General features: G+C 42.4%; 1 protein-coding gene and 1 long non-coding RNA gene across 2 annotated transcripts; one reads left to right on the top strand and one right to left on the bottom strand.

Moving 5' to 3' along the window:
* Positions 1–95,787: 95,787 nt before the first annotated feature.
* LOC148685321 (uncharacterized) lies at positions 95,788–99,214 on the bottom strand. The gene is made up of 2 exons (XR_015950537.1): positions 99,012–99,214; positions 95,788–95,975 (listed from the first exon to the last, which is right to left on the bottom strand). It is a non-coding gene; the product is annotated as an uncharacterized LOC148685321 (long non-coding RNA).
* ADAMTS18 (ADAM metallopeptidase with thrombospondin type 1 motif 18) lies at positions 98,642–202,011 on the top strand. The gene is made up of 23 exons (XM_035118770.3): positions 98,642–99,133; positions 99,225–99,309; positions 103,302–103,618; positions 134,932–135,214; positions 140,622–140,821; positions 144,964–145,047; positions 145,577–145,736; positions 146,727–146,832; positions 151,000–151,137; positions 152,779–152,932; positions 156,143–156,238; positions 157,502–157,650; positions 164,094–164,266; positions 165,470–165,600; positions 166,061–166,184; positions 167,129–167,373; positions 181,393–181,534; positions 183,298–183,424; positions 187,754–187,958; positions 190,457–190,648; positions 192,320–192,532; positions 195,755–195,902; positions 199,722–202,011. The coding sequence occupies exons 1-23, from the start codon at positions 99,032–99,034 to the stop codon at positions 199,835–199,837; spliced, it is 3,690 nt and encodes a 1,229-aa protein (XP_034974661.3). The 5' UTR covers positions 98,642–99,031; the 3' UTR covers positions 199,838–202,011.
* The last annotated feature ends 86,347 nt before the right edge of the window (positions 202,012–288,358 follow it).

The raw sequence follows: 288,358 nt of genomic DNA, 5'->3' as shown, positions 1-288,358 counted from the left end.
GAGACGGCATCAGTTAAATTATGTTCTGAAAGACCCTTGACATAACTCACTAAGAAAGGGATGAAGACAATAATGAAGTAGTAATTAAGAGAACCTGGAGTGGTAGACTTTTGGATCAGAGACTGGATGAAGAAGACTCTAGCCTCAGATATATGTAATACATTACAGAATGCCATGGTAATTCTTGTAAAATTTGGAATTTGGAAATAAGGAAGTCAAGCAATTAAATCACTGGTGATTTCCAGAGCTATAAATGTCAGTTCTGGAAGATCTAACTAAAGGTGAGAGACTGTGGCCAGAAAGAGTTTGAAATATATAAAAGAACAACAACAACAACAACAACAACAACAACAACAATTGTACCCTGCCCATCTGACTGGATTGCCCCAGCCACTGCGGGTGGCTCTAACATATATAAAAACATAATTATACATTAAACATTTGAAAAAACTTCACTGTAACTTCAGGGCTGCTTTCATATGGCATATTAGTCCGCTGGGAGTGGCCTGTGGCTAAACAAATAAAAGTGTGAATCAAGGACGATGTGCATGAGGGGAATTGAAGGTAACTTTCCACTGAGCCCAACCTGGCTGCTACATGTTCACCTACACACAATGCACCCACCCTAATTTTTCTAGTGTACGTGTCATATACAAGGAAGTTAAGCACATTCAGGTATAGACAGGTGGCATTGGTGGCTGGGACTGGAAAAGCACAAGGCAGGCTGGCAGGCCACAGTAGGTGGAGGGAGAGTGAATAACATGTGGGACCAACTAACTCTAGTTATGGTCCCATCTGAATTCTACAAGGTCGAAACTGGGACTAAGGCTGTATACACACCATACCTTTAAAGCACATGGGGGCTGATGGAGGGTACGCTGGTGTTGATGGGGCAACGCTATGCTACATTTGCCATAATGGACTAGTCTCAGTTGTACGTTTGATAACTGTCTGCATAGGATTATTAACTCTGCAGATTTTAAAGAATAGCTTTTGTACAGTTACTAGCATCTGTGACATTCAAACAGTGATTTCAGCAAACGCCTTTATTCTTTGGAAGCTTCATAGTGGTTCCTAAATGGTAATGGCATCTCCAGTGTAAAGGTTCAGAAGCAGGTGATAGGGAAGGGCTGTGCCTGAGACCTGCCAGTCAGAGCACACAAAACTGGATAACCGAATGGTCTGACTTGGCAGGGCAAAGCTTCCCATGCTGAGAACATATTTCTTACAGCTTCAGGGAGCGAAAGAATATGCCTGAACCAGCACTTGGTTTCTAAAATGTACAAAGGCACACACCAAATTTTGGCAAGCAAAGACCGTGTAACAGCACTCTCACACAGCTGTGTCAATGGCCCTGCAATACAGTAATTGTGCCTTCAATTCATGCATGCTACATGTTGTTATGCTTAAGCGTATTAAAAAATTCAGGATCTCAAGCTGTGCTTTTTAGCTGAGAGGGTCAATGGGGGATCTGAGCTGCAGGAGACGTATGCTTTGCCTCCAAAAAAAGAAAGGGAAAAAAAGAAATGTAGCTTGCAAAGTCATGCTTAAAATCAACTCCCAAAGTGAACCACAAATAGGTCCCACCTGTGGTACTTGTATGCAATAATATTTGTGTATGGTGTAAATGGATATTTGGAGCATTGAAACTGAAAGGGCAAAGGAAGTATTATTTATTCTAGTGAAATATTTATAAGACCATACAGAAGCCATTTCAAATCTTACAGGAAATAGTTCCCCATAATCCTCACATGGTTTTTCTGGAAATGTGTTGGATAGAACGATCACTAAACACCCTTTGGGTGTCCCTTTCTCCATTGGATTAACAAGTGGACTCACCCACTGACCGCTCCAACCACATGTTAGGAGAGGATGACGGTTTGCAGTAAGAGCTTACATGGTACTAGGAATGGGCGAATGGGTGAATTTTTATTCATCTCTGTTACTGTCTCTCTCTCTCTTTTTATTCTTAAATTCAGTACTCAACACTTCCGCATCAGCTTGCAATTTTTTTTAAATAACAAAAGTCTCCATAAAACTTCATCAAAATTTTAGTGCAAATTTCTTCTCTAATATGCGCACCTTTGCAAAACCATTTCCCCACCTGAGATGTTTTTGGATGTTTGTTATTTAGCCGTTCAGTCGTGTCCGACTCTTCGTGGCCCCATGGACCAGAGCATGCCAGGCACTCCTGTCTTCCACTGCAGTTTGGTCAGACTCATGTTGGTAGCTTATACGCATCTTTATGCACACTTTAAATTGGTATATGCATTTTTGTACACATCGATTTGGAGAAGTGTGAATTTTGAGAGAATTGTTAGGAGACCCCAGCATGCTTATCAAACTACAGTTCCCAGGATTCTTTATGGGAAGTCATGACTGTGAAAGAGCCATAAGAGTGCTCTAAATGCATGATGTGGATGTGACCTTACCATTAACATCCAGCTCTGGTGCTGCCCTTTTCAGTTCCATTGCCAAGTGTGGCTATTTCTGCCCCAAGGTCTGCCCAGTGAAATATTGCTTGACTTGGCAGAAGTTCTAGGGTCACCATTTCATCTGCTAGCATTTCTTTTCCTTGTGGAAGGAACACCTGGAGTAGGATTGACCTGTAATGATTACTAGCTACACCTACTGAAATGTTTCAGTGAGGCCCTGAGTCACTGTTCTTCTTCTTTGGCATGTATCAGTTCTGCTTTATTCACTTAATTGCAGCTCTCTTAAGTCGTAAAAACCACAGCTACCACCACAAAAAACAAAACAAAAAAAGTTTGGAAAGGAATAATGCTTTTCTCATCTCTTTCTCTCCAACAAAATCACCTTGTAAAAGCTGGATTAAGAGCCAAGTTCCTATTCAGGTTTTGGGCAAAATACTCTCTCTGATTTGTGGCCGTCTGTTCAGAGGTGAGGAAAGAAAATATTTCAATCTGTGCACCAGTTTTAGCGTGGTGAGTGCTTGTACAGTGGTACCTCTGGTTAAGAACTTAATTCGTTCCGGACATCTGTTCTTAACCTGAAACTGCTCTTAACCTGAGGTACCACTTTAGCTAATGGGGCCTCCTGCTGCCGCCGCACGATTTCTGTTCTCATCCTGAAGTAAAGTTCTTAATCCGAGGTACTACTTCTGGGTTAGCAGAGTCTGTAACCTGAAGCGTTTGTAACCCAAGGTACCACTGTACTAGGAGCAGAAGCTATTTTCACAAAGCCCAAATCAGGACCGATTTTATAGATTTCCCCAAGTATTTCCCTTATTGTTGAACTTGTGGCAACCCAGAGTAAACTCTGGCAAACACAGTACCACCATGGGATATCTTTTATTTCCTAGTTATTTGACAATCTTGGGCTATCTAAATACTGGGGATATGAGCTTCTCTTAAGAGGGGCAGAAATACGACATAAGAACAAACTATTGTTCTAGTACAAGGCAGGATCCAAACCACCCTGTTCTAAAGTTTTATTCCCTCTTGAGGGATATTATATCTATAATACTGATTATTTTTTTAAAACACATTTGGCAGCAACCCAGATATTCCAGTGCCCCATCCTATGAAAGTGGTTTTTTTTTTTAATGATCATACATATTGGTACTTTCTGTTCTTTTCTGGGTGGTTCTTATTTTACCACCTGCTTCTTTTGACAGCTCTTACAGATAAAACAGGTAATTACATATTCTATGCCTCATGTGCTGTCACAAGGGGAATGTTAACAAAGGAACTCTTTCCCTGATTCACTTTGAGTCAAACTTTGCCTAAAGCTGATATTCTTACTCTTCTCGTTTTGAATATGGCTCACTGAAAAAGAAAAAAAATATGCAGTACGAAATAATGAGAATCAGAACAACTTAAGAGAGCTTAGGCTGCATTCAGATAGGACTTCATTCTACCCTCCACCCCCACCCACCCCACATTTCCTTCTGGAAATCTTGAAAAATCTAACCGGAATTTACCAGCACTCATTTCTGTGGTAATAGCTTCCAGGAAAAAAATTGTTTACACCCCATTAATCCAGAAAATTATGGGAGTTTTGTGTTGTAGTTTCCCCATGGTTTTCATGGATCATGCCACCCCACTCATGAGATGAAATTTGGAGCAGTATTCCAGCATACAGTTCTTTCCTGATGTTTTCATGGGTGAATCATGGGGGACCCGGAAGTATGCATGTCTGAGGACATCCACTGTTGTGTTATACTATGCCCACTGGTGTAAATGAAATTTAGCACAACATGGCAGTACACACTGATAAGAAATACATAGTTTTGTAGTGGAACATTAGAAATCAGGACAAAAGCACTAACAATATTATTGGTAAAACTAACACAATAATCTTAATGTCTGAATGCACCCTTAAGATATCTTCCAATGTTCTCTGAATTGCACAACTCATTTCGTTTTCAGATGCTATTGTAGGCGTAAATGTGGAATTGACCATGTAAAGTGAAGAATCAAACGCTGAGAAGCTGTTGGATATCGTGCTACTGAAGAGAATAACTCTTGCACCCAGTTTTCTTATTCAAGGGAATATATGCTCCCCTCCAATGCTGAAATTTGATCTTTGCTGCTGGTGGTGAGTAACCCAAATCATGGGTACAAATTGATGGTTGTACCCAGTGCTACTTTTTTCAGTTTTGGCTGAAAAAAGCCCTGGTTGTATCCATGCTAGTCATACTCAGAGAAGCGTCATTGAGGTTAATTTCAATGATTTAATACTTAATTTTAATATTATAATACTGAGTAGGATTTAGCTGGTTACAAACCTGAATTTTCTGTCCCTGAAATGGCCTTTTGAAAATGTTTCTTAAAACATAAGATCTGCTAGCCACCACTTTTGTATATTGAATCCATTTGGTGTGAAGATTTTAAATGTGGTGGATGTTTGAGAGGAATGAAGTAAGAAAGCTGTTGTATAGTGAATCAGATGCCTGATCCATCTAGCCCAATATCGTCTACACAAGCCGCCTCTAATTTGGTGCTCCCATCTCCCCCATTGCCGATGGTTACAAATAATGGGAGTTGCAACATCTGGAGAGCACCCGGTTGGGGAAGGCTGGTCTGCACTTGCTAGTAGAGGGCTCCTCAGTGTCTTACTCAAGTAGAAAGGGGTCTTTCATAGTTCTTCTTTCTGTAAACATTTAGCTGAACCTACCAAGGATTTAGCTTAAGGTCTTTAACTTTATCTGTTAACATCTGAATTGGGGACTTTTTATAGTCTACAGAAAGATATCATTGGGCTGTCCATCCCAGTATTGTCTGTTGTACTGTCAACTGCTCTCCAGGACCTCAGGCAGAACTCTCTTGAGACACCTTGGAATATGCTGCCTACTTCTAGAACAGGGGTCCCCCAAACTAAGGCCTGGGATGGTCCAGGAACCAGCGTGTTTTTACATAAGTAGAATGTGTCCTTTTATTTAAAATGCATCTCTGGGTTATTTGTGGGGCATAGGAATTCTTTCATATTTTTTTCCAAAATATAGTCCGGCCCCCCACAAGGTCTGAGGGACAGTGGACCTGTTTTCCCCTGCGGAAAAAGTTTGCTGACCCCTGTTCTAGAAACTTCTTATCTGGGTCCCTTGCCTGCAGTAACTATGTATCTGCCCTCTGGCACCAACAGACTGAAGTCTGGGTCAACCCAGATAAGGAAACTTGACCACCTTGCAGCTTGACCCACCCAATGATCCCTGACATGTTTTTATGAAATAGAAGCAGAATTCAGCAATGCTGTCTCAAAACAATATCCCCCCAAACAATTTCACACAATAAGTCTCTGTTACATCTGGGAATTAACTACGGTCTTGGAAAGCCCTTACCGGAAATCTCACCACATAATTATATATCCTATCCCATTTCTCACACACCATGTATTTATGCTGGCCTCACATCACACTCTGAACGATTAGAAAGAAACAAACATTTTTGAAACTCCGGATTGATGCCTTCCATTTGTGGTTTTTTTTTTTTTTGTCATGGATCCAAGTGCGGTCCTCTTTTTGCACTTGATTGTTACAGTATGTTTTCCCCTGCTGTTGATGATTGTTTCGAAGGCAGTCTACTTCAAAGGGTATAGAAGTGCTTTGTGTATAACTGGAAGAATACAGGCCACGAGCTAGTGCATGTTGTCATTACAATTACTAAATTATAATCTTCAGGCCAATCCTGCTTGTTTTAATTCCGCAAGGTCAATGGAAGTTTTCCGCAATGGAGACAAAAGGCAGTCTGGCTCTCAGCACTGCTTCTGACACCACATATTTCTCTGCTTGCTTATTTTTCTGTCATTGACTTGTTTTATTCATATGCCATCTTTCTTCTATGGAGCTCACAGTGATGTAGATAGTTCGCTCTCCATAACAAGCTGATGTACAGGGACAGCCAGCCACTTCGCCACACTGATATTTTTGTTTCAGGTAGCACAATAGGAAGGGTGGTGGATTTCTGTTTCCATCTGCCAACATTTACTGCTCCAGGAGCATCACAATTGCTAAGCTGCTGCAATAAAGCACTCCATGACTTTGCAGCACTCTTTAGTGATGCCCATGGCCAAATGGCTCACTCTTGAAGACGTGTCCTTCTCCAGAGTGAAGCGTTCTGGGTAAGGTGGCTTCAGAGAACACCTGTGCTGCTGTTGTTGGTTTTTTTGCAGCAAATACTCTCAGTGGGAGGCTCCAGAAATCCTTGGTACACCAGCATATCAGTAGCAACGAAAAAATGAGGAGGAGGAGGAGGTCTATGTGGGTGGCACATGAGGGATTGGTGAAGCTCTGCTTCAGGCAGCAAAATGACTTGCACTGACCCTATCCAAGGTTGATTGGGCTGAGAGATAGTGACTAGCAATCTACTGTGGATTGGACTGTTGGTCTCCCAGTCCAAAACTATAACTGCTACACCACAGTTACTTTAGACTGGAACCCTCCATTTTTCCCTCAATATATAGTGAAGGTATTCATGGAATCTGATCTTAGTGATACTTGAGGAATTCAGGGTGTTTGTTTTGTTTTTCGTTTTGTTTTGGTATGGTGACCTGATCCAAATCTCTTAGACTAATGTGAGGATTGGAACTTAGTTATCCATGGTTTAAAAGCCTCCAGTTCCTGACAGAGATTGCTGAAAAAACATCCTTGCACAAGCTCCTTGGTGTGCCTTGTGATCTACCTGGTGATGGGACTTCCCTCTGTTTTGTCCTTGGACTACTTCTGGACCCTGCTTCTTATGTTGCCCCTTTGTTTTGCCTTTGGCCTGTGACCAGGCCTTTGGGGGCAGTGTTGCCCCTTGTGGTTGCTGGATTCATTTTGATCTGAATCAGGGCAGTAACAAACTTTTGCAGGATCGTTTCTGAGATCAAAGAGATTTTGGAATATACGATGGGATGTCATTAGACCGGACCTTTTAAAACAGCAGTTGTTGTTCTTGTTGTTCTTGTTGTTGTTGTTAGAATTCCTGAGTAATGCTGGGGACTTTCTGCTACTCTCCTATTAGAACAGAGTAAAAGCCAATTCTGCATCCTTGATTATGTATCTGCATTATATGCATGCATGCTGGATTCGTATTCTTCATTGTTACATCTTAGCTGTTTGATCTCTGACCACTCATTCACATGCAAAGTCATCACTTGATAGTGCAGTCATCATTTGATGAACATATGTTTGTTATTAATTCCTAAGTCATTGTTTACAGAGAATCTCTCAATAAATCCTTTTAAAAAATAATAATCACACTTGCAGCTTTGCTCTTCCTCCAAATTACTCAAGAGTGTTTTCCATATGGGTCCCAGATGGTGTCTCATCCACATAGTTTATAGGCCCAGATCTGCTTAGCTTTAACAGTAGAACTATATCATATGCCTGCAGATCAGCCTCTGGGAATATCAGGACAATTTAGGAAAGGGGATGGGGAGTAAAAATTGGTGATAACATCTGGGGTGCATATCTGCGGGGATGTAAAATCTGCAGAAGTGGAGGCCCAAATGCAATATGCAGTTGAATGTTTGTCTATGTTTATGAATTTATAATCCTCTTGATCAAAGTATCCCTACTTGGCGTACATGAAACAATTGAAAACAATTATCACTATACAAATATAGGTTTGTATCCATCGCTAGACATATTCTGAGTAGACCCGTTAAGATCTAATGGGCACAATTTACTTGGGATCATTAATTTCAGTGGGTTTACTCTGAGTAGGACTAACATTGGATACAACACACAATCAGCAAAATTTAAAAACATATCTTGTTTACATGCCCAGGTAGGCATGCCAAAACAAAAATAACTTTTTAACAGGTGTCTAAAACAGCATGACGAGGGTGCCTGCCTAATATTAATAGAGTTCCATAGTTCCATTATTGACATGCATGATTCTTCCCCATTTAATTTCATCCTCACAGCAGTGAGTTGAGGAGGATCTTGTAATTTACATAAGTGACTGAGAGTTGGAGGTAATATACCTCAAATTTTTAGTTGCTGGGAATCACAGGTAGGCTGAGTGTGGCTGCACTCAGATGCTGCTTTCGGACTTCCCATGGGTCTCTGGTTGGCATAGTGAGAAGAGGATGTTGAACTAAATGGGGAACTGGCCTGATCCAGCTGGCTCTCTTTCTGTTCTTATTTACAGATAGTCCCCTTGAACCCTGAGAGACTAATGAAAATTACCTATAAGTATGAATTCAAGCTAGACTGCCATACTCATTTTCTAAGTGGAGAACAGAGACAATCCACCATAATATCCAAAGGGAGGCCTATCAAACACAGTTTATCTCTAGCTGTAGTTTGGTTTTGGTTTTCAATGGGCTCGTCCACATTTTACATTTGCCTCACACTTTCTTGGCACCAGTCTGTGCTTCAAAGCACTGTGTCCAATCGTTTGGGATTTTTTTTCCCCTGGCATTTCCCCTGTGAAAACCTGCTCTTTACCACTGACTCAGAACAAAGGAAATTTGGGTTTTCCGTTTGCTCCAATTCAGCAGTAAAGCAGGTTTTGTCAGGGAAAGTGCTGAGGCAAAAACAGTGCTTGGACACAGTGCTTTAAAGATCAGATATGTGCCTAGAAACGTTGCACAAAAGAAAGTCTGGATGAGCCCTAAATGATTGTGGGATAGTACCCGTGGGAAGAGAAACTGTGCTTTCCCTTCTTTGAGTTCTGTAACAAGAATTGTGGTGTTCACAAGAATGAAAGTTCATTACATCTTGCGGTGGGTGGGGGAGATAGTCAAGCTTTTCATTGTAATGGATGCTGTTGTCTAGTGTATAGTGTTCATTGAATGAATACTCTGTGAAACACAGCTATGGGTGAATGTTGAATGTCTTTATGTGGTTAGTACAGCTGTAGGCAATCTGCACATATCTTCTGCAATAAGGAAACCCAACACATGTTAAGGCATGTGATCCATCAGAAAAAAAACAGATTAAAACCCATTATTGTTCCATGGAGGATTCCTCAACAAAAGTTCGCAAGAAGTAGTTTATCTGAATGCAAAGTCATTCATCTTTTTCTTCAATGTGCTGCTTTTAATCTAGATGTATTCTAGATCCTGCTGTCCACAAGGGTGGGTGAGCTTACACAGCCTCACAGATGTGACACTTTGGAGAACATAGGAACATGAGAAGCTCCACTAGAATGGGTTAGACTACGGTATTTATCTATCTAGCTCAGTATTGTATTTTCTGATTGCCTGCAGCTCTCTGGGATCTGAGGCAGATGAGGGTCTTTCCCATTACCTGCTACCTAATTCTTTTAACTGAGGATGCCAGAGAGCAAACCTGGAACTTTCTGCATGCAAAGCATTTGCTCTGACTCTGAAATGAGGCATTATACTAAGATCAGAAACTGGCAGTCCGAGGGCCAAATCTACCCTTATGCTTCAGTTGCCAATTCAGGGCAAAAAGGTCTTCCATAACAATAGAGGAAATAGTGGCTGTTACTGTCAGTCAACTTTAGGGAAGGAGTGATTTGGTTTGCCACCTTCTGTTGGTTCTGCAAAGTGGGCCCAATGAAATAAATGATTTTCTGACATCAACCTTAATGTCTTTAATTCCCTCCTTATTTTGCATGAAGAAGGTTTCAGGTTAAATCCCTGGTGTTTTGGGGTAGGGCGGCTGAGACTGCCCCTTGCCTAAAACCCTGGAGGGCTGTCAGTCAGAGCTGACAGTGCTGAGCTAGATGCCCCAATGAATTTGACTCGGTATAAAACAGCATCTCATGCCCCTGTGTTCCCATCTCCAAAGCTCAGAATCTCAAGATGCTGCTATCTCCAACTGCCCTGTGAACCGCCCTGAGACCTCTGGGTATAAGGCGGTATACAGTATAGGTAAAGGTAAATGTAAAGGACCCCTGATAGTTAAGTACAGTTGCAAACAACTCATGGGTTGTGGTGCTCATCTCGCTTTACTGGCCGAGGGAGCCGACGTTTGTCCACAGACGGTATTTCCGGGTCATGTGGCCAGCATGACAAAGCCGCTTTTGGCGAAACCAGAGCAGCGCACGGAAACGCTATTTACCCTCTCGTCGGAGCGGTACCTATTTATCTATTTACACTTTGATGTGCTTTCGAACTGCTAGGTTGGCAGGAGCTGGGACAGAGCAACGGTAGCTCACCCTGTCACAAGGATTTGAACCGCCGTCCTTCCGATCGGCAAGCCCTAGGCTCTGTGGTTTAGAGCACAGCGCCACCTGCGTCCCCAGGGCAGTGTATAAATTCAATAAACCACCACCACTACCACCACCACCACCACCAGGTATCTAATCACTTATCACCGAGCCTTCTCTAGGTTCCATGTCCAGACTCACCACTATTCCAGACATATCTACCCCAAAACATCCACCTGAAGCAGTTCCATGAATCCTTATGGAGTGTCTGGAAAACTAAGAGCAAAACTGTGAACCTGGGCACGACCCATTCATAGGTTTCATATAGATTGGCAATCACAATGGCTGATGTTGGACACCTCTGTTTCCATCTGTAACAGACTGTGATATTTGAGGACATGAAGTTCTCTATAGCTCTCTAGACCTGGTCAGTCTTTGGAGCCATAAGTTCCTGGAAAAAGATCTTGAATTTCTTACCCAAACAGCGTATTGCCATGAGCAGAGAATTACCAATTTTAAAAAGTAGAAAGAGCAGCTGTCATGACCAAGGTAGTTCTGATCGCCGAAGAATTGATGCTTTTGAATTATGGTGCTGGAGGAGACTCTTGAGAATCCCATGAACTGCAAGAAGATCAAACCTATCCATTCTGAAGGAAATCAGCCCTGAGCTCACTGGAAGGACAGATCCTGAAACTGAGGCTCCAATACTTTGGCCACCTCATGAGAAGAGAAGACTCCCTGGAAAAGACCCTGATGTTGGGAAAGATTGAGGGCACTAGGAGAAGGGGATGACAGAGGATGAGATGGTTGGACAGTGTTCTCAAAGCTACGAACATGAGTTTGACCAAACTGCGGGAGGCAGTGGAAGACAGGAGTGCCTGGCCTGCTCTGGTCCAAGGGGTCACAAAGAGTCGGACACGACTAAACGACTAAACAACAACAACAACAGTTCTGCCATGAACCACCATGCTTCCTCATGTGATGATTCCTTCATGGAGTCATGTTTCTACTAGTTGGCTCTCTCCTGAGTAATACACAGTAACTGAAATTCTCTCTTGTAGTTATGCCTCAGGTCCACCAGATGGTGCAAGCGAAAGACACCATGCAAAACATACCACAGCGCCTTGGAAATATAGAAGGCAAGCTGACTGATCAGGCAGCTTGAACATTTTCATACATGTTCTGAAAGAGCCATATCTTTGGTATCCTTTTGTGCTGAATACTGAAGCAAACACAAATAGAAAAAAAACAGGGGTTCAGGCCAGCTCATACAAAGACATAATATATGGCAAGCAAAGTACAATGAATGTATTCGTCATAATGTACCCACTATTACAAGGCATACAGTACATACAAGCAGTACTTCAGAATCATTAAAATAAAGTAGAATATAACAATTAATGATACAGTTTCATTATCTCTGGCACAAGAAAATTCTCGGAAGTGGTGGAACAGCTGTAGCACACAGGACTGGAGCCCCTGTGACCCCAGTTTTGAAGAGAAACGCCTTCAGCCTGTGAAGTTAACAAGGTCCCACATTGGGTACAAGTCAAGGCAACTGCTGCGTGCTGTCTAGCAGAGCAGGGCAAGTTAGAAGAGCTCTTTGTTCAATGATGTCAACTTGATATACCTGAGGAACTTGATATACCTTGATATACTTGATATACCTTGATATACTTGTTCAATGATGTCAACTTGATATACCTGAGGATCAGACACTTGAGAGAGGGGTTAATTATATTCTCTGGGAGCTACATTGCACATTAAATTCTGCACTTGTGAAATCATAGATGAGCAGCCTTGCCACTTGCAAAGACATCAGATGCATTCATGCCACAACGAACATGTTTATTCTCCATTTGCAGTATTCCTGCTGAAAGGGTTCAGAGCATCCTGTTTTGCTGTCCACACAACGGGTGGTGAAGAGCTCACACATGCAGGGATCCACCCCCACTTGCACATGGCAGAATTCAAACCTTGCACCATTGCTGAATCTGGTCCAGAGACCTTTTTAAAGGTACTTGCATCTGTTCACTCCAAGCTGTGTTTCACAGCCTTCCCATATGTGGATTTTGCTGGAGCATTAATCTGTTATCAGCTTCCCCCTCTTTGAAGTTAAACTTCCAAATGAGCCCTTTTTTCTGGGGTTCTGCATGAACTTGCCAAACAAGAAATTCTTGAAGAGCAAAGAGTGTAAACAATTCACATAGGCATGACTGGAAAGACACTAATTACAATAAACTCTGCCCCAGGTGTGCGTACAGCTAAGGGGATTAGAGGAATGTTTTCAATAAAAAGGAATCTGTAATAGTGATGATAACTTGCATAATGGAGTAGAAAGAAACTCAGGGCTTCAAGATTACATTTGAAAGATCAAATAAAGGGTAAGTCCTTTATCTGAGAAGTGATATAGCTTGTGCAGGGCTTACCGGCCGTGCACTTAGCCATAACTAGTGATTACTGGCTACCATTCAGGCACTGAATACGCATTTGCCTGGAGGTTCTCCAGGGCCTGCGACCAAGGGATAATCTACAGGGTAGTCAAAACTAAGCAAGTGGAACTGCCTGTGGGATCCCCTCGGGCCTTTGAACCAAAAATGGCATGATGCACCAGGAGTAGAAGCTAGCGGGGTGGGGTAGTGGCTTGGAGCCAGATTGTGCCCTGCATTTTGTCATATGCAAGACTGCTTCCATTCCACTGCAGTTCATCTTCTTCCAAAAACAACATTATTCGTCTCACTGTCTGTTGTGGCAAAATTACATGACTTTAATTAATTAATTACATAGATTACATTGCCATTTCCTTATTCCACCCCATTCATTTCAATGGAAAGGAAACACGTGATGGCAGGAAGTGTGTACAATGCAGTTGGGAGTTCCTCACATTTGCTATGTGCTGATGATCATGGAGGCCTGGAAATCAGTTCCAGGGAAAACTTCTGTTGACATAACCTTTTGACACTGAAAGAGAACAGTTGCATGTTCAGCTGGCCAGCAGATGTCCTCCTTGTTCCAGATACAGCCAAGTGCCCATAATTCCTCTTCAGCAGTTTAGGAGGATTTACTGACGCTTCAAAGGCAGACAGGACCAGTTTTCCTGGGCAAGGAAAAACGGAGCTTTCACCCCACCCAATCCTTACAACCAGAGATGTCAGAGTTGAATCTCTGTGCTTCTGCATTCAAATCATGCATTTACTACCCTCCTTTGTACTTTTATTTTCTTGCCTAACCTGAACGTACAGTAGCTCAACTAGCAAGGAAAATTCTGTTCCATTTCCTGCTGGACATTCCCTGTTCTTCATCACTATTAAAGATACAATAGCCTTGTCATCCATTGCATCTGATCAGCTGTAGCAGGGGTGGGGAACTTCAAGCCCAAGGGCCAAATGTGGCCCTCTCTTTCTGGTCCTTGGGACTCTCCCAGTGTGTCTTTCAGTGTTTCCTCCCCCAAGTTCAGAGGGAAAGATAGAGAGAGAGAATGAGTGGAAAACAAAAAATGAAAGGTGAATGAATGAGAAGGAAGGAAGGAAGGAAGGAAGGAAGGAAGGAAGGAAGGAAGGAAAGAAGGAAGGAAGGACTAGAGCAGTGCTGTGCAACCTTTTGAGCTTGGTGTGTCAAAATTTGCCAAAAACCCAAGCATAACTGGTGTGTCACTTCGAGAAAAAAACACCATAATTTCGTGTTATTTATAGTTATTTATAGTTTACATAACAAAAATGTATAATTGTTTCCCCTTTAAAAAAAGGAAAAAGGGGAGGAAAAAAATTATCAAAGTTTTTTTTTTTAAAAAAATTAAAAAATATTTTAAAAGGGGAAAAATAAGGCAAAACCCAGAGGTCTTTCCCAGTGGGACTCTGGGCTGGCGAGGTGGGCTCGGGTTGGGCCTGTGCCTCCTCGTGGCCCTCTTCAGCCCACCTCTCCCCTCACTCGGCTATGCTTGCGCAGCAGCGGGGCAACAGGGAAGGGGTTTCAGCTTACTTGGGTGTCTCTTCTCTTTTCCTGGGATGGCGGCGAGGTGGCAGCGGTGGCAGCAGCGAGGTCGAGGTTGGGGTTCTTCTCCCTCCTCCAAGGGCCCCCTCCTCTCTTTTGAGGTGGGGGCGATGGGGAAGGCAACGGAGCGAGTGGACCCCTGTTCTCCTTTGCCTTGTTTTTCCTTCTTTTCTTCCTCCTTTTTGTAGGGGCGGCGGCAGCAGCAGCGGGGCCAGGGCTTCCTTTTTCCTCCTTCAGCCTCCAGAGTGCCTCGAGGTCACCTGTCAGGTTCACAGGGTGGGGGTGGGGTCTGGCAGCTCCCGGTTGCTGCACTGGTGGCCCCCAGTGTCCAGGCGGTGGTGGTGGTGGTTTCAGTGGCTTGGGAGCCTGTCCGGCAGCTCCTGCAGCGCTGGTCACTTTCAGGAGCTCCGCGGCTCCGTGCCAACTGCTATCTTGCCTCGCCGGAAAGCGTCGCCTGCAGCATTCCCCCTCCGGCCGGAAGTCAGGTCTCGGCATGCGGCCACGTGTCACCGAAAATGGCTATGCGTGTCAGTGCTGACACGCATGTCATAGGTTCGCCATCACTGGACTACAGGGTGAGTGCTTGTTGCTTGTGTGTGTGTGTGGGGTGTGGGGCAGGCTGATAGATGACTGAATGGGAGAGAAAACAAAATAGAAGAGAGATGGAAAAGTGTTCCATTCACTTTTTACTTTGGCTCTGTCCACTGCCACATGACCTTGTCTACTTTTCTGCACAGTCAATGGTTGGTTTAAAAGAGATATTTAATATTGTTGTTTAGTCGTTTAGTCATGTCCGACTCTTCATGACCCCATGGACCAGAGCACGCCAGGCACTCCTGCCTTCCACTGCCTTCCACAGTTTGGTCAAATTCATGTTGGTAGCTTCAAGAACACTGTCCAACCATCTCGTCCTCTGTCGTCCCCTTCTCCTTGTGCCCTCCATCTTTCCCAGCATCAGGGTCTTTTTCCAGGGAGTCTTCTCTTCTCATGAGGTGGCCAAACTATTGGAGCTTCAGCTTCATGATCTGTCCTTCCAGTGAGCACTCAGGGCTGATTTCCTTCAGAATTGATAGGTTTGATCTTCTTGCAGTCCATGGGACTCTCAAGAGTCTCCTCCAGCACCATAATTCAAAAGGATCAATTCTTTGGCAATCAGCCTTCCTGATGGTCCAGCTCTCACTTCCATACATCACCACAGTACTGGGAAAACCACAGCTTTAACTATACGAACCTTTGTCGGCATGTAACATGTAACAACATGTAATGTATACATGTAACAGCATACAAAATGCATTATTTTAGGGGAAGTTGCTTTGCAAATATGTGTATATGAAAGCAAAAATAAATAAAATGTGTATATTAGGCGAATATACTATATGGTGGCGCTGTGGGTTAAACCACTGAGCCTAGGGCTTCCCGATCAGAAGGTCGGCGGTTCAAATCCCTACAACAGGGTGAGCTCCTGTTGCTCGGTCCCAACTCCTGCCAACCTAGCAGTTTGAAAGCATGTCAAAGAGCAAGTAGATAAATAGGTACCGCTACAGCGGGAAGGTAAACAGCATTTCGTTGTGCTGCTCTGGTTCGCTAGAAGCAGCTTTGTCATGCTGGCCACATGGCTGGCTCCCTTGGCCAATAACGTGAGATGAGCAACTCCAGAGTCAGTCACGACTGGACCTAATGGTCAGGGGTCCCTTTACCTTTACTGGAGAGCTAATTAATCTGAAAAGTGTGTGCAGAGATTTACATTTGCTTTCATTTCTTTTCTGGTTGTGCTCCTATTTCTCACACTCCTGAAGGTAGCCGCACACACACACATATTCTTTTGATCTGTCAGATTTGCACAAAACCAGAAAACTGCAAATCAAATCACATTAAAATTGTGTGCTAAAAATTACAGTTGCTTTACTTTTTGCTTTTGCACACTTTCTGGGCAGGCAACTACTTTTTTAAAAAAAACCAAGCTATCTGCCTCCATGCCCTGTAAGTGCATAATTGGCATAATAGAATCAACACATTAGAAGGAGAGAACAAACACAACTGTATGCAGGTGTGAACTAGCCTGGTCTAATTTGAATGTAGCGGAGGGGGGGGGAGGGAAGTGTATTAACAAGTAAATGGTGCTGATATGTGGACAAGCCCAAGGTTTCCATGTTTGCTTTAGCAGCCCAATGGGTTAGACAAAAAATAGTGTGTGGTCCAGTGTGCTGGGAGCCACTTATGATAAAATGTACCCTACAGTAACTATCTTTGTTGTGACTGAATGTTCTTAGCATATTAATTTGACTGACTGGCCACTGAGCATGTTCAGTCCTCATTGGGCTCTTTCTGCTTTCCTCCCTCTTCAGGATCTCCTCCAATTGTACTTTTGTCTCTTGAATTCCCACCAGCCTGCTAATACATCCCTCAGGTATGGAAGGATGGTGCCATTTGGGCTAAATAGCTAACAGCACCTAATGCTGGAAAATACCAAAACAAGAAGGAGTGATTGAATCCCTGCTTATGTGGTGTGGCTTGTGAGCCTATGCGTGCTCTAAAACCACCTGGCTGGAGAAATATCTATGGCATCTGAATGCTGAAAAGCGTAGAAGCATGCATGCAGACAAACCTAGAGCTTTCCTTTTTTTACATAAGGAAAATCCAGATAAGTATAATCTGACAAGGATGTTTGCAGTTATACAGATCAGACAGATAAAATGCAGGAAGACAAATTTGGGTCTGGTGGAGATCAGTGGAGCTGTTGCCACTGGCATGAATAAGGCTGCATTCCATATTCAATTTGGCCCAACATACTTGCTGTCAGATTGAGCTGCCACAAGAACTGCGATAAGGCCAATTATAGGAGCTTGAGGCAACCAATAGGGGCTGCTTGTTGGTTGACTTGATACGTATTGATATGGCTGGGACAAAATGAGCTGTAATCTAATAAAAATGAATGGATGTAAAAGTATATCTGGTTAATTTGACAATAGCGCTTTCGGAAAGGGGAAGTACATGGAGTAGCCTGGAAATTGTTCCACAGGATATTATATATCTCATAGTTCTAAACAAAGTAGGTAGTATCTGCTTCGATCACTTAAATGATATAGCACTATGAACTGTAATTTCCCCTAGCGAGCCACTTAATTCATGTGTTCATATCCTGTTTCATTTCAAATTAGCTGCTTTTGCCTTTGTGAAGAGTTCTCTTTGTAAAGAGATCAGGGCTGCAACCTCTGAGCCACTGGGCTCCTGCTTGGAATGGATTCGAAGGGAAGCAAACCGTGACAAATAAATTTGGGGCTTGTGGTTACAGTTATTATTTCCACCAACTTTGACCTCTTTCTGCGTCTTTGGTCTTCTCCACCCCTGTGACGTTCTGTCCCAGCTACACACCCTGCCCTGGGGAAGCACTGCAATGCTGGGCGTGTAGATTTCAAAGGAAAGCGGTATGAGGAAAGATGTGAATGGAAACTCCTGACAGTACAGTACTTCGGAAGCTGCCTTTATACCAGGCCAAGGGATGGGGAAATTCAGGTGTGTGTGTGTGTGTGTGTGTGTGTGTGTGTTGTGGTGTGTGTGTCAGATCCAGTTCTCTAGGCCCCTCTGTCTGGTCCTCAGGCCTCTCTCGGGGTCATACCCCACATTGACCCTGCTTTGCACCCCCTTTGATTGTTTGTGACTGGCTGGAAGGTATCCCTAAATTCTGACAATGGAACCTTTTGCCTGGATAAAGGATAGAATCTAACCTACAATACAAAAACAAAAACCACACTTGTTGCTTTCCCCACTTTTGCTTCTGGTCACATCCACTACTAGCATGTGGCCCCTGCAAGGTTTGTCAGAAGGGAATTTGGCCCTCAGGCTGCATATGGCTCTCCAGCCCTGAATTAGACCAGTGCAGTCTGCTCCAGGGGTGGAGAACCTGTGGCTATTCAGATGTTATCAGAGCACAGGTCCTGTCACCCCTGACCATTGGCAGTGTTGGCTGGGGTTTATGGGAGTTGGAGTCCAACAATGGTTAGAGGGTCATTAGTCTCCTATCTGTCAAGAGAACAAGCTGGTCATCACAAACACTCTCTTCCAACAACACAAGAGACGACTCTACACATGGATATCACCAAATGGGCAGCATCGAAATCAGATTGATTATATTCTCTGCAGCCAAAGATGGAGAAGCTCTATACAGTCAGCAAAAACAAGACCTGGAGCTGACTGTAACTCAGATCATCAGCTTCTTATAGCAAAATTCCAGCTTAAACTGAAGAAAGTAGGAAAAAGCACTGGGCCAGTAAGATACAATCTGAATCAAATCCCTTATGAATACACAGTGGAAGTGAGGAACAGGTTTAAGGATTTAGATTTGGTGGACAGAGTGCCTGAAGAACTATGGATGGAGGCTCGTAACATTATACAGGAGGCAGCAACGAAAACCATCCCAAGGAAAAGGAAATGCAAGAAAGCAAAATGGCTATCCAACGAGGCCTTACAAATAGCGGAGGAGAGGAGGCAAGCAAAATGCAAGGGAGATAGGGAAAGATACAGGAAACTGAATGCAGATTTCCAAAAAACAGCAAGGAGAGACAAGAGGGTCTTCTTAAATGAGCAATGCAAAGAAATAGAGGAAAACAATAGAATGGGGAAAACCAGAGATCTGTTCAAGAAAATTGGAGATATGAAAGGAACATTTCGTACAAAGATTACCATAATCAAGGACAAAAGTGGTAAGGACCTAACAGAAGCAGAAGACATCAAGAAGAGGTGGCAGGAATACACAGAGGAATTATACCAGAAAGATATGGAGGTCTCGTACACCCCAGGTAGTGTGGTTGCTGACCTTGAGCCAGACATCTTGGAGAGTGACGTCAAATGGGCCTTAGAAAGCACTGCTAATAACAAGGCCAGTGGAAGTGATGATATTCCAGCTGAACTATTTAAAATTTTAAAAGATGATGCTGTTAAGGTGCTACACCCAATATGCCAGCAAGTTTGGAAAACTCAGCAATGGCCAGAGGATTGGAGAAGATCAGTCTACATCCCAATTCCAAAGAAGGGCAGTGCCAAAGAATGCTCCAACTACCGCACAATTGCGCTCATTTCACACGCTAGCAAGGTTATGCTTAAAATTCTACAAGGCAGGCTTAGGCAGTATGTGGACCGAGAACTCCCAGAAGTGCAAGCTGGATTTCGAAAGGGCAGAGGAACCAGAGACCAAATAGCAAACATGCGCTGGATTATGGAGAAAGCTAGAGAGTTCCAGAAAAACGTCTACTTCTGCTTCATTGACTATGCAAAAGCCTTCGACTGTGTGGACCACAGCAAACTATGGCAAGTTCTTAAAGAAATGGGAGTGCCTGATCACCTCATCTGTCTCCTGAGAAATCTCCATGTGGGACAAGAAGCTACAGTTAGAACTGGATATGGAACAACTGATTGGTTCAAAATTGGGAAAGGAGTACGACAAGGTTGTATATTGTCTCCCTGCTTATTTAACTTATATGCAGAATTCATCATGTGAAAGGCTGGACTAGATGAATCCCAAGCCGGAATTAAGATTGCCGGAAGAAATATCAACAACCTCAGATATGCAGATGACACAACCTTGATGGCAGAAAGCGAGGAGGAATTAAAGAACCTTTTAATGAGGGTGAAAGAGGAGAGCGCAAAATATGGTCTGAAGCTCAACATCAAAAAAACCAAGATCATGGCCACTGGTCCCATCACCTCCTGGCAAATAGAAGGGGAAGAAATGGAGGCAGTGAGAGATTTTACTTTCTTGGGCTCCTTGATCACTGCAGATGGTGACAGCAGTCACGAAATTAAAAGACGCCTGCTTCTTGGGAGAAAAGCAATGACAAACCTAGACAGCATCTTAAAAAGCAGAGACATCACTTTGCCGACAAAGGTCCGTATAGTTAAAGCTATGGTTTTCCCAGTAGTGATGTATGGAAGTGAGAGCTGGACCATAAAGAAGGCTGATCGTCGAAGAATTGATGCTTTTGAATTATGGTGCTGGAGGAGACTCTTGAGAGTCCCATGGACTGCTAGAAGATCAAACCTATCCATTCTTAAGGAAATCAGCCCTGAGTGCTCCCTGGAAGGACAGATCGTGAAGCTGAGGCTCCAATACTTTGGCCACCTCATGAGAAGAGAAGAATCCTTGGAAAAGACCCTGATGTTGGGAAAGATGGAGGGCACTAGGAGAAGGGGACGACAGAGGACGAGATGGTTGGACAGTGTTCTCGAAGCTACGAACATGAGTTTGACCAAACTGCGGGAGGCAGTGCAAGACAGGAGTGCCTGGCATGCTATGGTCCATGGGGTCACGAAGAGTCGGACACGACTAAACGACTAAACAACAACAGTCTCCTATCCCTGGTCTATTCCATCAGGCAGCAACCCTCCAGTGTCTCTAACGGATGTCTTTTTCATCATTTGCTATCTGATCCTGTTTCATTACCTGGAGAGGCTAGGCTTGAACTTGGGGCTTTCAGCATGCAAAGGATGTGCTCTTCTACTGAGCTCTGGTCCCTCCTCTGGGTGACAGGCAAGTTAGGAGATTTAATGTGAACCTACCTAATTTGCATTTCCCAAAACAATATCTGGACTGAAATGCAGCTATCTTTTGATATTTGCACTTCCCCCAAATGGTGTGATGCAGTTCTCCAGCAACAACAAAAACTGTATAATCAGTGAAAGTGAGAATTTAAAAATCATACATTAGAGAAAACAACACACAAAAGTGCATTATAACAGGGAAAATTCATTGCAAAATATGTGTATTTGGCAAAATCGCACACAAAATTGCATATATATATATATATATATATATATATATATATATATATATATCAGGAGAAACCAACATTAAAATGCTGTGAGCATTAAAAAAAATACTGATGTGGAAATATGCCAAACTGGGGAAATGAGAAATCAAAATTGAGTGACTCCCCCATGCTTACTCCCAAGTAAGTGCACATAGGATTGCAGACTTAAATTAAATTTATGTTGCATAGATGAGGTTTGACACAAGCACTATACATGGCACCCTGTGCTTGCACTTACAGCACTTCCTGCTCTTGTCTAGGTGCATTTGATTTGTGGGGAGTGTCCATGGGAGATTAATGAAATGGCCACTCAGGATGTATGAAACAGATTAACAAAGTTAGCATTTTGCGGGTATGGAAAAGTTATGAATCGTCTCACCTATCAGTCAAAGCAACTTTGAAGCAAGACATGCCTGTAGCTATACAAAAAAAGAAAAAAATTAATGGGGGGTTGCGGTTATGTTTCATTTCAACATTTTTTTACTGAATGTCTGTAGATTTGTGTGAGAGAATTGCATGTAGCTGTACTGTTAGCTATGTTGGCAACAGGGATGGATCCAATGATGATGAGGTCCCAACAATGTTTCTAATTTGCTTTCTCTTTTACCACACTCTTTTTGCACATCTGTCCAAGGGCTGTTTCTCCCCAAATGTTATGCACAAGTAACACAGGTTGACACAAATCAGGATGAAGTCAACACAATTTAAGAGCCAACACCGTGATGTTTTATTTTTACATGGCACTGAGTAGTGGAGCAATTGCAACAGATGGAGAAGTGCATATTGGCATTTTAAAAGTGTGTCTTCTTTTGAACACAAAGGCTTACCTCCAAAATCCTGTGTTAGGAGTTCCATCAGAAGACAGGACCTTCTGCGTGCAAAAGGACCTTCTCCTCAAATTACGGTATATTCTGTTTTTCTTCGGTTTTCTCAGTAAAGAGTTATCAGGATTCTTTCTCTCTCTGGACTCCATCTGCATTGTTTAAGTGACTTTGCTAACACTAAGATTCATGGAAAACAATTACTTTGGCAATCAAAGATATTGGCACATTAAGACATTAACAGCCAAGGGGCATCTCCAGTCTGTTTCCACTTCCATCAACTACTGTTTTGCTCTTGGCTTAGTCTTTCTAATTACTTTCAAATGGACATAATAAAAAACACTCCCATGGTTGTTTTTTAAACAAAAGAAGCCTGAAATTTGTTCAAAAGTGAGTCTTTTTTTCTCCAAAATGAGCCTACATCTCTCTGACAACACCAAGTCACAAGCAGATCTAATGCACTGCTCCATGTTGCTGTGTTCAATTAAAATAGTATCAAAGCCAGTTTGATGATCTTAACGTTTAATAAATAACACACAGGCTTTGTCAGCAAGCCAAAGTATCTTAACAAAGTATTTGTTAAGTATCTAGCTAGGGGAAATTTTCTTTGGAAGTAAGGAAAGCATGCAGTGAAGGGAACAAAAAGCGGATTCAGTAGAGCTCACCTTAATAAACATTAACATACACCCTGTATATTGCAATGAAATATTTAAATAGACAGGTAGCCATTTTTAGAACTAGGGCCAGCTTCTCCTGTTGCATGTCAGTGTCAAGGTTTCCCTCTAATGACTCAGTCCAGAAAAGAAATATTTTTCAAACTGCATTCCGAAATCTTACAGTGCAACTTTCTGCAGCAACAGTGGGTACTCTGTGACCCCCGTCCTGATTTCATGCAGATGAAGGAGTCTAGAGGGAGAGAAGGAAGGCAGGAGAGAAGTCTGTGTGTCACAAGCCAAAACAGATGGAACAATGCAAGGAGGGGGGAAGGGAACCCTTCTGCAAGCTATCAGTGCAGACTAGAGTGATGGAACCTTAAGTCCAAGGGCCATATATGCCCCTCCTGGTCTCTCTCTGTTGATTTGATTTATTGCATTTTTATGCCACTTTTAATTCAAATGAATCCCAAAGCAGCTTACAAACAATAAATAACAATAACATGACAGAACATCACAAATAGAGCATAAATCATATGGAATGATTTACAGATCATCTATAAAATAATTACAATCTATTAAACACTATTGACAAAGCAGCAACTTAGACATAAGATAAACACAACAACAACTATAGCAAAACTCATGTTATACAATTAACTAATCAAGACAGCATTTATAATCCATAAAGCAATATTAACAACCTTAACAAAATAGCATCCAAAAAGCAACAACTAAACTCTGTTCATACACACACACTCTCCACCCCACAACTCATAATCTTTCAGTCTATTCACTCCATTGTTAAGCCAGCTCAGCCAAATGCTGAACTGACTGGGGTCATCAGGTAGTGGGCCATGCTGGAGATGGTGAGGCTTTGGCCCTATCGGTTATGGTAAAGTGGATGCTGGCTCTGGGTAGCCTGCCAAGGCACCCTTGTCAAGGAACTTACCCATGTCACCCTCGATAATCAGAAGGTTCATTTCCACAACAGCAGTTGGTTTTTTTGCAACCTTGGGTTTCCAGATGTTCCTGAACTACAACTTCCATCATCACCAAGCACTGGCCATAATGGCTAGGAATGATTGGAATTGTAGTCCAGTAACACCTGATAACTCAGGGTTAAGAAAGGCTGCACTAGAGGAAGTTCAAGATAAGCTTGATGACCAGTACAGTCTCTCAACCATCACAGCTTTTCCCCTGGCAGCAACTCCCTTCTGAAGGGTATAACCCTTGGGACTCTCCCCAGGCCGCACACCCTTCTCTCTAAGCCATAACCCTCACCAGCTCTACTTCATATCATCCATGAGTTCTTTTTGACCTTGTGGAGTGTGTCCTTGAACTCTGATAGTGCTTCCTGCTTGTTTGAATAGATGTTAGAGTGTGAATGTGGGTTGAATCTAGCCTACTCCACAAATGTGAAACTTATATTTATTGGCATGTCCGTTTTTGCATCTGACTTCATCCACCACCAGCATGTGGCCCCTGGAAGGTTGTCCAGATGGGAATGTGGCCCCTGGTCTCTAAAGGTCTTTTCACCCCTGTTCACTCAAGTTCCTCACCCTTGTCCTACAGAGATAATCAATCCCCCCACCAATATCTGTATATTCCTCTAATCTTAATAGTTCCCTGAATTTATCTCTGAACAGTATACATGTGCCACCCAAGCAGAGCTCTCTTGGCAGCTTAGAGTAACCATAAAATATTCAGATACAAAATCAATAGCCATACAGCCAACATTTAAAAGACAGCATAAAAACTCAGCAGGAAATATAAAAAAAATTGATACAGTAGAGCTCTCAGCAAGACTCGCAAGAGCATGAAGGATTTTAGGCAGCTCTAACATTTCAGAAAATAGTAAAAGTGGTATTTCAATTCTCTAAAAGTTTTCAATTTCATTTTTTTAAAAAGAAACTCAGAGAAAATAAAAGGGACTTCCCCTGGTGTTAGAATGATGACAGAGTTGATACCATGTTAACCTCTTTGGGGAGGGCATTTCACAACCAGGGGGCCACCACTAAAATGGTCCATTCTGTAGTAGCCACCCATTGTCCTGAGTCGCCCAAGAAAGGGCAACAGAAGATGATCTCAGGATATGACCAAGAATAATTCAGTGGGCATGCTTTGCGTGCAAAATATCCCAGATTCAATCTCTGACATCTACAGATATTGCTGGCAAATACTTCTATCTGAAACCTTGAAGAGCTGCTGTCAGTGAGTGTAGACAATACTGAGGTCAGTGGGCCAATGGACTATGTCCCTAAACTGGCGTGTAAAAGAGCTGAAGTGGCACATTCCCAAATGTAACTGAACCCCAGTCCTCAGACTTGAATAGAAATTGGGCTTGGCTAATTATTTATTTAAAAAACAGAAATAACTTATTTTCTAGACTACCTAGGAATTTTTTTGGGACTCAGTCAAGCATCCAGTAATGCCTCTGGGAGTATAATGGGGTCTGAATACATCTCCTGCCCCCTATGAGCCCCAAACTGCTTACCAGTACAGTGAGCATTTCCCATCCTCTTACCTGGCTCCAGGGGCTGTGGGGCATAGCTGCCAAGTCTCCCATTTTCCGCGGGAAACCCCCGGATTTTAATCCGTTTCCCGCTGTTATCCTGAATAGAATAAAATCCCGGAAATCCCCTGGATTTCCTACCTGCCAGGGAGGCTCCATTTTGGGTGCCACTCTGCCCATGCCTGGGCACCGGAAATCAGGCAGTGCCGGCACCAGAAGTTGCTTCTACGCAAGTGTAGAAGCGACTTCCGGTGCCGCGCCGCTGCTGATCCTGCATTTTTCAGCAGGAGGCTTGGCAGCTATGCTGTGGAGTGGGGGAAGATAGTAAGTAGGCCTCACCATTTTTCCTTGATATGTTATTTGCTGCCATTCAAGGATACAGAGAGGCTGGTTTGCGGCTACCCATAATACAATATTCAGGTAGAGAGAAATGTTAAGTAGGTAGGTAGGAGGTGAGGTGAGGTGAGGGAGGAGCTTTTCTCTGGCTGAGACTGCAATAACTTTCTCTCACTCAGATTACAGTCTGAGCCAGACAACTATGTAGAGTCATGACTTTATGACTGTGTGTGTGTGTTATAATGTTCACCTCACATTGTAGGTGAGTGGTACCAGTTGCCAAGGCTGTATCTCCAAGCCGAAGAGGTATGAGTTTTGGCAACATCAGCTGGTATTCTTTCACCTGGGTTTTGTTTTTATTTATTTTTTCAAGTAAAAGTGTCAATTAACAAAAGAAAAGAAACTTGCTAGCGAACCAACAGCCTGCGCCAACAGGATCAGCTCACCCACCTCTGTATGAACACCCTACGGAAGGGACTCGTGATGGCACAGATGTTAGCATCCTTTCCTCAGACAGTATTCTATGATATAACATTTTGCCTTGAATGCTACCAGAGCTTCAGTCCAAGGCTAGAGTCTCCCCTTCCCACTGCTAGTACACATGGCCCTGGAGATCCCTCGCCTTAAAAATCTGCACATCAGCTTCCGTACAGATTTTTGCCAAACCATTTAGGATGTCTCAATGCGCAGAAAATGTACTTTTCTTCCAAGCACTGTATCTAACACAATAAAGAAAGAAAGAAAAGAAACAACTGGAAAATATTTAACTTGAAGTAAATGTGGGGATTCCCCCCCCCTTTCTTTCTCTGGGAGCTTGTTAGCTTAATTTGGGTTCAGATATTTTACAGCTCGCACTGTACTAATTTAAAACACCTTTCTAAAACAAATCCCAGCTAAACTTTTTTAGAGTGTAATATAGCTAGTAAAGAGACATAAATACAGAGTATGCCAAAAACTGCAAAGGGAAAAAATGAAATAGCATCTGATTGCTGATACTTGGGTGAGGAGATGGCTCCATTTATTTGCTTTCTGAGATTTATTATAAATCTCTGCAGTAAGAGGCTTGCCATACGTCAGGAAAAATCCTGACATGTCCTGGTTTTTGGGTGTAAAAATGGCGTCGGGGGAATTTTGCTGAAACGGCAAAATGTCAGGGAAAACCTGGATATATAGCAACATGATGGAAAAGCAGTGGAAACAGCTCCAAAAGTTTAAAATCACTATTTTGGGGGGAGGTTTCCCCAACAAAGCTCAACAATTTTTTGGGTGTCAGAAATTTTTCTTTTTGAAATATGGCATACTTATGCAGTAAAATACTTGTGGTTTGGGATTCCCCCTTGTCAACATGCTTTCTTTAATTTATCTCTCCAAAAAGGATGCAACATACATATATTATCTTTAAAAAATCTGAATGGGGCAGCTTCCAGAACACTTTCTGACTACATGCCCCCTGATTGCCTGCTTTCCAAGGTGTTTTCCCATGGGCATTTGGTTGGCCACTGTGAGAACAGAGTTTTGGATTAGATGGGCCTTCGAGCGGATCCATCAGGGCTCTCCTTATGCAATGATCAGCAAGGGAATGACTGCTAAGAAAGCACGGAGTGGGGGAGTACGAACGTAAGAAGATGCCTGCCAAATGCCCATCTATCCAAGTATCCTGTTCTCATAATGACCAACCAGATACGTATGGGAAGCCTGCGTGCTGGACCCATTCGCAATTGCATAGTCCCTACTTGTGATTCCCAGCAACTGGTATTCAGAGGCATACCACAAAATTCAAGAAAGAATGGTTGCCTCTTGGAAAAGTTTTATTATTATTTTAAATAATCTGACATTTGGGTTGAAAGCCCTTCCATCGTGGTTTGCAACAATCAGCACTCACCATAAAACTATAAGCTTCAGAAACAGTACAACCATAACACAAAAAGTAAGGGGTTGTTTTTTTTTCAAGTAAGAAAATGTATCCAAACCAGTACAGTGGTACCTCGGGTTACAAACGCTTCAGGTTACAAACTCCGCTAACCCAGAAATAGTACCTCGGGTTAAGAACTTTGCTTCAGGATGAGAACAGAAATCGTGCTCCTGCGGCGTGGCAGCAGCAGGAGGCCCCATTAGCTAAAGTGGTGCTTCAGGTTAAGAACAGTTTCAGGTTAAGAATGGACCTCCGGAACGAATTAAGTTCTTAACCAGAGGTACCACTGTAAAAGCACTAAGGTACAATGAATAATTGTAACTAAAAATTTTTTTATACATTCGACACAAAATCCTGAGTGGGTGCACTGGATAACGAGTTAAACCTCTAGGCCCCTCCAAAGGCCAATATTGATGAGTCCTGATTAGGCATGGGTGACTGTCAGTATCAGTTTCTCTCAGTTTCTCATTTTTCTCCTCATAAATTCAACTCTCCATATTTCTGTTGAGTGTTGTGTATGTGCCAAGTTCAGTCAAGTGGTTAAACTCACCACAGGAAACAACTGTGTAGTAGAGATAACTTTTACTTGGCAAACACAAACACACACTATATACACACGCTGTTAACAGTTGCCACAATGTCTTCTCTCTCTGAACCCAGAGAGGGTTCTTTGCTTACAAAGTCCACAAGGCAAGGTATTAAGTCCAGTTGCTTGCAAAGTCCTGCAACTGTCATATTTCTCTGAGTCCAAAAGTCTTGTCCAACTTCTCTCAGATGAGCTCTTCTCAAAGTCTTCCATTTTTCCACAGTTCCATAGATTTCCCCAACAGTCTTAACAAGTCTCCAAAAACCCCCAACAATGAATGCTGTAACTTGAGTAATTTCCATTTCCATTGCTACATGCTAGTTTGCCCAGCAACTCAGAAAAGTCACAAGAGACCCGCAGCTGCACTGTGTGTGTGTGTGTGTGTGTGTTGTGTTGTGTTGTGTTGTGTGTGGGGCATTTCTGCTGACTCATGTGGAATTAACCAATTTCCAATGAAACTTTTTATTGCACTAGCCATAGGCGATGGCATCATTCAGAAGGAGAACAACAACAAAAAAAACCAATAACCATAAAATCATTGGGGACAGACATACAAGAAAACCACAATCACGGCTACTAAAATTATTTGTTGCATTAAATACAATAGAATAGCAGATGATGCTCAGGTAAAATGTGTGGAATTAACCCTTTTTGACTTTACTTAACAATTTCAGCATCAGATCAAGAAGTATTAAGGTTATTTTTAAAAGTTCATATGCAATTTCTTCAGGATTTTAGTACAAATTTCTCCCAGTATGCACTTCTCCCTAATATACATGTCTTTGAAAGTGGTTTCCCCTAATATAATGCATTTTTTTAAATAAATTTTTTATTGAGGGTTTTCTTGGTTTACAAAGGTAATGCAGTCTCATATTTTTTTCCCATTGTTATACATCAATCTTGCTTGTTGAGACATTAGGAGGAAGGGGGGTAGAGGTGGGTGGGGTGGGTGGGTGGGGTGGGATGCCTATGTTTCTGTTTTCCTAGATATATGTAGGTGTTCAGTGTCAGCGTTGTTTGTGCGGGTTCTCTGTTGTTCGCTTGTACTCCTTTGTTGCTGAGAGAGGTTGGGGGTTGGCGTAGGGTGTGGTTGTTCATTTGTGGATGGCTGTGGTGGTCTTTGGTTTCTTGTGTGAGTGGGTTGGGTGGGTGTTTTGGTTAGTTTAACCATATTGATTTGAATGCTGACGGTGGATTTTTGTCATTATCCTGTTGGGCTGTGTAAGTGATGAAGGGGAACCATACTAGGGTGAATGTGTCTTCTTCTGTTTGTCCCCGTGCTAGTTTCAGCTTACTGGTTAGTTTTTCTAGTAGGGCCGTTTCCCATACTACTTGATACCATTGGTCCATGTTTGCTCCTGACAGGTCTTTCCAGTGTCTGGTTATGATGTTTCTGGTTGCTGACAATAGGTGGGTTATGAGTTCTTTGTAATCTGCGTGGGCGTTGTTGTCTTGAAAGATGTTTAATAAGGCCAGTTCTGGGGTGATTTCTAGTACTTGCTTAGTTATCTTACAAATTTCTCTTATGGTTATTGTCCAGAATGATTGGATTTTGGGGCATTCCCACCACATGTGGAGGTATGTTCCTGTGGAGGTGCACCCTCTCCAGCATTTTGGTGAGGTTCCTGGGTGTATTAGTGCTAGTTTTCTTGGGGTTAGGTACCACCTGTAGGTTAGTTTCATGGAGAGTTCTTTTCTTTTCATTGATATGGATCTGAAGGGGGGTTTAGACCACATTTTGGTCCATTGGGTGGGGTTTATTTCATATCCTATGTCATCCTCCCATTGTTGTTTGATAGCGTTTAGGGGGTTCGTGGGGCTTTTGAGTAGTATTTTGTATATTGCGGATACCAGTCCTTTGCCGTGTCCCTTTGTCGTTAGTAGGAGGTTTTCAAATGTTGTAGGGGGTCTGGTTGCCGCTGATTTTATTGCTGGATTGTTTAGGAGTGTATGGATTTGGTTTTGTGCTAACCAGGGTATTTGGGTGTCTTCTAGTTTGGTTTGTATTTCTTGTGCTGACAGGGGTTTGTTGTTTTTATAGAAGTCGGTTAGGCGATATAGGCCTTTGGTTTGCCAGGTTTTTATTTGGAGGTTTTGTGCTGCATGGTGGAATACTGGGTGGTAGGTCAGGGGAATTAGTGGGGACGGGGTTGGGCACAGTTTGCCTATTTCTGTTTTCCATGCTCTGAACATGGTTTGTGTGTACCTGGTAAGCTTTGTGGGGATTTTCCTTATTTTGTTTGGGAGGAGTGGGTATGCCGTGGTGCTGATATTTTCGATTGTCTCCCTCTCAAGGTGTGTCCATTGTTTTGTCTCATCTTCTAGTATATATGGGATTATATGTCGTATTTGGTTGGCACTGTAATATGCTTGTATGTTGGGGATCCCCCAACCTCCTTCTGAGGTGGGGAGGTGCAGGTATTTGGTGCTTACTCTTGGTTTTTTGTGTGAGAAGATAAAGGAGTGTAGTTTTCGTTGCCATCTTTGAAGCTGGGTTGGGGGTATCCAGATTGGGAGGGTTTGGAATAGGTAGGTTAGTTTCGGGAGGGTGATCATTTTGATCGTGGCTATTTTGTCTGAGAGGGTGAAGTTCATGCTGTTCCATCTCTTTAGGTCTTTGTTTATTTGTTGCCACAGGGGTTTGTAGTTGTGTAGGTATAATTTGTTGAGGTTTTTGGTTATTTGTACCCCTAGATATCTAAATTTGGTATGACAGAGTTTTATCTTGGTGATGTTGGTGAGTTTTCTTTGAATGTGTGTGGGGGGGTGTTGAAGCACATGGCTTCTGATTTTGTAAAGTTTACTCGTAGTCCCGACACTGTTGCGAAAGTGTTGAGTTCTCTGATTAGGGAAGTTGCAGTGTTTAAGGGATCTGGTGTTGTGACCATTAGGTCGTCAGCGAATAGCCCTAGTTTGTAGGTTCTGCCTTTTATTTCCATTCCCTTGATGTCTGGGGCTGCTCGAATACGGATTGCTAGGGGTTCCAGAGCCAGGATAAAGAGGAAAGGTGACAGTGGGCATCCTTGCTTTGTGCCTCTTTGGATTACTATGGTATTTGAGTCCATGTTATTGATTCTGCATTTTGCTGAGGCTTGGGAGTATATTTGCTTTAGAGTTTGTAGGAAATTGGGGCCGAATCTCATGCTATTTAGTACTTCTAGTAGGTATTTCCACTCTAAGCAGTCGAACGCTTTGAGGATGTCTAGTGACATGATTGTTAGTGGGAGTTTAGTTGCCTTGCTATGTTCAATCAGGTTCAGTAGTTTCCTGATAGGGTCTGTAATGTTGCGACCGGGGACGAAGCCAGTCTGGTCTGGGGCTATAAGTTTGGATAGGAATGTTTTTAGGCGGTTGGCCAAGATTGATGTGAATATCTTGTAGTCTTGGTTTATTAGTGAGATCGGGCGGTATGATTCTGCTTTGAGGCTGTCCTTCAGGGGTTTTGGGATGGAGATTATTTTGGAGTGTGTCCAGGTTTGGGGGATGGATTTTCCTTTCATGATGTCGTTAAATAGGCGTGTCATGTACGGCATTAGGGGTTCTTTGAATTTCTTGTAGAATTCTGTTGTGAAGCCATCTGGACCTGGGGCTTTGTGTGGTTTCAGGTTTTTGAGGACTGTGTCTATTTCTTCTGGGGTGATAGGGCTGTCCATGAATTCCTGTTCTTCCTCGGTTAAGGTAGGCATGGTCAGTCCTGCTAGGAATTGTCTGATTTCCTTCTCTGATGGGTTATGGGAGGTGTATAGGTTGGAGTAGAATTCTGCAAATTCTGAAGTTATTTCTTTAGGGGAGAATGTTATGTTGCCATCTTTTTTGGTGATGCAGTGTATTCTTGTTTTGAGTGCTTTTTTCCTACATCTGTTCGCTAATAGTCTGGAGTTTTTCCCCCCGTGTTCGTAGAAGCGTTGCTTAGAGTATAAGATGTTGATCATTGTTTTATTGATTTCTAGGGAGTCTATTTCTCTTCTTTTTTGTTCTATAAGTTTAAGTATTCTTTTAGAACCTGTTTGTTTGTAGCGAGATGAGAGAATGTTGATGTCTTGTTCTATCTTATTGATTTTTGAAGAGGTTTGTTTTTTGAGGAGTGCTTTTTCTTTTATGCACACTCCTCTGGTGACCGCTTTCATTGCGTCCCATAAGAGGGGGGTTGATGTATTGTCTACATCGTTTTCCTTGAAGTAGTTCTGCAGAGTTTTTGTGAGCCTCTCTCTAATTTCTTTGTTTGTAGTTAGGATGGGACTGAAGGACCATGATGGGGTGGTTTGCGTTCCCTCTCCTATTCTAATAGTGGCTTCTACTGGGGCGTGGTCTGTGATTTTGATGTTGCCTATGTTTGTTGATTCTACTAAAGGGATCAGGCCCTGTGTGAGCAGAATGCTGTCCAGTCTGGACCTTGTGCCATGGCGTCCAGATTGGAATGTATGAGTGGTGTCTCCTGGGTTTTTTACGCCCCAAACGTCATAGAGACCCCTGTTTTTAAGCATTTTTAGTAATTTATAAGAGTCCCTATGTATTGGGGGAGTTTTTTTGAGGAGGTTTGCCCGTGAGGTTGTAGGGTGAGTGTCTTTCAGGGATATGCCTTTCATATTTAGGTTGAGGTCACCTCCCAGGATTGCTTCCCCTTCCGTGAAGGAGAGGAATTTGTTTAGTGTCTTTTGGAAGAAGTCTAGTTGTTTCGAATTTGGGGCGTATATAGAGCCTATTGTCAGTTTAGTTTTGCCATCTAGTGCCCCTTTGACAAAGATGAATCTGCCTCTTTTGTCCTTTAGGATTGTTGTGGCTTTAAAGTTTAGGTCTCTACTGAGTATCACTGCTACCCCTCGGGCTTTTCCTGAGCCGTTTGCCACCCACTGTTGACTGAAGCGGGGGTCGTTCAGGAGTTTGCTCCCTTTGGGTGGATTGTGTATTTCTTGTAGAAAGGTGATGTGTGGTTTTATGGAGTTTATGTATGTGGTGATGCGTTTTCTTTTGATGGGGTTTCCCAACCCCCTCACATTTAGTGTAATTGCTTTTAAGTTAGCCATCTTGCTTCTCTGTTGTGTAGGGTGATTACTTGCCAACCCGTCCGGGTTGTCCTGCCTCTCTCTTTGTGTTGTTTGGAGAACCGCTGGAGTTGCGCTGACCTAGGGTGTGTTGGGTAGGGGAATAGTGGGGTTGGAATTAGATTTGGGTTGAGGAGTGGAGGGTAGGTTGTAGAGGGTTTCCTATATGTAGTCATATAGGTGTTTGTTGGGGGAGTTTTGGACCTTTTGGCGGTTAGCCGGTTGGTCCTGGGTCTCAGCTGGTGTGTGGGGGCATGTACAAGAACAAGCCGGCCCCCTTGTCTTTTGGGATGGGAGGTGTCCAGCGAGACGATTTGAGGCGTCTTTGTGACGCCAATGTCTTGTATGAGGTTCAAAGGCGATGTTGCCCGTGAAAACAGCAACATCTTTTGGGGTGTGTGTGTATTGGTACGCTCTAGTGCCACCGTTTTGTAGGTTAGGTATCAAATTTTGCCTGATTTTGGGTTGTGTTTTGAAAGTTGTATGGGTTGGTTTTTCCTAGTGTGACTGAGGGGGGTAATGAGGGTGTGGGTTGTCGGGTGGTGGGAATGTAGTCGGGATTGTCTGGACTGGTGTTGGGGGGTTTTCTGTGGGGATGTGGTGTTAGTGGGGGGGGTGCTGTTGTTAGCTAATTTTGTAGCTTAGGGAGGGAGGGGAGAAGGGAGGGGGAATCACCAGTCCTGCGATTTGGGATGTATTCCGGTTGCCTCATTGGGTGTTGTTGTTGTTGTAGTTGTTGTTCCTCTGTGAAGAGTAGATCTGGGTGATCTTGGTCTGGTTTCTAGTGCTGACTCCTCGGCGGGGTGATTCCGTACGTGTCCGTCTTTGGTTGTATTGATACGTCTTGTTGGGTCGCTTTCGTTGCCTTCCTTTTCGTTCCACTCTTGTCCATTTGTTTGCTGTTGTTTCATTGCCGTGGTCCTGATCCTGGCTGTTGCTTGGTGAGTCTTCCTGTTGCTCTTCCGGTGGAAGGTCAATTCCGAGGTCTTCCAGTAGTTGCTTGGCTTCTGGTACGTTGGTTGCCATGTGTTGTGTTGTGCTGGTTGTTACGATGAGGCGGAAGGGGAAGCCCCATCGGTATTTGTAACCTGCTTGCAGGATGCGCTGGGTGTATGGGCGTAAGTTTTTCCTCCGTTTTAGGGTGTCTTGTGATAGATCTTGGAAGGCCAATATGTTGTTTCCTTTGTATTGGAGGTTGTTTGAGTTTCTGAGGTTATTCCAAACCTCTTCTTTCTTCCTGTAGCGCGCAAAGCATACGATGATGTCTCTGGGGGGGGGGAGTCAGCTTTCGGCTTGGCTCGTAGGGCTCTGTGAGCCCTTTCCAGGTCGTGTATCTCGAGCTTCAGACCTGGGAATGTGTTTTTCAGCCAGCCTACAATTAGGTCGGCTGGACTTCTCTCTTCTGCATTTTCGGGGAAGTTGCGAAAGCGGATATTGCAGCGTCTGCTTCGATCTTCCAGGTCCGCTTGTTTGATTCTCATTTCTTCATTTTCTGTTTCCAGTTTGTTCAGTTTTTCTTTCATGAGTGTGTTTTCCTCCTGGTACTGTTCTATTATTCTCTCCTGCGATTGATTTTTGTTCTCTAGGTCTATCACTTTGGAGGTCAGCTCATTGATAAGAGCCTTCAGGGGGGTCACTGCGGTTTCTACTGCAGCTTGCAGTGCTGTTTTTAGTCTCTTTTCCATTTCTATCATTTCTTCTCTCATTTCATTTAGCGTTGCTGGGTGATCGGTTCCTTGGTGGGGTTGTGCGGCTTCGGCATGGTTCGCCATCTCTTTGGTTGATGTCTCCTCGGTCTCTTTGCTGGTTTTGGTTTGGGGCTTGAGGTCTGCTTGGTTTCTTTTTGTGGTGTGGTGTGTTGTGGTCAAGACTTGTGGCGTTGGTGGGTTTTGTTGTTGTTGTTGTTGAGTTGGTCAGGCGATGTTGATTGGTGGCTTTGGCAGAGCGTTTGGTTTAGGCAGCCATTTGAGTTGCTTCCTGGCTGTGGCTTAGGAACTGCTTTAAGGTTTCTGTGTTCGTCTCAGTAGCGTCGTCGGGTTGGGGGGCAAGTAACTGGACTGATGGTGGTTAAAGTAGAGTGAGATGAGATGGAGGCGGAAGGAGAGTGAGGGAGAGGGAGAGAGAGAGAGAGGAAAAGGAGAGAGGAATAAGGAGGGGAAAAGGAAAGAAGGAGGGAGGGAAGGAAGGGAGGAAGGAAAGAAAGAAGGAGGGAAAGAAAAGGAGAGGAGAAGATAGGGGTGGAAGGAAGGGAGAGGGTTTAGGCAGAGTTTTGTTGTTGGTGTTTTTAAGTTTAGTTGTTTTTTAGTTGGTTTTCCTCTTTTTTCCTCTTGGTTGGTGTAGGGGGTGGGGGAAGTGAATAAAGGAAAAGAGAGTGAAGATTATAAAGGGGAAGGGGGAGGGAGAGAGGGAGAGGGAAGGAGAAGAGCAGGGGGACAACTGAGCAGGCAAATATGCTGTTGATCTGGATGCGGGGGGGGGGTTAAAGGAGGGAAATATGTGTATGTGGGATTAAGTAAAATGAAGTAAAGTAAGCGTTAAAAAAGATGAAAGAAGAATCTGGATAGATAATACTTTAAAGAATGAGATGAAAATAAGGTGAAAGATAAAATAAAATGAGGGTGAGGATGAGGATAGGAGTACCAATATGTAAGAGGGAAAATAGAGAGCCAGGGGACGTGGTGTCCTCCCAGGGGGTGGCTTTTTCTTGGTGCGCCAGTTGTTGCGGAGGTAGGCTTAGGCTGGGCCAGCTATTTTATGTGCCCTTCTTCTGCCTCTTTCTCCTCTTCCTCTCCTCTCCCCCCTCTCCCTCCTTCCCCCTTGGTAGCTGTGGTTCTGGAGTATAGGTTTGGGTTTTCACCTGGGGGGGGGGAGCAGTGCGATGGAGGCCTTGGTGGTGGTAGCAGCGACTATGGCCGTAGGGGGTAGGGGGGTTTCCGGGGGGGTTCTTCCCCCTCGTTTGGCTTGTGGGTGGCGAGGGGTCCTCTTCTCCCTTTTCCCTTCCCCCCCTCTCTCCTCTCCCTTCACCTTTCTGTTTCTTCCTCCCTGGGGTTTGATGCGGTGGCGGCGGCAGCGACGATGGGGGTGGTGTGCTCTTCTGCTTCTGGCGCGCCGGTGCCTAGCAAGGCTCCCCGTTGCGGCGGCGCGGAAGCTATTGGGTCAGGGCCCTTCTCTCCGGGGGGGGTTCCTTCTCCTTCTTCTCCCCCTCTGGGGCGTCTGGTGTAGCGGTGGCAGTGGCCGCGGCCGTGAGGCAGGCCCTCTCCGGGTCGCCACGTGGAGGGCGGTCAGAGGCCTCGGGGTCTCCGGATCTCGCCCGGTTGCTGGTCTGGAGCTCCCGACTGGAGCTCCCGTCTTCGGCCCGGCAGGCCCGCGGGGGAGCCTCAGCGGCTCTCCGCTTGATCCGCCGGGTGTCTCCGACACCCGCGCGGCTGTTGCTGGGACCGTGGGTGATCGCGGCCGTCGCCGCGTTGGAGTTTTGTTGGGCCGCTGGCCGGGCGCCCTCAGCTTCGGTCCGGTGGGGTCGCCGGGGGGCCTCCAGCGGCTCCCCGGTCGCTCCACCAGGCTCTCCGGGAGCCCGTGCAACGGCGGCGGCTATCTCGGCGGTTTTGGAGGTCCGGGGGCTGGCCAGGCGGCACGGGCAGGCTGATTGCTCTCAGGAGCTACGCGTTGCCATGCCGCTCGCCATCTTGGCTCGCCGGAAACTAATATAATGCATTTTGTAAGTTGTTTCCACCAATATTTGCATTTTTATGCAGCCTTTAGAGGCATGGCCAAACTTGGTCCTACAGATGTTTTGGGACTACAATTCCCATCATCCCTGACCACTGGTGCTGTTAGCTAGGGATGATGGTAGTTGTAGTCCCAAAACATCTGGAGGGCCAAGTTTGGCCATGCCTGCTTTACCCAATATATGCAATTTTGTACACATTACTTGGCTGTAGGATTGCAGTGCAAAATTCAGGAAGTGTGAATTTCAAAAGATGACTGGTTCGTTTCATGTATTGTTTAAGGAAGCGTGGATTACTATTGGTAGATTCGCCTTGAAATGTACAAACCTTACACATTCAGGTAAGCCCCCCATGTGATTCCCTGGTCTCAACCCCTCTGATGTTTCACTATTGCTGGCTTCATGGTTTGGGGGTGAACTACTTTACTTGTATAACTTCCCCATGTGAATTACAACCCTGATCTTACAACCATTATCTTCCAGTGTTCTAAATCATGTAGGGAGGTTAAAGGTAAAGGTAAAATGACCCCTGACCATTAGGTCCAGTCGTGACCGACTCTGGGGTTGCGGCGCTCAGCTCGCGTTATTGGCCGAGGGAGCCGGCGTACAGCTTCCAGGTCATGTGGCCAGCATGACAAAGCCGCTTCTGGTGAACTAGAGCAGCGCATGGAAACACCGTTTACCTTCCCGCTGTAGCAGTACCTAATTATCTACTACCGGTAGCACTTTGACGTGCTTTTGAACTGCTAAGTTGGCAGGAGCTGGGATGGAGCAACGGGAGCTCACCCCATCGCGGGGATTCAAACCGCTGACCTTCTGATCAGGAAGCCCTAGGCTCAGTGGTTTAACCCACAGTGCCACCCATGTTACATGACTATAAAAAGCTCCCCAATGCAGAGTTTCAGCCCTCAGTGCCAAACACTTGTGGTTTCAGCAACTTGCAAGTGACAGAGAGGGCAGGACACTGTTGACATAATGGGAATCATTTTTGGGGGGAGGGGGTTTGCCTTGCTGCCTGATAAATGTTGCCCAGTACACATGGTTGTGTTCCTTGGTTGATGCCTTCCACTTCAAATGGTCACTTGCATCTGTGAATGGGCCATATAAAACTATGGAGAAAATTATTAAACCATGTGCATTGATCTTGAGCTCCATATTTTCCAATGGAACAATTTCATTTAACTAACTGCTGTTTGTCATGGTACACGATCAAATGCAAAGCTTTCAAGTGGTTGCCAGGCAACTTATGCCTGCAAAGTTTAGGCAAATAAGGTTACATTCACACCATACTTTTAAACACTCATATACAATAATAGTCATGGCTTTCCCCAAACAATCTTGGAAACTGTAGTTTGTTAAGGTGGCGACCTCACAGAAGTACAGTTCCTTGCACACTTAAACTACAGTTCCTAGGATTCTCCATGGCTATTGGCATAATGATGCTTAAAAGGTGACCTAAGTCAATATTTTCACAAGGCATGCAGGAAAAATGTGTAGAAAGTGGAGATTGTTTTTAAGCACTGCAATGAATATTTATGAAAGATGGTGAGTCGTTTGGCTCAGCCCTGTTAGAAATGAGATTTTCCTTAAACTTAATAAGTAACATATTCACATTCATAGAACAAATCTTATTTAGTTAACTGCATACTGTTTAGTATTAGGGTTACTTGCTCTCAAGTGTAATATTTTTATCATGGGAATGAGCACATGCCAATTTCAACTTGGCATTTATTGAAAACCATCTTAAGAAAATGAGGTTTCCTGATATGTGGTTTGCACTGTATATTTTTAAATAAGAGTGTCGACAGCCATATTGGTTTTTTCACTTGATGTTTTTACCATTCCTTAATAACAAGATCTTATCATAGTCACATTTTAATACTCTAAATTAGAAACCTCCATATGTAAGTGTGTGTGACTATGTTTCACCAATAAAACTCTTTAGAAGGTATGTGCTGAATAAGAACATAAAAATAGCCTGCTGGATCAGGCCAATGGCCCATCTCATCTAGTCCAGCATCCTGTTCTCACAGTGGCCAACTAGATGCCTGTGGGAAACAAGGCAGCAGAACATGAACACAAGTGCACTTTCCCCTCCTGTGGTTTCCAGTAATTGATCGCCCTCTCCTCCATGAATTTGTCTGCCCCTCCTTTAAAGTCATCCAAGTTGGTGGCAATCACTGCTTCTTGGGAAAGCAAGTTCCATAGTTTAACTATGTGCTGTATGAAGAAGTAATTTCTTTTTATCTATCCAAGTCTTCCAACATTCAGCTTCGTTGGATGTCCACGAGTTCTAGTGTATTCTGAGAGGGGGGGGGGGAAGCTTTTCTTTATCCATTTAATTTTATAAGTATTTATCATGCTGCCTCTTACACTCCTTTTCTCTAAACTGGAAAGTGCCAATGCTGCAACACCCACCCACCCACCCACCCACACGTGTGTGTGTGTGTGTGTGTGTGTGCGCGCACGTGTGTGTAGGAGTCACTCCATCCATTTGATCATTTAGGTTGCCCTTTTCTGAACCTTCTCCAACTCTACAATATCCTTTTTGAGGTGAGTCAACCATAACTGTGCGCACTGAATTAACAGCTTCATCAAGCTACTATGACATCAAAGTCTCGCTCCTTGCACATCACCTCTCCCATGAGCGTGTATGTGAGATTAATATTTTTTTCTCCAACATGCATCACTTAACACTTGTTTACATGGAACTCCATTTGCCATTTTACTGCAGTTTGGAGAGGTCCTTTTGGAACTCTTCACAATATCTTTTAGTTTTAATGGCCAACAATTTAGTGTCATCAGCAAACTTGGCGACCTCACTCCTCACTTTAGATCATTTAGGAACAAGTCTCAATAGGTTTGTTTATGAACAAGTCAATAGGCACAGGTCTCAATACCCATCCATGGGGTGTTTTAAAGAAACAGATTCTTTAAGTTCTCCTGTATGAGCATTCCTTTAAGAATTGCAATAGATCTTATCAAGTTAGAAGATATCTATAAAGGCCATAGATTACAGAAAATATTTGGCTACTGAATGACTTTGAATCAGTGCAACAGACTCAAAAGTCATGAGCTGCTGAAAACATGTCTTAATTTGGCTGACAATCTGGGTAGAACATGCCAAAATAAGCAGTTATTTCAAGTTCGATTCTGTAGTTTTTTGTTTGCATCTGTTACATCCAAACAGCTAAACAGTATGCTGCTTCTGTTCTAGAGGCAAACTCCAGGCATAGTCTGCTGCAACTACTCAGTGGTAGAGTACCTGCTTTTCAAGTAGAAGGTCCCAGGTTTAATCTCTGGCATCTGCAGGTAGGGCTGGGAGTGAACCCTGCCTGAAATGCTGGAGAGCTTTTGCTGGTCAATGTAGAGAATACTGAGTCAGATAGATCAACGGCTTCACTTGGTATACATGGCAGCTTCCTATGTTCTTTCCTGGAGTTCCAATTCTAGCAAAATATACGCATCATTGGGGGATACTTTAATCTTAAGAAGCCTGCATGGAAACTGCTGATGTATGATGCAGTGGATGTTATATGAAGGAATAGAAGGTATGCTGTATTAGAGGTTCCCAAATTTATTTGGCCTACCACCCCTTTTCAGAAAAGAAAAGAAAATACTCAGTGCCCCCTGGAAACCTACCTTCTTTGTTTTGACCTTCTATGTTACATCAGTAAGCATCATTATACAACAGATGATACATGTACAAACATTTCCCGCCCAAATCTGGAGGTGGACCAGGCCACAGGATTAAAAACCCAAGGGGTGGACCAGAGTAAAGCCTGCCGCTTCAAGCCCAACCCGCCCAATGGGTGGGACCAGCACCACATGCTATTTCCACCAACATATTCAATCTTATGTATGCTTTCCCCTAATATATATGTTTTTGTAAACATTGGTTGGAGAACTGCATCACAAAAGCTGGGTAAGTCTGAATTTTAAAGGATGGCTGTGTTTTAGTTCACATGCTTCAGAAAAAACAGATTTGATGGTTTTACCACCATCCAGAGTCAGGACTCAGGAGTGACTGGAGAGCTCTGCAGTAAACCACACACTTTGCGAGCCGAAGGTCCCAGGTTCAGTCTCTAGATGAGGCTGGGAAATACTTCTGCCTGATAACCCTGGAGAATGGCTGTCTTTCAGTATAGACCAGGATTGATGGATATATGCTAACCTCTCCCCAGGCCTGGCCTCCTCTGCTGTGGACAATACTGAGCTACATGGACCAAAGTTATGACTTTCTCTGAGCTTTCCCTGATCCTCTGACCTGTGCCAAAATCACCTTCCTCTTTAATTCTGGATTTAAAATAGCTTGCTCTGAAAATCCAATGACTTAACTGAGTTTGCTAAACATTAATTTAAATGGAAAGCAGTTCAAGCTTTGCATGTTTAAAACACCCCATTTAGAACAATATTTCTTCTTGAAGTATGGAAGTAAAGCATATTTTTAAAACAACAACAACATCAAACTGTTTTGAGTATCCTGGCACACACAAACACCATGTTAGCTTGTTATGAGAACCTCACAATTAATAACATAAATGCATATGCCATTCCAGCAGAAGTAATCGAGCCAATTGATCTTGAAGTTTGTCAATTAATCTCCCACAGGAAGCTGTCTGGGACGCTAAAGTTAATTGTTCTTCACATAAGTTCTCATTTATCCTTTGCTATTGTCTCAGAACAATTCCGTGAGCTTGCAAGAGAACAAATACCACTCACAAACTGAACCAGATGCAAAGATTAAGTGCCTCTGGGCAACCCCAGCAAAAGAAATGCTTTGGGGGTGGGGAGTGTCCCCTGGCTGTATCTCTGAGTCATATGGGAGAAACGACACAGAGTTTATGGAATTAAACCAAGAGGCATCTCTATCCTGAACTATATCTCAGTCATTGGATAGTCCTTTGGCAACCTATTGCGAATCTCCACTATATATAAGAAAGGTCAGAAGAAGAAGAGTTTGGATTTGATATCTCGCTTTATCACTACCCGAAGGAGTCAGTACACATTATGGTGACTATGGAGACAACCCATATCCACCTACTGGGTGACCTTGGGCAAGTAACTTGACCTCAATATATCTCTCTTTCCGGATTTTGCAAAACACAGATAATGATCTGCAAAGTGGTTTTCTGAGCTTGGGCTGAAAAGCGCTACAAAGCGTGAAGTATTTCCATTGTTGGATTTATTCTTTTGAACTTCCTGGCCCGTTAATGAGCAGGGTTTTCTTTTTAAACTATTATTCAAATTCTCAGTCCAGAAACCAATGGTAAGATGGCAATCTTTTTTTAAAGTGTCAATTCAAAATCTTTTTTGCTTAAAGCTACTGAGAGCAATTGCTTAAATTCCAACAGTTGGGGAGATCCTTCCTTCTCCATAATGTCATTTATCTGAAAATACACAAGTCCTGCAACTGCTATCAATGTATTTTCCAACTAAACACAAAGAGTGATATCCAACTAAGGGAAGCTCAAAGTAGACTCATTGAATTTAATGATCAGGTTACCATCATCCATAAGTATGATAGACATTTTATACCACCCAAAGTGTTGTGAGGAATTAAAAATACATTAAAGTTCAAAAGCAGAACATTGCCTTACATTAAATCAGAGCCTTGGTCCATCTAACTGGTATTGTCTACATCAAGGATGGGGAACCTAAGGTCCTTAAGATGCTACTAGACTTCACTTCCTATCTTCCTTGGCTTGATGGGATTTGGAGTCCTGGAAGGCTACAGTTTTCCCATCCCTGGTCTACATGATCAACAGCAGCTCTCCAGAGTTTCAGACAGGGAATTTCCCCTATCCTGTCTTGAGATGCCGTTAACCTGTGACCTTCTGCATTCATAGCATGTGCTCTACCATCGAGCTACACTCTGTACCCAACGAATAGGATTTGTGTCAACAGAGGACATGAAGGATTGGAGCTGTTGGTAAAATGCTTTTTATCTTCTAAAATATATGTTCTTCTTTCTCAAACCATGGGAATTTGTCTTTTTGCACTTGCCAAAACCACAGAAGAGAACAAGCATCAGTAAGTGATTAACACTGTCTGTCTTCTCTGATTATTTTCAACAACTGTAAGGTAGACGTCTAGGGTACGAGCTGAACTTTCTAAGTGAACCTTCTCTACAACAGTAATGTTTATATCTTCTAACCCAATGAGTTTTGTTGAGCTGAAATGTGGAGAAATGATTTCTGACTTAAGTTATCCTGTACGTTGATCTGCCACATGGCACACTGAATTAGAAAGGAGGGGGAAGGATGAGTCTGAACTGGTTGAGACAATCCACTTAAAATGGGCTTTGGGGCAGATGGGTTTTTTGACAGCAGAAAAAAGAAAGTCACATGGGAACGCCTTAATTGGAGACAACAGATAGGCCTTTAAAATGCATTGCCTCAATATAGCAAGGGAGACCAGCACAAAGTGGATGTAGATCTTGCAAATGAGCATCCATTTTCAGCCTCCAGATGGGTAGCCATTTTGAGAAAAACTGGCCACGCTGTTGCTGTAAAATACAGATTGTATTCAATGGTAGTAACCTAAGTTAGTCAAGTCCATTAATTTCAGTGGGTCTACTCTGAGTTGCACTAGCATTCTGAGCTACATTAAATTTGATATTCGTTTCAGATGTTCACAACTGGTCACAAAATGTTGCATGGTAGAATCCCATTCTTCAAGTCTCCAGCCAGTAAGGCAACTGACTGTTTTTTTCCTAGGATGTTCCATTCCATTTCTTTTCCCTCAGATTTATGCCCTTCATTTTGTTGTAACTAAGTCCTTATTGGGCTGCTTTCCCCCTGCCTTGGGAATTTTATTTCTAAAGAATGTTTCTTCGAGCCTGCTGACACTTTGTTCTTGTTAATGGATGGGGCCATAGCAAATACCCACACTCAGTAAATGCTATTAGCATTTTCGCAGGGGTCGGGAGCCTTTTGCAGACTGCATGAAGTAGTGATAGCTGATACATATAACTGCTAGAAAAACCAATGATTAATCGGCATTGTTTGTTGTTTAGTCGTTTAGTCATGTCGGACTCTTCGTGATCCCATGGACCAGAGCACGCCAGGCACTCCTGTCTTCCACTGCCTGCCACAGTTTGGTCAGACTCATTTTGGTAGCTTCAAGAACACTGTCCAACCATCTCGTTCTCTGTCATCCCCTTCTCCTTGTGTCCTCAATCTTCAGGGTCATTTCCAGGGAGTCTTCTCTTCTCATGAGGTGGCCAAAGTATTGGAGCCTCAGCTTCAGGATCTGTCCTTCCAGTGAGCACTCAGGCCTGATTTCCTTCAGAATGGATAGGTTTGATCTTCCTGCAATCCACGGGACTCTCAAGAGTCTCCTCCAGCACCATAATTCAAAAGCATCAATTAATTGGCATATAAATGTCATAATTAAACCATCTCTCACAACCAAGAGGCTTCTGAAATTAGGCATTTACAAGCATTCAAAAAATCTTCAAAGAACCAGCAAGAGAAGCAAGGAATTCATATGGGATGCTGATACCAGGCAGCAAAGGGTACAACTAGGGATGCATGAATCTGTCAGTTTCAGTTCTCTTCAGTTTCTTATTTCTCCCCAAGTTAAATTCAGTTCTCTACTTTTTTTGCACTAATTTGCAATTTTCAGTTAAAATAATCCTCATGAAAATTCATCAGCATTTTAGTGTGAATTTCTCCTAAGAAATGAAGCTTTCTAGGCAGTTTTTGACAAACATACATAATTTTGCAAGGAAATTTCCATGATATACTACAGCACTATTATGCACACCTTACCCTAGTGTAAGCATTTTTCAATCAATCAAAATACTTTATTCGACCGATAGTCTCCATTACTTGACTGGAGAATTGCATTGAAAAATTTGGAGAAGTGTGAATTTGTAAGTATGGCTGCGCTTCATTTTTTGTTTAGGTAAGTTTGCCTTTAGATGCTAACTGATTCTCCTCCATCCTTAGGTGCAAGGCTTCTTTGTAAAGCACAAAGCACAAGAGGCCAAAGCTCTCTGTTTTTTTAATATAGCAAAGACAGATATTTTCTTTTAGTGTTTTATTTTGTCCTCTTTTGATATGGTCTGCCAAATCATTAAATGCATTCTATTTTATTCTCTAACAATATTCTCTATTCTCTAGCTACCTGAGAGCTGGCGATTGCTGAGTAAATGAATACAGCAGTTGGGAGGCAGAAAAAAGCCTTCAGCAATGTATAATAACAGAATGTGGCAGGGTGAGAAAGAGACAGGCAGGGATCCTGGTTATAAAAACAAGGTTGCAACAAGAATGCCCCTATTTTCATTTGTAGAATGTGGGAGGGTACTTTGTGCACTCAGCATGTGAGGTGTATTTCATCATTCAGATTTTAAAGAAGATGATCTTGAAAACGGCCACTAAGAACAAAGGAGTTGTAATAATGGTTCTGCAAGTACAGATGGGCAGATCGGACAGTTTCACCTCTCTCAGTTTCTCATCTTTCCAATTTCATATTCATTTCTCCACATGTGAATTTTTCCTAATAAACACATTTTTTGTAGGCAGGTTTGATAGATGTACACATTTTTGCAACTATTTTTCTCTAGTGTAATGCATTTTTATTTGTCAGTTTCACTAAAATATGCATTCTATGTGCACTTTGTATATCCATTTTTGTACACATGACTTGGCTGAAGAACTGCATTGCAAAATTTGGAGAAGTGTAAATTTCAAAGGATGGCTGTGCTTTGGTTTTCTGATTGTTTCGGAAAGTGTGAACTCTCCACCCACCCCAAATCCCTATCTGCAAGTGCCATTATCATGGTGATGTGCAGTGATTGGGTGGCAGGAATCGTGATACTGCAAAAAAAGATGCTTCATGTCTGGTCTTGTGTAAAGAGCTAGGCAAGCATTCTCAAATGATGCCCGAGTCACTTTGGTGTCTCTCAGTTAATCAGCAGGCATATTAATCCAACCCCAAAGTTTGTCTAAATGCCAGCCACTGATATTATCTTTGAAAATAATGTGCCTGAGCAGTCTAGCAAAAGCTTCTCTTCATTCCACTTAAACAATTAAACAGACTTTCCACCACAGTCTGAGTCGGAAACAGGAACTCCATCACACAAACCAAAACTATGCTGTTCATTGGATGGTATATTGGGGTAACATATGGAAAAGCATTAACAGCAAATAAGCACTAAAGTTAATTTATTGTCACGTCTTTGGTGTAATTTAGGATTTCAGAATAAATGCTGGTTAAATTAATATGGCATGATTACAAACTATGCCAGAGAAGTCAATTATTTCCATTGTATAAAGAAATCCATCATAAACATTTATAAATTATTGGGAGTGAGGAATGAGAGGCCAATATTGCTGATGCTGTCAGTTCATTAAGGATCTTTCCAATACTGAGCGACATAAAGTTAAATGGAGTTCAGCAGAGTCCTGTGAAGATATTTTTTGGCAGTATAAATGCTTCCCCCTTGCAATGTCTATACTATATGCACAGATCCCATAGGGTGCAGTTAAAATCTCAGCTAAAACATCCATGACAGATGGCCATCTAAACTCTGTTTAAAAACCTCCAAGGAAGGCAATTGGTTCGAGTCCTACCCCTCCAGAGCAGGAGAAAACAAGCATGCTTCCTCTTCCATGTGACAGCCCTTAAGATATTTGAAGATGGCTATAATATCTCTTCTCAGTCTCCGCTTTTCCAGGCTAATTGTACTCAGCTCCTTCAAGCGCTCCTCTCGTAAGGCTTTGTTTCCAGACCCTTGATCATCTTGGTTGCCCTCCTCTGCACATGTTCCAGCTTGCCAACATCCTTCTTAAATTATGGTGCCCAAAATTGGGCACAGTATTTCAGGTGTGGTCTGACTAAGGGAGAATAGAGTGGTACTATTACTTCCCTTGATATGTCTGTTGTTGCAGCCTAGAATAGCGTCAGCTTTTTTTTTTGCTGATGCATCACACTGTTGACTCATGTTAAGCTTGTGGTCCACCAAGACCCCAAGACCCCTAGATAATATTGCCTCTTAAACCCTTCCTCCTCCTCTTTCTTTCTTTCTTTCTTTCTTTCTTTCTTCTTTCTTTCTTTCATTCAGAGATGTCTATTTGGAGATTGCAAGGTTTCCATTATCTGCTTCTTGGTGAGCAATGAAATATAATCCAAATCCTTTTATTCAATTAACCTGGCTTCCTTTAGAACAATGAAGTCTCTTGTCTCAAGTGCTATCACTTGTGTGTACATCTGCATTAAGGGTAATATTTTCCCTTAAACCCGCTAAAACCCTATCAGCAAGTTTGAGCAAAAAGAAAGAAAGAGAATGAGTGATGGTGCGGGTGGTGGGGAGAGAAAATGATTTGTAAATATGTAGGCTCTGGACAAATGGTAAATCCCCCATGTATATTGTTTTAGGGAATGCTGCAATAACACAATTTAAAGCACAGGAAATGTAACTTCTTTAAATTGCAAATTTGAAGATTTGAAATGAGTGCAGAGTAGAGGCTGTCACTGTTGCAGCATATGATTCATAAGTAGTGTTTATGTTAGCCCTATTCAGGAATCTGAACAAGCACATGAGGGCTTCAATTGGGAAGGAAAACAAGCCCTAGTCCCAACATCCTTGTGTGCTCTGACTCATAAGAAGAAGCCTTATGGGAAGCCTACAAACAGGACCTGAGTGTAAGAGCACCCCAGTTCTGACATTCAGCATGAAGGTCTCAAGGGGGCTGAACATGCTTAGAAGCTCTCCTGTGATTGGGAACCCTGCTTTAGAAGAATGCCTGTTACTTATTGGCACCACAAAGTGATGTCATGTGCCACCAATCCTTAAAGTTCTACGCTGGTGGCTGGTTTGCTATTGGACCCAATTTAAGGTGCCAATAAGATTCCATGTTCCAGGACTGGTTAAGGATGAGCCCTGGTTGATAGCTACCTTCACAACAAAAATAGCAGAGCTCCTTCACCATTTACTACTGAGGGCAGACCCTTTCTCAGACTGAGACTCACATCCGTACAGGAAGGTCCAGAGGAAAAGTGGGTGAATCAATGGATGTGATTCTACCCTTTGTATGGTAGTTGTTTCTGCCTGCCAGCACAACTCTCCAATCTTCATCTAGGCCACCAAGAGGTCCTGGGTTGCATCCAACTATTTTAGAAAAAACCCACTGAAATTAAGGGGCTCAATTAAAAGTGTGTTAGAAGTTCAGGGCTAATCTGTTTAAACCCCAAAAAAGTAGGTTGTGTGATATTTAAGACCTCTTAAATCAGAATTGTTTAGAAGCCTGAAAACTTGTATGAATGATGAAGTTGCAATACAATTGGATGCAGTGATAAATACATATATAATTTTATTTGCATATACAAATGAAAGGAAGAATGAATTAATAAATTAAAAAACTGGAGAGCAAGGGAATATTTTTTTCAAAAACCCACCCTGTTGTACTCTTCAATTTGACCTTTATGCAGAACCTTTTAAATCCTGACATCATGACCAGACAAACAAACCAAACGCTTCTAAACTAACATCAACATGCAATTAGCAGCCTTTATAATTAATCAGGGCAGAAAATTGGAAACAAGGGGTCCAGCCGGGACTTCTCTTGGTTTCAGGTCTCTCTTGGCAAACGTTTAAATTTTTCTTTCCCCTTTGAACATTTTTTATATATTTTTTTAAAAAATATTCCTTTCAGATAACACAGTCACTATTGCAGTTCACGGAAAAGGGTGTGGGACGTCTAAGAAAGTCTACTTAACATTTATGCTGCAAAAAAAAATTATAATGGTTATTTTCACAGTTTTTTTTTTCTAATCCAGGCAGAATTCAAACATGCTCACCATGGAAAGTACCAAAGCTTTACACAGGATCACAACAAATTATTGTTGTTGTTATCATTTCTTGCACTTCTACAGAATGTGCCAAGGATGGATGGCACAGAGCAGGGGCTGGGAACCCTTGTCAGCCAGCCCAAGGGCAACATTTGCTTCTGGGCAACCTTTGCCAGAGCACAGGAGCCAAAATGGGACATCCAGGATTGGAATCAGAAGCCAGGGATGTTCCGCTTTAAATGGGACAGTTGTTCAGTATGATACAACCATAAAACAGAATTAAGCAACAACTAAAAGCAACAATGAAATGTGTTGCAACCAACCCTGAGAAAGATAAGAACAATGAGATTATAGGAACTTGCACATTAAAACCGGCAGGAATGCAGCTTGATGTTATGCACACAAGAAAAGCTTATCAAAACTGAATTGTCTCATTTCCACTGGTGTTCCACAGGAAATGACAAAAAAGAGGGAGCCTGGTGGGTTTGAATTGGGAGAGCATTCCAGGGCACTTTTTTGGGTTACTCCACTAGAATAAGGCCAGCAGTCATCTTAATAACACTTCTGCCAAGCTTCTTTCAATAGTGTATTACAGTGGACTCTCCTCTAAATATTAACTTCTCATTCTGCAGCAGAAACACTGAGTGTGACACTGAGTGTGAAATCTTTGATATTTTACCTTGGGATTTCCCCCCTGTATCATCAACAAGAAAACTCCAACCCACCCCAGTGTCCTTCGTTATATTGCCTTTGAAAAATGTGTGAAATGTAACCACAAATCATACACAGGAAAGAACTTTGAAGCCATGCCACAATTGTATTGAAATTAGATTTTCAGCTTTCAGTTGTTCATCTGGAAATCACAAGAAATAAAGGTCATATTTTAGTATTGTTTCCCTTATTGTTTATTTTAATATTCTATCCCTTATTACAGGGAGATCAAACAATTGCAAAGTCATGCAACTGAAGATGTAATGGGGAATTATTATTATTTTGAACTTGTGTCCAGAATTGTAGCAATTTGGAAGCCAATGGATCACAGATGCTTCTGCTGTTCTTTAGAGGAGTGTCTAAACAGTGTTTATTATTGGTAGAACTTGCCTTTTAATACTTTTTTTTTAATTCACCGCATTCAGCAGGGAAGGCAGGAATTACAAAGGCAGATGGTTTAGGACGAAAAGGGACAAATTGGAAGAAAAACATTAAGAAAGAGTTACATGGTGGGATTTCATTTTCACTTTAATTTTCCAACCCCAAGTGATGGATGGGGAGCATCTATCTGAATTCTGATCAGTTTGCTTTGTGAACTTTAATATTGTATATTGCTCACTTCAGTTACAGGCCCTGAATAATTAATTTTGTTTTCACAAATATTCACTGACAAGAGTTGTTCACACATTGCACTGAAGACAGGTACAAGTTGTCGCTACAAACGTGTGTCCTTGTTTATTTCCACAGCACAACTATTGTGTTCACAAGGCTATACACTCATTTAACATTACATGTGAGTAACTGTCTGTGAGTAACGTACAGCTCAACTGCTTGTGTAGACAGGTACACAAATTGTACACTCATTGCATGTAATGTGTGGACATATTATAATAGCTTAAATAATATAAGGAATTTAGTACGGTATTAAAAGCCTGCAATTCTGTATAAATATATTATGCATTCATGTAAGAATGTGTATCTGCCATTCTTTCCCAGATGTTTCTTTTTAATATAATATGAGATTTAATTTTGTACATTTGTATCCTGCGCTAAATTTCATGTTCTCACCTTTTCATCGATGGTAGCTGCTGGCTGGTTGTTGTTGTTGTTTTTGCCCCCCCCCCAAATATTTGACAATTCAGATTCTTGCTGAAGCCAAAAAATTTGCCATACTTCTGATTTTTTAAAAGCACTATCCATCTTAACTCCCCAATAGCGTCTAGTTCTATCTACTTTCCATCTACCTATGGAACAGTATTCCTGTCAAGATACGATAAGTGCCCACTTCTGGAAACATTAGTGCACATTTTTCTTCTGGCAAACTTTCTCAGTTGGGTGAATAGGACTCTGCCATTGATTTCTAAATTGCCCCCCCCATTTCTGTATTCTGTTTTGTTTTTCATTTTTTAAGCTGCTTTTATTAATCTTGTAAATCGCCTTCAGATACTGTGTGGAAGGCAATAAATAAATAATAAACCTGTACACCGCTTTTCCTTATAAATATGCTCACAATAGCTCACAGAAGAATGAAAGTGTAGATCAATACACCACTCAAATAGAAATCAAATACTACATCATTTCAAAATATAATGTGGCAATGCAACAAATAACATTTTTTAAACAAGTTATTGATTTTTCTATTAATAAAGATCAAAGAAGAAGGAAAAAAGTGGGAGAAAGCAATTTTTACATAACATAAAATTGGCACAACAAACAATACAATATAATATAATATATCAATGAAACAGCTAAAATTTTAAGTCTAATAGATATCAAAAAGCCTAAGATATATCAACCTATATTCAAATAGCCCAGGCACAGAGAATCATGTGACACAGGGGGGTGTCTAAAGCTGCCCACTTCATTAATGTTCCCTGAAACACTGACCAATCTTTATCAAATGTGTTGAATTTCATAACACCCTGAATGGCTGTGGGATACTAAGATTTTCCAAAAGGGCTATATTCCATACAATATATAATTATACCATCTCTTTAGGCAAAGGCTCTTGAGCTTGCAATCAACAACAAAAAAGCCAATGTTTTATGTCACACAACTGCATTCAGATCACTTTCTAAGGACAATAATGTTGATGGTGGTTCAGGACTCCACACCTGGTTGGTGATGATATTTCTGAAGAAATCCATCCCAAGAAACTCTGAACTTCCCCACACTCCTACCACATATGCAAGAACACATGAATATGTGAACATTTTAAAGTCACCATAAAACAAACTATCAAACATTAAAACGTATCAATTAATGACACATATATAAACATTCACATGTCAACAATAGCATAACCAGCAGACACAGCATGGCAGTAATTTGTCAAATGGTACAAAAAACTAATGAAGTGTAAAGCATGCATTAAAATTCATAAGATAACTAACTTATAAAAATGCATTATATTGGTGAAAATTTGCAAAAAAAATGTATATTAGAATTTTGCACTACATTGCTGATAAATTTTCACAAAGATTTTAAAATAGTAATAATGACATATTGATATGGAAATGTGGAGAACTGAAATTAAGATTGGGAAAATGAGAAACTCAAATTGACAGAACAGTCTTTCCCTGCTTTGGATCTCATTGACAGAGTGACCCAGTAAACCCTTTCTTGATCTCCTGCCAGCAGGTAAAGGTATTTTATTTAGGCCTTTGTTCCACAGGCTGAGTAGGAAATAGATTGCAATTAGGCCTGACCTTGGCCAGCTCCTCAGTCATTCTTTGGGAAGCAGGGGGTGGTGGCGGTGGTGGTAAAACAAAGCCCCTGTGCAAAACATGAAGTGGATAAGACATTTCTCTGCAATATTTGAGCAGGGTTGCCACTTACCCTTACAAAGTGGCCAAAGGATTCAGGTGGGAACTTACCCCCTTGGTTTGATATTTTTTTAAGTCCTATGCTGCACACAATGGCACATGGTTTTTTTTTTTTTTTACTGCAACTTCCAGCCAAGCTCACTTCCTGAAGTGCTTTGGGAGCGACACAACTTGATGTCATATGCTGCTTCCAAAGTTTGACAGGAAGTGAGGCAAGAAGCACTGCACGGCTATCTCCACAGCTTGGTGACAGCCACACTTCCTGAAATTCCTTGGGGCTGACAGATCATGTTGCATCACTCCCAAGGGGCTCCCGGAAATGTGGCTGGTTGGAAGCTGCAGAAAGTTCCTCAGACCACAGTGTCCTGAGAACAGCTTTTTTGGGTTAAAGTTAAAGCAAGGGGCAAGGGAGAATCTCTTCATTCATCTCTTAAAGTTAAGGAAGGTAAGAGGCAAACCTCTGAAAAATTGAGATTACTATATTCCCCACCACACATTCTTCACAGGGCCTTCTTTTAGCTCCCAAACATTTCAGGGAAATTTCTCTCCCCACCCCATGAGAAAGCAGCAGAAAATTCACATATTGTTTTCACAGGGGACCAACGTTTTGGGGAAACTGGGGGAAATATTTCAGCCCCAAATCAGTTGCAATTGGTTTTAACTGGTGCCATTTTATTTCATTATATTTTATTTTATTGATATTATTATTGTTTGCAGCCTTGAGTACCATTTGGTGGAAAGGCAAGATATATAAATTTAAGCTTCCAAATAAAAAATGGAGTTCAGCAAATTAAGTTGCTTGCCATGCAAATTGATTTGCAGCTAGAAAAAAATCTATTAAGATTTGTGCGTCTGTGTTTTTGTATGGGTTAATAATTTTAGCTTGTTGAACTCCATTTTCCTTTAGGGTGTGGAATTTTGTTACTGTTTGGTTTAATGGGTACAGGATTTTCCATGTGGCTGGTCCTATTGCCTAGATTTGGCTTTAAGCTGGGATCAGAGGGGAAAAAACGTAATACTCTAAGAACTAATTACAGCTTTAGTGGATAAGCTAACTTTAAAAGATGTAGGAGAATCCGTACTCATCGAACAGTGTGTGGGTGCATGTGTGTGTGTAGAGAGAGGGGTGGTGGATTTCTTTGTCAATTGTCTTTGTTGTGGGAAAGTATGGCAGACATTTCAGGAATGATAACCTGGTAAGTGCCAGAAAAGATGTAATCATGTCACTGATATTGATGGGAAAATGTAACTTGGGGGGTTTCATAGGGATTGCCTTGGTAAATAAGCTAAAGTGTACTTGACAGGATTAGTCTTGTCAATGAGACACAGTGGGACTGGTCAGTATGGTCTGAAAAACTTTTGATCATTTGTAGTCTACAAGTCTGAGAGAAGAAAAATTTGGCGGATTAATCAGGAGGCTAAGTATGTTACAGTATAGGGTCTAATAATGATGACTCCCCAAGGATCACCTTAAACTTTGCAAACTGTTAAGTGAAAACCTGGCCGTTGCTATCCCTCTAATGGATTTTCACTTTACCTGTTACTGCTTCTGGTTCTTGCTTGGGCTCAAACTGGAGCTGGGTTCAAATATTTTCCATTTACATGCTGAACACACGAAGAGGGAGAAAGTGGTCCTGTGACTGGCCCTGTTACTAATGCCTCATGCATCACTGGGCCCACTTCTTTGACCTTTGTGTGTTCATGTGACATGCTGCCTACACATGAATGTCAAGAAGGCCAACGCCTCCCCCTCTACATTTATTTAGCACACATTTGGAAAGGGTCTGGATAGGGCATTCCAGTGACTGCAAAGAGCATTTCTTTGGACTCAGATTTTCAGCTGTCTGAAAGGTGGGGAAGCTGAGTGAGCAGTTAACTACCGGTACAGAGCTGAACTGAAACAGTTTCTATTTTTTAAAGACCTAAATGGCCTCGGTCCAGTATACCTGAAGGAGCGTCTCCACCTCCATCATTCTGAGGTCCAGCACCGAGGGCCTTCTGGCGGTTCCCTCGTTGCGAGATGCCAAGTTGCAGGGAACTAGGCAGAGGGCCTTCTCGGTGGCGGCGCCTGCCCTGTGGAACACCCTCCCAACAGATGTCAAAGAGGAAAACAACTACCTGACATTTAGAAAATACCTAAAGGCAGCCCTGTTCAGGGAGGCTTTTAATGTTTAATAGATTATTGTGTTTTATTTTTCTGTTGGAAGCCGCCCAGAGTGGCTGGGGAAACCCAGCCAGATGGGCGGGGTATAAATAATAAATTATTATTATTACTTTTTAAAAGTGCAGAAAACCCTTCACTTTTTGAAAAGGCTCTCTTGTAAAAACGTTTCTTCTTCACTTATGTTGCCCTCACTTGTCCACCGTGTTATAACAATGTAGTCAAATCTGACTGGCTACACTATATAGCATTGAGACAATGTTTGATCCCTGATTGACTAATATTAGAAAGGGGAAGTGGCAGAAGTCAAGGGGATGCAATGGTACTGAATGAAAAGCACATATTCACACACGCTTAAGTGTTTTCCAGGAGCAGAGAGAAATAATTTCCCACAGGATTTGCTATTTTCTATCCCAAGATGAAACTGAAGAATATTCAGTACAGCTCTAAATGCCTCTAAATGCCTATAAATCTTAAGACTGTTTGAGTGAACAAAATTTAATCCACAATGGCAGTTTAAATAAAAATAAAATACAATCCTTGGGTCTCTCCTCCCCCCTCTCTCACACGCCACAATGGATATGTCAGACATATGTCATTGGTTACTATTACACCCATGAACCATCATTTTTAAATTACAGTGTTTGGGTGGCTTGGGTTTTGTTGTTGTTCCTTTTTTGCTTTATATTAGACATGTAGCAGATGCTACTAGGTCAAATAAATCTCTGAACAGCATCATTAAAAATAAATCAAACACATGACATGTTCCAAACCATGATCTTAAAAATACTTTGTAAATTGGATGCCCTCCCAGGGTAGGGATAAAGCTGGGTGATGCACAGTCACCCCTCATTTGGGCCTTAATTTGTGCAAAAGTTTGCCAGGATCTGATTTTTAACATTTTCAGTACATGAAGTTTAAAAAACTGTAGTTTGTATCCAAACTGTTTCTGCTCTTTGGCCTGAGCCCAGAACCATAGCTAGGTGATCTTGCGCCCCTGGCAGAACCGTCCAAATTACACCCCCTAGCCACAGACAAATTAGCTCTTCTTTCTGTCTCTCCTCCAACCCACCCACCCCAATTCAATTCACCCTGTATTTAAAACCATTTCTTATGAGGCAATAATTGATATTGATATTTATGGATTTAGCTGATTTTGCACCTCCCAATTGCCTGCGCCCCTGGCAGCCCCCCCCCCCCAGCTATGGCCCTGTTTCGGCATTGGCAGTCTTGAAGACTAAAGGGCAACTCCTCCTCTGACATTGCCAAGGGCAGGGCTGCCATATATGATGGATTTTCCCAGGATTTCAAAGGCAGAAGTGACGTCTCGGGGATTTTCACATATGGCCACCCCAGCCATGGGTTCTTCAGCAGGTCTCCCGCCAAAGGACTCCTCCTCCAGGAGATCATCAGCACTAGTTCCTAGAGACCCTGCATGCTCCTCAAAGTCCTAGACCTGTGGAATGCCTGGTTTGCCCTCCAAGGACTCGGGGGTCTGGCACCAGGGCTAGGAAGTGACAGAGGTCATTACAAAAGGTAAGGAGTCAGCCCCAATCTCCTCCTCTTGCAGTATTACTGATGATAAGCATGGAGTGATGGCATCTACATTTTCTGTTGAAAAATATCTGATGTTGGGGTTTTTCTACACACAGTGTGGTTTTATATGGGCACATAGTGTACAGTAAACACTTAACATGCATTTCAGGTCCTTGTTAGAACAAGTTTGACAATCCGAAGAGAAGAATGCTTTCAACATTGCAACACCCAAAGCCACTTTATAGACCTTGTGGGAGAAATCCCATCCTTGATGGGCTTGCACTCTTTTATTTCTTTATCCAGAGTGTTTACATCTTTGTGGTGTCAGTAAGACAGACTCAGCTTTAAAATACCGCACTGAGAAGGAAGGAACATTAAATCTTTGAAATGTGTCCTTGGGGATGTAGAGTGCAGGGGGGAAGAATTTAAACACAAAACAGCAACTTTTGGCTAAAACTGATAGCCTAGATCTCACCAACAAATACATTGTCATATTTTAAACCAAAATCATATTTTAAAAGAACATACTGTTTGTTGTTGTTGTTATTCATTCCAAAGAATATTGAAACGTAATAGGAAATTTAGAAAAGGACAGAAGTGCAAGCTTGGCTTTCCCACTGCCTCCCCTTCCTGGTAAGTGACAGTGACACTGTTGACAAGGAGGTCAAGTGTGTGCCCTTGCCCCACTCTCCTGATCCCTACTGGAACTGCATCCAGAAAGACAGAGAAGTAAATGGATAGCAGCAATAGCAATAGGGAGATGAAGATGGGTGCAATCAAAATGAATTGCAATGGACTTTTTAGTGGACCAGTATGCTTTACTTTGATCATTTTAAATAATGATTTGATCAACACCACAGCCGTAAAGAATAGGCATAATTTCACACTGTATTTGGGAATGTGTGTTATTTTGCTCATCAGCTAGATGCTGCATGGTAAGTATAAACTGAGCTTAAAACTTTGCCCATGACAAAGCCTATCGGGAAGGCATGTAGGGGAGGAAACATAACTCAATGACTCAGTGATAAGCATACATGCTTTGCGCATAAAAGATTCTAGATTCTGTCTGTGGCATCACCTGGGAAAGAGGCAATTAGGAGGTGACACAATGACCATCTTCAAAGATTTTAAGAGCCACCAAATAGATGGTGGAACGAAGTTTGTTTACTGTTGCTCCAAAGGATCCAAACCAATGTGTTCAAATTACAGGAAAGGGGATTCCAACTAAAGATTTGGGAGCACTTGATGACCTGCAGTTAAATGTGTGAGCACAGTGATGCATTTAACAGGCTTGTTCTATGTGTGATGGCTCATTCACATGGCAGGGCACCTCTTTTGAGGCCGCAGTCATTAAGTAATGAATATGGAAGTGTGAATGGGCAGTTGTCACATGACTTCACTGCCGGTGATTCCCCCTTTAATTCCCAGGAACCAAATCACATTTAGTGCATGTTTAACTGAAGCCAGTGTCTGTGTGAAAAGGGCTTGTTTCATTCTCACTCTTGCTCTGATGTATATGTTTCTGCCTGGTTTCACAGCTCAGACCCTGTGCATTCCTGACAAGGGTCATGAGGTCTATAAGCTGCAACTGAAGGGTCCAGATAAACAGATGACTCATCAAAAGGCAGTTCAGGGAGGAGGCAAGAATAGCCTTCATTGAAAGCTTTAAGAATCACTTGAGACATTAAAAGGACAATGTTGAACTGCCATGATTGCTAGGCAGTTCCTCTCTATCTACCGCCTCCACTACAATATGGTTACTTGGAACAGCATGCATAGTTCAGACAGAGTCTGCAAGTGCTATGAATGACAAGGCTAATGGACACTCAGACACTAAGTGCAACAGAAAAGAATCACAACTGGGTAGAAGAGCTGAGTGGCTGCTTTGCTGATGGTATCAGGACATTGATAATAGGACTCTTGTTTATCTTTCCATTGTCAAATACTCATTCTACTATCACTATAACATTAGATTTTCTTAGGAGGGTTGTCAACTGATCAATTATTTTGTTACTAGATAGGAAAATAGGAAGCTGCTTTATACTACTGTCTAGCTCAGTATTATCTACATGAGGGATAGGGAACCTGTGGCCCTCTAGGTATTGTTGGACTACAATTCCCATCATCCCAGACCATTTGTCATTGTGAATAGGGCTAATGAAGGCTGGAATTGAACACATCTAGAGAGTCACAGCTTCTCTATCCCAGGCCTACACTCAAGATTCTGTGGAACACGGTATGAAAACCACTGCTTTGGTGTGATGAATCTATTACCCCCTAAACATGTGAATTTTTTAAGCTAGATGTAAGTAAAAGATAAATGTTTTGAAACAGGCTAAGTGGGGAGAGAATGTTCTTCTAGTTCAAGGTAGCTTCAATCTGCTGCATCAGCATTTGGGCTGTTTGACGTAGTGGTCGTGCCAGAAAAATGGCATTCGTGCAGTGATGGAACATATGCTTCTGCATTCTAGAAAACAAGAAATGACATGAATATGTTGTAAAAATGTATCCTCTCTGCTGGGAGGTTATTTCATTGCACAATACACTTATTCTAGTTAATTTGAAAATCACATTTCCACCATGGGCTCATCTTTGCTTTAACAAGTGTTTTGTATTAGCTGAAATAATGGGTTTTTCATTGCAAACTGAAATCTACTTTCCTTGTTTTTCCAAAGGGCATCTCTCTAAAGGATTATTTGGAAGAATTGAAATCCAATCCACTTAAAAGGCAGCAGTGAATTCTTTGTCAGGGACTGAAAGGGAGGGGGGAAAGATCAGTTTTGATTTAAAGCGTGAAGCACAGTGCACTTACAAGGTATGCTGACTCAGTGTATTTCTACACTGCTCATCTCTAATTAAGAGGATCAGATTATTATTTTTTAGTGGACTCTGCTCCTGCAGTACAAATAGTGTTTTGGTACTTGCAGCAACTGGCTTGCTGGATCATACCAAGTTTGAGCTCGTCTAGTATTCTGCCTCCAACAGAGGACAGCATGATGCCAACATATGGTTTTCAGTGGTATACTGACTCTGAACACAAGCATTTTTATCTATCATATATTTCATGAAATTGTCTAATATTTTCTTAATGATATCTGTTGTTGTTGTTTAGTCATTTAGTCGTGTCTGACTCTTTGTGACCCCATGGACCAGAGCACGCCAGGCACTGATGTCTTGCACTGCCTCCCGCAGTTTGGTCAGACTCATGTTCGTAGCTTCGAGAACACTATCCAACCATCTCATCCTCTGTCGTCCCCTTCTCCTAGTGCCCTCAATCTTTCCCAGCATCAGGGTCTTTTCCAGGGAGTCTTCTCTTCTCATGAGGTGGCCAAAGTATTGGAGCCTCAGCTTCACGATCTGTCCTTCCAGTGAGCACTCAGGGCTGATTTCCTTCAGAATGGATAGGTTTGATCTTCTTGCAGTCCATGGGACTCTCAAGAGTCTCCTCCAGCACCATAATTCAAAAGCATCAATTCTTTGGCGATCAGCCTTCTTTATGGTCCAGCTCTCACTTCCATACATCACTACTGGGAAAACCATAGCTTTAACTATACGGACCTTTGTAGGCAAGGTGATGTCTCTGCTTTTTAAGATGCTGTCTAGGATTGTCATTGCTTTTCTCCCAAGAAGCAGGTGTCTTTTAATTTCATGACTGCTGTCACCATCTGCAGTGATCATGGTGCCCAAGAAAGTAAAATCTCTCACTGCCTTCATTTCTTCCCCTTCTATTTGCCAGGAGGTGATGGGACCAGTGGCCATGATCTTAGTTTTTTTTGATGTTGAGCTTCAGACCATATTTTGCGCTCTCCTCTTTCACCCCCATAAAAAGGTTCTTTAATTCCTCCTCACTTTCTGCCATCAAGGTTGTGTCATCAGCATATCTGAGGTTGTTGATATCTGTTGGCTGTTGCCAATTATTGCAATTGTGAATTTTGTATGTTAAGTATGTACTATATGTACTGAATTGGCCTGGGAAATTTTGCTGCCTGAGATGGAAAAAATAGTGCACCTCCATTTCACATAAAGGGTGGACAGGCAGTTGACTCTTACATCAACACTGATGACATGAGAGGTGCAGGGCTAGCTCTGTGGCACACATAGATGTGCTATTCAACACCTTGCTGTCACCTGCAGCACCTGTCACAAGTAGAGGTGTAGTTTGCCATAGGCTTTGTCCCAGCTGCTATTCAATGGAACATTTATATTTCCTAGTCCATGGCTATTTGCAATCTGCTGCATCTTTACTATCCCACTAAATTATAGTGGTGGAATCTAAAATTATTGCTGATCTCTAGCCTAACAATAGTGTAAATGGTCTCTTACATAGGTATCTAATGTAACTTCCAATACTGCAGATGTTATCCCCACATGTTTCCTAATTGTTTCTATTGAAAAATCAATGAGCCAGATAATTGCTTATCAAGTAACCATCTGCCCACAATCATGAATGGTGAAAGGGCACCACCCAATATTATTGATAATGTCATCATCGGCATCACAACAAGTGCTTTTTTGTCTGGGGGTACTTAAGCATAAACAGGACTGCTATGGATAAATATCAACTAGATACCGGTACTATTTAATACACAGTTAACTTAAAAAGGTAGAGAACCCATGTTGGGGTGGAGGGAAGTCTCAATACTTCATTATATATCTTTACTTTATTTCCAACATTTCAGTATATTCTTTTGTGTATTTTTTTGATGGAGAAGGTTAACTGGGATGTATTCCAAAAAGCAATGAAGATTAAAATGTGGACAGATAATGAGGCTTGCTGAGATGAGCTCAACAGAATTATTTTAGAGTATTTTGTGATGAAGAAACTGAACACCCTGACTTACCTTGCAGTTTTGTGGTGTGGCTGAAAACGGAACACAACAAAAGTTTACTCCGATACCAACTGGATTATCAGCAGCAGCAACAGGAATGCCCTGCCTTCTTGTGTTTTTATACTTTTTCTAAATACATTGGTCAATGTTGCACCGTGTTTTTCTGACTAGACTCTAAGAATGTGAACAAGTTCTCCACACATCTGACAAAACAGACCTGTTTTACATTAAATGAATGCAGCATGTATGCTATGTAAATAGTCACATAACATACATTAAATAGTGGACAGTGAGATGAATAATGTAGTATTTGGCAGAAGCTGAACTGCAGTGGAATGCAAACAGTGCTGATTGTGATGAATAGGTTAGAACAGACATCAGTGTCTTCTTACATTCCTGTTGGTGGCAATCAAGATGTTGTTGGACTTCAACCCCCATCAGTCCCAGTTTCATGACCAATGAATAACATGAGAACATAATATTGTCAGGCATAATATTGTTAGTCCAGCAATATCTGCAGGGCCAAAAGACAGCCATTCCTTCATTCAACATTTGAAGCTTTACACTGAGTCAGACCAGTCAGTGGTCCATCTTGCCACTGACTGGCAGTCTTTTCCAATCAGAACATCTTTGTATGGTGGCTGAGAGATCAAATTATGAAACCATGCTTATGACTAAAAAGGTTTGAGGCAGGCACTCCAATTCTGTACTATAAAAGCTTAAGTGGCTTACTCTTATTAACTATATTTGAGGGTATGAATGCGAGGAAACAGATGCTGCAGCCTTGAGCTCAGCATGCAGTTTTGGGTCTTTCCTTCTGAGGAAACCAGTAATAAGAGTGGGTGGTGTTAGTGTTATTTCTGGACCACAAACAAATGTGTGCATGTGTGGTTTCTCTTCCTTGTATCCAGTGGATTCCAACAACAATACAACCTCATAATGGAGGAGATGTGCTGGAGAAGGAATCTCAGTTTCCACACCATTTAAATGGAAGGGTTGTACCCAAATACCTGGGGAACCATGAAAACAAAGATTTTGTCTAAGCCAAGCTGACAAAACTGTCAGGATGTTGCAGTTCTCTACTTGGTTCTTTGCCCAGCATGGTGACTTTTTCAAAGAATAAACTATGGAAGAAATGAATTGGACTGGAATTCAGAGGCCCGATGTCATGAGGCAATAAAAAGCAATGGCAAAGCTTTCAAAGGGGATATGGCAGGAAGGTAAGAGGCATTACATTTGCAAAATATTGTGAACATTTTTAAAAGCAGCAGCAGTGTACTTCACTCCTGTGGCTAACAGAACCACTGCCGTCTGTGTCCTTGTAATGAATTCATTCACTCATAAGGCGGTGAAGGATGTGGAGGGGAGAGAGAATGGAATGAAACTACCACACAAACCAAAGCAGTTGCGATTTGCGAATCATCTGTCTTTTCAGTAATATTTCTGAGGTTTGGCAGCAGGAGAGCAGTTTCATTCCCCCTAGAGAAGCACACTCATAATGTTCTAAAATGCATTTGCTCTTATGGGAAAGATGTTGAGCGCTTTGAATGCAGCAGCCTGATCTGAGCAGCTGTTCACTTCAGACTCCCCTATGCAAGGGCAAGGGGGGGCATTTTAAAAATGTCAAATAGAGGTTCCCATGTGTCCCCTCATTCAACCTCAAGAAGAGTCTTTGCAACACAGCTGCCACCTGTCCACAGCAAGGAAAGCTTTATAAAGGGCCTATTCCTTTAAAAAGGGCCACGCTTTATTAAGGGAATCCTGCAGCCAACTGTTTGACACCATGGTCAAAGCCGAATTCAGCTCTACCACCAGGCTTAGAATTCCCATGACCCTCAATATCCCCTGAGGGTTACCGTCTACAGCAAAAAATGATAGGAATCTTTTGCCTTTGACAAGCAGTAGCATTTCATGGGAAGGATAGGGGAGAAATGGTTTGCATTTTAATGCTCACGCTTCCTGAACTGAAATGCAGCTTTCCTCCAAAGTCCATGCTTTCTCCAAATTTCTGCGATGAAGTTCTTCCATGCCGAAATACATTTCATAGGGAAGAATGTGCACAAAATCATGCTTGGAGAAAGCCCTGGAAAGGAGGAGACATAGGCAGCTGTGGGGACCTTTAGGCTAAGCAATTGTTTCATGGGAGCAAGAGCTGCTGGAGATGAGTTGCTTTGCCCATTAGGCCTGACACTCCTGTGCAGATCTTGTTTTTTGCTAATAAAGAGTTAACACCAAATTGCTCAGTGTGATTTACTGCTGGCTCATTTCTGTCATCTACTAAAAAGGTTGAAATCATTATGATGCTCTCAGAAATAACATTCGTTCACCCCCTAATCTATTGACTATGAAGGTTTTGATAAAAGCTGCAGGTTTTTCCCCTGGAATGCAGGAATCTGTTAAACATCGCTCTCAAAATGTTTATTGCCTAGCAACCGAATGTTCACCTTCCTTGGAGTATGTACTGCTCAAAAGCCATTTTGCGAATTTGGCTCACAGCATTAAATCAGTGCTGTAAATGTTCACTTTTTTACATTTTTGTTACTCTGAGAGCCATCTGGCTTTTAAAAAACCTAAAAAACCACCCTTAATGTTAAACATTGTTTTATGTGTTAATTGGTAGATGGACACTGGAGAGAAAGAATAGGGTAATATGCAATGAAGCTGCAGCAACAGAATTGAATTAGAGATCTATGGCTCCCAATGGTTTTCCCTGAATGCTGTGGCTGATTTGGAATTTCAGCACTCCTGCTTTGTTCACAAGAGCTACCTATTTTTTATTTCTCCCAATAAATCTCACTTTTGATTTTGTTGTCTTAAAACATAAAGAAAACAGAATTATTCCTCCAGGTTTGGCTGCAACCCTTGTTCAAAAAATTAACAAGAGCGAATATGAGTGAAATAAATTATTCTAGTTGTTTAAAATAATAATAATCAGAATTTGATTTTAAACACCCCACAGCAAGGAGCCTTTGCACTATTGACATAAAAAAAGGTTTAGATGTAGAAGAGTGAAGAGACTTTTAATTCAGAGATTACTAGTGTCCTGCCATCCAGATCTCGCCTATGAAGGAATTCTACAGGTCTCTGGGAAGCCTTGCCAAAGTTTTAATGAAGAAGTGGTAAAACTTTTGCCTGCAATTTCCCTCCTTGTAAGAGAAATGCAAGGTATGTACAGACTGTCAGAAAGTGTGGATAGTGAATCCTTGGTGTGGGTATAGGAAATGGAAGCAGGTCTCTTTCCCGATATAATGGATTTGTCCTAAGATCTGGCTATAAGACACGTTTAAGTGGTACATGCATAGGTTTTGTTGACATACTTGGAAATCCAGCAAAAGGCTATTCCTCCAGTCATATTTACAGAGATGTGCACATCTAGACTTATCAAAGCCTTTAGTAAATATGAGGAGGTCAGGAGCAAGGACAGTAGGGGTTAAAGCGCCCACTTAAGTGGTGCAAAAAATGGGGAACAACTTCACAAAAGAAGAAGACACAATTGCATAAAATACATATGCTAATTCATATATATAGCTATAGGTGCAAATATAGAAATAATGGTTAATTTCCTTCAAAGCAAGGAGACCCTGCTGCTAACGGTTGATGGGCAATTTCCAGACCTTTCTCTTCATGGGCAATTTCCAGACCTTTCTCCAGAGCCAGTGTGGTGTAGTGGTTAAGAGCGGTAGACTCGTAATCTGGGGAACCGGGTTCGCGTCTCCGCTCCTCCACATGCAGCTGCTGGGTGACCTTGGGCTAGTCACACTTCTTTCAAGTCTCTCAGCCCCACTCACCTCACAGGGTGTCTGTTGTGGGGGAGGAGGGGAAAGGAGATTGTTAGCCGCTTTGAGACTCCTTCGGGTAGTGATAAAGCGGGATATCAAATCCAAACTCTCCTCCTCCTCCTCCTCCTCCTCCTCCTCCTCCTCCTCCTCCTCCTCTTCTTCTTCTTCTTCTTCTTCTTCTTCTTCTTCTTCTTCTTCTTCTTCTTCTTCTTCTTCTTCTTCTTCTTCTTCTTCTTTCTTTGGGTTTTCTTTAAAGCAGATTCAGACCAGACAGTTCCTCAAATACACTAGGAGTGGGCAGCAGCATCTCAAGGGCCAAGCCTGGAGTAGGGCCGCATCCAAGACTGTGACTAAATTTGTCCAGGTGCATTTCAGCCCCCAATGTTATTTCAAAACTTCATTAGCTCCAACTATATTTGTTTGCCTGATACACTTTTCCTCCTTCATCTCAGCATTGCCCTTGTAGAACCCAGCAGGGAGAAAGATAAAAGCAAAATTATATTTAGTTGGATCTGCTTTTATTGGCCCTGACTGTAGCTGCCATTGGGCTCCCTGCCTTCTGCCCCACCAATGGGCACCCATTACCACTGCTCTCCGCAAAACGCTTCCCAGTAGATGATTTTACAGCTAGGTTACATGTTGCTCCTATAGGTCAGCTGACTAGCCAGCTAATTCACATGGAATTGCTATGGATCACAGACTGACACAACTCTTTCTCACACACACGTAATATGCACACACAATGACTCATACCATATGTTTTCATTAAAATAAATATACTATAATCAAGATAACATACAATATAACCCCAGGCCTCACTGCTGTCAGGGTTTCCTCTTGGAATCAGCATTTATGAGCACATAAGTCATTTCAATATGAAGCCTAGTTTGCATTAATTCACTGATAAAACATATTGTTGGACTGTGAGATAAGCACCATGTTCAGGGCATTCAAAAACAGAAAGCCAAACACTGGGCTGAAGAACTGTTTTTATAACATTAAAGATCCAGGGGAAACTGAGGTCTTAGAGTGGGAACTCTTGACATAATTGTAATGCATTATATAATATCATTTTTCTTTTTTGGCCAATGAAGTAATGGCTTCCCTTTTTATTTTTTTACTGCAATGGTTGCTTAGGGCTCAAGCAGACGTCTTAGTCATCTTTCCGCATCAAAGGGCAGAGGTAAATATTTGATTAACAGATGTCTGAAGGAGGAAACCTTCCTGCTCATGCCAACACTTACTTAGCAAAGACAATAATGCCTGTTCCGCAGTTATGGTTATCATTGTTCTCAGACAGAAACCCTCCAGAACCATGGTTATAAAATATCCCTCTGTTGTCTCGACAGAATAATTGTCAGACAGAGTGCGGTTAAGTGGGACTTGGTCAGAAGCTTATAAATCTCCGTCAGAAGTTTATAAATCTCCCTTGTCAACTTTCCTCATCATTGTGGTCAGCGTGCACAACCTTGTTTGGAATTGTCAAAAACAGTGAAGAGTGATTCAGGCAAACAAACCTTCTTGGAGCAGATGGCGTTCTAAAATCACCCCAGGGGCTGAAATGTACCTTGACAAATTTAGCCATGGTCTTAGATGCATCCCTACTCCAAGAATGGGGAATGTGTTGTCCTTCAGATGTTGTTGTTGGATTCCAATTCCCATCAGTCCCAGCCATCGTGGTCAATTGCTAGGGGAGATGGGAGTTGTGGTCCAACAACATCTAGAGAGCCACAGGTTCCCTTTCCCTGCACTACAGTGATCATAGCTGGAAAGATTAGCTCCTTCCCCATTCATAGCCCTGCCCTTCCTCTCCTATCAGTCAATTTTGTTTTTTTAATAATATTTTTATTTTATTTTCCAAATGTCTAACATCTTTACAACAATTATTTTTCATCTCTATTCATGAAGTTCTTTTGAACCTTTGGGCTTCCCTCCTTCCCTCCCTGGGTTCTTTCCTTCTCCTATAATTAACTGCATCTTTTACGTTTTCCAATTCTTCATATATATCTCAAGTAACATATAGTAAAATTTCACATTACAAGTATCTTCACATTCCTGCCAGTGTCTTTAAATTTTTACAGTGATTATTTAAAAGATCACTGTAAAAATTTAAAGAAACTGGCAGAATGTGAAGATACTTGAAATCGACAGGAAAGATCTGAAACCAGGAAGATCAAGCATTTGAAAAAGATTGGAATAAATTTATACTTTAATAAAAGTATAAATTTATTCCAATCTTTTTCAAATGCTTGATCTTCCTGGTTTCAGATCTTTCCTGTCGATTTCACCATCTCCGCATAGTCCATCAGTTTCGCCTGCCATTCCTCTTTCGATGGCACTTCTTGCCTCCATTCCTGGGCTAGTAGTACTCTTTTCTCAACATGTGGTTCAAGAATCCTTTATGCACTTTCACTTTATCATACCATAAATATGCATGCCATCTCTTCTCATGACCTTCCAAGTCCAAGAAATCTGTATTATCTAACAAAATCCAGTCTAGTAGCAAACAAAGGCAGGATCCTTCATAATATAATTTTAGGTTTGGCAAAGAGAAGCCACCTCTTTCCTTAGTATCAGTAAGTAATTTATATTTTATTATTGTTTTTCCCCGCTTGCCAGATAAATCCAGATATTACTTTTTTCCATTGCTTGAAGTGTCCTACCTTGTTTATCACTGGGATTGATTGAAATAGGAACAGAATAGATAGCAGATTCATTTTAACAGTGGAAATCCTTCCCTAAAATGTTAATTTCATCCTTCCCCACACTTCTAAATCTCTTTTAATTTATTTCCACGTAAGTATGTAATTACCCTTAAATATGTTTATATTTTTGGCAGTTAACCATACCCCTAAAGACTTAATCCTTTTTTCTACCTTTATCCCTGTGATCTGTTGGAGTTTTTCTTTTGATTGTACATCCATATTTTAAACCAACATTTTTGTTTTTAATTTATTTAATCTGAAACCAGCTACTTGTCCAAATTCTTGAATATTTTCCAGTGCTTTAGTTGCACTGGATAAAGGGTCCTCTACCGTTATTACAAGGTCATCAGCAAAGGCTTTCAATTAATATTGTTTTTGCCCCACCCAAATTCCTTTAACAGCTTCATCAGATCTTATCACTTTTGCCAGCCTATCAGTCAATTTTGGCTTATGAGCAGGGGATTTTCTTTGTTTCTTGGTGGGGGGGGGAAGTATCTCATAATTGTAAGTGCTTTATACATAATACCTGATTTGTAGCAAAATGTTTCTCCTCATAGGCAATTTGCCAGCTGAAAAAAATGGGATATGTTTTTGGGAGAGGAAGTGAACCTGGAGAACAGAACCTGGAAAAGTCATTTCCTAGCCGGCATGTTTAAATCCCTATACTGTAATCTGGAATGATGCTATGTCACAGCATGGTATAATATGAAGGATCATGCTGGCAGTCATGCTGGCAGCTGCCAACCCGGTCCCCCCCCCCCAGAGGAAGATGATGAAGAAGAGTTTGGATTTGATATCCCACTTTATCACTACCCGAAGGAGTCTCAAAGCTGCTAACATTCTCCTTCCCCTTCCCCTCCCACAACAAACACTCTGTGAGGTGAGTGGGGCTGAGAGACCTCAAAGAAGTGTGACTAGCCCAAGGTCACCCAGCAGCTGCATGTGGAGGAGCAGAGACGCAAATCCGGTTCACTAGATTTCTACCGCTCTTAACTACTACACCACACTGGCTCTCATTGTAATCACCTGACTTTGAGTTGGTGCTGCTTACCAGATGGAAGAGTGAGGAGGGAAGAGCTGGTGACAATGCTGGTGCGGTGCAAATGCAGTGATGGAGCCAACCTAGAGCTCCTGCTGGTGTGTTTGCACTGAACCAATATCCCTGCTGCCTCTTTCTCCTCTCTGCTTCCTGGCAAGCAGCAATGATGTGACTGACCAGAAGTCAGGTGAGTAGCACCACCCTACTATGCTGCCCACTGTTGGTTGTGATGTAATGCCATTCTGGGGCATAATAAGGATTGAAACATGGGTAGAAATGTCAGGGGATCACTGGTGAGTTTCATGTCTCCCATCTGCAACAAAATGTGAAAATCAGTATTCAAAAATTCAGCCCAGTCCTAAACAGCATGATGGTGGCTGTGATTTAGCTGTGATCCCTTCATTGTGGGGGTTTGGATCCTTGGGGTACCTTCCAACTCTACAATTCTATGACTCTGTGGTGATGAATTGGGTTCATGCAATAGTTAAGAATCTCAGAGGGGGGGAAATGAATGCTGTGGATAAGGTCCCATCTTTCCTCCTCTGTCCTCATTGGTGCTTTACTGTTTTGATCCCTTTAAATTGAGGAGAAAAAAAATTAAGGATACAATTATTGGAGAAAGTAAATCTTTCTATGGGAAACCTCACCCCAGCAGTGTATAATAATTATTTGATAGTATTTTTCAGTATGTTGTAGATTTAGTAAACAACACTGTTGGATTTTCAAAACCTTTTCACCAAGTGTCTAAAAATGGCTTTTGAGGATATTACAGAAATGTCATCTGGTAGTAGATCTGCTTGGATGAATTTTACTTATTGCAGCCAAAGAATGTGGGCAAGGTACTTGGAGAGGTAGAGCCTGTCAGTGCCTCCTCAATAACCCTTGAGTCTTTACCTAACAGTCTTCTGTCTTCCATCCATCCATGAAGCACTAGATTTGACTTTACTTGCTCCCATCACCCACCAGAATCTTGGTCCACCCCAATTCTGCCTTCTGGTCCTATCCATAAGACCGGGGGGGGGTATGTTCCCCCCCATCAAAAGCAGAGACTCTCTCACCCTCTCATAAGTTAGGAGTTTTGGAGGACCATTATGCTCTCAAGAGAAGTTTTATTTGGAGTGTAGTCAGAACGTACCCCCCTCAAAGGTTTTTTCAGCCTGGTTCCATATTCTTACTTCCAACCTAAAATAATAGAAGTACTAACTGGAACAGGAACAGGCAGGGGCTGAAACGGAAACAAGAGGATACAAGCTTTTCAAGATGTGTGGTACTAATTTTCCCTCAACACAGTACAAGTTAAACAGATTCTTCTGTTTGCTGATGTGCCGGGGACAAGACCCCCAGTTCCTACACTTTTATTTTCTTTAATAAAAATCTTTATTTGTATCATACTGCAAAAACAAATGGCCTTCTTATGTCTGCAGCCAGCAGCTAACAGCCTACCGGAGGGTGCCCACAACAGGAGGCCTTTGAGAGAAGCCACCCCAAAATTCAAGAGACCTGCCTTACTCATTTAGCTTTGAAACCAAAGATTCTTGAGAACTTCTTACATTTCCCTTCTGAAACTCTGTCCTGCTTCTCCTGAACGAACCAAAACAACAGCATGCAGGTCCATGCAAGTCAAAAACCGGTAGGAAAACCTGGTATAAGTTAAGAAGCAAATTCCAGTGTTTCAGTGGGGGGGGGGGCGTTAGCTAGCTAGCCTATTGTGAATTGGGTAATAATCGAGCAAAGCAACTTGCCTACAGTTCAGAAAATATAGGTAAAAAGTGAGACAAGGCTTCATAGTTTGGATTGGGTTCTTTATTTGGGACTGTTGCTTTAGTAAGACCATATACATGGGAAAATGTTATTATTGTTATTTCTTGAATTTATATACTGCCCTATACCTGGAGGTCTCAGGGCGGTTCACATAAAAAGATCACAGTATATAAAATTAAAATAAAAGCAATAACCCAATAATACCCCCCCCCAAGAGCCACATTTTAAACGGGTATGGGATGTTGATCAGGTCAACCGAAGGCCTGGTTTAAAAGGAACGTTTTTGCCTGGTGCCTAAAAGTGTACTACTACTACTATTTTGGTACTGATTCTTTACATAGTAAGCTTGATAGGAATCAGAATACTTCTGGAGGTGATTGAAAGCTTTAGAACTGAAGACTATGTCTCCTTTCACCTTTGTTGCAATGGTGGCAAAGAAACAGGGATGGGGGGAAATCAGATTCAGTTTGTATTGAAAGCAAACCTACCAAAATAATACTTTCTAAAACAATATATGAGCTGAAACACAGCTGTCTTTCGAAATTCATGCTTCTTCAAATTTTGCAATGCAGTTCTCCAGCCAAGTAGTGAATATAAAATGCATATATTAGGGTGGTGTGTGCATAAAAATGCATATGTTGGGGCTCATCCACACTTCCCCTTTCCTCATGCTTAGAAAGCATGGGGTCCCACTCCTTTCCTAGAGAATACACCACTCTTTAACAATAAATTGGAACAAATGGCAATCTACTGAATATCTTAATTGCCATTTCCTCTGAATGAGCACTAAAGATTGTTTTTCCCCAAGTTGAAATCAGCAGGACAAGCAAAAGTGTGGATAAACCCTTAGGGGAAATGTTGTGCAAATATAATTAGTCAGGAAAAATTGCTTTGCCAAAGTGTGCATACTGGTATTAAGCACACTTAGCAGAAATCTGCACTGAAATGCTTATGAATTTTCATGAGGACCTCTAGATATTTTCGCACACAGATTCCCCACTCTTGCCCAAGAGCTTTGCAGTAGTCAAGGTGTGCAGATAGGTTGTCTTGCAGATGTGGTTGGACTCCTAACTCCCACCAGTCCCTGGCCAACATGGCCAATGGCCAGGGATAGTGAGTTTTGGGAGTCCAGCAGCATATGGAAGGCTACTGGTTTTCCACTGCTAAGAGGGGCAGACCAACCACAGTAGCCTAAAGCAAAGGAATGGGACTTGGAAAGTAACAGGAGTGGAGCTACAGTGCTGAAATGCCTGCTTGTCCTTTAAGCAAGGGCAATGCAGAGCAGGAAAGACCTTTTGCTCACATTATATTCCATCAGCCTGTTTGTTGAAAGACTTCTTATTTTCCTTGTCTCTTCTTTTGCTGCCCACCCAAATAGCTAAACATTTCAAACCAAGGTTTGAGTAGTGGAATGTGGACTACATTCTTCCCCTGCCTGGTGGGAACAATATGCGCACCATGTGGGATCTCACTGGTAATTATATATTGACTTGAAGTAATTCCGGGAGCATTCATTGGAGGGAATTCTTGTGTTGTCTGTAATGAGTCAAAACACTGCTCTTGAATTAAATAATCACTGTTGCTACCTCTTCCAGCTGTTGAAGAAATCCAAGGCAATACTTGATGAAGACAATTAGCATCACAATCATGTTCTTTCAGGCCCAAAGCGTGTGTCACTTTAAAAGATGTGGTGGCTGCTGATCTATGGTGATGTTTTGTTAAAGTAGACATGCAGCACCATCTCATTTATTTAGTATTACTTTTAAACTAAATAGATGATGTCATTTATGTATTTTTTTAATTGTTTGACCCCACCTTTCTGAAATTCTCTACCCAAAAGGAAACTAATGAGGATTTAAATAAAAGAAACAAAATAAAATAAAGAATACAATCTCATAAGCTGCTGAACACAATATACACAACAAGCAGCTAAAATCAAAAACAGCAGCTGACTCAAGGCTATCCACCATTACCTAGGGGCAGAAGAGTACACTCAACGCAACAACCCAATGGCCTGTCTGAACAAGTCTACAAGTCTTTGCCTGCCAGAGGAAAGCAATTGAAAGATCATTGAAGAAAGTTGCAAAGCCAGTGGAGGAGTGGGGGACCTCTTTCTAGCCAAAGGGCTGCATCCTTTTCTGGGCAAGTTGATGGCCATCACCACATCTTTTGATAATGAAGTCAGTAAATGTTTTGCATAAAGTAATACTTTCCTTTGTCTGTCCTGAATCTCCTGTCATTCAACTTCATTGGATAGCCCTGGGTTTCTAGTATTATGGGAGATGGAGGGAAAAAACCCTTGTCTTTAATCCACTTTATCCACACAATGCATAATTTTATAAACCTCTCTCAGGTTCCTCGTTGTTTGCCTCCCCCAAGCTCCAGAACTAGAAAGCCCCTGAAGTTGTACACTTGCCTCATAAGGGGAGCTGCTCCACCATCAAGAGCGTTTTCATGGTCCTTTTCATCCATCAAAACATCATAAAAATTCACACTTCTGAAACAAGGTGCAAATAAAATGCCGTCATCTTTCAAAACCCACACTTTTCCAAATTTTGCAGTGCATTTCTACAGCCAAGTTGTAGTTGGTCTGTTAGCATCCATCTGTCTCGAGAGACAAAAAAGTGTGCCTCCGAGGGTGAAGTCAAGCCACTGTGTTAGCAGCAGCAAAGTGACCTCTCAGGGGCAAAAGTCTGGGTGGTGTGTATGGAGGTCCTGTGCTGCCCAGATGAGACCCTCCTCTCAGCATTGCTGAGGTGGTCCAAAGGATAGCAGAGCAATATGTTTAGCACAGCTTGGCTGCAGGAGTTGCTAGAAGGAGGTGCAGAAGGCACCATCCAACCATCCTAGGGACTCCACTCCACTTCAGATTTGTGCAGGCATCCCCAACCTGTGGCCCTCCAGATGTTTTGGCCTACCACTCCCATGATCCCTAGCTAACAGGACCAGTGGTCAGGGGTGATGGGAATTGTAGTCCAAAACATCTGGAGGGCCACAGGTTGGGGATGCCTGCATTAGCCTTTCCTTTTTCTGAATATATATTTGCATGGCAGCAGAGGTTTAGGGTCCACCTCTGCCCCTCACTTCCCTCTACAGTACATGCAGTAATCACCTTCTTGACCATTGGACCCACTATTGGTCTTGCTCACTCAATCCGCTGGAGCAAGTAATGTGTATAAGAATTGCATACCCAGGGGGAACTCAATAGCACAGAAAAAAAGGCGTTTGAACAGACTGCCTACCAGCTGGTGGGTGCTTAGTAGGGGCTGGCTGCAAACAGATGAGCTCAGCTCTTTGAAGTGCTGCTGATCAGTAGATTGGTGGCACTTTGAAACACAGAGGGCCTTCAAAGCACCTCATTGCTTAATGTCATTGCCACATCAGGTGATTGACAGGTGGGTCAATCAACTTTGGCTTGCAAGGAGTAGGGGAGTTCCTGATACCTGCTTTAATAAATGAACAAATAAACATGGCAGGAAGTGTTCCCTGAAATATTCCACCAAGTAGGGCTCTCTACATTAAAATGACCATTTTGAAGCAGTTGCCATGGCAGCTGTTTCAATACAGATGCTACATGAATATTTGTTTGTTTGTTTTTAATGCTGCCCTTCAGTCAAAGTCTAAGCTTGAAGACATCAGGGCATGGATAGCAGAGTTTAGCTCCCCATCTTCCCGCCCAGGACAAAGCTGGTCTACTAGCTGAAGTTGGTAGCAGCAAATACACATACAGAAGTGCTATCTAGGGCCAGCCCTGCCATTAGGCAGAGTAAGGCAGACACCTCAGGTGGTAGATACTGGACACTGGGGAGGGGCTGCATTCTCTGCTCCCACAGCTGATTCCTTCTGTTGTGGGGACAGAGCTGTGTGCACTCTGCTTAGCCTAGCCCACTGCCCTAAAGGCAGTTAGAGGACTCTATCTCATTGCCAGTGTTGAAATTAGATTCATTTGCTTCTGTGCATGGAATGTGGTGGTGGTGGTGGTGGAGAATCATCCTGCTTTGCCTCAGGCAGCAAAATGTTTTGGACCAGACCTGATGTAAACCATCAATCAAGGCGAATGTCAGAATTCACCAATGAGTTATTGAACATTCTCAAAATTTGTCTGGGATTATCAACATTTCTGCATGTATGTTGACATTCACCCAAATATATGTACTTTTTAATTAAAACATTTTAATTTTAATGTATTTAATCTTGTTCTTAGTTGTATTTTAATCAGTTGTTTTATATCTAGTGTTAGTCGCCCTGAGCCCGGCCTTGGCTGGGGAGGGCGGGGTATAAATAACAACAACAACAACAACAACAACAATAATAATAAATAATTTATTTGACCATATCTGTCAAAATAACACAAATTGGATTATACCAATTGTTAAAAGAACCTCCAAAGTCCCTGGTTCCTGGGTGGCAGTGATTATGATGGATGTGTGGGTACATTTATATTTAGTCTTTGTAAGACAACAATGTGTGGGAAAAAGTTATAGAAAGCTCTGAATCCGTGAAAGTTAATTCCGCCCCCCCTTCAAAAATGAACCTTTCTTTAGAAGAGCTGTTTATTTAAATGTCAACAGCAGACATCTCTTTTATGTGTTTGGCAAAAGGTTACCATTTTTTAATTCATTTTGACTTGATTAATTAGACCACATTGAAGACATTGGAAGGAAGAAAGCTGACTGGTGGCTTGTCTCTCTTTTGTTTGAAAAATAAACACACTCTTTGAGACCACCACATTCTTCTGCTTGAGCACAAAAGATTATATTTTCATGTGTTTTGGGTTTTTTTCCAGAAAAGAAATCAAATATGGTTCTTTTTTTGCAACTTTTTTTCCTTTTGCACATCTGCATCAGTAATGGAAAGCAGGAAGAAAGACACAAATAAACTTAAGTAAGGCTAGCTATAGCAAATTGTTTATGTGCAACGCAGATTTTTTTGGAAATAAGAAGAAGGACCAATGGAGATTCTGCATTGGTCCTACTTTGGAAACAGACCAGGCAATTCAGAATTGCAAAGCTAGGAGAGAGAAAAAGCATCACCAGTGCTTGGCATCAGCAATGGGCTCAAAGTGAGCCAATAAAATGAAGCAGAATCCTGAAAAGACATATGTTGTTATAAGTCCTGAGTTCTGAAGGCTAGGAAGTGGGGACGTGACCTGTCCTGAATGGAGTGGCACTCCCCTGGAAGGAGCAGGTCCATAGCTTGGGTCCTGGATCTAACTCTGCCCAACACTATCATTGGAAGCTCAGGTGGTCTCTGTGCCTAGGAGTACCTTTCCCAGGTCTGGCTGGTTTGCCAGCTATGGCCCCTTTTGGACTGAAAGGACTTGGCCACTGTACTCCATACTCTAGTAACCAGCTTATTGCAAGCTGCTGTATGTGGGGTTGCTTTTGAAGATGTCTCAGAAATCTAAACTGGTCCAAGATGCAGCAGACAGATTACTAGCCATTGCCTCACATATAACTCATGTACTGTAATCCCTTTTTAAAAACAGCTGCAGGTGTTACCAGTTCTTAATCTAGGGTGGTGATGGCCTAAGAGAAGGCATTCTCTGTGGCAGCCCCTAAGTTGTGGGTCACCCTCCCTACAGAGATGTATCTGGCACAATCACTATGCAGTTTTTGTTGTATGCTGAAGATTCACTTCTGTACCCTGGCCTGATATGTGAGGTGTATTATTTTAGGACCTACCCTATTCCCGTGACTGTAATTTTGTTTTTAATTGTTTTTAATGTTGGTTTTTTAAAGATCGTTCGGACTTCCACTAGGATCTTAGAGTCACCATTCTTCAAGACGCTTCTCCTATCCGAGGTAAAGAACAAGATGATGCCCTCCATTCCGTGTACAGAAGCTAACTAGACCAATGGTTTAGTCTCACTTCAATGCTGGTGATGGGGCACTGTCCCCCTGCCCATCAGTGGGCAGCAGGCTCCATCCTCCAACAACTTGTCACCACTCCATGTCCCCAGCACTCACTGCCCGATACAGTTGCCTCACTCTGCCAGTTATGGCAAATTCACCATCCCTGGTGGAAGGGCTGTGTGGTGGGGATAGATAATGGGCAAGACCACTGACGTGGTCACTGAATGTGTGAATAAGGCTTTTGTTTGTTTTTAATTCATTTCCCACTAAGCATGTCAGAAACCATGGGAATGAGATGGCATGTCTTCCATAGTTATATCCCAATTGGCCTGAATTTTTTTTTAGTGCCGCATCTCATTTTTATTCTGAAATGACAGAGAAAAGAAACACCCAAATAACCACCGCAGTAACCTTTCCCTCTCTTAACAGCTTCTAAAGTATCATTTTTGAAAATCATTAAGCCTCCATGGTCCCAGTAGCTAATTGCAACAAATGTATGTTTAGGAAAATAAATCTAACCAGGAAGGTTTAATTTAAAGTAGTGCTAAAACCTTCCTGCCTTTGGAGATCTGTTTTTCTTTCCTAATTTGTCATGCTGATTTGCAAAGCTCCCTCATTATTCTGGTAATAGAGGCAACCAAAGATAATAACAGGCCTTCTTTTCCTTGGACAATTGCCAGACTTGTAAGTACATATCTCATTTGTCCAGACAGTTTGAGACTCTCTCAATTTTAAATTACAAGTTTAGCATCAGGAGTTGTAGCAACTAATTACAGATCGCCCATTCCAAAGGGCAGGGAGAAGAGTGTGCGAGAAAGAAACTGTAGAGGAATGTGCTACCAAGCTTTTTTTTTAAAAAAAAAAGATTTATGATAAATTATTAAATGAATGTGATATGTGGAGTGCCAGCAATAATTCTTTCCAAACTAAAAGGCCTTGACAATTATTGATTGTCCTAGTTTGGAATAGGACTGGATTTTCCTGTGCATCAGGCTGGCTGTTGCTACTTTTCCTTCCTTTCACTTCTTTCTTGGCTCTCTCACTTGAAGCTGGAAATACATATATATCTATAATCCCATTTATTTGGGCTTGTTTATTCTGTTTACCACAAGTGGTCTTGGATAGTATGCTTTATTTGAGAAATACCATTTGTGAATGGGGGTGGTGGTGGTGGTGGAATTTAAGTGACTCTAACTATTCCTTCATCTGGAATTAGGGTCTTAGGCTTTCATTTTCATCTGTTCCTAAATTAAATGCACAAAACAAAAGGAAAAGGTGAGGGCTCAGTGGTGCAGCACTTGGTTTACATGCAGAAAGCATGAGGTTCAATCCCCTGTGTCTCCAGGTCAGCCTGGGAAGGTCCCCTGTCAGAAACCCTGAAGAGCTGGTGCCAATCAATGTTGACAGTGCTGAATTAGATGGACCGATGGTTTCACTTGGCATCATTTGCTTATTAGTTACATTTACTTCCCATGCCCCTATGCTCACAGAGTTATGGATGGATAAGAATGGGTATGTGCTTTGGTACTCCCTTATGGACTGGTCATTATTCTTTTGTACACTTTGGTCGGGGAGGGGGGGACTTGGGGGTCTCTGGAGGCTGAACTAAGTAGCTGCTATTTATAAGTGCTTGTTCCACCTCCTGCCCAGGATCTTCCAGACATTGCACCATTATGGGGTATTACCAGGAAAGAAAAGGCCCATGTGTGTCTGTGTCTGCTGCCATTTCTCCCTCACAATGTCCTGGAGCAACACAGTGCCTAGAGTGCTGTGGAGGAATACAGTGGCAGCGATCAAAAACAGTTTTACATTCACAGACAGCAGGAAGGAAGGAAGGAAGGAAGGAAGGAAGGAAGGAAGGAAGGAAGGAAGGAAGGAAGAATGATCTTGGCTGTGTAATGCAACAGCTATGTGGGAATCCATTGCAGATGACAGCAGTGCCTGGAAACAGGCTGTCAAGTCGATTATCCATAGCAGTAACCAGAGGAGAAATGACCGCTGGGAGGAGTGCAGAGAGAAGAAAATCCATGGTGCATCCGCAGCAGCAGCACAACTGAACACCTTCATCTGTCCCAGCTGCAATGAAACATGTCTCTTCTGCATCAGTCTTTACAGCTATAGCAGGTGCTACAACCTTCCAACAGCTTGATCGTAGTGCTGGATTACCAAATAGGCATGGCCCCCACAAATAATATTGACTTGGTCTTAAAGAAAATTAAAATCAAGCTTTCTTAGTTCAATGTTATCCCTTAGACTTGCACAAGGAGCACAAGGAGCATGTGCCCCCCCAGAGATTTTGACTGCCTAGAGGCCTCCACTGCTTGACCCCAGCCCAAAGGCACATGTTCTTCTGAGACAGATGGATGCCAGCATTTTTAATATGTAATATGTAATATATGTTTCTAGCAAATAATAAATCTTCATTAGAAAACCCAAATTACCTTATAAAATGCTCTCTTTTTGCACACACAATTTACTTGCTAATGAAGAACAAAGCCAATTTTGTCCTTAATTCCACTGCAAATCTGCAGGCCAGGCAGGCAGTTCCACTATATGGGCTCAGCCCTCCCTTATAATTAGCTATGGACTACAAAATAGCCAGTTGCTGCAGCTGCTCTAACTTGTTAGGCTCCTGAACTGAACTGAAATTCTAGCTAGCTAGGCTGACTTCTGTGGCGCTGTGTCAGTTTGCACCAGTCAGAGAATATGGCTTCATGCTCCCAGTGAGAAGCCTTAGAGAAATATAAGCTCCCCAATGGCTTTGTAATATGATACTGGAGCTGCTATGAACATCTTTGCTGAGAGGTGCTGGGGATATGATGGGAGGTTATGAGAAAATCATCAGGTGTGTGGAGTGAGAAACTACAGTTCCATTGCACATGGAAAACATGTGACGTTGAGGGTTGGCCTCAGACTAATGTCTACAGGTAGAGGAGTCAGCGGTGAAGGCAGTGTCATGCAGTGAGTGCTGCAGATGTTCACAGTGACTTAAGTTTGCATGAACAATTGTTTCAAGACAAGTTTTAGACCGGGGTGTGTAGAACCTTTTTCAGCCCAAGGGCTGTATTTCATCGTATGTCCCATGATGGGCAGGGCCAGAGACAAAACTGGGTGGAGCAGCAAATGCAACTGTACACAAGGTTACATTGCAGACTCTCAAAAGCCAGAGATATATCCACACACCCCTTTGCATCCCCCATATAGGAAAGCAGATGCATTATTGCAGTTCAGGGACAAGCTCCAGCCCGGCAAAAGCACTCAGAAACAGGGCCAGTGAGGGGTGTGGCCTAAATGAAGGTGTGGCCAGGAAAGAGTCCTCAGCACCAGATAGAGAGAACTGGGGAGCCACATTTGGCCCTGAGATGTGGGTTTGGTTCCCATATCTGCTCATGACACTGCCAGGAAATGGAGGAGGAGATGACCCACAGGCCACATTCTGTGACTCCCCTTCCCCAACATAACCATTTCATGCCACTTCCCTCTCTAAAATTGGTAGCTAAGGAGACTGCCCTCCAAAAGTTGAAACAGGCCCTTTCTGTCCTCCATGCAATTTGAGCAATGACTACTGTGCCAAGAGGTTAAAAAAAAATCAACAGCAACACATACAAAAATCAAATAAACTGATCTGTGTTCCAGAAGAGGAGCTTTTAATATGACTCTCTTGTTTTTGCTGCCATTTGCATTGCTGTTAGCTTGTTTTTAGGTTGCATTTTGATCTTATTGTAATGTGTTAATTTTTTGAAAGCTGCTTCCTGTACATCTGTAAAAAGGTGAAGTGTGAAGTTAGTAGTAATATTGTAATAGGAGACCGTTTTCTTCTTCTTTTTGAACAATGAAAATGATCTTCAGTGGTTATGGCCTATTCAACACTACGCATGTCTACTCAGAAGTAAATATTACGGTTGCCTTGGGGCTTAGTAACATAGAAAGCCGCCTTATATCAAGCCAGACAATGGGTACAGATAGCTTAGTATTATCTATGCTGACTGTCTGTGGTTGTCCAGGGTTTCAGACATTGAACTTTCTTTGTCCTAATTGGATATGCTAGAAATTGAACCCAGGACCTTCAGCAGGCAAAGTGCGCAATTTACCACAGAGCCATATCCCTTCCCCTACCTGGTTTACTCCCAGGTACGTTTGCATACATACCTAATGGCACCTACAGTATGGCAAATGTATCCTCATAGGAGGGCTATCAAAGAGTTAATTTCAAAAAGATTTAAGCCCTGTGATACAAAATCTTCAAATAGATTTTTCTTTGACCGAACAGGACAAGTGTCAGCAGCTCTGGATATGGTAGGAAGCTAGGAGGGGGTGGGTGGAATAACCCTTTGGATTTCAAACATCTTTCAGTGAGGAATTAGTTTGAAAAAGATGTACAACAATAAGCCCTGAAAGGGGTCCCCAGACACCATAATTCAAGGAACAGAATATGATATAAAATTGGCAAGCAGCCAACTCTGAGCCAGGTGCTTGATTTGGCTTTGAGTCAAGTGGCCTACGGCCACCTACAGAGCTTTCAGGTAGGACCGAGAAGCTGCTCACCTCAATCTGCCCTTACTTTGGTTCTATTTCAGGTACATGCAAAGGATTCCCAGATGACTGGCTGGCGTCCAAAATAATATGCTTTCAGATCGCATCATCTCTGCACGGTGATGAGGCCGCGTGGAGAAAAGAACGTATCTGGAAAAGAAATACTTCTCAAGCCATTTGGTTTCTTCGGCGGAGGGACTAGCTAGGAAGGGTATGGTTTACACATGATTGCTGTATTGATGGCTGATAATATATGATGCTGAGCACGTAGGGTAAACAAACAAACAAACAAACAATATCAGAATTACTTGTAGGGACGTCAGGGAAAATTTAAATGGGAGTGGAAATTACCGATGTTCGCTTATTTGTCCCATGTCCAGAGCAAAAACCAATCCAGCAAATGCAATTGCTTCCTCCTCCTCCTCCTTGTAGGTTTCAGTTCCCAAACTATAGGTAATTGTTTTTCTCCTATTTGTATTGCATTTCCTTTGCATTGTAATGAGTGGAGTGGAAAAATATACAGGCAACGAGTATTTCATGTTTGTTCAATGCACACATGATTAGAACCATAGCTGCCAAGTCTCCCGCTGAAAAATGTGGGATCAGCAGTGGCGCGGCACCAGAAGTTGCTTCTACGCATGTCCGGACATAATAATAATAATAATAATAATAATCCGGGGGATTTACGGGATTTTCCCCAATCCTGGCTGCCAGCGGGAAACGGTTTAAAATACGAGGGTTTCCCGTGAAAAAGGGAGACTTGGCAGCTATGACTAGAACCCAGAAGTGGCCCGAAAAGAGGTGTAATGGGGTTGGGGCATAATGGGGTGTAACGGGGTGTAATGGGGCGGAGTGGGCTTACATGTCACAAAGGGTACTGCAAGGAATAAGTACAGGGTGGAATGGAAAGTGATGCCTTGTTGTATGCCCAATTACTAGCAGGTGGTGATGGATTAAGGTGATTAACTTCACTGGAGTAGGGAGAGTGCAGGAGATTTTCATCCTTTGATTTTGCTTTCACATCTTCAGTTATTAGATATGGGAAGGTTACAGGTAGGTAGCCGTGTTGGTCTGAGTCGAAGCAAAATAAAAAAAATTCCTTCAAGCAGCACCTTAAGGACCAACTAAGTTTATATTTTGGTATGAGCTTTCGTGTGCATGCACACTTCTTCAGATACTTCAGATTCTTCAGATATGGGAAGGTGTTTACCGTAAATGCACCTTTAAGTGTGGTTTCTTTATTTAATTTGAATTTTTTCTCCCATCCAAGATGAATTGCAGCTAAAATATTAATTATAATGTAATAGCTTTTAATCTCAATTCTTTGGTTCTGTGCATATTAAAAGCATAAGGTTGATTCTATCCATGTCCTACACATGGATTCTATCCATGTCCTACACAGAGTAGACACATGGAAACTTGTTAGTCGTGCCCAGTGATTTCTACTAGTCATGTCCATTAACTTCAATGGCTAGGACTACCGGTAGCATTGAATACTACCATTAAACCTTATGGATAGGAACTATACTATTTTTTAAAAAATTATTATCTTCGACTGCTATCCTATACACACATACCTGGGAGAAAGCCTTGTTGAAATCAATGGGATTGGCTCTTGAGTGAAAAGTTTAAAGTTGTGCTGGTAGTACCTACTGAAATTAATGGGATTTAAGTTAAGTCATGATAGACTTTCCAACTTACTTCATTTGGATCCAGCCATCTCAGAGGATTAGACAAATTTGTGGAGCACAGGGCAATTAATACTTAGTTTTATTCATTTAGAACGATCTATAAGATGCTTGGGCCCAGTGCCATCACTCAAGATGGGCTTGTGATCCAGCAGATCTTTGAGTGGGTCAAGGAATCACTTCCAGTTTCAACTGCTGATATTTTGCCAGCAGAGAGGTAGAACACTATTGTTCTTTTTGTTAAAGGTAGCTTGGAAAGACCTGCCTGAGTTCGGGTCCTCATCACAGGCCACAGTATGGCTTTGGGGGGGGGCAGCTTGAAGAATAATAGCTTCCCCCAAGGTAATTTAAAGAGCAATTGCTTCCCCCTAAAGAATCATGGGAACTGTCATTTGTTAAGGGCGCTGAGAGTTGTTGGGAGCCTCATATTCCCCTCACTAGAGTTACTATTCTCAGATTTCCCAGGGAAGAGGGATTGATTGTCAAACTTCTCTGAGAACCATAGCTGCATGAGCAGGATAGGAATCTCCTAATAACTGTCAGCACCTTTAGCAGCTACAATTCCCAGGATTCTTTGAGGGGAAAGCCATGGCTGTTTAAAGTGGTATTGTTGTTGTTGTTGTTTAGTCGTTTAGGCGTGTCCGACTCTTTGTGACCCCATGGACCAGAGCACGCCAGGCACTCCTGTCTTCCACTGCCTCCCGCAGTTTGGTCAAACTCATGTTCGTAGCTTCGAGTGGTATTATACTGCTTTAAATGTTTGGTGCAGGTGGTGCCTCAGTTAGGCCGACTTATGTTGCAGTCCTAGACCCACCGAGCTGCGAGTGAGACCAGACTGAAATGGTCAAGTCTTGCTTCTAAGTAGGCATGCATAGGGTTGCAGTGTTAGGTCCCATTATGCAGGTTTTGCAACACTCAACAACCAGCTGATTACTGGTTTTTTTGTGGACTGTGGCTTTGCCTGCATGATTTGATTGATAGGCAAAAGTGGGTCACCTGACATCACTGTGATGTCAGGTGATTGACAGGTGGACAGCTTCTCCCACCTGTCAAACTTGGCCCATGGAGCAGGGCAGGGCAGGATAGGAGGGAGAAGAAAAGGATCTGGCCCACCGGCTGGATCCAGTTCCCCAGCCAAAGTATATACACACACTTCCATAAAATATCATATATCACATTAAAAATCTATTTTGAAACCATTTTTAAAAAACTTGGTTCTGCTGCCATTGAATACAGCTGGAGAATTGCTGTTGATTCCAGTGCTATAGGAACAAGCCATTATCAGAATAACAGTGTAATTTCATTTCCTGTTCATTCCACCCTTGTGAAATTTCAGATCGCACAGTTGCTGAGGTAGGCAAAACCAAACGCATTCCACTGAATGCAGACACAATAAGAAATTAAATAAGTGCTGTCACAGCAACCACTGGAAACAATGGTTTAGAAAATAACGCAAACCTCCTCGGCATGCCAGAACATTTCTCTCTGGGATTTGATACCAGACAGTCAGTTGTCAGTTTTGTTTGCAAATTAGGAATTTTGCTTAAATAAATAAATAAATAAGATATGTGAGAAATTAGGAATTGCAAACTAAAAACAGATACTGTCTGTTGCGAAACAAGATTTGTCAAGAATTGGCTCTTGCATAGAAAGCAAGATTAATCTACAGTCAATGTATATTTCGGAGCAATTTGTTTTTTGTCCCCCCCACCCCACCCTAAGGAAAAGATAAAATTACTGGAGGCAGAACTAGCTGCAGTGAGAAGAACAGAGATGCTGCTCTGCTGTGTTTCTCCCCAACTTCCTTGTAACAGATAGTTCAGCTTTCCCCAGCCTGGTGCTCTGCAGATGCTTTGGACTACAATTCCCATCAGCTTGTCCAGAACCCACTCAAACTTGGAATAGCCCTGAATAAAGTGGCCAGTGATGAAAGGGAAGGGAAACTTTGAGTGATGGCTTTGATGAAGCAGTAAACAGGACATAGTCCAGGGTTTTGAAAAATAAACAAATCTGCAAACAATGACATTTTGCAAGGGGAACAAGCCAATTTTCTCCTTTGCCTGGGACATGCATTTTGAAAACCATGGCAAAAGAAGGTAGGCACTCCATGCTGAGTTCAAAATACTCAACAATCATCATAACAAAGCATGCCATTGCAGTGGGGGCATAATGTTCTGGTGAGTACATCTTCTATGGAAAGGAAGACAAAAAGTGGCTTGCCATTCATTGGCCCTGTCTCTGACAGTCCTACTCTGACCTGTGCTCAGTTCAGTCCTCAGCACCTCCAGGGGAAGGGCTTATTGGTGGAGGGCCAGCCTTGCAAGCAGAAAGTTCTAGATTCAATTCCCTGTGTCCCCAGATGGGAGTCTCCCCCATCTGAAACTTGGCAGAACTGCTGCCTGTCACTGAGTGGTATGTGGCTTGCAAACCATCTTAGGAAGAATTTTTATTGAAAATCAGTGCACAAATTCATCATCATAATTGTTATTTTCTTAATAATATTTTCATTACTGTCATAATTATTAATTATACTAAATGGATTTGTGGAGGTCAGGAGCAGGGACAGTGGGTACTAAGGTGGGCACCAACACATAGCCAAGTTCAGCAACACTGGGAGGCTCAAAGGTTCCCCATCGTTGCCTTAAGGGATCCTGAATAGAGTGGCAGCAAGTGGAGAAGCTGGATCTTCCATCTGCCCTATTTCCTCACTGAAATCACCTTGTGAACCTGCTGTTTGCTCCCAGTGATGCAGAGTTTCAGAAGGGCTGATTTTGACCAGGAAAATAGTGTACAGTGAAGGGTCAGCTCCCCCCCCCCACTCTATAGTATGCTGATGTTTCTAAGAAAAGAAAGAAAACAACCATTGGGTTCACATTACAAGAAAAATGACATAGGCCAAATATTAGGAAGAACTTCCTGACAGTAAGACATGTTTGGCAATGGAAGAGAGTGCCTCAGAAGGTGGAGGACTCTCCTTCATCAGAAGTTTCCCAGGAGAGGCTAGATGAACTGGCTACTATCAGAGATGTTGTAGAAATGGATTTTCTGCATCAACACAGGGTTGGGCTTGATTACCTTCCCAATTCTGTGATTCTTTGATTCTATAAGTAGCATGTGAGAGACCATAACGTAGTAAACATAGTGTCTGATTTGGGGGCCGATCTGGCATTTTGAAACAGCCTTGATCTAACCTGGTATGATCCAGGTCCAAGCCAGCCCAGATCTGGACTCCAAAGTGAATCAAGGACAATTAGGGCTTTTTATTAGAGGACAATGAGATGCACACAAGCAACCCACATGTGTTTTTTCCTCTTAGGTTTTAAACAGTGTTCTCGAAGCTACGAACATGAGTTTGACCAAGCTGCAGGAGGCAGTGGAAGACAGGAGTGCCTGGCGTGCTCTGGGCCAATGGGCCATGAAGAGTCGGACACAACTAAACGACTAAACAACAACAAATGTGCTGTTGGGAAAGGGGAAGAGGAACACCCTCCTCTACTGGCTGACTGACCATGCCCCCTACTTTGACAGCCCCAGATCACTCCAGATGGACCCAATCTAACCTGGGGTTGCCTCTACATGCTTCAGCTGAATTCTGGGTTGGCCCAAACTGGTCCAATCATCAGAAGCTGATGCACAGTCCTGCTGTTTAGTGTTATTGAAACCAGATCTGAGAACTATGTCCTTCCAGATGTTATTGCAGAACTGCTACCATTATCCTTGACCACTGCTTGGGACTGGTGGGAGCTGTAGTCTTGGCAGCATCTGGAGGTCCACAGGTTTCCCAGTCCTAGATTAGTGGTCCACAGGATACAATGGGAATAACCCTATAAATGCCATCATGAGTTTCTTACAGTGAGCATGATGCAAATGTAATAACTAAAATACATCTCAAGGGTGATTCCCCCCCTCCCTGAAGATCAGGAGACAGACTGCTTAGCTGGAATGGAATGCTCAAAAATAACTTTTTGTCTGCTGGGATGAAGCTGGGTTTGGTTGATGCTTAAAAGACAAATATCTGCAGAATTGCTGTTGGGTGATGGTTAAGACACACATTAAATCCCACTCCTGGTTCTTGGCAGTATCTGCTTTCTATCTCCAGTATCTCCTGTGTTAGACAAACGAGGAAGCTGCTGCTGGTACTGGCTGAGAAATGGGTAGATCAAATTTAATTCTTAATTGGAAAGGGCAGCTGAAACGTTAAATAATTCTACAGAGCAAAAGTTCAGAAAAGTCTGAAGCATTTTGGAAAGAAACGCTATTGAATAAAGATGTTGCCTCTCCACACACGGAACTATTTTATGACTTCTAGTGACCCAAAGTTAAAATATAAATAATGATAAAGAGCTAAATGTTTGAATAAACATTTGAAGAGCTAAACACACACTGAGTTCTCATAGGAAGATCCTTGTTGGATGGGATCAGGGGCCCACCGTGACCAGTGAAACTCTGGGTAGCCTGCAAGTCGAGCACAAAGGCAGCAATTGCCATCCATTGGTTATCTCCTGAACCGCAGCTTGAGGCAAACTGCTTCTGGATACAAGAGGGGATGTAGCCCAGAACCTGCTTTACTATAACTGCAGCCTCTGCTGTGTGAAGCAGGGTCAACCTCAGTGGGGTGGTCCCTGAAGAGATTCTCCTCTTTGGCTCTTCACTTCAGGGACAGGCAAGGGGAGACTAGGCACTGGAGACCAGGCACTGTAGGAGACAGGCATGTGACCCTTACCTAAGGTGAGAGCCTGTGGCAAGGGAAGTTTCATTTGGTAGGTTCCCACTGAGTAAAAGACAGGGGAAGAGAGTTGTACTGAAATTACTATCTTCCACCTCATAGTGTAAGGGGAGTTGCAAAGATGCTGCCCCAATTTCATTGGTGGTGGGCAGAAGAATTTATAATTGGAGTGGAGTGGCTGACCACCATCTAGATCAGGCATTCCCAAACTGCAGCCCTCCAGATGTTTTGGCCTACATCTCCCATGATCCCTAGCTAACAGGACCAGTGGTCGGGGATTGATAGCTTATCCACTGAACCCTCTGTTTTGGTGGGGCTGTCAGTGAATGCCAGCCCAGTTCATAATAAGACCATTCCCATCCATTACTTTTTCCAAACTCTATTTGGAATCTATGACATATAGCCAAGCCAGAGCTGTGATCTCGTAAAGATTGAGTGACATTGCTAGACCAGAGGACATAGCCCTGATGAAACCAGGAATATTCTTGAGGAATCAGATTTATCAGATTACACCAGCCCCTTATCTTGCGGAAATCCACTATGTGGAATATCGTAGACTTCTCACAGCTGCCAGATTAAATGTCCTTGAATCGGCGGTCTTGTTGGGAAGGTACAGGAGAGTCCCATATGACCAGAGAACTTGTCATTGTCCCCTGGGAGTGGTTAAGTGAACTGAACATATTCTTTTGACCTGCCCTTTTTATGCAGACATTAGACAAAAACTTATAGACCCATTCCTATGCCAGCTTAGCCCTATAGCTAGAGAAAGAAAGGTTTTGTTTACTGAATAATGTTACTGGAACAACAGCCTCCTTGGTGGCCAAATTTCTTTTTTTTGGCCCTTAAGCATTGTAAGGTTAAAATTGACAGCGCCGACATGGGTCTAAATGTATAGCCTAATTTATTTTCGGTTTCAGTTTTAGGTTTTTTAGATGTTTAGATGTTAAATGTCTAGATGTTTAAAATTGATTTGAATATTCCAAACTCAATGCAACAATTTAGACGAAATACTCTATTAACAAGCAAACACCCATATATGTACAATATCCATCGAACGAACTTAACATTCTCAAACAGAACAAGCTAACTGACAGTCTTTCTCTTAATGGTCTATCCTTCTTAAAGGTACATTAACAGGGTTGGGTGCAAAAAGAGCTGCAAAATTGGAGAGAGGTGGCGGCATTGACATGGAATGGTCTAGGTGCAAGGGACAGTAGAGAAAAGTAAAGAGGGTAGGGGGAAAAAGGAGTGAAAGTGAAAATTGGGGAGCAAAGGGGATTGCAAAACAGAGGGAGCAGGGTCCGAAGAGGAGGAGGGGGTCTCTCCCTAGTTGGACAGAGGGCGAAAAGGCTGCTTAGTAGTTGCAATGTGGTGGAGAAGAAAGATTTGGGAGATTACCATGGGAATGGCTTGTGGGGGTTGCAGAAAGGGAGGGAGAGGAGGCAGGGACCTGGGGATGAAGGTGAAAAGGGGAAAAGGGGGACTGCAAATAGAAGAGAGAAACAGAAGGTAGGAGAGACCCAACACCAGATCTCCATCTCCAGTGTTGTTGGGAATGGAAATCCAATGTACCATTTGGTCCCTGGGATACCCTCCTGGGAGCCAAATATTTTATTTGACAAATAATAACAAATTTATTAAATATTATCTAAACACCAGACACATTTTCACTCCAACAATCTTTTTTCAATGGCACAAGGAAATAATGCATAGTCCTAGCTTCACCAACAAGCACATTGTGGACAATTTAAACAAAGAAATAGAATTTAAAAGATAATGAAATATTTACACAGATTTGTGGGCCACCAACTACAGGTGTTTGACTTCCTTTCAATGATAGCTAGAACACCCCGAACCATGTCTTCCCAGTACAATTGAATACATTGCAGCTTATTCCCAGTTAAACGGGTGATTTGCATTAAACTTAATGATTTGCATTAAGTTTGCTACTTCAGTTCTTTCAGATCAGTCCAGATGTTTGAATAAAATGCTTCTTTAAGTATTTCTGATCCTGCTATTGCTGATTACCATGTAAAGGTTTAATTCTATTTTTTTATGATATTAAGAATATATTTGAAATTATGTTTTTGTTTTTTTTTTACTCCCAGAACGTTGAAACTTGTATAGCATAGATTTGGAAACGACACCCTTACATCTGTCAAAAGGTGCAATTCATCTGTGCCATTCCATCCCATTGTTCGAAAAGAAAGGGGGGGCATTTTGGCATGCTTACGACACTGTAAAGTGGAAAAGAAATGTTTTTATTAGAGTTCTGTGAATTCAGAGTTACCTGTTCTTTAATTACGCTGGGCAAGCTTCCAGGAAACTCCTCTAAAACAGAACACTTGAAAAATCTAATTTGGGCCACCCACAATGACACCCCTTTTCCTGCCCTACATTGCTTACTGATGGATATTTTATTTAATTTTCCTTTTTTGGGGGGTGGTGGTGAAGAGAGACAGAAAGAGATCCATGTCCTGAATCACAGCTTTCCCCTTGTTCATTTTGCAGCCATCCAAGTGTTCAGTGCATTAAGACAGAAACTCGTGATATTTGGAAGCTGTCCAAAGGAATTTGCCCGCTTTCTAGGATGTCTCTTTTGCTTTCCTGGCTTGGAATTCCCCTTTCTAGTGTGTGTGTGTTCATGTGTGTGTGTCTTTTTCTTTTTTAAAAAATGCTGGTGGTGACATTGGAAAAGCTAGTCATTCAATCTCTATTCAAATCCCAAGCATTAGCCATTAGCGATCAGTGAACAAGAACCGAATCTCAGAGAAGGTGCTGTGTGTTAGCCCTTAAGCACTCAGTATGGAGGTGTAACCTTCATTCTTCCCTGGAATCTGGATCAGGCAGCAAAGCATGGAAAATACAATACAAGGATGTCAGCAGGATAGCTGGAACTTCATTTGCGGTGCCAGGAGAGAGGATATCCTAGCAAACATAAATAAATGTGTAGAACTAATCAAATTAGGATGACCATGCTGTGAGGTACAGAGCAATTCATGAAAGCAGAAAATTGCTATTTAATATTTGTAATCAAAGCATCTATTCGGGACCGGAGCAGTTTGAAGACACTGCGGAAATGTAAACACTGATCTCTCTTGATTTCACTGGGAGTTTGGGGTGTAAAATGGAACGTGGAAAATGGAATCTTAACCAGATTATGAAGCTGTGCAAAATGAAATTATGAGGATAACAATAACAACAACAATAATAATATGAATACGCTGACAACTAATTCCACTGAGATTGCTTTTTATTGCTCAGAGCTTGCCAAGATTTGTAGGTCTTAGTCGCAGAAATTGTAAGTTTTAGAGCTCTTTGGAGGAAATAACTCTACTCCTAAAACGATGTTTTGAGGCTTCTGCAGAATGTAGAATTTAATACAGAGACTGGGGAGATGATCGGAATTTTATTCCAGGAGAGTTCCTGGCTCACAAGGCACATAAATTAATGGAGGAACCATACCATTTCAAGCCATAGATGTTTGTTGTTACCTAGTCTGTTTCCATGTCAGCTGAAATGTAGTTATCAGAACGGTGTGGTAGACTGTGTCCAGGAATAATTCAGTTAGCCATAAACGAAATCAGCCTTCATTGTGGGATGCTTTAAATGTTATCTTGGCTGTGTGAGAGCTGATTTTTCATAAACTGTTGCTCATCGCCATGGCTTTTGACCTGTGGGGATGCATAATGGTCCATTCTGTCTCCTATGCTATTCAACATCCATATGAAACCATTGGAAGCTGACATATAGGGATATGAACCATGGTGACTTCAGTAGGCTAATGGCGCAGAGCTCTATCTTTCCATTCTATCTGAATCAGGAGAATCTGTGTGGGTGGTGCCTGGAAGTAATGATAGGCTGGATGGGGGTCAGTAAAGTGAGGCTGAATCCAGATTTTTTTAAAAAAGTGCTGTGGGTGACCAGTCCCTGTGTCCAGGATTTAGGTGGACAACCTGTTACTGGAATGGTTTTATTTTCCTTGAATGAAGATTTTTGCAGTCCGGAAGAACTCTTGACTTTGAGTCTGTCACTAGAGACCCAAGTGGCTTCTGTGGTTAGGAGTGCTTATGTTTAGCTTGGACCCAGGTGGCGCTGTGGATTAAACCACAGAGTCTAGGGCTTGCTGATCAGAAGGTCGCCGGTTCGAATCCCTGCAACGGGGTGAGCTCCCGTTGCTCGGTCCCAGCTCCTGCCCACCTAGCAGTTCGAAAGCACATCAAAGTGCAAGTAGATAAATAGGGACCCCTCCGGCGGGAAGGTAAACGGCGTTTCCGTGCACTGCTCTGGTTTCGCCAGAAGCAGCTTTGTCATGCTGGCCACATGACCCGGAAGCTGTCTGCGGACAAACGCCGGCTGCCTCGGCCTATAGAGCGAGATGAGCGCCGCAACCCCAGAGTCGGACACGACAGAACCTGATGGGCAGGGGCCCCTTTACCTTTACCTTTATGTTTAGCTTAGGCTGGTTCACCAAATATGGCTGTTATTGGACTGATTTTTTAGTCTTAGTTATACATGTCCTGGTGACCTCCCAACCCAGACTACTGCAGTGAATTCTACATGGGACTAGCTTTGAAGATGATCAGGAAGCTTAAGCCAGTACAGAATTTGGTTCATTACCTTCAGGGAGTCTACTCTGAGTATGTCTAGCATTGCATACCACTCTATACGTCCCATTAATCTATAGTATCTTATCTTCTAATATTCAACATATTCACTATCCCAAATGGCAAGCAAAGAACACAGAAATTTCATGGTAGGAATTGACAGAAGCATCTCTGATTGATAAAAAATGAGGAGACTAGAACTACCGCTTTCACCCACATCAATTGGCATTGGAAAATGAGGCCAGAGTTGTCACATAACTGAGCACTCCCAAGTTATTTGCTTAGATATACTTAGTGGTTGCCAATGTGTTGCACAGTGGAGAATTTGCTCTAACAAAAGAAGTCAAAGCAAATAAGCTTATTTGTTCTGCATGCCTGTCAGTCCTGCTGATGTTAATATGAATTCTGCATGTGGGAAAAGACTGGAAGGCAAGAGGAACTCTTTATCAACTGCTTTGTGCTGTGTCTTTGGTTTCTCAGGAGAAAGAGAGAGAAAAGTACTTGTTTAAAGGGGTGCAACCTTTTTCTGGAGTATCTTAATACTTAATACTTGCCCGTGCAAGGTGAAAATAGATGACCAACAGACATTGGACTACAATTTTCATCCTTGCAGCCATTGGGCAGGTGGGAATTGGAGTCTATCAACAACTGCAGGGTCACAGGTTCCATGTCCCTGATCTAAGGAATTCTTCCCTACCCTGATGTGGTTATAGTTCATAATGTATATGGGATGAGACAAATTCAGTGAGGATGGGCATTAAGCAAGAGAAGTGGAGCCTGCAACAATACATGCAGAACTCCAGTTCAAAGTTGCAGCCAGCCAAGCCCAGTTCCAGGATATACCTTACCACTTCCACTTGCCCCACCACTTTCTCCCATGAAAACCTGTTATTTGCCACTGAATCGGAGCAAACATCAATCATGTTTTCTCCAGGCTGATGTTTACTCTGATTTAGCACTGAAAAGTGGGTTTTCCAGGGGAAAGCAGTGGGGCAAAGGCAAAACCACTTGGACCTAGAAAGCACAAGACAAGCTTTTTAAACCCATATGATAAAAGTTGCCCATGCAAAAGTTTCCATCGACCAGATTATTTTTATTTATTTTTACTAGGGAGGTTGCTCAGGCATTTATTTTGGAAATGGATACATTTTATCAAGAGCAGGGACTGGGGAGAAACTGGATCTTGTTTGCACTTCAATGAGAAATGATCTAATTCACACTTCTCAGGACAATATGTGAACGAAACACAGCCAACCTTCTCTCAATTTTGCAATGGGGTTATCCAACCAATATGTACAAAAATGCATATATTAGTGAAAATAACAACAGGCAAAATACATCATATTAGGGGAAATCACTAATAAAAATGTGTGTATTAGTAAAAATTGCATACAAAAATAAATCTATTAGGAGAAATTCTCACTTTTACGTTGCCAAATTTTCACGAGTCCCTTCCTCTTTTAAACAAATTGAAATTTTAGGTGAAAATGTAGAGAAATGACTTTATTATTGGAAAATGAGAAACTGAGATGAACTGAAACTGACAGATTTATCTGTATCCTACTTCTGTTTATTGTATTTATACAATTATAATGTGCCTTCTCCAATTTTGTCAAGGCCACTCACAGTAAATAGCAGTCAGTAGACAGTCAGAAATGATGGGAGCAGTAGACCACCAACAATTTTGCCAATGGAGATTTTTATTTCCAAGTCTGCATCTGTATTGGATTTGAAATGGTTTCATACATGACATTGTCCTAATTGTTTCTATATGTGAAATTGTTTTAACAGTTTTTATTGTTAGATCACTTCGAGAGGTTTCAAAGGACGTGATTAACATTTATTTATTCATTTACTCCTTCCAACAACTGATATGTCATTTAATAACAATGGTCTCAAAGCAGTGTACAACTAACTCAATACAAATGCAGATAAAAGTCATTAGAATTATGAAATCAGATTTCAGTTAACTTTCTTTCTTTCTTTCTTTCTTTCTTTCTTTCTTTCTTTCTTTCTTTCTTTCTTTCTTTCTTTCTTTCTTTCATACTGGTATTCAGTAGGCACCATTCAGCAGGGAGGGTCTATCTGATTTCAACTGGAATTGAGTTCCATAAAACTAGGCTCATAAATAGAATTAAATAAATGATTTGGGAGGGCTGATGTCCCCCTTCCCTGCTATAGAAGGTTGGAAGAGAAAGAAACATTCCAAGCTAAGGAAGTTATTTAATGTTTATGGACAGGAAACAATGCAGAGAAGTGAAATGTGCTTATTGGGCTGCATAATCACATTGCAAATAAACACCATGCTTGTAAAAGGCAATTGGACATCTTCTCAGCTAAGTGTCTTTTTTTTTGGTTCACAGCTATGTGAGACTGGAGCTGCCAAAATGGGCCACCCAGCCCCTTATTGTGAGGAAGAGCTCCCCTCACCCCACATGTTTTCAAGTGTTCTATACCAGAACAGTTCGAACAAGGGAGTTTAATCTCAAGTGTCTCCCTTGAAACACAAATGGCAAAAACTACACCACACAAAATAGATTTGGGTGGTTTTTCCAAAGGTTAAGCCCAAAAAGAAGCAAATCAAACCCTCCAATGACTTTGGGTCTAATTCAGCCCAATTCACTTCAGATCTCTCGGGTCATTTCCTCCCCACTCTAAGACCACTTAAATTTATTGTCCTTTGAGAAGGATTCATGTAGAGAAGCCAGAAGTAGCATAGAGTAAGGGTCCTTTTCAGATTAAGACTTTTCTCGCTATTTCCTTGACATGCTAGTTTTTCTGTGGAAACCATCCTCCTCAAATAGAGCACCATTCAACTATGCAAACCCTAAACTTGGCATAGCCCTATCATAGCTTTGGCACCTCAGCAAAAATTCAGCCTCTGGTTTAACCAGTGCAAAGTAACTGCAAAGTGCTGTTCAGAGGAACCCCAAATACAATGGGTTCCTTGGCGAGGGGCTTATTTTGGTTGCACTGGAATTTCATGGTAGAACCCATGTTTTTTCTATATCAACTCAACTTCCATGGCATTGTTGAAGAGATGTGGAGGTTATCTAAAGCTGGTATGAACTAGTATGACTCTTTTTTTTAAAGAGGGTTCTGCAGGGGTGCTCAGACTCTGACACCTGTGAAAGGATCCATTGATGCTAATCCTAAATTTAATGCTTATGTGTACACAGTGAACACAGTCACCTTCAGAAGACATAGGAACATTGGGCTCTACAGTATACTGAAGAATACCATTGGTCCATCTAGCTGAGCACTGTGTACACTGACTGGCAGTGGCTCTCCAGGGTTTCAGGCAGAGATCTCTCCCAACCCTACCTGAAGATGTCAGAAATTGAGCCTGGGACCGTCAACATGCAGAGGAGATGCCCTATCAAGGAGCTATGGCCCTTACTTATTGAGCTTCTACACTACACAGCATAGGAGTGGGAGCATCTTGAGTCGCTCCACCCAGAGCATCCATGTGCTGGCCCCACACCTGGTTTCACATCCTCTGCTCTCATGTTGTCCACGTGTTGGTGGCAAGCCTGCAGAGGTGAGGCCTACTAAACATGCACAGGATATCCCCATTCACAGTGCTAGCAGATGATGTGATAGCAGGATTGGGGCCAGCATGTATGGTTGCACTCTCCCCATGTGATGTTAATCCTATGGGGGGGGGAGAGAACTCTAACAGGGCTTATATGAACACTTTCTTGGAATGTAGTACATCTTGAGATCACTGCCACAGTTGTATAGACATGGGAGAGCAAAACAACTTTGGACCCAAACTCCTGTCTGAATTTAAGCATCATCCTGGATGCATCTCCAGATACGTAAACTTGGGCAAAACTCCGCTATGCTGAAGTAAAACTTATATTCTTATACATGCACCTTGCCTTTCTATTAGGAAAGGGTGAATTTGTCGATTTTATTTTCCCTCACTTTCTCATTTTTTCTGACCTTATGTCCAGTTTGCCAGATTTTCACATCAATATGCATTTTTTTCCCTTTAAAATCTGCAGGAAATATCCACATTTATATGTAGATTTCTCTTGATATATATGTATTTCCATGTGCAATTTGGCCTAATATACAAATTTCTTCAAGTACCGGTATTTTCTCCTAACATAACGTAGGTTTGTACATTATTTTCACTCATTGCTGCCCTAGAATCCCTTGGGAGGAAGGGCAGGATATAAATTTAATAATTAATAAATAATATATGCATTTCCGCATACACCTTTCACACTGGATTTTTTTTGGGTTGGAGAATTCCACCACAAAATTCAAAAAAGTACAGATATTCATAAATTTTTATTGTTCAGAAAGTGCAAATTAATTTGGCTTGCATGAAAATGCAAAGTGAACACTTTTCTCCCCAAGCTGGTTGACAAGTTCTGATGCCATCTCTTGCAGAAATCTGTGATTGGTGGGAAATGTAGTAGGTGATGTTTGTCTAGATAGTGAGGGAAGTAGTGCTCATCTATTGAAATAAAAATGACACTGTTAAAACTTAAAACTATGCCAATTATTACAATGTATGTTTTCGCGAGTTAGAAGCCACTTCATCCCGTTCAGAATTTTAACATCTGTAGTGAGTGAGAAAATGTTTGATTAGGATAGGAAAACTAGGGAGATGACACTGCCACCAATTATCATTCTGTTGTGAAGGTTGGTCACTCTTTCATTTCAGTTTTGCATGGAAAAGGCACATATTGAGCAGTTATGGGGAACAGTGACAGGCAGGGATGAAGTGCTACCATATACATAGAAGGGATGATGGTACCATCTCCTGGGCCATTATTTGCCTATACTCTGCATGACAAATAAATAAGCTTGGGGTCACAATGGATAGTTAGATGAAGATGTCATCCAGTGTGGGGCAGCTGTGAAAAAAGGTAAACCACTGTTGGATGATTGATGGTTTCCCATCCCAGAGTCATGCCTAGTGTTGAACTAGGACTCAAGTTCAAACGCCCACTCATCTATCAAACCCACTGGGCTAGACCCTTGCTACTTCAGGTGATTGTTGTGAGGATTAAATGGGTGGAGAAAGCACATTGTATGTTTTGTTGTGCTCCTTTGAACAAGTGTGGGATGCAAATGTAATAAAAAGGTGTGCTTCCTGAATGTCGCTATTTCACAGGAAGGATTCAAGCGCATTTAGGTTTGTGCAACATAAGTAGATTAAGTATACTGTCACCCTAGTACAACAAATCCACTCTAAAAAAAAGAAAATGGCATTTTGTGGCTAGAAATGTGGCGGGGAAATGTATTGAATACTATGAAATGAATGAATGAATAACAGGAACACATATAAACTACCACAAGCAAATCAGAATGACCGATCATTTTTTATATAATCTCTACACAAAGAAATCAGAATGGACGCTCAATAAAGACTGGTTATAATCTAACCCCTTCATAAGCTTTCTGCAAGCAAATGAGGATGCATGCTCAATAAATATGTTTTTTGGAGGAGTTCTAAATAAATGAAGTGTGGCAATGGAAAAAAAAATCTGCTAAATTAATGTTTATGACAAAGGCTCTAGTTAATCACTGTTTCTGCCACAATAAAGCTGCAGTCCTATTACACACTTATCTTGGAGCAAGTCCTCCTGTTTTCATCAGATAGAACACATGTCTGAGTATACAAGCATAGACTTGTTGTCAATCTGCTTATCTTTAAGGTGCCACAATACTATTAGGGCCCTTCTAAGTGTTGCTGTTTTGTGGGAGGGAGTCAAGCTCATGCCAACAAATTCAGATTGCACAATAAAAGTGGACAACAATAAATCAGACCATTTGCTGTGATGGAAAGGGCGCACTGGAAAGTGTGGCATAACAATTGCCTGTCATGATGTGTAACCCCCTGCAAACAAATCAGGATAGATGCTCAATAAGCAGGTTGTCTGGAAGTCGACCTTGAACTCATAGACCCTAGAAGCAGAGGGCAGGCAGAGGGAGCTAGAGCCTCTTAAGGTTGGCTGGGGGCACAGAAGGAATATTTGAACAAAAAAGAGAATGGCATTGCAGGCAAGGCTGGCTGATGTCTCCCCCCCCCCAAATCAAGCATAGGTATGGCAGCATACCTTTCAACAATATCAACTGTGGGAACTGATAGCCCATGAAGGAAGCCGGTGTAAAAATCCTCACACAAAAAAGGCAACATCCTTCATGCCCTGACCACCTTTCCCCCTCTCCAATACCCCTCTCTCTGGCTATAGTCCTGTTTACACTTGCCTGGGAATGAGCCACATTTGGAACATGCATCTGAGTGAACCTGCTTAGAGTTGCTCTGCGGTTTACTCCCTGTCCTCCTTCGCCAATGATGATGATCATTATGACCATGATTAGGAGCATAGGAGCCTGCCTCAACATCATGTCATTGGTCCACGTTGTTCAGCACTGACCAGGGATGGCTGACCTGCTGCCTTCCAAATGTTGTTGGATTGCAACTCATATCAGTCCCAGCTAGCCTAGCCAACAATACCTAGAAGGCCAGGACATAGCCATCCTGATCTACACTGAGCTCTAGCAAAGTCTCAGGCAGCGTTTTTTAGGCTTCTAAGTGATTTACAACCAATTGCACAAGTTATGGTCATTCCTCCTTAATACAGACGGTGAAGCTAATACTTTATATCCAATCTTAGTCCTAGTTAGAGCAGCGCCTCTGAAATTAATGGGCATGCCTAACAGATCTATTAATTCCAATGGCTTTGCTCTGAGTAGCACTTAGATCACAGAAGCAGCACTTTGTATCCTAAGTTAGTTCCGCCGTCGAAGTTAATAGACACGACTAACTTAGCCTTGGTACCAATGGTCTACTGTGCATAGAGCTCGGCTGAATACAATGCACCAAGATAGAACAGTAAGGTTCCAATGGCTGAAGAAGATCAAAGAAACAGAACCCAGGGGAAGGAGCAGCCCGGAGCAAGGGGAGCCTGCGAAGGGCCGATCCTTCTCTTCTCTTCCCTCCCCGCGCCCGCCCCATCCCCGGTAGTTGAGAGCAGGCGCTGCTGCCAAAGCGCCCGGAGCCACCAAGCAGCCTCCTCGCTCCCCTCTCCGTCTCTCCCCCCCCCCGATTGGTGCGCTCCGCCGCTGCGCCCCCTCCGAGCCGTTGCTCCCGCTCCCCAGGGGCTGCGGCGCGCAGCGAGTTAGCGAGCGAGCCGGGGCAGCTGCGCCTTGGGGCCGCCGCGTCCTGGTGGCGGAGCTGCAGCCGATTTCAAAAGCTGCGCGCTGGCCGCGGAGGAGGCGGGGAAGGCGGGCGGGCAGCGGCAGCAGGGATCCCCTCGGCGCTCCTTTCTGCATGGGCTGCCCTGCGCCCGCGGTGGGCGGTGCAGGCGGGGGTTGCCAATCCCCATGACCATCTCCCCGAACATGTGGCGGAGGAGACGGGATCTCCCGCTGCACGTGTCTGCTGCTGCTGCTGGAGGCGGCAGCGGCGGTGGCCGCGACAGGTAAACCGACCGCACCCCCACCCACCCCGCACTCCTGGCCGCCCCCTTCCCAGATGTACCGAGGCGAGAGGAAGAATCCATGGATTGCCTGCTGCTTTTCCTGTGGACTTTGCCCGTGGCGATCGGCGACGCCACCCCGATGCACTCGCTCACCATCCTCTGGCTCGGCAGCATTGCAAAGGTAAGTGGTGGTGGGAGCCAGCTGGGCGAGATCCGATCGAGGTTTCCCCATGTATCCCTGAGATACACCTCTTCTTTCTCTTTTATTGCAGAGTCTGCAGCTGTGCTGCCTCTGTTGCGTGTCCTTGGCGGCCGCGTTAACCGGTGACAGCGGCGGCATTGGCGGATTCAACCACGGTTCGTACCCTTTTCGGTTGCAATGCGAATGAATGAGCCTCTTTCTCGCCTGTGTGGGAGCCCATGGGAGCAGGAGGCGGGAAATTGTTAACATTGGGATTAGTTTCACCGGAGGCCACTGTAGGAAGATATGTTGCAAACCATAGTTCAGCGGGGAAGGACCATAGCTCAGGGGCAGGGCACCTGCTTGGCAGGCAGAAGGTCCCAGGCTCAATCCCTGGCATCTCCCGGTAGTTTTAGGAATCGCCCCTTCTGAAGTCTTGCAGAGCTGCTGCCTGCCAGTGTGAACGCTATTGAGCTAGGTGGACCAATGCTTTGATTCGGTCAAAAGTAGCGATGACTCGACCATTGTGGTGGATTGAGTGCTGAAAATTGGACTTAAGAGACCAGGTGTGTTCAAATCCTGATTTGGTTATGGAGTTCAATTGAGGGTGTGATGCTATACATACTTTCCTGAGAGTAAACCATGCGCAAATCAGTGGGATTTAATTATGACTAGAGAGGTGTATAGGATTGCACTGGGGGGGGGGGTTGGGCAGGCAACTGCCTCAGTGTGGCTTATCTGTAAAATGGGACTGTTTGAGGATTGTGACAAGTGAGCAATGCAATAATTGCAATGAGCTTTTTCTTTGCTGAGACAGAAATGAATGAGAGGCTAAACATTGTGATGGCCAGTTGTGTAGTGGTTTGGTAAGAGTTGAACAATTTTGGGGAGAATGGCTTTGTTAATTGCTATTGCCCTTGATGTTTAAATAATAGAATCATAGAATTGTAGAGTTGGAAGCGATTGAAAGGGTAATCTAGTCCAACAGAAAGTTAAAACTGCTATAGAATCAATAGGCTATAGGAATAGTCTAGAGAAATTGATGGAAGGATCACAGAATATGTACCCTGATAGCTCAAACCCCATTTAGCTGTAGTAAAAGTTCCATTTGTTTCAACATGGAGGATCAAAGACTGGGCTACTTGGAAATTAATGTCACTGGAGCCAGAAGGGCTTGCTTCTGTGTAAATGAAATAGAGGTGGAGATCATTCCTGATGACTGGTGAACAGAAACTGGTGAATATCAGTCTCTTTGCACAGCTCTTTCAGCAATGTGGAAAGAAACCAGTCAGAAGTGCGAAAAGAAAGGAAGACAATAAAGAATATGTTCTTAAGGATTTGTAAGAAAAAGATCAAGTCTCTCTCTCTCTTTGAAACATCTCAGTAGAAAGAATCTCTACACTTTCAAAGCACTTCCAGCCTTCTGCCCAAAAAGAAAGAGAATGAAATGCCAAGGTAATGTTGCAGTGTATTAAAACGTGTGTGAACAGGCAGGCAATGATTCCTAGATTTCAAAGAGAACAGGTGATTGCAGGCAATCATGGACTGAAGACGAAGCTCTCATTTTTTTAAAAAAGATAATGTTACAAACAATTTCATGGCATGCTTTAGCACTCCAGCTCATATTGCAGAAGAATACAAAAAACCCTACTCATGTTCTGTATGGATATCTATATACAAATAGATTCAGCAGGATGTCCAGCTGTGAATGTTCTGTAGCTCAGGAAGATCGAAGTGTGGTGCTCTTGCTAGCTGGGAGTGTTAACAAGTACAGTGCGCACAGGACTGGGAAAGGCAAATCCTGGTGTGCCTTGTGTCTGTTCGCTGGGGAATTCCTCCCTCTCGCAGCTGCTTGCGTTTTTGGCTACCAGCCTGTTTAGCATCCTGAACTTCTGCCACTGATTAACACCACTGGAAAGTGAAAGGATTGTGATATATCATTTCCACTGTGTTAACACAAAGGCAACCTATTGCTGCTTACATTTTGTGGAGGTATAGAGCTGTAGAGTTGGGAGAGACCCCAAGAGTCATCTAGTCTAACCCCCTGTAATGCAGGATGGGCTACTTAGCAATTCTGCACTTCTTTTCTCTTGCCATACAAATTTGGCAGAGAAAGGTGCTCTGCCAGTTGCTTTCCTTGTTCAGATTACCATTAAGGAAAAAAAAGAAAAGCATTGGATTGTATCCAACTCAATTTTATTCAAAGTAGACCCATTGACATTAATCAGTCTTCACTAATTTTAACGGGCCATCCATTATGATGATGATGGCATGTGAAAACAGATGTTGCTGAAGATCTAGAACTCCTAGGAAATCTGGGATTTTTAAAGAAATGCTTTAATTGGAAGGGCAGAATTACCAAAGGGGGCATACTTATTATGACAGATATTCCCCAACAATATGCAACCACTGGGGAGTTGGGGGCATATTCTAGGAAATGTTCTCAGTTCATTTAGAACTAAAATCAAGCCTCTACAGAAACCTTTTTCATTCCTTCTGGGCAAACATCTGAGGGCTCTATTCTAGTGGTGAGCAGGACCAGAGGCAAAACTGAGCAAAGCAATAATGTAAGATTTACCTTTGGACAGCAGGCTAGTTTACTTCAGGCAAGCAAGAGCCATGATCAGAGTTCAGGGATACATTCCATCCAAGCAAAAATGTAAAGGCTGGAGCAAGCGGGTGAGGGGTGCGGCCTGGGGAGAGGGATAGTAGGTAGCTTGGGGAGAGTTCCGAGACCCAGCTAGAGAGACCTGCAGAGGTCACACATCCTGCTGGGCCTCCTCTAACTCCCATTGACTGTTTTGGCAGGTGAGCTAGTTCGCTTACCTGCCAATCATCTGGTGTTTTGCAGGTGCTGCTGATCAGCTGATTGCAATGCCTGCAAATTCTGCTTTTTGCAGGAAGTCACATCTTTACCTGATGCACACCTGCTGTCATATAGAATGTCAGATGCAGGGCAGGTGGGCATGATTTGGGGGAAATTGTATTGTGGGGCAAATTAGGCCCCCTGTTGGACCCAGAGGCACCCCATTGCTGCACCAGCCCACCTCCTGATTTTCTTTGCTGTCACTGCCTATGTTCATCTGCTGTCCCCAGGCATGCAAGCCATGACATGAGTTCAGACCTTCCACCTGCATTATGTGCTCTCTCTGGTTGTATGGATTGGGGCTAAAATGGATGGGCAAGTGTATGAGCCACAATGTCTTGGAGCGGGGTGCTATAGAGAGAGGACCCGCCCCTCTGGAGCGCCTTGCCTCAACTTCAAAACCTGGAGCCAGTATTACATACATAATGTAATCCTTTCACGTTCATCTTGTCACCTAAAAATGCCCATAGGGTCATAATCAGGTGGAGTTAGGATGCCAGTGATCAGCAGTGGTTTAGGAATTCTGTTCAAGGTACTGTATATTGCCTCACAATCTTTTCATTGTGCTTCTTTGTTTATTTGATCATGAACAAGAAATCACACTGCAGCTGAATTAGCAGAAACAGAGGCAAAAATTGCAGGTTTGAGGTGATCTTTCTCAACAGGAGGTCAGCAACAACTTTAAAAACCAGACTAGCCAAGCCTCCATTGGTGGGGTTAGTGGAGGAGAACGCTGAATCCTTTGAGACACTAATAATTAAATCCTTTAATCCAGTTGAACAAATTGTGTGCAATTCCTCCTGGGACTGTAGTATTCTTTACTCTGCTTTTGAGAGACAGGGAGATTGCGCGGGGGTGGGGAACCCACCTTCCCATTTGTCATCAATTAATTGAAGGGACAAGGGAGGAAAAAATGACACCTTGGTGATGACAAATGTCTTCTCCAAAGTGACTGTGGGAAACTTCACAGCTACGCCAAGCCGTCTCTCCTGGCGGGAATGATCAGAGGGCAGAGAGGAAACTCGTCCAGTTTTATAATCCTTGTCATTTACGTGGGGCCGGCTGACATTGCTTAGAAGTATTTATGCATGCATGGCTGTATCAACACAGACTGCAGACTCCCTGTGCCACTCTGCAAATGGTGATAATGAATGTGCCCTACTGAAAACCTGCTTTGCTGTATAAAAATGTCTCACAGAGGTTAATTTTTTAGGCAAAAAAGCAAACTAACCAACTAATAAATGAACAGGCATGCCCTTGGCTCATGAAGGCAGATGGCTAACAAACCCTTTCCCTTTCCAGATTACATCTTTGTCACCCCTGTTGAAGTGGACTCCAGTGGATCGTACATCACGCATGATGTTTTGCGCAGTGCTAGAAGGAAACGATCAACCGTGAGCTCCAAGAGTTCCTTGCACTATAAATTTTCAGCATTTGGACAGGAACTTCTCTTGGACCTCCAGCTTTCGGCCTTTTTTGGCAATGGTTTCACTGTCCAGGTGCTTGGGAAAGATGGCATTGTGCATTCTCAGGAACATGAAGTTGAACAGTGTTTCTATCAGGGATTTATAAGGAACTATAGTTCTTCTTCAGTAGCCATATCTACATGCCTAGGCTTGGTAAGTGTATGCTGTCCCCTTAAATGCAACCCAGCCTCCAGACCCTTTCCTTTATTGCCTTGGCTTGTACTAAGAACTCCGTTAGGGAACAGTGGAATCCTAAACCTGTTAAGAGAATGCAGGTGGGATGGACCCATTTTGACACGGTTATTATGACCTTGCAACATTCAGTTTGACATACAATCCTTCTCCCAACTCCCCACCCCCACCCCCATTACCTGTCTTGCCAATGTAATCATATTCAACAAGAGAGCTATAATTACAGATGCTATCTTTCTGTGCTAAACTAGTGGTTATCTTAAGATTGGTTCCTGAAAAGACAAGCCTCCTGAAAGTACTTCTAAGGGCAATTATGTGCAGATGTTAATCCTTTGGGTAATCTGCCCAAAATATTCACAGTGTATATATGTGTAACTGGTTGGAAAGGTTTGAGATCCTTCCTGCATAATGTATGTATAGTCTTTCCTCTTCTTCTACTGTTAGCTCTCATTTCCTCATATGAACCACAGTGAAGGGCAGGGAAACATAGAGGTTGTTTTCATTGAAGGCTACTCATTTGATGGCCGTCATGACTAACACTCTTACTAAGAACATGGGCTATCAAAAAAGGGTCCAAGTTTTTAATTGCTGCAGTTGGTGCCAATCGTCTATTAGACTCCTGGACTGTGTTTCTAGTCTTTATGGATGTGGATTATTTTGGGGTGTGTGTGTGATGAAATCACGGAGGCTGGGAATGGAGATGGACAATGGATGCTACTGATTTGGGACTGCACTTTAGTATACTGCAGAAAACTCTCACCCAGAAAGTCTGTTTCTTAAACTAACAGTGTCTCCAGCCTTCTGCCTTCTATCATTCAATACACTCCCCAACTGCCCCTTTCCCCTTGTACCTGTCAGATTCCAGCGCAGTGCAAGATCCCACAAAGAAGGTGGCAAGGTGAGAGGTGAGGAAAGGCAGGACCAGGCTGGAGGAAGGCAGAGCAGGAGGCAAGGCTGGGCAGAAGTTGCAGAGCTACAGAGAACTCTAGGGATTCAGAGGTTGTGGCAGTACCTTTCTAGATCATTGTCTTGGTATTTGCATTTTTGAGGGGAAAGTCTTTTAAAAATGTTATTAGTGTGGGCTTCTAGTGGCAGAATTCAGGGACATTGAAGCTCTATCTCAGTGGACTTGATGATATTGGGTACATGCTTGTCCCTTGCACGTGTGTGTGTGTGTGTGTGTGTGTGTGTGTGTGTGTGTGAGAACTTTGAGGCATATCCCTTTACTTGCTCAGGTGTGTTCTTAACTGTACCCCATTATGTTTAGTTTTTCTGGTATGTTACTTTGGGAAAGACATAGGGTTGGATACAGATGAGGGTCCCATTGATATCAATGCAAAGATTTAGTCACAGCTAACTTAGGTCCCATTGATTTCAGCAGAGCATCTGAAAGAGCAGCATGAAGCATCTTTCTGGTGGGGTCCCCAGATGCCGTGTACCCCAAAAACCATATACAAGGCTAAAATGTGTGTAAACATGCATATGTTCATGAAAATATCATACAAAAATGCATTATATGAGTGGAAATTTCTTACAGAAATGTCAGAATCATTGGGTTGTATGCAATTAACTTCATACAGAATAGGCCAGTTGAAATTAATGGACCTAAGTTAGTCATGTCCATTAATGTCAATGAGTCTACTCTGAGTAGAGCTAACATTGGACCCAACTCAAACAAACATTTAGAGCCTAGTTCTTATGATTGTACTGTTAAGGTGGTCTCCAGATTGTCAGTATTTTGTGGGAGGAATTCAAGCACATATTGGAAATTTAGGTTTGTGCAACTGAAATGGATTAAAGTGTTATTTCGCTTCAGCACACCAGATCCACTTCAAAATACACAACCGACTTTTTGTAGTTAGGAACATGATGGAGAAATGCACTACAAAGTGTGGGAGGATTAGTGGGAATACATATAAACATCATGCAAACATATTAAAGTGAATGAAAATGAGATGACTGCATGTTGCAGAACTTTCCAACATTCAAATCAGAATGAATAATAAGTAAAGATCAGGCATAGTCTAACCTCTGTGTAAGCTTTGTGCAAGCAAACTAAGATGAATGCTCAATAAACAGGTCATATGGAAGAGTCCCCGTTTTTGTTTTGAAGTAAATTAGTACATATGCTAAAAGAGTGTTCAAAACCTCAAATCATAATTAATTACTTAGCAATTGGTTCATGTAGGGTAAAAAGGTAAAGGTAAAGGGACCCCTGACCATTAGGTCCAGTCGTGACCGACTCTGGGGTTGCGCGCTCATCTCGCATTATTGGCTGAGGGAGCTGGCGTATAGCTTCCAGGTCATGTGGCCAGCATGACAAAGCCGCTTCTGGCAAACCAGAGCAGCACATGGAAACGCCGTTTACCTTCCCGCTGTAGCGGTTCCTATTTATCTACTTGCACTTTGATGTGCTTTCGAACTGCTAGGTGGGCAGGAGCTGGGACCAAGCAACGGGAGCTCACCCCGTCACAGGGATTCGAACCGCCGACCTTCTGATCAGCAAGCCCTAGGCTCAGTGGTTTAACCACAGCGCCACCTGGGTCCCTTTTTCATGTAGGGTAGCTGAGTGAAAAAGAGACTAGGGCTCCTGCATATGTAAAGTTACACCTGGTGAAATTCCCCTTGCTCCTCAGTTCTTCAAAGCATGGGATCCCTGTTTCCTTTTTTAGCTGGCCACCTTCAATTACTATTCAGTGTCTTTTAATGTAACAATATCAGAATGAGATGCTATGTTAATTGCACACAATTATGAATGTTATATTGTTGTTGTTTAGTCGTTTAGTCGTGTCCGACTCTTCGTGACCCCATGGACCATAGCACGCCAGGCACTCCTGTCTTGCACTGCCTCCCGCAATTTGGTCAAACTCATGTTCGTAGCTTCGAGAACACTGTCCAACCATCTTGTCCTCTGTCGTCCCCTTCTTCTAGTGCCCTCAATTACTTACATGCAACTAAAATGTGGCCCTGGTGTGATTTCATCCTGGGTTATTCTCAGTAAGCATTGCATCCCTGGAGTGCAATGTTGGCAGCAGAGTGGATTTGAATGTTTTGCGGTTTCAGAAAAGACTGCAATGATTAAGCTTTTTAAATAGCTTTTGAAATGTAGCTCTGAAGTGCAGACAAGAATGAGATACTGACAGTTACATTAAAGTGACGTGCCTGGCTCTTACTGATAAAAATGCATTGGGAAAAATATAGGACTTCTTTCTTAGGTGAATAAATGAACTTGCCCAGTACTCTACAGCTAAGTGTGAGATGGAGATGCAAGACATTCTTAGAGTGATTTGTCAGAAAGCATTGGGGAGAAGGTTATAGCTTAGTGGTGGACCACACACTTTGTACACAGAAAATCTTAGGTTTTGTTTCCTGTTTCATCTCTTAAAATGATCTCAGGGCTGGAAAGACCTATCTGAATATTTTGAGAGCTGCATTCAGAGCCTCCCCAACCTCTAGATGTTTTGGACTACACCTGTGATCACCCTCAGCCATCATAGTCACTGGCCAGGGATGACTGGAATTGTTGTCCAACCAGGCTGGAATGGACAATGCTTTGATTAGATGGACCACTGGTTTCATGCTGTAGGACTCCTTGCCCCTGTGAGTGAGTGAGGAGATGGACCACACCTGGTGGTCCTGCTCCTAATGTCAGCTGTTCCCAGTTCTCACATATTCAGGTCTGAATGAGATGCCTTCATTTACTCAGTGTTACCTGTTGCATGGAGAACATAAGTTAATAACCACTTTTCTATCAGTTTGTAATAACAATGCAATAACAATGATCAAGGTTCTGTAAACAAGGAGTAGCTATTGTGATACTTTTGTCCACTGTACCAACCCTGTACCCTTGCTTAGAGGACAAACAAGCTTTTTGGCACTGAAGTTCCACTCCTTTGGCAATGAGTCCCATTCCTCTGCTTCTGACAATTATGGTAGGTTCCACCTGTCTTAATAATGGGAAACCTGCCACCCTCCATATGTTGCTGGAATCCTGAATTCCATTATCCTTGACCATTGAACATGTTGTCTGGGGCTGAAGGTAGTTGCGAGCCTAAAAACATCTGGAGAACTCTGACCTGTCTCCTGGAATAAGAAGCAAAGCTCTTGATAAAGGGTGGGACCCTCCAGACATTGCACTCCATCAGTCCCCAGACAGCATAGCTGATTATCAGGGATGTTGGGGGTTGTAGTTCAACATACTGTGGAGGACACCATTCTGGCTGCAGGGGTGTAACCATATGCTTGGAATCCTGTGCTTTGATTGAGAGTCTCTTGTGGACAACCACCATTTGTGTCTCCACCCCCTTTCCCTTACTATGTTTTGTCACTTGGCTAGCCTTCTTTCCTATTTGCTTTGTTCACTGCAATTAAGCCGAAAGTGGTGTTGCTTCTACATGGTTGGTAGCACTAATCTTTCCATTGTTCCTTTCATTAGCAGTAGCTTCTCCACAATAAAATGGCAGTGACCCATTCTTTGAAGCCTGGAACACCACAATGTGATTTGGAAGCAATTGTATTTCAATAGACTGCAGGGATTCTTTGATCTCACTTGTTTTTTGGTCTCTCTGTGTGTAGTGCGGGGAGCAGCATGCTGGGGAGCATTCTCTAATTCAGCAGTTCAGATGTCTACTTCGTGCTTTTGCCTGGATAGAAGATTATGAAGAGAGAAGAAAAGTCCCTCTATAAGCTAGCTGGGTGGGGGAGGAACGAGGACCTGGTGCTTTACTACAACTCTACAATGAGGCTGACACTGAACTCCATGTGTCCTTGATTGACATATCCATCATGCTAAGTTCTCAAAAAAGGGGGGATATAAGAAGTTGGACCTTTGGTCCTTCTAGCTCTGTCTTGTCTACACTGGCTGGCAGAAGCTCTCCAGGATTCCAAATGAGAGACTTTCAGAACTGTACCTGGTATTATAGGAGATGGAACCTGGTACAGTTAATGTAACAGTGAGCTATGTCCTCCACTCAAATAAGAGCAGAGGAAGTGGACTTATCCTGAGTCAGACAATTGGTCCATCTAACACAGTGTTGTCTACACCAGGGGTGGGCAACCTTTGGCCCTCAGGCCAAGTTTGGTCCAGCATGGCTCCCAGTTTGACCCATGACTGTTTCCCATAACTCATGGCCACTTGACCCACATGCCAGTGATGCCAAGTGTGGGCAGATAGAGATGCACCTGGAACAGCTGCATGGCTGAGTTCTGCATGTGGGACTCACTTGTGAAGCCACTCCCAGGCTTGAAGTCACTGAATACTGACTGATGGACTGTTTTTCAAGCCTGTTGCTTGCAAATCAGCTGCACTTCAAAGCACCATGCAGGGCTCTTTGCAAGGCCTTTGTAGTGCTTTGAAGTCTCAGCAATCATCACCTGGCATCTTTGTGATGTCAAACCTGGCCTATGAGGGATAGGAAAGGTGAGGATCTGGCCCGCTATCCAGTTCAGTTTTCCAATCCTGGTCTGTACTGACTGGGAGCAGATTTCCAGGATTCCAGATACAACTCTTCCCCAGCCCTGCCTGGAGATGCTAGGCATAACAGTAATAAATAACTTCAGTAAATAATCAGCATGTCAATAACACAGTTCAAACATTAGCATATACAAGGGAGGCCTGCAACAAAATGCTGCAGCATAGTGTGCTGATGTTTGGGATTCCAGCTACTTTACTCCATCCCCAACCCCCTCATTTTCATTCCTCTTCCAACTGTCAATCAGCATTCATTCATACACACACACACACACACACACACACACACACACACACACACACATACACACAATTCATGTAGACTGGACTAGCCCAATGCATTTTGCTGTCTGAGGCAAAGGACAAGATGATGCCGCCTCCCCAAATCCACAAATAGAAGCCAAATGGAATTGCACTTGAATCTTCCTTCATCATTGATGATAGGGTAGCATCTTCCACAGTATCTGAGGGAAGCAGCCTAGGTTAGGGTGTGCAGGGCAGATTGGGTGGCGCACACAGCTCTGTCTGCTCCACAGCCCCTGGCGTCTGCTGCCTATCTCACTCTGTCTAATGGTAGGGCCGGCCCTGCATGTAGACATGGTCTGAGTGTAGATTCCTTGGATAAGAAAGCCACTGATCATGTTACTGTCTGCCTTTCTGATCCTATCGGTGGGGAAAGGGGCTTTGCTGCTTTCTTGCCAAATTCTTTTTTGGCAGGTCTGCTATGAATTTAAAGCGAACAGCAGGCACTGTGCACTGATATGCTCTGACATTGAATTGACTGGCTATGGACTGATGAAAGCTAAATTAGTTTTGGTTTCAAACAGTAGGGAATAGACTAGAATGCTGTGTATATAAAATTATATATATGTTTTTAAAAAATCAGTTTTACAAAGGTGGCAGTCATGTTGACAAGGAACATGTCAAACGGGAATTTCGTTCCAGTTTAAAACTGATAAGAGGGGATGCCAAATTGCAGTTGCTGACATTGAAATCTTCTCTTTTTTAAACGGCTGTCTTCAAATACAGAAACTTGTCAGTTCTTGAAAAATCTTGATATATGGGTTTGCCGATGATAGGAGTGTTGAGAAATAATATCAAGCAGATACTTCTTGGCTTCCTTCTCCATATTTTCGGGTGAGGGGACATAACAGGTGCTGAAAAACAGTTAATGTGAGTTGTTGAAGGTCAAGGCAGCTTAGTTGGAAAACCTTCCCAGAAATGGTCTGTATACCATTAGGCCAGTTGTGGGGAAACCCATGCCCCCCCCAGATATTGCCAAACTACAACTCCCATCGCCCTAAGAAGCATGGCCAATGGTGAGGGATGATGGGAATTTATTTATTTAATAACATTTACACACCACTTGATTGTAAAAAACTAAAACAAAACAAACCCTCAAAAGTGATTTACAGAAATATAAAACAAGAAAATCAAGAAAAAATTGAAAACAGTACTTCAAAACATACAAAAGTTAAAATATTAAAACTGATTAAAATTACCTGAATAAAGACATTGGATTATTTTCTCATTATACATGATAAAGCTATCTTTAGCCATCTCACCCATTGCTTTTTCCTGTGGCACCAATTGCAGTCATTAACAGTCGTCAACAGCTATCAGTCAGTCAATCACCCACTCCCACCACAAGGAGGGAGTAATACCCCTCCCCACCCTCTCACTATATATAAGCATCTGGTGACTTCTGTTTCAGTGTATCTGAAGAAGTGTGCATGCACATGAAAGCTCATACCAATGACAAACTTAGTTGGTCTCTAAGGTGCTGCTGGAAGGAATTTTTTTAGTTTCGACTACGTCAGACCAACATGGCTACCTACCTATAACTGAAATTACCTCAACTTTCTAAGAATCTAGGCACGCTTGTCTAAACAAGAGGGTGGTTGTTTTTTTTTGCAAGTGCTAAAAAGAAATACATGCCTGCTTGATATCAGTAGGCAGGGAGTACCAAAATGCAGGTGCTGCCACACTAACGGAATTCTTACAAATCAAAACCAGTATTATGTAGCAACTGTAGTAGCAGGGACACCATCTGGAGAGGGGCTGGGGGGCTGAGGGCCTTCTTGGCAGTGGCACCTTCTCTGTGAAACACTCTCCCATCAGATGTCAAGGAGATAAAGAACTACATATGAAACATATGAACGATCTGTTCTGACCTTCAAAAAAATTATTATTTTTATAAAAAAATAAATGCATGGACATCCGGAGTGGGGAATGCATATGCAATCCATACCCCCCTCCATATATTTGTGGAACTTCTGTACAGGGCTACTGGTACCTCCAGGGTAGAATCCTGGAGCAGGGGTGGCCCAAGACATGTTGCTGCCTGATGGGAAGGACAAGATGGAGTCCACTCTGCATTCCATGGACAGAAGCTGGCTGGACAGGCAAGTTGAATTTTACTTCATCACTGGTGATGGGATGGTATCTGATCACTGATCTGATGTCTAGTTTGGTCCTTGGAGGGACCACAGATGCACTTTCTGCTAAATTACCAGTGGCAAACCAACTGAATGCTCATGGAATAAATAGATCGTCATAACCCTAGCATTAGAACCAGAACAGTCATTCCCCTCCATCTCTCTCTGCAAAATTTTATACTTAATTTGAGAAAAAAACACACACATATGCATGGGAATGTACTTATAGGGGAAAATAAACTTAAGTTCTGTGCCACATTCCTAATTCTGCATTGATTTTTTTCCCTCCTTCAAAGAGGCTTAGGATGTAGGATGTTATTATCAATCCCATATGCTTTAAATTAGTCTAGTCCAAACCACAGGAAATGTTTAAAGTTAATATTGTAATTGAAAATGTTTCTTGTAGGTAGAAATATATATAAAAATAGTCACAATTTAGAAAACCTGCCAGTAGTTGGAAACTGTGTCAGATGAGAAGGCTGGGAACAAATTTAAGTTAGGAAGGCAAGTTCTGAAGCATAGCACCTGTTGTGCTGAGAGGATTTCCTGGGGAAGGGTTGATGTGGCAGGTTATTTGCAGGCAGGGATGACTCCTTGTAAAAAGATGTGCATATTAGAGCTTGAGATTCAGATGTTTGAGTTTGGGTAGCATGCTTTCTAAATATATTTTACTTGGAATCAAGATTGTGCCCATTCGCCCCACACTGACCAATTTTCAAAGCAGGAGTGGCTGATCTGTGATTTCAGTCCCGATACTGTTGGACACTAACTCCCGTCAGCTGCAGCCAGGGATGATGGGAGTTGTAGTCCAGCAACACTGGGGGTGCCAGAGGTTTCCCAACCTTGACCTAGGTGCTCGAATCATAGGTCACCTGTTCTGCACCAGTTACACTTACTATCTGTCTGGGGTTCTGTCCCAATTCAAGGTGCTGGAATTAAAGTTTTAAGCACCAAAGATTTTCCAACCACACTATCTGAAGGACCACCTAAGCTTTAGGGCTGGCAGCTGGGGCAGCTTCTCTCTTGTATCGTGCAATGCCAGACACTTACCTTCTCGGTGACAGTCTTTAAATATTTTTGGCCGACAAAAGAAAATGAGCATTGAAATATCTGGACTGTTAGGATTTTATTAATTTTTTTTAAAAAATAAAAGTTCATCTGTAAGAGTTTCTATGTTAAGCTATGTAAGATGTTAGAAAGCAGTAATTCATTTAGAACGTGAACTAGAACTTTAGAACTAGTACTTGAAAAGATTACGGACAGTGAACAAATGCATCCCAGGTCAAGGGCAAAGACCCTCTTACTATGACAAGCTAGACTAAGACGTTGGCAAGTGGGTGGCCACTTGAAATCATTGACAGGTGGGTTGTCCTGCTTATCGGTCAAAGTCCTAAAAATCTTAATTGTGACAGCATGGTGGATCAGTGTCTGGATTGCTTTGTATTTTAGGAGGCACAGGGCAAGTCACACAACTTGCACAGCTCTGTCCTCCATCTGTCATTGTCCTTCAGCTACTGCTTGAGATGGTCATCTCACTCTTCCTAATGATAGAACCGGTCCTGTTCAGAGTATAATGCAGGGGTCAGCAAACTTTTTCAGCAGGGGGACGGTCCACTGTCCCTCAGACCTTGTGGGGGGACGAACTATATTTTGAAAAAAAATGAATGAATTCCTATGCCCCACAAATAACCCAGAGATGCATTTTAAATAAAAGCACACATTTTACTCATGTAAAAACATGCTGATTCCCGGACCGTCTGTGGGCCAGATTTAGAAGGAGATTGGGCCACATCCGGCCCCCGGGCCTTAGTTTGGTGACCCCTGGTATAATGTGTGGCTCTCAACCCAACAGATGAACACCAAGGCACTATACTACCCTGTTTCTCATATTTTAAGACATACCCATAAAATAAGCCATACAGGATTTTTAAGCATTCAAGGAATATAAGCCATACCCCGAAAATAAGCCATAGTGATAGGCGCAGCAGCAATGCTGGCCGCGCCAGGAGGAGGAGGAAAAAAATAAGACATCCCTTGAAAATAAGCCATAGTGTGTTTTTTTGAGGAAAAAATAAATATAAGACGTGTCTTATAATATGAGAAGCACGGTACATTGCTTCTCTTTTAAAAGAAGAACAAAAGAACTAATATCCCAGTCATGATAAATGTGATGAAGATATAGGTTTCTACCTCAGACTGTGGAACAAGTTTCTACAACCTTTTGGCATTTTTAGAAAAAATGAATATGCATTGCAAGGGGTTATTTGTGATATATATCTGCCAAAGTGGTGAGACTATGTTGTGATTTCAAACATAGTTAAATATAGCATAACACATTTTGTACTGTTGAAAATAAATCACAACTCCGAAGTGCGAATATAAGGGGGGGGGAATGTCTCACTTACTCCAAGGGCAGACTATGGAGAAGCAACCCTGAAATGTCAAGGAAATGAATTAGATCTGTTTGAGATAAGTCTTTCCAATATATCATTGTATGTGTCTAGAACAAGCATGGTTACATTTTGCAGGTGGTTAAAAATATATGCTAGATATATGCAGGTAAAAGAAGATGTTCTTCTGCAAATCATCGCCTGATCCTAGACGGATAGTTCAGTTCTGGCTGCAATGCAAACAGTGTCACATGTCTTTGCTGCTAAACAAGGACTCTTTGTATGAGTAGCATTTGATGTGACATGTAATCTTAACTTATGGTAGTTCACCTGTGATTACTCTTACAGGGTTGCCAAACATCAACGAAAAGCTCAACAGCTTTTCTGTCCGGATTGTCACTGTTTGAAATATGGCAACTCTACTTTCATGCATTCAAGCTGATTTGAGCTTGCTTCATGCATTATCCCTTTCAAGCAGGCTTAGGGCCAGCCCTACCATTAGGCAACTGCCTTAGGTAGCAGATGCTGGGGAGTGGTAGTGAAGTGTTGTGGGACGCAGTTGTGTGGGCTGCATTGCCTCTGCTGTCCTCACAATGTTAGTTTGCTACTCTTTGGAGAAAGCTGTCCCTGTGGTGAAAAAAAAGGTTGTAGTCCAATCATTTTCTGTATGTGGGATGGAGGATGGTGCCATCTTCTCTCCCTCAAGTGGCAAAATGGCTTGGGCCATGCAGAAGACCCTGTAGGGCCAGGCTGCTAGCCCTGCCCCAATATTGCATGCTTTCTTGCCTCCCATCCCTGACAAAGAGTTGTGTGTGGATATCTGCATAGAGACATCTGAAACCTTGATTGAACAAGCTTCCCGATCATTTGGAAACCCATGGACATAAAACTATGCATGCATAGGCTTTCCCTGTTCATATGCCCATATGAGATACACAGATGTTGGAGGACCAGAAAGTTGTAGAATGTTGAAGGCAGGGTCAGCTGTGTGGGTCCACTGTCCCTTCTGTACATCGTGCTGGATAACATATGAATGGAGCCTAAGATGTTGTTTTCATCAAGTTGTAAACATGCATGGGGCTTCTCAAATCTGAAGACACACCATTCCAAAAATAGTTGATCGCTCTAGAAAGCATCAGCAGTGCATACCACCTAGATTAAAAATGGGGTAACTTCAGGACAAGGAACTCCTTTGTTTGACCCCCAGGCCCTCCCCAGGCCATATCCTCCCTGAGTGCTTTTGCTGGGCTTCAATGCGTGAACTGTGATAGTGCCTCTTGCTTGCTCAGCAGAAGGCTGGAGAGGTGTGGTGTATATTGAAACCTCTGACTTTTGTATGGTTGGAATGCAGCTTACTGTACAAAGTTAACAGCCACATCCATTGCTTTGCATACTCTTGTGTCTGAACCTGCCCATCATGTGACCCCGGAAGGTTGCCCACAAGCGAATGCTGACCTTGGATTGATAAAAAGGTTCCCCACAAAATGCCCACATCATTTTGATTCAGGGCACTGGCTAGTTGTTCTTTAATTCTGCATAAGTGGTGTAAATCTGAGTCCTGGAACACCCCCAGACTTCAAAATATCTGAAGAGTCTGCCTTCTTCCTGACTAGGAGCACCTCTGCCTTGTCTGGATTAAGCCTCAATTTGTTAGCCCACATCCAACCCATTACTGCCTCCAGGCACTGATTCTAATTTCAATAGCTTCCTTTGTATCAATCATAATGAAGCAAAATTAAGACCAGATCCATGCTAGTGCAGTCCTGACCTCACTGCAGCCTTGTCGCACCTTAGACCCACCTAGGTAATCGGCAGTGTCAAGTGGGTGGCTCTCTGGCTTTGTCCCACCTCATGGGTCACAACTGCTAGCAAGGCACTTCTTATATAGGCCAACAACTTAAAATATCTGAAGCTTATTAACATTAGCAGCAGTTCATGCATATAAATATACTCACGCCTTGCCTGCCATTCAGAAATTCTTCAGTTTGGGATTACAGTTCTTGGAGTAACAGCCTTATAGGCTGAACTCAAAGGGCCAAATGCATGTAGAAGCATCACAGTAGATTAACAAGAATAACATATTCCTGAAAGAAAGAGAAATTTGAGCCAATAAAGGGATTACTGACTGTCATCCATGAATAAATCTCCAATTTTGATTCTGAAGAAATCCTGTTAAGTGCATCCAAGCACCGAATTTCTGAATATTGTTATTCTGCTGGTCTGCACAAATGCCCTGAATAATGAGAGACAAGTCTCTGCTCACTGTGCAGTGGTCTGGGTCAGTTGCAGCGAGGGTGTTCTCTTTAGCTCATGGAGCAATCATTATGAATGGGCTAATGAAACTCACCTGCTATTCAAACCAGTCACAGAGTTCTTGCAAATTCTTTCTTGGAAAGTTTGCAAGACTAAATATGGTAGCATATTGTCTCTTGGAGAAAGTGAATGCTCCCAAGCAACCTCTATATAAAATGAAGGACAGAACAATGCTATTTCATGGTGTTATTTCCTATCTACCCAAGACCACCCTCACTGGTGTAATGTGAGTTTCTTTTGTAGTGCTAATTTATCTGGTTTATGAAAATGGCTGATTTAAGAACTAGTTTCTTCTGCTACTCTGGATTGCTATGTTTCTGTGATATTGCTGTATTGTGGTACCATGAATTCTTTGTCTGCCCTTTGCGCTGAAAGGTGGGTTATAAATGTAATAATAATAATAATAACAATAATAATAATAATAATAATAATAATAATGGCAAGCGGTGTTTTCCTATGATGACCATTGCTGTTCCCATATTTCTGGTGATCTGCATATACTAATGTGGATAAGGCAGTGATTCATGTATAAATGAGATCAGTGTGGAGATTCTTGGTTTTGCAATCCTACAGTCCCTGGGAGGGTATTCTAGGGCCATAAGAAGCACCAGACAAAAGAGAAAGAGAGATTCAAACTTGAAGAAGGAGGTCTGATATCGAGTGCTTCCTTCTTCCACAGGCCTTACTCTACTATGTCAGAGCTCTGACACTGAGTTGTTCCATCTAGCTCAGTATTGTTTACACTGACTGGCAGAGGTTTTCTAACGTTTCAGACACGGTTCTCTCCCAGCTGTACCTGGAGATACCAGGAATTGGACCAGGTTCTTCTGCCTGCAAAGCAGATTCTCTGCCACTAAATTACAACTCTTCCACATACGATGTCAGTAGGGCTCAGAAGGCAGCATGGTGGGGATGTACTGAAGGCATGCTAAAGCCAGAGCAGGGGGGTGGGGAGTGTTGGATCCAATGCCTCCACAGTCCCCTGATATGCCCCCAAATCAGGGAAGTAATTATGTTAGCCCTAAAGCTGGAATAGTTTTTGTCATCATTTCAGTTGGGAGGAAAATGGTTATCACCACCACCACCACCATCAACACAGATGGAAAAAGATGGAGGAGCATGAGAATACCCTTCCACCTAACCAACATGCAGCTAGTAGGGTGTTCATTGGTATGGTTCGGTTCTTCTTCCTACCACCCATTTTAGGATTGCAGCCTTAGAAAGATGAAAGAAATCCTTTGGCTGAGCTCTCACTAAGCAGAGAAAGTAGGCTGGAAGTTCAACAGTCATACCCAGAGAACCAGCTGTTGCACATAATGTACTCCCAAGTCTGGCATCTGGAGATTACAGCTGCCAGATTTGCTTCCCTGTGAGACGAGAGTGCATTGACTCTGCTGCCAGAGCGTAGTAGCAACTGCAAAAGAACAAAGAAATAAATGACTGAGATCCAGGCCGCTTCACTGCTGGACTCTCAGGCAAGGCACTATGGGAGAACGTTTGTTCCAATGGTGCTCCAGAAAGGAGCATCTTCAACACTGCCTCCATTTGTTCAATACTTCACTTTCTATTGTGCTCAACACCCATTTCATGAACTTGATATGTGATTTGCATGGGTGATTTATCACTATCACATGGGACAATAAATTCAAGCATGTGGACCTGATCACAGTCATTTTTAATCATTCACACACCCAAAGGTTGTTGAATGGGAACTGTTGCTGTGAATTTTCCCATGAGTTAAGCACAAGCTAATGTTAAAGCAGCTCTGGTCACATGTCCTGCATCAAAACAAGGCCTAATTGGGGTGTAGGACAAGTTAAGGTCCAAACACCCAACCCACTGGGTGAAGTGGAGTTGCTGCACTAGCCTCCTGGAGGGCACTGATGCTTACCAGAAAGGAGAGAGGGAATGACAAGCCAGCAGAGAGGTCAGTGTGGTGCAAGTGCACTGGCAGGACTGCCGTATTAGCTCCAGCAGTGTGTTTTGAACCATGCTGACCTCCCCCTGCTTCCCCTTTCTCCTGTTCCCTCCCAGTCAGTGACAGTGACTCACAGCTAGTGTAGCAACCACTTCCCCAGCCAGCCATCTCTGGGCATTCCCCACAGTTGTAGTACAGAGCTGGGTTTGCCATGTGACCTACCCTACTCCACCTGCAAACTAGTTTTGCTGCCTGCCCATCCCCACGTTGAAACAGTATTTAATTGCCTAGTCCAGTTGGCTTCTGTATACAGAATGTGGGGTAGGGATAGATGAATCTTTCACTTTTGGTTTCTCTGTTTCTCATCTTTCTAATCCTAAATTTGGTCCTCCACATTTCCACAGAAATCTGCATTTTTTAAAAAAATTAATTCAAAAATTTCATGAAAATGTGTCAGGATTTTAGCGCAAAATTCTCCTAATGTACACATTTTTTTCAAGCAGTCATTACAATAAATCTTTTTTGCAAGCAATTTCCTCATATGTAATGCAGAAGCTGAACTTGGAAGGATAATTGTGGTTTGGTTTCAATATTGGTTTGAGAAGTGCAAAATAGGTAGTCTTTCATTAAAATGCAAATAAAATCAAAATTTCTTCCCCCAGGCAGAAAAATGTCCTAGACTGCTCCTGCAGTTACATATTCTTTTTTCCAAGCCCCCTGAGAACAAATTCATTGATAGCATAATACACAAGATATTACACAACTATCTATCTGATTGATTGATTTTTCTTTGTTCCCTTTTTACACACCTCTTTTAAGAGTCAACATATACCAGAAATGGATATTATTTCTCCTGAAGATATTCTATTTGCAATTAGAGTAGAAAGTTGTCCTAATTTGTATAGATACCCTGTCAATTATAAGCAAACACCACACTTTGTCAATGCACACCTTCATAGACTGTCCCTGGGGGCATTTCCACTCTGAAGCCAGGTGAAATTTGGCTGCTGTTAACAAAAGGCTTTTTCATTCATATTGTGTACTTGGCATAGCTTGCTCAGAGTGGATATAGAGATATGTGTGTGAAGAGGAAGCTCACCAACAAAAGAAAAGGAATCTTGACTCAGTTGAGAAGTCGCTAAGTAGTCTAAAGCTAGCTACTGTCCCACAGTCTCCCACTTGTAATAAAAGGATAATATACAGTACAGATCTTCTGTACAGAACTGTTATAGTGATGATTGAGATCATGAATGTGGGTTGCTTTGAACACTCTCCAGCAAGGACAGGAAACCTACGACCCTCCAGAGCAGGCATCCCCAAACTTCGGCCCTCCAGATATTTTGGACTACAATTCCCATCATCCCTGAGCACTGGTCCTCTTAGCTAGGGATCATGGGAGTTGTAGGCCAAAACATCTGGAGGACCGCAGTTTGGGGATGGCTGTTCCAGAGGTTGTTAGACTCCCATCAGCCCCAGCCAGCATAGCTAATGGTCGGGGTGATGGGATTTGTATTCCAGCAACATCTGGAGTACGTAGGTTCCTCACTTCTAAAGCATTGTGTTAATGCAGAAAATATTATTAAACCCACCATTAAGCCTCTTCTCGTGCCACTGATTTGATGGTGGTCCCAAGGACCATCTTTTGAGAACATGCTGTTCTAGGTAGTAAATGTTGGAAACCCTCCACTTGGCAAAGGTTTGCAAGAAGAAATGGTACTCGCAAGCTTGAAACAAAAATTAATCCAATACATGTCTGCCATATGGTAAGAAAATGTTCAGAGATCCCCCCTCTGTCTACCCACCCCCATCCTTGTTTATAAACATCTGAAAAGAAAAAGTGGGAAAGGAGGGAAGGAGTATAGCTTCATGTAGCTTCTCTCATGTCACCCATTCCTCTCATCTTGGAATTTCTGTAGGGCAGCATGTGACTGATCTTCATGTATGAAAATAAGCAATAGATGCTCCCGCATGGTTTAGGACAGGCACCCCCAAACTTCAGCCATCCAGATGTTTTGGCATACAACTCCCATGATCCCTAGCTAACAGGACCAGTGGTTGGCGAAGATGGGAATTGTAGTCCGAAACATCTGGAGGGCCGAAGTTTGGGGATGCCTGGTTTAGGACATATACAGCCATCCCAAACGAACTGCAAAGGCATAGCATGTAACTGCTTTGTATGGGGTGGGGAAGTGCACAATGTTGCTGTGCTAAATGGAACATTTTAAAATAATAATAATCTTGGGTTGTAATCCCCCAACAGGTTGTGCTGGAATGATACTAAGGCTCTTTAAGGATCTGCCTCCACATTTCCTTTCTGCACCAAAAACATGAGGCATATAGCTGCCCACACCACAGAGTGACTGTAGAAGATTCCCACCCACCTGGAATTGGGGAATGGGCTTTCAGAGGACAGGATGATGTTTCCAGGCATCTCTTTTCCTAGAAATTAAAGATTGCTAGTGAACACATTCCAGCCAGGCAAAAGCACTTGAGAAGGGCTTGGAACAAGGCTGGTGATGGATGTGGCCTGGGGAAAGTATTGAGGGCTGAACAGAGAGGCTTGGAGACCCAAAGTTCCCCACTATATAATTCCAGGGCAAACTGTTTGTTCGTCTTTCCTAGTCTTGCCTACTCCGAGCAGCAGTGGTTTCCCAGGATATCAGGTGGAAGTGTTTCCCATCAGCTACGTACTCCCTGAGCCTTGTAACTGGAGATACCAGAAACTGAAGATGGGATCTTCTGTGTACCAAACCACTATAAAATGGCTCTTCTTTTCATAGGTCCTTCATAATATCCAGTTGTGCTGGGGAGGTGTGTGAACTTGTGTCACTGTGTGACTTGCATAGATTTCTAGTCACATTTGTTCCACAAATTCTGTGTTTGTATGCACAACTACCGTATAGCTTGGTTGAGTGCTATAAAGCCAGTTTTATGACGCTGGGCTTTTGGCTCAAGAATGTGTCATTTTTAACAGACAGCATAATGATGATTCAGTTGTAGTTTAACAGGCATGCTTTGCACTCTGGGATCTGTTTGCTATTAAATCTGGAAGTTTGGGGATGTTTATCTGGTTTACTATATATCTAAGGTTACAGTTGTTATCTAGGTTTCTTATTGTTGCAGAACATCTTGAGGGAAAGAGCGAAGAGATGGGATCTTTAAACCTGTTGATCTTTAGCAGAAATACTTGCTGTTCTGGAATTCAGATTTAACACAGCCTGAACTGTAGCCAAACAGGAATAAAATTTACTACTTTATCACCCTTTAATATCAGAATGGGATTCAGATGGGCCAAGAATGTTTCTTTATTGCATATGGGCAATTTCTGGAAAACAGAAAGGATGACATTTACTTTCCTTTCCCTGCTGGTTCCCAAGGACAAGCCAAGTAAACTAGTATCATTCAGGGGGGAAATGATCACAGTGATCCTATGAACATTCCCATTGTGTTCAATACAAAATGTATCTTTTGGGATTGTAAATGGAATAAATAAGGGGGAGTAGGCTGAGGAGCAATGTGAATGCATGTAGGGAAATCACGATCAGGTTCAGACCTTCATGCATTTCTCTGCAGATCTAAACAGCAATAGGGCAGAGGAAGAGTGTGCACTGGCCACAAGCTTTTGTTTGGACTAGAGAGCATGGACAGATTCAGTTTTGTTTGCATTTAAATGAGAAACTACGGCACCTAATTCTCACTTCTCAAACCAATAGGGGAACTGAAACACAGCTAGCCTTCAAAATTCACACTTCTCTGAATTTTGTGCTGCAGTCCTCTAACCAAACAGGTGCATAAATTTGGGGAAATCGGGCCATACATTGAATGTATAACATACAGTAATGATTTCTATTAGTGAAAAATGCATGCAAAAATGTGTTTAGAGGAACTGAATTAAAGACTGGAAGAAAGAGAAACAAAACAAAATTGACTGATTTCAGGCCACAATTAGGCACTTTTGAAACTTTCCCATTCTATCTCCCCAGCCTTCAGCAGCTGAGCAATTTGGTTCAGGTGGAAAACTGAATTGCTTTTTTGCTAAAAACATATCTATCTGTCCCTGAAGCTATCTTTTAGACAATAAATGCACCTGTCCAAAACATTTCACTTGCCCCTCTACAAAGGTCTGTTCCACAGAAGGATGTGGTATCTGATGTTTTACCATATTTGGTGTGCTGGGTCTGTGGACTTAGAGATTTGAGTGGATTGAGGTGGTGGTGGTTCCCATTCAGTACTTGAGGTGTCTAGTCAGGGTGAGGCCTAGGGGCCAAACGTGACTCTCTAGGCCTTCAGAACTATCCACAGCCCTGCTTTGTATCCAAGCGTTTTGCCTGTCTGCAATGTGTCTTTGCACTTTAAGAATGCCTCTTGCTTATCTGCATGGAGGGTAGAGAAGGGTGAGGGTTAGAGTTAGAGTTCAATAGCATAAGAAGGGGTGTGTGAACGTGTGGAAGCTAGCCCACTGTAACAAGTTAAAATTTACATTTGTTGTTCTGCCTAGTTCTGCCTCTGGCCTCACCTACTGCTGGGATGTCGCTCTCAGTCATTGCAGTAAAATGAATGCGGCACTTGGACTGAAGAAGGTTCCCTATTCCTATGCTTAGTGGTTCAGCTTTAGGCTCAGTTGGCATGTGAGCAAATGGAGACCAGATAGTGGATGAACGGAGAATGATTCTGGCAGATCATTTTGATAGATTTCTTTTGTGAGCTGTTAATCAGGATATCTCAATACTGGAAGTGGGGCAGGAAGTTCCATGAGGGGGAGAAGATCTCACAGAAACCGGAGGCACATGGGATATGTGGCGAGGCAAGAACATCATGAGAACATCTGGCTAGCACTAGTTTAATGTTCAATGTCTTTTTGTGTTTTAATTTGCACATATTTGTGAAAGCATGCAAAATGAATTATAGTCCAATAAATCACTTTGCAAAATTGTGTATATTAGGCAAAACTGCATACAAAAATGTTTATATTAAGAGAAATTCACACTAAATTGTTGATTAATTTTAATGAGGACTTTTTAAAATGCAAACTGATGTGGAAGTGTGGACAACTGAAGAGTAAAAAAAAAAAGAGAGAGAGAGAACGTGAAAGAAACTGAAATTGCCACATTCTCCCATCCCTAGCTGATTTGAGCCCAATTTCTCCCTACCTGGCTTCACTTAAGATTAAAGTTTTAGAGAGTGACTTCCTGGTATTTGAACTAAACCTTACATTTATTTTGCATAAAATAAATGATTTGTTGCTTTTTTTAAATCATCATTCTCTACAGGGATGCATTTGTCTCTCTTCTCTTTATGACAACTCTTTCTGTATCACTCACCTATATTTTCAACATTTCATCATTGGTTCTTGTTGGTGCATGAGAAACAGTTCAAACATATGAGAAATACTGCACTGTCTTCCTTTCACAACAAAACAAGCGAAGCATTAGGGAATTCAGAGCATAATCCCATGGCTTCCTGTTTGCTTTGCAATGCATTTTGGAACTGTCATTACTAATAAAATATCTATATTTTTATCCTGTGCTCACAACAGCCTTGCTTAAACAGTTCCCCTTGACATAATTGTCAAACCTATCTTAAGCCTGTTTCTCACTGCGGACCAGAACTGTTTGGAAATGCTATTTTAAAAGGGTGACATATACTTTTGATTTGAAATGTAATACAGCAGGGGTGAGGAATCTGTGCTCCACCAGATATTACTGATCTAGGAACATAGGAAGCTGCCTTATAATTAGTCAGACCATTGGTCCTTCTAGCTCAATATTGTTTACACTGACTGGCAGCAGTGGTTTTTCCAGAGCTTCACACAGCTCCTTTCTCAGTCCTTCCTTGAGATGCCATGGATTGAACTTGGAACCTTCTGTATGCAAAACAGATGCTCACTGCGCCACAGCCCTTCCCAATACAGCTTCCATCATCCCTGACCCTTGGCCATGCTGGTTGGGTTTGAAGGGATTTCAGCACCATCTGGAAGGCAGCAGATCTTTCTATGAAGGACCATGGAAAAGGGACAAAAGGGGAGATTTAAGCGTGGATTGAATAATATTTGTAGCATTTACATAATGCTCTAGAGCCAGGGAACCTATGAAGTCTAGATGTTGCTAGAATGCAGCTACCATCACATTGAACCATTGGCCATGCTGACTTGGGCTGTTGGGCTACAGTTCCCAACCCCAAAGAATGTAAAGTGTATGTGTGGTTGGTAAGCAAAGTCCTGCTTGCTACTTTCCCCGGAGTGTCCCTAACCCCAGCTTTAAAATTGGGGTTAAAGCTGATGCACATTGCACAGAGGTGGGTCTGGAAATAGGGCAGTTTATATCTCTGCTCTCCCTTGCTACAGGCAGGCTTACACACTTTGAAGGTACATGCAAATAAAAATCCATCTGGCATCCATTAGAGTGTGGTTTTGCACTGCATTTAACAAGGCATATCTTATGGCTTGTAGTCAGCAAATGTGGATTTAGGATGGAGTTTGGATACAAGGAATTACAAAAAAGGAAGCAATGGTTGCCAAAGATAAAGGGATGGAAGATGCTTCCACCACCTTCACAGTTGTGAGAAGGAAGCGCTTTGCATATGTTGAATTGCACTGCCTGATGATGGCTTTGTGCTTGTGGTAAACATTTCTGCATCCTCTCATGGCACCCCCAAAATTGCTTGAAAGTTGAGTGACTCATGGAAATACTATGAGATATGGAACAAATTGCTGCAGTTCATGAAGAGAGACTGATGAGAATCGAGTGTTGTTGTTTTTTGCCTTGGTGAATGGAAGTTCTCATACCTGGTGAGGCCTGTACTTTCCTACATGCAGATTTAATTTGAAGCCTTACCTCATTCCTGGCCACTGACTTTGTCTTGAGTCTTCACTGGTCCCACATGAGCAACATGAGCAAGCACACTAGACAGGAAGTACAAACATTACCCCACAGGTCATAGCATTGGCTATAGAGAGTACACTTCCCAAAAGACCCTCTAGTGAGATGCACAACAGGGTTTGGGATCCTGAAGCCCTCCAGATGTTTTTGGATGACAACTCTTATCACCCCATCCAACATTACCAATGCTCAGGGATGATGGGAGCTGGAGTCCAGTAGCATCTGTAGGGTACCTGTTTCCAGATTTATATGGTGTATGATGAAGGAAAATGAAAAATAGGGGAGCCCCTATGGTGTACAAAAGTCACACTATTTATTCAGCCCAATGAATTTCAAATAAACCTTACTGGGAACACTGGGAAAATAAAGCAACGCTATTCCCTGTGTGTCCCTCAGCAAAGCATACAGGAAATTAGTCTTGCTTTGTTTTCCAGGGCCTCTGATGATGATTACTCAAAATGATTTGGTTTGAATAAACAGTGTGTTTTTCCGCAAACTGTCTACACAACAGAATATTACGGAACAGCATACAGCATACTATGGTGAGGCAGGAGATCTGAAACTATCAGAAACAGGTCCGGTTTCGACAATTACTCCCTGCTTCATAAACCATGGTTTATGGTTAAACCATATTTCATGAGCTGAGTATCAGGGCTGAGTGCTCCTACCTCATTTATCCCCTCATTCTACAGACAATCCTCATTTTGCACAGGGGGTGCATTCTAGACCCCCTTATTTTTGGCAGGACCCAAGTAAAGCATTCTGCCCTTTCCTTGACCTAAAGAAACCCCAAGATCTCAAGAAAATAAGTCAACTAACCACAAAACAATTGTGCAGAGAGAATACCAGCAAGGGCTTAGAGGTATCTGCATGAGATTTCGCAAATAACTGAAAGATGAAATTACTGCTCCTCTGTGTAACTTGTACATAAGAACAGTTTGTATACCTGAGGGCAGGAAAGTAGGTACCAAATTTAAGAAAGGGATGCTGTACATTTCAGGCCAGTTAGCTCAACACCTGTCCTAGGAAAGTTTTGTTAACGTTAAAATAATCAAGCACATCGAAGAACAAACCTTGCAAAATAGCAGTGATGACCACCTACAGTACATGGGTTTCAGACAGGGGACAATTCCAGCACTGCTTGAAGATGCCTGGACTGAACTTGAGACCTTCTCCATGTAAAGCAGTTGCTCTATCACTGAGCAATGGCCCTTCCCCAGTAGTGCCAAATTAAGGATGGTGTGAGCTGTTCCTCCACATAGGACACTGAGCAGAGGGGGTGCAAAATAATGATAATAAGACCTATATTAAATGGGTAACTGGCATGTGTGTGCACACCAAATTTTGCCCCCTCTTATGGAGCCAAATGACCAAAGTCTGCCCCTCCCCCAAGCATGATGTTAAGAATAGCCATGTCCTTTTTTGCCTACACTTTGAATTGTACTCTTTGCATTTGTTGACTGTATGTGTGAAAAAAATGTTAAAGATTATGGAAGAAGATACGACAGGATTACATATAAAGTGTAATTCCACCAGACATTCATTGATGTAGGGAGAAGGGGAATAGGAAGCAAGGCATCACTTTATTTTATATTTCAGCATTTCATTTTACAGAGAAAGCCAAATAATTTAAGTACAGAGGGAAACATTCTAAGATTGAATGTAGAGTGTTTCACTTTGTACTTAAATTCTGTACTTTAAAGTACGGAACAATGCAAGATTTCTTTAAAAAACCCAGCCCAGGAAATGGATTTAAATACTGCATCATTGCTACACAACGTTGGAAACGGATGTTTCGGAGATGTTTTTAAAAGATCCACTCAACTGCCAAAGCACAAAGGCACCATTCAGTGGAACCTCGTCTCTCTCTCTGTTCATATCTGAATAATTAGAAGGGAGACTAGTTTTCCTACCTTGTTTTTAACCATTGCTGAGCATTCAGAAATAGTGCTCATTCTTGTGGCACTAACTTGAACTGAGCGGTCTTCTAGCCAAAGAACAAAATGGTTGTTTGATGGTTCAAGATCACTGAAGATCCTTTAATTTGTGGGGGAACTAAAATGCTATGTAGTTTAAGCCAGTTTAACATTTGAAGCTTAAAAATATAGAGTCTACAAGAAACCTATGTCATTATGCTGAATGTATCCACACACCCCTTTCATAGCAAAACTGAAGCCAGGCAGCTTGAAAGCATTTAGTTTGTCAGGATTTTTGTTTTGTTTCTGCTCATCTTTTAGTCTTATTTTTAGCCCAAGTCCACTCCTCAGCCTACAACACAAGTTGTTCAACACTTGTTATTTCAACTGACTATCAATCATTTGGATCCTAAATTAACTTAAGGGATTTTTACTAGTTCTGTGACGGGTAATAAAATGTGTTGTTGTAACTAAAGGAAGTTAATGAAACATTTCCTCTCCTCTCCCCTGAAATGCCCTGAAAAGGCACTCTAGAGAGTATGGAACTCCCCTTGAACAATGTGGTGTAGAGTTCAGGAGGCTGTTAGGGCAGTGGGAATTACAATGTGTATCTGAAGAAGTGTGCATGCACACGAAAGCTTATACCAGAACAAACTTAGTTGGTCTATAAGGTGCTACTGGACTTTTTTTTAAAAATGAGAATGAGAATCATCATTGGCAAGGTAGAAACCTACTTTGAATTTCTGCTTTAGATCTTGTGGTGCCTCTTCTTGGGCCTCATACTCAAAACTGCCATTTCTTTCTCCTTTTTCTAACTTGTTCTGTCTTGACGTTAAATGGCATTTCTAGCTACTTTGCAATCTCAGTAGCATCTATCAAAACTTGTTGAAAGTCCCATCACACCTGCAGCCCACAAGGTAATTCTTGGTCACTTGCAATTGGTTTGTAGCTGAATTTAAATCAGCTTCCTTATTTTGTAGTAGCTCGCTTGTAAGATTAACCTCAAAAAAGGATGTTGCACCATGTAAAAATAGATACCACAAATTTGAATTTACATATTGCATCAGCAAGGGCTTCACCTTCAATTTGGGAAGTATTTCCAGATAAGCGTTTTAGGCACGTGTTATCAAATATCTCTATTAAAGCATTACATATATCTCAGGGGTTTCAAAGCATCGATCCAACTCTCCATCTTGTTTTGCTCAGTGGGTTAACAGTTATACCTAAGTCTGATATTTGGCTAGTTAGAATTTGCTAATGCTGAGATGATGCAAAGAAATAATTATAGATCTGTTGAACCAAACTGAAGAAACTAGTTGCTTCCAGACAACATTTAGTGGCATTATTGACTACTAAATTTAAAGAGTGTGCATTTCAGGGCAAAAAGAAGAAGAAGAAGAAGAAGAAGAAGAAAGACATATGTGTTTATGTCCAGGATTCTCTTTTATACTCAATTTTCTTTGCCTTTCATGTTATCATAACCTTGACCACACAGATACTCAATTCATAATCCCATTTGTTCAAGAGTTTTCATCATAAAGGCACTTGTGTAACAAATCCTTTAGTGTAACAAATCCCAATAAATGTTCTCAAGTTCAGACATCTCATTATCTGACAGTTTGATTACATTAACATAATATTCATTTGCTCAATATGACTAACATCAGGTATGCAGTCCAGAATAATTGAGTAGTATTTGGCTGAGTTTGCATGCACTAATTTTTTTTTGCTTTAGTATCTGCTAGAAGCTGTATAATGTCACCCTGCACCCAGCTGATATCTGCCTTGCCTTGCCTTGCCCTACCTTGCCTCAGCACAGAAAATTCTCCTTTCTATGGTCATGGCTGACCATTTACTTGCTGCCTTCTTCTTGGCTCTGTCCACACAGCCAACCAGATGGATGCTGAAGAGAGAGCCAATAAACAATGAGCCGCAGCAGTAGCAGCAGCAAGGGGTGGGGGACACCCAGGGGTGAGCAGTTACCCCTCTGCAGTGGTATGGGTTATGACATGCATTCAAAATACAATGCTGCAGTGATCAAGTGTTGTCTGTGGAAGTGATACTTTGCATGCTTGAATGCGCCAAGAGGTATAAAATGCTACAGGTGAAACTTCCATATCAGCTCAGATTATGTCAGATGCAATCCTTTTGAACTGAGTCACTTTTCACGTTCAGCTGTGAGTCATCAAGTAATGAGTAATGAAGTGATATCTATATCTATATTGGAGTGTGAACCACTTCTAGCAGATGCATCATTAAAAAGCTTAATGTTTTCTGTCTGGAGGCTGGGCTCAAAACCACGGCCACCACCCAATTTTTATTCTCTCTAACCAGATGCAATGCAAACCACCATGACATAATAGTGAGACAGCTATTGTTCAATTACATTTGAAGTTTTCCAGCATAAAATCTAAAAGAAAGAAGAGGGGAAATGCAAGTTGTACTACTTAAATCAAGGATAGTTTAGCACAGTGTGATCAGCTGCCAACCTGTTCCCTGCCATCACCAGCACTGGCACTTCAGCAATAATGATCACACCAGGCTGTGCTATGAAACCTAAGGCTGAACCGATCTCTGGCCTTCTGGGTGCACAGATCTCATGGCTTGATAGTATATCACCAATCTATGTTTTGTTTTGTTTTTTGCAGTTGGCATAGGGTAAAGACTAGGTCACTTTTCCAAGTTGTTGAAGTGGCGGCCTGCTGTTCTGTGCATACTTCCTAAACCTTTTTAAAATTATTTTAAAAATACAGTAAGGTATCATGTCACAAAACACACACAGACACATTCTCTCTCTCTCTCTCTCTCTCTCTCTCTCTCTCTCTCTCTCTCTCTCTCTCTCTCTCTCTCTGGAAATAAACTTTTCCAGTTTGTTTAAACATTCAGGCATTATGCAGATTTATTTTGATGATTCAGATATAATTTCTACTTATGTTTAGTCTCAACTGGGCCTTTTATTGGTACATACAATAAAACATTGTCATACATAAGAAGATAATGGCTTCTAATGAGAGATTGGAACTAGTGATGTTGGTGAGCCTCACCATTATTACCTGGTTTGTTATATGAATTGGTCCAGCTGTCCAGTGAGTAGATGTATTAAAACAGAATAGACTGTGTGGTGAAGGCACTTAGCCAACATCCAGGCAAGTGAATTGCTGCTGGTTGTTGAGGAGGAGACAGGCAAGGTGCAGGGAGGGTGGTGCAGTGCTGATAGACCAGAAGGAGTGTTGGATTGACTGTACTGGTTTCAAGGGTGTCAACCTGAATAAAATATTGGGTGGGGGCATGTAAGCCCCACCCCGCATAATCAATCACGTGACATGGTGCACACACATCATTTGAATGGCAATGTCCATGCACCAACTTTGCGGGGACCTGACCCCCTCTAATATTTTATGGGGGATGAAGGGACCTTGGGCCCTCAGAGTTGGCTCCTATGAGTGGTTTGATTGTGCCACAGTGCCCTCTCCTTCCCCTCCTGGTAAGCAGTAACGACTTATCACACCATTCGCTGCTAGTTATGGGATTATGGCAATATTATTATGTTATACTAGAATAAGGGAAGGAAGACAGAGCCAGAACAGATTTATGTATAGACAGAAATACAACACACCTCACTCTAAAGGGGAAGACTTTGACTAGAGGATTTGAATACCTGCTCAGTTCTGCTCTTGATGGCCAAATTTAAGGCCCCTGATCTCTGTCCTTAGGTTTCTTTGTCTATAAATGGAGCTTGGACTGGGCAGCCCTTCAAACAGAAGAAAGACTTCTGACAGCACTTCAAACAGAGAACTGTCCTCTGCAAAGGGTACAACTAACCAAACAATACAGTCATACCTTATGTTACATCCGCTTCAGGATGCGTCTTTTCAGGTTACTGACGCGCCAAACCCGGAAGTCCTGGAACAGGTTACTTCCGGGTTCGGCGCACACGCACATGCGCAGAACCACCAAATTGCGTCACACGCGTGCGCAGACACGGTGTTTCAGGATGCGGCCTTTCCATGATGCGAATGGGCCTCCGGAACGGATCCCGTTCACAACCAGAGGTACCACTGTACAAATAGTTTGAGTGTTTCACTGTTTTCAGTTAAAGTCATAGGCCTCAGTGACAGCTGATGAAATGTTTTAAAATATGGCGATGTGAAAAGATGCAATGAACTTACAAGTCAACTTATGACTTTTTCAAGTCATAAACCTTACCCATTTTCTCCCACAATGCTGTGCAAAGGGAAGTTTACCCCTCACAACTTTGAACTGGACTGTGGGGTTTAATTGGCTTAATCAACTGATTAATCAACTAAAGCTTTGATTAATCAATGGGGAACAAATTTAATCAGGGAGGAATAGTTAAACTGGCAAGGCTCCAATTAGGGATACATTCCTGTTTGTTTGTGTTTTGATGTAGTTTTGGCATGTTACAGTAATAGGAAATAAAAAAACCAAATATGAATAACAACATGTAGCTAAAATTGTTCATTAAATTATTCTTACATTCTTTTCAGTATCTCAAAAAGGCACCCATTTCCAGCCTTCTGTAATATGCAGATTTATAATAAGGGATGGTGATCAATCATCTGAGCGTTCTTTAATCAGCGGACAGTCCTAATAAGTTCCTTGCACATCATTGGAATTCTCAGCCCACCAATGTGATGTCTGCAATGCAGTGCACATCACAAGCAGGTTCTTGAAAGGGAAACACAGACAATTCAATTCATATGGTTCAAATCATTTATGAAATGAATCCTCTAGGAATAATTTCAGATGTTGGAAACCTTTAGAATAGCAAATAAAGAACATATTTACTATGTTTTTTCTGTCTCTCTCTCTCTCTCTCTCTCTCTCTCTCTCTCTCTCTCTCTCTGTAAAATCAGTTAGCAGATGCCCTGTTTCTGGTGCAGAATACCAGAAGACTACGAGGTTCCCTTCCCCCCTTTTTGCCCAGAACTTCGTATGAATGGTGTCATTTCTTAATAAATGATGACATATATCTTAAGGATTAAAATATCAGTTCTGTCCCCTGTAGGGATCTGCTTCTCCATGCCCTAGTGTGGCTTGCCAGTTTGAAGATTACCAGCACATTGAACAAAGCAAGCAAATGAATTAAACCCTTGCCAAAGATGAGCTTCTTTTGTATTTTCATTGACAGCAAAGGTTTTACTCCAAAGAAGATGTTAGATGTGGCTGGCCAGGCTTAGTTAATTTCTTTTGAAAAGAGGGAGGAACAAATAGCTCCTGGTGAAGTCTCCTTTCTTATTTTCATAGTGTAATAAACTGCAGCCACAGCTGCGTGGGGTTTGAGGAGGCCCCTGAGCAAAGTGTCCTCTGCTGGGCCTCCTGCTCTGTCACTGCCTCTTCACAGGGGCTGCTATGACAGTGCTCCAGGGAGCATCAAGCAGCCATTTACATTTACAAGTATGCCCCAGAATGACACAAGGTCATAAGGCTAGAACTCTCATAATGCTAGAACTCAAGGTAATCCAATGGAGCTGAATGTTGGTAGAATCAGAATGAAAGAAAGTACTTCTTCACACAGAACAATCATGAAATGATGAGATTTTCTCCCCGAAGAGGTAGCGATGGCCACCACCTTGTATGGCTTTAAAAGGGGATTAGACAAATTCATGGAAGGTAGGAATATCAGTGGCTACTTGCCATGATGGCTATGTTCTGCTTCCACTTAGGGACAAGATAATAATAGTTATTTATTATTTATACCCTGCCCAGCTGGCTGGTTTCCCCAGCCACTCTGGGCAGCTTACAGCATATATCAAAACATACTAAAGCATCAAATATTTACAATCTCCTGATACAGGGCTGCCTTCAGATGTCTTCTAAAAGTCTGAAGAAGTGTGCATGCACACGAAAGCTCATACCAAAATAAAAACTTAGTTGGTCTTTAAGGTGCTACTGAAGGAATTTTTTTATTTTACTTCTAAAAGTCAGATAGTTGTTTATTTCCTTGGCATCTGAAGGGAGGGGTTTCCACAGGGAGGGTGCCACTACTGAGAAGACCCTCTGCCTGGTTCCCTGTAACTTCTCTCAAACCAGTTTCAATCTGACTAGAAAACTGGATGCAGAGTAGGCAATAGTGGGAACATTTGAGGAAGCCATTGCACATGCAGAGATCATTGTGCACACACAGATAACAGCTTCATAGAAAGGAGTTCCATGGGAGTGAGGTCGCAGCGGTGGGGAAACCAATAATGTACATTTGAGGAAGACCTCTCTGCCCCTTCTCAGATGTGAACACACTGTGCAAATGAGGCTTGAAATGCAGATGGGGGATGACCTTGCTGTGTTTTAAGCTGCTAATGTGAAGATATCCTAATTTTCAACTAGCAACATGAGATACAATCTGTGTAGTAAGAAGGATAATGACCCGGATATCCTATTTGTGTGGAAACCTTTTAGGTCACCTCTAGACTGTCAGTACTTTGTGGAAGTGCTACTGGAAATTGAGGTTTATGCAATGAAAGTGGATTAAAGAGTTCTGTCACACCAGTGCAACAAATCCACTCAAAAAAAACCCAACAACATGCATTTTTTGCAGTTAGGAAAGTCACAGAGTAATGCACTTCAAAATGTGGGATAAATGACTGATTAATGGAAAAACTTATAAACACTCCCAAAGCAAATTAGTGTGTGTGCTCATTGTTGTATAATCTCCCTGCAAACAAATCAGGACAAATGTGCAATAAAGATCAGACATAGTCTAGCTCCCACATCAAGTAAATCAGGATGAATGCTCAATGAACAGGTCATCTGAAGGAGTTCTTAGGATGTCATCATATACCCAGTAACCCAGAAGGAATTTAGGGTGGCCACATATGTATAGTCAAAAAAGTGTAACTATGTTACCAAAAAGGTCAAAAGAGGACACATATCTGCATGCTATTGTATTTCTACCACAGCATTATTTGTGAAAAAATCTATATACTGCTTTTAAATGTAAAATGGTCAGGGCAGCTCACAAGATACCATTAGAATACCATAACAACATGGTACCTTGCTTCTGAGTATACAGTCTTTGAGTAACCAAACTTCTTTGTACATCTGGTTTTGATGAATATGTTAAACATATACTAAAGAAGCCGACAAGTGGTTAACAAGGTTTGCAGCAGCACAGACCTCAATAAAGTCCATGTTGGCCCTTTAAACTAAAGCTGGATATATTAAAAGCAATAATAAGAGAATGGGTTGTTTTTTTTTTTTTTTTGCATTTTCATTCCTAATTCTGGGGTGTGTGAAGGAGAGTGCACAACTTTGTGATTCACAAAGCTTTGCCAGCTTTCTGACTTGTGCACAGTTCTGTGGATATTTTAAAACCTAAGAAGTGAGACCTCAATAGGACTAGCAAATATTTACAAAGAGATTTGCAAATGTTCACATGCCAAATGTTCACCTGCGGTTCCTTAAGTGACATGACCAAATCTGTCAATTTTAGTTTCTCTTAGTTTCTCAAATTTGCAATCTTAAATTTGGTCCTCTATATTTCCACATCAGTTTGTGTGTTTTTAATTGAGGAAACAGTAACACTTTCCCCCAAAGAATTCTGTGAGCTGTGGTTTTTAAGGGTGTTGAGGGTTGTTAGGAAACCCCCTATTCCCCTCCCAGAGCCTCAATTCTTAGAGTGGTTTAATAATCAACCCGTCATCACAGGGAAGTCTAGAAATTGTAGCTCTGGGAGGGGAATAGGGATCTCAGTACACTTAACAAACCATGGTTCCTAGAATCCTTTTGGGGGGGGAGCCATGATTGTTTAAGGATCTAGTGTAGTGCTTTCAATGTGTGGTGTGAATGTGACCATAGTGTGATCAAATCTCATACAAGGTAACAGAGCAGATTGGTGACCTTCTCTTAAGATTCCTTGTGGCTGCATTTAAGAAACCCTTTGCCTAGTGAACCTAAGTATAACCTTATCTTTTCTTTATATTTATCTCTTTAGTCAGGTTTGATAAGGACACAGGAGAATGACTTCCTTATATCTCCATTACCTCAACACCTAGCACAGGAACACCACTACACGCCACCTGCCGGACACCACCCTCATGTATTGTACAAACGGACCGCTGAAGAGAAGGTGCACCGGTACAAAGTAGATTCCAATCCCCATCACTTCCCCCCTGGCCATCACAGAAATCACACTGCCCACAAGTCTCACGTCCAAGCTCACGGTTACCACCACGGAAGGTTTCAAAAGCAGCATTTTTGTGGACGTCGCAAGAAATGTATGTAAGGAAACTTTCTATCTCTTTTCTTGACGTAGTAGTTCTGAGATTATTAGGTGTTTGGTTTGTTTTTGTTTTTGCAGTGGTCTGAAGGCATTGCTTTGGTGATTGCTGCATTTTTTTTAAATGTCCAAATAAAAGAGAATGATCAGTGCCTCCCACAATCTGCACTATACATTTAAAGCCTTATTGTACCATTGTAAACAGTCTCCCTGTAGTCTGAAGTGTGTTGAGTGTTGTTAGGAGACCACCATTTCCCTTCCCAGAACTATAGTTTCTAGAGTTCCTGGAGAAGAGGAATTGATTGTTAAAATACATTTAGAATTGGAGTGGAATTGTGGCTGGTCTGATGGGAATTACAGTCCAAAACATCTGGAATGCACCAGGCTGGCAAAGACTGGCCTAGTGCATACATAGCTTCCCAAATCCATAACTCTGGATAAACAGAAGCTCTGGGCATGTTGGCTCCTTAAGCAGCTGGAGTTCAAGGGGCAAGAGGCAACCACAAATTCATTTCTCCTAGATTAATCCATGATTAGGACTGCTTTGGATAGCTAGTTTGCTTGCTTATCCCCATTATGAACACCAAACCTGGATGCATTTGGCAATCTCATTAGGAAAGCAAACCTGAGTTACAATGGGAATTGATTGCTGCAGCTTCGTCTGAGATTCCTTGTTTTTCTGGTTGTTAGTGTTCCCCATTAGAGACCTAGTTATTTATTTGTGTGGCTTTCATTTGCTTCAATTTGAAAGATGACTTTGTTGTAGTTTTTAAAAAGACTGTTTAGTTAAACCCATACTTGCAATAGATCAGCTTTAAAAAAAATAATAATGGGAAAAAGATTTCCCATTTCAGCATTTGCGGCCTATGTGTAACATTTGCCCCTTTTAACTTTCTTTAATAATTGCACTCAACATGCAGCTTTTATAGAATCAGCATTAGTCAGCATTCTTTTCAAGCCACTTATCCCAAGATACATAATTACAGAGCAAGGCATGCCAAGTGGATCGTGTTTAGCAAGTCACGCTTTAGTAAAACTCTTCCCCCATTTTTTAATAACCTTTTTCTTCTTAATAGTAACAGCAAAGACAAGACTAATCTCAAGACATGGTGGCCTGAGAAACTACTGTCTGCATGCACTAAACATATATATCATGTGAAGACCATATAATCTCATATTCCCAGCTAAACAAATGAAGTCATGTGCTTTGGGGCTTGACTTCAAAAGGCAAGGGGACGGAAGTTTACTTACACAACTGATCTTTCCCCATGTTCTTCCTGCTGTTACTCCCTGAGCCCCACCCCCACTCCCCAAAGCCTCTGTACAGGATTAGGGGAGGCAGTGGCAACCTGAGGACCAGGCTATGGGTCCCAGGACTGGGGTGCCTAAACAGCAGTGTCAGTCCTTTATCTTTCCCATTTTTCTAGACAGTCATGCTTGTTATGTTCATTTTTCAGAGTACTCTGTCTTTGGAGTACGTGATTATTTCTGCTACTCTCACCACCTAGAAAGAGGAAGGGAACAAATTGATCTGTTTTGTTGTTTTGGGGGGTGAGGAGAGAAAAGCACCCCCACTTGTTCCTTTCCAGTCACTTGGTGAGTGAAGAAAAAAAAAAGGAGACTGAGGTTGGTGATCATGCACAAGCAGGTGCACTGGATTGGTTCCTCTGGTGCAGTTGCACTGCACTAACCTCCTCATGTGGGTCACTACTGTTTCCTGTGGGGAAAGGGGCCAGGCAATGAGGAGGTTGTTTAGTCATGTATGGCTGGGGTCACGAAGAGTCGGACATGACTAAATGACTAAACAACTTCCTCTTTCCCCGCAGTAAACAGTAGTGACCCACATGCCAGAAAGATAGTGTAATGGCTTCACACCACCCAGTAGCCTGCTTCTGGCTAGAGCCTAGTTCTCAAATAAAGGATGACAAGATAGGGGAGTCATCATTAAATCTACAGACCACCCCCTGACTCTGCTTCACTTAGCCAAACCTTGCTTCCCCAAGTCAACTTCCAAAATAGTAGCTAGCGGGGTAGTCAAATATGGCGTATGTCATCTTTGCTTCTCCAACCTTTTCCTGCTGCAGATGCAGAACAGTAGCTTGTTGGCACAGTCAAAAGATTTGGCCAGCTAGCTGCATTTGGAAAGAACTTTGACACAGTTGTGGCTGGTTTCCAAGGGGGAAGCCTATTTATTTTGAGGCCGCAGTTGGTAGTGGGTTGCCACTGGTGGAGAAGTTCCAAAGGGAAAATTCCGAAGGAGAGTGAGTTACTCACTTGAGGTATGGCAAGAGTGAGGGACCTCTGGCATGGGCCATTGTTTGTGGATGTGCTTGTTCCTAGGTGAGAGGCTGAAGCAGCCCCCCCCCCCGTCTGTGATTGTCTCTCTCTGTCTTAGCCTGGTCTCCAATTGAAAAGCGACATGATTGATTGGCTGTACTCTTTATTGTACTTTTCTTTTGTATTAATATGTTGTTCACTGCACTGGAGGCCTTTGGACCAAAAAGTGGGATATAAATAAACCATAACATATGGTAGAGCTTTTCTCCCCAATGTGTCCATTTTCTCTATGCAGGTATTTTACATATTTGTGAGCACCGAAACATATGGTTCCTACTTGCAGTTTGAATGGATAAGTATAGTCAAGCAAAAGCTTCATCTAGCAATACTGCTGATTTCTACAGTACCTGATTTGACCACTTCTTTGTCTAGCACAGAATGGCTTGATAATGCTCAGATGGCCCAAATATTCTCTGGCCACAGTTTCTTGCAGTAGAATACCATATGCATGATCGAATGAATGAAAAGCATATTTCATAGGGTTGTGCACTGGATTCAGCTGACGCCCAAAGTCGAAATCAAACTGGGCCAATTTGGGTCGATCTGGGCTTTGGTCAAATTGGATTGATATAACCCTCACTTGCTTCAGGTTGGGTCAGCTCACTTGGAACTATCCAGAGCTGCCAAAAGGTGGGGCTGTCAGGCAAAACAGATAGGAGGGGTAGCTGAAGCCCATTTGTATAAACTGCATGCACACTACCATCATTGCTCCTTTGTATCACTGTAGTACATGGAAGTTTCTACTGTAATCAAGACTGGTTCCCTTCAGCAAGGCTCTGCGCAGACACAGTAAGAGAGATGACAAAGGGCTTATAGAGACATCGAATTCCAGGGTTTGAAGAAAGCAAAACCAATGGCCATTAAGGGTGGCCATCTGCCCTAAGGCATGATCCTCCTCTCCCAGATCTACCCACACAGTTCAGGTCCCCAGGGTGCTACAAGCAGAGATCAGGAACCATTTGACTTCTGAGCGGATAGTATCAGATGACTCAAGCAACAGAGAAAAGCTGTACAGAAGGGAAAGAATAATATTGTTGAAATAAAAAATGCAGCTAAATGATGAGATGTCTAGAATTATAAAATAAGGCAGTATGATAGACACATATTTCTTAACTTAGCTGTAACAATAGTTATATACTTGTCCCTATAATAAAACATTGGGCACAGAAATACATTGGTGAGAGAAGCTGTGAAAAGTTTAAGATGTTGAGTAAAAGGCTTTGGGTTGCATTCAGCTAAGTTCTACTCAGACTTGACCCACCAAAATTAATGAGCCTTAGTCATGTTCATTAATTTCAATGGGTCAGCTTTGAGTAGAACTAACATTGGATACAATTCAATGTTTCCCATGCTGTAGATACAAATCCCATGATTGTCTCTGAGTCATTTCTCAAATTACACAGAGGCAAGGGAGCTGCAGCCAACCAGGATTCCTAGTAAGTGCATTTGCACAGTAGCTGTCCAAGCAAACATGTACAGGCATTCATACTTAACATTTTTAGGTGTGCTGTTAAAATAAATAATGTGTACCATGGGATAGAGGAGAAATTCATTTAATTTCACATTGAAAGTTAAACCTAATTTGCAGTTTCCAAAACAGTATGTGAACTACATAGCCACGCGTCAAAAATCACACTTCTCCGAATTTTGCAATACAGTATGCCAGCCAAGCAGTGTGTACAAAAATGCATATACTAGGGTAAAGTGTGCATAAAATGTATATATTAATAACAACAACATGCAAAATGCATAGTACGAGGGGAAACTGTTTTGTAAAAATGTGGATATTAGGCAAAATTGCACACAAGAGTGTTTATATTAGGAGAAATTTGTACTGCAATGCTGAAACATTTACTTGAGGATTTTAAAAATAAACAAACAGATCAGAAACAGATGTGAAAATGTGCAGGGCTGAATTTAAGATTGAAAAAAAAGAGAGAAAGTGGGAGAAACTAAAATGGACTGATTCACCCATCCTCAGATGTATCCTCGACATGTCATGTGTAAAGAGACCTGAGTGTAGGTTTCTGCAGCCCTTCAAAATCTCATGTGCCTAGAGGTGCAAGTATGACAAAGACACAGAATCATAGAATCGTAGAGTTGGAAGGTACCAGCAGAGTACAACCCCCTACGATGCAGGAAACTCGAACCCACAACCGTGAGTTGAAGAGTCTCATGCTTTACCGACTGAGCTATGCGGTTCATCCACAAGCACATACAATTCATTATAGAAAGAATGGCTCATTGGTCATCCCACCTTCAACTCTCTTAAAAATGCATGGTTTCAACCCTCATTTGGAATCCTTTATTTGATGGAGGGGTTGAAACATTGGTCTGTTAGGACAAACTAGCATGAACTATACACATCTGTTTTCATTTGGTCCAGAAGGCACCATGCTTATGATCAACAGGTTTCCTGCAACTTTATTCCAAAGCAGTAACCATAATATTGCTTGCTGTTGCAACAATCCTAGCACAGGTGCTCTTGGGGTTGCTGCTGCTCTGAAGATTGGTGTACAATGAAGCCTGGGGTGTGTGGAATCATCAGTGGGCCACACACACAGTATAGCTTTTTGAATTGGTCCCTAGATATACAGGAGAATGTGTGTGTGCGTGCACACATGCCCCATAGGGAGATAACCAATAATTAGGTAGAAATTAGAAATGTTTCCCACATAAGCATGTGAAACTCATTCTTTTCGAGATAGATTTTTTCCTCTCTGTGACATGGTGTATTAAGTGTCTTTAAAAAGAAAATTAACAAAGACAGACAAATCAGGACTTAATAATGTATTGAAAAGGACTCCCCATCTAATAACCCATTTTAATCAGCATTTGGTATCCATCACAATATCCTAGATTCATTCAGGGTTCTAGTCCCTCAACACCATAGCTGCCAAGTTTTCCCTTTTCTCGCGAGGAAGCCTATTCAGCATAATGGAATTTCCCTTAAAAAAAGGGATAACTTGGCAGCTATGCTCAACACTTTAGGACTGAGCTGAACTGGTCATAAAGAAAGAAAAGTCAATTCTGAGCAATTTCCAAATCTCTGCTCTGTTTCCTTTTAGACACACCTAAACCACCCACAGAGGACACATTCATCCTGTCTGATGAATATCGGAGCTCGGCAAGGCTGAAAAGATCTCCCATTAAAAGTCAGAAGAGTGAAAGTTTGAATGTTGAAACTCTAGTTGTGGCAGACAGGAAAATGCTGGAGAAGCACAGCAAGGAGAATGTGACTACGTACATATTGACAGTCATGAACATGGTAAGAAAGGGTGGTGCAGCTGATGAATCATTTTATACAGTACAAGAAGCCCTCGACTTGCACTCACATTAGTTAGGCAGGTGGGGAAGTAAAATTAATAAATGGAGAGCCAGGGAAACCTATTGCTATCTGCTCTCCATGTCTTTATTCCCCCTCCGCCCAATCTGCGTACTCAATGGGTTTTTCTTGTTTACTGGGCTTTGGGAAGGGAGCTGGGAGGGTTCTGAAAGCACCCTGGAATCCTTGCAACACCTTCTCAAAGCCTGGTAAGCTTGACAGCGCCTTCCTTACCAGCCTCTGCCACCACAGCTACTGAAACCACTTACCACAATGTACATTTTGAGATGTATTTCGAGATGAGCTTCCTAGAAAATTGTCATTAGCTAGCAATGCTACAAGCACCTACCCAAGATCCTTACATACTGGGGCCAGTGTTAGGGGCTGGCATGTTTGTGTGTCTATTGAGCACCCACACCTTTGTACCAAGAGTCTCCTTGACCTGCTCATTCCCTTCACTGTTGGAACTTGCTTGTTCACTCTGGCCCCAACAGTGGTGGTGGTGATAAGGAAGAACAGTAGATGCTGCTGCCTGCAGTGGGCAGTATTCCAATAACCTCGCCGGTTAATGCAAGGATTTCAGCAAGAACAGTGGGATTTTTCAACCTCTGTGCACCCAGCACCACCCCCAGATTTGCTTCATGTCATGAAGCCTATGAAGACAGGGGTGTTCAGATGACAAGGTAGAGATTGGTGCCCAGCCTGGGGGAAGGTGCTGGAGGATTGGAGTACAGCAGGGTAGGCAACCTAAGGCCGTGGGCCGGATGCGGCCCAATCGCCTTCTCAATCCGGCCCACTGACAGTCTGGGAATCAGTGTGTTTTTTCATGAGTCAAATGTGTGCTTTTATTTAAAATGCATCTCTGGGTTATTTGTAGGACCTGTCTGGTGTTTTTACATGAGTAGAATGTGTGCTTTTATTTCAAATGCATCTCTGAGTTATTTGTGGGGCATAGGAATTCATTCATTTCCCGCCCCTAAATATAATCCGGCCCACCACATGGTCTGAGGGACGGTGGACTGACCCACGGCTGAAAAAGGTTGCTGACCCCTGGAGTAATCAAGAATCTAGAGAAGAGTCAGACCTCAGGGAAAACCAAAGTGGGGATCTGGACTGGATTATTATTATTATTATTATTGTTTGTTTGTTTAGTCGTTTAGTCATGTCCGACTCTTCGTGACCCTATGGACCATAGCACGCCAGGCACTCCTGTCTTGCACTGCCTCCCGCAGTTTGGTCAAACTCATGTTCGTAGCTTCGAGAACAAGCAGGTAGTCAGAAGAGCAACCCACCTCAAATAAAATAATAATAATAATAATAATAATAATAATAATAATAATAATAATAATAATATTTATACCCCACTCATCTGGCTGGGTTTACCCAGCCACTCTTGGCGCGACTTACATCACATAAAAAACAGTAAAGCATTAGACAATAAAAAACAGTAAAGCATTAGACAATAAAAATTTCCTGATACAGGGTTGCCTTCAGATGTCTTCTAAAAGTCAGATAGTTGTTTATTTCCTTGACATCTGATGGGTGGCCACTACCGAGAAGGCCCTCTGCCTGGTTCCCTGTAACCTCACTTCTCACAATGAGGGAACCCCTAGACGGCCTTCGGAGCTGAACCAAAGTAATCAGATACCCAGAACAGAATATCACTGCTGTTGGAGAGGGCCTTGGTGCCTCCCATTAGTGGAAAGGGACCATCCATCACAAGGGAGGCACCTAAGGATAGATTTGATGGTGAAGGTGCTCCAGTTGTCTCTGTGGAGGTAATTGCCTGGCTTGAAGAGACCTTGTGAACTTTGTCTACTTACAGCTGTGACTGCTTGCTTGTCCAGTCCCAGGTCTGGGGGAAATGACCGCACAAATAATTGTGCCCCCCTGCTCTTAAAAAGGGGGAGCTCAGGGTGTGTTTCAAGTGTTGGAACAATTTCTTTGTTTTTGCCTTGCCGTGTATTGTAGAGCCCTACCATGCCTTAGGAATCTGTAACCTTTGTTGGGACCCTGCCCTATTTTTTGGAATAAAGTTTATAATCACAATGCCCAAGCTGGGAGTCTTGAGTTTTGAGTTGGCAGTTTAGGGGCTGTGTGGTGTTGGAGAGAGGGAGAGAACATTATGTTGTGCAAGGAGAATGCTCATCTTAGTCCTATGTTGAATACAACCCAATTATTCCAATTTTAATTGTAAACCAGTTTGGATGACTATTTTTGTGTTGGAAACGTGTGTACAAATGTTATCTTTTTAAAAACAACAACAACCCAACATAAATGTGCACAAGTGCATAGATACAGTTGTAGGGGAGGGGCAATAATCGAGGGTGGCAGCAAGAAAGCAGACGTTGAAACAAGGCAAACTTTCAGCAAATTGAGTATTCCCTCACCACCCTGCCAGTATTTTTTTGGTTTGGCTGTTCTGACTATACGACTTCCAGAGCACAGATGGAAATGAGAGAATCCTTGGCAGAGCCTTGGTTCAAAGCTGCCTGATGGTCTTGTGTAGCAAAGATAGAATGAAATATATGTATGGAGATGTGCTTTTCTTTCTTAAACCATTTCCTTTTTCACAGCAGTGCTTGGCCTGGTCCACGCATGGCTTTTGTGCTTTCAAGAAGCTGTGTCATTTTAAATTAAAGAACACAATGCACTCAAATTCAAGGCCTTGTTTGAGTGATTAAGCCTTGCTCCGGTGTGAGGAAGGAAATAAGGTTATGAACTTGCTCCCTCCTTCCCCTCCTGACCTCTCCCCTTGCTTATGCTAGCTAGAGCATTGCTCAGAAGTCTGAATGCCCCCTTCTTTGGAAATCAGTCCAGTCACCCTTCATTAATGAGGGACAGTGTACAGATGGTTGGATCTGAAGCTCAGGGCAGAGGGGAAGGCTGCTCAGGATGTGAAGGAATACCACACTTGCTTTTTGTACTTGCTCATAGCTTGTTTCCAGGCACAATTCAAAGTGCTGCTCTTGACCTATGAAGTTTTAACCAGGGTCACAACAGTACTTTTTCACCTGCACTGGCTTCTAATTCATTTCCAGCCTCAATTCAAGGTTCTGGGGCTGACCTTTAAAGCCTGACACCTGGGTATGGAATAGAGACCTGGACACCTGGGTATGGAATATGGAATACTTCTCCCAGAAGTAACTACCCAGTGGTGTTTAACGGCATCTTGTGATGCCATTAAATTGACACAATATGCTTAATGTTAATTTTGACTTCAAATGATGGGTTATGAAGCTGTCTTCTTTTGCCAAACCATAGTTAGCTGTGATCACTGTTTAGGGGTTGAATGCAACACTAAACTGTGGTTAACAGAAAACAGAAGTGAAAGCTTGATTTTGCCTCCTGATGTGGCTGTGCCAAAGGAGGAGGGGAGAGGGTAGCACATGACCTTGGGGCTTGCTGTGGCTCACTCTATGTTCAGATGTGACCACTGGTAAGCAACTGAGCTGTGAACCTGGAAGAACCCCAGTTCAAATTCTGGCACTGAGTCATCCGGCTATTGTATTGAAGACACTGGGCTGTCACTGCCATTAATGTTTATCTGCAAAAATGTTTAATAATAATAATAATAATAATAATAATAATAATAATAATTTATTATTTATACCCCGCCCATCTGGCCGGGTCTCCCCAGCCACTCTGGGCGGCTTCCAACAGAAGAATAAAACACAATAATCTATTAAACATTAAAAGCCTCCCTGAACAGGGCTGCCTTCAGATGTCTTCTAAAAGTCTGGTAGTTGTTTTCCTTTTTGACATCTGTTGGGAGGGCGTTCCACAGGGTAGGCGCAACACCACCGAGAAGGCCCTCTGCCTAGTTCCCTGCAACTTGGCTTCTCGCAGCGAGGGAACCGCCAGAAGGCCCTCGGTGCTGGACTGATGATCCAATAAATTTCATGTTGTGAATTGCATAGAAATATTTCCTGAAGGATCATGTCTTTGTAAATTAATATGTCACCCAGCACATATTTGCGCTGTCCACATTTAATATAGTATAGGGATGAATTAAAAACTTATTTTCCTTTTGCTTACTACTTGTTATTTTCCTTTCTTTTTTGTTTGTGCTGACCTTCACATAGGTATCAAGTCTTTTTAAGGATGGCACAATTGGAAGTGACATCAATATTGTAGTTGTGAGCCTTCTCCTTCTGGAACAGGAACCCGTAAGTGATGTTTCATCAGACTCAGAGGGGTTTCTACAAGCTCAATTCCACAGAGGGAATTCCATAGGGGAATTCTCATGATGTTGTAAATCATACATATGAGCATGTGTCATTTTTGTACTACCAATGATTGAGGCTACAGTGTGCCTGGAAAGCAGGCACAGTGGCAGGGCAGGCCTGTTGTCATCTCATTGCATCTCTCTCTGGCATGCACCCTCAGCTCAGCCCCACCACTCCTGCCTCACATTTGCTGAGTGACAACAGCAATCACCCACCCTCTGTTTCCAGGTTTGGTAGAGAAGGAGATGCAGCTCACTGGCCTTGGAGCCAATCCCTTTGGAAAAGCCTCTTCCCCCATTCCTGGCCAACTGGGAATTTTGCTGCTCGCCTAGCCTGTCACCCTTGACATACACTCCCCCCTTTCCCTTGATCAGGCCCTGTAGATCTTTCCTCATAAGACTTTCATTGCCTTTGAAGAATTCTTCCTATTTCAGTTGCTGGTAGTAGAATTTTTTCCTCTTGTCTGTAGGGTGGACTGATGATCAACCATCATGCAGACCAGTCATTAAATAGCTTTTGCCAGTGGCAATCAGCTCTGGTTGGAAAGAATGGGAAGCGTCATGACCATGCCATCTTGCTTACTGGATTCGATATATGCTCCTGGAAGAATGAACCATGCGACACTTTAGGTATGGGCATATTCTATGGCAGCCTCCCTCAACGTTGTGTCACCCACATGTTTCCAGCTATGGGGCTGATGGACATGATGGATGCTCTGGGAGGGGTAGCTTCCTAGGCAGGACACCATTTGCTAGGATATATTATAGGGTATCACAGCTGAGAAATGAACATATCTCACGTCGTGGTAGATGCAATCCAGCTGCAAAGTTGTGCCTGTTTTAAAAGCATTGAGAGTTCCAGAGAGTTAAGGAATCGTTACAACAAGAAGCTTTTAAAATAAACTGAAAACAATGAAAGAAACTTGAGAGGAATAGCTTGGAATATGATCTTTGTTTTGGTCATGTTATAAGGAATCAAAGGAGGCACATTGCCCAGGCTGTCCAAAAACCACATATGAGTTTCCCAATTTTAATGCCCTCCCTTCAACAACATACTTACCTTCATTGCTAATCCCAGTCCCAAAGGCCAGCCCAGCACAAATGAGTCAATTTGAAAGTAGCAAGTTTATATGTCAGTCTTTCACAGTTTTCTACAGGATTATCTGATCAGCATTTTGGACTCAGTGGTATTGAAATTAAGGAAAGGGTCTTCTGGAGGACCCATTTTGGATGGGCACTGTGCCTGGGGAATTTTCAATGCAGTCAGGTTGCTTTAGATTTTTGAAAATATCTCTGGCCAAGGGCACTCTCATTCTTTCTGGATGACCTTCAGAGAAAGAGCTGGCGCCCTTTTCCATAATAGCTTTCCTAACTGACGGGACTGTTGTTGAGTCAGCAGAGAAAAGGAGCCCGTGTTAGTTTTGTAGGATAACTGCTGCAGACAGAATGCATTTTTCTTGGATCAGGCCCAGCATTGCCATGTGCATGTGAGCTTGCCTTGTGCATGACAAAGCTTAAATGAGCACCAAATCTTCCTAACACAAACTATGTTCTGAATCTCTGTGATGTTAGGCGGCAGAATAAAGATATAATGCCATTCAACCATCCTTTCCCTGGCAGGTTTTGCTCCAATCAGTGGAATGTGCAGTAAATACCGCAGTTGTACCATCAATGAGGACACGGGGCTTGGTTTGGCATTTACTATCGCCCATGAATCTGGACACAAGTAAGCTATTCCTCGTGAGTCTTTCCCTCCCTACAAGCTACTAAAAGACTGTTTACTACTGTTTACTAAAGACAGACATACACACCACTTTGGCTGATATTTTATTATTATGTTTGATAGAAGATGATGACCTTGCTGATCCGGCAGTGTTCCATCATTACAGCTTTTATCTAATGCAGTGCTAAGTACCATCAGTGAAAGGTACTTCTCCAACTATGCACATCCCATGCCCTCCCCAAACCTGCTCTAGAGTGTTGGGGAAAACTTCAAAAGAGATTTAGGGCAGATTTCATAGTGCAGCTGATCCTTAGTGGGATTTACAATCTGTGCTGATCAGCTGACTGGGACCTACAGAAAGCCCCTGAAGAGGAAGATTTTTTCCATCATGGGCCTGATTTTAAACTGGCAACTCCAAAGGTAGAGCTGGGAGCAATTAGCATTTTAAAAAAATAAATGCTAAAATTCTTCAGCATTTCAGTGTAAATTTATTTTAATAAATACTTTTGTATTCAATTTTGACTGATGTACACATTTTTCCAAACAGCATCTCCAAATATAAGGCATTTTTGGAGATGTTGTTTTCATCAGTTTAAAGATATGCCTAAGATATGCATTTTGTAAATTATTTGGCATTTAGAGAACTGCATCACAAAATTTGGAGAATTGTGCATTTCAAAGGATATCTGTTTCAGTTCTCAAACTGTTTCAGAAAGTTCAGTTTTGAGAGATTCACCTTTTAAAGTGAAGTGAATTAAATTTCTCCAAAATCACTAGCCTAAACCCACTGGAGGGTTGGGGATCTGAGGTTTTGGATAATTTAGTTACATTTGCATTTTAATCAACTATTTTACATTTGATCTTTTAAATCAACTCTTTGCTACCTGAACTTTCGAGATTGATGAATGTTGCACTTAAATATATATATGTGAATGTTTGTGTTCCCAAGGTATCAGTTGCAGGCTAACCGTGGCTTTGAGCACGGAGGCAGAATTAAATTCAGAATTTCTTTTGTTCAGGAATCTGTATGAAAACACATCCTGCACAGAAGCTCCTCATTGTTGGCTTGACAGTTCCATTCAGCTTGTCCCCCTTTTGTCAATGGGCATGCTGCTGTCATCCCATTCACTTGCTACATGGATCTCTGATTCTGCATGACTGCTTGGAGCTATTCAGTTCTCATTGTGTAAATATACTGTAGAGCATTGACTGTGACCTCATGGCTACATGAGTGGCCCTTTTGCAGGTCCATCTGAAAGGAAATGAGGAATTAAAGGCTAATCCTAAACCTAGTGGTAACTTTGTCAGGGATTTCAGTGGGGGGGGGGGCAGGAACAAATATCTGATGGAATTCAGAACTAGATCTTTCAGGCTATATATAAAGGTAAAGGGGGCCCCTGACCATCATGTCCATTCGTGTCCGACTCTGGGGTTGCGGCACTCATCTCGCTCTATAGGCCGAGGGAGCTGGCGTTTGTCTGCAAACAGCTTCCGGGTCATGTGGTCAGCATGACAAAGCTGCTTCTGGCGAACCAGAGCAGCGCACGGAAACGCCGTTTACCTTCCCGACGGAGCGGTCCCTATTTATCTACTTGCACTTTGATGTGCTTTCGAACTGCTAGGTGGGCAGGAGCTGGGACCGAGCAACAGGGATTTGAACCGCCAACCTTCTGATCAGCAAGCCCTGGACTCTGTAGTTTAACCCACAGCGCCACATGGGGTGGTCTATTATGTATAGATGTACATAATTGCATTGGTGGGATTGAGAAGGAAGCACATTGTTAGTGGTTCATACCAATAACCTTCTTCCTAGGATCAGGTTCCCCTGTTGGAAAAGTCTGTTTTGCTCACCACTGATTGGCTGGAAATTCATTCAGCCATGAAGAAATGTACAACACATAGCACAGATTGGCTTGTCTTTCCATTTGTCAGAAAATCTCATTTCTCCCCAGCATAGGTGCCATCTCACACTGAAGATTGTGGGTGCCTGCAACGAAGGGCTTCAGCTTTGCCCATTGACTTTGTGGGGGCATAGAGGGAAATGTGGGTGGAGCCAGAAGCAAAAGCAAGTAGAGCAACAGATAAGAACACAGAAGCTTATACTGAGTCACACCATAGGTCTTTTTTAAAAGGCGCTCCACAGTTTCAGACAGGGCCCCCTCCCAGACCTATCTGGAGATTCTGGGGATTTTCTGCATGCAAGGCAGATGTGCTACCAGTGAGCTGCATCTCTTCCTTTGTACATACCAGATAGGCAAAAGCCAGAGGCTTCTATGCCCACCCACCATGCAAGCAGTTTAAGGACATCTTCCTACCAAGCAAAAGCAATCAAGGAGAGTACAGAACAGGGTTGGTGAGGGGTATGACCTGGGGAGAAAGAAAGAGACAGGCAGGGGAGGGGCCTGGGGAGAGTCCTGGGAGCCAGACAAAGAGAGAATGCTATAATTTCTCCTGAGGTTCCTGGCTCCGGCTGTACAGTGGTACCTCTGGTTACAAACTTAATTTGTTCCGGAGGTCCGTTCTTAATCTGAAACCGTTCTTAACTTGAGGTACCACTTTAGCTAATGGGGCTTCCCGCTGCTGCCGCGCCACTGGTGCGGGATTTCTGTTCTCATCCTGGGGCAAAATTCTTAACCCAAGGTACTACTTCTGGGTTAGCGGAGTCTGTAACTCGAAGTGTTTGTAACCCGAGATACCACTGTATTGGAATTAACTGCTTAAGAGAATGCTGCTGTGGTGCTCTCTTGTAGAAGCCCTATAGAGATTAAATAGGAGCTGTGCAAAAGGACATCTCCTACAACTGTCCTGATTGATTGTGCCTAGTGAAAATAAGTAGGTAAAGCTGGGTAATAAACACACATTTTTTGCATCTTACTTTCTTCTTCTATTTGTCATTAAGTAATATAGACCATTTGTCATTCCCTCTAGGTTTCTTCTTCTTCCTCTTCTTCTTCTTCTTCTTCTTCTTCTTCTTCTTCTTCTTCTTCTTCTTCTTCTTCTTCTTCTTCTTCTTCTTCTTCTTCTTCTTCTCCTCCTCCTCCTCCTCCTCCTCCTCCTCCTCCTCCTCCTCCTCCTCCTTCTCCTTCTCCTTCTCCTTCTCCTTCTTCCTATTATAACCTTCCTTTTTCAGCTTGGCATATGAATGCAGATATCCGGACAGGAAGGATTTATGAAATGCCTTCCAAAAAAAGTATCTTGGAAAGACTGCAATTCTTTCATTTGGCAATAACTGCTAGAAATTTCTTCCATTGTCATTTGTCCAAGCGTGTGCCTTTTCAGCTGTATAATATAGGAAATTGGCAGCAATGGCCTTCGGATGCCTAGAGGCAGATGATCCTTAGAAGTGTTGCCTAATGATCCTATTAGCAGTCAGATAGTAATTATAGATGGGAGGGAATGTTTCAAACAATTATAGGAATTTTTTTTGTCAAATAAATCATTTAAAGTTTGGTGGAACTTCCTTCCCTACAAAATGAAGGATACCACAGCTTAGCTCAAGTTTAATTACAAAAGCCAGAGGCTTTAAAGTTAGAAATCTGGAGGAAACTAGACCTGACAGCTAAACTTCCACAACTTGAACATAAAGTCACATAAAAAGATACAACTGGTGCTTGATTCAAGCACCACTTTTGCTTTTTAAATCAGATCCCATTTCCCCATTTTGCATATATGGGCTGGTTTTGTGTTTAAAGATTGGATCCAAAGATTCCCTTTCTCTGACATATGGAGTCTTCCCCCCCTCACAGAAGGAGAGCTTCCCTCAGATAGAGTCATTCCATCAGATGAAGACTCCTGCTTCAGATGAAGACTCCTGCTTCAGTCATTCCATCAGATGAAGACCCTTTGGAACCAACCTGTTCTACTTTTGGTTTCATATCTAGTTTGGCCCTTTGTGAAATAGTGATTGACACATCTACAATCAAAGGTTTCCAGGCCCTTTATCATTTTGGTCGTCCTCCTCTGTGCACATTCCAGCTTATCAACCCAACAACCCAACAACCAACTAACCAATTACATTCTGTATCAATTGTCATTTCCAAATGCTTACCCATGTGGAGCACTCATGAAGTAGTCTAATAATTTGCATTACCACAACATTGCCATATCATTTGTCCTTACACATTGTGAAAGCCTCTGCTTTTGTTTTTATTTTATCTTGGAACTTTCTAGTTTTGGCATGATTCATGATGGAGAAGGGAATCCTTGCAGAAAAGCCGAAGGTAACATTATGTCTCCCACCCTCACGGGAAACAATGGAGTGTTTTCATGGTCTGTATGCAGCCGGCAGTATCTCAACAAATTTCTCAGGTAGGCTTCAGCTTGGAAGGGCATCTTTTTGATTTCTGATCCTGAGGAAGATAGCCTTGAAAAGTAAAACCCTATTGGAGCATAGTGAATCAAGTGATTAGCATCACATTGAGCAGGATACTGGGGTCACACCTACTAGCTGAATGTCCCAGTTGGTCCTATTCATTACTGTCATGGGCATAGCCGGGGGGGGGGGGGCAGGGAGCAACTGCCCCCCAATCAATAAAACAATAAAAATCAATTCAAATCTGAGGTTCTGGCCCCAAGCAAAAGCCTGCCCCCCCCAAGAAAAGCCTGGACCCTACCAAAAATCCTGGCTACATGCCAGTGGTGGGTGGGGCCAGTTTTGTACAATTAGCTAGTTTCTACATAAAGTCACATGCTGTTCAGCCAAGCAAGCAAAAGGCATTAAATTAAATTAAATAAAATTAAAGTAACACGGACACTTATTTAGACAGGAATAATGAAATGTTTAAAAGTAAGTGGGACTTGGGTGAAAACATCTGAATGTGATTTGAGCTAGAAATAATTAAGTCACTTGATCTCCTTATCTAAGTCTCTCATTTCAATTGCTGTGTTGTTTTAATTGGATTGCTTTATTGTATTTTATAATTGCAAATATGTCTATTTTAATGTTTTAGTGGGACTGTCATTTTGTGAATTTTAATTATGGATCTCCGTATTTTAATGTTTTGGTTTTTTTATTTTTGTAAACCACTTAGAACAACACATGTGATAAAAAGACCCTATTCTTATAATAATAATAGTAATACGGTAATTTATTATTTGTACCCTGCCCATATGGCTAGGTTTCCCCAGCCACTCTGGGCGGCTTCCAACAAAGATTAAAATACATTAAAATGTCACACATTAAAAACTTCCCTAAAAAGGGCTGCCTTCAGATGTTTTCTAAATGTCAGGTAGTTGATTATCTGTTTGACCTCTGATGGGAGGGCATTCCACAGGGCGGGCGCCACTACCGAGAAGGCCCTCTGCCTGGTTCCCTGTAGCTTTGTTTCTTTCAGTGAGGGAACCGCCAGAAGGCCCTCGGCGCTGGACCTCAGTGTCCGGGCAGAACAATGGGGGTGGAGACACTCCTTCAGGTATACTGGGCCGAGGCCGTTTAGGGCTTTAAAGGTCAGCACCAACACTTTGAATTGTGCTCGGAAACATACTGGGAGCCAATGTAGGTCTTTCAGGACCAGTGTTATATGGTCTTGGCAGCTGCTCCCAGTCACCAGTCTAGCTGCCGCATTCTGGATTAGCTGTAGTTTCCAGGTCACCTTCAAAGGTAGCCCCACATAGAGTGCATTGCAGTAGTCCAAGCGGGAGATAACTAGAGCATGCACCACTCTGGCGAGACAGTCCGCGGGCAGGTAGAGTCTCAGCCTGCGTACCAGATGGAGCTGGTAGACAGCTGCCCTGGATACAGAACTGACCTGCGCCTCCATGGACAGCTGTGAGTCCAAAATGACTCCCAGGCTGCACACCTGGTCCTTGAGGGGCACAGTTGCCCCATTCAGGACTAGGGAGTCTTCCACACCAGCCTGCCCCCCTGTCCCCCAAGAACAGTACTTCTGTCTTGTCAGGATTCAACCTCAACCTCAATTCTTAACAGATGCTTCCCTTCTTTCCCTTCAGTACTGCTCAAGCAGCTTGCCTGATAGATGAACCCAAACAAGCCGGACAATACAAATACCCCGATAAGCTCCCAGGACAGATCTATGATGCTGACACCCAGTGCAAATGGCAATTTGGAGCAAAAGCAAAGCTCTGCAATCTGAGTTTTGTAAAGGTACGAGATTCGCATCTTCCTGACAGACGTTAGAACTTGCACTGAGGAATAGCAATGAATTATAAATGGGAAGGTTATGAATGAGTGGAGGGGTTCCAATGAGCTCCAGGGTCTGCACTGTTTCTAAATCTTAAATAATTTGGCAAAGCCATTGCTTGCTTTGAAGGTGTTGGCTTGGATGGAAGTCAAGGTGGTCCAGCATAGCTGCAGGGAGAGATTGTGCTTACAGGATGCAGAATCTAATTGCAATGAGCCGGGGTGGCGGGGTAGAGGCGCAGGGGATGCCCAAGATTCACTGTTATTTTAGGTATATTTTAGTGTGATTTCTTGCCTAATATGGAACTAAGCCGATCAGTTTTTTAAGCAGTGCATAGTTGCATCCGAAAAAGGGATGTTACAGATATGCTTGCAAACTGCATAGCGTAATCCAGGTCTAAAATGGCATTACCTGTAGTAGTAGTAATGCTACTATTGCTACTAGAAGTGAGAATAATTACATTTGTAAAGCACTTTCAAGCTCTTCCCATGCAATAGCTAGATGACAAAAGAAAGTATTTTTCCATGCAGTGCATAAACTACTGCATTCACTCCTGCAAGAGGTAGCCACCTACTAGGATGTTTTTAAGAGGATTAGACAAATTTGTGGAGGATAAGGCTATTGGGGCTCCTAGCCACAATGGTTATGTTCAAGCTCATTGTTGGAGGCACTATGCTTCTGAATACAGTGGTACCTTGGGTTAAGAACTTAATTCGTTCCGGAGGTCCGTTCTTAGCCAGAAACCGTTCTCAACCTGAGGCAGCTTTCGCTAATGCCCCCCCGCTGCTGCCATGTCACTGGCACATGATTTCTTTTCTCATCCTGGGGCAAGGTTCTCAACCTGAGGTACTACTTCTGAGTTAGTAGAGTTTGTAACCTGAAGTGTTTGTAACCCGAAGCATTTGTAACCCGAGGTACCACTTTACCAGTTTCTGGAAGAGCTTGGTTGAACTCAGCTCCTGCTTTTGGGCTTCCCATAGGCATGGTCAGCTGCTGTGAGAACAGGATGTTGGACTAGATGGCTCATTGGCCTGATCCATCAGAGCTCTTATGTTCTAATTCTTGCAATAACCCTATATCAGAGATTGGGGACTGAGGGTGAGAGAGAGAGGGGCATTGTCTCAAGACCACCTAGTGATTTCATGGCAGAGATGGAATTTGAATCAGGAAATTCCTGATTCACGATTCAGTTTTTTAGCCACTATGCTACTCCCATGCTTAGGTCTGAGTTCTCATCTAATTGATACAGCAATCAATAAGATGCAAAAACCTTTAATTAAGCACAACTTCATTAAATTGATTAATCTTATACATATACTTGGGTTTAGGAAAAAAATAGTTAAAAACTAGTTATGAGCAGAGTGGAACAGTTGCAGCCTCTTATTGCACCAGGATTCCAACATCTCTTTAGTTCCAGTTTAATTTTCTGTAAATCCATATTTAGTTTTCCCTTGAAAGAATTTCAACAATATACCTCTGGGTTCTGATCTTAAAACCCATTCCACTATTTCAAGTTACTGTTTGGAAAACATGCTCAAAACAAGCAACATCTGGTGTGCAATTCTTGTTGAGGCAGATTCAAGAGACCATGGCAGTCATCAAGTACACCTTGTGACACCTGTAAGGAAAGTTTATACGTATATAAGATAGCATCATGACAATTCACAAATTAATTACTGGCAGTAACACAATGTTGCTGGTTTTCCTATGCTAACACTGGTTGTTAGAGATTTTAAACATTGGTCTCAATTGATTCCTAAATGAATAGAATCAAATCAAATGTAACAGCTGATATAGGCACTGACAGATGACCAGCAGGAGGTGGGAAACGCAAGGCAATAAGAGGACACTAGGCAAAGACTGATATGAAAGAGTAAATGCATCTATGAAAGGAGAGGAAGAGAACACAGGATACCAGGGGGTGGGGAGAGGCATACAGATTCAAGCTTTTAGACAGAGTAGAGGAAATGGAGTGATAAAAGAGAGCTAGAGAAGAGGAGCATGCAGTATTTGAGGCAAGCCACAACAAGACATAGGGGACAGAGTTTTGGCAGCTATAATGGGGAGGAAGGGGTGGATCTTGTTAATTTCAAGGAGGGAGAAGCAGAAGCCTTTGCTGCAGCTTGAATTGTTAAGAGGCAGGGTGGGCAAAGGACAGGGTATGGAATCCAAATAGCTATGAGGGGATTTGTTTAGGAAACCAGTTGGATAGTATTGTTGATGAAAGAGAGGCAGCAGAACAATAATAATATGAGTCAAGCATGCATTTGGATCAGACTGGTGCACAAGTCTGGGAAAGCTTTTCAGGAGAGCATAAGAATAACCTGTTTGATCAGACCAATGGTCCATCCAGTCCAGCATTCTGTTCTCATCATGGTCACAAAGATGTGTATAGGAAGCACAAAAACTAGACCTAAGCACAAGAGCACCATTGGAGCTTTCCAGACTAGAGCTTTCCAAATGAAGGGCTCCTTGGTCCCATTCTTATACCCCAGTAGCAGCATGGGTGCTCTTTCCTCAAGGCCTTCTTGCCCCCCAAGTCATACCTTGATGGCACTACTGTAGAGGAGGAAAAGTTGGGAAAGTAAGTTAGCATGCAATACGGGTTGGTTCACATATCCTTAGTGACAGCAGCAGCATGGGAAGACTTGAAGTTGACTAAATGAGTTATCACAGACCTAAGACTACTGAAAGAACTGGTGACAATCACAATGCATTTCAAAGCAGACAGTTAACAAGTGATGATGTGTTGGTGGGGGGTAAAAGTCATCTGCATGTATGTGCGAATATTCTAGATTTTTCAAAGATTTGATTTTGTTCATTTTATTGTGTTTTTTGTTTGTTGGTTGGTTATCGATCATTTCTCAAGGAGAAAAAATTAAATGAAAATATTTTAAACTGCAATAACAAGACAGTACACAAGCACCTATATTAAGGTTACCATTTTTTTTCAATTAATCCGAGGGCACTTTTCAACTTCAGTCGAATTCAGTCGATTTTGTCAGGGGACTGATCTGTAAATCTGGGGACTGTCCCCTGGAAAAGGGCACATCTGGTAACCTTAACCTATAAATCTCAGGCCTCTCATTCACATCAGAATAGACAAGTTGGATTTTTCTAGTCAGGAAAGACTGAGATTAATGGGAGTGTCTTCTTCTTCTTATAAATTTCAGGATATATGTAAATCACTGTGGTGCCATAAAGTAGGCCATCGATGTGAGACGAAGTTTATGCCAGCTGCAGAAGGAACACCCTGTGGGATAGGCATGGTAAGTTACTAAGGCTGCAAAAGTGGGGGAAGGGCCAAAGCTCAGTGGTAGAGAACCTGCTTTGCATGCAGAAGGTCTCACCCCAGAATTTCCAAGCAGAGCCAGAGGACATCCTTCTCTGAAACCCTGGAGATCCGATGCCAGTCAATATAGACAGGACTGAGGCTGACCAACCAATTTAGCATGAGGCAGCTTCCTATCTTCTGAAAAGGCATATGCACATAAAATCCACTGTGATTGGTGGCGCTGTGGGTTAAACCACTGAGCCTAGGGCTTGCTGATCAGAAGGTCGGCAGTTCGAATCCCTGTGACGGGGTGAGCTCCCGTTGCTTGGTCCCAGCTTCTGCCAACCTAGCAGTTCGAAAGCACATCAAAGTGGAAGTAGATAAATAGGAACCGCTACAGCGGGAAGGTAAACAGTGTTTCCATGTGCTGCTCTGGTTTGCCAGAAGCAGCTTTGTCATGCTGGCCACATGACCTGGAAGCTGTACGCCAGCTCCCTCGGCCAATAATGCGAGATGAGCGCGCAACCCCAGAGTCGGTCACGACTGGACCTAATGGTCAGGGGTCCCTTTACCTTTACCTTTATTGTCCTCAACAGTGTTATAAACATCCCAGATGAGATCTAGGAATGGCACACACATTCTGCATCTAGGCACATTGAATTGTATGTGTGTGCCCACCCTAATGTATTATTATACCCGGTGACGGCTGGTATCCATTGCCACTGGTAGGGCAGAAAGCTGGGAGCCCAAATGGTAGGTGGAACCAGAGTCAATGACAGGGCAGAGTCAACTAATTCTATCTTTGTTCCCATCCTCCCCCTTGCTGAGTTGACAGCCAGAGCCACCTCCTGGACTGGTTGTAAGAAAGGAAGCAGGTGAGGGCTGGCTGAGGACAGACTGAGGCTGATGGGGCAATTATTTTAAATTTCTATATTGCCCTTCATCTGAGGATCACAGGCCAGTTTACAATGCCTCATTCTACCAAAGGAACCAACCTCCATTGGTTATAGCTCACCTGGGACAGTGTTGACCTTGAAGGTAGGACAGGACAATGGTTGGGAAGGGATTAGGAGGTGCATTCACTCAGATCTCTGCCACTAATTCCAGTTTCCCCATTTTCTTGCCACCTACTCTTTGCCTTAGCTTCCTTTCCACTCTAGTGGTTCATAACTGATTATAACTGGTTCTTTTTTCAACCTTACCCAGCCATCCTGATAGATACTGACAAAGCATTGGTTTTCTACATTATCTCCTACAGTGGTGTCGAAGAGGTCAATGTGTACAATATGGAGACCATGGTCCCAAGCCTGTTAATGGCCAGTGGTCCATGTGGTCTGAGTGGTCCAGTTGCTCTCGGACCTGTGGGGGTGGAGTCACGTACCAAGAGAGACACTGCAATAATCCAAAGTAAGACATTGATATGAAAAGGTATTATTTTTTATCATTATTTGTATCCTAACAAGATAGGTGGCAAAGTAAATATTTGTGTTCAGTTTACACACCCACACCCACACCCACCCACCCCTTTATGATGTTTATGGGCTGGATTCAACCAAATTTGAATGTTTTGAATGTTCAAATATTTAGAGAGCATAGGGTAGGGAAGGGTAGGGTCTCACCAACCATGGGAGACTCAGGAACACAGGAAACTGATTTATACAAAGCCCAGACTGTTTGTCTCTCTAGTTCAGTATTTCCATACTGACTGGCAGTGGCTCTCCAGTTTCAGAGAGAGGTCCTTCCGTACCTGTTAGATTTACCACTGAGCTATGGCCTTCCCCAAAGGTATTAGGTTGAAAACATAGAATCCCCCATCAGACCTTTCCAGTAAACACGGGAAAATGGGTGTGGAGGGGGTGGTGCTCTTCACTCCATGCCCTCTACATGGTTAGACATTTATAACACTTGACATCTGGATGACCACAGATTCCTTCACATCAATTCCTTAGCAAAAGAATAATGTCAAGTGATTCATTTTTTTATAAAACAACAACAACACAGCCTCATAAGACAATTCTTAACTGTGGAGTCTCAACTGATTTGAGTGTTTGGCATATTTCATTCAGAACTGAATGCCATTTCTCATGCTGCGTCAGCTATGTATGGAGAGGATTGCAGTAGATTACATTTCATTTCTGGATTATGAGGGTTCTGGTATGAGCACCTGCTCCAATGTCTGATGTTGGTTGATCCCTCTTTCTAGTGATAATTCAGCTAAAGCTGAAAGAAGTAGATCGTAAACCCTACCAGGATTATGGCATGTCCAGACAACTCTAATTTTGGCTAGTTAGTTATTTGTTTGCATGTTACACATATTCAGCTTTCTCTTCAAATTAGGCTTGCAGCCAGGCAATATAGAGGATTATATAAAGCTAAGATCTGATTAGCTTTAGCTCTAGGATTGTAGGGCAGATCTCACAACATATCCCCTACAATGTGCAAGTGGGGCATAGAGAGAAGGAAGATCGCCCCTGCTGTCCCATTGTTGAGCTCTGCTTATTGTAAGCTTGTTCAGGCATTACACTTATACAGGTACAAGCTGTATGTATAGCTGTGTGAAAGAGTGATACTCACATTGATTTGTACAGCTATACATGAACATAGTGCCCTCATTGAATGTTACATGTGAATAGCAGTATGAGTGTATAGCTCAACTATTTGTGTACACAAGTACACAGATTACACAGTCATTAAATGCAATGTGTGAACATACGTTAGCACAGGCTTCCTCAACCTGGGCCCTCCAGATGTTTTGAGACTACAACTCCCATCATCCCTGTCCACTGGTCATGCTAGCTAGGGATCATGGGAGTTGTAGGCCAAAAACACCTGAAGGGCCGAGGTTGAGGAAGCCTGCATTAGCACATGCCACATGTTCAGAACACTGCATTCTGCAAGATCACTGATCAAACATTTTGCAGGATCTCTGAGCATACAGAGACAATCAAAACATGGTGTGTGGGGGACGGAGACACTGGATTCAATCTGGTTTCCTCCCTCCACATGTAGGTCATACATAGATATGTTATATGACCAGTGGACCCCTGCTATGGAATTATTGTGAAAAGCCAAATTGGAATTGATGGAAATATTTGTGGTGGACATGAAACTTCAGTATTACATTTTTTCCTTTTTTTAATTTTTAAAAACAAAGCTTTATTGATTTTTTTTTACAAATTACAGAAATAAAACATAAGATGTAAATAAAATGACATTTGTGATTATTTCAATACACTTAAATCCCCGATATATATTTCCCCCCTTATCCCGCCCCCTATCCCTTCTCCTCCCCTCCCCTTTTACTTCTCAGCCACTGCTATGTAACAATTGTGGGTTCCCATATGTAACTGCATACCTCCTTTCATGGTTTGTTTCTCTTTTTCCTCATTTGTTTAATTATTTGAGCCTTTAAATATTTGCTGGCAAACTTCAGTATTATATTGAATTGTTGGATCTCAGCCTCCTAATCATAAAACGAGTACGAAATGCATCAAACTTCTGAAGTAAAATGCCATTGAGAGATAGAATCATCACTCCATTAAGTTATGGTGGTCGCAGAAAATTAATATTGTCATATACTTGGTAGGAACCTTTTAATCTTTTTTGTGCCATAATGATTCATTAGCATTCGTGGAAGGCTCACCTGGCACCTTTGTTACTTATATTTAGGTGGCAGACAAAAATATTCCTATTCTCTCAGGCCTTTGGCTAATTAAAGAATCTATGGACCTTTAAACTGTAAGCAGAGTAAAGGAGTATTGCTTTTGTTTGCTATTATATTACGTCTTTTTGTGTTACTATATTGTAAACTGCTCTATGATCTCAGATGAAGGGGGGTATGAAAAGGTCCAAATAAATAAATAAATCTCATTTTTTTTGTCTTGTCCAATAAGTACATACTATGGAGTTCATTGCATGTACAGTCAGACAATCCTAGTTCCATTGATTCCTACCACATGGTGACCACATGGCTCCTATTGTGGGGCTGTTGTCTGAGCCTACCATGTCTCATAACCCTTTTGTGTCTGACGTTATGATTCTAGCCCCCCCCCCAGCATAACCAGCAATTTTATCATCATTAGAATGTACAATATAAATGGAATGTGTTGAGCTTGTAAGAAAATTGGCCCTGGTATTCTGAACATCTCAAGGCATTAGATACGACCTTACTGCACCAAACACCTTTGGAGGTCATCCACAGTACAACAGAACTATGCAGATTTGCTAAAATCATTATGTTTGTACAAGCTGCTGTAGTGTAAATTTGTGGATCTGTTTCCCATACATCACAACATTTTACAATCGAGATATTTTTCTCTGAGAAAGAAATAGATTACATAATTTAATAGCTTGGCTGTAAAGAACATGAAGAAAGCCCTGGAGACAAACGTTCATAGTAACTCATATATGTGGGATTGAGTCTTACCTGCTGCATAATAGTGTATTGTTCACAAAAATATTAGAATGCAATTTTAGATGTGCTTGTACTTAAAAAAAAAATCTTCCAAAGCAACAAAATAGCTTCAACATATGTACTTTTTATTTGCTGCATGCTGTAGCTTGATGAGTGATCAGGAGGGCTGCAAATGAAATTGGAGTGTACAACTAAAAACAGTAATTAGTCTAATACTGGAGGGATGGTGCAAGCATGGAATTCCATAAACCTTTGACTCTATACAGAAAATATAGAGCTTTAATAGCCCAGGCATGACCGTGCTTACTTTGAAGAGGTGTGACTTTAATAGACCATAAGAATGTAAGCAGAGGCCTAGTGGGTGAAACTGAAGGCCCATCTAGTCTAGCATCTTGTTTCACACAGAATCCAAACACAAGCTTCTAGTGAGTCCTCAAGCAAGGCAACACAGGGAAGCGATAGGCTCCCCCCAATGTCGCTCTCCCTCCTCACACCATCAACTGGTATTCATAGATTTACTGATTGTGAACCTGGAGGTAACCATAGGAGCCAACTCCTAAGGGCCGAGATCCCTTCACACAAACACACGCACACACCCAATAAAATATTTGAGGGGGCCACCAAAAGTTGATAGCTATGTGCTGTATCTTGCGTTCGATTATGTGAGGTGGGGCTTACCTTTCCCCTCCACCATATTTTATTCAAGTTAGCACCCTTGACTCTAAACATTATGCCACACTGATAATTCCAAATTCCAAAAAAAAAATGTTTCTGACTTCAGAATGTGAGCAGGTTGTAATAAAAGCAAGACAGTCTGGTGACATCTTAAAGGTTTGCATATTTATTGCACCATAAAGTTTTAACAGATTTATTGTGGCATAAAGATTACTAGGACCCACTTGAATCTGATCAAATGGGCACTGGACCATGAATATGCAGTATATAACATGATGAATCTGCAAGATGAAGACGCTTACTATTGCACAGCCTCAGATTCATAAAGAGGTTGTTGGGGGGTGGGATCGGGGGAGGGAGATTGCAATAATTTAGGCCAGAACCAAGAACTTCACATTTAATAAAAAATTAGATCCGATGTTAATCAATTGCCAGTGGTTGCAAGAGGATATTCTGAATCAGAATTCTAGCTTTCAAGGCACACAAACCATGGAAACATGTTCCAGCTTGTTTTGTAGTAATACAAGAACTAGAATGCTGAGTCTGAGCAGAGGATGTATGTGTGTGTGTGTGTGTGTGTGTGTGTGTGTGTGTGTGTGTGTGTGTGTATATATATATATATATATATATATATATATATATATATATATATATATCTCACACCTGGATTTCTGTCCTACATATGTTAACAATTTACCCCCATGATGGATTCAACTGAGTAGGATATTAAGAGATATGTATTTCTAATACCTCAAAATAGGGCCTCTGTTCTGTAGTATGTAACTGACTTAACATTCAGTGGTAACTATCTATACAGGGATTTGAGCACCACTGTTGAGTAAATATGGTGGGTTAATTTGGAAACATTTCTCCCTGTCATGTACCAGGGCAATTTAATATAATGTAAGGAGTCCTGTATAAGGTCAACCAAGATTAGCCCAGGGCTGACTACATGACGTGTGTTTTATTTAGAATACATGCTTGGGTGGTTGATGACATTTGAATGGGGGGAAAAACTGGAACAAAATTGATCTTGCTTGCTCAATGAATGCATTGTATAATCAGACCCGTGGGAGAACCTTCTTTAGGTCAGTCAAGGAAAAGTTGCATGATGTGTAGAAGTTCAGTGACCAGTGGAGCCAAATTATTTCTTGCCAATTACAGCTACATAATAACCCTGTTTTGTTTTGTTTTGTTTTAAAATGTATTACTTTTTCAGCTATGTCTTGTTGTCATGTGTGTGCTTTGCAGTAACATTCAGAGGTATGAGTGTTACAGCTGAAGAGAGAAAGTATAAATCAGGCATCCCCAAACTTTGGCCCTCCAGATGTTTTGGACTACAATTCCCATCTTCCCCGACCACTGGTCCTGTTAGCTAGGGATCATGGGAGTTGTAGGCCAAAACATCTGGAGGGCCGCAGTTTGGGGATGCCTGGTATAAATCATTCCTCCCTGTGTATTGTGATCTTGGTAACAATCACCCGACAGCTGTAATGTGTTTGAGATACCCTCGAGATACAGCTGCATGCTACATATGCTGGTCTCCCCACACACTTGTCCCTGACTCCCCCAGTAAGCTAAGGTGTCCAACAAGCCAGGAGGCTAGCATAGTGACTCTGCCCTACCAGCAAACAAATTCTGGTAATGTGTGGTTGAAACCATAGATAAAAGAGGCTCCTCCTCCCAAAGCTATTTAAATGTAAAATAATAAATAAATGTTCAGTGATTGACTGGATTAGGAAACTATGTTCACATGCTGACATCCATTGAAGGGATAAAAGGAAGTACTTTTTCATGGAGTGCATAGCTAAATTTTGGAACCCATAGGAGGCAGTGATGGCCAGCAACCTTGATGGCTTTAAAAGAGGATTAGACAAATTCATGGAGGAGAGGGCTATTGATGACTATTATGCTATTCATGGCTACAGTACTAGGCATGATGGCTATGCTCTGCCTCCACAGTTGGAGGTAGGATTGCTTCTGAATACCAGTTGCTGGGAGCCATAAGTGCATAGCTGCCAAGTTTTCCCTTTTCTCGCGAGGAAGCCTATTCAGCATAAGGGAAAATCCCTTTAAAAAGGGATAACTTGGCAGCTATGTAAGTGGGATGAGAATGCTTTTGGCCACTTTGAGAACAGGTTGCTGGACCAGATGGGCCATTGGTCTGATCCAGCAGACTTCTCTTGTGTTCTTACATCCTGCACATAAAAAATAAGTTGATCCAAAACAAGAGAGCATTTCCTGATTTTATTCAGGATGCAATGACCTACCAGGTAACAAATCATTTTCTTGAACATATATTGGTTCTTGCCGGATGGCATGTTCTGAGCTCATTGTTTTGATTAATGAAGCAAAACACAGGATCTGAAACAAAGCTTCTTGGATTAGAATTTTTATTTTGATGTTGATTACAATTGAAGTAGATATACAGTGGTACCTTGGTTTACAACCATAATCCGTTCCGGAGGTCCATTTGTAAACCAAAACAGGTTGTAACCCAAGGCGCACTTTCGCCAATGGGGCCTCCAAAAAAAATTGTTCGTAATAATAATAATAATAATAATAATAATAATAATAGGTTGTAATCCAAAAAAAGGTGTGCAAACCGGGACACGCACTTCCGGGTTTGACATGTTTGTAATCCAAAATGTATGCAAACCAAGACATATGCAAACCAAATTACCACAGTAATGATATGCATTTGAGAGTTGATCATCTGCTCTGTGTTTGGCCTTGCAAAACGGTTTTTCTTTCTCCATAGGCCTCAGTACGGTGGCAAATTCTGTCAGAGCTCAAGTCGCATTTATCAACTTTGCAATGTTCAACCATGCATGTCTAGTAGCCCTGACTTCCGTGCCCAACAGTGTGCTGAATATAACAGCAAACCTTTTCGTGGATGGTACTATAAGTGGAAGCCCTACATGAAAGTGGAAGGTAAGCCAGGAACAGCATGCAACCAGTTTCTGATATGTCTTGCATTATTCATTCAAAATTCTAATACCCTGCCTTGCCATCATAACAGACCCTCAAGACACTTTTCAACAAATTATAGAGATAATCGACAATAAAATCCTTAATAACAACAGCGGCAGCAGTATAAGCTGTTGACAGCAACACAGAGAAATATTGTTTATGAAAAGTTCAGGCATTTAAAGATTTACTTAATCTGACAGTCCATAAAGAGAGATGTAGCTGGAGGAGAATGGTTGTAATGTAGTGGCTGAGAGACTGAGAGTTGCAGCTAATGCTAGTCATAATCAAAGCAGCCCCTTGAAGTAAATGGACATCAATAGCTTAAGTTCATTAATTTCCATGGGTCAACACTAGGTAGCATTTAGTTAGATACAAACCAAAGCTGCAAATCAGGAAATCCCTAGTTTGAATCTCACCTCTGCCATGACCCCACAAGGTGGTTCTAGGGAACCACTCCATTTCAGCTTCAGTTTTCCCAGCAGGAATATGGAGGATAATTATATTGTGTTATCCAACAGCAGAGGTAGTGTGCTTTAGGCCTCTATCTGCCTCTCAGGACTCTCCCCAGGCCACACTTCCTCCCTAGTCACACAGCCACCCCCCTGGCCACCCCCCTGGCCACCCCCCTCACTAGCCCAGCTTTGCACCCTTAGGTGTTTTTCCTGGCTGGAAAGTGTCCATGAACTTTGAGGGATATTTAGTGGACTAAGACCTGGGTGATCAGTTTTAAAATCACTACTCAGCCATGAAGTTTACTGTGTGATCTCGGACCAGTCATTCTCTCTCAGCCTAACATAACCCTCAGGGCTGTTGTAAGGATAACATAGCAAAAAGCAGACCAATGAATGCTACATTGGAGGAAGGGTGGAAGCAATATAAATCTAATACTGATAAAATAATGAATGGTAACAATCACAAATCCACCTCCAGCCTGCCTGTCCCTGATTTTGAATTGGGGTGTGTGTGTGTGTGTGTGCTGGTGTGGCCAGGTGGTAAGTTATGTTCCAATTTGCTGGGCCATTCAGAAACCGTATGATTATTTACACAAATGTTCTTGCTACCTATGTTCATTTTATTCCTTGCACTATCATCCGTCTCCAGGATGGAATGGCAACACTGTTTAATTATTTTACTCCATAATTTGCCCTTTTAATGTCTTTTCAGAGGAAGATCGCTGCAAACTATACTGCACTGCAGAAGACTTTGACTTTTTCTTCGCAATGTCCAACCGAGTGAAAGATGGAACCCCTTGCTCCATGAACAGAGATGATGTGTGCATTGATGGGATTTGTGAAGTAAGGCTAAGCTAAAAGGTTTTGGTTTTTTTGCCACTTTGCTTTTTTACAGCTCGGTGGTAGAGCAAATGTTTTGCATGCACAAGGTCCCAGCTTCAATCCCTGGCACCCCCAGTTTTAAAAAAGAGTATGTTGGTAGCAGGCAATGGAAAACCATATTTGTCTGAAACTTAGGTAGTTTTAGCCAAGTGGCATACTGGACTGTATGAACCAATGGAACTGAGGCCTTTTCTGCATATACATTTAACATGATGTGATACCACTTTAAACACTCATAGTTTTCTCCAAAGAATTTTGGGAGCTGTAGCTTAAAGGTGCTGAAATTAATTCCTTTTTGGACATGTTGAATTAGAACTAGAACTTGTTCCTTTTAAAAATGAACTTTGCAAGCTGGGGGGGGGAGTACCCTAACAGTCTAATGTACCCTTTTAGTCTTTCACTCATGTTTTCTTTGTTGCAGCAAGTTGGGTGCGACCGTCAGCTTGGATCTAAAGCTGTTTTGGATGCATGCGGAGTTTGCAAAGGAGATAATTCAACATGCAAGTTCTTCTCTGGCCATTATTTGACCCAACATAGAACTAATGGTAAGAAAACCCATTGAGCTAGGACTTTGTGGTATATCTTCCTCTGCACTGTGATTTCTCGTAGTTCAGGATTCCCGATGTGCAAAACTGAGATGAGATAAAATATGAGATAAAAGTTAGAGGTGTATGTGGCAGCAAATCTGTACCTTCCACAGAGATAGAGTTGTCTTAAAAATGGACCCTTTCTTTGTTCCACAGGTAAACTCACCCTTCCACAGATAACAGTAGATCATCCTACCAACCTTTTGCCCAGGCCCATCTCATCCCACAGAGAGGCCATGGCAACTCTACACATACAAAGAGCCCTGAAAATTTACATGGTCGGACCTTAGTCATTTTGGATGATTGACCCCCTTCCCCCCCTTTCTTCCCTTAAAACTGGGTCAGAAAGTTTTCTCTTCCACTCTTGCTAGGTGGATCGAGGCCTGCATCTGCATGGTCTGTGGTGTCCAAAGGATATCACTGCTCATTTTATGATTCAACTAAACAAGTTTATTGTGTTAGCCAAAGGCCATGACAATTGCAATATACTAATAACATAATAAACACCAATTTTATTAGCGTGCTGGCAACCTTCTCAATTAATGCCCCCTGTGAGATGTGTGCTGGGCATCCATATGGACCATATGGACACCTTCAGCCAGCACTACAAGAACCTGCCCAAAGGAAATTTTGCTCTGGTTCTTGCTTGTATTCCCAAAGCCTTGCCTGTCTATGGCCATATTGTAGCCAGAAAATTGTAAGTGGGGTTCTGTATTACCAGAAATTATTGCCTGCCTAGAGCAGAACTGATAAGGTCCATGATCTGTGGATAATAGTCTTACCTTTTACAACAGAAAAAAGCCTGTGATATTCTGGTTTGATTAAAAGGAAATGCTTTTACGACTGGAATGAAATCCTACATTACAACTGGAATGAAATCCTACATTTTCTCCAACTTTTAGATTATTACCCAATTGTTACGATTCCAGCAGGAGCCCGCAGCATTGAAATCCAGGAAGTGCAGATGTCTAGCAGCTACCTTGCAGTGCGCAACTTGAGCAAAAGGTATTACCTAACAAAAGACTGGACAATTGATTGGCCTGGGAAATTCTATTTTGCTGGGACCATGTTTGAGTATCAGCGCTCGTTTAGCCATCCAGAGAGGCTTTCTGCAAGTGGGCCAACTAATGAGACACTCATATTTGAGGTAAGCTTTCTTCTCCTCATTCTTTTCTTGATGCAGACAAACTGAGCTTGGTGCAGCATCTGTCCAACAGGTTAAATCGCACAAAAGAACAGGAAGTCATGTTCCTATTTAGGATTGTAAGCATAGTCATGCTGGAAGGTTTTAAAGCATGGTTTACAGAGGTATGAGACATATTGTCTTGGGTGTTCTAGAGAATATCGTTCCTGTCAGCCAGGGTGAGGGGTGGGGGTGTTTGCCCTCATTCCTCCATTGCCTAAAGACTTGGGTAACTTCAGATGCTCGAGGGGGGGGATCATGTGACAGCCTGAAGGCCAGCATTCACTTTTCCTGCATTTCATATTGATGCTGAAGATGTTCTGATAGCTGTTTGAAAGATTAAAAGGTAAAGGGACCCCTGACCATTAGGTCTAGTTGTGACCGACTCTGGGGTTGTGGCGCTCATCTCGCGTTATTGGCCGAGGCAGCTGGCATACAGCTTCCAGGTCATGTAGCCAGCATGACAAAGCCGCTTCTGGTGAACCAGAGCAGCACATGGAAACATATCTGAAACAATATGTGAAACAAAACACAGCAATCTTTTAAAATAATTGACATGAAATACTTTCAACGCAAAAGGTACAACCCTGTGCATCTTAACTTGGAAGTTTAACTGTATTCAGTGGTGATGGTGATTACAGCTGCTACTACTACAGCTTCTTCTTCTTCTTCTTCTTCTTCTTCTTCTTCTTCTTCTTCTTCTTCTTCTTCTTCTTCCTCCTCCTCCTCCTCCTCCTCCTCCTCCTCTTCCTCTTCCTCTTCCTCTTCCTCCTCTTGCTACTACTAGCAAAATAAGTACGTGGATGAGAAACAAAAGTAGGCAGAACATGGGGAGTCATTTTGGAATGCTTCTTGATGTCAAAAGAATGCATTATGTATAGGTTGCTGTTTGTGAATTTACAGAGCCTATAAAAACAGATACAGTGGACACTCAGGTTGCGAACGTGATCCGTGCGGGAGGCCTTCCGCAACCCGCAGCATTCGCAACCCGCAGCACAGCACCACGCCACGGCTGCGCACGTGCAGGTTGTGATTCAGCACTTCTGCACATGCACAAAGCGTGATTTAGTGTCTCTCCGCATGCGCGAGCGCCGAAACCCGGAAGTAACCCGTTCTGGGTTCGGCGCGGGACGCAACCTGAAATGACGCAACCTGAAGCATCTGTAACCCAATGTATGACTGTACTGTACAACTAAAAATAGCATCTCTCTAGTGGATTCCAAACTTAATCCTGCAAAAATAGTCAGATTCTGACTGGATGGTGGAAAATAGACCAAAATGGCAGACATATGACCACCTGGCATTGCAAATCAATGTCAGCTTTTAGCACATGGTTTTGGTAATGTAGATGAGTTGCCTTGAGTGGAGACATGCAGATTTTTTTTAAAACGTTTAACACTAACATGTTTTGTTGAAATTCCAGCAAGGGTAATTTAAGGTCATCTGGTTTCAATTTATAAAACTTATTTAAAGACTTAGATGGGAGGTGGATTGGCTTTTGACAAAGAAGACCCCATTCCTGGTTCATCATTGCTTGCACTGTAACTTAGCCTTAAAACTTTAGAAAGACAATGAAGCCATGATCAATCTTAGGTTTGAGCATGGATTCATTTTTGGGTTCAATTTTCTGTTCTCCAATTTTCAAATTCTATGTGTGTGGATTATGTATTTAGAGATGAGCAAATCTGTCGCTTTCAATTTCTCTGCTTCTCATTTTCTCCAGTCTTATATTCAGTTCTCCACATTTACCTGTCATTGGCCTTATGAAACTCATCAGCATTTTACTGTGATTTTCTCTTAGTATATAATTTCTTATGCAATTGTGCCTAATATACACATTTTTGCAAAAGAAACACACCCTAATATACTGTATTTGTGTATGCTCTCCTTTACTTAACTAAATGCATTTTTGTACATATTACTTGGCTAGAGAGCTGCATTGCAAAATTCAGAAAATTGCAAATTTTAAAAGATTGCTGTGTTTTGTTTCACATGTTGTTTCAGAAAGTGCAAATTAGGTAGGTTCACCTTTAAATGTGAGCTGAATCAAATTCTTCCCTATCCCCCCTTAGGCCTAAACTACTTGTCAAACAGAATTCCGTGAATCTTCCATCTATGTGTTTTGTTTTGTAAACCCAAAGGAACAGAGGGAAGATTGGGTAAACCACTGAGCCTAGGGCTTGCTGATCAGAAGGTCAGCGGTTTGAATCCCTGTGACGGGGTGAGCTCCCGTTGCTCAGTCCCAGCTCCTGCACGTCAAAATGCAAGTAGATAAATAGGAACCGCTACAGCGGGAAGGTAAACGGCGTTTCCGTGTGCTGCTCTGGTTCGCCAGAAGTGGCTTTGTCATGCTGGCCACATGACCTGGAAGCTATACGCCAGCTCCCTCGGCCAATAATGCGAGATGAGCGTGCAACCCCAGTCGGTCATGACTGGACCTAATGGTCAGGGGTCCCTTTACCTTTACCTTTACCTTTACGAGAAAGGCAGACGGAGAGTGATTAAGTAAAGGTGTAAAGACCGAGTATCTTTCCCCTTGTGGGAGCAAAAAGCAGTTCGGGGAGGGTGATTTTCAGTTGGGGAGTTTTCTCCGGTTTACATTAAAGTGAACTAACCTAATTTAAAGTTTCTGGATTAATATGCAGATTAGAATGCAGTTAACAATAGGATTGCAGATATCTCCAACCTTTGTGATACCAATTTTGTTTGAAAATGAATATAAAAATGTGTACTCAAATGGATATTTTAGGCAGAATGCATGGGAAAGCATGCAAAGTTACATATTTATTTTAAGGGTGAAATTCATGCAAAATGTGCACAAAGTGCCTATTGTAGAGAATAGTGTGTAGAAAAATATGTGTAATTTAAATGTGTGTGTCTTTATTTTTTTAAAAAAAGTCTCCAGAAAATGGGATGGAACAGACTTGGGACTGAACATTTGTAAAGTTGACATGGAACAGAAATAGACTGATAGGCCCATCCCTGTTTTTGAGCTAAACAATACTAGGAGGGGAAATAGGGCAAATCTCCCAATTTGCTTTGCTTCCACTCAGAGGAAGCTTGCTCCTGGCTGATTTGGATTATAAATAAAATCAAATGCTGAGCAAAGAGTCCCAGGCTTAATGTATAGTTTCAACCTCAGATTTCAAGTCTGATACCCTGTTTCTCATATTTTAAGACATACCCATAAAATAAGCCATAGCAGGATTTTTAAGCATTCAATGAATATAAGCCATACCCCGAAAATAAGACATAGTGATAGGCGCAGCAGCAATGCCGGCTGCGGCAGGAGGAGGAGGAAAAAAATAAGACATCCCTTGAAAATAAGCCATAGTGTGTTTTTTTGAGGAAAAAATAAATATAAGACATGTCTTATAATATGAGAAACACGGTAGAATGACCTATATCGGTTTCTCCAGGCACTCTGTCAACAATCAGTAATAACATTAATCTGATAACAAAACCACCTGCTTCCATCTTTTGAAATGGTCTGCCATGTGTGAAAACTTTAAGAAGGTTTGGGTAAAAAAAAGAAGATCACAATATAAATGGGAATATTGCAGCTTTCAACAAAACTGTCTCATATTGAATGAGGGAATTACCAAACTGTCATAGAATTGGATAAGTTTATCTCCACTGCAACATGTAAGAGAGGGATGGGACATTAAACAAAGTGGCAATCATTCACAAGAAGCAAAGGTGTCAGGGTGGAGAGAGAAAAGAGACAAGGCAAAAAGGAACCTACTATCAATGCAGGAAAGAGATGTCTAATTAAAATCGATAAATCATTTCTTCCCCTCTTTGGTGATGGGAAAATGAAAAAAGGAAGCCAGGTGGAAAGATTTTGCTGATAATTTAGGCTAGCAGTCACTGGGTGAAAGCCAGCTTGGAGTTTGAAAGCCTTGCTTTTATTATTAGCTACTAGATAATTTAGCTCTGATTTCCCCTAAAGAAAGTGTGTGTTGGACAAAGCAAAGCCTGGCTTATGAGATACAGATGTAAATTCAATGTAAGGGATAAAAGGGTTCTGCTTAAGTGAAAAAGATTAGATGGGCTCTATCCTTTAAATGGGTGCCGTTTGCACATGATGTTTACAAAAGAAGAGGGAGCGAGAAATATATACCATGACAAATATAAGCCAGCTGAAGAAGAAATGAGATCATAGGAGGACCTTTCAAAGGCTACCTTTTCCTGTCAATGCCCTCAGTGGGCTTGTGTGAACTCTCCATTTTTCATGTCACTTTTAAGATTTGCTTTCTAAATGCCCTCTAGAAATAGCAAGGCACATAAAACCTCCCTGTCTTCGATTTCAAGATTTTTCTCAGTACATGCAAGTCGGAGTTGCCCACCCTAAAGTTTATTTGAGTGTGTTCCACAGTCATTCTGAAAAGTCCCTCTGCAAGAAGTCTGCATTTTCCACTGTGGACGAGATCCATTTGTAGCACTCTGGTTTCATAATGGATTTTCACTAGTGCAGCCCATCAGGGCTAGTAGTCATTGACAGCCTTATCCTCCTTCTAGGAAGGAGCTGATACATACACACACTCTCTTTCTGCTGCTCCAGAGTGTAGCTTCTGGATCAGTGTCCAGAAGAGGGTGACCAAGACGGTGATTTCTCTAGAAGCAAAATCCTATGATAAATGGTTGAAAGAGGTTAATAACAACAACAACAACAACAACAACATATTATTATTATTATTATTATTATTATTATTATTATTATTATTATTATTATTATTATTTATACCCCGTTGGTTTCCCCAGCCAACAGAAAGATAAAATAAAATAACCAATTAAACATTAAAAGCATCCCTAAACAGAGCGGCTAGATTGAAAAAAATATTAATTAGGATTATAGGGCAAGACCAACAAGGATTTTTACCGGGAAGAAAATTGGCAAAAAATGTGAGAGTGGTACTGGATCTATTGGAATATTTGGATTGGTCTCCGGGGAAGAGGGCAGCCTTTGTCTTTTTAGATATAGAAAAAGCCTTTGACTCTCTATCTTGGAAATTTATGAAAAGATCATTAAAAGAAATTGGAATAGATGATAAATTTATGAGAGGAATTAATTCAATATATAATAATCAAACGGCTAAGTTAATATTGAATGGAGAGGTATTAGAGGATTTCGCAATAAAGAGGGGAACAAGACAGGGCTGCCCTCTATCCCCGTTGTTATTTATAATATCAATAGAATTTTTAATAGTGGATATTAAGAAGGAGGAGGAAATTGAAGGAATCAGAGTGAAAGATAAAAATTTGAAGATAAAAGCTTTTGCGGACGATATGATTGTAATGTTAGAAGAACCAGAGATTTCAATCAAAAAATTAGAGGAGATATTAAATTCTTTTGAAGAAATATCAGGATTAAAAATTAATGAAAAAAAGACAAAAATGATGTTGAAAAATGTGGGACAATTGGACAAAAGCAAATTGCAACAAATTTCAAATTGGGAAATTGTGAATAAATTTAAATATTTGGGTATCATAATTAGTATTAATAATATAGATTTATATGAAAATAATTATGGAAAATTATGGAGGGAAATAAAGAAAGATATGGAGAGATGGAGGGGCTTAAATCTCTCTCTCTCAGGTAGGATAGCAACAATAAAGATGGCAATTTTACCAAAAATTTTATTTTTATTTCAAATGTTGCCTATATTGGGGGAGAGAAAGATTTTTGAAGAATGGAGGAGAGATTTAAGTAAATTTATATGGTTGGACAAGAAACCAAGGATCCAGTACAGATTACTTACGGATGTTAAAAGTAGAGGGGGGTGGGGGGTACCAGATTTGAGACTCTATTATGCATCATCGTGTATGTGCTGGCTTAAAGATTGGTTAATATTAGAAGATGAAGAGTTACTAGAGGTGGAAGGATTTAGAAACGTTGGGGGATGGCATACATATTTATTAGAAATAGAGAAAGGGAAAAATAAACAATTTAGTAATCATGTGATCAAAAAATCAATATTTAAGATTTGGAAAGAATTTAAAAATCTAATGGAACCGAAGATACCATGGTGGGCCTCGCCCTTCGAGATGACAGCCCTAGGGAGAAGGTGGAAAAAAGGAAGATGGTTGACGTACCAAGAGGTTTTGGTGAGTGAAGAGGGACAATGGAAACTAAAACCATATGAAGAGATCAAGCAGTACTGCAACAGTTGGTTGCAGTACGTACAGATTCAAAGCCTTTTTCAGGAACATAAAAAAATAGGATTTACTATTGGAAAGTCAAAATTACAAGAATTATTAATAGAAAATAAGGAAAAGCCATTATCAAAAATATATAAATTCTTGTTAGAATGGGAATTAAAAGATGAAGTAGTTAAGGAGGTAATGATAAAGTGGGCACAAGATTTAGGGAGGCCGATCTATGCAGCACAATGGGAGAGTATATGGAAGGTTTCAATGCGATTCACGGCTAGTATGAATATAAAAGAAAATATCTTAAAACTCATTTATAGATGGCATTTGACTCCCAGTAAATTGGCCAAAATATATAGGAATGATTTAGATAATTGTTGGAAATGCGGCGAGAAAGGAGGAAATTTTTTTCATTGTTGGTGGGCCTGTGGAAAAATATATAAATGGTGGGACGAAATCTATGAAGAAATGAAAAAAATGTTGAGGTTGACTTTTAGAAAAAAACCAGAGTATTTATTATTGAGCATTATCCCAGAAAATATTCCTGAGAACAAAAGAAATATTTTTTTGTATGCGAGCGTGGCAGCGAGACTAGTGATAGCTAGGAAATGGAGGAAGGAAGATCTACCCACAATCCAAGAATGGCAATTAAAATTGATTGAATTTATGAATCTAGAAAGAATGACGGCAGCAATTCGGAATACTTCTAAGCAGAAATCTAAATTGGAATGGGGAGTGGTAGAGGAATATTTTAAAAGAAATGGTGTTAAAACAGAGTTGATGATCTGTTTAAATTAGATAGTCATGAGGAAAATTAGAATCTGGAAAATGTTAGTGTGATAAAACAAAATTAATCGAAATTAAGATAGACATGATAAATGAAGGAACACAATTTTTAAAATATATTTAGAAGACAAGCGGTGGGAAATGACTCGGAAGGTAACTCTTTTATCCTTTTTCTTTATTTTTTTTCTTTTTTCTTTTTCTGTTTGTTTTTCTTTGATTGGGAATAAGTGTATGATTGTATGATTGTGTATGATTTTATGATTTTAACTTGTTATGCTTTTTGAAACTTAATAAAGATGAATTTTAAAACATAAAAAAAAAAACAGAGCTGCCTTCAGATGTCTTCTAAAAATCTGCAGAAGAGGTGATCTGATTGCCATCTCCAACCAAAGGGTAGGATCCAAATCAATAGTTCCACATTATAAGGAAAGGGATTTAGATTAAACATAATGAGGAACATCCTGCTTGTATGAAGTGTTTGACAGTGGAGCAGATTGGCTCAGGAGGTGATTTACAGTGGTACCTCTACTTACGAATAACTCTACTTACGAATGTTTCTACTTACGAATGGAGCTCCGTCCGCCATCTTGGATGCGGTTTAGATAGGATTTTTTCTACTTACGAATTTTTTCTCCCAATGCATTCCTATGGGATTCAACTTACATTTTTTTCCGACTTACGAATGTGTGTTCGAAATGCATTAAATTCGTAAGTAGAAGTACCACTGTACTCTCCTTCATTAGAGGATGATAAGTAGAGGCTGGATAGCCACCTATCAGGATACTGTAGCATTAGACTTCCTGTATTAAATATTAGTGGCTGGTGCTCACTGGTACTGGTTAAAGCAAAAGGCAAGATGGCCAGCAGTAGATGGAGCCAGAGTCAATGATAGGCAGTAGCAACTAATTTTAGTTTGTTCCCAGCCTCTTCCATGACTTTTGATATCCCTTCCAACTTTATGATTCTACTTTATGAATCTATAACCACAGTGTTACTTTATAGACCTAAATACCATAGTTGGTACATGATGCGGGTGGTGCTGTGGTCTAAACCACTGAGCCTCTTGGGCTTGCCAATCAGAAGGTCGGCAGTTCGAATCCCTGCAATGGGGTGAGCTCCTATTTTTCTGTCCCAGCTCCTGCCAACCTAGCAGTTCAAAAGCACACCAGTACTAGTAGATAAATAGGTACCACTGTGACGGGAAGGTAAATGGTATTTCTGTGCACTCTGGTTTCTGTCACAGTGTTTGTTGCATCAGAATTGGTTTAGTTATGCTGGCCACATGACCCAGAAAGCTGTCTGTGGACAAACACCAGCTCCCTTGGCCTGAAAGCGAGATGAGTGCCAGTTGTCAAAGCCTGTGGTCTGAATTTGCAGGAAAAAAACTGTTAACCGTCCAGGGGTCCTTTACCTTTACCTTTACCTTTTACATGCCATTCCACATTTGCTGGCTCAGCAAATCTTTAAAACATCCATTGATTATTATTATTATTTTATTATTATTTATTATTTATACCCCGCCCATCTGGGCGGCTTCCAACAAAGATTAAAATACATTAAAATATCACAGATTAAAAACTTCCCTAAACAGGGCTGCTTTTAGGTGTTTTCTAAATATCAGGTAGTTGTTTATCTCCTTGACCTCTGATGGGAGGCCGTGCGACAGTGCGGGTCAAACAACGACTAAACCTGCCTCCTCGGTAATGACATGGTCTGGTCTTAGCGTAACTCCTCCTCCTACCTGTGACCACTGAGGCCCCAGTGCATCCCCCCCCCCCCGTGGAATCTGCCTTAGCCATTTTGTTGGCCCTGACCCCTCCCCTTAAAAACAAGATAAAAACCTCTATTTAAAAAAGCAGCAAAAAAACAGAACAAAACCAAAAACAAAAAACCAAAATAAAACAATAAAAACCAAAACCAGTAAAAAAATTACAAATATACCAAAATTAAACAAAATCCCAAACCCGACAAAAGTCACTTCCACCTATCACCCCCCCCCAAAAAACATAAATTTAAAAAAGAACATTTTAAAAAGAACTCTGTGCTGTTTTAAGTTCCCCTGAGCAGCACCAGCAGCAGAGCAGTAGCAGCAGTCCTTATGAGGCCCTGGGCCAGATGGAGAGAGGCAGGGACAGGGCCTGTAGGCACTCACAACAGGAGGAGTCCTGGGCAGCCCCAACAGCAGAGCAGCAGCAGCAGCAGTCCTTATGAGGCCCCACAGGCCCCGCCCTGGGCCAGGTGGAGAGAGGCAGGGACAGGGCCTGTAGGCACTCACGGCAGGAGGAGTCCTGGGCAGCACCTTGAATATAATTCAAGGCAATCAATTGCAAGTTAGTACTACAGTAATTGCTAGATGCATGTTTACAGCCTAAAATCTCCCTAGGAAGTTCTCCCCTAAAGGAAGTGTTGATGTACATTTACAAGGAATTGCTTCAGTGATCCACAAATGTACATAGTCATTTACACATCAGTAATAGCCAAGGGAAGGAAGGAAAACCAAGACAGAAAAATAGATGCACAGCTGCTTAAGAATATTTATTGTTTTTACTTTGAAATAAAAATTAACAGGAAAAGAAAAGGGCTGTTTGTGCAAGAGAGTTCAATTTGCCCATTGTTTCAATTTTTTTAATGCCCTAAGCAAAAGTTTTGCTCTTCCGAATAGTTCTGGCAGGTATTAGCCATTGAGCCTGTGGTTTTTTTCAACGTACAAAGTTGTAAATTTTATAACTCTGTGCCTTGCGGTCAAAGCTGCTGAGTGTTGTGTCTGAAGTCAGGTGGTTGGTGTGTTAAAGGTAGACATTAAACAGTTCTGTGGAAGACCTGGAAATGTTTAAGGAGGTTGTTTGCCAGCTGTAAATTTGGGAGCAAATGCCAATTGGCAGGGAAGTCTCTGGAATGTGTCCAGTTAAGTAGACTGAAGCACTGGAGGTCTTTCCAAATTTGTAGTTTTAATAATATGCTGCTGCTCATTGACTTCAGATATTGGATTCCCATGGAAAAGCTTTCTAAGTGAATGCTTGACAGTATTCTAGGAAGAGATAATGTTTTACATTCTACAAGTTCTTGTCACTTTGGAAGATGACAAGCTGAGAATAGCTCTGCCTTGATAATGGAAAATAAACAGTATCCTTAAATAAATATTATATGGTATTGTAAGATTAGACTATTTACTCTGCAGCTATGCAGTGCTTGATCCACTGTATATATCAGAAATGGGGATCCCGTGGCCCTCCAGATGTTGTCAGGATCTCACACTCAACAGCCCTAACAAACATGGCTGTAAAAAGGCCGGCTTTACATAGACCCCCGGTGGCGTAGTGCACCACGGCGGGGGGCTGGCAAGCTGGGCGCCGGCCTGGCAAGGAGGGCGCCGCGCGGCAAAGCCGCGTGGAAACCAATTGCGCCCTGCGAGGGCGGGGCGGGCGGCGGAGCGATCTCCGCCCCTCAGCAACATGGCGCGCGATCTGCTCAAGACGGCCCTGGCTGTAAGATTGTGGCTTAAGAGCATGCCATTAGTTGAAATCAGCCCTGATCAAGTGTAGCACTTGCCTGTTACCAGAGATATTGCAGAAACCAGTAGGGGACATGTAATATACATTAATTTTGTATGGAAGGGACATATGCCACCTATTTCTGTAGCCGTTCTTGGTTATGGTCATGTGCTTGTGTGTAGGTAGGGCTCCTCTCCAAAATGTACACTTTTCTTGCAAACCTCAGGGTTCCCACACTCAGTTTAAGTTTATGCCGGATTTGCTACAGTATTTGGTTCATAGCACATTCACACTAGATATATGCCTTACTTTTAAAAGGAGTGTAATTGTATTCCACTAGTGGCAGTGAATTCTTTCTTGCTGATTAGCTGAGGTAGTTTGGTGGCAGGAAATGTTCAGTTACTCAGAGGAGCAAACAGTTTGCTATCTAGTTCTGTGAGGGAAATGAAAGTTGTCGGCTTGGATGGGATGGCTGAGGACTGGGAAGAGATAGTGGATGGGTAGGAAAGCTAAGGAAAGATGATCCAAAGGTATGAGGATGAAGGAAGGATGCACAGTTGGTAATAGACTCAGGAAGACATTGACCAAATGGAGTGGTGTCCAGAAGAGGGTGACTGGGATGGTCAGTGGTCTGTAAACCAAGTCCATTGACAGGGGAAGGCTGGGTGGTGCAGGGTGCCAGGGCGCCGGGCCGCACGGCGGGCACTGGGAAGCGGGGTGGGGGTGCGCCGGAGGGATCTTCGCACCACGGTGCCAGGGCGCCAGATAGGCTTAAGACAACCCTGTCCATTGAGAAATGGTTGAAAGAATTGGGTACATTTAGCTTGGAGAAGAGAAGAATAAGGAGGGGTGTGATAATGATATTCAAATATCAGAAGGACGCTCACACAGACAATGGAGTAGGCATGTTCTGCTTGTTTTAAAGAGCAGGACTAGAACCAGTAGCTGGAAATTTCAGGGAAGCATATCTCAGCTAAACATTAGGAGAAACTTTCTAATAATAAGAACTGTTGAACAACTGTCTGCCTCAGGAGGTGGTGAGCTCTCCTTTACTGGAGATATTTAAGCAGAATTTGAACAGCCATCTGTCAGGGATGCTGTAATTGCATCCTGCATTGCAGGTTCTGCATGGAGGATTGCATTAGGTCTGAGATCCCTTCCAATTCTGTGATGATAGTATCTATGTATCATTGCAACTTCTTATAATTTCTTCTCTCTCTCTCTCTTGCACATGTGCACAATGCGCATGTGCTTGCTGTCTGTCTGGGTGGGTGGTGCAAAAGGGAGGCTGATTATACCCCTGGTCTCCATAAAATCTCATACATTATTTTACATTTGCCTGGTATTAGGTGTTTCCTCAACCCTGGGTCTTGCAATAAAGCAGAGAGCCAAGCTATTAGTTTTTCTGGATATATATATATATATATATATATATATATCTGGACTAAGCCATATATTTCCGGTTTGGATCTCTACCAGAATTTGTGGACTGAAATAGAATCTGGCTAATGGGACTGGAAAATATATCATCCTTTTCTCTGCCTCCTCTCCCTCCTCACAACAGGCACACTTTTCTATAACAACAGTAAATAATAGTGAGCTACCCAGATCTTTTACATGTTCGGTTACATGTTCGGTGTTAATGGACTGAATATGCAAATTTGTTTTACTGTTTTCACTATCATACCCCATTCCTTTACCTATTCCCCTAGGTGTACATTTTCTGAAGATCTAATATCCACTTCTCTGCCTTGAAAAATATTAATTGTATGTTCTTGGGTGTTTTTTTTTAATGTAACCTTTATTGCTGATTTTTCATAAGCCTTTCTCCACACCTGCTCCAATTTAGATTCCGTATCCATTCATAGATTTAATCCAAGCAGGACTGGGTTGATATTGGCAAGCCACCACAATACCCTTCAGGCTTTATTAAAATGGAGAAGTTACCCAAGATTCCAAAATGCATGTGGAGCCTCCACAGATATATAATAACACCTAGGGAATACACAAGGAAGGGCTGTAGCTCAGTGGTGGGGCATGTGCTTTAGACCAACTTGGCGTATAATGCATCTTTCTGTGTTCCTAACACAGGGCCCTGACTTATACTGAGTCAGACTATTGGTCCACATAGCTCAGTATTGTCTACTAAACAGCCACTGTCTCTCTCCATTGGGAATTTCAGCTGGGGCTGATTAGAACTGGCAGTTCAGTGTATGGAGGACACCACATTGGCTATCCTTGGGCTACATTGTCTAGCAGCAGCTCACCAGGGTTTCAGACAGGAATTCTTTCCCGCCATAGCTGAAGATGCTGGAGATTGAATCTGGGCCACCCGGCATACTTGTAGAGACATTGCAATCCTATACTACTCAGAAGTAAACCCCTATTGAGTTCAATGGGATTTACTCCTGGGTAAGTGAGGTAGGTTAGGGTAAGACAGGCATCCCCAAACTTCGGCCCTCCAGATGTTTTGGACTACAATTCCCATCATCCCTGACCACTGGTCCTGTTAGCTAGGGATCATGGGAGTTGTAGGCCAAAACATCTGGAGGGCCGCAGTTTGGGGATGCCTGGGCTAAGAGATGGTGACTGGCCCAAGGTCACCCAGTGAGCTTCATGGTTAAGTGGGAATTTGAACCCTGCTCTCCCAGGTCCTAGTCAAACACTCTAACCATTATGCCATGCTGGCATAGGGATCTGCACATTCCTAGTTTGAATGAAAAATAGAATTCCTTGTAAGCCTTTATGAACCTTGTTTTATTCCATCTTTTGAATTAATGCAGCCAAAGTCTCAGAAACTGCTTCTGCAGGGTACAATAGAATTTACCTCCAACAGCAAGCCTTCCTTGAGTTTGTAGTTATCTGAACTGAAGCAGATGGTTTTTAGTAATTGGCCATTGGCCTGTTCAGAATCAGCAACAGTGTAAAATTAAATGGCTCATGATGGAAAAGACAGACTTTTCTACACACACACACACACACACACACACACAGTCATTTTGACTGTACATATTGAGGACTTATGAGCTGGCGGACCTGAGTTTCTTTACTTTCTTATACATGTATTCAACCCTTCCTCCCAGGAGTCCAGAGCAATACATTGCATTATCTCCTTTTATTTGTGCTAAATCCTCATGATGAGGGTTACATAAAGGTAGAGGTCACTGAGGTGGTGGGCTGTTCCTTCTCCAACTGAAAGTTTGTGCACATTCCCACTCTAGCCAATGGAAGAAGACCTAGTGTATGTTAACTTTTCTCTTTAGTGTGAAAGGAATCTCCTATGAAAATGATTAATATATGGGACTTACCTGGGTAGCCTTTGCAGGTAAGGATCTTCAGATACACATCAGTGTCCAGAACCACAGCAGATCAGGGTGATTCTATTATATCTTTAACTGCATATTTTAGGCACAGTCCTAAAGGCATCTGCTTCCTGGTTAATCTTGTGGTATTCAGCTGGGCTTTCGCCCACGTAAGCTTGCCTAAGATTGCATCCTTAACCTTTCTTTTCCCTTCATTCTTCGTAATGTATTTCTCTCTCCATGCTATCTAGATCCTTTTACAAGGCAACAATCCTGGCATTGCTTGGCAATATACCTTCTCTAAGATTATAAATGAGAACAAGATATTCACAAAGAGACATAGCTACTCATGGGTAACAGTGCAGTCAGATTGCTCAGCTACGTGTGGCGGGGGTGAGTAACTTACTCCAGAAGTCTGAATTCAATGAATATGTCAAAAATTCATGAAATATAGTTTCCAGCATATATATTTTTTAAGATTGAATAATACATTTAAGTAGGGTCTTCTGATTACAGGAATCTTGGTTGATGAACTGAATTTCAGTTGATTGAATGTGCATAATATATTATTGCTGCTGATTTCCCTTTCTTTAGTCTTCCTATTGTTTATAGGTCTTTGCATTATTAATTTGTTGATTTTATTTATTTTTACATATATATTGGACTTTCCATACCTACTAACACAAAATATCTTGCAAAATAAAGAGAGCATAAGGGGCTGGATTCAATTAAATAATTGTGCTTGCAGGTATCAGCATAACAAATCCTTCTAGCTCAGCGGGGCTTTCCTCCTCCTCTCCCCCAAATCAGTGCCCCCAAGACCCCCATCAGCTCTGAGGGTGAGAAAATAACCCTGGACAGAGGGGAGATAAGTTTGTATTAGTGCAAGGTCACATTTCATCAATTCTCCTCCTCCTCCTCCTCCTCCTCCTCCTCCTCCTCCTCCTCCTCCTCCTCCTCCTCCTCCTCCTCCTCCTCCTCCTCCTCCTCCTCCTCCTCCTCCTCCTCCTCCTCCTCTCTTCTTCTTCTTCTTCTTCTTCTTCTTCTTCTTCTTCTTCTTCTTCTTCTTCTTCTATTTTTGTCATACCAACTCAACAAACATCAAAACATCCCAACCATGCAAAAAGGCCATAGATAGTTAAAAACTAAAGGCTTGGTTAAAAACAAACATTTTTGCCTGGCACATAAAGGCAATGGTATAGGATAGCCATTGCTAATACAGCACTGCTCTGAGCACTATTGCAAAGGTTTCTGTTACTTATTCTCTATTATCTATCCCCAATTTTCTTCGTTGCCTTTGTTTTCCATGACTTTTTCATATTTTGTCTGCCATTTCATGAATCAATTTTCCCAATATTTTCCTTTTATATTCTCCATTATTTCAGGCCTTGCGCTATCTAGATTTTAAAACCCCTTTCTTTCCTTTTGTCTCTGAATTTCCTTCTCTTTCTTGCCATCTCACGTTTCTTATCCGTCTTCTTACATTTCTGATCATATCTTTTCTTCAAAAAGATCTGAATTCATGCCTTAATTGTTTCCAAAGATAAACTTGCTTGAGATAGTGTCTCCTCCCTGTGACCCTATTCCCCTTCTTTTTCCTGCCATCTTCAAGAAAGCTACAGTACATTATTGTTTAGTCATCCCCCCCCAGACTTCAATGCATTAAATAATCCAATACAGGCTCCCCTTCTTTTTAAATGAAACCTCAAAACCCTACTCAATGGTTCGATTCCTTCAAAACCTTCAAATCAATTGTAACTATGCAACATTTAAAATTATACTGAAAAATATCAACACACATTGTGAGAATTCCTCTGACTCATGTTTTAAAACCAGTAAGAATGCTTTGTAACATTAATAACACTAAGGCTTGTATCCAACATTAGTACTACTCACAGTAGAACTTTTGAAATTAAGACCTAAGCTAGTCATGCCAATTTATTTATTGGAGCTCAAGGTGGTGGCATTTTCATCTGAGGGTCACATTCCCTCATAGAAAACCTTCTGGGGGCCACATGCCAGTGATTGGGGGGGGGAGGTTCAGAGGCAAATTGCCTGATGAACTACAGTGCTATGTTCAGTTACTTTTTCATTTTTACAATAACTTCTTTCTCTCCTACATATTTTTTTTTAATTTCTCCTGGTTTTCTCCATAGGGCACTTGATAGCAAAAGTTGTATGTTTACAAGATCATCGTGTCCGTGTCAATGCCTCTTTCTGTGGTCCAAGCACAAAGCCCTTGACGGAGACAAAGATATGCAATGCAAATCCTTGCCCAGCCTAGTATGTATTATGAATTTATCATCCCTTCCCATTTCTTTTATGGGTCTTTATGTTTGAGTCTAAATTCACAAATCTGTGGAATAAACCTATTTTGCTTCCTAGACAGATGATTTCAAACCCTCCTCTATAAAGAGTTTGATTTGTATGGACTAGGGATGGGGCAATAATTCGAACCCTTCCTCAAATTAGTGCAACAGGATCAAAACAGGCCCATTCCAGCTCAATTCTGCTTCCACCCCCAACCTGGACATTGCCTATGAGTGCAAATAGCAAGAGACAATAGGCTTGTTCACATGTTACACTGAACACAGATACGAGCTGTCGCTATACATGTACAAGTGTTTGTGTGGAAGTGTTCACATTTGTTAATTGGTACAGTTTAACTATTGCCTATACGGGTACACAGACTATGCACTTGGTGACTGTTACATGTGAATAACTGTGTGAGTGTACATCTCAACTATTTGTGTACGTAGATTGTACACTCACTGAATGTAACATGTGAACACTCCTATGAACATCTCAGTGCCTCCATTGGTTTGAGTATGGGATCCTCTAAGAGTTGCTGGGGGGACAACTACAATTATGGGACAATATGTGGGGAAAAACAGCCAGAATAATGGAGCCAAAAGGCAATGTGAATGAAAGTAAGTAAGTGTGTTTAGCCTAGAGCAGTGCTCTTTAGCCTTGGATTATCCCCAGTCAGCTTAGCCAATATTGATGGATGATGGGAGTTGTAGTCCAATAACATCTGGGGACCCAAGGTTAAAGAACAAAGAAGATGAAAGACAGGTGTGCTGTCTGTTTTCAAATATGAATCACATAAAAATTGTTTTAATGAAAAAAGTTCTACCAATTCTTCATCCTGTTTCCAACAGCAGCCAGCCAGATGCCTGTGGTAGCTCATATTTGTCCATGAATGTGATAACCATCTTCTTTCTTTATTTTTTCTCAGCATCTGGTATTTAGAGAGATACTGCTTCTGTTAGTAAAGATTATATCTTCCCAACATTTAAGCCATTTATAGACTTACCTCCTTGGTGGAAGGGATATAGGAAAGAAAGGGAACCACAGATGGGGAAGCTCATCTGTTAACCAAATCTGTCCAATTCAGAGGAGCAAATGAATAAACACTGTGTTGGTATTCATAACAGCATCCATTAAAACATTATTAAAACGTCAATAAAAACTCATCGCTTTCTAGGCACTTCTGTCTTCTTCTTTGTTCTTAGATTCTTTTTTAACTGGAATTAATTAATTTTTAAAAGAAAATGACTGCTTACCCAGTTCAAGGGGTGGGCAGTAATTGCAACCAGGCATGGCACTTCCCCAGCCTCCTGGAGCCACACCATTTTGCCCAGCCATTGTTCCTCCTGTCCGGCTGCCACAGAGCCTACTAGGTTCTCACCTAACCCAGGTTCAAATTCTGCCCAATCCGCAACTGTCGGGGGGGGGGCAATAGGAGCAGACTGCATTGCAGGAGGCTTCAATGCTCCTCTCCTCAAGTTTAAATTGGGTCTGATGCTGCTAACAGCAGCGCAGTCAGCCCAGAGCGTCACCCACCCAGCCCAGCCTCTATTTTCATTCTCTTGCAGGCTAACCCTTTTTCTTTCCAGAAATGTGGGCATTGCTATGGTTGTATGATGGTTGTGTTTTCAGAGGCTGGAAGGAATTTCCCCTGCTCTGCATGTTTTGCCTTTCCCATAGCAATTGTCACAACTTTGGCGGTATAGGCCTTGGGCAGAATCCTTTAATCTAACATCTCAAGTTGAGGTGACTCACTTGCTTCCTGCAGAAGCAATAACAGGGTAACCCATTAGAGGGGTCATGAGGGGAGTCTCTGTCCAAAGCACATGGCAGAAGTGCCTTGGAGCTCCCCTCAGCAATTTGGGGTGGGACCAACTGTGTAAACAAGTATCTGAAGCACACTATCTGAAGAAGTGTGCATGCACACGAAAGCTCATACCAAAATATAAACTTAGTTGGTCTTTAAGGTGCTACTGAAGGATTTTTTTTTATTTTGCTTCGACTCAGACCAACACGGCTACCTACCTGTGTAAACAAGTGTTTTCTGCTGGTTCCATCTTCCCCTAACTGACCCTGACATGTCTCAGACCCCCAGTTGGGAGCTTAGAGGGATACACACCCAATGCCTATGCCAAGGTTTACCTATACCTGAATTCAATAAAGTGGATGTTATCATGTCTTTTTCTTTTATGAAGGCCTGGCCCCCGGGGCAGGGGGGCTGCATCTGGGTATGCAAATATGGACCTATTTGCTGTGCAATTCAATTTGTCCAGTGCACAATTCAAGAAGTTTTACATAAACCATCAATTTTCACCCACGGAGTAGAATCTTATGCAGAAGTGGGTGGGCGTTTCCCCCCATGGTGGTGATGATGATGATATATCACCACACAAATATACTGCATAAGAACGAATAGGATAGGATATTATAGCAGAACCACAAGAAGGCAGAGATAAAGTTTAATTGGAGTAACATATCGTGTGACAGCTTCGGCAATTTCATTGCCTAGCCCTGAGCCCCAACATTGTCTGAAAACTAATTTGAAGTAACCTCCCCTCACCAAACAATCTGTTTTGCATGTGACTAATCTTCTGCCAAGTGTTATTTCTGTACCCATGGGCTTTACTTCTTGCAGACAGGAAAGCCTTCCATTACGTTTCCTTCAGCTTTCTCCGGTTTGTTTGTATTTGCCTTTTAATTGTGGCTGGCAACTTCTAAAACGTAGCATTTATTTTAATCACCAGAAAAAGCCACACAAGTAGCTATCATCATTGCATGCCTCGACTCTGACGGGAAAATTCTGTGTGCACTTTGAAGGTGGGTGTGTGGATCCTAAATGTTGAGTTTGCCTTTAGCTCTGGCTCCACCAACGCTTGCTCACTCTGCCTTCCACGCTACCAGTTTCAACTGTCTCAGACCACGTACCTGCTAGTCGCAAAGAAAACAAAGCTCCCACTGCTGCCTATGGGAGCTTTCCTCCCATTGTGAGGAAATTCATCTGCCAGTTGGTAGCTTCTAAATCTTCCATACTCTAATTACAGGAAGGTTTAATTTAGCAAGATATTTCTTTCTTCCTTTATTTGAAAGATGAGTTGAGATTGGTGAGAGCCTTTGTAGTGTAGTAGCTGTCATGCTGGATTTAGACCCAGGGAGACTCATGTTCTTAATGTTCATTGGGGTCTGCGATAGACTAGCCACAGTGTCTCATGCATTGGTAACCTCAAGATTATGTTAATGCAAAGTGCTCCACACAAGGGTGGTTTGAAAGCTGCAGCTAATGCAGGATGTAGTTAGTGGTCAGGCTGCTAAGTGAAGCCTCCTACCATGAGCATATAAGATCATTTCCAAATGAATTGCAATGGCTACCAGTTGGCTACTGAACCAAATTTAAGATTTTGCTGTTTGGACTGGGGAGGACCTGCCGTTCCTACGGCAAGAGAATGGCCAATGGCCAATGTTACTTTCAGATTTGTTCAAATTAGAGTAGATACAGCCTGTGAATCAGGAATTATACAAATGGGGTAAAATTCAAAGCGAAAGAGGAAGGAGGAAAAAGTGTGTGTGACAGGAGGTGTGTGAAAAGCAGTAATATATGGAGAGAGAGAGAGAGAGAGAGAGGGAGGGAGGGAGGGAGGGAGAGAGAGAGAGAGAGAGAGAGAGAGAGAGAGAGAGAGAGAGAGAGATCGAGAGAGATCAGCCCCAATTTGATGGGAATTACCTCAAGTTTAATCAGAAATGTTAACTGCCCAACATGTTTTTGATAATCCTCCTACTGGGAGCGAAATATGACTACTTATAATACTCCAACTGAGGATCAAACTAAATATATGCATTTCTTTCTATCTTTCCTGCCATTATAGTTTTTCTCATAATGTTGTATATCAACATCCTTAGAGGCTGTAGCATCCTATTTAAGTACTCCAAACAATGAATGTGTAGGGGATTGCTGCTACTTTCTGGTTCCTTGATGGAACATTTTAGTAGGTGTGTTCACTGAAGAAAGGTACAATCTGTCTCTACACATGTACAAGTGTTTATGTGGAAGAGTGTACACTTGAGTGCGGCTGCACTCTTGTGTTCACAGGTGCGCAGATTTTACATTCATTGAACATTACAAGTGAATAATTGTATGAGTATCCAGCTCAACTGTTTGCGTACACAAGTAGACAGATTGTACACGCATTGAATATAACATGTGAAACCCCCTAGTAGCTATAATCATGGCTGATATAGAGATGTCTCCTCTGTTTTGAGCTGTCTGATTCTTGGCTATCTAGTCAACACATGCATTCTTTCTTGAAGTTGGTCAGCAGGTGAATGGAGTGCTTGCAGCCAGTCTTGTGGTGGAGGGCAACAAAGTCGTCCAATCCAGTGTGTCCAGAAAAAGGCTTTTCAGAAGGAGGACATTGTGGCTCATGCTCTCTGCCCAGTAACCACACCAGCACAAATCCAGGCATGTAACCACCAAGACTGTCCACCGGAATGGAGTCCTGGCCCATGGTCTCAGGTAATGAAAAGAAAAGGCTAGCATTATTTTGCACTGTCTTTATTATAGGTAAGAACATAAGAAGAGCTCTGCTGGATCTCCATCTTCTTGAGCATCCTGTTTCTAACAGTGGCCAAGAAGATGCTTCCATGAAGCTCACCAGAATCCCTCCCCACTGCTGTCTCATAGCAATTGGTATTCATTCACCATAAGGGAAGGCCTAACATTAGTCCAGAGTGGGGAACATTTTAAGGCTGGAGGCCAGACCTTTATTTCCTGACCCCTGCCAGGTCAAATTTGACAGATGGGTGAATATCCTGATTGTTGGGATGTTCAAAATCCCTTTTGCAAACAGCATGCTGCTTTTTAAATAGCCAAAACCTGGATCTTCAAAGAGCAGCAGGGTGCTGCTTGCGAAAGGGCTCTGCTCTTGGACCCTCTGGTAGGCTCTTTTGCTTACTCACCAAATCTCCCAAGACAGCACCAAAAGCAAGGTCTCTGAAAATTGATCTTAATTCCTGGACCAGCAAGCATGGAAGCATGTCTAAAGAAGCTATGAAGAAGTGCTCCTACATATGTTACCTGCTTTCATGTTGTCAGAGGTAGTTTTAGGATAGCCCAACTGGTTTGGCTGCACTGGGTGCCGCTCCGCAAGTGGCTCCACAATAATGATGTAGAACAGAGCATGAGAGGTGGTGGGCTGCCAAATTTTGGCATCGCACAGGGCACCCCTGAAATGTGAGCATTCAAAGTCTTTCACTGGTGATGTGGATGAGGTCAGTGCATATGTCGGTGGCAAAAGGCAAGGCAAAAGGGAGAGGAGCAACAAGTGCAAATATGCTTTTGTACTGTAGACTTCTTTCTACACTCTCCGTCACAGCCTCTCTATGCTCCATCCAGACAAGCAGGAGGCATTGTCAGAGTTCAATGACATATTCCAAGCAGGGGGGGGGGACAACACTCAGGGTGCAAAGCAAGAAAGACCATTGAGACATGGTCTTGTGAGAATACTGAGGTCTAGATAGAAGGATGGAGGGTTGCATTCATCTCCTGATCCTCAAGTTGCCCACCTCTGGCTTAAGATGTTCAGTTGGAGTAGAGTGAAGAGGCATTTAGGGAAAGATATTTCTTATCTCATCAATTTGCATCCATTAACCCCCACACCCCCCACTAATCAGGCATCCAGTGTAACATGAGTAACACCCAGGATGACTGATGTCTTCTTCTTTTTGATAAGGTATCATTCCAAGCAGCTGAAAATCCTGGTACAGTTTTTGTTGTTGTTTAAAAAGCCCTGCACTTAGAAGCAGAGTTGGTAGCTTAGGGCCTCGGGCAAATTCCAATATATGCACACACCCCTGCTTCAGAAAGGTGTGGGGTATCTGAGAGCTTTTATTCTGAAGTGAGAAACATATACTTTTAATATTGCCAAGGGAGACTTATCACATTTTTTTATTCAAGTGAATGTGCTGGTGCAAAAGCATTCTAATCTAAGGATTACATTGTAGTTGTGAGATCGCGAGAAAAAAAAGACTTTTCTTTGTTCAACAAACATTATGGAAAATCGATGCATTTATTTTTTCTTGAACATGTTGCCTACCTAATAGTAGTACTGAGTTGTAGTGGTAATACTACTACTACTAGTAGGATTGTGGAAGCCATCTAATGTTTCCCCACCCTACTCAATGCAGGATTCAATTACATTCTTCCCTGGCACATGGCTGCCCAGCCTTTGCTTAAACATCTCTGGCAAAGGAGAGCCAAACAGCTTTTGTCAGTATTTTATCTCATAACATTTAGTCAAAATTTATGCAATTTACACTAATTAGTTTTACTCCTGCCTAATTAGAGAGAGCAATCTAGAATGACGTGTTGCAATTTCACCCATAGAGAAATGGCCAGCTACAGCTGTTTCCTTTCCTTTACTTCCCTTTCCTACTTTGGATTGGGTTTAAGTTTCTGAAGGTCGGGGCCAGTGACCCTTTGCACAGTGTCATCCAAATGTGAGTCTCCTAAAAGTATGTTAGGACCCCTTGGGGACTTGCCATAGTGATGCTGGTGATTCTATAAGGCAACCACTTTCCCCCCAAACAGAAGACAATGACCAACTTCTGAGACATTTCGGGGGGGGGGAGGTAACAACCAATCCACACCATGACTGGTAAGAGAGTTTGGTGGTGTTTTTATTTGTTTGTTTTAAGAAGAGAGTCAAGGGCAAGTGTCAGTGGTGAGATGTCACACGGCACTGGGGTCCTAGCCATTGCCCAAACATGTTGGCTGTTGACATACCCCAGAAGGTGACAATTATATGAATTACCTGAGCATTGTCCAAAGGCACTTGATGCAGCCAACATACTGTGGGATGGGACACCACCAGCCTGGAACCACAGGAATAATGCCTTGAATTCCACAGTGAATTCCAGGACAGGGTTGAGAACCGTTTTGTTTGTTGTCCTACTTTGGCATAGTAGTGTCTATTTAAAGTCTTTAACATCCAACTTTCTCAAACTCCCATAAAGTGTTCCAAAACTTGTGGAAGAGGAATTGCAAAACGTGATGTCGTCTGCAAAAGTGTAGGGCCTTCCACCCTGAAAATCCTGCCGGAGAATATGTGCAGCAGTCAAACGAAGCCAGAATTGCAACAGACGTGTGTGTTGGAACGGTGCCCCAAAAACGATCGTCTGCAATGGGTGATTTCTGCTTGGAGTGAGGTACAACAACCAACATGCTCTACAGGACTTAGATAGCCATAGGGTGATATTTGAAAATCAAATGATGTTATATTCAAAGGAGTGTCAGGCTTCGTTGGTCAGACAATATCTGTTGTTAATAATGCAAAAGTTAACAATGCCCCTTTGTCGCTGGACTTCATGAAGAGAGGTTTGTCTCCTTGCTTGGAGCTGTGAGGGGAGACAGTTGGTGCAGTCCACCCACTGTGGGGCATGTGGACCTGTAGCAGGGATGTATAACCTTTTTTTTTCCAGCCCAAGGGCCACCTTCTGACACTCAAAATGCACAAAATGCTGAAAGAGGAAGCAGAAAGAGAGTCACTTCCAACGTTTTCCTTCAGCTCTCTCTGCATATTTCAAGGCTAGCCACACTCGCCACCTCATGGCCAAGAGAACAGTGAGCTTAGTGGCTTTGTGGGCATCAGAGGAAGACCTGAAAGTTGCCATTATGCCAATAGGCACTATTTGATGGCCCCTAACTTAACTCTCTAAATGAAGCCCCATTATCCAGGCAGTATCTTTAAAATAAATATTCTCTGTGTACTTTGTTTTCTCCTGTTAGGAATAGTGGTGGTGGTGGTGGTGGGGCATTTGATTCAGTTTGTATTTAAAGGCAAAGTTTCCAAGTCCACATTTTCCAAAACAACATGCAGATCTAAACAAGACATCCTTCAAAATTCACACTTATCCACATTTTGCAATGCATTTCTCCATCCATGGAATGCACATGCTTACCTCAGAAATACTGTAGGTTCAATTCCAAACCACAACAATAAAGTTAGTACTGCAATAAAGTGAATCACACACACAATTTTTTTTGTTTTGTTTCCCAGTGTAAAATTATGTTTGCATTATGCTGTGTGAAATGCCATTGTGTTGTTGTTGTTGTTTTTAAAAATGTACGTACCTTGATTAACACATACTTTATGGCTAAAATATCCTAACCATCATCTGAGCCTTCAGCTAGATATAATCTTTTTGCTCACGGAAGGTCATTGCTGCTGATGGATGGTTGCTGAAGGCTGGGGTGGCTGTGACAGTTACTTAAAATAAGAAGCTTGATGGCTACCCTGAGAAAGCATGCTTAGCCTTCCCCCAGGCTCCTCTGGCTACAGAAGTGGGTGGGCTTTAGCCCTAGCCAGTTCCATTGCGATGGCCAGATGAGGGGAAGCAGGGTGGGGAATTTCCCCTGGAAATGGCTGGGCTGCCTGTTGCTGCACCCACATTCTCATAAGGAGCAGCAGGAGCATGTGGGGGATAGGGTCCTGCAGCCTCACCACCAACCCAGCAGCAGCTGTTGCTCCTTGAGTCCTTCAATTTGTAAAAAATGCAATATCTGCAAAGTGCAATGAAGTGAGACATGCCTGTATATAAAAATGCATATGCTAGTGTAAAGTGTGCTTAAAAATGCATGTATTACTGATAAATTACATATAAAAATGCATTATATTAGGGGAAATTGCTTGCAAAATATTAGGCAAAAGTGCATACAGCAAAGTGTATATTAGAAGAATTTCATATTGAAACACTGATGAGTTTTATGAGGACGTTTTTATTTTTTTAAAATGCAAATTGATGTGGAGAAAATTAGTCTGGAAAAATGAGAAAAGAAGAGAAACCGAAAGTGACATATTCTCCCGTTCCTACCCATAGTGCTCGGCCACCTGTGGCCCAGGTGTGAAGCGGCGAGAAATGCAGTGCAGCGAGAAAAGTTTCAGTGGCAAACTGATCACTTTCCCACAGCGCCGTTGCCGAAACCTTATGAAGCCAAACATCGAACTGGAGGAAGGCTGCAACAGAGGAGCATGTTCTCTGCACCATTTATACCACAGGGTGCCAGGGTGGTATTCTTCACCTTGGCAACAGGTGAGAGAAGAGGCTTTATATGGTGATCTAAACCAGTCATTTCTACCATGTTTCATACTTTTTGTTATCACCAAGTTCTTCCCTTTTCTCTAGTTTAGGGAAAGGGAACTTGTTAAGCCTGAGGGCCACAGCTCCCTCTGGGCAACCTTCTGGAGGCCAAATGACAATTGTGAGTGTGGCAGAGGCAAATTAGGCAAACCAACAAATGCAAATTTTGCATTTGCATAGTAGACTAGTTTCTTCAGACTTGCACATCTCTTTCTGTCCTCCATCTAGGCAAGCAAGGAAGCATTCTCAGCGTAGAAGAGCACATTCCTGTCAGGCAAAAACACTCAAGCAAAGCAGGGCTGGTGTGGAATGTGGCTCAGGAGAGTCACGAGGGCCAGAGAGAAAGGTCTAGAGGCTGCATTTGGCCCCTAGACCTATTCTTCTTCTTTGTTTTCCTGTCACTGTGATTTGTACATCACTTAAGGAAGAAGAAGAGAAGCAACAGCACCATTTTGGTATAAGTGATTCATTTGTCTGGAAACGGAGAAGTGCTTTATATAACAATGTTTCTGCTGTTGCAGCTATGTTGCATTCCACCATCTTTTCCATACCAATCTTCAGAGGGCTGCACTGTGGTTGAACCATTACAAATCTTTATGCACAATGTCCTTGGGGATCTACAGAGATTGTCTGGAATTCCTTAAATAGTATGATTGATTACTGGATCCGCCTGTGTTTGTTTCCACAGTCTCTCAAACAAGCTTCTGTATTTTGGAACTTGCTTACTTTGTCAGTCCCATATCCCCAAGACAAGCATTTATTTGATAGCATATACATGCAGCTTTTGAACCTTAAGCTTCATAATCAGATGAAAGTGTCTTGGGGACATGATCTTAATGGATAGTGGGGTTTCTTGAAAATAAGATCAGGGTATTTCAACCACACTGGGGCCCCTCCCCCTTGAGAAGGATAGCAGGCAGATTCCTAATACCTCTTAGCCATCCTGAGGGATAATTCAAAGCCAAGTGGCAAGGGGTCTGGCACAGCATTTAATTGGTGTTTTAAACCCTGATTAAACAAGCAGTCAGGAGTTGGGGAAGGAGATGCTTTCAGACTGCCTTCATATTTCCTTCTTCTCCCATTCTCCTCGCTGCCAGATTCTTCCCCACCTTTGACAGCCTTCGATTGCTCCTGGGGTGGGCTTTGACACAGTATGACCTGAAGCAGCCTCAGCCCAGCCCAGTCAAATCCCTGGTCAACCCCAACTGGCCTGATTTATTTTGAGATCTGGGATTTAGGTGGATCCAGTGCACAGCCTGACTAGAAATAAATAATAATAATAATAATAATAATAATAATAATAATAATAATAATAATAATTTATTATTTATACCCCGCCCATCTGGCCGGGTTCCCCCAGCCACTCTGGGCGGCTTCCAACAAAACAGAAATTCTAAAATACAGAAATCCATCAAACATTAAAAGCTTCCCTAAACAGGGCTGCCTTGAGATGCCTTCTAAAGGTCTGGTAATTGTTGTTCTCTTTGACCTCTAGTGGGAGGGCATTCCACAGGGTGGGTGCCACTACCGAGAAGGCCCTCTGCCTGGTTCCCTGTAACTTGGCTTCTCGTAGTGAGGGAACCGCCAGAAGGCCCTCGGAGCTGGACCTCAGTGTCCGGGCAGAACGATGGGGGTGGAGACGCTCCTTCAGGTATACCGCTCCTTCAGGTATACAGACTCCAATGTGTAGACTTATCCTGGGAGAAAGTTCTGCAATGCAGGTTGTAACACTGAAAAGACCCTACTCCTCTTATCCCCGCAGGAAGCATGGGCGGTCAAAAAATTAAATATGGAACGACGATGTCTGACCTATAAAGAGATCCTGGTAGAGGAAAACAACATACCGTAGTCCATACGAGGAGCTAAAGGATAGGATGGGAGGCTGGCTTGAATACCATCAGATATATAATGTTTACCAAAATGACAAAAGAATGAGAGGATTTGCACATCAAAGATCTGAATTAGATAAAATACTAGTACAAAATAAAGAAAAACAGCTATCAAAGCTATACGATTTCTTATTAGAGTGGCACACCAAGGATGAGGAAACTAAGGTGGTGATGACAAGGTGGGCCATGGATTTAGGTTACAATTTAGATTATGACAAATGGACTAAACTCTGGACCACAGGTATTAAATTCACAGCGTCCACAGTATTAAAAGAGAATGTGTACAGAATGATATATAGGTGGCATCTTACACCAGCTAAATTACACAAAATGTATAAAACAGGAAACAAACTGTGTTGGAAATGTGGAAATGAAGTGGGAGATTTTTTCCACATGTGGTGGAGATGTGAGATAGTTAAAAAAAAAATGGGGAACAATCTATAATGAACTAAAGAAAAAATTTAAGTATACCTTCAAAAAGTGACCCAAAGCCTTCCTATTGGGCATGATGGATGAAGATGTTAAGAGAGACGATCAAAATTTTTTCCTATATGCTACAACAGGTTCAAGACTGTTGTTAGCACGAGTATGGAAACAACGGCAGGTCCCATCAGTAGAACACTGGAGGCAAAACATTATGGAATATGTAGGGATTGCCAAATTAACAGGAAAAATCAGACACCAAGGTGATGGAATATTTGACAAGGAATGGGGAAAATTTATGAACTATATAAAGGAATTAACATAAATTAGGGAAAATCGGAACAGTAGAGCTGGAACAAAATGCACAAGAAACATGAATATATGAATTTGAATGTTTATTGGAATAATGAAGGGGAAAGTAAAGTTTGAGATATAATGTACAGATATCTTATGAAATATTTGGTCTGAAATTATTAATACAATGGATACCCAATGCATACAAAAACTTGCTTTTATAATGACAGCAAAGGAAGAATGGAAGCCAAATAGGAGATAGAAAAGTTGTTAGTTATATTACGGTGTTATATCCTTACTATACCAATCTGTATTGGGGAAGTGGGGGTGAATAGAAACTGTAATAAAAACGATATATCAATAGAAAAGAAAAGACCCTACTCCTTGCTACCACCTTTGGGTTTCCCCGTAACCTTTCAGGGATCAAGTGCCAAATGCCTATGGTTCTTTGATGGCTTTTGTATAGAAAAATTCATGTGGAAGAAGAGTAAATGGAAAGGAATTCAACGCTTGGAGCTCTGAAGGCCCTCATGGAAGTAAAATCTCTTATCCTTTCTGTCCCTTACAGTGCACGGTGACATGTGGTGGAGGAGTGCAGACACGGACTGTCCAATGCCTTCGTCAGGGTCAACCAGCTGTGGGCTGCCTGCCTCAACAGAAACCTGCAATGTCAAGAGCCTGCAATACTAATTTCTGCCTTGCTCCTGAGAAGAAAGGTAAAGACTGTCCCACTATTTAAAGTAAATGTGTAGCAGACTAGATCTCCCAAGCTTTGCCCCTTTCTGAGAGCTGATACATAAAGGCCAGTGAGAACTGAATGGTTGAATTGCTTGACAAGACAATTCTGCCTGAGTAGTTGGCAAAGTAAGGCAAAATATGGGTAAAACATATGGAAGGCCTGCAGAACTAGGCATCACCTGTCTATGGCGGTCTACTCCATGCAGGCCTCGTGGGAAGTTTCCTTATTCCTGATAAGACTGTTTGTCCACCTAGCCCAGTGTCATCTACTCTGAGCAGCAACTACCCAGGGAGACATTAGGAAATGGAATACTGCTCCACCTAACATCAGCCACCCTGCCCTGGCATCTGCCTGCTTACTTACATCCAGCCCAAGAGATGGCACTGGCTGTCATCTTTCCCCTTCCTAGTCTCTGTATTGCCATTAAGTAGCTAGGAGGGTGGGGGGAAATCAAGAATTTTTTGGCTCTGGCTGTCATTGGCTCTGGCTCTACATGCTGTTGGTCTCTCTGCCTGCTGCCCTGCCACTCCCAATGGGCACCAGCCACCACTCGCAGGATGCAGACAGTGGTCTCTCCCAAGACCTGCTACCTTATTATTTTAAATGGAGATGCAAAGGACTGAGCCTGCGACCATCTGCACAAAAGGCCTGTGTCCTGTTATAGAGTTGGAGTCCCTCCACGAGTCATAAAGTGAGTTGTTTTCATCTGTGAGGTAGACCGGTCCTAAATCATTAGAATCAGCTGAATCGTGGATGGTCAAAAGGGATGAACAAATAAATCCTAGCCTGAAATTACTGCTTCCTTATTTATTCCTACCATTTTTATATAAAAACCCACAAACATAAGAACTTATTTTTAGAGAGTTCCAGAGGGTTTTTTGGTGTGCGTGTGTGTGTGTAGATCTCCCCACCCCCCTTGAACTTCCAGGAATGGTTCGTTCCAAGAAGTTCCTGGGTCTAGTTTCATCCACCTTTATTTTTGCCCAGTTAATACCAATAATAATATCCACTTTCTGTCCTGAGACGGTATTTTTTCCATTTCTCTTCCCCTAACTGGATTTCTTATCCAGTATCTGTTACTCATTTCACTCCAGCCTCTTCCCTTCCCCCTCCCTGCAGCTGTAGAAGTCCTTCTGACTTTATTGTAACTAGGTCTTCAGGCTCTGGAGATCAATTATTTCTTCACCGTGCTGTAAGTCTCTGTCTCCACCAGCGAACACAGCCAGCTGCGCTGGAACTGTATTGAAGCCAATCACTCTCAATTACCCACCACATAGTTCCAGCCCTGTGAGTCATTGGGGAGAGATCATGAGAAAGAAATGAGCCTTTCAGGGAGAGTTAACATGCTTCCCTAGACAAGCTGGGTCTGCTCCTCTGCTCGTCCCCCCCCCCTCTTCTCATTTCCATCACTCAGCAGGGTACTGTAACTCAAAGCTCAGTGGTGGCTAGTGGAGTTGAAAAGCAGAGAGGCCAACAGTAGGTGGAGCCAGAAACAGGTAGAGCTAACTAATTCTTGTTTTGCTCCTATCCTTCTTCCTACTTAATGACAACACAGAAATGAAGGAGGCGGAAGCTGATAGCCAGTGGCACCCTTTGGGTCAGATGTATGTAAAAAGGCAGACTAATGTGAGTAAGAGGGCAGGTAGATAGCAGGAAAACCTGTTCTTTAATGCTGAATCAGAACAAATGGCAATGCAGTTTTTCCGCAGATTGCTGTTTGTGCTGATTCAGTGGTAAATAACAGGTTCTCTTGAGGAAAGTGCCAGCGGGGATGGGGGGGACACACACAAAGGGGCTCAGACATGGAGTTTTAAAGTACGGATCTATGCCTAGAAACATGGTACAAAATGAAAACACTTTTGGATAAGTAGAGATGTTGGATAATTCCAACAGACATAGAAATAGGAAACTACCCATTTTCACTTATTTGTTCCATGTCTAGAATGGAAATCAATCCAGTGAATACAAACAGTATTTGCCTTCGTTGTTGCTTTTAGACTGCAAATGATACATAACTGATTGCTGCCCACCCCCAACTATTTGCATTATGTTTACTTTGCAATAAAATGAATGGGGTGGAATAATGTAATGACAATATGATTAATTATAAAAATTACATAAATTAAGTAATTTTGCCACATCAGATGGTGAGATGAATAATATAGGTTTTGGAAGAAGAACTTCAGTGGAATGGAAATGGTGTTGTGTGCAATGAATACAGGGCAAAACTGAAAAGGATGTATTCTTACATCCCTGTGGGCAAGAGGATCCTTATAGGGCAGGCTCATGTGGTCCTTACTGGATCCATGACTTTGACCAATAACTTATGGATTATCCTGCGACCAAAGCCATGACGAGGGAAATCTGTAGAAGCCAAGCCTCTTTCTGCCACTGACCTATTCATGTCACAGGAGATCTTTGGGTCAATAGCTGGAAGCCTATGTATTATGTCAAGATGTGAGTGATTTTTACAAATGAGAAGAGTCTCTTCTGTGCCATCAGTTTTAAGCCTTTCATCTGAAATAAAAAGGATACAGATTAAAAGCCATGTCAATTTCCTGTACTATGAACTACTATTTTTGAGGGCAAACTGGAAGGCTTTCCCATGTTCCAATAATAGCTGAACTCAGCAGTAAATCTTTCCCAAGTTTCTCTTATGTTGCTTTAATGCTGCAATTTAAATTGTTAAGGAATGTATTTCTAGAGTAGCAACATGATTCATTGCTATTCACTTTTAGGTAAAGCATTAATCAGTTGCAGCCAAACTACAGAATGCTTCAGCTATGCAATATTTTAAACCAACTGATATTTGCTTTTTCAAAATGATAGTCTAAAAAAAGGGGGGGTGTTTCTTTTTTGGAGAATTTGGGCCATACTTCCAATGCCTGGAAGGACTCTTTTCTTTCTTCACCCTTCAACCAGGCACTCTGCAATGCACTTACTGATGTCTCAGTTTGCATATTTTCCTCCTTCTCCTGCTCTTCATCGCTATTTCCTTTTGTGTCATGTCCTTTAGATTGGGAGCCTGAGGGGTAGGCAATGGCTTGTTTCTCTTTTTATCTGTAAGTTGCTCTAGGGGACTTTTGGCTCAAGGATGGAGTAAAAATAAATACACAATCTGAAATCCCCCCGCACCTCATAGACATTTGTCAGTTTGCTTCCCTCCCACTGTGCTCCATGACATATGGACTACTCTAACAGATAGTATGTTGTGGCTGCATATTCCATGTTGAGAGAGGAGAAAGCCATTGAATAGATTGGTGTACAGGAGAACGTCATGTAATAAGCATAGCACAATGAATGAGATTTCTTTGGGTGACTTTCTTGGGCATGAGATGTGCTGAACAAGAGATGTTTTCAGGTATCTGCATTTTGGTGGGGGTTTTTTTGTAAGGAACCCACCCCCTGCCCCACAGCTCTTGACATTCTCAGACAGAGAATGCATAAAATTCTTAAGTCCTTGGAGGCGGCTTACATGTGTGAAACGAACCAGCTAATAAGAGCATTCAGCTCCTATTTGCATGAGTTGTTTTCCTTCTGAAAAGAAAGCTAGCAGAAATTTACAGGTAAGTATCCACAATCCAGGCATGCCATGAGTCTTGTATGCTCACTGAAGCTTTTCTGCAATCCTGAGTCTTCAGTGTTAATGCAGATCACACGAACAGAGCACTCATGGGAGCAATTAGATGTCCATGTCATCAGCCAGTCCAGGTGCATGAAGTGTCCCAGAGCTTCAGTGTTCCTAGGGCATACTGCAAAATACTAAATATTCTTGTCTGGAATTTCACCATTGCAGATGATCCTTCTTGTGTGGACTTCTTCACTTGGTGCCATCTGGTCCCCCAGCATGGTGTCTGCAATCACAAATTTTACGGCAAGCAATGCTGCAAATCGTGCACACGGAAGAACTGATGTGAATGGAGTCAGTCCAGCACTTCAATGGCAAGAGCCTCCCTTGCAAGACGATGACAAACTTTTCTAGAAGGTCTTCCAGAACCACGAATGACCAGTGGAAGAGACTTGGGTACTGTAGAACAAGATGTTCTATGGTACAGCTTTTAACCAAGGATTAGTACACAAGGACTGGACTTTTTCCAAACAGGGTATTTTTGAATGCTAGCAGATGGAGGCAACTTTTAGCCTTCTTTCTATTTGTCGTTAACCCTACTCTGTTAATGGTCATATCTGATCTCCAAAGTGCAGTAGCACAGTCAGTATGGTGCTAATATTCTGCTCAGTGGTATGCACACAGAACCTACAATGAGGCAGTATCATTGTAATACGAAGAGATATGTTGGCTATTTCAATGTTAGTTAGCATAGCCCTTGAAAACAAGCAGAAAACAACTCCCGAGAAATTATGTTGGTGGCTGCTGAGATAATGTGTTGCTGTACATAACATAGGCATGATGTTATTCACAGTAAGCACATTTGCTGCACTATCAAGATAAATGGTGCTTTTCTATTTCACTTGCTGCTGGGAAAGCAAGGCTTATATCATGGTAGAATTTTAGTTTTCTTTTGTTCCCCATTTCACATTGATTAGTAACTCAGTCATGATTTACTAACCACTTGAGAGGCAGGCACTCCTTGAGATGCCCATCCAAGAGAACACAACAGGACTTTTCTTTAGAGCATCTTCATTTAGGGCATTGCTATGTAGGATGAGCAGACTAGCATTTTATTCAAGTAACTCATGTAACTTACAAAGGCATCTTTATCATCAGTGCTGAAACAAATGATCACCAGAATCCCAGAATCCCATCGGCATCCAGAATATGCTAATTTAGAGTTCAGTTTTGAACACTCACACTTTTGGAGAACTCGCAGAAACTAGGTCTTTCAGCTGCAAAACTTGAGTTTCCAGACATTACACCTAGAAAGAAAACTCAGCTGTTGCCACAAAAGTATAAATGGTCTGCATGAAATTCATAAACCAGTTTCTGGAAACTGAAGTTGCAAAATGAATCTTGGTGAATTCAAACAGGGTTCTAAATTAATATGGTTGTTTTTTAGATTATAAAGTCAATAGATAAGAACAAATTGCATGATTCAATTCACTGACTGATGTGCCAGTACAATACAATGGCTTATGCAAATTGAGTCATTTATTTTCTCCTTGTCACCATTATTCCCTCATGTAAAATGCCACTCTGGAGGGTTTTCTGACCTCCTGGAGCCAATACACAGTTGGTAAATAGGGGAAAGCTATTGATGCCTTCTGCATGGACATAAGTGCCTTTGTTCATGTGGGACCCAAGCCTATGATCTGTGTTATTTGTTCTGGGTAGCTAGTCCAGAATAATGAAGCACCAACACATTTTTTTTGCAGTGGTGCTCACATTTGTACACTTGGAAGCCAATGAAACCAGGGCACACAGTATCTTGGATGCCCAGACTGCAAACATGTGGAGGACAAAGCTATCACCCCCCTCTCTGCCCAAACTGAGACAACTAAAGAAAGATTGTAACATAATGAATTTTTCTGAGGAATGGCTAAAAATGACACTTCCCTCTGTTTCCACCCAATTCCTTAGTTTCATTTGATGAATGTAGTTCAGCTTCACTGATCCAAACTAAAAGTATCCCCATCAGCACCAATGCAGACAGTGGTCAGTTAAAAATACGAATTGCTTTTGCAAATGCTTAAATGAAACAAAACAAAATTCATGTCTTCTCTGTGATATGCTTAAGAAATGATTATTAGAACCATATCTTGGCTTCTAAATTCTCCATGTCTTAAATATTGAACGTTGTAAACTGATACTTTCTAGGGGACATTTTCCTCCCCCTGGTAAACTTTTGTTCTAGAAATGTGTCATTTTTTATTATTTGATGTAAAAATATTAATTTATTAATGCATAGCTCCCCCCTCTTTTTATTTTATCACTTGCTTCCCAAGTAAGTGGCAGCAACAGCAAAATAGTGTTACATAGAAGTATGGATTATGGTGTAAAAAGAAAGAAGCACAAAGTATAAAGTGTACTATTTAATTATTTTATAAGTTTTATAAGAAAAAAATACTCTAACTATTTCATTATGTTTGGTACACATACACGTTTTAAATAAAAGCTTGATGTACATCCAGAGCAATGTGAATGGCATTTCTGTTTCTGCTGCCTGATTTTACAACTGCTGCCTTGTACATTCTCATGCCTGGCATATATTTTTGATATCATGGCTTACTGTAGCAATATGCACCAACATTTAAAGGCTATGTGGATATATAGGAGGCTTTATTTTAGGCCTGATAGCTGCCTCATACCCTCCAACATATCTCTGATGACAATTTGTTGTCGTTTAGTCGTTTAGTCGTGTCCAACTCTTCGTGACCCCATGGACCAGAGCATGCCAGGCACATCCCTGATGAAAATAGGGATGTCCTATTCAACAAGTGAGAGCTGGACCATAAAGAAGGCTGATCGCCGAAGAATTGGTGGTGCTGGAGGAGACTCTTGAGAGTCCCATGGACTGCAAGAAGATCAAACCTATCCATTCTGAAGGAAATCAGCCCTGAGTGCTCACTGGAAGGACAGATCCTGAAGCTGAGGCTCCAATACTTTGGCCACCTCATGAGAAGAGAGGACTCCCTGGAAAAGACCCTGATGCTGGGAAAGATTGAGGGCAATAGGAGAAGGGGACGACAGAGGATGAGATGGATGGACAGTGTTCTCGAAGCTACGAACATGAGTTTGACCAAATTGCGGGAGGCAGTGGAAGACAGGAGTGCCTGGCATGCTATGGTCCATGGGGTCACAAAGAGTCGGACACGACTAAACGACTAAACAACAACAAATTCAACAACAACAACATCAACATCATCATCATCATTATTATTATTATTATTCCCCACCCATCTGATTAGGTTGCCTCTGGGTAGCTTCCTATATATATATATATATATATATATATATATATATATATATATATATAAACATAATAAAACATTAAACATTTTAAAAAAAAACTTCCCTATACAGAGCTGCCTTCTGATGTCTTCTAAAGGTTTTATACCTTCAGTAGCACCTTAAAGACCAACTAAGTTTATATTTTGGTATGAGCTTTCGTGTGCATGCACACTTCTTCATGCACACGAAAAGCTCATACCAAAATATAAACTTAGTTGGTCTTTAAGGTGCTACTGAAGGAATTTTTTTATTTTGCTTCGACTCAGACCAACACGGCTACCTACCTGTAACTAAAGGTTTTATAGTTACTTATCTCCTTGGCTTGGGGGTTGCTTAACTTCATACCCTCAAACATCTCTCTGATGAAAAAACAGAGGCATAGCAAGCCCAGGTGGTACCCGATGTGGATTTTTTTTTGTCACCCCCCCCCACACACCACTTTGCTGGGGCGCTGGCACAGCTGCACCTTCTTGGGAGCCATGGCTCCCATCTGCCCCCGTTCCTCCCCAGCTCGCTGTAAAGTGGCAAAGTGGGAGCTGCTTACAGCAAGTCAGGGTTGGAGGGAGGCTGGGGGGGGGGCAGCTCTGTAAGCAGCTCCCGCTTTGCCGCTTTATCGCAAACCAGGGAGGGAGGGGGAGCCATGGCTCCTGTCCGCCCCTCTCTGGCTCACTGTAAAGCGGCAAAGCAGGAGCCACTTATGGGGAGCCAGGGAGGGAGACTGGGAGGGGTGGGATCCTCCGCTAGTGGCTGCAGCCGCGGAGGATCCTCTACATGCGGCTGTGGTGGCACGATGGCTGCTCACGCCGCCGTGGCAGGGCGCCACCTTGTCGCCCCGAGAGACGTGCCACCAGGAGCGCACTGCCCCCCCACCCCCACAGCCACTGTGAAAATATCGATGTCTTAAGGAAAAGTGGGACATTCTGGGATCAAATCAGAAACTGGGATGGCTTCTGTAAATCTGGGACTTCTTGGAAAATATATAATTCATTAAAGAGATCATGAACCCGGGCATGCAAAGCTGGTAACATGCCCAGTCCAGAAATGAAATGTAGGCTCTATTTCAATCACCTTTACCAAAGATCTCCATTTGCCTCTACCAGGGGTACTTGGAGTAGGCCCCTTCAAAAAGGTAGGTGCATGCCAATTGGCCTACCTGCCCCCCACCCTCTGTTCTAGCTTGGTCATGCAAGATAATTGTGTATTGGTATTATGGATGCACTGTTTCTGGATAACGAAAAGCAGATATTTCCAACATAATACAGTGTGGATCCACATTTTTTTCCAGTTTAAGGGCTGTAGGTGAAATGGAGATTAGAATGGGGATTGCATTTAGAATCTTGAAAAGCTCCAAATTCTTGGATGCAACTCAAGCCAAGCTTTTTTGAGATTCCTTAATGCTACAATAAAACAGCCCACAATCTCAGATGTCAGGCTCTCAGTTCATCCATGCTGTTCTAGTTTCAGGTTTGGGACACCCATTGAAAGAACTGGAAATTTATTCTGGATGTCGGACAACAAGAGGTATTAAATAGCCAGATGAGAAGGAGGGAGGCTAGGCGACAATGAGAAGGGACTGTGTATGAGTGGGAATGTCAGAGTATTCCAATGAATACACAAATGGGGGAAGAAATTTACAATGTTCATTTATTCATCCCATGTCCAGAGTGGACATTAATCAAGTGAATATGATTGGTATTTACTACTGGTGCTTTCAGGCCTCAAAAATACATAATTGATTACATTTTCTCTCATTTGCTGATGGTAATGCCTTTGTAGTACTCTCCATTCCATTGAGAATCCAGGCTTCATGAAGGATTGCTGCCCCCACACCGTCAACCCCTGTCATACAAGTGCCACATAACCCAAATTTCAGGACTAGGAGGTATAATAATAGTTGATATATTAGAGAAACACTCTTATTTGGGACATTAGTCATAGATTTAAAGTTTGCAATTCTCTATTGGAGAAGCCAAAGACCAAAGACTTCTCTTTCCACACTGTTGACTGTCTCCTAGAATGACCACTTAATGCATCACAAGACAGGAGAAAACCAATCCCTGAAAATAGAGCATTTGCATATAATTAGCACCTGCTAATTTATATGTATAGAGGCAAATTTAGAATAATTACTAGAATTTAAGTAGAAATACAGTCTCACCATAGGCTGCGACCAGGTGACCTGTGTCCCTGGCCAGGTGTTGACTGTTGACTAGCAACTACAAGGACCCTGTTCTCCCTTCTTATGGTTCTTTATATTTAAACTGGTCTTAGAATGGACAGGCCTTCAAACAGAGGGCTGTCCTAGTAAAGCTGGACCCATAGTAGCCCTACTTTCTTTACAGATGGGGAACATTTTACAGGTGGGGAACATTTTCAGCCTAAGAGCCACATTCCCTTCTGGCCAACCTTCTGGGGGCCACCTGCCAGTGGTGAGTGAGGTATGAGGAACGATCAGCAGAGCAAAAAATGTTTTTCTTTGTACAGCAAACTCATTTTTACTCACACTCACATACCCTTCTTTAGTCTCCATCCAAAAAATAAAAAAAGACATTATCAGAGTTCAAGGACACAGACTAGCCAGGCAAAAAACAGTTGAGGAAGATGCAAAGCATGTCACCAAGCAGAGTGTTTCAAGGGCCAGATAGAGAGAACTTGGGGGCCACATTTGACCCCTGTGCTTGAGGTTCCCCAACTGTGCTTTGCAGATCAACAGTGTTTTTATTCCAGTCCATACTTTGTGGTTTTGCATCATTACAGGAGGGCCCGTTCCTGTCTTCTCACCAGTGGTATTGTCAGGGCAGGACTCTCGGGTAAATTTCTAGTGCTCCACTCAGCAGAATGAGCAGAAGGTTCCTCTAAGCACAGCAGAGCTGACTCACCATATTTTAAAGTAGGTGAAGTAATTCACATTACCATCTAAAGAGCTCCCCACCCTAAGACCATGAAGTCCAGAGTCTAAAATTACCTAACGGCACCACTGCTTCTCTCCAGCCACAGAAAGCCCTACCCAAGCTTTGCTTCTGGTTGAACATTTTGTTTCTTGACCCAAGAACATTCTCAGGAAGCCACACTTCTGGAAAGTCCTGCCCTTATTTTCCCTTCCTTGTTTAGCCTACCACCACGTTGGTATATACGCAGAGGACTTTGTTCTATTGCATTCAATTGAAAGGTTATAATTTGGACTAAAGAAAAATGGCAATGTGAGCTAAACAAATTCAAACAATTTCACTAATCAGGGTTGCTTATCTAGCCTTTCAAAGGAGTTTTTTTTTCCTCTCCCAATGTTCCATCCCACTATGTGCAATTAGGCTAAAATAGTAGAAATGAACTGTTTAGCTTTCCCATATCATATTGTGTAGTCTAAGTTGATGGTAAAACAGTAATCACAAAAAAAACCCTTCAGATTTGGTTACCATCACAGCCAAAGTAAAGGTAATACTAATTGTGTGGAGAAGAACATATGAAGGCCCATCTAGTCCATCATTCTCTTCTCACAGTGGCCAGCCAGATGCCTGTGGGAAAGCCTCAAGCAGAACATGAATTTCAGTAGCCGCCTTCTCATTTGTGATTCCCAGCAACTGGTATTCAGAAGCATATTGTCTCTGAGGGTGTTATGGACAGATAGATATGGATGGAGTAGGAAGAAAATGGATAGTTCCCCCCCCCTCATCTTAATCATTGCCAAATGGCTGTAATAGGACAGTAAGAAGAGCCCTGCTGGATGAGGCCAAAGACCCACTCTGTTCTCACAGTGGTAAAGCAGATGCTTATGGGAAGTTCACAAGCAGAACCTGAGCGCAACAGTCCCTAACAACTGGGATTCAGAGGGATGCAGCCTCGATCAGCAAAGGTCAAACATAGCCATCATGGCTAGAAACCTCTGATACCCTCCATGAATTTGTCTCACCTTCTTTTAAAGCTAGCCAAGTTTGGGGGGGGGGGGGATTCCACAACTATGCACTGCATGAAGAAGGGCTTTTTAATGAAATGTGTCATTAATCTTCAAGCATACAGCTTCATCGGCTGTTCCTGAGTTCTAGTATTTTGTTTGAGAGACAGAGAAATACCTTCTCAATCCACAACATGAATAATTTTATACACCTCTATCGTGTCACCGCCTTACCTTTTCTATAAACAAAAAAGCCCCAAATGTTGTAACTTTTCTTCATAAAGGAGTTGTTCTATCCAGTTAATCATTTTGTTGCCCTTTGCTGGACTTCTTCCAGCTGTACAATGTCCTTCTTCAGGTGAGGTGACTAGTAGCGTGGCAGTTGATCTACATGCCTGTACGATTTTGAGATGCATTATTTATCTATTTTGAAAAAGAGAGCGGGGGTGGACATAGGAGTCACAGACCAGGCACTCCATCCCTTGACATAAGTGAAGTCTCATCACATTAGAGAATTTCCATGAAATTTCCCCCTGCATGCATACTGCTTCTCGCTTACAACATGTCCTTTTGAAGGCTAACAATTTCATTAAAAGGATGTTTCAAGGAGGGAAATGCATATTACGTTTCTTACATGGAAACGGTGGAGTTCCTCATAAGCCCAAAGAAAAACAAGTCATAGTCAGGGAGAACCACATCCCATAAAAGAAATGAGACAACCACAATGAAATGAAATGAAGCCCCACAAAGGAGCTGAGTGGTTTGGCTAGAAGATGATGAAAAGGGCACATCTGGTGAACTGATGACTCTCCATGAAAGGAACATAGAATGATGCTTGTATTGCATGGTAAAATTATCTGACTGGCAAGTGGCCTTTAAGGCAACACCTCTGGGTTATTGGACAGTTTGTTGGCTGTGTGCTGTGATTGCTTGCCACCTCTTGACAGGAGTTGGTCATCCAAAATGTAATGCTTCAGGGGTTCACACTGATAAGTCAATAGGAATATTTCATGAATATCACTGCCAGCTGGGAAGCAGAGTAATATTTGGGGAAAGGAATCTGATTATAAATGGGTCAGAGGACTCTAGGAAATAGCATCATGGGCTGGAAGGTGCCTGCTGGCCATAAGTTGTGAGGAGGAGATAAATTCCCTGGATTCAGAGAATTCATAACTCACCCTATAAATTTAGCATCAGTTACTAAATTCTTTTCAGTTCTCTTCAGGCATGATCACACTGCCTCCTCTCACCATCTTTAAAGGGCATTTAAGAAACACAGGAAGCTATCTAGATCAGCTTTGTGTACATTGACTAGCAGAGACTGTTCAAAGTCTGACATAGGAAACGTGCAGCCTTACCTGGAGATGCTAGGGATTGAACCAAGGATCTTCTGCATTTAAGGCAGATGCTTTCCCACTAGGCCATTCAGTAACCTCTAGGGCCAGATGATCCCATTTGCTCTTCTACCCTTGCAGAATGTATTGATCACTGTGACTCCAAAGCTCAACAAGAAGTGACCTGACCATGGCAAAGGACAGGTTGTAAAATCCTGTGCTTTCAGAAAACTATCATGTCTAGATAGAGAAGACCAATTCTAGAGTGTGCTCTGCTATATAAGAGTTGGGCCAATGATATGTTGGGACAATCCCATGGGCATCATGGCCTTCACAAAGCTATGAGTTGTTGTCGATTGAGTGGTCTTGACATGGATATGAAGATCGGCCAGGGCAATAAAATTAAGTTTGGCTGTTAAGAACATAATCACAAAAAACCCATCTAGCTGAGCTTCCTGTTCTCCCAGTGGTCAACCAACCTATAGAAAGCCGGTAAGCAAGATCTGAATGCAAGAATTCTCTCCCCACTTGGAGTTCCCAGCAACTGGTATGCAGAGACATACTGCCTCCAATTCTGAACATACTTGTGTGTGGTATCTTATCAATGTGCAAACACTGGACAAAGTCCCTTGATGTGATCATGCATGGAATCACATCACATGAATTAACCCTAATGTGCAGAGTTCCCCAGATTGCCCTCTCCATGATTGCTTGTGCATTTAGCATTCAAAGCAATCATTCTAAGAGCACAACTGCAGCTCCAAGGAGCATCTCATCTCAAGACATGAACCAGCAAGCTGAGTTTTTAGCAGCTGACACTGCACACGTGTGGAGCGGACAGTGACTGGTATTTTTAAAAACAAATTGTCATGTTGCTTTTGACCAAGCATCACTGGTATCATTATTGAAAGCCCACCAGTGTTTAGTGGAAGTGCCACTGGTACACACAAAACCACGCCCAGAGTCTCAGATTTCTTAAATATAGTTGTGCTCAAAGAGTTCCTCTCACCACTTTGTTGGAGTTGGCTTCTTCTCTCCATTCCTAAAGTACTTTTAAAACACACACAAACACACACCAAAATTACATATCTTTCAATGTGGGAAGTTATTTTTAAAGTTTCCAAGGATCTACTTCCTCAAGTAGATCACTTTTTCTTCTTGAGAGATATTAACAACACACTGAACTCTGTCTGCAGCTCTGAACCCTGGAATTGCATGATTGAAAAAGCTCAAAGGGCTTCAGCTCCTGCCATCCACAAAGGGGATGGCAGTAAACTAACCAGACTGCTGGGCTCCCCCAATACTAGCTAGCCAACACATTTTTTTTTTTAAAAAAAGCTTGGATGTGGGGAAGGTCTCAGTGGTAGGTCACAAGAAGTGTTGTGAATGTCTCCATCTGAAACCCTAGAGAACCACTGCTGGTCAGTGCTGAAAATACTTTGTAAGATGGAATAATGATTTCACTCAGTTCAGGGCAGCTAAAAGGGGAAAGGTAGAATTAACTGATAACTTTCCGTTTTATTGCATGTTTTTAATTGAAACCTATTTTATTTGCTTTGCATATAAACTTCTTTAAAATAGTGATATGCATTAATGAGATATAGTTTCCTGCAAGCAACCTTCCAGAATTAGACTTTTTTTAAAAAAATGTCGTCGTGAAAAATTCAGCAGCCTTTTAGTGCAAATTTCTCATAATGTACACATGCTTCTATGCATTTCACACACATTTTTGTAAAGCAGTTTACCCTGATAATCGTGCTTTTTAAAATGCTATTTTCACCATAGAATCATAGAATCTTAGAGTTGGAAGGGAACCAATGGTCATCTAGTCTAGTCCAACCCCCTCCAATGCAGGAATCTCAGCTAAAGCATCCATGGCAGATGACCATCCAAAAACTTCCAAGGAAGAAGAGTCCAGAACCTCCTGAGGGAGACTACTGTGGAGCAGCTCTTATTGTCAGAAAGTTTTCCCATATGTCTAATCAGAATCTTCTCTTTCGCAACCTGAAACCATTGGTTCAAGCCCTACCTTCCATAGCAATATGTGCTTTTTTTAATGCACACTTTACCCAATATATGTATTTTTGCGCACATTTCTCGGCTAGAGAACTGCATTCCTAAATTTGGAACAGTGCACATTTTGAGGAATGGCCACGTTTTGGTTAGCATAAAGTTTCATAACTTGTGAATTAGGTAGGTTTGCCTTTAGATGTGAATTGAATTGAAGTTTTCCAGCATCCCTACTCACAAAACACCCTTTGGCCACATCAAAAGTAAGATAAGCACCTCAGAAACTCTCACACTTGCCCATGAGAATTTCTCCAAGATGTCTCTACTTTAATAAGAAAATAAAATACATTTGAAAATTATCAAAGGAGAGAGAACAGTTAAAGGGGGGGGGATTTTCTGCAGAACACTAGATTTCATGCTCTGTCTATGGCTGATAATATAATGTGCGTTCCCCAAAAAACTGTCTGCTTCAGACAGCTTCCCCTGATTTTGATATGGTAAAAGTTCTCTTTCCCTGAGCTGAAGTGAGAGAACAGCTAAGGAAGTTTGTTATTCTTGGGAGCTGGCTTTTATACATGTCTCTTCTTGATTTTTGTCACAACATTTTCTGAACCAATTGTTGATTGGAACCAGGCCAGTTTTTTCCTGACAAAAAAAAACACTTTTTTTTTTTAAAAAAAACCCCTTCTCTGAAATTAATGCTTTTCATGATAACATACATACAAACCTAGCTGAAAATAGCTATTTCAGTTGTTGCTCGGTGCTTTAAACAAGCTTTAACCATTGATAAATTTTGCATTTCTTTGTACAGTACATCAAAATGATAAGGGAAGAAACTTTGACACACTCTTTTAATTCCTCATTTGGCCCCCAGTTTATCCCCTCATCAGAACATTCTTCTTCAGATAGCATTGATCACAAAGCAATCCTGCAATAATTCATTCTGACAGAAAAACTCCACTGATGAAAATGTTGGGCTCTGGAACAACGATTCTGTCACTGGCTTTTGAACCACAGTCTGCATAAAAGAGGTTCCTCTCTGTTTACAACTTAGCTGTCTGTGGTCAAACGCCAGCTCCCTTTGCCTGAAGTGAGATGAGTGCCACACCCCATAGTTGCCTTTGGACTTAACTGTCCAGGGGTCCTTTACCTTTTTAAAACTGTAATGTTCATCTGTAATGAAGAAGTAAAGGAGAAGGGAAACTGAGAATGCATGTTATGATTATTTTGGGGAAAACAAATTCCCCTTGGGTTCCCTGAGGGATATCTAGTCCAACCCGCTGCAATGAAGGAGTTGCAGATTTAGGCAAGAGGGGCAGATTTAGGCAAGTGTGACTTGTTGCACTGGGTATGGAGCCTTGGGGGTGCTGCAAGTACAGGGCCGTCTTTACCCGGGGGTGCAAGGGGTGTGGGGCACCTGGGCGCCAAATTCTGGGGGGTGCCCGGCACCTGCTGCTGAAGCCGCCTAAGCGTTTTGTATCGAGCTGCTATGCGGCAGCAGGGTCAGTGGCACCTTTGACATGACTGATCTTGTACTTCCTGCCTGCTAATGCTGCTTCAGGGAGAGCTCTCTGAAAAGTCTCACTCACCAAAGCCAGGTGGAGGGCGAGTGACAGGAAAGAGGGAGAGACAGACAGAAACAGAATGCGCCTATCTAGTGACGGGAATGTGCACAGGCCCTGGAACCTTCCCAAGAAGAACTCATATATGCGCGCTCGCAAGGGCCCTCCCAGCTCCTCTAGAAATAAGGTTGCTCCCACAATGAAAGGCTGCCCAAGATGGCTCTCCCACGCATGCCCACAATGACCACCCATCTCATCTTTCAGACACCGTAAGCGCATGCATGGAGTCTTTACACCCATTCCCAATGTATTCTTCGTCTTCTTTAGAAAAGCTGTTTTTAAACCAAATACACACACACAAACTCATTTTGGAGCCGCGCAGGCGTGAGCGCTATTTATCAAATGATAATAGTTACATAAGGCATAATAAAAGTTAATTTGGGGGCTAAACTAAATTTGGGGGCGCTGGGTGGATCTTTGCACACCTGCAGTGCATATGCTAAAGACAACTCTGTGCAAGTATCATGTAGAATGAAAGGCAAAAGATGGGGGGCACAGGGCCGGCTCTATGGCCAGGCTGGGTGGCGCAGGGGTTGCCACGGCGGCGGCCCACCAGGGGGGGCACCACGCAGCTGCTCCCGCCCGCCCGCGGCTCCGCACTAAGCGCTGCGCGCTAAGCCCACCACCCATCATGCAGCAGTGCCCTTGGTGGCTGCGCCACGCGCTGAGCCCCGCCCGCCGCGCTGGAAAACAGGGCGGTGGGGGGCGGCAGAGGGATCCATCGCACCACGGCACCAGGGCATCAAAGGTGCTTAAGACGGCCCTGGGGGGGCACCAAGTTTTGGCATCACACAGGGCACTATGGAAATATGAGACCTCAAGGTCTGCCATTGACTAAAGCATCCATGACAGATGGCCATCCAACCTCTGCTTAAAAACCTCCAAGAAAGGAAAGTCCACAACCTCCTGAGGGAGTCCATTCCAAGAGCTGTTGAACAGCTCTTACTGCCAGACACATCTTCCTGATGTTTAGTCAAAATCTCCTCTTTTTTTGTAACTTGAAGCCATCAGTTCAGGTCCTTCCCCCCCCAAAAAAAACAGAAGAAAACAAGCTTGTGACAGCCCTTTAGATATTGGAAGATGGCTATCTCAGCCTCCTCTTTTCCAACTCCCTCAACCATCTCTCATAAGGCTTGGTTTCCAGACCCTTGATAATCTTGGTTGCCCTCCTCTGCACATGTTCCAGCTTGTCAATATCCTTCTAAAATTCTGGCACCCAGAACTGGACACAGTATTCCAGGTGTAGTCTGACCAAGGCAGAATAGAGTGGTACTATTACTTCCCTTAATCTGGACACTATACCTACTTCGGTTGATGTAGCCTAGCATTTGTTTTTTTGCTGCTACATTTCATTGTTGACTCATGTGGTCTGCTAAGACCCCTATATCATTTTCACATGTAATACTAGCAAGCTAGGTATCCCTTATCTTATATTTGAGCAGCTGGTTATTCCTGCCAATGTGTGGAACCTTACATTTGTTCCTATTGAAGTTCATTTTGTCAGTTTGGGCCCAGTTCTCCAATATGTGAAGGACATATTGAATCACAATTCTGTCTTCTACAACATTAGCTTACCCCCCCCCCCAGTTTGGTATCTTCTGCAGTTCCTTCATCCAGGACATTCATAAAGACATTTAAGAACAACGGGCCTAGGCTAAAACCCTACAGCACCCCACTGGTCACTTTCTTCCAGGATGACAAGGAACCATTAGTGAGCATTCTTGGGATTCGGTCAGTTAACCAGCTACAAATCCACCTAACTGTTACCTCATCCAGCCCACATTTTACCAGCTTCTCCACAAGAATATCATGGGAGACTTTGTCAACAGAATAACTTAATTTTTCTTGATCTTCCAAGAGACTTTCAAGCCAAGAACAGTGGTTTTCGTAAGCACTGAACCATATTTTTGTGACATTCAAAACTGAAAGTTCTCTCCCCAGCCTCTGGCTTAAAGGCAGGAAACAACTTTGCCCACTGGCAATTTCTGCTCCCATTTCTATTTTTGTTTGAATTCTCTGACATCCTTAATTATGATTTTCTGGATGTTTTAATTGTTATTTTCTAGTGATTTCTAAATTTAAAGCAGTAAATATGTTTTTAAAATAAATTAAATATGTAATTGCATGGTGTCATGGTGTCTGTGACCCAGGGGGTGTTTGCCCTCTAGACAGCAACTGTGTTCAGGTTTGACATCCCATAGCTGACAACATGTAAAGAAGCTAAGAACCTTTAGCCCCAAAATAATCTAGGGAAAACCAACCCTTCCTGATAGAACCTGTAGCCCCGCAAATCCTGGACCAAGGGAAACCTAGGTTGTTTCTGGATGTCCTTGGAATACAAAACCACAAACCAAACAGTCCACTCACGGTCTTTTGAGCACTAAACCCACAAGTTAAAGGTAAAGGTAAAGGAGCCCCTGACCATTAGGTCCAGTTGTGACCGACTCTGGGGTTGCGACGCTCATCTTGCTTTATTGGCTGAGGGAGCCGGCGTACAGCTTCCAGGTCATGTGGCCAGCATGACTAAGCCGCTTCTGGCGAACCAGAGCAGCACACGGAAACTCTGTTTACCTTCCCGCCAGAGTGGTACCTATTTATCTACTTGCACTTTGAGGTCCTTTCGAACTGCTAGGTTGGCAGGAGCAGGAACCGAACAACGGGAGCTCACCCTGTCGCGGGGATTCGAACCGCCAACCTTCTGATCGGCAAGCCCTAGGCTCTGTGGTTTAACCCACAGCGCCACCCGCATCCCTTAAAAACCCACAAGTTAGTCAGTAGCATATGACCAAGCAGCCAGGTAACAGATTCAGAGCCAATGCTTACTCCAAGAAGCCACACAAAGGATAAACACAATACTTTTTTAAATAGGTTATGAATTACAGAATAAGAACCATTTACAAATCAGGTACATTTAAGAAAGGCTAAAGGTGTAAATACACTTTTCGGGGTTTGAGAACAGACCATAATAGCTTGTCTCACCGCAATACCAATCATTAGAGTCACAGATCCCACTGCATCCAGGCACATGTGGTTGGTGCATCACACAGTCATTCATTCTGATGGGGGGTCATTAGATCAAAAACCATTTTTATACAAAAAGGCCTGGATACAGAAGGATAGGTTTTCCTTCGGTTAATAAAAGCTTGGGGGCACAAAAGTAGTCATAAATAATAAATAAAACATCATCAACAAAACTGAACAATTTCCACATAATTGATAGGAAGATTTAAACAAAAGATGCAAAACAACAAGAACCCTAAACAGCTCCCCCAACCCACAAGTCTGTTCAGAAGCCTCAGCTTTTGTAGCTGGAGTCAGTCAGGGCCTCACCCTCCCAGGCCAGGTGACAAAAGGCTTGCAAGGACTCACAGCCAAGATGGTCCACAATGAAGGTTTTTTGAAGACAAATTTATAGGAGCAAATTTATAGGAGCTAACTACCGGTAATTTAAAACTCTTCTTACATTTACAGCTGAAAACATGCCACTTGCATCCCCCAATGCATTCAATCTTACAGTTGTTATTTATTTGTATTGCTACAGGTATGAAACGATGGTGCTCCCATTTCATGCTTTTGCTGTCCTCTAGTGCATGACTGAAGAACGAAATAAATGTAAGCTTTTGAGTGCTTATTCTACACCAAGCAGGAAAACGTAAGTGTTCCTACTCCGCCACCAAGTGGCCATGTTGCATAAAAATAGCAAGCATCTTTAAGGAGTAATATGTGTTGGAATATAAACTGCACTGATGATTTAGCAGTGCCAAAAAAAAAACATGATGCTTCTTTTATTTATTTAAAACATTTCTTTCCTTGTTGGTTAATAAAGCTCTTAACCCCAAAAAGGTTCCTGCAGTGGTTTACAGATTAATAAAAAACAAGGCAGTTCCTGTATTGAGACTTAACCACCCAATCTATATGAGCTGAAAGGAAAATGGATTGGGAGAGAGAAGGAAAAGGGCAAAATCAGACACTAGCTTTTAATGACAAGTTCTCCTAGTTATTTTTTTAACAGGATTTAGATGCTGTTTAGTCGCCTAAAAGTGGCTTATATAAATAATACCAATAGCATCAAATGTTAAAAAGAAGTTCTTAAACTTCATCTAAATATAAATAAACCCAGCAGTTTTAACACAAATGTGCATAATAAAGTAAAATCACATGTTAAAATGACATGACAGGGTAGGTTTGCCTATCCCAAAAAAATTTTGAGCAGGCACCAAAAGCAGTGCAGTGAACATAACAAGCCTAATCAATAGGCAAGGAATTCCAAACAGTAAGTGTTGCCACAATGGAGGATTGATTCCTTGCAAGTGAAGAATGAACATTATGTGGAACTTGTAAAAGTGCCAGTTCCACAGACAGGAGTGATCAAGTGGGCACATATGGGGGGAAGGTGATCCATAGATTATATATCAACAGAAAGATCTTGATTTTAGCCCCGGGTAGCAAATAAGCAGCCAGCACAAATCTCTGGGAGGAAGTTTAATATGCTAACAGGGTATCACTCCTGTCAACCTCACTCGCTGGATCATCACCTTGTCGTGGTGAGTGGGGTTGCACGTTCCTATGACCCTTGTGAGCGAGGCCGGTGGGAATCTCAGGTTAAGGGGTGATATGATAGCCATGTTCAAATATATAAAAGGATGTCATATAGAAGAGGGTGAAAGGTTGTTTTCTGCTGCTCCAGAGAAGCGGACACGGAGCAACGGATTCAAACTACAAGAAAGAAGATTCCACCTAAGCATTAGTAAGAACTTCCTGACAGTAAGAGCTGTTTGGCAGTGGAACTTGCTGCCAAGGAGTGTGGTGGAGTCTCCTTCTTTGGAGGTCTTTAAGCGGAGGCTTGACAGCCATCTGTCAGGAATGCTTTGATGGTGTTTCCTGCTTGGCAGGGGGTTGGACTGGATGGCCCTTGTGGTCTCTTCCAGCTCTATGATTCTATGATTCTGTGGTTTTATGATTCATACTCCCAGCAGGGTCACCCAAGGCAGTAAGGTCAAAGGGAAGGAGCTAGAAAAAGAATGATCCAAGAAGTCCTCAATGGCAGAACAGGCGGAGGATAACAAGTGGTATGTTACAATGGCTGTAAAGGCAGATGAAGGCTGCAGCAGATAAGAATCTACTGGTCATCATGACTACTCATGCCATCGGAACAGAGCCTTACTGTGAAGAAGTTGGTAACACTGATCTACACACACAAATAAAATTCACACACAGGTGTCTTCCAAAAACCTATCCCAAACCCAAACACCAAAAGTCCCATGGAGATTGGCAAATGATAATGAAATCTGGAAGCCCCTAGTCATGAACTGGCGCATGGGTGGTGGATACAGATTCAGTCATTCTGACTCAAGGAACAAGGCAGTTAAGCAGCTCGGCAGCTGTATCCATGACTGAGCAGCCCTTTTTAGGATCCACTCTGCTCACCCTGAAAAGGGAGAGGGGCTAGAAAAGGTGCCCTAAACATAGTCTGCCTCCCTTTTTCTCTGACTGGATTATTGCGCCCAGTGGGGTCACCACCTAGCAATCGTAAACAGGCCCGTCCTAGCCATAGAGGCTAGTGGCGCGGTGAACCACTGCGCCGGGCACTGGAGGGTGCTGGAGGGCGTCAGGGAAATGGTCCGGGGGCCACGGCTCGATGGCGGTGACCCGGGAGTGCAACGGGGTGGGCGAGGGGGCTCCTCAGCTTGTGCAGAGAGCCCTTCCTCTCTCCCATCCTGGCTGGCCTGGCCCCGCCTGTCCCGTGCTGGCTGGGCGCGGCGATTGGCTGCGTGGCGGCATCGCCTTTCACGACGGGGTCTCCGGCACGCCTCTCGGTGGGCTGCCCCTCAGGCACCACCGGCGTCCACCTGGCCGGCTGGCCGCCCTCCCACTCGCCCTGCTCCTTGCCTGCCTGCCTCCCCCCCCCCGCTGCGGGTTCGAGTCCCGGCCTCGGCCTGGCGGGTCGGGGGCATGAGGAGGACGAGAGGCTGGGCACTGCACGGCAGCACCCCCCCCCAGCAGAGGCCTCCATGCTGGAGGAGGAGGACGCCCCTGAGCTCGGCCTGCCCTCGGCGACCGGCCCGCCCGTGCCATGTCCCTCCTCTACATCCGTGGTGAGTCCGGGGGGGGCAGCGGAGGGACCTTTGCGCCACGGCGCTTGATGTGATTAAGGCAGGCCTGATCATAAAAGACAATTGAACTTTGGAACATGGAATATACGGACTTTGTCGGATAATACAGTTAACGAGCGTCCTGAATGCAGAGCTGCCATCATTGCAAGAGAGCTGCGACATTTTAACATCGAAATTGCAGCGCTTCAAGAGACTCGAAGAGCAGGTGAGGGACAACTGAAGGAAGAAAAAGGAGGCTACACATTCTTTTGGAAAGGTCTATTTGAACAAGAACATCAAATACATGGGGTAGGCTTCGCTATCAAAAACGATCTTGTGAATCTCCTGTCAGAAGTCCCTACTGGCATTAATGAGTGACTCTCAACCCTTCGAATAAAACTCACAAAAAACCAACAGGCTACTATTATAAGCACCATTATAATGCCAATGAAGACATTAAAGAATTTTTTTACTCTCAGCTGGATACCATCCTATCAGAGGTGCCTAAGGAAGATAAAATTATCCTCCTGGGTGATTTTAATGCAAAAGTTGGGTGAGATTTCGATCTGTGGCCTGGGACTATTGGGAAAGAAGGAATTGGCAACAGCAACCAGAACAGAATCTTACTTTTGACAATATGTGCAGCGCACAACCTTGTTTTTACCAACACACTCTTTTGACAGAAAAAACAAATTTAAAACTTCATGGAGGTACCCTTGGTCAAACCACTGGCACCTCTTAGACTATGTGATTGTCCATGCTAAAGATCGCCATGATGTGCTCCTTACCAGAGCTATGACGAGTGCTGACGACTGCTGGACAGATCACCGACCAATATGCTCCACAATGGCTATCAAGATTATATCTCAGCACAGGCTTCAAGGAAGGAAACCAAGGCGCAAAATGAACATTCAAACCCTTCAAGATCCCATTAAGCGGGATTGCTTCCAAACGACTCTTAAGGACCATCTGCTTTCAGAATTCCCTGATAACATCGAGGAACACTGGACCAAGCTAAAAACATCCATTATTGCAGCCTGTAAACATATTATTGGATACCAAACCAAGAAACACCAGGACTGGTTTGATGAAAATGACAGTGAGATTGAACGCATGATTCACAAGAAAAGGAAGGCCTTTCAGATCTGGCAAAGAGATAGAAACTGTGCCACTAAGGAGAAAAAAAAAACTATGCCAATTTTAAGGCTAAGGTTCAATGAAGAACCAGAGAACTACAAGACACCTGTTGGATAAAAAAGCTCAAGAGATCCAGCACTTAGCCAACAGTCATGATGTACAGTTTCTTTAAGCCACAAAGACCATCCATCATAGCTGCCAAGTTATCCCTTTTTTTAAGGGAAATTCCCTTATGCTAAGATAAGATAAGATATCTTTATTGTCATTGTCCCCTTGCGGGAACAACGAAATTACTCGGTTGCTACATCCACTCCGATAAAGCATTCCGCATAATCCAAAATTATAAAAACCTAATTAAAAACAGTAAATATAATACAAAATAACAAGTAAAATAAGATGACTTCAAAGTCCAGGCTTTCCATTTAAGGCCAAAATCGCTCTAGAGAAGAAACTGTTCCTGAGACGGCTCGTTCTTGCCTGCATAGTTCTATATCTCCGTCCCGATGGCAGGAGCTGAAAGAAATGGTGACCAGGGTGCGTTGGATCTCTTGATATATCTAGTGCTTTTTTATGGCACCTGGTGGTGTAAATTTGTTCTAAGGTGGTGAGTGAGCAGCCAATAATGCTCTCTGCTGTTTTAATAATTCTACACAGCCCTGCTCTGTCCTGGGAAGTACAGCTGAATAGGCTTCCTTGCGAGAAAAGAGAAAACTTGGCAGCTATGCCATCCATAGGCCAATAAATCATGGCTTATGCCTTCTACACTCAGCAGATGGTACCACACTGCTAAAAGATAAAGAAGCTATTGCACTGCGCTGGAAAGAACATTACCAGCATCTCCTTAAACGCAACTCCCCCGTAGCTGCTGAGGTCCTCTCACGAATTCGGCAAAAACAAGTTAGAGATGAGCTTGCAGTAGCTCCAAATCTGGGAGAGTTGTGTACAGCTATTAACCAAATGAAAAACAACAAAGCCAGCAGACCTGATGGGATACCTGTCAAAGTCTTCAAAGTGGGTGGAATTGAAAGTACACAACAACTTCACAAGCTCATCGAAAAAATCTGGGAGAGAGAAGAGATCTCAGCAGACTTTAGGGATGCCAAAATTATCAATCTCTCTCTCTCTCTCTCTTTTAAGGTGACAGAACTGATTGCGGAAACTATTGAGGCATCTCTCTATTAGCCTCTGACTACGGAGGTAGACCACATACTATTATTCACCATAGAATCCTCCTCTACATGGGAGGAGATCCTGGGCCCAACAGGATTCTTCCCTGTGTGGAAGAGCTGTACAGATGTAACTCTCGTTCTCATTCATGCCATATGCATAGGTAAGGTAAAAAAAGTAAAGGACCCCTGGACAGTTGAATCCAGTCCAGGGCCGTCTTAAACGCCCCTGCCGCTGTGGTGCGCCGGATCTCTCCGGTGCCCTCCCGCCCTGTTTCCCAGCGCGGTGGGCGGGTGGGCGCAGCGACGGGCGGGCGGACAGGCACAGCGCAATCTCTCTGGTGCCCTCCCGCCCCGTTTCCCAGCGTGGTGGGTGGGTGGGCGCCACGCGCCGCGCGGCTCCTACAAGCGCAGCTGCGCGGCGGACCGGCGGACCGGCCGGCCAGCGGGCGGGCGCAGCTCGCGGCGCCTTTCTGGCGGGCCGGCGCCATGGTGCCCTGCGCCACCGGGGGTCTACCTAGAGCCGGGCCTGATCCAGTCAAAGGTGATTATGGGGTTGTGGCACTCATCTTGCTTTCAGGCTGAGGGAGCCAGTGTTTGTCCACAGACAGCTTTCCGGGTCGTGTGACCAGCATGACTAAACTGCTTCTGGCGCAACAGAACAGCATGATGGAAACCAGAGCACATGGAAATACTGTTTACCTTCCCACCGCAGCAGTACCTATTTATCTACTTCCACTGGTGTGCTTTTGAACTGCTAGGTTGGCAGGAGTTGGGACAGAGCAACAGGAGCTCACCCAGTCACGGGGATTCGAACTGCTGACCTTCCTATTGGCAAGCCCAAGAGGTTCAGTGGTTTAGACCACAGTGCCACCTGCATCCTGGTGGCATAGCTGGTGGGTGGCACATGCATTTGAGGCTTGTCCATAAGGGCAAGTGGAGCAGGGTCATACCAACCTGAGTCTGCTCTCAGCCAATCTCTATCTGCCTGCTTTTTCTTACTCACCAACACCTCTTGTTGGGCTCTCTGCCTTTCACTCTACGAGCTTCAATAGACACCAGCCACCACTGGACATGTACAGCACTGGTGAGTGAGAGCTGACATGGGACACATTGCCAGAAGTGGCTGTGTGATGTAACAACCCTATATTCTTTCCAGGACAATCATATCATTAGGCACACCCTGTAGCTAGTGTAGCACTGTTACAGTCACCTAACGGTAGACCTGTGGCGATGAAATGTTGCTGCACAAGGGTAAACAAGTATATAGATCGTTGTGCCACCGGTTGTGCAACAATGACCAACTGTTACATGAAGTAAAGCACAAGTATAACACCAAGATAGTTGTGCAACCGATTGCACAACAAGCACCAGCTGTTGCACAACAAGAATTAGGTACTCTGCAACACGTCATTGCATTGGATTCTTTTCTTGGGCAACTGTTAAATGTGGCCACCAGATGGCACTGTGGAGTCCCATCTTTCCCAACCGGATTTCCCTATACAGTATGAGTTTACATCACATTTAACTGAAACACATCTTTGATGTGTCTAGATCCAGCTCAAGTCTGAAACCAATTACCACTAAAAGAAATTCATCAACACTTTAAAATAACCACCATTGAAATGTACAATAATTAAAATAGTTATAACAGCAGTTAAAAGGTTTAAAACAGGAGGTTCAAGTCGGGGAATTGTTACAGATCCTGTCTGAGGTAGAACTGGATTATGAACTCTTTTAAATCAGAACCAGTGAAGGCAGTGAATATCCTGTGTGAGTGCCTGGAGGCGGTTGGAGGATGGATGGTGGCTAACAGATTGAGGTTGAATCCTGACAAGACAGAAGTACTGTTTTGGGGGGACAGGGGGCGGGCGGGTGTGGGGGACTCCCTGGTCCTGAATGGGATAACTGTGCCCTTGAAGGACCAGATGTGCAGCCTGGGAGTCATTTTGGACTCACAGCTGTCCATGGAGGCACAGGTTAATTATGTGTCCAGGGCGGCTGTCTACCAGCTCCATCTGGTACGCAGGCTGAGACCCGACCTGCCCGCAGACTGTCTCACCAGAGTGGTGCATGCTCTAGTTATCTCCCGCTTGGACTACTGCAATGCGCTCTACATGGGGCTACCTTTGAAGGTGACCCGGAGACTGCAATTAATCCAGAATGCGGCAGCTAGACTGGTGACTGGGAGCAGCCACCGAGACCACATAACACCGAGACCTAAGAGACCTACATTGGCTCCCAGTTCGTTTCCGAGCACAATTCAAAGTGTTGGTGCTGACTTTTAAAGCCCTAAACGGCCTCGGCCCAGTATACCTGAAGGAGCATCTCCACCCCCATTGTTCAGCCCGGATACTGAGATGCAGCACCGAGGGCCTTCTGGCGGTCCCCTCACTGCGAGAAGCAAAGCTACAGGGAACCAAGAAGAGGGCCTTCTCGGTAGTGGTGCCTGCCCTGTGGAACGCCCTCCCATCAGAGGTCAAGGAGATAAACAACTACCTGACATTTAGAAAACATCTAAAGGCAGCCCTGTTTAGGGGAGCTTTTAATCTGTAATCTTTTAATGTATTTTGTTATTTGTTGGAAGCCGCCCAGAGTGGCGGGGAAAACCCAGCCAGATGGGTGGGGTATAAATATAATAATAATAATAATAATGATAATGATAATAATAATAATAACTTTAAACAACAGCCTTGCTGTGTATGCCAAAGTTGACCAGGCCTGAGACACACAGCTGGGGAATCTTTGCAAAAGAAGAATGCAAGAATATCAGGATAAACTTGTTTGCTAACTAAATGTTATAGTAAGAGTGTTCTCTACTTGTTGAAGAGTAGCCCTGAAAATGGGGAACAGGAAATAGATTGAAGGAATTATCCTAACTAGGCAGGCTTAATTCATACACACAGCTTGATGGTAAAACAGAGAACCAAGACCATCTTATTAATTTAGGAGAGTTAAATCATGCACCTTTTGAAAATTTATAATGGCAAAATCACCCCACAGCTCTTCCAGAACATAAAAGGAGTCTTTGCTCATTTGGCTTTCATATTTTACATCCTTCATGTGAAACAACTCTCTCCATTGATCTTGTGGAGTGGCCTTTATTTTGGAAGGAGAGTGCCCTATTACAGAGGCAACCTGCTGGGCTTGAAGGACCAGGCGGGAACTGTGCAATGCTGTGTTCTTAAATGTTAATAGCTGATAAAATTTTCGTTAAGAGATAGTTACAGGCAGCCTGATTTCCCAGGTGCTGCATTAGGGCTGATCTGAAATGTGGCCTTCCCATTTCACTGCGCCATTTGAGGATGGCAGGAATGAAGTGGGGGGCCATTTTGGCTATCAAGTGAGACTCCTTCTTTGGCCTGCCCATAAAAAGTATAGCATGGGAGACTAGGGTGATTTCTGCTGTATCCAGGAACTCTTCTCATTGTGAGGCTTCTGTGGGTGAGTTGAGAGTTTATTTGTACTCTGGGTGAGAACCCGGAAGCTGTGAGGGAGGGTGCGCGAGAAAGAAAATGGATTTGTATTGATTTATATATATTAGTAACTTTGTATTTATGTAACATTTTTATATGTGATTGTGTATTTGTTTAAATTGTCTGTTGTTGCTTCAGTTTTCTGTAAACTGCTTAAAGATATTTTTAATATATTAAGTAGTATAGAAATTAAATAATCAAACAATCTATCTATCAATTGACTGTGGAGGCATAACATTGCCATCATGGCTAGTAGTCATTGATAGATTTCTCCTCTCTGACTTGCTTGGACAGAGAGGGTGTGTGTATATAGTAGCCTCTGAATTTTGTGTGGCTGGAATGTAGCTAATAACAGGCAAAGTCAGCTAATACTTGTTTTGCCCACACTCTCCTCCCTGCTGAGTTCAAGGGGTAACACTAAGAAGGAGGAAACTGACACAGGGGCGTACCCAGGATCAAAACTAGGGGGCAAGGGGCGGGGCCAAGGCATGGGAGGGGAGGGGCCACAAAGTGGGAACGTGGGAAGGCTCAAGCTATGCATGTGTGTTCCTCCTCAGTGGTTGCCGTGGGAGGACTGCACAGCTGCAGGATGGGTGTCTAACTCCTCTCCAAGCCCCCACCCCCAGGTCACAGCAGACCACCAAGTTAAGGGCCATGGAAACTGTACACAGCTGCTCTCGATTTCAGCTGGTGCAGGGGGGGGCTGGACCCACCCCCTCCCAAAAGCACCCCCGTCCCAAAAGCCCACTCACGGCGCTGCCACCGCCTCATCTTCGGCAGCGTTGGCGTCCTCTGTCTTGGCGTGGTGCAGAGCCCATGCTGCTGGTCTGGGCGGCGGAGGCAGTCTCCATGCCGCTGCCGCTTCCTTTCCGCTCTCGCCCGCTTCCTTTCCGCTCGGCCACCTCAGCGGGAAGGAAGGGGCGGCGCCCAGAGGCACCTGCTGCTTCTGATTGGCTGCAGGATCTTCCAGGAAGACACGCGCAGCAGCAGCAGCAGCAGCGGCGGCCTCAGAGGAGGATCACCTCCTGCGTCCTCCTCCCCACAGCGGCCCTGGTAGCCAGGTGCCCTGGTGCCACAGAACAGCATGATGGCAGGCGACAGGGCAGGCTGGCCAGCGGCCCTGCTTCTAGGGGGGGCAACTGCCCCCCCTGCCCCCTGCCTACGCCCATGAACTGACAGTAAGTAAGAAGGCAGGCAGGTGGGGACAAACTGAGGACAGGCTGAAATTTATGGTACAGTGCCCCACTGGCCCCATCCTGGCCTTGGCCCTGGCCCTGACCTTGTCATATACCTAAGGTTGATTTTGGGTCAACTGAAAAGGGAGAATTCAGATGTGCTATCACAGCTTAGCACACATGTCCAAGTTTAGCCAAAAGTGTTTGAGGCATTAATAATCGGCTCTTGCAGAGGAAAAAAGAGACGTCTTGTCACAATCAGGCTGTAAAAAAAAAAAAAGATTATCACCGCCCTGCGCCTTCATTTTTAATAAATATTTGCTGTTGGCTTGCCAAAAAGCTGTAGAGTGTTGTTTGACTTCCTCAGCTTCCCTTTTCACATACAATCCATCAAAACCCCAACTGCTCAACTCCACCGGAATGTCTATTCTCTTTATTTATTCCATTCACTCTCCTTGGCTCACTGGGGGCAAATAACCTGTCTTAAGCTGTGGCAGATGCTATTTTATATATTTTTGAGACAAGTGAATGTGAAGCGGATCTGGATTAGAGGTGGCATTTCCTCTTAGGGTCTGTAAGATCCAGACAGCTGCTCTGGCTGTTCCCATATGGGAAACATGCCCTCAAAACCTGATGTGGCATTCATACATATTCCTGATTCTCCCCTGCTGGCTACCTGTGTCCATCTGTTACAATGCTTCAGTGCCAACTTGTAACTTAATCAGCCCTGTCCTTAATGCTCAGTTTCCAGGCAAAGCACTAGGTTAGGTGAACAACACCCTGCATGACAATAACCCAGTCACTGGCTCACTACAGAAGTTTACCTGCAATGTAGATTCTGTTCCCTTGATTGAAGCGTTAGGGACTCACATACTCTCACTTTTGCTTATGTTAGCATAGTGAATCCTCTTTTATTCCAAGGGTCCCATTTCCTTCTTCAATACCTTCTGAGTGTCACATGTCCATGGTGGGTGGGAATAGAGGAGAAAGTGGGCGGCGCAATACATGTAGGAATTTGCCTTTGAACAGTAGGCTAGTCTCTACACACTCACTCACACAAATATCTGAAGGGTTGTCACTTGGTAGATGGAGCAAGCTTGTTTTCTCCTGCTCTGGAGGATAGGACATGAACTGATAGACAGTGGCGGAGCATCATGCTCCGCCACCGGGGGCGGAGAGCAGGCACGCTCCCCACTGACGGGGTGCGCGTTTTGGGGCGGGACACACCATGCACAATGACGTGGCACGTGTTTTGGGGCGGTGCGCGCATTTTGGGGGCGGGGCAGGCAGCGGCGATGGCACCCCTGGAATCACGTCGCTCGGGGCACACGGCCCCCACCACCCCTATCTTCCTATGTCCCTGCTGATAGCTTCAAGTTACAAGAAGGGAGATTCCGACTTAACACCAGGAGGAACTTTTTGACAGTAAGAACTGTTCCAAAGTGGGACAGACTTCCTTGGGAGGTGATGCACTCTCATTTCTTGGAGGTATTTAAGCAGAGGTTATGGATGCTTTAATTGAGATTCTTGCATTGCAGGGGGTTGGACTAGAATTCAGGGGTGGCCAACTTCCAAGAGACTGTGATCTACTCACAGAGTTGAAAACTGGCAGTGATCTACTCCCTTGGGGGGGGGGGTTCAGGTCAAAGTTGTTGAGCTTTTTCTAGGAAGGAACCCCTGTTTTGGGGGTTCACATAAAAGTTGTTGAGGTTCTTTAGGGAAGAGGAAAGCGACATTGAGCTTTTGTTTTTTAGGAAGGAAAGTCCTGTTTTTGGTGGTTCAGGTCATTTTAGGGGTGCAGGGCGAATATGTTGAGCTTTCTTTAGGGGAGCCAATGTTTTTTAGCTTCTTTGGGGGGAGCCACTGATCTACCAGTGATCTACCGGTAGATCACAATCTACCTGTTGGACATGCCTGGACTAGATGACCCTTGGGGAAGGGTACCTTCTAACTCTACATCCCTCTCTCATCTCCATCCAGAGAAGCAAGGGGCATTATCAGAGTTCAAGGACACATTCCAGCTAGGCAGAAACCCTCAAGGAGGGTGCAAGGAAGGGGCAGGGAGGGTTATGGTTGGGGAATGGGTGTTGGGGAATGGATTCTTGTGAGAATCCCAAGAACCTTAGAAGAGCCCCATAGGATCAGGCTTGTGGTCCATCTAGTTCACCATTATCTTCTCACAGGGGCCAACCAGACCCCCCTGGGAAGCCCAGAAGCAGGACAAGATCACAACAGCACTTACCCTTAAAGTGATTCCCAGCAACTGGGAAGGACAAATGAAGAGGGAAAATAGAAATATCTGAATATTTTAACCATCCTACTGTAGATCTGAAATTTGTAGGTTCTGTGAATGCATATCTTTTAGACATAGGGAGTTAAGTGCTTGTTTACTTGGAAGTAAGTCCTGTGTGGGGCTTAATCTCTGGTAAGTGCATTTAGAACTGCTTCCTGAAATACTGTTCCAAATCAAAACACTCCCCTTTTAAAAATGTCAGAGCAGAATAATGTAAGACAAGCACAGTGCTATGTAGATCCTTTTGACATTTAACAGCAGCACTTCCAGCGACACCCGATACAATCATGAAGCCACTAAAAAGACAGATGGATTGGAGCAATAAAATAAATGGCTGGCTGGCTAGGCAAAGAAAGAAAGAAAGAAAGAAAATATTGCCCTGCATTTTATCTCATCACGGTACTTTTTGCACAAGGAGCTCAAGTCCTCGGATGGAGCAGGCAGGATGAAGTATAGTGGTTGCTTTTCTTCCAGCTTAAATGTCAGAACTTTTGGATCTGCTTTCAAAAGCAGCCATGTCTTTTATTTTATCGACATTTTTGCAATTATTTCCCTCCTCTTGTTCATCAGCTCCTTTAAGTCTGTGCCGGTAGGGAGCCAGGAACAACAACAGCTCAGCGAATCATATGAAGATGAATAGAGGAGCAGAAGGACCTTTAAAAAAAAGAGAGAATTCTGAGGGTGAGACAGACACAGATGGAGGGCTAATTTGCTTCTATTACTGTATCAAAACCATATTCATTTCATAATTCCTTTCCTCCATTCACATTTGTTTTGTTACTTATTTTTTCTTTCTCCCTCTTGCAGGTTCTTTTAACTTTTGTTTCTGTCATAGCTTATGTTGGTAGGAACCATGGAAATCCTATCAGTGGCTACCTTGTGGTGACCACTCTTCTGTTTTCTCTGAATGCCCTTGGTGTGACATCAATTCAAAACATTTTTAAAGGCAAAAGCAAAAAGCTGCCACAAGACAATGTAAACCCCACCAATCCCTGAATGAATGGGGATGCCTTAAATAACAAAAAAGAGAGAAAGCAATCCATACATGTGGGTCCCATTTGGTTTCATTTTTCTCCCATTTATAATTATGATATGATACGATACTCTTTATTGTCATTGTCCCATACAGAACAACGAAATTGAAATTCTACATCAAACTTACACAAACATCAACATACCATCCAAAAATGCATATCGACTCGCTACCCATCCCACTTATACATAATTAACGCCTAAAACTCTAATGCCCCTCCTGGTTGACTATTATTCTAGAAAAAGAGGTGGCGGAACTCACCAGGAATGCCTCCCAATCGAGAGGAGCTGGAACTGAGTTCCAGTGAGTTCTGGCTGGGGAAAAAAAGCCCTGGGAGTATATAATTGATCACTATATCATTTATTCCCAGGTGTTATTTTATACGCATTGAACTACTGAGGCCATATTTTTGAAGTTTCTTCAAATGCCTAATGTCCCTTTAATGTTAATGTAAATTTAACTATCTCTACCTGTTCTCATAGTTTCCTTGCTAATGCCAAATATATTGATATTTGGCGTGCGGGTTATCTTCCATACTTTAGCAAAGGCAATTCTATCTAGAGTAAGGATCTATAACACTTGTGCTTGGACTTTTGAGAGCACTATATTATTTTTGACATAATTCAAAAGGCACAGGAATAGATCATTATTTATATTTATATGGGATATTTCACACCCAGCATATTCTAGTCTCCCAATCATTATACCAAATGGGGGGAAATCTTACAGAACCAAGATTTAGGGTGCAATCCAACCCCCCAGCCACTATCAGCAGAGCTGTGCAGAACATACCCTCCAACTCCTGGATTGAAAAATCCGGGATCAGCAGCAGTGCGGCACCGGAAGTCGTTTCTGCGCATGTTCAGGGAGCTTTGCACCACAGTGCCGGATATGCTAAAGATGGCCCTGCTACCACTGACGGGAAACACAGCAGTGTACTGCCCACACATTGGGCAGCTGGCAGATCTGATTGGAAGGACACCTCCACATAATCCAACTTGTCCCCCAGTCCCTCCACTGACCTGTGTTGTTGTTGTTTACTTTACTCTTCCATGGGGTCAAACTGCATTATGTTGCCATTTTAACACAGTATTACTTGTAGCTGAGGAAGTGGATCCTGTTTTAAATAGCAATAACAAAACCCCAGTACTTCAGTTTAGTAGTAAAGCTGATATATTTTGGAAAACCACTGTTGACCCCTTCCTTTCCCAACAACTCCCTGAAATCATTTTCTTCTGACTCAGTTCTTGTCCTTGCTTCATCCTGACTTAGTAGAAGCTTCGTGTGATGATTTACAACAACAGTAGTAGCAAATGCTGTGATCTGGCAAATCCCCAAACTCATTTAGCCATGAGAAGCTGCTGCTTATAAACCATGTGATAATGTGCTGCCTTTTCATACCACTAGTCCTTCTTTAACAGCCTGTGTTAACAGCAACAATAAACCTTTTCTCACACATTAGGGAAGTGGGAAGTGAATTGGGTTTTATTTTTGCAAAGTGCAGAGTGCATTGGTAGTCTGTGCAAGGAAATACTCTTAATACCAAAGGTGCATTAAAATCATTGACACTGAGATTTCTGACTCATTGGAAATAACATAATGTACAGTGGTACCTCAGTTTTCAAACAACTTAGTTCACAAACAACTTGGAACCTGAACACTGCAAAACCAGAAGTAGGTGTTCTGGTTTTTGAACTTTCTTTCGGAAGCCGAACTTGCTCCCTTTTGAGGCCCTCTGTTCCTGTTGCACTGCTAATTTGCACACACACCACCCCCCTCATTGTAATTCAAGCCTTCCATTTCCAATTGCAGTGTTCTGAGGTGATATTCGGAGCTTATATTTGGTGCTTTTGTTTTTGCTATTTATTTTGCGTTTTTTGTTTTGAGGCTTTTTTTGTGACTGTGTGGATCCCAGTTCAGCTATTGATTGATTGATTATGTGACTGCGGAAATGGATAAAAGCCCTCACCCCATCCAAACAATGACTATCATCAGTGCAGGTAAGTTTTTTTTAATTTTTTTTAATTTTTATCATCTACAATGCTGCTTTATTTATTTTATAGTATACTACATTATTTATTGCTTTCATTTTATGGATCAATGGTCTCATAAGATAGTAAAATTCATGTTAAATTGCTGTTTTAGGGGTTGTTTTTAAAAGTCTGGAACGGATTAATCCATTTTGCATTACTTTCCATGGGAAAGTGCACCTTGGTTTTGGAACGCTTTGGTTTTGAAACAGACTTCTGGAACGGATTAAGTTTGAGAACCAAGGTACCATTGTACAGTATGAGGTAACATGCATAAGCACATTGGCAACAACAATATAACATGGGCTGTAAACCCCTATTCATCTCACAGAGCTACGTTTCCCGTAGTTCTATGAGAAGAGGGATTGACTGTTAAACCACACCCAACTGGACTCCTTCAAATCCTCCCTGAGTGCTTTTGCTTACTTGGAGTGTAATAATGAATCTGGTTTGCCTGGATGGAGGTGTGTGTGAGTGTGTATAGCCTACTATACACGGGTAAAATTTACAGTCATTGCTCTGCTTACTGTTGCCTCTGGCTCCACCCATTACTCCTCATGTAGCTCCTGGAAAGGTACCCAGAAGGAAATGAGGCCCTTTGGCTGTAAAAGATTCCCCACCACTGATGTAACATGAGATAGGTAGATGAAGGCAAGAGGAACTGGAGTCTCAAACAAGACTTTTTATCATAGCTGCCAAGTTATCCCTTTTTTAAGGGATTTTCCCTTATGCTGAATAGGCTTCCTTGCGAGAAAAGGGAAAACTTGGCAGCTATGCTTTTTATAACTGCAGCAAAGTGCTGCACCTAGCAGCCTATTTGGACTCCACTTACCACAACCAGATGTCTTGGGCTGCCACTGTTGGCACATGGTTTCCCTATTTTTTTACAAAAAAAGTTTGAAAAAGAGAGAGAGGTGTAATAAAATGTCCAAGACAAAGTTGATTTCACGTTCAATATCAAATTTCCCTGGAGACATTCTGTGTAATTATGAACTTGAACACTAAAGCCACAGATGAAGACATTTGTGACCCAACCATCTTCCCATTGTCCTTTATTGCTGAGATGGACATTTTGGGAGAAAATCAGCGCTCATATGAAAGATAAGGATCAATAGCTTATTGTGCTTAGTTTGAGTCTCTTGCTTACATGTCAGTCCTCCCATTTGCAAGACAAACAGATCTGATATGATGAGCTATCAGATTTGCCCAGCTGAAGATCAAGTATTTTCATTTGATTGTTGATCATTCCCACTCTACCACACATATTTGTTCCAGTAATCCCATATTCAGAGCTGAGGTATACTGTATTTATTCCTCCCATATATGGCGAGATGAAGGCTCAATAGAATTAGTTGCCAGGTGCCTTGTTGTTAGCTACTTCTCTCTGATACTTTTAATTTTTTTTAACTCATCAAAGCTTACAGACATCACCATTTCAGACAGCAAATTCCATAAGTTGGTTATGCTTTGAAGGTGATTTTTTAAAAAAGCTTTCCTGAATCTACTGCCTCTTGACTTGCAGTTATATAAGTGGTACTTGTGCCAAGAGGGGACCCAGGTGGCGCTGTGGTTAAACCACTGAGCCTAGGGCTTGCTGATCAGAAGGTCGGCGGTTCGAATCCCTGTGACGGGGTGAGCTCCCGTTGCTTGGTCCCAGCTCCTGCCAACCTAGCAGTTCGAAAGCACGTCAAAATGCAAGTAGATAAATAGGAACCGCTACAGCGGGAAGGTAAACGGCGTTTCCATGTGCTGCTCTGGTTTGCCAGAAGCGGCTTTGTCATGCTGGCCACATGACCTGGAAGCTATACGCCGGCTCCCTCAGCCAATAATGCGAGATGAGCGCGCAACCCCAGAGTCGGTCACGACTGGACCTAATGGTCAGGGGTCCCTTTACCTTTACCTTTACTTGTGCCAAGAAGGTGTGATTAGTGTTGCAGCCTCAAATGAATAATCCAAGTTCTAGGAGTATGAGGGGGGAAAGGAAATGTCCTTCCTGTTGTTATATTTTTTTATAAACCTCTGATATGAGTTTGGCCTAAGAAGGTCTCTCCAGGTTACAAGCCTGGGGCTCAGTTCTGCACATGCTTTGAGATAAGTCTCTTGCGCTTCTCTGAGCTCCTGCCAGCTCTCATTTCAAACCAAAGTGCACATGCCCTACAATAAAAGGGATCTGGCAAACAGTTGATTATATGGATTAGGTCTCTTTAATCCACTTGACATCAGCCAATTACAATGGCAGTTTCTTCACAGTCCTCTTTTGTTGAGTAGCTTATTACAGGCCATCCATCTCACACATTCTCATAGCACAGTAGAAGGCAATAAGGGATAAGATCTACTAAGCTTTTTGTGAGACTCATACAACATAGTTTCAGTTTATAAACAGGAGTTACAGAGTAACAAAGAATAACTTGTTTTATTTCCCAGAGGAGCAAAATAAAATACAGTGGTACCTTGGTTTACAAACTTAATTCGTTCCGGAAGTCCGTTCTTAAACTGAAACCGTTCTTAAACCGAGGCGTGCTTTCCCTAATGAGGCTTCCCGCCACCGGTGCCCTTCCACCATTCGGCTTCCATTCTTAGACTGAGGTAAAGTTCGCAGACCGGGGCACTACTTCCAGTTTTGCGGAGTTCGTAAACCAAATCGTTCGTAAACTGGGCTGTTCTTAAACCGAGGTACCACTGTAAAGTGGGTGGTTGGGTTCAATTTAGGGGTTAAGGTAAGTCCTGCTAGATCAGCCCACAGTTCCACCTAAGGCACCATTGTTTCCACACATGTGGTAACTACATTCTTCTGGCAACAGCAGCAGGATATGAAATCACCATCCTTCACTGTTTCTTCTCTGCAACTGACATCCACTGACACTGAACACTGAGGTTCCATTTAGTCCTCATGGCTAAAATAGCCATTGAGAGAACTAACCTCTGTGAATTGGTTCGATCCCCTGTGGATGCATACTAAACCCATGCCCATTGCGGCACCTTTTGGCAGAGAGTTCCATAAATCAACTATGTTTTGTGCAATGAAGCCCCTTATCCTGAATCTTTTTCCAATGGGTTTTAGTGGGGGACTGTTGTTCTTGAGATTGGAAGAAGAACTCCTCTCTAGCCACATTCTCCAGACATGAATATTTTATATATATATATATATATATATATATATATATATATATATATATATATATAACGGTTTTTACGGTGCCTTATGGTCTCCTAGGCCGGGCCGCTGGCTCGGGGGACTGCTGGGTGCTGCATGCGGTGCTGAGTGCTGCTGGGCGCTTTGAGGTGCTAGGCGCTCCGCGTGCTCCAGTAGCCATTTCCAGGCAGCGGGACGGCAGACCTCCTTGGCTGGGTGGAGGCAAGACCGCTGGCTCTGGCACTCTGCCCGGCGCTGCTGGGTGCTCCGCCCGCTCCAGCAGCCAGTTCCGGGCGGTGGGACAGCAGGCCTCCTCGACCGGGCAGAGGCAAGGCCGCTGGCTCCGGCGCTCCACCCGGCGCTGCTGGGCGCTCCGCGGTCCAGCAGCCAGTTCTGGGCGGCGGGACGGCAGGCCTCCTCCTCCTGCTGCTGCCGCAGCTGGCATACTGGATCCCACTGGCTGGGGCGCTCGGCGGTCTCGCTCCACATGGCATGGAAGTATGTCTTATTTCCGGGGTATGTCTTATATTTTGCAAAAGGTTAAAAATCCTGCCATGGCTTACTTTATGACTACGCCTTAAAAAGGGGGAAACAGGGCACAGCTTGTTAATGGTCATTAGAGTTAGGACACCCATCACAGAGCTATAATTCCCAGGACTCTTAATAAACTACAGTTCCCAGGATTCTTGGGGGGGGGCACCATGACTGATCATGTGGTATAAGGCATCTTTAAATGCATTTGTGTGGATGTGACTGAAAAAGTCCCCACAAAGTGACCTTAAAAAGTCCCCTTTGTTTCATACTATACTTTGTACCTTTCATGTATTGGAGTTTCTCGACCCCCCCCCTCTTTTGCTCATACAAGGAGAATGAGTCCTTTAAAAAAAGGACAAAATCGAGGCTATTTTTTGAGATGGCATCCTATTATTATTGTTTCTCTACAATCAAAGATGAGGGGGTAGGGGAAAACAAAGGGGGAAATGAAACTAAAGAGAGATTACATAGAATGTTCAAAGGTATTTTTATACGAATCCCCCTCCTTGCATCTTGGGGGGGGGGAATTCTCACTGAAGAGGCCAAATATTTTACCTTTGCTTTATGGCCTGAACTCAGTGCATAAATTTAAAGTGTGAAAGCTGATTGATCATGGAATGTGGGGATATTTTGTTTTGTTTGGGTTTTTCTTTTCCACCCGAGTCCGATTTATTGCCCTTTCATATAGCGTTTTTGGGCTATACATTATTGCTAACAACTTTGCTTGCTCGGATTACTATTAATAAATGATACTGTCTGAAGGTTGAAAGCTCTTCAATGCCAGAAAATAAAGCAAAAAGAGAGAGTGGATCCTGCTGCTTTCTGCTTTCCAATAAATTCAGGAAACCAAATGGCTCTTTTTGGCTTGAGTTTATATTGCCTGTGATTAACATCTTCACGGGGCATTTAGACATAAAAGAGAGTGGTTTTTGTTGTTGTTGTTGTTACTTTTGTTATTTTAGAAAACCATTCATAAAAATTGCCTTTGGAAGTGTCAAGAGCAAAAATATGTGACTTAGAATTCCATTTATTAGGGAAAAAATAAGCCAAGTAGTCACTGAAGGAACTGTGCATGGGGCTTCTGTTTGGAAGGGTGATGGAGGCAATTGCTTGACATGGCAATAAAAAACTGAAGGACACAACAAGTAATAGATAGGGTGGGGATGGGGTGAATCCCACCCACCAGGCAAGTTTTATTATGAGTAGACCCATTGAAATTAAGTCAATTAATTTCAATGGGTCTACTGTGAGGGAAACTCAGCTGAATACCACTCTTTGTCAGTTGACAACTGGAAGAGGGTGGAAAGTAGATGAGATTAACTGGGTGGGGATCTGTTTAGATTGCCAGAGTCCTCTTCATAAATTATGCTCAAATATTCAGTCAATGTATGTGTGGTGCTGTGCTTCCGAGCCCCATTGCCTGGCATGTACATATTCAGTCTGGAGCATATATGAAGCCTTTTCATATATGCATGAAGACTTCCATCCTACAGATGTTCATGGTGTACAGTCACACACTAGTAGGCAAGGCTATTGGGTGTGGAGCTGTTCATGCTTTAATTAAATGTGTAGACATAATGCTTGTAGAGGGCTTACTTCAAATCACATTCATCACAGCCTTCAGTTTGCTGTGAATTTGTTTTCATTGCTGCTCAGAGAAACACTGTGTGCCTGTTAAACCTGATAATTGTCGGTGAAACCCACGCGTCAAGGGTTGAAACACCTGTCTTGATACCTACTTCTATAGAGTGCTGTTAACACATTAAGACCTGTGACTGCTAGGTGTTTACTCCTAGGACAAAGTTCTGGTTCTTGGTCGTACTACACACAGTTCAAAGTACCAGTATGGGCCTTTGAAGCCTTTCATGATTCAGTCCAGGGTAATTTAAGGATTCTCTACCATAGTGATTGCTAATGTCTTCAGATGTCTCATTCTGATTTGTGGGATTACTGATATAGGATTTGTGCCTATTAGCACAATCTTAACCATGTCTACTTAGAAGTAAGTTCTATCAAATCTTACTCCCACGTAAGTGGGGTTAAGCTTGAAGCCTGAAGCCTGAAGCCAACAGCCAACTGGCTTTCATTGTCCTCATGCTTAGGAACTTTGCCTATATGGAGTTTCAAAGCTTTTGTTGGTTTGTTTGTACAAAGTCAGCTCAGCAAAAGACTCTGTTCTCTTTCCCAGACCACACAGTTAAATCTGGACAAAGCTGAATGCACTATAATCTCTTTTGGAATGAGTTTCTGAAACCTTGTGGTCAACAAGCATCAATACATGGGTTTTGTTTTGTTTTTGCCTTACGCATCCTTGTTTAATATAGGAAGAGGGAGTTGGAGTGTGTGTGTGTCTGTGTGTGTGTGTCTGCCTTTTGCATTTTAGGTCAATAAGGTGATAATTACAAAACTTGCTATCTCTGAAACATGAAACTGTTTTTCACAAGTAGCCAGTGGAGGTAACAGAATAAGAACTGGTATCGTGCTAAGAAAGGAGATTATCAAATGCCTTGACTTGGTGTTAGTTCAGATCCCAAGATACATGAGAGTTTTTATTCGCTTTCAATTCCTTTGTTGCATTGGGATTCCTGTGTATTGCTTAGCTTTAATTTCTGTCAAAGCCATTGCATCAACCCTGTTGACTGCTTGGTAAAATTGCTCCCTCCCCTTGTGCTCAGCTCTGTCACAGCGTTCTGAAAAAGAAGGTTATCTGCTCTATTAAACCTTTGACTTCTTGTCTTTGAAAGAGAACGCTTTGCATTCTGTTATGTCAGGACTGTAATTAGATCTGTTAATTAAGCAAAGAATGAACTTTTTAGAAACTCTAAAATGCTCTGCATTTATGATAAGTTTGCTTAGGTTGCTTCTGACCTCATTGTGCCATTTTGCCCCTGCTCATTAATTGCTAAATTTTAATTAGGCAAGTTGATGAATATGCTAGCCTTTGCAATAAATAAAAAAGGGGATTCCAGTTGTTAGCATTTACAAACCAAATTACATGAAAGTTATCTGCAGGTTATAGTACATTAAAACTATTCAGCGTGCTGTTTAAAGCCTAACCGTGAATTCAGGTTGCCTATTCTATTCAAGTGATAGCTACAGCTAGCATTTAAATGCATGGAAATACTATGAGCTATTACGGTATGTAATCTAACCATGGTTGATGACCATCTTAAAAAGCATCTTTAAAATTAACTGTGTGAGGGATCTGGGCTTAATCTCCTGGGGCTGTTGGTTGGGAGAAGGGCAGAACCAGAAGTTCAAATCGGGAAATAAAAATCACAGACCTGAATTCTTACTCAACGTCATATCCCCATATAACAAGCCTATTAGATATTACCAAAAACTAATCTACTACCTTTTGGAACAACTAGCACTACGGTATTTCATTCTGTTAGCTATCTATCTGTTACCAAAACCTATTAATATAATGGAAAGAGAACATAGGAGAGGGTCTGTAGAAAATGAAATAATCTGTGTATTATTATCACCATGACAGACCCCACTCCCCTCTGTGCCAGGGCATAGGAATGTTACCTGGCACAGCAGAGGGATATTACTTCCCAAAAAGAAAGCACCCCCCAACCCACTGCTATTTATTTATTTAGAAAAAGAATATTTATATATCACTGTCTAAAGCAGCAACTAAATACTTTTGTTTCTTTCATTTATGTGTAATTAACCAATCTTTTCCAACTTCTTGGTGTGGCAAGTTCTTTGTTAGGTTGAAGGGTTGAAGGTGTGCACACATTTTTTAAATGGATGCACAACCTGACTTTACACAAAAGGTGGCATTCCTTTCAAGAGTGTATGTTGGGTCTATACACATAGTAGACTAAAATGAAGGTTCAGATATATACCTTGTAATGGGCACCACCTACACTAAGATTCTAATTATGTAAAAATCTGCACTCAGGTCGGACAAGTCCTACCCATTCATGCAAAGACGTTAAAGGATTTCTTGCTGACTTAATTCAATCTAGGAATGCAGTCTTTCCTGAAACAGAGAGATGGCATTGCATCAGTCCTCTTAATAGTGGTCTTCACCAGAGCTGCATTAACAAATTGGAAGCTCAGCTTCATGGGCAAAGAGAATATTTCCCCCTTAAACTAAGAACAGCAGTGGGCCTTGAGGGAGCTGTAATAGAATGTTATTTTACAAAAAGTAAATAATGTAATAGTCTATTCGAATGTCAGCAGCAGAGTTAGAACTGTCATATCATAATCCTGACTTGAGCAACAATGTGTGAAAGAGTAGCCTGGAGCATTTTTTTCCCTCTAGTACTTGAATAATTTCTGCTTGCTGTATCCCCCTGCTCTTTATTTAATATCTGTACATTGTCAAAGGAATGTTTTACCTCCATGTTAAAATGCAAGTTAAGAAGAGGAGACCAGAAAACCCCAAATTTCTAGTATTTACAGCTCTCCTTTCTATCCTGAGTTATGGCGGTCAATAGAGAAAATTGTATGCTTCTCACAGAGACAAATGCAAGCTGTAATAAACCTATAAATAAAAAGCACTCTTTGACAACTTCCTCTCTCCCCGATAAAACAACCACACTCCCTTCTCTCCCCCACCCACCCTCTTATACCCACTTTTTTTTATTCTCTCAGTCTAATGAATAATTCAATAAATTGGTTGGGTTATGCCTCACGTGCTTCGTGAGGAAGTGGCAGCTGTTTCCAAGGAGTTCTCAAACAGAAACTCAGGAGGGTCATGAAACAGCACGACTCTGAATATGCGTCTTTGTTATGAGTGAGCCAAAGCAGAGAGTTCAGTTTTCCGACACGGCAAATTGCTATTTATTAAGCAGGAGTTTGTCAAGAATTTGAAAGCAAACTTGGCATGCATACCTGTCTTTCAAGGCTTCTTCTAACTCACTTAGAGCTGGTTTATTAAATGTTGCCGCACTGCACCCCCACCTCCAGGCATAGCTCCAGTTTTTTTGTTTTTTGTTTTAATTGTGTGTGTAGGAATTCTTGGGCAAGTTTCCCATAGGAGGTTCCTATGCACATCTTATCTGTAATTAGTATAGCAGGGGTCAGCAATCTTTTTCAGCAGGGGGGCCAGTCCACTGTCCCTCAGACCTTGTGGGGGGCCAGACTATATTTTGAAAAAAAATATGAGCGAATTCCTATGCCCCACATATAACCTAGAGATGCATTTTAAATAAAAGGACACATTCTACTCATGTAAAAACACCAGGCAGGCCCCACAAATAACCCAGAGATGCATTTTAAATAAAAGGACACATTCTACTCATGTAAAAATATGCTGATTCCCGGACCGTCCACGGGCCGGATTTAGAAGGTGATTGGGCACATCTGGCCCCCCGGGCCTTAGTTTGGGGGCCCCTGTAGTATAGGGATGGAGTACTGCAGGCCCGGGGACCAAATGAGACCCTCCAGACCTCTCTATCTGACCCATAGGAGCCAACTCCTAGGGAACAAGGTCCCTTCACACACACCCCTACAATATTGTTGCTGGTTTGAGGGGTTGGACAGGAAAGAATTAGAGCAGGGCAAATCACCAGGTGCATACGTCTCATGGAAGTTATAGAAAATGGTCTGCAAGGCACTGGGAATGATGGTGGTGGGGTAATGGATGTGACTCATTATTGCACAGTAGTCTACATTCCAACTACAGAAAAGTCAGATATTTCTCCAGAATGACAAGCAAGAGGCATCATTGCAGTTCAAGGACACATTCCAACCAGGCAAAAGTACTGGAGAGGGTGTTGATCAGGGCCCGTGAAAGGTACGGCCATGGGAGAATCCCAAGGGGCAGATAGAGAGGCCTGGACAGTCACATTTTATTTCACTTTGACCTAACTGTTTAGCTGCCCACCCACTCCTAATAAATACCACTGTGGCTCAGAAGAACTCTTCATTCATCTGATGAACTGAATGCTAATCTACAAAAGATGACACTGTAATAAAATCTATTAAAATTTAAGGCAGCACAAGATGCTTTGTTGCTTTTGCCGCAACAGACACACAGAAATTTTTCTGAAAATTGTCGCAATGGATTGGAATGCAACTTGATGGAAATGTAATGACTTGATGGTATGGATGAACCTGTCTATCGTAACTGCTCATCCTGTTTGAATGTGTGCGCACTCATAAATCAATCTCACCTGATTTCCAGATTAATTAGCAATTTTTAAAATTACAGGAAAATTAGCATCTACATATTATTTTAAATGTATTTTAAAGCCCCTTTCTCTCATAGATCGTTGAACAAAGAATTGTGTTGCCATGTTCAGGAAATACAGAAGCCAGTTGATTGCTAAGTTTCCATCTGCAGATTAATTAAAAAATACTTAGCTATATGTATCAGAAATCTCAAAGATCCATGTCGTCAAACACCCCTGGTTTATATTCATGGAAGGTGTCCCCCCCACACACCTTCCTTCCTTCCTTCCTTCCTTCCTTCCTTCCTTCCTTCCTTCCTTCCTTCCTTCCTTCCTTCCTTCCTTCCTTCCTTCTTTCCTTCTTTCTTTCTTTCTTTCTTTCTTTCTTTCTTTCTTTCTTTCTTTCTTTCTTTCTTTCTTTCTCTCTCCTCTTGGAGCTATTTCAAAGATGAACTATAGGTGGCATTCTTAACTCACCAGAGTGCCTACGGGAGAATATAAGGGAAAATGTTCTCTGTAACGTTTGCAAAAATAAATAAAATGAACCAACCCCTCCTTGGTCAAAGAACTAACTGCAATAGACGTAAAGATCAGAAAACATACGTTAGAGAGAAAACTGGCCAGACATCTTGTGGATTAAGTTTGACTATATTTCAGCTGAATCCAGTTACCTGAAATACGTTGACAAAGTCCTGGAACTCAACTACACTGTAGTATAGGATTCCTCTGCCAGATCTCTTTCTCCTGAATTGAACAATGCTGACAGCAACATAGATATCATTTCCCTCTGGGTTATGGATAAGCTGTCAGAGAAGAAGATAATATTTTCTATAAAATAAACAGAGAAGACATTTGCAAATGCTTGACTTGTGATGGGGAGTAGCAACTTGCCTCCAGTATTCCTAGAAGAAGCATGGGAAACTTTACTCCAGCCCCAAAAAGTATGGCCAAAGGCCAGGGATGATGGGAATTGTAGTTTAGGAACCTTTGGAAAGACCCTTTTCGTAATATTATAGCCCTTGTTGAGGGATATAATATTAATATAACCTGCCAAGGGCTGTCCTATTCATGAAAATCAGTAATTGATTTGGATCAGACCAAAGCAAATCCTCCTTCACATAATGCAACATACCGTGTTTCCCCTTTTTTAAGGCGTAGCCATAAAGTAAGCCATGGCAGGATTTTTAAACATTTGCTAAACATAAGACATACCCCGAAAATAAGACATACCTCCATGCCATGTGGAGAGAGACCGCCGAGCGCCCCAACCAGCCAGTGGGACTCAGAACGCTGGCTGCAGCAGCAGCAGGAGGAGGCCTGCCGGCTCGGTGCCTGGAGCCAGCTGCTGCTGCAGCGACGAGCGCACAGAGCACCCGAGCCAGCGGTCTTGCCCCCGCCTGGCCCGACCGAGGAGACCTGCCTCCCCGCCTCCCAGAACCAGTGGCTGCAGCATGGAGCGCGTCGAGCGCTCCGCAGGACCGAGCGCTTGGAGTGCTCTGTCGGGCCAGGCGGAGCGCCTGAGCCAGCGGCCTCCGCCTGGCCGGACCGAGGAGACCTGCCTCCCCACCGCCCAGATCCGGCGGCTGCAGCGTGGAGCGCATTGAGCACTCCGCAAGACCGAGCGCTTGGAGCGCTCTGTCGGGCCGGGCGGAGCGCCTGAACCAACGGCCTCCGCCTGGCCGGCCGAGGAGACCTCCCTCCCCACCGCCCAGATCCGGCAGCTGCAGCATGGAGCGCGTCGAGCGCCTCGCAGGACCAAGCGCTTGGAGCGCTCTGTCGGGCCGGGCGGAGCGCCTGAGCCAGCGGCCTCCGCCTGGCCCGGCCGTGGAGACCTGCCTCCCCACCGCCCAGATCCGGCGGCTGCAGCGTGGAGCGCATTGAGTGCTCCGCAAGACCGAGCGCTTGGAGCGCTCTGTCGGCCGGGCAGAGCGCCCGAGCCAGTGGTCTCCGCCTGGCCCTGCCGAGGAGACCTGCCTCCCCGCCGCCCAGAACCGGCACAGCGCCAAGCGCTTGGAGCGCCCTGCCGGGCCGGGTGGACCGCCTAAGCCAGTTTTTCTTCTTCTTTTTTCTTCCCTTTTTGTAATGTACAGAAATGCAAACTATAGCTTATCATCATCATTAATTAATGTACAGAAATGTAATGTACAGAAATGCAAACTATATCTTATCATCATCAGGTAATTTAAAAAAAGGCCCCCCCACCGAAAATAAGACACCCTGTGTTTTTTTGAGAAAAAAAAGTTGTAAGACGGTGTCTTAAAAAAGGGGAAACACGGTAATGCTGTTTCTGCTTTACAAGCTTCAATTTTTTCCTGGTTTCAGGAGACAGTGATGCAAGAGAGGGTGGGGAAGTACCTGGACCTTCCTTCACTTCCCTCACCTGCCTCTGCCTTCTCTTCCTTCTTTTCCGCTCTGAAGATTCCCCTGCCTCTTATTCTTGTCTCCTGGCTGGTACAGATCCCCACGGACCACTGCTCATCTCTCCCAAGTCAGACTCCAGCCCCTCTTCCTCCAGTGCACACTCATCAGTGTCCTGCCACTCCCTGATGATGGGGCAGCTGTATTTAGAAGTTCCTGTCTAACACCAAGATGCAGGCTGAAGGTTCTAAGCCGAAATCCTTACTGATATTGAATTCCATTATGTACAGAAGGGAGAAAGATGGGATGTGAGTATGATTGTGTGTATCAGTCATGGAGGGGAGACATATGAACCCTCAGAAGCAGGATTCTGACCAGGACCAGCCCAGCATTTTGCTCACTGATGCAAAATGGATCCAACTCCTCCCCTGCCCCCTTACAATGATGACTCCTCCACCAGTGCTAGCAGTGCCAATGAGAAAAAGGGGAGAAAAAGGACATCCAAAAGGAGGCGGGGGGGTCATTGCTTCCAGACGCAACACAAGGAAGGAGGTGTCAGCAGCAGCATGGAGAAGAAGGTGGTGGCCGAGAATGCAATTGGGAAGTAATGTGCTCCTCATGAGCCTGGATCTACAGCCCCGTCGAATGATCTGAAGCCTGTTACTCTGAGGCAGTTGCTTCACCTTGTCTAATGGGTGGACAAGCTCTGATTGTGACTCATATGCATCCTTTCTCTATGATAGATGTGGCATAGACATAAACCACCTAGGAGGGATTCTAATAAAATTTTATGTTGCAGAAGCTTACTGTAACATTGCAGTAGACAGCAGATCTAATTGTTGGTTAATCAGGGTTTTTCTGATAGATTGAGGAACTAGCTGAGAACCACAGCTCTCTCTTATCTAAAATTTCAAGCAAAACTCAGTGCATGTTGTGATGCCGTCACGTCATGTGAAGACCCCATCCCCACCATCAGGAGCCAATGAGTTGGTGCTGTGGCTGTCCAATCTCAGAACGGGATAATATCACATCACATTGAGAAAATCATTATTCAATAGGTATCAAAGGGACAACCAGATGTGAGACAGCCATTATTGGCAGTAGTGCCGTGTCTGTTATGTTATCTAGTCACACCCTGAAAGAGGGGGAGAACATTGCTGAAATGTTCAAACTTCAAATTTTGGAGGCCCATGAGCACAAAACCAACAGTGGGCTTCTCTCTCAGCAGGCCCACTTCCTCTTCAGTGCTCTCTCTGCTTCCTGCCTCCTCCTCTTTGGGATGAGGGGAGGCTGCTCCTTCAAGGAAATGGTGTGACTTATTCTGAGTCACACCACTGGTTCACCTAGCTTAGTAGTGTCTGAACTGCCCTCTGTGGTTTGGGGCAGGGAATATTTATCTAGACCATGCATCCCCAAACTTTGGCCCTCCAGATGTTTTGGACTACAATTCCCACCATCCTTGACCACTGGTCCTGTTAGCTAGGGATCATGGGAGTTGTAGGCCAAAACTTCTGGAGGGCCGCAGTTTGGGGATGCCTGATCTAGACCTACCTGGAGATGCCAGGGACCCAGCTGGGGAACTTCTGCATGCAAAACAGATGCTCTACCACTGAGCCATGGCTCCCTCTCACTGGCTTAGAGGTGACAGGTGAACAGGCAGTGGTAGGTGATGATGATTTATTAAATGCATTTGTCATTTTTTTGTACTGAGGTAACCAAAGTAACTTACAGTATATATACAAACCAAAAGATCAAGTAAAATCCCATCATCACACCAGATGTTTGAAGCAGAACAGATCAATGCCTAAATGCCATGCCAACCCCACTAACTTTACTAAGTTGTGGCCTGTTCTAATTCACACATATTTTGGTCATATTGTTCCCTGACTCTTGTCTCTGGAGCAGCCTAATGTACCCGCACCACTGTGCTTCTTGGTTGCCTGGAGGAGCATAGAGGGCCTGTGTGTCGAAACTACCCTACTGAATGAAGGTTCAGTGGACATTCATTGCCCCAACCCAGTTTTGTCTCTGGCCTTGCCCCCAGAGAGCTGAAAAGGGTTCCCTCTCATACTTTTAGATTGCATGGGAAGTATTAGCATTTTTTTTTTAAATGGAGATCGGTTATTCATATCCATGAAGAAGAGGTGCTTCTTTTTGGAATGAACTAAAAGGACTTGGTAGCTTGTGGTTTGGGAGACTGCAAGAACTAAGAGCTATTGAAATTCAATATATTACGGTATGACCGCTTTCAGATATAACTACATATGGCTGTATTGTACAGATTGGCTGAGGCATGTGGATCTGTATACATGTAGGAGATTGTAATGTATGATACTTGTTTGGTATTTTGCATGCCATAATATTAAACTTGCAGTTCCCCACTTTTTAAATAATATGAAAACTATCCATCTATATATCCTGTTAGCACAATAATGAGCTGCTTTTGTGTTTCAGGTTTTTAGGGACACTAGAGGTCTCTCCAATCCTGTATACACTGTTACTATTTGAATGCCATTTCTCTCTTCCTAATGTTTGCTGTCATTTCAGTATTCATTTTGGATTCTCATTTCAGTTTACCTTTTTGACAATTTGCCTAGGATAACCTAATGTTAGTGACTAACACCCACCTATTATATTAATCACTTAATGGGCCAATTAACTCCAAATATTGCTCCCTCTCAGAATATATCTGAGCTTATTTTTCTCTTCTGCATAAGATCGTCATGCAAAGCAAATAGCAGTTAGACTTCGTGAAGACTCTTTTTTTCCCGTCTGAGCAACATTTTATTTTAACCAAATAATCCTGTGATTACCTAAACAGTAACTCGTACATCTTCAGGTCTTGGAGTAAGTAAATCACTTTTTGTCATTTTATGCTGCTTTTCCACTTAGTTCATATTAGCTAGCAAATATATGTATTTCTCTCTCTCTCTCTCTCTCTCTCTCTCTCTCTCTCTCATGCTCTCATTGCTTAATTCATGTTTTTGGCTTTCTGTTTCATATACAATTAACGACACAGACATTTCCATTCCATCCTTTCCTTGATGACTTCATTTACAAGGTATTACCAGCCACCTTATTGTGAAGGCTGTTTTTCACTCACTAGACACATGTCTCGCTCAACTGTTGACACTTAATATTTTGCAAACAAGAAATAGCAAGACATATAGAAAGAACAAGGGTCGTGGTTGTGGTGGGGTGTTATCAACTGATTGTAGGAGAGTTTTTAATGGTAGAAACCTGACCTATTTGGAACCTCTTATTAGAAAAGTGGGAAACATCTGGTCTGGGCCCAAATGTGCTCCCCCAGGCTTCTCGCTCTGGCATTTCAGGACAATCCCTAAGTGTCCCCCTCACTGGTTCTGCTTGCATGCTTTTGCCTGGCTGGGATGTATCCTTGAACTCTGATAATGTGTGTGTGTAGCTTACCATACAAAAGTAAAATGTGTTTTTTTGTCTCTGGCCTGCCTTCACTGAAGGTGAAGCTTTGCGTGTGTAGACCTTTTAACCACCCCCATTCAGACAAGACTCAAATTTTTTGGTTTGGTTTTTGGCAGAATTTAGGCCACAACTTTATTGATTACAATCAAGTGAGTGGTTGCATAGGCTCTGGTTTGACTAGCTCCCTGCACCCTTGCAGGTAGCGCTGACCCTGAGCACCAACCATAAGTCAGCCTCGGGTGAACACCTGGGACAGTGGCAGGCAGGAGCCCTGCTAGACCTCCACCCAGATGTCCTCTGGCCCCAGGCTCCAGGCACAACCCCTCACAGGGAAGACCAACCATGAGTCCGTTGATTCCTTTAGTGGAATTCCCAATGCATAGGGATGGCTAGACATCCTGCCACCCCTATCACCTGAACCAGAGCCTATCCGCAACCTTACAAGTTGTGACGATTTGCTATGTGGCAGGTGAAACCCAAATGGCAACAGCCAATCAGCCAAGTGGGGAAAATTCCTGCCGTGCCCCTGTCCCAATGACAGGCAACACACGATGGCATAGCAAGGTCAAGTGCAAGCCCTAAATATAGGGAGAGGTGGGCTGGTGTTCTGATGCACTGAGCCCAAAAGAGGAAGCTCAGGGACACGTGCATGGGCTTAAATAGAGGTCCCTCGATCAGGTTTAGCTGTGATCCAATTGGTCAGATTGAACCCAAGATCGAGGGACCTCCAATAGGGTGTTGTGGCCACCCAAACATTCCCACCCACAACACAGAGTCTGGTTGCCAGGTTGCACCGCAACATGTGCCCTCTTGTTTGGGAGGACCCAATATACTGTTCCATCTGCTTCTACCCTTCATTGAGATGGCTCATCATAACTGTTTATGAAACAGCAAAGCCCCAAACTGTACCACCACACAGTCTTGGAGATTCCTAGGTTGCTTCTTTACCCATCCTGACTACGGTGGCCAGAGAGTGCAGAACAGAATCTCTTCAATTGCTTGCCTTCCTGTGGTAAGAATGGAGATTTCCTGAGAGAAAGGGTCTCTTGCATTGGTGTGTGCCAAATCACTCAATAAGATTGGCTGGAAGTTTCTGCCTATACAAACACGCCTAGATGCCATAAATATGCGAAGCTGGGCATGTTACACAAATCTAGCCCCTAAATATAGGGTTTGGTCCAGATCCATTGGAATCAATGGGACTAGTTTATAATTATTTTTCCTTAAAGCCCCCTTAAGTTCAATAGGAACCAAGTTCCACTGGCTTTATCTGGATCCAACTAATTGTGGATACTCTCAAAGAATCTTAGGAACTGTAGTTTAAGGGTGCTGGGAATTATAGATATGTGATGGGCAAGCTACAGTCACAGGATACTTTGGAGGAAGTCAAGACTTTTAAAGTGTAATAAATGTGCATTAAGTGTATAGTGTGGGTGTGACCTAGGGCCGTAACCCAATTGTTAAACACATTTAATACCACACATTGATTTGAAAGGACTTTAGCAAGTTTAACCCTGTGATGGTCTGTGGCCTAGCAAGGTCTGGTAAGAAGATGGTCTGTGACCTGCCACATTCAATTTGCATAGTTGTAGTGTGGTCCCCTCCTCCATAAACTGAAAGTCTGATGATAAAAGTATGATTTTATTCTGTTTTCCCATCTCTCCCAAATACAAATGTTATACAGTGGTACCTCGGTTTATGAACAGTGATAACAAAGGCATTGTAAACCTACACTCTGAAGGTGCAGCAGTACACTCAACTACTTAACCCAAAGCATGGGTGTAATTGGTTCCGGAAGTCTGTTCATAAAATGAAGCAACCTTTCCCATTGAAAGTAATGCAAAGTGAATTAATCCGTTCCAGATGGGTCCGCGGCATTTGTAAACCGAAAATTCGTAAACCGAGGTGTTCATAAACCGAGGTTCCACTGTATCTATTTCTTGTGCCAGATGAACACAAGATACATAATTCCTCCAGCTGCCGTCCTGCCTCCATCTCAGTTCGTGTCCCCCCTCCCTTATATGTAAAAATGGCCATTTATAGATCAAGTGCTCATTTGCGGCTGTTCTCTGTCCCCAGTGTGGAATCTGATTGCTGAAAACATGGCTGAAGGAGCTGAGCTACTGTAAATATGCAAACATTACAAATGAGGGTGATTGAAAAGCAGACCCAAGTGTGATTCCCTCCCTGATCTCTCACTCCACTTCAGAAAATAGGCAGCATAGTGTGCTGCCTCATTGTTATGTCCTACACTTTATAATCTTTGGTGATGCTTACTTCACATTTTAAAGAGCTGTTTTAAAATGGGGGCAAAACAGAAGGAGGATAAATTGTAAAACTCCCCTGCAAGAGTAATGAATGCATTTAAAATTAAGCTACACATTTCTATACATCCATGACCTTTAAAACCTGTTAGGAAGGGTAGGAATTAGGATTTATACCTTGCAGGGTGATTGATGGTCTTTTCTTGTTAGTGTATGTGTTTTAAAGAAACTAAAGTAACAGCCACAGTCTGGATATCTATAATCCTCTTTAGCAGCACTTGCTATGAAGGTACAACACATTGCTTTATGAAAAAAGTCAAGTTCTCCAATAACGTTGTGTCCCCCCCCCCCTTTCCTTTCCTTTTACGGAAACAAATCCAGGCTGCTAAGCTTAGCTGCTAGAGAGGTTTGGAATAACTGCGTCAAAATTTGCAAGAAATGTTGTTGCCAACTAACCTCTTTGCCAACAGAAGTGTCAATAAGGGTTGCCTCCCCTACCCCATTTTTACAAGGAAATATCAGGATGACAGCAGAATGAAACAGAATTAGCTTTGCAGGTCTAGTGTCTCTCTCTCCCCCTCCCCCCTCACATTCCCACAGGCTGCTTGTTTTAGGGTGTCTCTGCTTTAGTCCATATAACTCTCTATGTATATACAGAAGGACCTTGTATTTGAACCTGGAGATAAAGGAGCTGGCCCAGAACTTGTTTTGTGGCGCTCATGTATGTACAGAAATTGATCTCATATGAATGATCTATATGTGCAAACAGTATAAAGTTGGAGAAAGTGGCTGATAGAGATCATGATGCCCTCTTGTATACTTGACTAAATCACAAGATCACCCTCGTTTAAATGTAGAAGACTAATCTTCTGTGCGAGCTTTCTTTGCTATATACTGCTTGTGTGTTTTTAGGTGCTGGCAGGCAGGTAGGAGAATTGCATTGTCTGAAGATATATGAGTCTCCACAAAGCCAACTCATTCCTCATCTACATAATTTTTTTCTCTCTCGCTGGCTGTATTTGCAAAAAGGATGAAGGGAGCAGAACCAAATTCTTTTCTCCCCAAGTCCAATGGGTTTTATACATCTTTACTGAAGTGGAGCATACCCAGCCCCAAATAGCCCAGCTTTATTTGGTTGTATGTTAAGATATACAATATAGATATATAATATATAAAAATAAAAATATATGATATACTAAGAGTAGACCCATTGCTTATTCCAATGAGTCTGCTATGAATATAACTAAAGAAGTGTGCATGCACACGAAAGCTCATACCAAAATAAAAACTTAGTTGGTCTTTAAGGTGCTACTGAAGGAATTTTTTAAATATTGGATAAGTTAGTCATGGTGTGTTGGTTCCAACACAGTTCAAATAAATAAAATAGTTGTGACAATATTACTGATTTCTCAAACTAGAACAACCAACCAAAAAGAAGAAGAAGAAAAAACTGATACAAATTTTTCTTTTAATTGTGAGCAGCCAATTTTTTGTTTGTTGCCACATGGAAAAAAAGAAGACCAAGACCAAACTCTAATTAAATTGGAACCATTTTCTGGCTTTCACTGGAGTACATTATAAGAATCAATTGCTTTAGCTTCAAATTGTCAACCAGTTCTTTAGTATTAGTTTTTCCATCGCAATGATCCTGCTGTGTTGTTTTCCTTTTGTTCAGTGTAGCTGTAACAAAATTAACAATGGGCAAGGCAAAATGCTGTTATGAATGTGACCTTGTTTTTTCCTGGCTGAACAACCCAGCAGCTTGGACATCTGTACCAATATGTTCTGTGCAACACTCAGCTCACAGGAGATGGTAGGTGTGTTCTAGAGCCCTGGTTTGCAACAAAACCCAAAAATGCATCTATGGCACTAAATTATATATATATGCAGGAATGAGTAAATCTGTGAATTTTGGTTTCTCATTTTTCAAACTTAAATTCAGTTCTCTGATTTTTTTACATGAATTTTTAATTGCAATTTTTAAAATGAAAATTGACATTTTTGTGCAAATTTCTCCCAATATACACATATTTGTATGCAATTTTACCATGTACATATTTTTGCAATGCAATTTCTCTTGCTATGGTGCATTTTTGTTTGTTTTCACTAATGTATGCACAATTTCCTCTAGTAAATGCATTTTTTTACACATTACTTGGCAGGAGGACTACATTTCAGAATTAAGGGGAAAGTGTTACAGAGAATATATACCACTTTTAAGACAGACTTCCCAAAGTGATTTGCATAAGATAATTACAAGAATAAGCATTGGGTCTATTATTATTATTAGTGTTATGTCGTGAGTGTGATTTCAGCTCTTCGTGAAATCAGCTCAGAACTACCTTTCCCGCTCCAGGGCAATTCAAATGGGTGCGGTGACAGTTGCTATTGGTTAACTTGTTAGCACAATTTGGATCCTCACTCTGATAGGTTCCCGCCAAAATCTAAATGTATCCTTTCCCCAACCCCTGCTCCTGAGAGTATAAAAGGAGCTCACCCTTTCCCTCCAGTCAGTCAAGATTCCTACCAAGATTCCTAAAGAAGACTGTTCTTGTTATACTTGACTCCTAGCAGTTCCTTGCTAGTATGCTGAATCACTATTACAGGACTAGCAGAGAAACTCATGTACACAAATTAAACCAATACATAACAATTAGTAGTAGTAGTAACAATAGAATGGGAAAGACAAATTGTTTGTTTAGAAAAAGCTGCTGCTGCTTCTCCGCTTCCCACGAGGCACGATGGTCCTTTAGATGTCCCTTTGTTGACAGTAAGGGGCTGCTATGGGAGCTGGATGGTAATACTTCCTCAAAGGATTTCAAAGGATGGCTGTGTTTTGGTTATTTATTGCTTCAGAACATATGAAAAAAGTATGTTTGCCTTTAAACACAAACTGAATCTAATTTCTCCTGCTTCCCTATATGTGTGTGAGGTTTCTTAAAGCAAAAATAGGAAAGAGGAGGTGATTAAAGAGAATGAGTCTAAGTTTGCACTGCACAATCATACTCTCTCTCTCTAGGCCACCTCCCCTCAATAAGCCAATGAATTGTAGACTGATGAGGGTGCCAAGATTTCTCCATCCCCTCATTCCAAAAGCTAGTACAATACTCCCCTCTCCCAAAAAAGAGGTTTCCCAGGACTATTACCATTTCATTAGATAATCTTGTTGAAGCAGACCATGGGTCCATTTGATCCAGCATGCTGTTTGTCACACACTAGGAAGATATCACGGGAATCGCCTTTACTTTCTTTTGCCTCCTTTCCACATCACCTAACACTCAATGCAATGCTCCCTCTGAACATGGAAGTTCTTTCACTTAGCCACCATGGTTAGTAGCTACACGTAGACTTCCTCTACACCTTCCTCAACATCATGGTTAGTAGCTACACATAGACTTCCTCTACACCTGTAGACTTAATGTATGGAAGTGGTGAGCTATACCACACCACTGTCCTTTCTCACGGCTCCATCATTTTATTGCCACTGTACTCACAAAGCCTGAGCATATACATCAAGATACATCAAGTACATAATAGGCTCTGTGCACATAGGCATAATGATTGTCTGGACCATGGCACAATTCTGCTCTTTCCACATGTTGTTGTAGTTATTAAATTTGCATATCACCCAAACCCATAGATCTCAGGGAGGTTCAAAACATGAAAGTACAATAAAATGGGAAGATCATATGAAAAGGGCTATGACGTCATAGGGAATGGTATGTCTTTCATCCGTGCAATTGTTTTCTTCTTGGGTGAAGACTGTAGCTCAGTGGTAGAGCATCTGCCTCCAAAAGGTCCCAGGTTCAATTTCTAGCATCTCCAGGTAGAGCTGAATCCTTGAAGTCCTGCTATTTGTCAGTGTAGGAAATTTTGAGCTAGCTAGATAGACCAATCCTCTGATTCTATATAAGGCAGCTTCCCTTGTTCTTGGGGCATGAGGGGACTCAACTGAACACCTGCAGGCGACTCTTGCTTGAAAGTAGTCCATTTTTAGTCTTGGTGCCCAGAAATCAGTGTTGTAGAGCAAGAGCTGCTTAACACAGCCCTGCATAATTTTGTGTTCAATTTGTTTTAATGTTTGCCATTGTGGTAGCAGATGAAGTGCTTGGTGGCTTACAGCTGAACTGAAAACAAATGAGCACAAAAGTCCAGGAAGCATGTAAAGTCAGAGTTTTATAGGCACTGTGACAAATCTAGGAGAAACACATTTAATTTACTTGATTTCGGGGACAGTTTAAATTCTAAATGCAGCAGATGGAAATTTGTTGCTTTGAAAAAGAACAGGAGATAAAAACAGGGAACAATAAGGTGCTCTTTTTAAATCTGTCTTTTGAGGCCAATGAAATACTCTTCAAGGAAAATATCTTGAAATGGCCTGCTTAATCTTGTGCAACCAACACAGGATCACATTTGCCTGCCATTGTTTTCTACTTCTGTTTTTTAAATTTCTGTCGACGAAGGGGAAACAGGTATGCATTGGTTCCAACCTTGCCCTGGATCATTTACCCATAACTCTTGATATGCATTTTATAGTTCCTTTTGCTCCAGATCATGTTGGAAAGCAACCATGACCTGGTTCAAACACACGCTATACCCAACAAGATTTCCTGGTGTTAGTCGGGGCCCTGCTAAGCAAGAAACTTCATCAACTTCATTAAACATCAGAGCAGCCACCATGGCCAAAAATGGATGACAGCAATAGACAAGTACACCTTCACAGGACAGCACCACGAAGAAGGCCTTCCATATGTCCCCTGCATAATGCATTGCACTTACAGAAAATATTCTATGAAGGGCCCTAAAGGCCAATCTCAGTTCCTGGGCACGGCTATGTGGAGAGGTTCTCCTTCAGGTAACTAGATCCTAAGCAATTCAGGATCTTCTATGTCATTGACAAGAGTGTAAGAACATAAACATTGGAAGAGCCAGTCCTTGTGGTACTGTGGTCCTGAGGTGTTCAAGACCTGTGCAGATCAAAACCAGCACTTTGAATTGGGCCTAGAAACTAAATGGCTGCCAGTGCCGTTAAGCCAGAATTGGCATTATATGCTCTAACCGTCTTGCCCTACTGAACAACCTGGCTGCTGAATTCTGCACCAGCTGAGGTTTCCCATCTGAATTCAAAAGCAGCCCCATGTATAATGTGTTGCAGTAGTCTAACTTAGAGGTTATCAAAAGTCAGGCTGTCACAGTTGCGCTACTAGCTGTAGATTTTGCTTCTGCTGGCCACGGTCCAGACTTTAAAAACTGTTTAAACCAGCTCTTGCCCTGACAGATTGGCATAGTGTGCACATATTGTTCTGGGAATATCAGCTGACCATCAGTGCCCATTAAAGTGATCATTTTAGCTAATAAGCTTTACAAGGATCGAGAGAGAAGGCCATCTCTTATCTTGATGCAACATCCAAAGAACAAAAAGCCCAACCCCATGCTTTGCGGACAAAATCATAAATCATAAAATCAAATAAAGTCACATAAATAGAATAGTCATCAATAATGTTGAAATGAAACCAGCAGCATCAGTAAAGAACAGCAGGATTAAAATGCAGCAATATTAGTCATTCCTCAAAGCTTATTAGGTCTTCCTAATGCACATATGTTCTATTTCCTATATTAGTTTTATGTAGCCAGTTGCTTTCCTAGATGTTGTACTCATGTGAGCATTGGAAGAGCAGAGGGGGGAGAGAGAGGGGGGGAAGGAGGGCTTATCCACACTTACCTTTCATTAGCTTTTTCCAGGTGCAGGTCACGATTTAAAGCTCTATGTCTGAGAGCCCCTCCCCCCCCACCAGAGCTTTCCCTACAAAAAACCACTCTTTAAAGCTCAATCGGAGCAAACATCAATCTGCAGAAAACCTAAATTGATGTTTGTTCTGATTCAGCTTTAAAGGGTGCGTTTTCTCAGGGAAAACTCAAGGCAAAACAACAACAGTTAAGGTGTGGCCTGGAGGGAGCGAGGCAAAAGGTAAGTGTGGATAATCCCTGAGAGAACCCAAAACTAACAAATTTGCCCATCCCTATTGAGTGACTTTTTTTTTGAAGCAGCCTAATATGGAGGCACCTTTTGAGCTAGGCCAATATGTAGTCCTATGAGAAAACAAGGAAGTGAGTACTTAAAGTGGTTTTAGCCAGGATGTCTCTCTACAAGGTTGAGCTATCAAATTGTGATGTGCCCACTGCCTAATTCCACCTCGAAACACAGCTTTTTAGCTCCATGGAAGCATATAGAGTTTCTATTTACATGCAAATTGACGCTATTCATGTGTGAATTAAAGCAATGACTGACTTCGTCAAATGGAATAATTAAGTAATGGTCACATCCTCTTCTGTTTAGGGGTGTACATCCTGCAGATTATAATTGCTACACCCCATTACATTACAAAATCAAATTAAAAGATAATTGAATTCCTTCCTTCTTTTCCTTCCTTCCTCCTTCCCTTCCTTTATTTCAACCTAAGAGTAACCAGAAAATGTGGAGGCAGTATGGAGGTCTCCTGAAGATTAATAAACTGGAAGTGGAATAGTATGTAGCAGGTTGAGCTGATATTTAGGTTCGAAAGCCTTGAGATCCAGAGATAACATTCCATAGACATGTAGACTTTGGTTTATGGCAAAATAGTGTGCTATCTTTACCAGACTGCAATATTTGTAGGCAGTGAGACATTACCACATTCCATAGCTGTGTGCAACAACAAAAAATAGAGTTCTGCCAACAAGTCAGCTCCTGAATGATGGCTTCGTTGATTCTTGTTGATTTTTATAACCTCAGCCATGATATGACTCTAAGGGATGGGAGTTGGAAGGCATGGTGATATGATGGTTCCGTTCCTACCTGCAGGTCTATTTCCAGAAACTAGTATATGGAACCATTGGGAGGTCATCAGAGGATCTGGAGTGAGGTGTCACAAATTCATCAATGACCACTTTTAGACTGAAGGAGCAGAGCCAGTGTGGTGGAGTGTTGGACGAGGACCTGGAGACCAGGGTTCAAATCCCCACTTGGCCAGGAAGCTCACTGGGTGATCTTGAGCCAGTCAGCCTAACCTATCTCATAGACTGGTTGTGGGGATTAAATGAAGAATAGGACAACTACCTAAAACAGATGAGATATAAATGCAACAAACAAACATCAAAGGATTCCCTTCAGCACCTGCCACCTTAGGTGGTTGCCTCACCTCACAGTGACTCTCCCTATAGAAATTCCTTTTTCCCTATAGAAATTCCTTTTTTGTGTTCTGGTGTTTGTATCCCAGTTTAGGGGAGGGGGAACCTTAACCAAGTACCACTACACAGTACTGTGAAAAAAATGGGCAGAATTTTACCCGTTTCTAATTCAGACCCACTATAAATACAGATTGCTGAATGCTATATACCGTATATTCCGGCGTATAAGACGACTGGGCATATAAGACGACTCCCAACTTTTCCAGTTAAAATATAGAATTTGGGATATACTCGCCGTATAAGAAATATGACCCGGCGTATAAGATGGCCCCTGACTTTTGAGAAGATTTTCCTGGGTTAAAAAGTAGTCTTATACGCAGGAATATACTGTAATATTTTATTTGTCTTATTCTTTCAAATTCCTCTTCCTTTTTTTGTACAGAGGATCCTCTGCTTTCACTTTGAAATTCTGTTTTAGGCAAAACTCAGTTGCAACTCTTTTTTTAATTTGTTTTTTTTATAAAGACTGATCTTTCCCCAGCACTTGGTGAAATCACAGTGAGAGCCCGTGGGTTTCATTTGTCAATACTGATTACTAAGTGGTCTGCAGATAGGAAAACTTTACATTGCTGCTATCGACGATATGTCCCTCTTTCTGAAACGTGCAAGTAACAGCTGGTTGGATAGAAAACAATGAAAGACCAGGATGCTGAATAATAAAGAAAATAATATTCAGCCACACCATTTCCATAGTCTAGCTTTGGTGTAAAAATAAACATAAAAATAAAAATGAGAGGACAGTGTTCTGAAATATCTACCCATCAGTCTGTCCACATCCCAAATTGCTATATGGCCATTGGTTAGCATAATAAACTTATTGAATGAATCTTGCTGTATTACTCCTTTCATTTATGAAACTTTGCCCTCCCATAAGTAAAATTTTATATTGCTATTACCATCTTCAACCCCTACTGGGGCACTGATTTCATTTTGTGATCAACAATAATGTCCGACACATTTTTTAATTCTGTCTGACTTCTCTTCTCCTCCTAAACTGGCTTGCTGGCATAGGCCAGAGAGGCCTAGTTGGAAAGTTAAGAGCTGGGGTATCTTTAGGGCAGGTAAGGGGAACCTTCTTCAGCCCCAGGACTGTATTCCCTTGTGTGTGGGGGGGGGCACATGCCAGGGATAGGTGGAGACATGAGGCAAAAGCGAGTCAAGCAATGAAGCAAATTTACTTTTCATAGTAGGCTAGCTTCCACACATACTACAAGAGGTGTTCAAAAACATGTTTCAGCCAGATGAAAGCTCTCCAGGAGAGTGCAAAACAAGGGCAGCTGGCTAGAGAAGAATGCCTGAGGAGGGTCTGCAGCCTAGACACAGAGAGATACTTGGCAGGTCACATTTGGTTCCCAGGCTTGAGGTTACCAACCCTTCCTTTACATCAGGAACGGGGGGGGGGATAAAGATCTACATTGGGATCTGGTTCCCCTGTGGATCCTGGCACCCAAGGCTCACCTTGCCTCGGTGACCCAGCCCTGTCCATTAGTCTTATATTTGTTTGGTGCATCCCTCTCTATGACTTCCCAATTTTCTGATAGACAAAAACAGCATATTTGCATTTCTACACCGTGTCACGAAGGGACTTTTGCCCTGCACATCTTGCTGTTCCCACCAGAGTGGTACTATGGTGTATGCATGGCAGGACTTTGCTGTGGAGCAAGCAAAGCCAAGCAGAACAAAAGATTGTAGCTCTACTGGTGCAGATGCTGGGTCCCAATACTGGCATGGGAAGATGGTCCATCATGCACTGAATGCCACATCCTTAGGAATACAGTCATCCCTCGGTTTAAGTACGCTTCGGTTTGAGTACTTTCAGTTTAAGTACTCTGCAGACCCGTCTGGAACGGATTAATCCACTTTCCATTACTTTCAATGGGAAAGTTCGCTTCAGGTTAAGTACAGACTTCCGGAACCAATTGTGTACTTAAACTGAGGTATGTGTACTATAAACTGTATAGGAAGCTGCCTTATACTGAGTCAGACCTAGTCCACCTAGTTCCATATTGTCTACATTGACCAGCAGGGACTCTCCAAGGTTTGAGACCAGGGACATTCCCAGTTCTATATGAAGATGCTGGGGATTGAAACTGTAACCTTTTGCCTGAAAAACAGATGGTCTGCCATTGAGCTCTGGCCCTTCCTTGGCTCAGCACAGCAGTTGTCATGGGACTGGTCTGTGAGTCATCTTTGATGCTTTCTTATTTACTTGTAGAAGCTATTTCTTTGCAAAAAGCCTAGCATATTATTTCACACAGATCAGATTTGTGCTTTATGACTGAAGGTTTTTGCACCACTTCTCCAACAGTTTGGACTGCCATTTGTCCTCTTAATACACACTGAAGATTTCTTGTTGATATTCATAAATAAAAATCAATACTATAGATTACAAGCCGCGAAAAACCAGGAAAAGGTTAAGCTCTACTTCATAGCACAAGTTCCCTTGCAGGCAGACCAATCCATGCTTTAAACTCTGTAAGAAGTCAGCTGTCTCAAATCAAGGTCTCTGGCAGCAGGGACTGATTGCCTAAATACTTGTGTTTGCAAGCAAAAAGACCTGTTGGCCTGAGCTCTGATGTACTTCTCAGCAAGCTGGAGGGCTTACTATGGCTTTTGGGTACTGACAGGCAAGCTTCCCCTAGCCCAGATCAGATCGGTTCAGAAATAAGTTATGTTACTCAAAGTCAGAAAAAGCTTAGCTTATTTTCCAAGCTAATCTGTCTTTGAAATTCTTGGATGTAGTTCTTTGGGGGGTGGGGGTGGGGATACAATTTCCAAGGGCCCCTGGGTCTTTTTGCCTCAGAGTTGTCCATTAACAGTTCAGTAAATGCTATGCACTGGAATGTAAAGGTAGATATTGCTTCAGCACAGGGCCTTCTTAAGCATGTCGGGTGCCCTGGCGCCGTGATGCGGAGATCGCTCCGGCGCCCCCACCCCACCCCATTTCTTGCCGCGGCTGGTGGGCGGGTGCAGTGCAGCTGCTGCACAGCGCCCCCCGGCAGCCCAGCACCCTGGCGCCCCGCGCCACCCAGCCTTCCCCTAGAACCGGCCCTGCTTCAGCAACAATTCAGTTTTGCCTGAAGGGTTATGTATGAACTGGAGGCTCTACCCCCTTTTGTTTCCCAACGAGGTCCTGACATTGTCAGATGCTTCCAAGAGCTTTCCCATCTTTAAGTGTAGGCTCATACGCAGCTAGCTAAGCCCTTCGCCAATGTCTTCAAACCTCAGCATGGCACAGCATCTCATCTACTCCTGTCGCCAGGGTGGCTAGTTGGCTAAAAAATGACCTAGCCAGGAATGCCTGCAACCATTGTGAAGACCTACTGTGGCTGGAGTGCCTGGGTAACTTAAATTCTATGCATTCCTCTTGCTGTCTTGCTTAGTCCTTCACATACAGTGCAATTACTCTCAACAATCCTTTAACAAATCTCTCTTGGCAGAATATTCCACTGGACTGGGCTGATGATACTAAAAGGCCCAGTTTCTTGTTGTCAAGTGAGTCTTACCAACTAAGGGATTGACCAGTTATGTTCCTGGGGATGATCTCAGTGATTGAGCTGAAGGCTTCAGCTATGGGCGCTGCTGCTGCCTCCGCCGCTTGCTCGCTCTCTGCAGCCGCTGAGGAGCTCACAGTGTCCCCTCCATAGGCGGGAGGGCGCTGAGCTCTCCTTTTGGCTTGCGCTCCTGCCACCTATGGAGGGGACGCAGGGGTGCCAGCGGCGTTGTGCATGGGGCATGATGCATGCGTCATGACGCATGTGCCGGGGGGCGCCAGAAGATGATTTTGCCTAGGGCGCAAAAAGCCCTAGCACCGGCCCTGGTGCCTGGCCTGAACCCGTGGGATGGCGGCGGCGCGGGGGTTTTGCAGGGCAGGCTGGCCAGCGCCCCCTCCATTTATGCGCCCTAGGCGACTGCCTAGTCCGCCTAAATGGACACACCGGCCCTGCCAGGCACACTGCCCTGCTCCTGCGACAGACAGATGGTGCCCGCAGCATTCTGATGTCACTTGTGTACATTGTAGGGTGTGCTGACATGACACATGCACGCCCCATGGCATGCACATGCTGCCAGGTAGAACTTTTTTGGGGTCCAGCCCCTTCATTGAATATTTGTAGGTGCCTGGGAAATCCCTGAGGTACCCTGGACCTATATTGTTCAGGGCATTGTAAATAAATGCAAGATCTAGTGTTTTTCTATGTTTGTTCCATGTTGCTTGATAGTCAAATGTTTCCTTCCAGGCAAGTTCTAGAACAGGCTTCCTCAACCTCGGGCCTCCAGATGTTTTAGGCCTACAACTCCCATGAACCCTAGCTAGCGGGACCAGTGGTCAGGGATGATGGGAACATCTGGAGGGCCGAGGTTGAGGAAGCCTGTTCTAGAAGGATGTTTGCATACTCTCTCTCTGCGCCATCCCATGTGTTTATTCAGTGGTGTCTGTCTTAGCACCGGACTTGCTGTGAACAAATTATGTCAGCATGTTTTTCTTCGTGCATGGAGCCATGTCGCTCTTGTCCCATCCTTGTTGTTTTGTGATGTCGAAGTGTGGAGTGAAATGTTAATGTCTTTTCCTCTTCTCTCTTCTTCCCTGTGATTTCAAGTACATCTGACACTTTCCCTGCAAATGCCTATATATCTGTAATTACATTAACATGCTGATGTTCACCAAAAGACTTACTCTGGATTCCATCTGGTAAGTTTTCACTCTCTCTCTCTCTCTCTCTCTCTCTCTCTCTCTCTCTCTCTCTCTCTCTCTCTCTATTACTCCCCCCTCCTTCTGAAATCTTCAAAGCTTTAACCTGAATACTTTGAGAGACCTGTCAGCTTACAATAACACCTGACACCATCAGACTATTGCTATTATCAATTCCAGGGCAATCACTGCCTCTTTTTACCACATCTCTGTCACCACCCTGCTTAATTTGAAGTTTTTAAAAAATCTTACTTTCCTTTAAGCCTGTTAGGGAAAAGCAGCAGTTGGATTTAGAGAATAATTTCACTCAAACTGGCCAAGGGGATTTCACCAAGATTGATTTCAGTCGGGCTGAAAATGACACATATCATACTCGTTTGCAGATGCTTATTCACCCATTAGGCTACATAAAGATGACCCTGGGATTGCTTAAAAAACTTTATCCACAAGAAGAAAAGTGAAAAGAGAACCGCTGATGGATTTATGTGGAATGCCAGATCACTAAGACCCTTTCAGAAGGGCATAACAGAATGGATCCCTTGAAGACTGCTATGTCACTATGTGTATAAACTAAGAAGAAATTTTTGCTTTAAAGAAGATTCAGTATGGATTCATACTTTTTAGGTGCTTATCTAGTGCAATGGGTGACTGCACCCCACAGTCCTACCAATGTGGAATGCTGCAGATGTTTTGCACTGTCTGGGGACTGATCTGATGGATGTAATGGTCCAGAGTATCTAGAGCAGACCACATTGATACTGGTAGAGACTGCTGTACCAAGTCAGGAGAACATATTTGTGAGATGGCTTGAAAGCAGCTCAGGTCTAAATGGTATATTTAAATCAGGAGGACAGGTTGGGTGGATCTGGATTAGCACTATTCAGTCCCTAAAAATTACAGGTTCTCCAAAACTCCCAAACAGCTTGTTAGTAAGGCGTAGGAGAACTCTGTTGAATACTAGAAGTTTGAGGGTCCGAGTGCAAGTTAGAAAAAGGAAGCTCAAGTATAGCTGTTATTCCATGCTTTCAGTGTCTGTAGAGGCTGCAAAAAATTATTTTATTTTATTTTCAAAACAGCATATTTTCTTTGGTTTTGAGTTCATTTTGGATGCACATTGGGGTTTTTTATCGTTTTTATTTTTTGTTTCTCTTTCAATTGGATAAGCATTAACATGTACTTAGGTGTTCACCCCCATTCTTACACCCTAGTTGTCTTCAGCCATTCAGACAGGGACACTTGGTGGTATTCAGGATTTGGCCAACATATACTGTACTTCCACTTCTCTACAAAGTTTTGGTCTTCTGTGTCCATCTGATGTGGGTTCTCACCTAGCGTCTGCAAGAATGTGTACATCCTGTTGAACTAGATGCCTCTGGAAAACTGCCAAGTAAAGATGAATGGGGGGAAATTGAATGGAAAAAGTGAAAAAATAATAATGAAAAAAGTGAAATAATAATAATCAACTCACATTGAGGATACAATCACCATCAGTATATCCATCTCTCTGTGTGTGGGGTGAGCCAAATGTCCAGATAGGTATCCACATGAGATTGACATTTAAAAGAAATGTTTTCAAATGCAGTGAGGTTCTCTAACCACTGTGTAATAGATGGTGGGTATCTGTCCTTCTAGATCATGGGTAGGCAAACTAAGGCCCGAGGGCCAGATCCGGCCCCATCACCTTCTAAATCCAGCCCACGGACGGTCTGGGAATCAGCGTACTTTTATTTAAAATGCATCTCTTGGTTATTTGTGGGGCCTGCCTGGTGTTTTTACATGAGTTGAATGTGTCCTTTTATTTAAAATGCATCTCTGGGTTATTTGTGGGGCATTCGTTCATATTTTCCCCCCAAAATATAGTCCGGCCCCCCACAAGGTCTGAGGGACAGTGGATTGGCCCCCTGCTGTAAAAGTTTGCTGACCCCTGCTAGATTCAATGTAGGTTTCTGGGTGGCTGGAAGGGCTCCAAAAACCCGCTATTGTTGTCCTGAATTAATCCCCAAACTGCAGGAAAATAATTAAAATCTACATTGACACCTGCAAATATCGAGGATTTCGCTAGTACAAAATTGATAAAAACAACAGCTTCAGACCAAAAAAGTATCTCACTGGACATGCCCATTTGACAAAATTTCCTAATGGGAAATTCCTATGTTTTCCTCCCACTGACACATGGTCTGTTGTCAAACTAATTTAATCTAGTACTTTTTGGGAAGAAGCTGTTAGTTTGAGTAAAGTAACTGGAGTGTCACATCAGTGTTGTCCCTGTGCTTAAATATATTCATGCCATCTGTCTTACTATCTCCAAAGGTAAAAACAATTGAGTCATGGGTGACTTCCAATAAATCCCCAGTTGTTCTGAACAGCTTGAGTTGTCTCACATCTTACTCAGTTGTTGCTGAAAGATGCTGCTACACCCCTCAGTCTTCTATTAAAATCATTTAAGATTCCCTCTACTAACATAACAAAAGCAGAAGCTGTTATTATTATTATTATTATTATTATTATTATTATTATTATTATTATTAAAAAAAGCATTGCATATTTCCTCCTTCGTGTAATTCTGATTTACTCTTTGCAGAGAAATGCATTCCTTTCTGTATGTTCTACATCCTGAGCTTCCAATGTCATTTTTTAATTAGAAATGGAAAATTAATGTTTTGGTTTTTTCCCCCTCCGGCTTGATTTATACATGGATTTGTCTTTATTGCCATTCTACTATGTCCCATTAGACAACCACATCCAGGAGCTGGTGTCAAAATAGTACCACAATTGTATAGGCTAATGAATATAAAATGTCCAATTAAAAACAATCCCTTTTTGGAACTGGGCATAGTATTGCCTTGATTACACAAGATGACAAGATAACCTGGAGACAAACATGGACATGAAAGCATGGGCTTAGCCACGATTTATTTTTTGGAGGGGCAGGCTTTATGTTGAGGGGGGGCAGAACCGAGTTATCTGCCATGCAATTGCTCAGTCAGTTAAGTATTTCTATTTATTTACTCGAGGGAGTGCAGTTGACCTGCTGCCCCCCAGCTCATTATCTTTATATTGGGAAGACAAGGATGTGCAAAAACGCACCATCAAACAGGATATAGTAGGGTTGCCATATACCTGGAATTTCTGGGATGTTGCTGGGATTCGGCCATCACAAACTGTGTTCAGGCAGAAATGGCTTAAATATCCAGGAAAATCTGGACGTACAGCAACCCATGTGTAGATCTGGTTGAATTTCCTTTAAAATAGTTCAAAAACTTCTTTGGCCAAACATAGTATTGCTAGAACAGGCATAGGCAACCTTGGTTCTCCAGATGTTTTGGAACTACAACTCCCATGATCCCTAGCTAACAGGGCCAGTGGTCAGGGATCATCGGAGTTGTAGTTCCAAAACATCTGGAGAGCCAAGGTTGCTTACGCCTGTGCCAGAATATAGCAATTCTATGTTTGCCATATGTACTGGACATTCTCTGATTTTTCAGTGTGTTTCTCTAAAAGGAAAACAAACAGCCTTTTTAAAGAATCCAAGAACACTGCTAAATTAGACCCAAGGTCCAATAGATTGCACAGAGCTTTTGATCATGTGAAGAAGTGACACTCACCACTATCTATGTGTAGGTCATCTCTCAGCTCTTCCACCCAATGCATGTAGGTCTGGGGCAGAACTATCCAGGGTATTTACATTTGGGCTGGGCCAAGAATATGCAGCCACTTCTCCTCCGCACATGCATTTAACTCATGGAGGCATGTCTGAAGAGCTCTTGTACTATATACAGATGCTATTGTTCAGCATGCAAAAGTTGTGCAAAATTTAAAGGGCTAACTGTGTGCTACCAGCAAGCAGGTGCTATGGAGGTCGAATGGTTTTTAAAGTGATATGATGCTCATCATACTAGAACCAGGGGTCATCCCAGTACGGTGTAATGTTTTAGAGTGTTGGATTAGGAGCTGGGAAAGGAGAGATTGACTCACTACTCAGCCATGAAGCTCACTGGCACTGGGTGGGCTTGGGCCACTCACCATCTCTTAGCCTAAGCTACCTCACAGGGTTGTTGTGAGGATGAAATGGGGAGGAGAAGACCCATGTGCACCACCTTGAGATCCTTGGAAGATAAAGGTGGGATAATAATAATAATAATAATAATAATAATAATAATAATAATAATAAAGCTGAAAGTTGGGATATTCCAAGTAGACCAAAGCAAGTAACACTTTGCCATGGCATTTGCTACCATAAGATCTTGCTCCACCAACTTGTAGAGCTTTAAAAGGTGATTAGACAAATTCATAGAGGATAAGTCTATCAGTGGTTACTAGTCCTGATGGCTACATTACCTCCAGTCTCATAGGAGCTACAGTAGCTCAATGGGACTAACACGGCAGTATTATATATATATATCCTTCCTTAGAACTCAGTATCAAACACAGCACCTTGCTGTGAGCTGAGAAACAAATTGGCAACCAGTAGAGTTGGAGTGCTGGTGGTGTGATGATGACTAACCTAGACCAACTTTCCCTAGCCTGGTGCCCTCCCCATATTTTGAACTACATCTCCCACCAGCTCCAGCCAGCATGGCTGTGGTTAGGGATGATGGGAGTTGTAGTCCAACAACACCTGGTGGGCACCTGCTTGCAGAAGGCTGGACTAGATTGTAATTGAATTTGACATTTGCCAGAAACAGGATTCTTATTTTTGCTATCAGACAGGTGGGGAGGCTGTTACCAAATGTTTATTCATCTTGCTTTGCTTAATGTTCTTCATTTAGTATCAGAGGTAGTAAAATAATTAATAGGGAGCAAAAGTTCCCTAAGGTTTAAGAAGAGCTTGCTGGGTAGGCCAATGGCCCATCTAGTCCAGCATTGTGCTCTTACAGTGGCCAAGCAGGTGCCTACGGGAAGCCTTCAAACCAACCAATCTATTCACTCAACCACAAAGGTTCTGAAAGGGTTTCACTCCTTGGTCTGAAATGAACGTGACTTGGCCTTTGTCTGGCCTTTCTATGTGCTTTCTTCTGCTGAAAATGAGTCACCAAGGTTTCCTGGAAAGATAGATCAATCTCCAGGGACCGTCAGACCTTTTAAAAGTTGCTAATCTCTCAAAGTCTACAGCTCAGTGTGATTTTTTTCTCCCCATTCCTTTTGTCATCTTGTGCAGCCTCTTTCGATCACAAGGTGCTAGTTACCTAGAAAATTGCTATTGCCACCTCAAATGTCTCAGCTTTTTTCCAGGGTTGCGGATGTAATGCCCTTAAAATAATAACTTTGGGATAACAGCTGCTGTAGTCAGAGATAGTGACCTGAGTAAAATTATTGCATTATTGGACATCAACAAAGAAACTTTCATCTTCTGATTTCAAGTTTGGCCACCACAGAAACAAGAGAATAAAGCTACTACAAAGCAAGGAAGAAAAAGATGATGTTATTACATGGAGGTACGCATGTCACACTGTTGCCACGGTTCTTTGGAAACTGTAGTTAGAAATGTATTACACAACTTTTTTCAATGAAAAGGAAACAAGACAAGCCTAAAGAAAACAAAAAACAAAAAACAAAAACAAAACCATACACAAATTTCTCCTTGAAATTCATTAGCATTTTAGTGAGAATAATTGCTAATATACATACTTTCATTTGCAATTTTGTCTAATTCATACATTTTTGAAGAGAAATTTTCCTAACATAATGCATTTTTCAATGTTGTTTTCACTTATATGTACATTTTGTGAGTCAAAAAGATACTGTTGCCTATTAGAATAAAAGAAACACAAAAGTAAAAAAGAAACTTTGATACAATGAAGCTAGACCTCTTTTCATTTAGCCAGTGTATGAGCAGCATATTCTATTTATATGCAAGTACATCCTTTATTACTCCTGATAAATTGTCTGAACATAAAAATGGACAAGTGACCACACTGTCAAAAGCATGAACTGAAGACTTATTTCATTATTGTTTACATTAATAAACTGTAGCATGTACATTGTTGTTGTTGACTTTTTTTTGCCACCCAATTTCTGCCTGCACTCTGTTGCTTAACTAAGATGGATAGGAGTGATTTCAATATAGATTTATTAAGATATAAATCAACAAAGGTTTGACCATGTCAGCTATCTGTAATGTGTTTTTTTTTTAGGGTTATAGCCAGCCGGTATTATTTATGCAGGGTTTGAGAATGAGTGAATACTCCTGGAATTTCCTATTGAGTGGAAGAACTGAGAGACTGTCTTTTATTTGTTGCTGAAAAATATTTTATGCAGTGTCCATTTGTCATCCATACACTGACATTAATATAAATTCCTTCTCTCTTCTTTTAATCCTCTTGTTCCTGTTGCATTCTGCATCACTGCCAGCTGAGACTAAGAGCCAAATGGTTGGTTGGCTTGGTTTATTAAATGTATACATTGCTTCCCACTAAACACGTTCCGAAGTAATTTACAACCAAAGTAAAAAACAACAATAAAATCACATGAACATAGTTAAAAACAGATTTAACAGGGCACTATCATGGCACTGGTGCATGTTTTATTGTATGTTATATTGCAGCTCTGGGTTATGATGTCCCAGTGGCACTTTTTCCCTTGCAAAGTGCCCTCTGGAGGGGATAAAGGGAGATGATGGGAAAGAATGAAATGCTTAACCCTTCCTCTGCTAGCTGTTTATCTATAGAAACTTGCCCATCAGTATTTTAGCCCCTTGATAATGTGTAAACATGGATTTGCAGCCCCATGAGGGAAAGGCAGCTGAGCAGAATAACATTTCAGGGTGAAATGTTTAGGGACTAGGGCCTGCGAAAAAGCAGCTGCCCCAAACTACAGTTCCCATAGGGGTTCTTTTTTAGTGTACAAAGGCGTGAGTGAGCAAATCTGTGTAGCCTGCACATAGTGGCAGATTCTTCCAGAATCCAATGGCCCAACATCTTTTCTTGATTCAATTTTAAGCAGCAATTAAAACTGTAATTGATTAATCAGAGTGACTAATGAATTAAAGTCTGCAGTTCTAATTTGAATGCAATGTGCTAGAATTACTGCTCAAGTGGTTGTGCTGTCCTTTTCCATATCAATGACAATGGAGTAATCAGTAAGCTTTGTATCAACTTCACCAGATGATATTCCGGAAGTCCTGAGCCAGTAGATCTGTACTGGGAGTGTTTCTCTTGCTATGAATCCAAGAGAGGAACAACCACGTGGACTTTATACTGTGTCTTTAAACTTATGTTCCCTCCTTTACACTGAAAAGGTATCAATAATAATAATAATAATAATAATAATAATAATAATAATAATAATAAATATTTATACGATGCCCATCTGACTGGTTTACCCCAGCCACTCTGGGCAGCTTCCAACAAATATAAAGTATAATAAAACATCAAACATTAAAAACTTTCCTATACAGTGCTGCCTTCAGACGTCTTCTAAATGTCAGATAGTTGTTTATTTCCTTGACATTTGATGGGAGGGAGTTCCACAAGGCAGGCATGACTACTGAGGTCTTCTGCCTGGTTCTATATAACCTCATTTCTTGCAGTGAGGGAACCGCAAGAAGGTCTTCTGAGCTGGATCTCAGTATCCAGGCTGAATGATGGGGGGTGGAGACACTCCTTCAGGTATACAGAGCCAAAGCTGATTGTATAACAATCACAGATACCATTGTCTATTCAGAAGTACAATATGTCATGCAAACTTTATGCAGATGACCACAATGAATTTACAGTACCAGGGGTTTTTAAGCTTTGGTCCTCTAGATGTTGCTGGACTACAACTCCCATCATCCCAACAGGCCATGCTGTGTCAGAGCAGATGAGAAATGGAGTCCAACAGAATCTAGAGGGCTACAGGCTTTGTTGGACTTTGGCTGGAGAATTCAGTTCCTGGTTTAGCAGGTCACCTTGGGCCATTCACTTTGTCTCAAACTAATTCACTCAGAGGATTATTCTGAGGATGTAGTGGAGTAGTAAACATTCATCATTAATCTTCTGAACTCAATGGGTATGAGATTGGAAAATATGAAAGGTTCTAAGTGCATGGGGTTGGGTGGTTCTGCCATGCATTTGGTTATTGCTTTGCTGTCATGCTAGGCAAGTTGGAAGAGGTCTTTACAGCCTGGGACCTTCAGGGCTGTTGGGACTTTGCCTACGTGCAGCTTTCCACAGAAGCAATTAATGAGTTGGGCAAAGGCCAGGAAGACTGAGCAGAGGGAGTTTTTCTGCCTAGTGATATGGGAGCCTTGGATACAACTCTGCTGTTGGATAAGGTCACCCATATAGGCAGGATGACTCATGACTTTCTGTTGGTTGGTTTGTGGTTGGTTGGTTGGTTGGTTGGAGAGAGAGTTAAGATCCCTGTCTGTATCTTGTATATAGTAACTTGTGAGTCTGCTGTAAATAATAAACCTCTGTAGCAAACAAGTTACTAGTGAGCAGCATTTTGTTCCTGGTCATCCTATCAGCTTGCAACCGAAAGCTTCCCAAAAGTCTGTGTATTCTCTGCAATATTCAACATTTGATTATTGTTTTGCTGTCATGCCAGGCAGGTTGGAAGAGGTCTTTACAGCCTGGGACCTTCAGGGCTTCCTGTTTTGATTTGTGCTACACTATAGAGGTCCAGCTTCACTTCTACAAAGCCCCCAAAACCATTCAGGGCACACTTCTTTGCCTTAGCATTTGGAAATTTTCTGAATCCAATACACATCTGAACATCAGCAGTACATTGAACAGTGAAATTCTTTCTCTCAGTAGGTGTGGATACATCATGAATAGTTCCTTCCATACTAAATGGGCTCTGTAAATGATGGCAAAGGACCCGCTGAAATAATTACAGTACAGTGGAACCTCGGTTTATGAACACCTCGGTTTATGAATTTTGGGTTTACGAACGCCGCGGACCCATCTGCAACGGATTAATTCACTTTCCATTACTTTCAATGGGAAAGTTCGCTTCAGTTTATGAACGCTTCAGTTTATGAACAGACTTCCGGAACCAAATTACACCCATGCTTCAGGTTAAGTACGCTTCAGGTTGAGTACTCCGCAGACCCGTCTGGAACGGATTAATCCACTTTCCATTACTTTCAATGGGAAAGTTCGCTTCAGTTTATGAACGCTTCAGTTTATGAACAGACTTCCGGAACCAATTGTGTTCATAAACTGAGGTACCACTGTAGTTGAGTGTACTGCTGCACCTTCAGAGTGTAGGTTTACAATGCCTTTGTTATCACTGAGGTGTGGAAGACACCCTCCCAAAATACAGAGAACATCTGGGTGAAGCTACCCTTGAGGAATCTTTTCAAGGTGTCTTCTTGGAATATGGGTGTAAGAGCACATGGAAGAAAAATCTGTCCAGCCCCATATTGTCATTCTAAAAGAGCAGCCTCCTTTTGTTTGTTTTAGTACATGCTTTAATGGAATAAAAAGTGCTTTACTGGCAAAATTCATATTACCAAAACCAATTGGATTTACAATTTGTTTTTATTACCACTAAAGGAGCACTAATTCAAGCTTTGCATGCAATATAATGGCACAAAACAACAATAATCTTGTTTTTTATGGCTTTAAGCATGTTGAAAAGCTAAGCCTTCATTGCACTATATGGTGCCCAAATGTCATTATAACCTGAAAAATGTAGCTGACTGTCATAATTTGTATTTTCGTTGATGGCCTTCTGTTGCTTCCTAACACAAAGTGCTCTCCCTCCACTCAAAGCCAGCAGAGGTTTCATGCCTCCCTCCACCCAGCATCCAGTAATTATCCAAAGTGTGTCTGAGATTTCAAGATAAGGGCTATTGATTTTAAAAGGAAAGTTGTTTGTCAAAGGTTGTAAATTCTGAAGAATGCAGAAACCAAAAACAGTCAAAGTGAGACAATTGAAGATGATACAAATACGGCTTGGATGTTGGAAAATTACTGGTTTTCATCTGATTAAGGCTACAATTCTATACATACTTACCTGGGAGGGGAGCCTATGGCTCTGTGCAGTGGGTCTTCCTTCCGTCGCTGTTCTGTTCTAAGTACTGAACTGATCTGTGCATTTATTTTTAAAGATCTGTCAAACACATCTGTATTGATTTTTCTTCTCTACTCTTTCACAAAGCACCTCAGAACAGTGTTAAAGCATTTTATCCTCACAACAGCTCCAAAGATCTGGTGAAACAAAGAGAGAAACTTGCTAAAAACCAGTCAGTAAGCATCATGACTGACTACAGATTTCAACCCCAGTCTCCCTAATACAAATTCATAGAGGAAAATAGAGCAATATCACTGTTGGTGCATCCCCACGGTGATGACATATCTGCTGCCTGGCCCCTGGCCCTTCCAGTAAGTGGCATTACTTGGGAGGTCAACTGTGCAGCAGAGGCCCTCCCTACAGGCATTTACTGCCCCATATTAACAACAACAACAACAACAACAACAACAACAACAACAACATATTATTTATACCCCGCCCATCTGGTTGGGTTTCCCCAGCCACTCTGGGCGGCTTCCAACAGAAATATTAAAATACACTAATTTCTTAGTGTACCTGTGATACATTGACGATATTTTTATTATCTGGACACATGGTCAACAGACCCTGGAAACCTTCCACCAGACATTCAATGACTTTCACCCCACCATCAACCTAACAATGAACCAATCTATGCAAGAAATACATTTTTTGGACACTACTATAAAAATACAGGATGGACGTATAGACACCACCTTATACCGAAAACCAACTGATGGACAAACATATCTACATGCTTCTAGCTACCATCCCAAACATACCAAACAATCCATTTTATATAGCCAGGCCCTATGTAACAACCACATCTGTTCCAATCTACAGACAGAGAATCTCACCTAAGAGATCTACAGCAAACCTTTTTAGAACTAAAATATCCATCTGATGAAGTTAAACAACAGATCAACAGGGCCAGACTGATACCTAGAGAGAACCTGCTGCAAGACAGACCCAAAAAAGAAATCGGCGGGGGATTTTCGATCTCCGAAAGTCCCCAGCGACCCAGAGGAGGGGGGAGGTCGCGCGGGCACCGCGCCCCCCCCGGAGAACCCCCGGATTGAGCTTTCCGGGTGCGTGGGACCCAGCTGAGCCCCGTAAGTCCCGTTTCGCCTCCCGGATCGCGCCTTTGGAGGCGCGCCGAGAGCCGGTTGAGCGGGATGGAGCCTTGGGAAGTTTGCTACCTCTGGAACGCGAAGCTCCGTGCCGAAGCCACTTTGAGCTCCAGATACCCCCATTTTGATTAAAGATTGGACTTGTAAGTAAAACTTTTTTTGGAAAAATTAGAAAAGATTTGGTCCAGGGAAGGGAATTTAAAAGGGAAACGGAGGTCGTTCCCCCCCCTTATTGAGATAAGAGAGCAGTTACCAGACCTGCAGCTGCAACACTGGAACGGACTGGAAAATCCGCTAAAAAATTCAAGTTGGACCCCCTCCCGGTGGAGCAGAGCCAAGGGAGGGAGAGGAAATCTTCATTTTGGATCTCTGCAAAACTTTTTGAAGTTCTGGAACAAGCCCTTCTTAACCGAGGGCGAGACCCTGGGAACAAAGACCAGTCGCCATTGTGATTTCACCGGTAAGGAACTTTGGATTAAAAAGAACTCTTGGCTTACTAAGTCGGGTACGGACTTAACAAGATTTTGTGAAGGGAATGAATTTAAACAGAGGACAGTGAAATTGCGTTGTTGTTTTGTTTTTAACTAAATAAAGGAAAAGAATTGGATAAAAGGACTGAAGTAAATCTGGGAAGTAACTGTGCACCATCTTTGGGAAAATAACATGCGCCTGCCATTGTAATATGAGAACACAATAGAATTGAATAGACAAAACAATGAGTCTCCAGCTGGACAAGGACAAAATGCAACTTTTGCTACAACTTGTATACGAACTAAGAGAGGATGTGTCTGAATACACGAAACAGATACAAAATCTTAAAGAGGAGATACAACTGTTACCCTTAAAGGATACGTTAGATTTACAGGAAGAAAACAAAGAAGAGCCGAAAACGGAGGAACCCGAGCAACCTGTGAGAGAGGTTGCAAAGGACATGGACTCCACTCAGACAGCAGCAGCCCAAGAGACCCAGAATGCTGGACTCTCAGTGAGAGAGGGAGCCCAGAATCTGGGCTTGGATAACCAGAGAAAGTTCGCAAATCTGATCGAGTGGTGGCTTTGGGGGGGGGGTAAAGAGGTGATAGGGAGGAAAGAGAGCTGGAGAAAGAGATTGGATCAACACTAAGAGGAGTGGAGAGAGGGAGGGGACATGGTGTGGGTAAGAGATGGAGTGGGGTGAAAAAATAATGAATTTTTAATACGGGATGGATTAAATGGTTGGAAACTGGACTGTTGCAAGGAACTGGTCGAGGTTTACAGGGAACTGCCTATTAGGGGAAGAAGGGGGAGACAAACAAATTAACTGAGAAATTTTCTATGTTTTCTTTTTTCCTTTGAAAGTAATCAATGGGGAATTATTTTTTAGGGAAAGTATAGGCTAAGGGGTTTAGTTTAGATATTTGATTAAGTATTATTGAGGGAATATTGTAAGAATGTGAAAATAAATGATTATATGATGAATTAGATTATTGATATAAGAATAATTTGAAAGCAAGGAAACTGTTAAAGTTGGGTTTAAAATGAACTCGGTAAGGGAGGAACGGGGAGGTCGCAGATATGTTAAGTAATATTAGATGTGAACAAAGAATCTTGTTTGTTTTTTCTTTTTTTATATATATAGTGTTTTTCTTTTTAGTACTTTTTCTATTTTTCGTTTTCTTTTTTTCTTTTTCTTTTTTCTTTTTTGTGGTTGTGCCTTTTTTGTATTGTACTTAGGATATTGTATGATGTGATGATTTGGAAAATGTATAAGCTGAAAATTCAATAAAAAATTATATTAAAAACAAAACAAAAAAGAAAATAAAAGAACACCACTAGTTATCACATACAGCTCCCAAGTTAAAACAGTACAACACATCATCAGAGATCTACAACCTCTCCTAGACAATGACAGCTCTCTTTCTCAAGCTCTGGGAGGAAGACCTTTCATTGCCTACAGACAACCACCCAATCTTAAACAACTCCTCACCCACAATAATACAACCACCAGACTTAACATGGACACTGGTACCAGAGCCTGCAATAAACCCAGATGCCAACTTTGCTGCCACATACACCCGGACAACACCATTACTGGCCCCAACAACATCCAACATACCATCTCAGGACTATTTAATTGCTCATCCTCTAACATTGTGTATGCCATCAAATGCCAACAGTGCCCTTCAGCTCTCTAAATTGGACAAACAGGCCAAACCCTTTGCCAAAGGATAAATGGACATAAATCTGACATCAGGAATTACAAGACAGAGAAACCAGTAGGAGAACACTTCAATCTCCCAGGACATTCTATACAAGATCTCAAAGTAGCTGTCTTACTACAAAAGAATTTCAGAAATAGACTGGAAAGAGAAGTTGCTGAATTGCAACTTATCACCAAGCTTAAAACCATGGAGAGACCTGGTTTGAACAGAGACATTGGATTCTTATCTCATTACACATGATAAAGCGATCTTCAGCCATCTCACCCCTTGCTTTTTCATGCAAGACCATTTGCAGTCGTTTACAGTCGTCAACAGCTATCAGTCATTCAATCACCCATTTCCACCACCCTTCTGAGTAATACCCCTCCTCACCCTTTCTCTACATATAAGCGTCTGGGGACTTCTATTTCAGTGTATCTGAAGAAGTGTGCATGCACACAAAAGCTCATACCAAAATAAAAAAACTTAGTTGGTCTTTAAGGTGCTGCTGGAAGGAATTTTTTTCTTTTGTTTCGACTACGTCAGACCAACGTGGCTACCTACCTGTAACTATTCTTAAAGATTAAAAGCTTCCCTAAACAGGGCTGCCTTCAGATGTCCTCTAAAAGTGTGGTAGTTATTTTTCTTTTTGACATCTGGTGGGAAGCCTTCTGGGTCAGGTCAAAGACCCATCTACTCTATCATCCAGTTCTTTCAGTGGCAAACCAGATGCCGGTATGCAGGATTTGAGCACAACAGCACTCTCCCCACTTGTGATTCTCAGTAACTAGCATTCAGAAACATACTTCCTCTGACAGTGGAGGCAGAACACAGCCATCATGGCTAGTAGCCACTGATAGCCATATGAATTGGTCTAACCCTCTTTTAAAGCTACCCAAGGTGTGATGCGGCCCAATTGCCTTCTAAATCTGGCCCGCGGATGGTCCGGGAACCACCATGTTTTCACATGAGTAGAATATGTCCTTTTATTTAAAATGCATCTCTGAGTTATTTGCGGGGCCTGCCTGGTGTCTTTGCATGAGTAGAATGCGTCCTTTTATTTAGAATGCACCTCTGGGTTATTTGTGGGGCCTGCCTGGTGTTTTTACATGAGTAGAATGTGTCCTTTTATTTAAAATGCATCTCTGGGTTATTTGTGGGGCATAGGAATTCATCCCCCCCCCAATATATAGTCTGGCCCACCACAAGGTCTGAGGACAGTGGACCAGCCCCCTGCTGAAAAAGTTTGCTGACCCCTGATATAGACAATACTGAACTGGAATGGCCAATGATTTGATTCAGTATAAGGCCATTTCCTATGCTCCTATGTTCTGTACAACTAAAATTTTAATACTACAGTATAAATACTAGGTTCACCATCATTATTGCTATTATTAATATTACTGCTGCTACTACTACGGTACTAAATTTACTAAATAATAATAATAATAATAATAATAATAAAATTTTAAAAAGTGAAATATCTTCTTATTCACTTTTGGATAAGATAGACACATTAATTTGATTATGGCTTTCACAGTCATAATGGATCTGCATGTTCTTGTACTTTGTTGTACCAGTACATAAAGAAAATGCTCCATTTTTCAACAAGAGGGTTGAGTACAGTTCTGATCATAACTCTACAGAAGGACATTGCAGAGCTGAGTAAAATGCCAAAATGGGCAACAAAAATGCATTCAGGGGCTTTGAGGACCTTCTTTATGAGCAAAGGTTATAATTTTGGGGGAGCTGCTTTAGAAAAAAATGAGAAAAGAGGTTATTATATTACAGGAGACCTATAAAATTATGTATGGTGTGCAAAAAGTAGATAAAGGAAAGTTTTTCTCTCATGGTCATCACATGAAAACTAACTTATAGTAGATTTAGGACAAGGAAAGGCAGGTCCTTCTTCACAAAACATGTAATTGATACTTGCAATATACTGACCTGATGTGCACAGCCTTGACTATTACACTTTAGTTATTTGCTGACTTTCATCATTTGCCAAATATTGGGGAATGGTTCCACGCTCCCAAAAGGATCAAAATGCATTTTAAAAAAATATATAGTTGAGAGAAAAGATGCTTAGAAATACATATGAGAGAAAATAAGTTTTTAAACATCTATTTAAATACAGGTTGGCTATGATTCCTGCATTGTGGGGGGTCCCTCCCAAATATATATGAATAGAAAAACAGAACAGGAAAGATTAATGGGTGAACAAATGCAAAAGTGACACATACCAAAATTTGAAAGATTTGCCTTCCCTAGTTACTAGCTTAACAGATGGTGCTACAAGAGAAACAAAAAGGGAAACAGGCAGGTGAAACTGTGGGTGTCCTGAATCAGTGGTTGGGTACAGTAAGTGACTGGTTGGGGTTGGGGTGAATAAACTGAGATTCAATCCAGACAAATGAAAGTACTGTGAGTGGGTGGTTCATCCTCTCGGGAGAGTGGTGTTCAACCTATTCTGGGAGGGATGGCACTCCTCACAAAACAGGGGTGGGGAACCTGTGGCCCTCCAGATGTTGCAGATGATGGCCCTGACAATTGGCTAGGTCTGATGGGAGTCCCAGAATAATAAGCCATAAGTACCTTATCCCTGTCCTAATAGATCATATTTGCCGTCTGTAGTACTTATTGTCAGTAGAGACTCGAGTAGCCTTGGTGGCTTGAACTGCCTATAATCAGCTTTGATTTTGAAGGCCATTTCCGTTCACGTGTTGTTTTGAGGAGTGTGAATTAGGTAGATACACAATAACATATGAGCTGATCCACATTTCCGTCCTCACCCTTACAAATATGCCATTTCTAACCTGATAGATCCTCTGCACAGAAGAAAAACAAGCATGTGCCACACTGGAAGTCAGAACATTTTTTTTTCTTGGTCTCACTTTGGAATTACTTATCTTTTTTCTTCCCATTTGAAAATGAGCATATTCCATCAGCACAGCAACCCCAGAGTGCAAGCATAATTTCTCACAGCTAAGGCAGAGACTCCATAAAGTCACTTATGCCTATCATTCAGAGCCAGTAAAAATAGTCAGTTCAATGGTATTCATAAAATTGACACATGGAACATTTCCTCAAGTGGCAAAGAGGGATATTTTTGTATATAGCCTTTGTTTAATTTTCTCTTCCATTATATTTTATCCTTTCAGATCAAAAGGAAATTAACATAACCCGAATGCCTGGCTATACCAGTTAGACAAACAGGTCACAGACTCTCTGTAAGGGTCTGGAATATTAATAAGTTAGTGTGTCTGTGTGTGGGGTGGGGGAGAGATATTACTCTTCTCTAGGTGAACGCCATTATATTGAGAACGAATTGTCATATGCCGATGAGCCTGCGGTGATTATGGAACAACTTAATCTGGCAAATATCACAGATGATTTGAAGAATGGCAGAAATGCCAAGGTTTAAAATAACAATGAAAGTAGTGGAGAATGGCAGACAATTTAGAAGTTGTCTTTTCCCTGAACCTGGGAGAGCTTTTTGTTGTTGCTGTTTGCTCCTTGATCATTTGTATTTGAAAATTTTAGTATCGTAAGCAAGCACCACTATTTCATCAATGCTGAATTAGTGTCAACAAACACCTGAGCACAATACAACTTCAATACTTGCATATCTTATTTTATTGTACATTAAGTTTAAAATGGGAGCAACACTATCATCCAGAATCTAAACATTCAAATCTGTGCTTCCTTTTTAGATAGGGTTGCCAGACTCAATAGAGAACAGGACCATAGCTGCCAAGTTATCCCCTTTTTAAAGGGATTTTCCCTTATGCTGAATAGGCTTCCTCGCGAGAAAAGGGAAAACTAGGCAGCTATGAACAGGACTTCTGTGCCTTTAATTGCCCTGCTCTCTTTTGAATCTGGAAACCTTAAAGAGAAACCAGCAGACCCTTTGCTTGGAAATTAAACAAAGGGTCTGCTGGTTTCTCTTTAAGGTTTCCAGACTCAAAAGAGAGCAGGGCAATTAAAGGCACAGAAGTCCTGTCCTCTATTGAGTCTGGCAACCCTATTTTTAGAGGAGAATGTCTATCAGATTTCTCCCCCTCCAGGGGTATTGAGAGACCTCAGGGTTATAAACACACCTCTCAAATAGTTTTGAAGCATTTAAGTATAGTCCATTCTATAGGTATTGCTACTGTGGGTCATGTGCCTAACTGGATGGCAGGAAAACAGACATCCAAAATGATAGAGGCTTTAGTAAATGGGTGTTCCAGGGCAGGGACAGGGCCGGCTCTAGGTATAGCCCCGGTGGTGCGGGGCACCAGGGCGCTGGGCCGGCAGGCGGGGCGCTGCACGGCAAAGCCGCGCGGAAGCCATGCTGTGAGGGTGGGGGCGCCAGAGCGATCTCCGTGCCTCAGCGCCAGGGCGCCCGACCTGCTCGAGACTGCCCTGGGCAGAGATAAGGAATTTGTGGCCCTCCACATGCTGTTGGAGTTGAGCTCCCATCAGCCCCAGGCAAAGGTCAGCAATGATGGGAGCTATAGCCTAATAACATCTTAAGGGCCACAGGTTTTCAATCCCTGCTCTAGGGCATATCTGTTCCAGATTTCCTTACTCAGTAAATGTTGAAGTTGACACAAACAGCCTTCTTCAGGTATTCTGCATTGGGCTTAAGTTGGCATGCAATGTGGTAGCAGGAATGAGCCTGTTAGGTCCACCTTCAAAGCTGCTCCAGTCACCCTTCCCAGATGCCACCATTGTATTTTACCCTACTGCTGAAAGCATAAATAGTAATGTTACTTCTGATATAAGTGGGTTCCACACTAAAATTCCACACTATAAGCACCATCCATTTAGAGGCCTGTTGTAGACCCTTGTGGTCTTCATTGAGGAGGAAGTTCATGCTGAAGATGACAATTTGAATGGTGTTTTGAACAATGTTTCCATAGCTGCCAAGTTCTCCCTTTTTTAAAGGGAAATTCCATTATGCTGAATAGGCTTCCTCACGAGAAAAGGGAAAACTTGGCAGCTACGAATGTTTCCAATTTTATCTTTGGTTTGAGTACTGTTTGCTGAATAATCTGTCACATAAAAAATGTATATTGCAGGGGGAAACATTTGTGGGGAAATGGAACTTCATTTCAATCTTAGTTACCCATCCATATTCCTCTACATCTGAATATTTTCCTGGATCATGATAACCTTTTTCTCAGGTGTTGCCAATCAAGGTATCAAGTTAAATAAAACTTTGGAAGGAATTTTTTTACCCCTTTCATTCAATAAACACATCACACCACTGTTTCTCCCTCTTATTTTCAAAAGCATCAATTTTGTGTTGACCTTAAATTTGTGGAAATGAGTTAAAATTAGGATTAGTATGTCAAATGGGAACACCTGTTTAACAGATAAACATATTTAAATATCAACCTTTCCCACTTGATTGGTTTTTGAAGAAAAGAATTACTGATTAGAAACCGACATTTAGGTCCATGACCTTCCAAAATGGCAGCTACAGTGTGGTTAACGTTCTAGTACATTTGCTGCTTCCTCCCCAAAACATTTAGTTAAAAGGACAGTTTGAAGAGTCTTTTTCTAGTCCCCCCCCCTATTTATTTTTCTATGCATGCTTCCTTACTCTCTAAAATGTGACGAAAGATCTTGACTGCAGCCATGAAATAAAGAGGTGTGACACAAGAAATGTTTGGGTAAAACATGCGGTCACATTTAAATTTATGCAAATTATCTCCAATTTGACAGTGCAGGAACCTAGCTGTTAACCACTCAGGCAAGGTCCACTCTACCACATTAAGCTGTCTTACTACAAAAGAATTTCAGAAATAGACTGGAAAGAGAAGTTGCTGAATTGCAACTTATCACCAAGCTCAAAACCATGGAGGGACCTGGTTTGAACAGAGATATCGGATTCTTATCTCATTATACATGATAAGCGATCTTCAGCCATCTCAACCCTTGCTTTTTCATGCAAAACCATTTGCAGTCGTTTGCGGTCATCAACAGCTATCAGTCAGTCAATCACCCATTTCCACCACCCTTCTGAGTGATCCCCCCTCCCCATCCCCACCCCTCCCCACCCCTTCTCTACATAAGTGCCTGGAAACTTCCATTTCACTGTATCTGAAGAAGTGTGCATGCACACGAAAGCTCATACCAAAATAAAAACTTAGTTGGTCTTTAAGGTGCTACTGAAGGAATTTTTTTTATTTTACATTAAGGAGGTGCTTTATACCACCCACTTTTCATCAGTCCCCACCTAAGCATGGGCAGGGAGTCCTTCATGACCCATCCCTTCTTGGGGCCCCACAACTCTGCCACAGGTTAGCCCCATAGTACCTTCAAACAATGAAATACCTGCCATTGTTTAAAATCACCATGTTCCTCTCAGTTTCCTCCATCCAGGCATTATTCAAACATATGCCTTTGATTTAAACCACCACTTTTCGCCTCTCTGTATTCCTTCCATGGCCACTGCTGTTGTTCACTTTTATTCCTCTACCATGCCCCGACTTCATTAAAATCAGGGGCTGTGGTGTGACACTCCCCGATAGGGGTGGCCACAATGACATTATTATATTTTTATTAAATACAGAGAAAATATCAGCATTAAAATTCATCAGCATTTCAGTGCAAGTTTATCCTAATATACAAATTTTGTATGTTTTTTTCTGGCCTTGTGTGCACATTTTTGCAAAGCAAATTATCCTACTACAGTCATACCTTGGAAGTTGAATCCATTCTGGAAGTCCGTTCAACTTCCAGAACGTTCAGAAACCAAAGTGCGGCTTCTGGTTGGCTGCAGGAACCAGATGTTCTGCTTCCAAAGGAACATTCGAAAACTGTAACAGTCACTTCCAGGTTTCGATCATTTGGGAGCTTATTTGTTTGGGAGCCAAGGCATTTGAGATCCAAGGTACGAAATCTTTCACATTTTTTATTTAAAAGTAATATATGCATCTTTATGCACAATGTATCCTAGCACATCCTATTATACCCTTGTACACATTGCTTGGTTAAGGAACTGCATTGCAAAATTCCAAAGACTGGCTGTATTATGGTTTTCATATTGTTTTGGAAAGTGCAAATTTGGTAGGTTCACCTTTGTGAACATACACCTGCTATTCTTTGTATAATTGATCAACTTGGGGAAAAAGCCACCATAATTGCTTTAATTTTCACTAATCTCCACATGGAAGTGCCAGACCATGCAACTGAGGCTCAGATGTGATCCGAGACACCACACAACTTCTCCCAGCCCTGGGATTCATGTTACGTGGGCATTCAGTTGTATGAATTAGCAGTACCTTAGGATGGGCTGGTGGTTGGGATTTTTAATTGGTTTGTCTCAATGTTGTTGTTTTTTTACAGATTTGAAGTTAGAAGTTCCAACAAAAGCTCCTCACCATCATAAATATGATATACTTCTTGTCCTTGTGGCTTGGCATCCAGCATGTTTATGCCAATGAAAAGCAAATTATCATAAGTATCCAAGTATGCAATTCACTGTAGCCATTTGAAACAAATTATCCATTCTTGGCTTAACAGATCATTACGCCCAGTGCTGCCGGTAAGATTCGCCTCCAAGAGTTTGGCCATTCTTAATTCTTGTTTAAAACTTTCCAGAAGTTTTGACTTAAAACTGCAAAAAAGGTTCATACTCAAAGATCACTTCCCATGAAGAAAACATACATCAGGTTTAGATCTGTCACTGTGTTGGGAAAGAGTATCAAGCAATTAGAGTAATTAAAACAAATGAATAGGGGGTTAAACTTTTATGAAAAAGCTGTTATATTGTGGAATCAGACTTTTTAATGGACTGCAGGCATTAAACAGACCTTGTATTAGACTTTGAAATTAATGGGTCACTCACTGTATAGCATTCCAGTCTTCATAGCTTGATAAGATTAATGCTTGCTTATATAGCAAATTCAATGGCTCATTTAATTTCATATGAATGTTTAACGTTAAATTGCTTTTGGATTAAGTCTAAACTCATTATTCATTTTAATGTTTGAAAGAACTTTACTTTTTCTTCCATTTTCCTCAACCATATGCTTTGCCATTAATGGAAGCCTATACCCTTACATAGCTGAGAAATGCAGGAGTTTTATAATCATCACCGTCAACACCATCTATTTGTTAACATTTATTTGGTTCTGCAGCTATGATTTCAGAAGATAAAATATGGCTCATTTTAGCCTTTACACTACTTATAATTAGGGGTGTTTGAGGGATTTCTGATTTCCAATAAGAACTGGTTGATCCTCTTCTTTTGCACTTATATTTGGATTGGAACTTACTGTATGTCACCTCTGCATAATAAATTGAAAGCACTGTTACACTACTTTAACAGTCATGGAGAATCATGGGCACCGTAGTATGTTAAGGGCACTGGGAATTGTAGCTGTCAGGTCAGCATCCTACAACAAACTACACTTCCCAGAATTCTTTGGGGAAAGTGTGGATGTGACCAATTGCACTTCCCAAATGTTCCAAAATCTGGCTTTTTAAACCATATCAAAATGCACTGTGAAAATGCTTTTGAAATTTGGCATTTTGAGAAAGAGAAAGAGATAAAGTCTCATGTGGGTTTAAGGGAAGTAAATTAATGACTAAATGGAATGGAATAGACTTACCAATGAAAACATGCAAAATTGACCAGAGATGTAAATGTCATGTACAAAATGATATGCAGATAAGAGAATGTACAGCACTCATATTTATTAAAGATTGTTCACTATTCAAATTGCAATGTTGCTGCAACTAATAGCTAACATTATCCTCCAAATTCTTAAAAAAAGCTCAGTGCACTTTAAAAATAAAATAAAATATTTATTAATTTTAAAATATTTTATTCTACTTTTCTATTAATTATTAATTAATTTATTATTATTATTATTATGTGTGTATCTATAGCATCAATTGTTGTGCAAGTACTAAATTACTGTAAAAGTACACAAAAACTATTTTTAAAAAGAAAGAAAGCATAAACAAAAGGAAAGGATACATTTCAGTAGATAGTAAGCAGCAAAAATGCAATATTTGCACATGACTTCCAATCGCAGGGATGGTTCAATGAGTGGGGGGGAAAATAGAAACTACAGTGTAGGTTAATTTCAAGAAATAATATCAAAGCAACTAATAAAACAGCTATATTCTGAACTGTATTAAAGAATGTCATGCATGAATAAATTATATTGTAAGTGTTATATACCTGCCCTGTCATGTGCCATATGTGGGTTAGTATCATCAGATGATTGATGAGGAATTTTGAAATGTGGTTTGCCCACTCTAACACAATGAAGGAAGGGAAAATGGAGGAAAATATTCCACCTAGGCTTAGGCTTAGTCTGAAGCTAATCAGGTTTTGGAAACATTTTCAGTAGTGCAATGTGTGTGTGTGTGTGTGTGTGTGTGAGAGAGAGAGAGAGAGAGAGAGAGAGAGAGAGAGAGAGAGAGAGAGAATTAAAGATTTCTCACTCTTTGCAAAAATGTGCAGCAATCCATTGATATTTCCGTCATTCTCCCTCAGTATTAGTGACTTAGTATTGTGACTTGTATTGGCCTGCTCAGTGCATAGCCCATTATTGGTTGTGATAACCCATGTGAATAATATAACCAGTAGGGGGAAACAATACTGAGAGCCATGAGGTTCTTTTTTAAGATACACAAGAAGGGGAGGAATGCAACGAGGGCAGGAGACTGTGGAAACCCTCATGATTGTAATGGGCAAACATTGCTTTTTCGCTAAGGGTAGAAATGGAGGGTAGGGGAACTAGTCATCTTGGGAAGCAGGGGTGCCATCCTGCCCTCAGGATTGTGGGCGCCCACAACCACAATGTGGGCATGTGACGTTTCATGCACATGCCTGCATTGTGTGTTTGTGTGTGTGTGTGTGTGTGTGTGTGTGTGTGTGTGTGTGTAGAAACCAGCCGCACGTGCAAAGGTAAAATTCACATTCATTTCTGCAGCCAATTTTGCCTCTGGCCCCACCCATTACTGGTATGTGGCCCCTTGAAGGTTGCCCCAATGGGAATGTGGCCCTCGATCTGAAAAATGGTTTCCTCACCTTTGCTAGAAAGGTTAGATCAGGTAAGAAAAGAGGACAATTGGACAGACAAAGGCAGAATACCACTATAATGAGAACAGTAATGTAACCTGGCATCTGAAACATTCCAGAGGCTGAAATAAGCAACGGTACTCTTTCTGATCAAAGCAGGGGAGGGAACACTCCCTTCATAACTTCTTCTGTATCTCTGACAGAAGAAAAACTACTTGCTGTATCACCCCAGGACAATCACATTAAAGACAGCCATTACCAAGAATACACAGAATTGTTTAGACTTGGCACAGTGGACCACTCAAATCTACAGTGCACAAAGTGGAAATGTCTCCCCCTTTAAAAGCCTAACATGACAGACACAGGCCATGCCGAAAGCATTCCATTTGGGCAATGAAATTGTGTTTGACAATCTCCTAATGAAAGGCTGGAGACTGCCTTTGGGCATATAGCCCTGAGCATCAGAAAAGGGAAGAGGAGAGTTGGAACAAGGTCATGGTGCTAGGGGGATAGAGGCTTCACATTAAACAGCTCCCACCAGGAATCTTTTGTGTTATAATTTGTTGCTGAGTTGTGAATTCATAATTTCTTCCTCTTTGCTTCTGGTAAATGACCATTAAATGTTGTGCATTTCCTTCCATTTGCTACGTGAGAGCCACATATTTCTCTTCAGGCCTCATCTCCTGCATGAAGTCTCTGGTTTAACCTCCTAGTCTGTCCCAACTCAAACAAAACAAATGCTCAAGGACACTATCTTCAAAAACAGATATACAGTGATACCTTGGGTTACAAACACCTCAGGTTACAAACACTTTGGGTTACAGACTCCACTAACCCAGAAATAGTACCTTGGGTTAAGAACTTTACCTCAGGATGAGAACAGAAATTGCGCGGCACAGCAGCAGTGGGAGGCCCCATTAGCTAAAGTAGTACCTCACCTTAAGAACGGTTTCAGGTTAAGAACGGACCTCCGGAACGAATTAAGTTCGTAACCAGAAGTACCGGGTACCACTGTAATAAAGTTTCATGCTACACAGCATGTATTTAATGGATGGAATTTGCAGACACAATATGTGGCCACTAGCTTAGATGCTATTCAAAATACACAATTCAGGGAAAGGAATAGGTCAGTTTATTAGAGCTGTGCACAGGGCCGTCTGATCCACTCCCTGGCCCTGCTGGTGGGGTTTGTGTGCGCAAATCAACATGCCTTGGGCCATCATGGGGACTACTGGGCCCAGATCTGGTCCTGAATTAGTGTGAGGTGGCACAACTGTTGAACTAGGCTTTTAAAAAAATAAATGGCACCCGACTGAGGTACTCCTTCAAAAGTGGCTTATCTGCACCCTGTGAATGAGTGCCCTCTTATCAGCACACCTCTTATGAGCTGCAGCTGCCTCCATTTTTTCCCTACGTTTCTCAGCTCTACGCTCTACAGCTGAGAAGGGAGGAGGGGAGGGGGCCTGCCGGCTCCTCTCCTCACAAGGGCCTGATTCTGACTCGACTCCTTCCTCCTCCTGTCCTGGTCTTCCCTCTTCTCTATCTGATTCTTCCTCTTCTGAGGAGTGCCACCACCAGTCTTCTCCAGGTATGAATTCCTCCCTATCCCCAGATTCCCCAGTGGGGGCATTCTCCCGGGGGGGGGGGGGGCTTGCCACCACTCCTCCTCGCCCGGCTCAACCCTGACACCTGGGGGAAGTCCTAGGAAACAGGATGCTGGACTGTATAGGATATTGGTGAGACCCAGAATAGAACTGTTTTGTCCTTTTTTAGTTGCACTTGTTCATAATCAACCTTTGTTACACTGCCCCATGAGTGGGAAACCTAGGCTTTCTGGATATTGTGGAAGTCCAACTCCATCAACCAGCATAGCCAGTGGCGAAGTTGAAATCCAGCAACATTTGGAGGGCCTTGGGTTCCCCACCCCTGCTTCAGCCTCTCCCTTCTCCTTAATTTAGTCTTCTCTTATCAAAAGTCAACATCAATGCTTCTGAATAACAGTTGCTGGAAACTTCAGGAGGGGAAAGTGCTCTTGTGCTCAAATCCTGCTGTTAGGGTCTCCCCCAGACTAGATGGACCATTGGCCTGATCCAGCAGGCTTTTCTTAGGTTCACTGCAACTGCTCATATCTGGTTTCAAGCTCATTGGCAGTTCTATTTGATCTATGTCAGCAGTAGATCATCCTGCCAAATTGGGTACACACTTACAGAAATAGGGACATTTTGAATTCACGTTTCATAGCTTTAGGAATGCTGCCTTTAGTTTTGCAGGGGAACGACAAGACAAAGTTGTAATCAATAAGCAACCCATTACATTTTGCTAGCCCTATTCAATGTGATGCCTTTACAAAATGCTGATGTTAAGAGCCACTGATGTTTGTAAAGAGTGGCTGCATCTTTCACACATATAAAAATGGATAGAATTGTTAGGGGCACCACAAAATCCCAACATGAGTACCAAACTTGAAACACAGTACAATAAAAGTCAATAATAATGTTGTTTAAAATGTTCACATACATTATTTCAGCAAGGCAATCGATCTAAGCAACAAACATGGAAAAAGTAGATTTTATACATTTCATGGTGCCAAGATTACTCATTTGACAGTACCCAAGAACCAACAATTTTTTAAAAACACACACACACACACACTCAGAGTAGAGAGATCTGATGAAAATAGGGCAATTCTATTAGCAAACAGTTCCATCATTTGAGCCAGTGAGTTTATTCTGGTCTGTTTAGTACGGGGCTGTAAGCTGGTTCTATGAACTGGGTTGCTTCATTGAATCAAGTGGCAAATCTGACTGCTGGAAAGAGATTTTTATACATCTTTCCGCACCTTTTTAATGTAACATGCTAAGTGGTGGTTTCTTTCATCTTTCTTTTCTTTCTGCTTGATCTGTCGGATGGGGGAGGTGATATAATACTTATTGAGCCAACTGGCTGGCAGTCATCATTTCCTTGCCCCAAAGATGTTCTCTGCCAGGTTTGGAGGAACTTTTTCTGGACAACAAGCCTTATCTCAGGCCAAATTGACAGGTAGGTGCAGCTGCTCATTTGTCATTCACCTGCCATCACTATGATGTCAAGTGACATTGCACTTTGAAGTTCTGATTTGTCAGTACTCAGCCTAAAGTTCCTCAACCAGTCCATAACTTACAAAACTCCTGGATGGAAACACATTCTTCCCTCCACCCCACAATCAAGTCAATGCTTTTATTCCCCACCACTGCAAGATGGCAAGATGCCCTCCTCCCCAAATTCACCCCCGGCAAATAGAGCAGTGAATCGAGGGAAGGCTTTTTGCATCTCAGATATACTTTGGTGTAATATGAATCACACATGATTGTGATTTTTCCACCTTTCTCAGTAAGGCTTCTCTCTGACTCTCTCTGTTGAGTGGCAATTTTCATGAAAACAACCTGCAGCAGAGTGAAAAGTTATTCAGAGGTAATGAGAGAGGGCTAAGGGCAAATGAGGCAATATACTGTATAGCTAACAATTCTATGCCTCAGATTAGAAGCTTAATGGAGCAAAGGAACCAACACATGATTTACTTCATTCAAATATATCCAAACTGAATGATCTGGTGTGGAAAGGAATTGAACCAAAAGGATCGATGGCATGCTGTTCTTTATACTGAATATATCTCTTGCATATCCCAATGGTGGCCTCTCTCTCCTCCATCTGTCCTCACAGGGGCTTTTGCATAGCCATCATGCCTTGAGAAAAGCAAAGAAGACAAATTCCCCCTTTTATTGTTACTTTCAAAAATCAATTCCTATTGCTGCAATTATCTTATGTAAACCACTTTGTGAGGTCCACCCAGAAGGCAGTATATCAATACATATTCATTCTAGATCTCTCAAAACAATTCTGCTTTTGCATGAATTTTGCACTCCTAAAAGAACCAGTTCACACATTACATTTTTACAACCACAATTAGGACTTAAATATATCTGTAACTCTTTTATAAGATTTTACTACTATGTTTTTGCATGTCAAAGTCCTCAATTCAGGGTCTCGGGGGACGGACGGACTCACAGCAAAGACTTATGCAGAGGTAGATAACATAAAACTCTCAACATCAAACAATGATTCTATTCTTATCCTATTGATATATACATAAATATCCATTTGGTCAGTTGGGTCCCATCTGCACTATATGTTTAAAGTTCTATCATACCACTTTATACAGCCAGTGATGAGAGTAGTTAGGAAATCCTTATTCCCCTCACAGAACAACAATTTTCAGTGGTTTAAAAATCAAGTCCTATTCCCAGGGAACTCTGGGAGCTGTAGCTCTGTGAGGGAAAGACGGGTCTCCTAGGAATGATAAGCACCCTAAACCAACTACAGTTCCCAGATTTTTTTGAGGGAAGCCATGACTTTTTAAAGGTGTACCCTACTGCTTCAAACATGTAGTGCAGATAGGGCTTTGATCTTCCTGAAGGTTGCTCTTGCTTGCTAGCCACAGAGGGAAAATTGTCTTTGTTAATTTGCCTCTGCTCTACAGCAGTCTTCTCAAAAATGTTGCATGTGTCAATAACTCATGGGAGTGAAATTAAGGGGCCTTTAAAACATAAAGGAACATAAACAGACAATGAATGAGGGAACTTTGTAACTAATTTTACATTTTTAAAGGAAACCTCCCTACTAACCTGTTCTTAAGGGTTCAGGGCCTTCTGGCGGTTCCCTCATTGCGAGAATTGAAGTTACAGGGAACCAGACAGAGGGCCTTCTGGGTAGTGGCACCTGCCCTGTGGAACGCCCTCCCAGCAGATGTCAAGGCAATAAACAACTATTTTACATTTAGAAGACAACTGAAGGCAGCCCTGTTTAGGAAAGTTTTTAATGTTTGATGCTGTACTGTTTTTAATATTTGGTTGGAAGCTGCCCAGAGTGGCTGGGGAAATCCAGCCAGATGGGTGGGGTATAAATAATAAATTATTATTATATTATTATTACTCATCTTGAGTGCAGTTAGGAAGATGCCTGGCTAACCTATCTCTGTAATTCTCCTTTCTTGCAATAGGCAAACTGCCCATAATCGTGGCAGCTCCCTGCTTCAACTCTTTTACAGAACATCTTAAGGGATATCCTTCTACCAAAATTCTTAAAGGAGAATTCCCTAGTGGGCTACATGCACATAAACATCAAAGTATGA

This window comes from Zootoca vivipara, chromosome 6 (genome assembly GCF_965207765.1).
Source record: "Zootoca vivipara chromosome 6, rZooViv2.hap1.1, whole genome shotgun sequence".
Lineage (NCBI taxonomy): Eukaryota > Metazoa > Chordata > Lepidosauria > Squamata > Lacertidae > Zootoca > Zootoca vivipara.
The sequence above is the reverse complement of the archived record's forward strand: the minus strand, read 5'-3'. Positions and strand labels throughout refer to the sequence as shown.

Excerpts from the sequence above, each read along its gene's own strand:
- ADAMTS18 (XM_035118770.3), top strand. The coding sequence starts at position 99,032 with ATGGATTGCCTGCTGCTTTTCCTGTGGACTTTGCCCGTGGCGATCGGC. Across the intron at positions 146,833-150,999 it reads GCCCATGAATCTGGACACAA|TTTTGGCATGATTCATGATG; the intron begins GTAAGCTATTCC and ends GGAACTTTCTAG. Across the intron at positions 187,959-190,456 it reads GTCCTGGCCCATGGTCTCAG|TGTTCCAAAACTTGTGGAAG; the intron begins GTAATGAAAAGA and ends ACTCCCATAAAG.